The 288358-nt window shown below is 37.8% G+C and overlaps 1 protein-coding gene and 1 pseudogene across 2 annotated transcripts; both read left to right on the plus strand.

The window, feature by feature from the left end:
• Positions 1-23630: 23630 nt before the first annotated feature.
• PXYLP1 (2-phosphoxylose phosphatase 1) lies at positions 23631-69902 on the plus strand. 2 transcript variants are annotated; one of them, XM_070754075.1, is made up of 6 exons: positions 23631-23853; positions 41589-41715; positions 50438-50599; positions 52729-52855; positions 65462-65601; positions 66860-69902. In XM_070754075.1, exons 2-6 carry the CDS (start codon positions 41637-41639, stop codon positions 67789-67791), a joined length of 1440 nt encoding a protein of 479 aa, XP_070610176.1. In that variant the 5' UTR covers positions 23631-23853; positions 41589-41636; the 3' UTR covers positions 67792-69902. The 2 variants fall into 2 exon arrangements, with proteins under 2 accessions (XP_070610176.1, XP_070610177.1); XM_070754076.1 differs by lacking the exon at positions 23631-23853 and adding an exon at positions 24260-24280.
• An 18060-nt stretch (positions 69903-87962) lies between these two features.
• Positions 87963-210878, plus strand: LOC139168610 (craniofacial development protein 2-like; annotated as a pseudogene).
• Positions 210879-288358: the final 77480 nt, after the last annotated feature.

The raw sequence follows: 288358 nt of genomic DNA on the forward strand, positions 1-288358 counted from the left end.
TTGTTTTGCTTTAAAGTAAGCAATTGCTTAGTAATTTGCTGCTGGATTTTGTTGGAATGAATTTGGAGAGCTTTAGAAGTCATAAAGTGTGGCTTAACAGCCATTGTTTATCCACCCTGAATACATAAAAGCGTACACACAGATTTATGGTTCAATTTTCATTAAACATGTACATTTAAATTTATCTGTTTAAGACAGAATATTTAATTCCCACTTGACTAAATAGTGTCACTATATTTTTAATGTGTCAAAAAAAACCATTCCTACTTTTCCCAACGGATTTTATTTATAGAGAATACATGGCAATGCAAAAAAAGGTGAAATACTAATTTGGTTTAGTTCTTAACTAGCTGTCCTAGGCACTAAATATTTTTTTGGTCATGAGAAAACCAAATAGATATTATTATATTCCAATCTTCTTTGTGGGAGTTATTTATATGGTATCAATTCTCACGGAAGTCAAGGATGTTAAATAAGTACTTTGGGAGCCATTTATAGCTTTACCAGCATCTATTTTGAATTCACAAAGGGGAGTAGGTGAGCTAAACTGTATCAATCAATTTTCAATATTTTTTCTGTTTTACAATGCTTTTTGGTATTTTTGGAATATTACAAATTTAAAAGATTTCATCTGGTTATTAACCCTTTCAATAGCTAAAATCTCTGAATTCCTGTATCTACTTTGGAATATTGTACTTTTATTTTTATTTTTTTAAAATAAATCTATATTCTTTTTTACAAAAAAATCTATTTTTAAGCATAAGAAAAAGCAGAGCATGATTGCATGAAGTAACTTGTCCTTAAACTTTAAGAATGATAATTTTGTTTTGTTTAAAATATTTTAAATTGATGAAGCAGTGGAAGTCTGCCCTCTGGTGATTCAAAAGTATTTTATACTACAGAAATATATATTTATTTCTTTGAACTGGAACGATGAGTGTCTCCTTCTGATACATTGTTTTGGTGCAATGGGTTTCATGTATAATTGTTTTCCCTTGTAAGAGAAATGTATTTTTTCCCTTCAAACTTCTATAGCAGTGATGGCTAACGTAAGCCGTGCACATGCCCACACTCATAGTGCAATGTGCCCCTCTATGCACTCCATCCCTGTGCATAAGACCCCTCCCCCATGAAACTCCTCCACCCCGTTCATGTGCCCTGCCCCCCTCACCCATTTTTGGCTTCCAGGTTGCTGCAGGAAGCTTTCCAGGCCCAAAATGGGGCACAGGCAGCCACAGGAGGCCCAAATGCAAGGTGAGTGCCAGGGGCGGGTTACTCTTACCTGAATACCGGTTCGCTGCATGTGCATAATCATGAATCATGTGTGTACATGTCCTCTCGTGAGATTTTGCTTCTGTGCATGCACCGAAGCACAGAAATATTGAGAGGGGATGTACGCCAGTGAGATTTTGGTGAATTTGTACTTGTGCAAATACGCGGAAGCAAACATTGCTGAAATCACACATGTGTGCACATGCCCTTGCAAGATTTTGCTTCTGTGAATGTACAGGAAGCAAAAAAGCACCAAAATCTTGCAAGGGGATGTGCACTCGACTGAGATTTTGGTGAATCTTTACTTCTGTGCATACGCAGAAGCCAAACAAATTGCTGACATCGTGCACATGCGCATGTCCTTTCATGAGATTTTGCTTCTGTGCATGCGCAGAAAGCAAAAAAGTGCTGAAATCTTGCAAGGGGATGCATGCACGAGTGAGATTTTGGCAAATTTTTACTTCTCCACATACGCTGAAGAAAGGTCACCGAAGAAAGATTGTTGGAACAGGGCATGGATAGTCTAACAAAAAGGAGGTCCAGGGAAGACATGATAGCAGTATACAGATATTTTGCCACAGACAGTTGCCACAGAGAGGAGAAGGTCACACTATTTTCCAGGGCATCAGAGGGCCAGACCAGGAACAACGAATGGAAACTGACCAAGGAGAGATTCAACCTGGAAATAGGTGTTAGTACAGGGTACATGTGTGTTAGGGTTTGCCATTGTAAACTGCATATTATAAACTGTACCAAACTTGTACTGTCACTTTAAATGTTACAGTTGCTACTGTAAAACTGTACTGTACTTAAAGGGTTAATGTGCACTCAAAGAGTTAACATTTAATTGCAGAGTAAATGTTCAAGGCTATGTTGTCATTGAAGCTATAAAAGCTCATGATCGTGCCTGGTCACTTCCTTGTTACTTTATATTTGCCTGAGACGGGGGAGTTGTTTTTTCTAAGCTCCGTGCTTGTATTAGCTTTGTGCTTTTATCTATCCTATTGTACTTTAGCTTCGTGCTTTATCTATTATATTTAGCTTTGTGCATGTTATCTATATTCTGTATTATTCTGTATTTGCTTCGTGCTTATTCTGGATTGTTTATATTTTGTTTATATGTAAATAATACATATTTAACTAAGTCTGTGTCTTGGCTTTATCACACATCCATGCTCTATTAAAATTCTCTGCTCGGTATTGTCGAAGGTATCATAGCATAGCTAACCGAGACAAGCCAACTATAGGGAATAATTTTCTGACGTTGAGAGCAATCAACCAGTGGAAAAGCCTGCCAGCGGAGGTTGTGAATGCCCCATCACTTAACACATTCAAAAGGAAATTGGACCGCCATCTGGTGGTTGGACTTGATGACCTGCAAGGTCCCTTTCAAATCAAACAAACAAACAAACAAACAAACAAACAAACAAACAAACAAACAAACAAACAAACAAATAAATAAATACTGTACCTATCTACCTACATACATACATGCATAAATAGAAACATAGAAACATAGAAGACTGACGGCAGAAAAAGACCTCATGGTCTATCTAGTCTGCCCTTATACTATTTTTTCTATTTTATCTTAGGATGGATCTATGTTTATCCCAGGCATGTTTAAATTCAGTTACTGTGGATTTACCAACTATGTCTACTGGAAGTTTGTTCCAAGGATCTACTACTCTTTCAGTAAAATAATATTTTCTCATGTTGCTTTTGATCTTTCCCTCAACTAATACATACTTGTATTGTACACTGGGATCAAGACCTCTTGCTTTTGCCTTGAAGGAAGGATAGGAACAAGGAATTAGTCCCATGTTATGTAATGTTTATGCAATAAATTGATTAGAGACATATGGCTTTGGGCTGTTTGCTTTTGACCTTGCAGAACAAATTCTTTCACCAACATTCAGTTCTAGACAGATTAACCTGTATAATTTCGTGGCAATGGTAGAAATCCTAGTTAAAAGGAGAACTCTTTTCCATGTTTACTATAACTAGATACTGTATTTCTTGATTTATTTTATTTATTTATTTATTGGATTTGTATGCTGCCTCTCTCCGAGGACTTGTTATGTATTAATAGCTTTTTTAAAAAAGCTAGTGCAAAATAATTTTTGGCAGGTACATGCCTTATATTTTAATTAGATTCAACCACATAAATGGGAGTACTGTTTTTTGTATTGTACTCCCACAGCTATTTGCAGCTGTTCTTTTACACAGCCATTTCAATCATAGTATGCCACAAGAATATGCATCAACTGAATAACTGCTGTTCTATTACGAAAACTAATAGAGTCAGATAGTTAAAAGAAGAAGCTGAAAGCAGAACAAGTGATTTAGGAAAGGGGAGAGGGATAGAGAGAGAAAATGAAAGGAGAGGATGTAAAAGAAGAAGTGTAAGAGACAAGTTGTAAAGCAATAGGAATAAAGCAAATATTAATGGACATAAGTGTTTACAAAGGAATAAAAAAAGTGAATGAAAATCTTTGTGGTCAGAAAAACAAAGTTGCTATTAATAACAGTGTACTTACTACAAACCCTGTTAATTTAACACTGTTAAATTAGCACAAGATAGAAAAGAATATCTCTTAGAAATACAATGGGGTAGTGATGGCGAACCTTTTTCCCCTCGGGTGCCGAAATAGTGTGTATGCACGCTATTGCACAGATGGGAGTGCCCACACCTATAATTCAATGCCTGGGGGAGGGCAAAAACATATTTCCCCACCACCCGGAGGCCCCTCTGTTTTTTTTATTTTATTATTATTTATTAGATTTGTATGCCGCCCCTGTCCGTAGACTCGGGGCGGCTCACAACAATAACAAGAACAATGTAAGACCAAATCTAATAATTTAAAAATGCTAAAAACCCCATTATTAAAAGCAAACATACACACAAACATACCATGTATAAACTGTATAGGCCCGGGGGAGATATCTCAGTTCCCCCATGCCTGATGGCAGAGATCGGTCTTAAGAACTTTACGAAAGGCAAGGAGGGTGGAGGCAGTTCTAATCTCCGGAGGGAGCTGGTTCCAGAGGGTCGGGGCTGTCACAGAGAAGGCTCTTCTCCTGGGTCCCGCCAAACGACATTGTTTAGTTGACGGGACCCGGAGAAGGCCAACTCTGTGGAACCTAACCGGTCGCTGGGATTCGTGCGGCAGAAGGCGGTCCTGAATTGTGACCAGAAATTGATCGGCAACCAATGCAGACTGCTGAGTGTTGGTATAACATGGGCATACCTTGGGAAGCCCATGATTGCTCTCGCAGCTGCATTCTGCATGATCTGAAGTTTCCGAACACTTTTCAAAGGTAGCCCCATGTAGAGAGCATTACAGTAGTCGGACCTCAAAGTGATGAGGGCATGAGTGACTGTGAGCAGTGAGTCCTGGTCCAGATAGGGCCGCAACTGGTGCACCAGGCGAACCTGGGCAAATGTCCCCCTCGCCACAGCTGAAAGATGTTTCTCTAATGTGAGCTGTGGATCGAGGAGGATGCCCAAGTTGCGGACCCTCTCTGAGGGGGTCAATAATCCACCCCCCAGGGTTATGGACGGACAGATGGAATTGTCCCTGGGAGGCAGAACCCACATAGGTTCGCCATCACTGCAATAGGGGATAGGAATAAAAATGGCACAAATAACATTTTAGGTTTTAAACAACTGTGAACATCCAGTATAGTTTTGTTGTGCTTTGTTCAACATAACTCAATCTCTGCCTGGTTGCTTGCTGCTACTACTGTTGTTCTTATCCTTTATGTGCCTTCCTGCCCTCCAAAGCTCTTCAACACACTTTCATCTTTTATATAGATGCATTTCAGACTTGAACACCAAAGTCATGAATACTAAAACTACTTTATTGTACGGTTACAATAACAGAACCTTGTAAGTTTGAATGGACCTTGCTGCTTTTTTCCTAAGAAGAACTAGATAGGGTCAAGTGTGAGCTATTTTATGAAACTCCATTCATGCTTTCAAATGAGATTTCAATTATCTGACCATTGCCATGGTTACAACTCCTCCAACTCTCCCTCAAAGTTATTCTCATTCACATGTACCGGCTTAGGTGTGATTTATACAACAAACAAGATGTAACAAACAATGTATTGTTGCCTTGCAATGCACTAGCCACTAAGACCACTTTGTTTGGCTGACACCTGACAAACTACTATGCACGCTTTAATAACATCGCTACTTATGAATAAAATAAAATGAAATTATTTCTTCATCTGCTCACTTCTTACTAACATGAAATGTAAACAGAAACTAGTCCAAATGACAAGACTGAAAATTGTATATGTTACTAATATACAGTAAAAGGAATAATGGGAAGGATCTCTATTGCCGCTCCCTTTATATGCCCAGTACAGCATATTAGAGGCAGTAATTTTGGCAAATATAATTGCTGATGAATAAGTACATAGCAAACAGCATAATACAATTCTGTACTGTCTCCACAGTAGATGATATGGGCATAAATCTTGTAATTGAAGAAATGAGCACTGCAAAATTCACGTTTTTGTTAGCTGGTAGATTGCTATAATCTCTACTTGCTATCATGTTCTGTTCACGTATAATCCAATTTTCTACTAAAATTTTTATATATTTAAAATTTTTATATATTGTTTGGAATTAAGGGAGATTGCTTTCTCAATGAAAAGTTCACATACTTCATATTTTCCAGTACATCAATGGATTTTCAGTATTTCTTCCATTGCTTTTGTAGCTCTTATAGCATTAATTTCTTATTGGAAGAGCAATCTTGATCAGTACTTCATTCTGCTGCCAGAGGGAGCTTGTGTTCTTTTACTAAACGTATGACACAGTGTCGCGTATCTACGCTGTTAATATTTCTCCTTTGGAATTACACTAAATCTAAACAGTTGTTGCAATACAAAGGTGATTTATTTCAATTTCTAGCTTGTTCGTTTTAAATAAGAAGAGAAATAAAGTAAAGTAGGATAAATTATTATAAAGGGGAAAAGATTTCAAATCTAAAATATTTTCTTTAAGTTTTCCCCCCCAGATTGTAATTGCATTATCTGAGTAGAGAATATAAACATGGTCAGTATACTTGCCTTGAATCCTATTCATATAAAAATAAATGTACTGAGATAATTCCTGGCCAGGATGCCTTTCTAGCTAGGAGTTCTTCTGGAGTTCTTGTGATACACTGTGTGATATTGGACTAAATCAGCAGTCATATCTGATTATTTATATCTCAAAGAAAAATCTCAAAGGTGCTTTTTTGTAGAAGGCAACTGGATTTTGTTTTTCCTTGAGGATGCTTTGTTTCTCATCAAGTAGCTTCTTCAAAAAAGCTTCTTGGATAAGAAGCGAAACATCTTCAAGGAAAAACAAAATCTAGTTGCCTTATGAAAAATGCACCTTTGAGACAGTCATGATCTCCATAGACATATATCAATAAACCAATCATCAGAGCTATTTAATCAATTGTTTAGCAATGGATAGGATAAGGCAAGAATTCCTGCAAATAAGAGCAACACAGATTTGCAGAATAATAAGAACAAATTATATTGGGAGAAGTTTCTTATAATAGTGGAAATTGGTAGTCTTTCTGTGATCAATATGGATTCCAATGCAATAAAATAAAAGATGAATCCCCCTCCCTTGCATTTTTGGCTGTGCAGAGGTAACTTTCCAGGAACTATCTGGAGATTATCATTGGCAGTTAAATTCTTTAATTTACTTATAGTCAACCTATTTATTTTTACTGTTTCCCTTTCATTCACATTTCCAAACCACTGATGGCTCACTTCCTAGGATAATGGCCTCCTTTAGCTAAACTCAAGTTTCCTCTTCTTGACTTTCTTTGTTCATCATAAACTCCCACAGACCTTCACAGAGCTGCATTCATTTCTTTTATTAGGCATGCTGGAAACTTGTTATTAATCATAACTGCATGGTAAAGTTGATGCAAAAGTTGATAAGAACTTCTTGACCTGGGGATGGGCCCATTTACCAAAAGGCTGCATCTGTTGCCAATAACATGCTATAACTAGAAGCTCTAAAGTAAAGAAGACCTTGACCGTAGGCTGTGGTGGTGTCATTTGCAAATAACTGATTTGGAAAGGCACTATGGGGGTCTCCCATTACCAAAACGTTGCTGTTATTAATTGCAAAGTCATGATTGACTCATCGCAACCCCATGGACTACATCCCCCAGGCTTTCTGTCCTCTACCATTCCCCGGAATCCATTTAAGCTGTGCCTTCTGTTTCAATGACTCCATCCAGACATCTCATTCTCTGTCATCCCATTCTTCTTTTGCCCTAAATCTTTCCCAGCATTAGGTTCTTGTCCAGTGAGTCCTTCCTTCTCATTTGGTGGCCAAAGTATTTGAGTTTCATCTTCAGGATCTGGCTTTCTAAAGAGCTGTCAGGATTGATCACCTCTAAGATTGGCTGTTTTAATCACCTTGCAGTCCAAAGGATTCGTAGGAGTCTTTTCCATAGTTTAAAGGCTTCACTTCTTTGCTCTTAGCCTCTCTTATGGTCCAACTTTTGTAGCCATACATTTCAACTGGGAAAACAAAAGTCTTGACTATACACACTTTTGTTAGCAGGTGATGACTCTGCTTTTTAGTATGTTGTCTAGATTTGTCTTAGCTTTCCTCCTGAGAAATAAACGTCTTTTAATTTCTTGGCTGCAGTCTACATCTGCGGTGATCCTGGAGCCCAAGAAAATAAAATCTGTCACTATCTCAATTTCTTCCCCATCTATTTGTTACAAACTGTGAGGACCAGATGCCATGATCTTAGTTTTCTTAATGTTGAGTTTCAAGCCAACATTTGCATTTTCCTTCTTACCGAAATAGTATATATGTAACACTAGGCATGTAATTTACTGAAAGAAGAATACCTCCCTGTCTTACCAGGTGGCTTTTTTGGATGTTAGATGGGTTTTATAGAAATTCTAGAGAGATTATGAAACATATAGTTACCATACTGTGAAGCATCTGTTATTATTTAGGTCTTCTCTTGATGGATAGCTACCTAATTATAGAATATACACTTTCAAGAATGTTCACTTATAAAATAAACCGTGTTTCCATGCAAGCTATCTCTGTACTTTGCTATTATAAAGTTTAACAAACAGGTGATTTTCTGTATTGGAGTGTCCTTTAAATAACCCTGTCCTATATACAGTATTTAGAAGCTTTTCTTTCTTTTTGATTTGGTGCTTAATTATACATTTCCCAAACTTTATTTGCCTGCTAACATCAAACTCTAGTGCTGAGTAGCAGTTCCGTTTAAATTATGCACTGGAAATTTTTTTTAACACCTTAGAGAACATTGTTCAGACTTCTGAACTGCTAATGTGCATGATCCTTTATTTATTATGATGCTAAATGTTATTAAAATATATGTTTAATTATTCCTTGCTGAAAACAGAGGTGGTTCTTAACACATATTTTGCATTTTGTGATGTCCTGCTGCCTGCTGGCATAGTTAATAATGCATGTAATAATAATAATAATAATAAAATAGAGATTACAACAGCATAAATAATACAGATAATGAACATAGTTGAATTGAAATGGTCAGTTCTATAATTCAGAATAATGCATAATACCTAAATAATTCAGATCAATATAAAGTAATGAAAAACATGAAGCTGAAACTTCAGTGTTTTGTATGAGCCTGAAAAGAAAAAAAAGTTTATCTTGATGCTACTGTATTTGTTCAAAAGCCATTTTTCCAGCAGAGTGCAAATTATTACACTTCCATTCCAATAAATCTGCCTACCTATTTTAAAAAACCCAACCCTATCCTAGGTAGCCACTTTTGTATTACCCAAAGAAAGAAATGTTCGTTTTAAAATAAAAAGGAAGCCCACATTTGCATAATATTATCGAATATCAGTGATATGTTAGAAATATACAAATGGAAATAATTATTATATTTTAAATAGAAATATATTCCTGGTAGTCGGCTAGTGAAGGCTATCTCAATTAATGTCTTCTGATGTCTTTGATTCTTTGGAGAAGCTATTCTTCATCTGCTTTTGTATCTCATGATACGATCAGCATTGTAGTTCTCCATGGGAAGGCGGGGGGGGGGGACGGGGAGTGGTGGTAGATGGGATAGATGCCTCCCACAGTACCCTGCTGGTCAAAATGAGGCATGTGTGTATGTGTGGCCTCTTATGCCCTATTTTCAGCCTGAACAGCCTCCTGCAGCACTCTGCTGGCTGAAAACCACCCCTGTGGAGGCTCTGTGGGCTGGTTTTTGGCTGGCAGAGTGCTGCTGGAGGCTGAGGAGAATGAAAACTGGCCACCTGGGGGCATACATGGCCCATTTTGGCCAGCAGAGGTACTGCGGGCTAGTCCTTTGATATTTCCAGGCCAGTCCCATGAGCCATATTTAAGCACCTTGTGGGCCAACCTATGGGCCTTGACTTTTACACCCTTATTATAAAGGATCTTTTCATACAGATATGACTATTATTGATTGTCCAGGCATTTCGTATTGATTTGTTTATTTCATTTGCTGCTTTTGGAGTGGGAAAGGACTTAGATGGATGGTTTTTTTAAAAAAAATATTTTTAATTTACATTTTATGATGACTCCTATCATAGCAATACACCTAATCAGTATATGCATTTGCAAGAATAATTGTAAATACTTTATAATACTATCAAGTAAGTAAAGACTAAAGAAGATAAAATGGATGTATATTTATATAGTGAACAGTATGCCTGCCCAAATCAATGTCCAATTATAATAAATTAATTTTAAGTGTTTTTCTCGGTTCTTGTAAGTGTAACTGTCTGTTTATATGTGAGTGTATGTTATCAATAACCCAATCTTTCATTAGGATAAACATTCAAGCAGTTTTAAAATAATTTTAAAAATATGAAATATGTTTAGCCACTATTTTGCAAGCGGTGTTATCCTCCTGGGATATAATACATTTACTTAGATAGTTGATTATTTTAAATATAATCCATGAATAGACAATTAGTGACCCTATGACTGCATGCCTATTTTTTTAAAAAAGAAAAACCCTGTGCAAAGAATCCATTTAGATTTCTACTAAGATAGACTGATAATCTTTTATACAACAGGTTAAATGGGAAAGTAAATTATATAGGAGAGAGTAACAAAATCTCTCTCTGTCATTTAGCTTCTAACCTACCACTATCAGCATGCATGCTGCAAACCAAAGTATCCATGATAAAAATTACACATTGCTAGTATAATTAATTTAAAAAAGATACAAGTGAGTTTCCATATCATATTTGAATAATTATTCAAAGCCAGAAGTCTATATCTGGTAGCAAAATCAGGTATTGAGAAGGAGTGATTTCGCCTTGGGAAGAGGGTAAAGACAATGAATTTTTCATGAATACAATTGTTTTAATTCATATAGTTCTTTATAGTGCTAATAAAGGTAATATGAAAAAAATGCAGAGCCTGCAATGTAAGAGATACTTTTGGTTTCATTATATGTCTTGTTATATAAAAGGAGACAAAAATCTCTGATAATTTCTTTGAAAAGTTTCCTTTGAAATAATAACATGCAGCAATTAAAGTATATATTGCACAATTGGGATCTCAAAATTCAGTGTGGTTGCAACTTTTCTGTATTTAATGCTTCCCTTTTTTACTTAGCAAAACAAACAAAAATTTAAAGAAGAGCTACCCTATATTTTTGTTCTCAATTGTTCTTAAATAATATACTTCCATTGAATTGTTGTTGAAACTTTTCTTCTTATTCTTTGGTAAGCACTGATCGATACAAATAAAAATAGTCTGAAAATACTGTCAAAAACAAGATCTTTTTCTTTTTGTTTTTAGTGCTGTGTTTATTTAAATTTTAAAAAATGAAATAAGAAACTCTGACTAAGGATTTCATTGTGTGGTTTTCATGCTTCAAATGTGTGATCTTTCAAAGATTCCACATGGAAATGTACTGAGACATGGCTGATTTCCATCAGAAATGAAACTCTAAGTAGGTTGGCTTTTTAAAAAAAATGAAAGAAATTTTCTTCACCCAAAAATGTTTTACACTAATGTAAATAAAAGCTTATTCCTGGGTCCCAAGATGGAAACAATTTTCTTATATTATAATATTAAACAATGAATTCTTTTTGTGTCTGTAGGAAATGTTTACTGTACTTTGGGATGAATATTAGCATGTAGCTTATGTACCCTGTGGTCTTCTAACTTAACAGGAACTGGACTGTATTTCAGTAATTCAATTTTTCACAATAATTTTGTTTGAAATTTTTAAAAGATTTGATGCTATTGCTGCTATTGTAATGTCAGTAGGTGAATACTGTATATTTCCCAAAACAAGAAATTAGAGAGTTTATGGAGTTTTACTCACTTTAAATAAAAATTCTGTGCCTTAGCTTTTGTAGAATTTGATTTTAACATTTATTTCTTAAACTCTTGTTAATATATAAACAAGAATAAATACATGTTTCTGCAACATTCATTTATTCTTACATTCATTTCCTCTAAGGACCAGTCATGTTTCCTCTTTTCAATTAAAAAATCTATAGTTTCAATTACTAGGATCATTTATATCAATTGAAATTCTTATGTTAAGGCAGGGTTTGTTTTTTTTTTAAAAAAAATTACACTGCTTTTCTTTGCTGTTGTAATAAATGAAAGACCATGTTGTAGAAAAGGGATGACATTTGTAGAAAAACAAATCAATATTGGGCCTTAAGTCTCTTTTTTCTTTTAATGCCTCAATTTATTCAGAAATACAGGCTGTAACTGATTTTATTGAGTCCAGTATAACTCATTTCTCAGAAAACAAACCTAAAATAATTTTTCAGCCATTTTTGTAGGATGGGTGTTCTACCCTTTCAACTAAATCTGTGCAATGCATGGGACTGCTCACCATTGTTTCTAAAACAGAGCAGCTATGTTAGTATGCTTCACATAGCTGTAAGCCCTTATTCTGCTGGGAAATTATCAAAGCAGGTTATAGAAGGAAAAATTGTGATGAGAAAAGTCATGTTGCTGCTGTTGCTGCAAGGGGAAGCACTCTCTCTCTGTCTCTTTGGTGAGAGAGAAGTTCCATGAGGATAGGCTCCAGCCCAAACCTGAAAACTTGGAAAACTAAACCTTTTATCCCAGTGACCAACCCAGATTGAATGCCCTCGTCTGTCTGCCTAAAGATTTGTCCAGGGGGCAGCCTCCACGAGAAATTCCAAACTCCTAGACCACAAAAGGATCCCACAGTTAACCCACCCCAAACTACAAATACCCCCCAGAGCTACAAATATTTTCTTCTATTTTTCTATCTCACTTGCCCAAATCTTGCTCACATTTCATATGCCTTCATTTTCCTGCCTCTCACCTCTTAAGAGTATTGTATAAAAATGTTTGCCTTTTTGTTTGCCTATTTGCCGATGACTCTAAAGTGTGCAATAGGGTTGATATTCCTAGAGGCGTCTGTAATATGGTAAATGATTTAGCTTTACTAGATAAATGGTCAAAGCAATGGAAACTGCAGTTTAATGTTTCCAAATGTAAAATAATGCACTTGGGGAAAAGGAATCCTCAATCTGAGTATTGTATTGGCAGTTCTGTGTTAGCAAATACTTCAAAAGAAAAGGATTTAGGGGTAGTGATTTCTGACAGTCTCAAAATGGGTGAACAGTGCAGTCAGGCAGTAGGGAAAGCAAGTAGGATGCTTGGCTGCATAGCTAGAGGTATAACAAACAGGAAGAGGGAGATTATGATCCCGCTATATAGAATGCTGGTGAGACCACATTTGGAATACTGTGTTCAGTTCTGGAGACCTCACCTACAAAAAGATATTGACAAAATTGAACGGGTCCAAAGACGGGCTACAAGAATGGTGGAAGGTCTTAAGCATAAAACGTATCAGGAAAGACTTAATGAACTCAATCTGTATAGTCTGGAGGACAGAAGGAAAAGGGGGGACATAATCGAAACATTTAAATATATTAAAGGGTTAAATAAGGTCCAGGAGGGAAGTGTTTTTAATAGGAAAGTGAACACAAGAACAAGGGGACACAATCTGAAGTTAGTTGGGGGAAAGATCAAAAGCAACATGAGAAAATATTATTTTACTGAAAGAGTAGTAGATCCTTGGAACAAACTTCCAGCAGACATAGTAGATAAATCCACAGTAACTGAATTTAAACATGCCTGGGATAAACATATATCCATCCTAAGATAAAATACAGAAAATAGTATAAGGGCAGACTAGATGGACCATGAGGTCTTTTTCTGCCGTCACGCTTCTATGTTTCTATGTTGTTCAGGTCCCTCTTTCTTGAAAAATAGACACCCAAAAATCAGCCAAACTTCCATGATAGAGAGAAGACTGAGTAAAAGGCTTGAAATGTCAAAAAGAGTCGGGTTTCTCCTATGGTTTCTGTTCACCTTAATGAATGTCAATGAAGTGCAAGCAAAGAGCTCCATTTTCTTCACGCCGGAACAGCTGCTCACAACTCCTTGGTGCTAGGATACAGATCTAAATTGAATCTTTCCTTGGGACAAAAGTACATGGGGGAGATTGCAAATTAACTTTGACAGGCTTGTGAACTGGTGAATAACACAAGGATGGTGGGTAAACATCTTTTGATTGTCTCCCAGTTTCATTAAGCCACGGGTTTCAGACTTTGCATACTCTGGAATATTCCTATGTGGCCTTCTGGGCAGAAAGAAAGAAACCTCTTCTGCAAAGCTCTATATTCAGGGTCATTCTTTTCTCAGATTGATGTGCAGCCAAATCCCACTTCAATTAAATGGCGTTCTGCAGCCTCCCATTTAACCTACTGAGACAGATATAATTTTCTCATTTAATCACTGCATTAAGTGATGCTGCAGCCTTCATTTTGATTCCTTTCGAATAGCTAAAAGGAAGAGCCCAGCTTAAAAGGAGATGCAGTTCGTAATATCTCCTTTCTATTCCAAAGACATTTGTTAAATTTTCAAAAATGGACCTGGGAAATGGAATCTCTATACATTAATAGAATAGAATTCTTTATTGGTCAAGTGTGATTGGACACAAAATGAATTTGTCTTTGGTGTATATGCACTCAATGGACACAAGGAGAATAAAATATATTAATCAAGAATAATTAGATACAACACAGTGATAGTCAAGGTTACTAATAAGCTATCGAATTGTACCAGAAAACAAAAACAATATAAATTGAAAGATAGAAGAAATAGTTATAGTAATAACCATATATATATAGTGTTGGTAATGACCTTTAAAGCCCTACATGGCATTGGGCCACAATACATCCGGAACCGCCTTCTACCGCACGAATCCCAGCGACCGATAAGGTCCCACAGAGTTGGCCTCCTCCGGGTCCCGTCGACCAAACAATGTCGTTTTGCGGGCCACAGGGGAAGAGCCTTCTCTGTGGCGGCCCCGGCCCTCTGGAATCAACTCCCCCCAGAGATTAGAACTGCCCCCACCCTCCTTGCCTTTCGTAAAGTTCTTAAGACCCATCTCTGCCATCAGGCATGGGGGAACTGAGATATCTCCCCCGGGCCTATACAGTTTATACATGGTATGTTTGTGTGTATGTTTGGTTTTTATAATTAGGGATTTTAGTTGTTTTATTAAATTGGATTGTTACATGTTGTTTTTACCATTGTTGTTAGCCGCCCCGAGTCTGCGAAGAGGGGCGGCATACAAATCCAATAAATAAATAAATGAATGAATGAATGAATGAATGAATGAATAAATAAATAAATAAATAAATAAATAAAAATAAATAAAAATAAATAAAAATAAATAAATAAAATAAGTGGGAAGAGCAAGATACTAATAAGGAAGAAAAAAATAATAGTGATACACTCTTAGTAAATAGTTTGACATTATTGTGGAAATTAGTTGGTAAACAGAGTGATGGCATTCAGGAAAAAACTGAGCATCTCTTCTAGGGTGTTAGCTATTCCTGCCAGCTTAGTGTTATCTGCAAATTTGGTAAGTTTCCCTTCTATTCCTTCACCTACGCTATTTATGAAGGTATTGAAGAGTACTGGCCCTAAGAAGGAACCTTGTGGTACCCTACTGCTTACTTTTCTTCATGTAGGCTTAGACCCATTAAGGTAAGGTGGCCAGACGTCACCCTTTTGGCGGGACAGTCCCGCTTTTTGATGATTTGTCCCGTGGTCCGGGGCCTTTGAAAAATGTCCTGCTTTTTAAAAACGTTCTCCTGCCCCGGGACTGCGGTGGGGACCTGGATACGGCGGTCCGGAGGCAGCTGTGCAGCTCCTCTGCCCAGGGGAGGCTCAGGATGTGCCTGTCACCTCAGCCTCTTAATCCAGGACAGTTTCAAATGGGGGGGGCAACTTAGGGCTGGCACTGAGCCCCCAAACGAAGCAGGGGGCCTCCCACAGCCGTCCTTCTGCTCAAGCCCCGCCCCCACAAAAGGGGCACCTGTTTAATGTGTTTAAATGTGTCTCCATTTATGTTTGATATAAGAGAAATGAAATAATATGTTACAGTCTCTCATTATATGTAATCTATTAGGATGTCAGAATAATCAATCTTCCTCTAAAGCAGTGATGGTGAACCTATGGCATGGGTGCCTCTGGTGGCATGCAGAGCCATATCTGTTGGCACGTGGGCCATTATCCTAGCTCAGCTCCAATGTGAATGTGCGTGTTGGCCAGCTGATTTTTGGCTCACTCAGAGGCTTTGGGAGGGCATTTTTGGCTTCCGGGGGGATGGGGGAAGGCACTTTTGGACTCGCAGGTTCCAGAGAAGCGTCTGGAGGCTGGGGAAGGCAAAAACGGGCCTGCTGGGCCCACCAGAGGTTGGGAGATGGGCTCTTTCAGGCCTCCAGGGGGTCTCCGGGAGGGGCGGGGAAGGCCAATTACGCCATCCACAGGCATTGATTTATGGGTGTGGGCACACACAAATGCATGATAGCACACGCACATGCACTTTCGGCACCCAAGGACAAAAAGGTTTGCCATCACTGCTCTAAAGGATGCTTGGACCAATTTGGATTGGCATTTTCCACAGTAATATGGTAAATTTATATAATAAAGGGTGGGAATTTGTAGTGGATGGGACATTTTATTCTATTTTTTATTCTATTCTTTATTCTATTTTTAAATTTACCTATACTGATTTTATGCATGGTGGGACTGGTCTCTGGGTGTCATACGACTTTCGTTGCCAATGACAATTCGTTGTTTCGACAATGAAAATAAATTTATTATTAAATTATTATTAAAGTATAGAAATATATCTTAGTTGCTGAACTAGGCTGTGTTTCTATGCCAGGTTTTCCATATTATTTTCTACCTGACAGCTTTGTTTTGTCCAGACTTTGGAGAACAAACTGTAGAGGTTTAATTTTTGTTTTTGCTAAAACTGTTTTGCAGGTAATACTTTTCACCTACAAAGGCAGTTCAAAGAATAGTTTTCATTATGTATAAATAATGACTTTTTAAAAACAATCTGCATAAACAGGAATTACAGAGCCATCTGTGGGGATGTTGGTCAATACTCGCTGTGAAATAACTGACTTCTGCTATAAATAACTGACTCTGGCTTTCAAACAGAGAACTTTCAATAAGGTATTAATTGGGGTGAAATGCTCCTGGTTTGCTTGTGGTTGTCAGTCATTGGAGAGCTGGTCATAAAGGCAGGGTGAGGCTCTGCCCACCCACCTGGACGCCACCATTTGGGTTCTTTTACCCTCTGTGCATGCACAGAACACTTTGTGCATGCGCAGAGGATAAAAACCCAAATGGAAGTTTTTGGGCAGGTGGGCAGAGCCCTGCAGTGCCTTTACAACCAGCTCTCCAACAACTAACATGCATGAGCGAACCAGGAGCAATTTACCCCTCATATTGATCACTTTTACTACACTTGATCTTAGCCAAAACACTCAAAAGCAGCAAACATCTTATAGTTCTTTGAGAAGAACAGAACAGAAATATTTTCTACTGAGCTGTTATAGCTGTCTTAACCCAAGCCATACTATTAAACACTTCCCAGAGACTGGTTAGAGCCGATAGAGTTGGCCTTCTCCAGGTCCCATTGGCCAAACAGTGTTGACTGGTGGGGCCCATGCGAGAGCCTTCTTTGTGGTGGCTCTGGCTCTCTGGAACCAACTACCTCTGGAGACCCGGACTGCCCCCACCCACCCTTCTGGCTTTCCAGAAAACCTGGCTCTGTCTGCAAGCCTGGGGCCATTGAGCAACATCTTAACATCTAGCTCTGGCCCAATAGAGTGAATGTTTTTATTACTGGGGTTTTAAAATTGTTTTATACTGTTCATATCATTTTTATTTGTTGTATGCTACCCAGACTCCGAAAGGAGTTGGGCGGCTCACAAATCTAATAAATTAAATTAATTTTCATGCAGAAACTGCTCATTTTGATATATGATTTCATCCATATAGGTATGAAAGATAATTGCATAGGCTATCAGGTTGACATTAATATATAGCAAATTCTGACAAATAATATTTGGGTCTATTTAGCATTCAAACAGAAAAATAATATGGATAAAAACTATACTTTTTATTTCAGGACAACAAGTCTTAATAGCTGGCTGAATGCAAGGAAATATATTTCAAATTTTGATCCTTCACTCTCTTGCAATGCTACCATTTCAGAAGAGGAAATGTGCATTTTCTTTAGCTCTCATTATCTATGTTGATGACAGAAGCCTGCTTATATTATCTGATTTCCTGCTGTGACACCATTATATAAGGTCACTATGTCAGACTAAAATTTTCCAGTCATTAACTGTGCCATGGCAGGCGCTGCAGACTCTGGCTGAAGCATTAGAGGCAGTTAATTTATATTCCAGAAAATGCATTTTTTATGCCTACACCTATCCACAGACCAAACAGCAGTACTCTCCAGCAAGTAGTGCCCTGGAACTGTCTTTTTCAACATTCACTTCTGCATGGTTTGCTCACAAACAGCTCTCAGGTTTCTATTGGTTCTTTTCAATCAGGTTCTGTAATCATGTAACATTCCATTATTCTCAAGGGCTTCTTTTGTAGTGCCAGTGACAGAGATGATGAGTCTTATTGATATTGTTGCCAGCAGGGGTTTATTCATTGGCTAACATGTTTTATCAAAGAACAAATGGTCTAGAGGCATCATAAAATTTGCCATGGCAGATAAGGATGATATAACTGCCTACATATGGTGCGCAGCCTGTGAATTTCTTCTCTATCAAAATGAAGGTAAGGAAGAGTAAAAGTGAAAAATAAAGAAATCCCTGAATATTTTATTCCGCTCATCTTTCAAGGCCACTGAGCCAGTGCTGTCCAAAGATATTTCCACAGTCATGTGGCCAGCATGTTGCCCTGAAGCACTGTTACCTTCCTACCAAAATAGTACCAAAGTGGTACTTATTTATCTACTCACATTTGCATGCTTTCTAACTGCCTGGCTGGCAGTAGCTAGGGCAAGGAAGAGAGTGGCACTCAGGTTTTGAACCTGGGCTGCCAGTTTTTCAGCTGACAAGCCCAGCATCTTAACTAATAGCCACCATGCTGCCTTAAGGCAGAGTAGCTAATTATGTACTTAGTCTCCATCTTGGAATTGTATCAAGTTCCTGTGCAGAGTTCTCTACAGCTTTTCCTTATCAGATTTTTGAAACTGATCTGCCTCCAATTGCTTGTCTGTATCCATTTCTTCAGCTGGGTCCAATAATAGTTTATGTTTAATCAAGAACTCCTTGGGTTTCTCTGTAGAGTTCAATCTGATTTTTCTTAGTAGGTAAGTATCATAATTTCAAGTTTGTCTCAGCAAAATGGAACTTTTCTCTTCTTCAAGATATCTAATAGGAAGAAGTAATATTTTTTCTTTCCCAAAATTCTGACAGGAATTTACTTTAAAATAATTATATCCATATTTTTCATCCTTAATTTAGAGTGGCAATCCAAAATGTAATCTCTCATTCTTACAAAGTGACTAAAGTATCTCTTGGTAATTTTTTTCATGGTAACAAATCTGGGGTTTATATATTTTGTCCTAATTTCTGGTTTCTAATTTCTTTTTTCTTCAATTAATTAAATGAGTCAAAGATTTAATCATTCTCTCTAGACAGTTCGTGAGCCATTAAAATTTTTAACAAGTTGCTTAAATACGGTAGCAATTCTGGGTAACAGCTTAAGTAGTTCCAAAAGAGTTGATTTGTCCAATTCAACTTTATATTGGACATGCTTCTTCTCCGATTTATGCTCCAGGAAGTCTATTCTATCCTTTATCTGTTTAACATCTCCATTTAAGTGATGTATCTCTTTACAGAATTCCCCCGAGAGTGCATCAATTTTTAATTCAAACTTTTCTCTCTGGATTGCTTCATTTGTTTTACTTTTATATTTTTCTAAAATAGCTCTTAGGGTTCCAATTCCCTAATCCTCTTCTCTCTTTTTCATGTTGTCATTGTCAGATTTCCCCAAATACTGTATAACTAAGGTTTAAAGATTAAAAAAGAAAATCCATTTAATTTAGTAATATTAACAATATTATAGTCTTTGGCTTTCTCGGTGGCCAATTAGCACCAATTAGCACTACAATATAATTTACAAGTAAAGTTCAGGTTCTATGTTTGTTTGTTTATGTTTGTTTATGTTTATTTAGATTTGTATGCCGCCCCTCTCCGCAGACTCGGGGCGGCTCACAACAAAGTGCATAAAGACAATTTATAACAAATCTAAATTTCTACTAAGACATTTAAAACCCCATTTCTAAACACACATACATACACACATACCATTCATAAATTGTATATGCCCGGGGGAGATGTCTCAGTTCCCCCATGCCTGGCGACACAGGTGGGTCTTAAGGAGCTTGCGAAAGGCAAGGAGAGTAGGGGCAGTTCTAATCTCTGGGGGGAGTTGGTTCCAGAGGGTCGGGGCCGCCACAGAGAAGGCTCTTCCCCTGGGGCCCGCCAACCGACATTGTTTAGTTGACGGGACCCGGAGAAGGCCCACTCTGTGGGACCTAATTGGTCGCTGGGATTCGTGCGGCAGCAGGCGGTCTCGGAGATATTCTGGTCCAGTGCCATGAAGGGCTTTAAAGGTCATAACCAACACTTTGAATTGTGACCGGAAGTTGATTGGCAGCCAATGCAGACTGTTCTCTCTTGTGGTCAAATATCCCTTTAAAGTCAAATAACTTTAAGTCTGATCTTAATTTTTATCCAATCAGCAGCAAGTAAAATTTGAATTGTGACCGGAAGTTGATTGGCAGCCAATGCAGACTGTTCTCTCTTGTGGTCAAATATCCCTTTAAAGTCAAATAACTTTAAGTCTGATCTTAATTTTTATCCAATCAGCAGCAAGTAAAATTTGAACTTTTCCACCCTCCTCGCCACACATTTAAAAAGCACCATTAATGAGTCTTTATTCTTTCTTCTAAAACGTAAGTAGTTCAAGTGGTCCAGCTTCCTTAATTTGGCTCAGTTATAGGAACACCTTTCTTTCTTTCTTTCTTTCTTTCTTTCTTTCTTTCTTTCTTTCTTTCTTTCTCTCTCTCTCTCTCTCTCTCTCTTTCTTTCTTTCTTTCTTTGATTGACTTCTATGCCGTCTAATCCCGAAGGACTCAGGGCAGCTTACAAAATAATAATACAATACAAAAGATACAAAGCAATAAGAGAAGTCAAATATAATATCTAAAACTAACCCCATGATAAAACCCATTTGTTATAAAAAGACACAATCACATACATACATACCCTTCATACAGTTTGGCCATGAAAGATGTACAATTCATGGCCCCCAGGCCTGCCGGCAGAGCCAGGTCTTCGTGGCCTTACAGAAGGCCAGTAGGGTGGGAGAAGTATGGATGTCGGGGGGGGGGAAGTTGGTTCCATAGAGCCGGGGCAGCCACAGAGAAGCCCCCCCCGGGTCCCGCCAACCTGCATTGCTTAGTTGATGGGACCTGGAGGAGGCCAACTCTGTGTGTTCTTATTGATGTCTGGGAGGTGTGTGGCAAGAGGCGGTCCCATAGATAGTCTGGCTCTAAGCCATTTAGGGCTTTATAGGTAATAACCAACACCTTAAATTGTGCCTGGAGACTAACAGGAAGCCAGTGCAGCTAGCGGAGCATAGGTGTTATATGGATATACCGAGGCATACACATGACAGCTCTCGCGGCTGCATTCTGGACTATTTGCAGTTTCCATTTATTTATTATTTATTTATCAGATTTGTATGCCGCCCCTCTCCGTAGACTCGGTACGGCTAACAACAATAATAAGACAATATCTAATATTTAAGTTTAAGTTAAATTTAAAAACCCTAATTTGGGAAACCAATCATACATACAGACATACCAAGCATAAATTTTATAAGCCTAGGGCGAAGGAAATACAGTGTTCCCTTGATTTTCGCGGGAGATGCGTTCTGAGACCGCCCGCGAAAGTCGAATTTCCGCAAAGTAGAGATGCGGAAGTAAATACACTATTTTTGGCTATGAACAGTATCCCAAGCCTTCCTTTAATACTTTAAACTCCTAAATTTACAATTTCCCATTACCTTAGCAACCATTTAGATTATTACTCACCATGTTTATTTATTAAAGTTTATTAAAAAAATGTTTTTTAAAGGCAGATGAAAGTTTGGCAATGACATACGACATCATCGGGCGGGAAAACCCGTGGTATAGGGGGGAAAAACCATAAAGTATTTTTTAATTAATATTTTTGAAAAACCGTGGTATAGACGTTCCGCGAAGTTCGAACCCGCGAAAATCGAGGAAACACTGTATCTCAATTCCCCCATGCCTGATGACAGAGGTGGGTTTTAAGGAGCTTATGAAAGGCAAGGAGGGTGGGGGCAACTCTGATCTCTGGGGGGAGTTAGTTCCAGAGAGTTGGAGCTGCCGCAGAGAAGGCTCTTCCCCTGGGTCCCGCCAGACAGTATTGTTTAGTTGACGGGACCCAGAGAAGGCCAACTCTGTGGGATCTAACTGGTCGTTGGGATTTGTGCGGCAGAATCCATGCTTTAAGATTCTTAAAGTGAATATAAAGATAAAAACAGAGACCTTCCTTTTGGGTTTAATGGATAAAGAACTTGGGGGGGGGGCTTTGATGTTAGCAGTAAGAATACTCCATGCAGAAAAATGGCAGGATATTTTATTTCCATTGAACAAATTCATTCTTCTTACTTTTATAGCTGATTCATTGTTATACTCTAGGGTTTTTTTGGGGGGGTTGGGTTGGTTCAATGTATAATTTTGGTTTAAAATGGTAATAGAATGCATGATTTGTATTATCTGAAATATTGTAATACTAGAAGCAAGGCGGTAAAAAGCAACACAAGATTGTATATGAAACAAATAACCATAGTAACTTTTTGCCTATAGGAACAGACGTAAGAAAATCCTTTGGGGTATGGTTTACTAAATAATTCAAGAGGAAATTTTAATGTGTGTGTGTGTATGTATGTATGTATGTATGTATGTATGTATGTATGTATGTATGTATGTATATATATACTGTATATATATATATATATATATATATATATATGTTTTTGTATATACTGTATATGTTGTTTATGTTGTTGTTTTCTCTTTTCTTATTGTCTTTTTTCTTTGTATTGTTTTAAAGTATATGACAATTTTTTTTAAAAAAAGGAAGGATACTTGATTCCCACAATAGCTAAAAAAGTTGATGGAGTTATCAGGAGTTGGCGAAATTCATTGCTTTGATTAAGGAAAAGAATTCAATTAATTTTATATTTAATTTACTTATTTTTATCTTTTGAACTTTGTGCTTGAGGTGGAAAAAGAAGCTTTGATTTTTGCTGATTGGATAGGTTTGGTGTTGTAAGTAGGAATGGCTTGTATGGATTATTATGTAACAGCAAAAAGTTGAGGTTGTATGTTATTATTTTATTGCACCAAAAAGAGTAATAAGGCTATGCTTTCCCCCCCTTTCTCCTACATTTTTTTCTCTTCCCCCTTTCCTCCCCTATTTTTCCATTATTTTTCATTTCTCTTTGTATTGCTGTATTTTGACAATGTGATAAAATTGGAACAGTTTAACGCCGGGTTTTTGTCATCCAATTTATGTCCACGTTGTCATCTTTTTCTTTCTCCGCCCACTTCCTCCACGCAGGGTGATCTAAGTCAAAGATTAAAGTACTGTACTGTATGCAAAAGTATTGCATTAAAAAAAACCAACCGCCAGCCTCTTCAGCACTAACGCGTCGTGAGGCAGGAACTTTCGCCTTAGCAGACGAGGCCCCGTGCGGACCAATCTCGGCGTAACACGCCTCCCCCTTCGTCCGCGCGGGGAATCTCTGACAAAAGCCAGCGAAAAAAGGGAATCGCGGAGGCATACGTCATTCTTTGCCACGGGCGTGGATGGAGCCTAGGGGGCGCTGTCGAGGGCTTTGGAAAACGACCAATGGAAGAAAGGAAGAGGCGAAGCTCGGCATGCGAGTCAACGAGGCTGGCTCAAGTTAATGCTCGCGCCGCGGCGGCGGAACAGAAAGCCGAAAACCACGAGCCGGGAAGGGAGGGCGGGAAGGAGCAGCCGCCTGGTTGGAAGCAGTGGCGCTGGCTGAGCGGTGCGGGATCCTACCTTGAGCGGGGAAGGCACCTATAACAGGTAGGTAGGAGCCGAAGCTTCAGTGCAAGGATACCCGAGGTCCTTTCGGCTTTTTGGGATGAGAACAGTGAGTGCCCGCCATCCCCTGTCTCGGCGAGGCGTTTCATCGACGGCTTTTCCCTTCGCCCGTCCCACCGCAGCCACGAAGCTTGGCCAATTCCGTCCCAGCTGAGGCAGGCGCTCTGTTTGGGCTCCAGCGTGGCGGCAGTCCCGTCCTTCTTTCCCACGCCTCTGGTCCGGAGGCAGCTGCTTTCTGTCCGCTGTGGCTACACGTCTCCTTGCTTCCGACCCGGTTCGTTTTCTGACTAGGAGATCCTGGTGTTCCCTCTTGTGCACCATCTAAACAGCCTCAGGTTCTTTTCTGCAGATCCGTCTTTCCCACGTAGCTCATCCTCCTCTCTTATCCGGTTAGGATCTCCTTCCACAGGTACTACGGGTTAGGTGGAGAGAAAAAACACCAAGAAAAGCGCATCCTTCTGCACTTCTGATGAGACTTCCTAGACTACCACTGCGGGTGGACTTTACCGTTGCCTGCATTGAACCCTCTTTGTCTGCTACCCTCTGCATATCCCAAATTGCCTTACCATGCTATAAAAGCATTCATAAAATATATACACATTTTACTACTGTAAAAATGTAACTTACGTTCAAGTTGGGTATAGGTAACCCAATTGAATATAAAATAACCAAATTAGTATTTAATTGACATGCCCTGCAGCTGTATCATGTCCAGGTTATTGTGCATTTCCTGATGTACAGTAATGTTTGAGATTATTTGCAGAGGAGGAAATTATGCAGTCACATAGGGAGCAAATATTTATTCTGAATCCCATCAATGCCATAGTTGCAGGAGACTTTGCCTCTTTCAGGGAAACCATCTAAGCTATAAGCTGTAGCATGATAGTTTATTTTTATATTATGTTTTAATAAATACTCCCTTATTAATGGTATCAGAAAGGTTCTTGTTTTAACTGCAATGAATATTTTCATGTTAAGGACTCTTGTTCCATAGCCTAGTTGTGTTTTCATGGCCTAAATTTATTTATCTAGATGATTTATATTCTGGGTTCCAAAGTTTCAGAACATAATTTCTATTACCATCTATCACATATAAATGGTTTCTATATAAAATTGATGTTTATTTAAATATATAGAAAATATGTATGTCTCCCATTCTGAATGATTTTGGACAGCTTATAAAGGAGAGTTAAGGTGTCATATAAAATAAGATATACAGGGTGCGTTCCAAAAGTAATGCAATTATTTTTTTAAAGTAATTTATTGAACAGATTTGCACAAACACTTAAAATTCTTCAAAGTACTGTCCTTGGGCCTCTACATATTTTTTCCCGTACGCGCCCTGGAAGACGTCTTCGGGACCTCTCGCAAGGTCTTCATCATGGCTGATTGGATCTCTTCTATGGATGAAAAACAGGTTCCTTTCAGGGCTGGGAACAAAAAGAAGTCAGCTGGGGCGACGTCAGGACTATAGGGGTGGGGTGGGGGCAGCGTTGGCACCTGGTGTTTGGCCAGGAACTCGCAGACATGTCTGTCCATAGAAGAGATCCAATCAGCCGTGACAAAGAGGGCTGATTGCGAGAGGTCCCCAAAGACGCCTTGTAGGGCGCGTACCAGTCATGGCAGAGTCGCTGGAAAAAACATGTAGAGGCCCAAGGACAGTACTTTGAAGAATTTTAAGTGTTTGTGCAAATCTGTTCAATAAATTACTGTAACAAAAAAGAAATTGCATTACTTTTGGAATGCACTCTGTTTAAAACAAGAAAACTGAAACGGTTTTAATGGTATTAAAAGTTATGGCAAAATTTGAGGCTTCTCCCAAACTTTTGGGTTTTTTCCTAAAACCTAGTAAGAAGAGAACTTGTTTTAATTCTAGGAGCAATTTATTTTATAATATATCATTGCTACAAAGAAAACTATGTTTTTTTAAATATCAAATTATTCAAAACAACCTTCATTAATACCTGAGATATAGATTGATAGATAAAATAGAAAAAAATACGTAGAAAAAACGAGAACATGAATTACCCCTACATTTGCTTATCAACAAAGAAATGGATGAATGGATAAATTTGCTAGAAGCCGCTACTCCAAGACTTTATAAAGCTTTGGTTTTTTGAATCATACAAATATTTCTTTAATGAGGATGACCTGAGTTTCACTAAAGTCCAAAGTATAAACTTTCTAGAAGTCTAAACATGCTGTTGGTAGCAGCTGTGTTAAGAAGACTAGGATAAAACTAGGCTAGATAAGAATCTAAAATTAGGAAATAAGTTACTCTAAGAGTTAGGAATTAAGTTATATTTTTTTATCAGATCCAGACGTTTTAAGTCTTTTGGCCCTGTGCATTAAAGGCATGTGTACAGTATTTTGATCATAGCATTGTCTTCGTAGGCTCCTTGCTTCCAAGCTTCAGTTCTTTCAATTACAATCCATTGCCAGTAACACCTTTCATCTATCTGTCGACTTGGTGCAAAAGTCCAAAAAAGCTTTTGGCAGTACTTAAAAGTTGAGTGACATAGTTCAGGTTATGCTGCTCTTTAGAAAAGAGACTGTATGGCTCCTTCTTTGCTTTGCTTCATGTTTCAAAACCTTTATTGGTCTTAGAAGAAATCAATGAACTAAGTGGATGTAGCAATGAAAGTAAACAGTATTGCAACTGATAAAAAATATTGTGCTGAATATCTGAGTAACTTTGTCGAGTGCTTCTAAGAACTATTATATATATTTATGCTGAACAAGAATGATGGGATTATGGATTGGTTATTTTCTACTGCAGGGAATGGTCTAGTATCTATTCGCATTTTACATTTTTCTTGGTGATATGGGTTCTAGATAAAATATGTTGTATGGAATAGCATCCACAAATATACTTTCCGTCCAGAATAGGAACATCAGAATGTGCTGTTTTTCTTTTTTTAATGAGCCTTGGAAACATTTTTATAAATGATATCATTGTGGTGCTGTAATTTGAAGTAATTCAGACCATATTATCATCTAATTTCCTTTCTTGTTCTGCTTCCTGTCTACAATAGAATTGATAAATATGTCTATTCTTAATGTCCCATTCAATAACTTTGAAAAGGAAGATTGGGGTCAAAAGTGAGTAGGTTTTACTGGACAGCGAGCCAAGTCATAATCATTATAATTTTTCAAAGTAAGTATGCAGCTGAAAGCCACTACTGGAGAAGATATTTCACATATTCTCTTTATAAATAGTCTAATGCATGGGTGTCAACCTTGGTTGTGTCATGTGACGTATCATGCATAGTTATTAGAGCTTTGAAGTTGTTGAGCATGCTTGTGAACATATGCTTAAAATGCAGGTCTTGGAAATCATTGCAATAGCAATTTAGCTATGGTAATTCCTTTACCATGGACTTCAAGAAACCTGAAAGACATTGGATAGTGAAGAAGAACCAGATTTACATTTGTATTTTTTCATTCGGCTTTCCTTTCGTAAATATTTGTTTAAATCTTTGCTGCTTGATTAATTTCTATATTAGCCCTTTTTATTACAATTGTATTTGTTATCTTAGAAAGGAAAATTCTACGGCAGTCTAGACTGGGTTTGTGTCTTGCTTATACCTAATGGATGGAATCTTGTCACAATAAATATATGACTTACTAACCCAATAGATTTTTCCAAGGAGATGTGTAGGGTATGACTCCCTGAAGTTCTTCCTGCCTCCTCAATCCAGATTGCTCAGTTCTTAATTTGGGTTTTTCTCTGTATTGTGTTGTCTCTTTGAAAAACCATGGTGCTCTTTCCAGAATTTCCCCCCCTCTCCTTCTGGTACATGTTTCATCACAACTTGTAAGATACCCTGTGTTGAGGTTGGTTGTTTCTTAGATAGGAAACCACTAGGAATCCATTGGCTGTATTGAAAAGAAAATGGTAGAAAGCCATGGTAAGTCTTTTCTGTATTGTTGCCAATCAAATTATTTGGATGTGCCCATACATTTACCAAGAATTGAGATCAACTTGAAGGAAGCTTTACTTTGAATTACTTAACTCTTATCAGTTTCACCTGAAGAACAAAAACTAGACTAGTGATGGCGAAACTTTTAGATACAGAATGTCCAAATTGGAAGGTGCGCGCATAGAGCACTGGAATCCCAACGACCAGCTGGCTGGCGCGCATTCGTGCTTCAGAAACCTGACAACCAGCTGCCTGAACTGGGGCGACAGCACACGTGCCCACAGAGAGGGCTCTGCATGCCATCTCTGGCACATGTGCCACAGGTTTGCCATCACGGAACTAGACTCTTCATTAATACCTGATGTTTCCTAAGATTGTGTTTGTCCTGGCAGCGAGACAAAGAAAAAAGGAAGAAACATTCTATGCCAGATGTGATATTAACAGCTGCCATGGTAAATTGAACTTGTATTGTGCATTATTTTTTCACAGACTGCTGCTTTGATGAACATTTTATTAGTATAAGGTTGCAATTCAAATATAGATTACAAATTGTTTTACTACAGTTATAACTGACATAATTCTTTTTCCCATTCTTATTTATCAACTTTTGCTTGATATCTGTCAAACTTTCCATTCCACTTCTTTCCTCTTAGATCAATTTGTTTAGACGTTGTCCTTTAGTTTGGGTAATTTTTCAACCTTGAAGTCAGATAATGCAGATAGAACTCTTTAAATTTCTGTTGTGTGATATAAAATTATTTATATTACTATATGATTTATAATAAATTATGTAAATAACCTATTTGGAGAAATTTTTCCCCTAGAGCTACACCTTACAATGGCATAACTGGTCTTCTCATTTTAATCATAAAAGGATGGCATAGTTTTTCAAAGCATAGAAAAGGAATCACCTTTTTACCAGTCCTTTTATTATTGACTTATACAAGTACGAAACTCCTTAAATTTTATACTTTTTATATCTTCAGAATTTAAAATGAATCTGAACTAGTTTTTATCCCAGAGCTATACTCACACTTAACAACGAACTAGAGGGTCACCATCAGTAAACTGTTGGACGATATTATTCGGGTTGTCATGTAGATGGTTGAGTGGTTCAGGGTGGGGAATTTGTAGTGGGTGGGATATTTTATTCTATTATTTATTTATTTTTTATTCTATTTTTAAATTTACCTATTCTGATTTTATGTATGGTGGGACTGGTCTCTGGGTGTCACATGACTTTCGTTGCCAATGACAATTCGTTGTTTTGACAATGACAATAATTTTTTATTATTATTATTATTATTATTATTATTAATTATATTATTTCTTGTAGACAAAAACTACAAATACCATATTTTTTCAGAGTATAAGTCACACTGGTATAAGTCACACCTTAGTTTTTTGGGGGGAAAATAGGGGGGAAATCTGCCTATCAGGTATTCATCTGGCTAGCATTCTTAGTCTGGTCAGCTTCAGCACATTATTTTATCCCCTGGTTAGGGCTTATAAAAAATCTTCTTCAGAGGGAGCAGCAATAAAAGAGCCTACAAGCCGGTAAGAACTGGGAAGATTGTTAGCATTTTGTTAGGGCTGGAAAGAAACTTATTTGGAGCAAGTAGAGCAGTGAAAAAAAGCCTGCAAAAACTTAGGGTTGGAAAAACATTCTTTGGAGAGAGTAACAATGAAAGAGCCAGCAAGCTAAGAGCTGGGAAGATTGTTAGCAACTTGTTAAAGCTGGAAAAAAAAGCTTTGAAAAGGCTACATTCAGAGTATATGACACACCCAAATTTAAAATCCTCTTTTAGGCAGGAAAAAGGTTCATCTTATACTCTGAAAAATATGGTATTTTTATTTTATTAGGCGAAATGGTTAACTCTCAACTTTTCTTCTTAATTGTTCAACTTTTCCCTTAATAAAGTAGCTTCCCATAGTGTAACTGAAACAATGGATCTTACTCAGTAACTTATAAAATGAAGATGAAAGGAAATCACAGAGGAGGTTTTGGAAATGAAGATTGAAAATCTGTTTCACTAGATTTTAAAGGCAGCTTTTCAAGAAATTTATGACATGCTTATATTTCATACGTTGGAGGAATTCTGCATTTCAGATGTAATAGGAGAAGGCCAGCTTGAACAAGTTACTTGATCATAGATATGACCATATTGTGACAGCTGACAAAAAACCAGAAACACTTAAGAGAAAGATTTAAAGCTAGGTATTTGAAGAATCCAGTTTACTAAATACTGTAATACTTTCAAGCTATTACAGAATCCCTATGTTACTTTGCCATTATAAGAAATACGGCTACTCTTCAGCTATATTAAAACACCACACATTTTACATGTCTTCACCATAAGAAATTTTCCTCTTTATTGTGTATTAAATCTTTTCTCAAAATTGGAAATACAATTTGCATTATATTAAATTTCAAAGATCCATGAAAGTTTGATTCCAAAACTGTAGAGAATGGTCTATGGAAGAATATAACATGGTCCAAACAATGTTCTCTAGGTTGCTTCGTTATTGTTATTTTAGCCCTATGTATCACAGATTTTGAATTTTTATCTGCAGAACAAAAGCTTTTTGTCTTTTTGCAATTGGATATTTTGCTATTTGTCTTACATAAAAAGAGATACTCATAATAACTATAATAACTTATGATGATAAATCATTACATTCTTAATGATTCTAGGTAGTTTGCAACAAAGACGAAATTGTATTTTTAAAAATAAAAAAATTACAAGCACAATGAAGTGAAAGGTCTGACATATCTGACTGAAGAATGAAAAGATCTCCATAAGTGTTTAAAACAATGGTAGAGTGGCCATTATCTGGATCTCATAGTAAACCTAATTTCAGAAGGTGGGGACTGCTACATAGACGGTCTGTTTTGGGGGTAGAAGAGCTGAGATTGTTTAATTAAAGATGCCTGGTGCATAACAAGGCGTATAACATTATTAGGTTTTGAATCTATGGGATGTTTATTTTGGGGACATTGTGGCTAACAATGAGAAATGTACCGCATTTTTCGGTATACAGTATAAGACGCACCATTGTATAAGATTTTATAAGACGCACATATTTTAGAGGAAAAAAGTATTCTGAACCAAATGGTGTAGTATTATATTTTTTAGTAAAATACCAGAGTAGCAGAATACTTTTTACAACCATGTATACTTTCTATAAACTTCAAACTTGACAGCTTCAAGACTTGTGGACTTCAGCTCCCAGAATTCCTCTACCAGTCATGCTACCTTAGGAATGGGAGTTGAAGTCCACAAGCCTTAAACATGCCAGGTTTGAAGACCCTTGCACGCCTAACCCTAACCCAGGGGTCTTCAAACTTGACAGCTTTAAGACTAGTGGACTTCAACTCCCAGAATTCATCCACTAGTTATGTTATGTTAGGAATGGGAGTTGAAGTCCACAAGCCTTAAACTTGCCAGGTTTGAAGACCAAAGTCAAGTTTCACCCAAACCCAGCTTATTTGACCCCTATGACAATCATTAAGCATTGTACCTCATGATTCTTGACAAGTGTATCTTTTATGTATACTGTGAGCACTAATGACAAATTCCTTGTGTTTTTTTTAAATAAAATTTTTATTGGTTTTTAAAAGTTTACATAAAACAAACATATAACAGTGCACAGTGCATGTGCCCATCACCTAACAACGACACACCCCCCCATCACCCCCACCACCCATACAAGAGGATTCAAATTTTTTTTAATTGTTTATCTATTATTCCTTGGCTCTATCTTGATCAAGTATTACTAAAAGAGTGATTGCAATTTATTTTTCATATTTACATCACAGATTCTACTTAACATATAATCTTTTACCTTATTCCATCGCACCATCAACTTCTCCAATTTGTTCTCATCGAAATTGTTTAATCTTATTTCCATGATTTCAAAATGTATGTGGTCCACCATGTACCAGTACCAATTTTGTAATGTCCATTTTGTAGAATCTTTCCAACCTAATACCATCACCGCTTGGGCACTTTCCAATGCTGCGGCTTTAATTTCCTTGAATTCTCCTAGTTCCCTATATTTATTAAAATTGCTATTTCTTTTGTAATTATCCAGTTAATGTTTAACATTTTATTAATTTCGTTCTGCACTACATTCCAAAATTTCTGAATTTCTGCACACTCCCAGAGCATATGCATAAAAATTCCCTTTTCCTGGCACCCATGCCAACATTTACCCTTCTCTTTCCCCTGGAAGTGTGCAATTTGTACTGGTGTATAGTACCATTTATGTAAAATTTTCCTTCTCATTTCTCTAACTCTCGTATTTTTAATCTTATATATATTTTCTATTATTTCTTTCATTTCCCTTTCATCTATTTGTAAATCATCTTGCCAGCATCTTGTCAAAATTTTTGTTACTTCCTCTTCCATTTGCACTAGCATTCTGTATATATTACCAGCGTGTGCTTTACTCTCATTTATCTTTTCTCTTATTATTTTTTCTAAGCAATTTTCTTCTCGTAAGAAAGCTTCTTTATTCTCACTTTTATTTAAATATGTGCTTATTGCATTAATCTGCAACCATTTCTGTTTACCAATCCACCATTCCAATCGAGTTCTACTAACTCTTCCATCTTTCTCATATAATTGTTCAATTCTCGTTATCCCTTTACTATTTAATACTTTGATAATTCTACTTACCGGTAAGTTAACATCATCATGATGAATTCCTTGTGTGTCCAATCACACTTGGCCAATAAAGATTTCCAACTGAGCAAACAGAATTATTTATGCATCCCGATTTTGTTATTTATTGATCCACTTTTAAAAAGGAAAAAAATCAAAACAAAACTCAAAATTGTCCCGTCGTCCAGCGAGAGTCCATTCCTTTTGTCTTGGATTTGTCTGGATGTCTGCATCAAAGGAAGCCTCACAACAGTTCAAACAAAACAAGAGGGACAAAAAGGGTGGGCCCCCCTTCAACTCCCCCAATGCCATTTTGGTTGTAGGAAAGGGAGAAGGGGGTAAGGAGGAAATGGGGAAAGAAAAAAGCCCCAACAAATCCTGCCACCCTCCGCATCCCCTAAAGATTCCGAACAGGTTGATCGTGCACCGAGGAGAAGCAAAGGCGCTTCCATTGCCGTTGTGCCATTGAGCAGCTGAGAAGGAGGAGAAAGGTGCCATCCCGCCATCCCACATACACACACCACACGCATGGGAAAGAGAGAGATTCCACTCCCCGCCCCACACACACTACACAGGGGAAAAGAAAGAGAGAGAAAGGGAGGAAGGCTACCACCTGCAGCTCTGATTGGCTGGCAGTAAAGTGTTCCGTGCAGCCAAAAAACCAGGGTAAATGGGGTTTTGAGCTTTTTTGGCAAATGGGCCAAGGAGAAAAGGCAGTGCCCAAATTGTTGTGGGATAGAAGCCTGGGAACCAAACAGGCACAGACAAGTAGAGGAGGCGAACAGTCCCATTCCAGTTGTCATATGAGTCTTCGGAGAGGGGCGGCATACAAATCTAAGTAATAAATAAATAAATAAATAAATAAATAAGTTCTAAATGTCATCTCTATAAGCATTTAGCCATTATGTTGAAAAAAAGGTTTCAATGTAATCTTAAATGGCAGTCTCACTTATTGTGTGATATAAATTGCTTAAGACCCACCTATATCACCAGGCTTGGGGGAATTGAGACATCTCCCCCAGGCTTATATAGTTTTATATATGGTATGTTTGTGTTGCATGGTTTTTAAATGTTGGGTTTTTAATGTGTTTTCTTTTAAACGTTAGATTTGTCACATTTGGCATACAAATCTAATAAATAAATAAAAAAACATTGTACATTGTTTTATTATTGTTGTGAGCCGCCCCAAGTCTGCGGAGAGGGGCGTCATACAAATCTAATAAATTATTATTATTATTATTATTATTATTATTATTATTATTATTATTATTGTATGGTGGAATTAATGGAAAATATTCAGATTGCTACCAAAGCAATTTTATTATGAAAGTAGTAAATTGATAATAAATTTACAAGTACAGTAATGATATTTACCTTCAAATGAGAAACTTCTTTTAAAAAGTATAAAACAGTTTTCTATTTATGTTGTTTTTATTTATTTTTCTCAAATCATATATTAGAAACATGTTATAGTGTAGTGATTACCTTTTTTGAATGACCTTCACTTTCTTAGAACAAGAACTGTTTTAAAATTGAATTTATTCATCTGAGATATTATTATAGCTTTGAAATATATTGTCTGATATACTTGATTTAACTATATTTATTCCCTGAGATATGCTCCGCCTCTTAACCATGTTGATGAATCATGATTAGGTACATGAATTACAGAAATATATTTATAAGAACATGAATTAAAGAATGATATTTCTAAAAATCCTTCTATGACAGTATGCAACAATAGAAACAACTAGAATAAAATACATCTTTCACTACAGGTGTTAGTCAAATATGAGTAAGCAATATTGGCATAGAACCAAATGATGACATAGAGCACAAAGTCTAACTTCAGTTGCAGTAAGGAAAAAATTAAATTGTTAATATCTAACTAGAAAAAAAAAGTAAATTTTCTTTAGTTTTTTGCTTGCAAATCACACTTCTGGCAACTACAAGGATCATGCAGTTTTCTACATAACATTTTCAGAAATAGTGTGCCATTTTAACTGGCCAAAATCCTGTAGTTGTGTTTCATGGGACTAGAACTATGGCTTTGCCACTTCTAATTCAGTACCTTATTTACTGGACCAAATTGACTTTCATTTTATTTCCTTGATCTGTAGTCATTAATATTTTCTTTACAATCAATTGACCTTCTGTATGAATACAGAAATTATAACGATCCTATTTTGACTTGATTCATATGCTTACAGTTACCTATGTACAACAACAACAATAATAATAATAATAATAATTTATTAGATATTTATGCCGCCCCTCTCCAAAAACTCGGAGCGGCTACATAACAACAGTTATGTGGTCTGTTAGCAATTGAAATTATGATGCATTTAGTAGATCAATTGTCTTTCTAAATAAATATTTAGAGAAAATAATATGGATGATAGTGAAATGGATATACAATACTGTATTTCTGGAACAGTCAATGATACTCTGGGGAACAGTTCTAATAAATGCATTTGAACCAACAGGATATCCTTTAAAAGCAATAACAATTAGTATACTCATTTGATATAGGGAAAATCATTTTGGGATATTAATAGCCACCTGCAGCCACTACGTTGATCCAGCATTTCCCCCCTAATTTTAGTTTATGAGAAAGGTAGGAATTCTACATTATATATTGCCTTTCTTGAAAATCAAGTATAAAATATGGGGAAAATATTTTCTATAACACATTCCTGTTCTTATAGTGTAAATATATGTGTCTGGGCATTTCAGTCCTTACCCCCACTTTGTCAATCAAAGTGGACATAAAATAAAACTTTAAAAAATGAATTCAAAATTTACATGAAGCCTAATTTATAAAATATGTGCAGACCACAAGATGATAATATTTTGTTATAATTAGTAACTTAGGATAAATAAAACTTTTAAATTATATATCAGCTCTCCCAAAAGAGAAAATTACTGTATTTTTCTGAGTATAAGACACATCTTTTTCCTCCCTAAAAGAGGCTGAAAATTCAGGTGTGTCTTACACTCTGAATGTAGCTTTTTTCAAAGCTTTTACCCAGCTCTATCTAGGTGCTAACACTCTTCCCAGCTCTTACCTTGCAGGTTCTTTTGTTACTCTTTGCAAATAATGTTTTCCAAGCCCTAAGTCTTTGCAGGGTTTTTTCCATCATGCTAACTTGCTCCAAATGTTTCTTTCTAGCCCTAACCAGGTCTAACGATGTTCCCAGCTCTTACTGCTTGCAAGCTCTTTCATTGTTACTCTGTCAAGAATGTTTTCCAAACCTCATGTTTGTAGCTCATTGCTCTACTTGCTCCAAATGTTTCTTTCCAGCCCTTACCAGGTGCTAATGATTTCCCCAGTTCTTACTGGCTTGCAAGCTCTTTCATTGTTACTCTCTCTGAATAAGGTTTTTTAAAAAACAACAACAACAACAACCCTAACCAGGGATAAAATAATGTGCTGAAGCTGACCTGACTAAGGAAGTTGAATATCTGCTAAGCAGATTATTTACCCTATTTTCCTCCTATAATAACTAAGGTGCGTCTGGTAAATCTTGAACTCGCACACAGAGCCATACATGTGCAGAAAAATCAGAGCAAGGATAATGCTGCTCACAGAGATGGGGGTGTGTGTGTGTGTAACATTTATTTATTATTTATTTATTTATTTATTGGACTTATATGCCGCCCCTCTCCATGTTGCAATAACAATAATAAGAGCACTTAGACTTAATATACTTCTTCATAATGTTTTATAGTAGGGATCTCCAACCTTTTGGACCTCAGGAACCCCCAAATTTATAATTTTAAATCCCACAGACCACTGGGATGGGGACACTCAGCCGCCTTTCAGGTTTACCTGCCTGCTTCTGTGAGGTTTCCAGGTAAGAGGCCTAAGAGAAAGTGCCTGGTTCAGGCACAGAGCCTGGAAACCTCTTTTGTGTTCCTTCTCTCAAGAAGCTTGGTCAATCTAAGTAAAGGAAAATGAAGACAGTCAGACTGACTGGCCCATGGTGGGGCTGGAAATCTCTGCCATAGGGAGTGGCATGTGCAATGTGCAACTTTGCAGGTGGTGCAACATGCAAAAAGGAGTGCAACTTCACTGGCTGGGATAAGGAAATGGTGCTGTTGCAATAGAGGTGTGGGCCAAAGTGGCGTTAGTCATGGCTGGAAGGTGTGAGAGCAAAGCATTACTTGCATTTGTGTGGCAGCAGCATTCTGCCTTCACTGTGGTATATTTCCGCGAGCACTAAGGCAGCCCTTGTCTCCTGCCTTTTGGAGCATGGCATGGTAAACTGCATCCAGGAAACAATATAGCAGAGAAAAGCAGCTGGATTGAATCCTAGCTTTGCTGTCCATTACGGATGCTATATCTCCCCACCCCCTTGCAAATTTTCATTTTTCAAGGAGCCTGGCTGAAGTTTCCCGCACCACTTCAGTCTTTGCAGGGAGCCAATCTAGCATCCGGGCTGGCTATTCTTGGCCACATTTGAGATTTCTAGCTACAATGGACAGTAACACTATGGTTGACCTCAGTGCTTTTCTCCACTAACAGGCGGCCAAGCTAACTGCCTGAAGGACCCCATGAGCAGCACGGGAACTTTGGCCAGGCTCATTGAGAGAAATGCAAAGATTTCTCTGTGGACCGCCAAAATTTTCTCACGGACCATCAGTGGACCACCGTGGAGCACTGTTGGTGACCACTGCTTTACAGCACTCTTTGAGCAGTTTACATTGTTAGCATTCTGGGTCCTCAGAAGGGTGGAAAGCTAACTCAACCTTGATCTGAACAGGATTGAACTACTGGCTCTGGCAGAGTTAGCCTGCCAAACTGTTTTCTAACCACTATGCCATCTGAAATAGCCTAAATTCTAAATTAAAATCCTCTGCCTCTTTCCCCTGACTTCCTAGTTTTTTTGAAATAATTATATTTATTTGGTTAATAGAGAGATAGTATACCCAATGCACATTTTGCAAATCAAATATTTGAATCAGTCGTATTCATGCCTGGACTGTGATAACATTTATGTATTTCTTCTACATTTCCTCCTTTAGTAGTTTATATATGTAGTATATATCTTCCCCCTCAGACAAATATATATGACAACATCCTAGAAAAAATGTTCTCTGGTCATCTTTCACTTTTCTTCCCTACCTCCACTACATAAGCTTATGAAATAAAACAGCTCTACTGTGTCAGCAAAATATTACTGCACATTGTTTATCATACTTTCCTGTCAAAAGGGTGGAGAATTCAGGAGCTGTCTGAATCCTTCCTAAAGTTTTTTTAAATTTTTTTTTAAAGGTTTTGTGTGTATAAAACAACTGTGTACTTTCTAGTATCCTAGTGAACTACCATCATCTTTTTACATTCCAATAATCCTGGAAACACAATTTGAGTTCTCATCAACTGATAAGTATAATTATTTCAGAAGGTAGACTGGAAAAATGATTATTTTGGAACTAAGCCAATATGTTAAAGTTGTTGCAATGATTCACTGTAGTAATATGTTTAACTTTTGTTTGAGACCAGCAGTTGATATAAAGTGGTTCTACAATGAATAGGCTCTTTGGAAATGTCAAATATTGTTTTTCCATGATTGAAAGTGGGAGTTGTTAACTACTTTCGTAGCATAGTCATATTCCATGCCTGGAAACTTCAGTCTCCAGGAGAACATAGTCATGACATTTTTGATGTGATTAGATCAACCACAGATGTGGCAACTATTTGAATATACAAAGTTATGTGACTAAAGTATTTTTCCTTCAATACAGAGTACTCTACATCAGAGTTTTTCAACCAGTGTGTCGCGAGACATGGTCAGGTGTGCCGCGAAGCTCAGAGAGAGAAAGCAAGAGAGAGAAAGAGCGAGCGAGCAAGAGAGAAAGAGAACAAAAGAGAAAGAAAGAAAGCAAGAGAGAGAAAGAGAACAAGAAAAAGAAAGCAAGAGAGAAAGAAAGTGAGAGAGCAAGAAAAAGAAAGAAAGCAAGAGATAGAGAGAAAGAGAGGGAGGGAAGGAGAGAGAGAGAAAGACATAGAGAGAGGTAGGGAGGGAGAAAGAGAGTAAAAAAGAGAGGAAGGAAGGAAGAGAAAGAAAGGGATGGAGAGAGAGAGAAAGAAAGATGAAGGGAGAGAAAGAGGGAGGGAGAGAGAAATAGAGCGAAAGGGAGGAAGAGAGAGAGAGAGAATTTTTTGTCCAAACTTTTTTTAGCGCTCCCCCCCCGCCACTCAATGTGCCCCAGGGTTTCGTAAATGTAAAAAATGTACTGTGGCTCAAGAAAGGTTGAAAATCACTGCTCTACATGATAGGCTGTTGTTTCAATTAAAAAGTGTTAAAAGTAACAACTTTGTAAAATGGATGAAGTATTAAAGGAGCTATGTGCTCTAGAAGGCATTCCTGATTCTGCGTGTGTAAGGGAACAAGTGTTTCTGCATGTGTGTTCAATTTTCTTGTGTCAGCTGAAGAGTAGTTTGTGCATACACATATATTTGTAAGTAGCAAAATACAACCTTTGTTAGGACCACCCACTTAGCTTCAGGAGACCAGTTTGCTTGAAGAAGTGCCTCCTACCCTTGAGAGTCCTTTTTTATACCCCCAGTTTACAATTGCTAGGTTGCGATAGAGGAAACTTCTAATTACAAACGATGAGGGATGAAGAGCATTCTGACCTTGATATATTTTCATAGACCTACATTCTTCATATATTGAATATATATTCTTATTTCTTCATTTTTCCACAATATGCTTGAAAAAATAACCACTCTTCTTTGTATAAGTCAGTGCTTTCCAAATTGTTGCTGTCAGTAGATATTGAATTTGAAATTCTGTAGTATCCAACTGATGATACTCATCCATCGTGTTTGAAGAGAACCTTGACATCTAATGGTTGTGGGCTGTTCACTATGTGTCCAAGGCCTATACGGGCATGAAATGTTCTGCCACATGTTGGGTAGACGTGTGGGCACCATTGTCGCAGCATTTGCAGCTCTGGCTCTGCGGAGTGCTCGCTTCTCTTCTGCTATGAATGTTCTTCTGGCCTCAGATGCCTGGCAGCCTTGGTCAACTCCCCCCGGAGATTAGAACTGCCCCCAACCTCCTTGTCTTTCGTAAGCTACTCAAGATCCACCTATGCCGCCAGGCATGGGGGAACTGAGACACCTTCCCCTGGCTTTTATATTTTATGTTTGGTGTGTATGTGTTGTTTGGTTTTAAATGATAGGGTTTTATGTGTCTTTTTCTCTTTTAATATTAGATTTGTTTCACTGTAACATTGGTTTATTATTGTTGTGAGCCGCCCCAAGTCTTCGGAGAGGGGCGGCATACAAATCTAATAAATTATGATTATTATGATTATGATTATGTTGGTCGATCTTGTGCTTTTCTCAGGAGATGGTGTTAATATCAAGGGACTTGAAGGATGCTTTCAATGTGTCTTTATATCACTTCCTCCGTCCCCCATGCGATCGCTTTCCTTTAGACAGCTCATCAGAGAGGAGCTGTTTAGGGATGCAATGATCTGGCATCCTAGTAAAATGGCCTGCCCAGCGTGTCTGGGCTTTCATCAGCAGGGTGGGAATTGATGGCAGGTCTGGTCTGGAGAGGACCTCAGTGTCAGGCACCTTATCCTGCACCAGATACTCAGAATTCTACAGAGAATTCTACAGAGGCAGGTCATGTGGAAATGGTTCAATTGGCTAGCATTTCTCCTGTATATAGTCCAAGCTTTGTAGCAAAGCTTATTTCACTTTGGTTACATACATTGATCATTAGTCTGCCAAATGCAGAGCTTGCCGTGGTGATTTTGCAGTTGATCTCAATGTCAGTTGTCACTAAACGGGACAGGGTGCTGCCAAGATATGTAAATTGGTCCACTGCTTGCAGCTTTTGTCCCTTTACTGTGATAGTGGACTCTTGGTATTTGGCTTTCATAGCTGGGTGATGCATCACTTTGGTCTTCTTTATGTTGATAAGGAGACCAAAGTTGTCGCATTATCCACACTGGTTTGCATTTCCGGCTCTGATGCAGCATTGGGGACACAGTCATCAGCAAAGAGGAGGTCATGTAGCACGGTCTCCTTTATTTTGGAGACAGCCTGGAGTCTTCACGGTTTGAACAGTTTCCCATCTGTCCTGTATCTCAGGCTAACTCCCATTATGCATAACATTTTTACTGTTCAGTTCCTACCTGCAGTTCTCATTGTGTCTTTAAAATTTAGGCAGCTGAGTTTAGTGTGGAACTAATTAAAACAATCAGTACTTGAGTCTACTTTTGCAAAGTGGCCTTTTTACGGCTTCCCCCAGTCTTACAGTACAAATCACCATTACTTCAGACAAAGTGAGCGGCATTTATTTATGAAGGACAAGTCTTTCTATAGGGTACAGAAACAAAGGATACATCCTTCGATATATATCACGTGTGAACAGTGAAGGGCTACCAAATGTTTTACTACCACACTGTGGGTGTGGCTTATGTAGGATGCCCTGCATTTTCTTTCAACATCTTTCAGTGCAAATTGGGTGCTCTGGGGTGGAGCTCCATTTTTGCTACCCCACTGCATCTCCCCCATCCCCCCCATCTGGGCAGCAGCCTACTCTTGCATGTGACAATAAAGCAACTGGATGTTAGAAGCAGACAACAGAAAACATTGATCCAAGGAAACATTCCACAGATGGCAAATGTATGGGTTACATCACCTCCTTCTCCCAGTTGAGTTTATAACTTTTTACTTGCAAGTGTTTCAATTTTGTCTAAAATATAACCCCTATTGTTTATTTCATGATTTTATGTAGTTTTTGCAAGTAAAAAAGAAATATCTTTGCATAAAAAGAAAACTCAATTTCATCAACTTCAAAAGAAAGCATGGATATCATGCTAAAATGCTAATGTCATCTTTATTAATTTTTAATAATGCTTTAAGTTTTAATATGCTTTAATAAAGGATTTATTAATAATGAAGTATAACATTCTATGTAACAATGATACCTTGCAAACATTATTAAGAAAATGATCAAACATAGTATCATGGAGGGAGATATAATGTACTATAAAAGTTTCCTGAAGAATTCTTAAAAGTTTTTAAAATATATTTTTCATAAGTATGACTAATATATTAGAACTATTTTAAATTAATATTTTATATTTATGTTTGCAGGGAGAATGCTGGAGATAAAACCATGAAGAAGTAGTGGAAAGAATAATAATGTTTTTCCGAAATCGGTTTCTGTTTCTGTTGGCGTTAGCTGCCTTATTAGCCTTTTTGAGCCTTAGCCTCCAATTCTGTAAGTATAATTTTATATCACAGCTAAGATTTGTAAATACCATGTTCTTTTTATTGAATTTTAATGTAAATGTAGGAGGTAAAATCAAAATGTCAGAATGATTGTGGGTGCAACATGAGGACTCATTTACTGCTTTATAAAAATGACACAATTTTGAACGTATTTCAAACAAACTGATATTAATTATGACTCTGCAGGATGAAAATTATTGATCTATTTAATGTGTAATGACAAATGAGCAAAGATAATTCTTACTTTATGTAAAATATTTAGATTATTTCATATGTATAGATTTGAAAAACAATTGTTACCGTTAACCGTTATTTTTCCCATATTAGAATGTTCGAATAATTATAACATGAGCATCAGGCTAATTCTCAAGTATATGAATATGATTTTAAAAAAGGAAAGAGATTAAGCATAATTAGATTTGAAGGGTTCTGTTACCAAATCCAATCGTAAGAAATATTCTTTTAATCTTGATATACAGTTGATTTCTTTGTCTAATCTACCCCTTGAGACTGACATTGTTTTATGCTTTACATATTTCTTTTCTCTCACTAATGTGAATGGGTTTGTATAGATAGGCGTGTGTATCTTCAATATTTACACATAACATAGAAACATAGAAGACTGACGGCAGAAAAAGACCTCATGGTCCATCTAGTCTGCCATCTATAACTTAATTCTTTTTTCATTGTTTGAGCTTAAGCAGTGTTTTTCTCCTCAGTGCTTTGGTAACAGGTATCTCAATGCCATCCTCTTTTCATTCCACAGACTGTCACCACATCATAGTTAACAATGGAAGACCATTACATATGAATAGCCTTAATCCATAGCCACTCAATTTTGAGAGAACCTATAGCCAAAATCTGTTCTTCACTTAGCTCTATACAGCTTCAGGCACTGGGAAAACATCTTGATGGCAACTCTTGGATGGTGTGAGGCACAAACATATGCCTATCATCAGCACACTAATGATCCTTGACCCCATGCTGATAGATTATGTCAGACCATGCTGATAGATGATGTCACTGATGCTTTCATGTAGCTCTTAAACAGAAGTGCAAAGACAAAAAACTATCTTGAAAACTATCCATACATTCATAGGAAACAACTCTTGGCCAGGTGACAGAAAGAGGAAGTGGTAACCCAAAGTGAATAGATAGTGAGGAGAGTCTTATTACCATGAATAAATTTAAGGGTTCAGAAATAGATCAGTTATGTCTGAAGACCTTGAATAACTTACTAGATACTATTGTGGAGTGCTTTGATAAACTATATACAGTGTTCCCTCGATTTTCACGGGTTCGAACTTCGCGAATAGCCTATACCACGGTTTTAAAAAAAATATTAATTAAAAAACACTTCATAGGTTTTTTCTATACCACGTTTTTTCCTGCCCGATGATGTCATACATCAACAAACTAATAATTTTTGCAGATAAATAAAAAAATAATAATTATTGTTAATAAATAATTATGTTTATAAATATCAGGATCACTAAGTGTCTTATTCAATGGTGAGTACCAGTAATGGTGAGTAAATGGTTGTTAAGGGAATGGGAAGTGGTAATTTAGAGGTTTAAAGTGTTAAGGGAAGGCTTGTGATACTGTCCATAGCCAAAAATGGTGTATTTACTTCCGCATCTCTACTTCGCGGAAATTAGACTTTCGCGGGCGGTCTCGGAACGCATCCCCCGCGGAAACCGAGGGAACACTGTAGTACCAAATGATTAGTGTAGGGTGCATGTTCCTATCTTCAAAAAAGGACCTGGATAAAAAGTCCTTTGCAAACTTCTGGTAAGGTCTATGAAGGGGGTGGTTTGTGAGCATTTAGAAAAGGCTGCATTGTTTGGCAAAAGCCAGCATGAATTTATCAAGTTATACAAAAGAATTGGGTCTCCTTTTATTTTGATAAAGTGCTGTTCAATGAGTCATATAAAAGTGTGTTGTGAAGATGGTAAAATGTGAGTTGTATACATGTAACTATTATAAACATATGCACCTAATTTTACTATTGTACCCAACAAATATACTTCAGTGGCTTGTATTTACCTGAATTAAAATGTCAAGTGGCATATAGCAGAGCTCTGTTCAAGGCAAGAGGAAAGTAATGTTTCAGAATAACTAGCAATAACTTTTATTCATAGAAAAAGAATACTCTTACAACATGGGATATTTTGGGGGATGTGAATCTATGAATTAGTTCAGCAGATACTTACCTACTAAAAATTAGAAGTCTTATGTTTAGATGTCCATTACCTATTAATTTTAAGAAGCTCATGTTAGATCCTTGAAAACATAAGAATTATGCACAAAATAAGTATATACATTCAGGTATCTTTACTTCTGACTTCTGTGTGTCTGTATGTATGAGAGAGAGAGAGAGATAAGGGGAGAGGGATAGAATGGTTGAAACTTGATTGTTTTAATGTCTGGGCTGATATTTTTTGTCCACAAAGAAGGGAATTATTTAGCTTTTGAATAAATGTTTAGATTTCTTCATGTATATGCATTCCTCATAATATAAAGCATCTGTTCAGGACAAAATGAGACTTATAAATGTTGTATAAGAAAGGAGCTTTTGTCATTATATAAATGAAAGGTTATATAATATTCTAGGTTTAGGAGCTGTTATGATCTAGGTGGTGTTGTGGTTGGCTCTGGGCCAGCTCCTGCCCCAAGGACGATGGGGCTGGATGTGGGTGAATCCTCCCAGTGTCAGAGGCCTGTTTTACTGCCAATTGCTTTGGACAGCAAAGCAGCGTGGGAAGCGGGGAGTGACTGTGAAATGGGACCCTCAGAGGGGGTCATGGCAGGCAACCCATTAGGAAGCAATTCATCCTCCTCCTTATCTTCGCTGGACTCAGTTGAAGAAGCACTCATTGACATACACAGGCGAAGGGCAATGAATAGAAAAGAGCAGCTATGTAGGTATTACAAGAGATAAGAAAGTTCACCTGTGGTTGGGTGTGGTTCAACTAATTAGGGCTGCTGTTAAATGGGCAGGGTGCTGGCCTCTCAGTGTGGAAGATTATTTGGAGAAAGAGGAAGTGGCTTTCGTCTCTAGGACTCTCTTTGCATCAATCCCAGGACTTGGACATTAAACCACAGTTAATTGTGTGAGTTGCAACGGTTGAAGAAGGGTAGCTGTGACGTTTTCACAGCTGCTTGCTAATTGTTTTGTGTTTGTTTATTGTTTTTCACTGTCTTCAAGTCTGTGGTTTTGAACCTGCAAAAAGGGAGTTTTGCTTTTCTTTTATTTTCAATAAATCTTTGTTCTTGACTTTTCAACTGTGTGTGTTTGAATTCATACCTTTGCACCTAATTGGAGCTCGTGCCGTTGAGCCCGGCAGAACAGGTGGCATGTATGATGATCTTCATAAAGGAAAAAATAAATCTGAAGAAACAGTATTGGTACTGAAACAGACACCATAACAGTTACTATAATTATTCATTTACATTTTCTGAAAACTTTGATAGCATTGGGGTACTTTGATTATATAGAGAAAATTAAAGAGGACAAATTACAAAACTAATAATACATGAAGGAAAAGTGAATAAATCTGAACCAATCTAGAAGGTTGTGATTTGATAGAAATTCAATGTTCAAAGATAAAGATGAGAATTTTAAAGGGCACAAAAGCAGTTTATCAAATATATCAGATATAGAGGAAGTAAAGATTTTCAAGTCTAGAAAGTTACATTATAGATAGATATTAATAGTGTTGTTGTAAGCTAGATTTAGCTGTTTCCTTTTCTTTAGCTTACTATTTCATATTTCTTTTTGTGCTCTACATAACATTTCTTATTCTGAAAGGAGTGTGGAGTGTATGTGTATACAGTGTATGCTTATTCTTTTGATGGTACACAGTGACAAGCACTTCTCCTGAGGGAGAAATATTACCCTAAGACAACAGATGACAAGTTTACAGGTATTGTTTATTTGGAAATACTGCCAAATATGTTATAGTTGAAGGCCTTTAAAAGTCAAACCTTAATGCTGTTTACCTTAGGCCATTTTAGACACCTCTGTTCTCAGACGAAAATCAATATTATGGACTTACAGTTATACTCATAAATGAAACACAGCTGTGGTCCAATAGGTAATAATTCACTCTTAGAAGCCAGTGGTTTGGAGGGTTTTAAATCCAGTTTAATCAAGAACTAGTACTCTTTTCTTGCACCAGGGTAAACAGTAAAATAATATTAGTTCTCAAAGTACAAAATATCACAATTTACCAATATTGTTGCAGAAGATTCATCACTTTAAAGCTTTTCAAATATTTAATGAAAGTCTTAGACTTAGAGCTGTATAATTATTTTTCAATCTTACCAGTTCAGTTTCATTGATACATACATAAAGTCATTGAAAAGGACAATTATAAATATGAAAACCTTCTGATTGTTAACTACTGTCATTGTACAATGTACAGTCAATGTAGACTCCTGGATAGATGCTGTAGAAGTAATTAAAAGTAAATGGTGGGATGTGATTTGGAGCTTTTTTGTTAGTTTTCTTGTTACTACATGTTGAGGATTGAGATTCCTGCTTCTGAATTTTTATATTTTGATGAATAGATTTAATATGAAATTTAACAACAATATGTGACTTTAATCTTAGGGTGTGAGGGGAACCTCTGCCGCATAAATCCCAGCGGTCCCACAGAGTTGGCCTTCTCCAGGTCCCATAGAGTTGGCCTTCTCCAGGTCCCGTCAACCAGACAATGTTGTTTGGTGGGGTCTAGGGGAAGAGCCTTCTCTGTGGCGGCCCCAGCCCTATGGAATCAGCTCCCTCCAGACATTTGTACTGCCCCCACCCTCCTCACCTTCCGCAAAAGCATTAAGACCCATCTATGTCGCCAGGCGTGGGGCAACTAGTATATGTCTCCCCCTCTGTTCTGACCATTAATGTTATGTGTGGGTATGATTGAGTAAATTGACTGTTTTTTAAATTAATGGCTTTTTAGCTATATTTTCAACTATTAGATTTGTATACTTATTGTTTGCATTGTATGTTGTGAGCTGCCCAAGGTCATACAAGTCTAATTAATAATAATAATAATAATAATAATAATAATAATAATAATAATAATAATAACAACAGCAACAAGAACTCTTGATTGTTAACACCTCAAGAAAGACATTTTGAAATAAGCAATAGGTTTCCTAGTTTTTTTTTTACTATAAAAAAGTTCTGTGAAATTTGAATGCAGATGTTAGAATGCATAAATCTACCATATGTTTGCCTCCCTCTGGGTTATATTTCCAAAGTTTTTTCTCACTCCATATCATTGTTGTTGCATAATTAATCTTTTTCCTTATCTCTTCTGTTGCACTTAGCCTATTCTTTCTATGGGATATTTTCTTCTTCATAGGACAATGCTAGTAATAGAAATTTGATTCCAAATTTTATTAAACAGGGAAAACATTATCCTTATAAGGATATGATAAATGAAGAAGGGGGATTGAAATCGAGGCAAAAAATAATAGAACAAGTATAGAATTGGAATGGTGGTCCTATTTACAAATCCAATCATGTTACTTGAAAGATGTGAAAGAGTGGGGCATTAATAGGAAGTTAATGCCAATAGATAAGATCTTTCTGGGGACAAATGATAAATTGGTAAAGAAAATTTATATGTTTTTTATTGGATTGTAAGATGGAAGAAGAACAGTTTAAGGAAACAATGGTGGCATGGGCGAAAATTTTTGGTTACAATATACAACTGAAAAAATGGCAAGAATTATGGGAAAGAAATAGGAAAATAACATTAGCAATACCATACAAAGAGAGTTTATATAAAATGTTCTATAAGTGGCACCTTCCACCAGCAAGACTGGCAAAACTGTTAAGAAATTTATCATCAAAATGTTGGAAATACAATCAAGAACCAGGCAGATATGTGGTGGTCATGTAAAAAAGCAAAAGAAATATTGGTGAAAAAATCAACTCTGTCTGGTATAGTTAACTGGACAGAAAATGGAATTTAAACCAGAATTATTTGTATTGGGAATTATAAATGTAGCTGTTATAATATGTAATAATACATATTATAACAGCAGCAACAATGTTTTCCCCCCAAAATTGGAAAAACAGAGAGAGCCCCCTAGAACAGTGATGGCACGTGGGCTGTTGCCCTAGCTCAGCTCCAACATGCATGTGTGTGCTGGCCAGTTCATTTTTGGCTTGTAAAGAGACTCTGGGAGGGTCTTTTTTGGCTTCCAAAGAGCCTCTGGGAGGATGGGGGAGGATGTTTTTACCCTCCCCCGGTTCCAGGGAAGCCTTTGGAGCCTGAGAAGGGGGAAACACAAGTCTACTGGGCCCACCAGAAGTTAGTTTCTGGACTCCAGGGGAGCTCTGGCAGTTGGGGGAAGCCTTCCCAAGGCATTGAATTATAGGTGTAGGCACTCGTGCATGTGCGATACTGCACACACATGCTCTTTCGGCACCTGATGGGAAAATGGTTCGCCATCATTGCCCTAGAATATGAAGTGATTAAGAAAATTCTGATTTGCACTGAAATGAATAGATTGACTTTAAAAATAAAGGCGAAACTGAATATTATGAGATATGGAAAAAAATTATCAGTAGTTGGAACAGAAAGGAAGGATCTAAAAGAAGAAGTAATTAGGATTTATAGAATGGAGAATTAAATGTATGTTATTACAACATAATGAAATTGGATAAGACATATCTAAAATTAATATGGACAGAATTATGGCATCTTTACACATGTAATTACTGAATAGACCAAATGTATATAAGCAGTAAGGTATATATGATACTTATTTTATAATTTGGAATGTATGGCAAAGATAAATGCCAAGTCGGTTACACCGTGTTCAATGTTTTAATGTATATTTAATTAAAAAAACTTTTTAAAAAAAGAAATCTGACATATACTTAAAGAACCACTCAGTAACAATTTAGATAATTTTTAAAATATTGTCCCGTTAGAAACAGTGCTACTTTTCTAAATGTCCAAGTTTTAGTTTTATCAGTTTTATGTAAAGAATATGAACAATGATTCAGTGAGCTGAGTAATCAATAAAGGGAGTACTGTATAGCTTTTTTTAGCCCACTGTTCCCCAAATTTGTACCTTCCAAACATGAAAAGTTTGGGGAAAAGCTGGTTTATTCCAATCAAATACATATAATATATGATGCCAGATTGGGAAACAGCACAATATATTTGCACATAGTCCATTCCAGAAAATTTCCTATACTCTTTATCATGCTCAGTATAATAGAGCATGCCTCTCTGTCGCATTGCTCAATTTAAGCAAAAGTTGTAGTCCAGAATTAAAGCAAAGCAGTACACTTTTTTCTCTGTTTACACATAAGGATAAATAATCTTGAAAAATATTTTAGCATCACTTTTTCTAAATAACTGCGGATGAATGGAAGAGTTAAAATTTCTTTTTCCATTCTTGGCAGAATGGAATAGTATATCTATTTTATGTTTAAAGCCAATGAAATTTTACTTGATTTGGATCAAGTTTGTACAAGTGCTTTTTAAATAGTTTGGTTGCACAACACTGAAAGAACCTACTGTGTTTAAGGCTTAACATTCAGAACAAAATATATTCCAAGTTTTAAAGTTGAAAGGAAAAAGGGAATGGATTTGCTTTCATGTCTGATTTTTTGTGGTAAATATTAATGATTTTTCTTCTATATCTTCCTTTTAGTTATTTTAGTATTAATTGTATTTGTTACTCTAATAACGGTGTTCTAACTTTAAAAAAAGAATCTTCTGAATGAATTAAAAAAAGATGAACAAATATAGTACAACTCAAGAGATTCTACCTTTATTTTATATTGTTTCTTTTATTTTTCAAAAGTGATTATGCTGAAAGCAGCAATTTACATATTGTATGCATAATGTGAGATGGAGCAAAATTAGAATAAATATAAAATCTGTGACAAATGCTGTTTTCAGAAGTAATAGTTTTAATATTCAAAAAGGAATATTTATTAGGCTAAACTAGCAGATGGGTATGTTTATTTTTTCTTGTCTCTGACTTCATGTTATGTTGTTTGTTTGTTTGCTTGATTGTTTATTTTATTTTATTATTCTATTCTATTCTATTTTATTTTTATGCCGCCCCTCTCCAGGGACTTGCCATGTATATTAAATATAATCCTGGAAAAAATCATTTATTTCAAAGGATTTTCTTTTGTAGGCAGAATAGAATTTAAACATATTTAGGGTAGCTGACATGGATTGTCACTGAAAACTATATTTTTTAAGAAAACATAATCCACTACAGGTATACATAAAATAGCAATGTTAGAGCTTAGACTATTTATTACTTATGCTTTTAATTAATACCTTGTGATTTTATTTTACTGGTTCCTTTATTAACAGAATTTTGTTTGGGTACTAGTTCTCTTACACTTTTTGTGCGTAACCCAAATCTGTTATAAAGATCAAAAGCATTGCATAATGAAAAGATAGAAATTGTTTTACTGATGAATATCACTCTATCAGCAAAATTATATTACAGTATTACATTACTTACCACCTACTAAGAAATCACTAATTAATGTGATGTAAAAATAGATTTTATACTACACGTCTAGTATAAGAAGTATAGAAGACTATTCTCTGTTCCATCTTTATTCCATACTTTGCATTTTGAATGTTGAATTATGCAAATAAATAATTTAGCATTGACTAATTATCATCAATTAATGTTGGTTATTTATATTTTAGTACACTTGATTCCTGTTAAGCCAATTAAAGACAATGTTCTGCATTCCAAGAATCGAAAGAGAATAATGCCTAATCCACTAACAGAGCCACCTGCTATCGATCCTATTTATGAAGCTCAGTTTTATTGTAATGTTCCCAGCATCTCTGAACGCAGTATGGAAGGTAACTACACAATTTTGTTGCTGACTGCTCTTTGATTTTTATTTGCTTAATTCTGTTGCAGGTTCTGAAACCTTGCTAATAGAATGCTCTCAAATTCCAAACAGAAAGCAGGATTTAACATAAAAGTAAAGGCAACCCTCAGACATTACCTACTAGCTTAAGCTTAACTGCTCAAATATAATTTTCTCCCTCCCCCACAGGACTGGTCTAGTCATGCCTTGCATTTAAAATCTACTTAGAAGCTGCAAGTAAAATGAATGTTTTTTTATAGAAAATCATGTAGCTTCTGAATCTGAGCTGCAAGAATTAGAAAATAGATTTTTTTTAAATAGCCCAATTAGCACTATTATTTATAGGTAGTACAGTGGTAATCTCTGTTAGATCTGTACCTAGTACAGAGGTTTAATGCAGCATGGGAAATAGCTTCTTCGATTACCTATTTGATTATTCCAAAACCTTTCCATTGTAGTTCCTTATGTTCAAATCAGTGTTCTTTCTCCTAAATCAGTTAAAATATCTGGTCCAGCCAAAAAGTAAAATGGGTATAGCTTTTGTTGTCCCATCATCACTACAAATTGCTTCTGTTCTGGCTTATAGCCAAAAGATCTTAGTATCACCAGGCAACCAATCAATAGCTCTGTCCATTGGCTTGTCAGAATTTACCCCCTCCTCCTTTCACCCATCCCCCTCTCTTTTCCGGGGCAGCAGCTGCTGGTGCAAAATAAAGAAGATGGTAGGGGAAAGAAGCTTTTTATCCAGAGCAATGACCTGCATCAGCCCAAAATATTGACACCCTGAAGCACAGCTGAGACAGAGAGAATATAAGTAGGGCTTGCATGAAATGCATGCTATTTCAATATGCATTACCCTTATTAGCTGCTTTTCATATAATCAAAGTTGATGAAGCTGACAGGCATCTTGGAGTCATTGTGCTTGAAACCACAGATAAAAAGGTTCTCTTTGTCCTCCTTCACTATACACAGTACCACCACAAATACTTTAAAAAAAATATTTATTGCTTTTAAAATAATGACAGAAGAAAGCAAAAGAAACAAAACACAAGAACTCAAGCATTATTTTTTAAAAAAGCCAACCACCATAACAGGTGTTTAAAGAAATAAGTGAAAATAAATGCAACAGAAAAAAATAATAGCATAAATATACTGTTAGAACAATAAGCAGTTCCATTTTTATATAATCATCTAATACAATGCGTGGCCAGTGGCTTACCCCTGGCCTGGATTTGCCGCAGGGCCAGGGAGACACGGTCCTCGGCGTAGCCGCCATCTTGTCGGCCGGGATCTCGTGAGATTTCGTGAGATCCCAGCCATCTTTAGGCATTGGCCCAGGCCGATGACGTCGTCGGGGGGGCGGAGCCTGCCAGCCCTATAAAAAGAGCTGTGCAGGCTTGGGGCCTCCTTTTCGCCCCGACGACGAGCAGGCGAACATAATAATACAATATATAATCATTATTCTCATATATACTATAACTCATATATAAATAAAACTTGTCTTCTCAGCACAAATACTTGTCAGCTGCTATTTGGGATCATCTTGGATACCTCACCATTTTAGGAGGAGAACCTGGTTTGAAGTAACTTTCTTGTACTCAGGGCTGAATGGCCCTTGTCACAGCTTGTTGGCTGCCTTAGAAGGAAAAATGCTATGTAAAACTGAGCAATAGATTGGGAAAAAGATGAAGGCAATATTATGGGGACTTGGCAGCAAAATAAGGATGCAGTTCGTGTTCATGTAATGGCTAAAGAAGAGTAAAAAAAAGGTCCCAAATCCCACTGACCTATGTTTGAGAGAATTATATCCAGTAAGTGAGTATAAGACTGCAGCGGTTATTTCTCTATCATAATGTCAAACCTACTCAGAAGAGTTTATTTGGGGAGTTCTTGATCTAGCCAAATACCTACTGAGTCACTTCATCTCTCCTGTGTGCAATATGTGTCTCACACAAAGAGTTTTATAATCCACCTTTAGAAACCTTTTGTGGAAAATGATCTCAACTGTTCAGTGCCAATGTTGTATGTTTCACTAAAGGTGTAAATGTATTATAAATACTCGGGATTCAGTTGGAAGGCATCCCCGTTACGAGTCTATTCTCGCTCTTTTTCTTATAGGTCATGGACCTCACTATTTTAAACTGATATCGGTTCATGTACTAATTCGCCATGGAGACCGATATCCTCTGTATGCCATTCCCAGAACAAAACGGCCAGACATTGACTGTACATTAATGCCTAACAGGTAACATTTCTGTATTATACCAATGCTTTGTATATTTTATTTCTGCACAAATGATATTAGTGCCCAATTCAAAATTCATAATCATTTTCAATAGATTGTCATCAGTTTAAGCACAGATCTACAAACTTTTTCTAAAAGGATTGTTTCATGCTTTACTTCTGTAGTGTTGCATATTCATTTACACAATATTGCTACCCCCCTGACTGATTTGTTTAACCAATCCCTGTTAACAGGAGATGTTCCTGAGGATTGGAGAATGGCCAGTGTTGTGCCTATCCACAAGAAGGGCAGTAGAGAAGAAGCTGGTAACTACAGGCCAGTTAGCATGACATCAATTATAGTTAAAATGATGGAGACTCTACTCAAAAAGAGGATAAATCAGTACCTAAAAAACAATAACTTATTGGACCCAAATCAGCATGGCTTTACTGAAGGCAAATCATGTCAGACTAATCTCATTGATTTCTTTGACTATGTCACAAAGGTGTTGGATCAAGGTGGTGCCGTGGATATTGCCTATCTGGACTTCAGCAAAGCCTTTGATACGGTTCCACATAAAGAGCTGATAGATAAATTAGTGAAGATTGGACTTAATCCCTGGATAGTTCAGTGGATTTCAAGCTGGCTGAAGCATAGACATCAGAGAGTTATTGTTAATGGCGAGTATTCTGAGCAGAGACAGGTTACAAGCGGTGTGCCACAAGGGTCTGTTCTGGGTCCTATTCTTTTTAATATGTTTGTGAGTGACATAGGGGAAGGTTTGGTAGGGAAGGTTTGCCTATTTGCCGATGACTCTAAAGTGTGCAATAGGGTTGATATTCCTGGAGGGGTCTGTAATATGGTAAATGATTTAGCTTTACTAGATAAATGGTCAAAGCAATGGAAACTGCAGTTTAATGTTTCCAAATGTAAAATAATGCACTTGGGGAAAAGGAATCCTCAATCTGAGTATTTCATTGGCAGTTCTGTGTTAAGTAAAAACTTCAGAAGAGAAGGATTTAGGGGTAGTGATTTCTGACAGTCTCAAAATGGGTGAGCAGTGTGGTCGGGCAGTAGGAAAAGCAAGTAGGATGCTTGGCTGCATAGCTAGAGGTATAACAAGCAGGAAGAGGGAGATTGTGATCCCCTTATATAGAGAGCTGGTGAGACCACATTTGGAATACTGTGTTCAGTTCTGGAGACCTCACCTACAAAAAGATATTGACAAAATTGAACGGGTCCAAAGACAGGCTACAAGAATGGTGGAAGGTCATAAGGATAAAACGTATCAGGAAAGACTTAATGAACTCAATCTGTATAGTCTGGAGGACAGAAGGAAAAGGGGGGACATGATCGAAACATTTAAATATGTTAAAGGGTTAAATAAGGTTCAGGAGGGAAGTGTTTTTAATAGAAAAGTGAACACAAGAACAAGGGGACACAATCTGAAGTTAGTTGGGGGAAAGATCAAAAGCAACGTGAGGAAATATTATTTCACTGAAAGAGTAGTAGATCCTTGGAACAAAGTTCCAGCAGACATGGTTGGTAAATCCACAATAACTGAATTTAAACATGCCTGGGATAAACATATATCCATCCTAAGATGAAACACAGGAAATAGTATAAGGGCAGACTAGATGGACCATGAGGTCTTTTTCTGCCGTCAGTCTTCTATGTTTCTATGTTTCTATTGATAAGCTTATATTCTTATCCTCCTTTCTCTTTTTGTCATTAATCTCCTTTCTACCACTTACTCCAAAATAGGTAGAATTTTCAAGAGGTGACTCACAGCTATAGAAAATATTTTAATCCTTTACTGAAAGCACTGGAATTTCAGCTGATTGAAAAGCATAAAGATGCCTTTCTGCTCTTCCTCCAATCAGTGCTGAAAACATGTGTTGATGAGTGGGTGGATTTGTTAGTACTTAATCATATTATATTGGTTTTATATTCTAGTTATTTTATACTTAAGTGGAGATGATCTTACCACTCGGCTAACAATTTAAAGATGCAGTGCAAGAGGAAAAGAGAATAGTATCAATATTATCAATTTTAAGATTTTAGATTTTTATAAATGGTGAAAAGGGTGTTGCATTATCTCATTGAATATAAGAGAAGTTTGATGGAGGAATAATTGATAGAATAATAACACATTAAAAGGTAAAAAAATATTTAAGATTGTTTTAAGATGACAAAAGCCACTTACTCATTCTTTTACTCATTAATTCTACTAGGTTTTTTTTTCATTTTTAAGGTAGTATAATATGCCAATTCTGCAGAAAATATTCATTTCAATGGATGTTTTAATTTGAAGTTATAAAGAAGTTGGGTATTTCAGCAGAATAACAATTGCAAATAAACTAAGATTATTTCCAAACTAGAAGAATTCTGCAAGGAAGTGTGGGAAAAATTTCAAAGGCAAGAATATAAATATTCTTATCTAATACTATTATAATAACTTTAGAAACTATTATTTATGTCAAAGGAGGTAATACTGTTTGAAAGAAAGCCCAAATATTGCACCTGACATACAATTTTCCTACCTTGAATCTATAAATAATTATTCATAAATAGAATGCATTGAAGAATGCTGTTTTTAACTCTGAAACATGTAAATATTGTGTCTGTTTCTATTTCTTCTGTCTGAATCAATTCAAAAGCATGTCAAGTTTTGCATACAATTGTAAAGTAAAATCATTTATATCGCCTTATGATTCTTGACTAACTTTTCTTTTATGTACACTGAGGGCATATGAATCAATTCAGAAGCATGTCAAGGTTTTTATACAATTTTAAAGTAAAATCATTTATATCACCTTATGATTCTTGACTAACTTTTCTTTTATGTACATGAGAGCATATGCATCAAGACAAATTCCTTGTGTGTCCAATCACACTTGGCCAATAAAATTCTATTCTATTCCATTCTTCTTTAAGAGATAACCAGAACTTAGTAACCTTTTGTGGTAAATACATTTTCTCATATTGAATGCTACTGTGCTGAAGTGAGCTAGGCATAATAGATTTTTCTAGAATAGCCTTACTGGTGAATGGAAGTAAATTGAATTGGCTCTAGTAAGCAATTATATTTTGTAATAAGATAAGTGATGAATAAGTTGTTAATTGCACTGATTGGATTTTTAATGAACTTACTTTAGGGAATGAAATATTAATTGAACAGAGATAATTCAAAGCCATTTGAACATTTTATAGGACATGACAACCACAGTTCTAAAAATATATGTTATAATAGTACTAGAAAAAAGTCCAAAGTTGTCAAAGGCATTCTATGATAATATTAATTAAATCACTATTTTAATTCTTCTATACATTTGAAATGTAACAAAGCCAAAGCCAGCAAACCACATTGTAGAGATTTAAAGTAACTGTTATTTATACAAAATTCTTTTGTTCTGCGTAATTAGCTATGAAACAATGTTGACTTTATATCGCCGAATTTAGCTATTATCCCCATGCATTTGCTATTCTGACAATGCAGTTGTGTAAGATTACATGAGTGCTGTCCATAGTACCTATGGTTTATGAAACATTTAGTCATTCTAAAAGTAGTATGCAAAGTGAGTTTTAATATTCATAAATGATGGTGCTTTCTTTGTTAATTCGGGAACTTTTTTTCATACATACTTATATACAGTGATCCCCCGCTCGTTGCGAGGGTTCCGTTCCAGGACCCCCCGCAACGAGCGGGTTTTCGCGAAGTAGCGCTGCGGAAGTAAAAACACCATCTGCGCATGTGCAGATGGTGTTTTTACTCCCACAGCGCTAGCGAGGAACCGAAGATTGGGGGCGGCGCGGCTGTTTGCCGCCGGCATGGGGGGCTTCCTAGCAGCCCCCCAAACCCGGGTTGGAGGTCCGGGGGGTGCTGGCAAGCCCACCATGCCGGCGGCGACATTTTAAAATAGCCGCGCCGCCCCCAATCTTCGGCTCCTCCGCGCTGGCTCTCGGTGCTTTCGAGCTGAGTCCGGGAGCGAATTCGCTCCAGGACTCAGCTCAAAAGCGCCGATAGCCAGCGCTAGCGAACGGCTTGTCCACGCTGGCTATCGGCGCTTTCGAGCTGAGTCCGGGAGCGAATTCTCTTCCGGACTCAGCTCAAAAGCCCCAATAGCCAGCGCCAGCGAACGGCTTGTCCATGCTGGCTATCGGCGCTTTCGAGCTGAGTCCGGGAGCGAATTCGCTCCAGGACTCAGCTCAAAAGCGCCGATAGCCAGCGCCAGCGAACGGCTTGTCCACGCTGGCTATCGGCGCTTTCGAGCTGAGTCCGGGAGCGAATTTGCTCCAGGACTCAGCTCAAAAGCGCCGATAGCCAGCGCTAGCGAACGGCTTGTCCACGCTGTCTATCGGCGCTTTCGAGCTGAGTCCGGGAGCGAATTCTCTTCCGGACTCAGCTCAAAAGCGCCGATAGCCAGCGCTAGCGAACGGCTTGTCCACGCTGTCTATCGGCGCTTTCGAGCTGAGTCCGGGAGCGAATTCTCTTCCGGACTCAGCTCAAAAGCGCCGATAGCCAGCGCTAGCGAACGGCTTGTCCACGCTGTCTATCGGCGCTTTCGAGCTGAGTCCGGGAGCGAATTCGCTCCAGGACTCAGCTCAAAAGCGCCGATAGCCAGCGCTAGCGAACGGCTTGTCCACGCTGGCTATCGGCGCTTTCGAGCTGAGTCCGGGAGCGAATTCTCTTCCGTACTCAGCTCAAAAGCGCCGATAGCCAGCGCCAGCGAACGGCTTGTCCCCGCTGGCTCTCGGCGCTTTCGAGCTGAGTCCTGGAGCGAATTCGCTTCAGGACTCAGCTCGAAAGCGGCGAGAATGAACCGCGTGGGCGGGCGAAGGGCGGGCGGCAGCGAGGAGTTTGCGTGGGCGGTGGGGAAACTCCTTGCTGATGCCCGCTGCTCGCCCTCCCGTCAGCAAGAGGGGGAAGACCCAGGGAAGCAGCCCAGCAGCTGATCTGCCGGGCCCCATCTACGCATGCGTGCCCATAGAAAAAAGGGCACGCATGCGTAGATGGTGTTTTGACTTCCGGGTTCAAAAATCGCAAATTACCCTGTTCGCAATGGTTGGGGACGCAATAACCGGGGGATCACTGTATATATTCTTATCATGTAGAGTAAGCAATGTTATGGAAAGCAGGAAAAAAGGAATGGAAATATAATGAAATCTACAGCTCTTTGCATAATATCCTTGTAGCCACTATGTCTATATGCTGCTTCATGTATTTATATACAGTGGTCCCCCGATTATTGCGAGGGTTCCATTCCAGGACCCCTCGCAATGATCGGTTTTTCACAAAGTAGCGGTGCGAAAGTAAAAACACCATCTGCGCATGCGCAGATGGTGTTTTTACTTCCGCCGCAGCAGCGAGGAGCCGAAGATTGGGGTTTCCCCACCGCCCACACAAACTCCTCGCTGCCGCTCGCCCGCCCTTCGCCCGCCCACGCCGTTCGCTCGGGCCGCTTCCCAGCTGAGTCTTGAAGCCAATTCGCTTCAGGACTCAGCTGGGAAGCGGTGCGAGCGAACGGCGTGGGCGGGCGAAGGGCGGGCGAGCGGCGCGCGCGCAGGCAGGCAGCGGACAAGTCGTTCGCTCGCGCCGCTTCCCAGATGAGTCCTGAAGTCAATTCGCTTCAGGACTCAGCTGGGAAGCGGCGCGAGCGAACGGCGTGGGCGGGCGAAGGGCGGGCGAGCGGCAGCGAGGAGTTTGCGTGGGCGGTGGGGAAACTCCTCGCTGATGCCCGCCGCTCGCCCTCCCGCCAGCAAGAGGGGGAAGACCCAGGGAAGCCGCCCAGCAGCTGATCTGCCCGGCGCCATCTACGCATGCGTGGCCATAGAAAAAAAGGGCGCGCATGTGCAGATGGTGTTTTGACTTCCGGGTTGAAAAATTGCCATATAGCCGTTCGCAATGATCGGGATCGCGATACCCGGGGGATCACTGTACTGTATATCCCACTTTTGGAGGCTCTGCCGTATAACAACAAATGAGAGCCTTCTTGTTTTTCCCACTTGCTTTTAACCCATGATTTACTCATTTTTATTTCTTTGTTTTTAATTTGATATTTATTCTTTGTATGTATGTGACAGACCATTTATGGTTTTTTTGTTGTTGTTTTGGTCATATTTGCAGTAAGCCCCCATTAATTCAACACCATTTGTTCTTGACCATATATCTTGTTTTACCATACACGTTTTAAAATTACATTATTTCCAGAGTTTCTCCTTACATAACAGGTTGTCATTCCATTTAACAAAGTATGTATGAACAGCCATTTTCACTTTTTTAAAATTTCTTTTCGCAAGCTGTACACTACCTTATGGATGTACACTTTCAGTTTCCTCAGCGTTAGATAGTGTAATTGCTTTTATTAAGAATTAACAATGATGTGAATTGAAATAATCTTTAGTTTTGTTCTCTGGCCCTCAGCAATAAATGAAGATGCATAGTATGCTAGAGAAGTAAAAAGAAGTTCAATTTTAGAGAGGAAAATAATAATGAACTTAGACAATATCATGTTATCTATTTTTATGACAGCCAGAATAGTTGAAACACTGTTTTTGCCAGTAATGAATGGATTGAAGAACTGAACAGTGAATAAGAAAGAAGAGAGAAAGAGAAAATAGATACCTTTGGATTATAACCTTGGAAGTAATGACTAAAAATACAGTGGACTTCCAAGAGGCACCAATAAATCAAGTCTGGTTCAAATAAAGAGTAGAATAAGATTTCATCATAAAAGCAGAACTTCACAAACTGTGGGAATGTAATGCAAAGAATTATGCATTTTTTTAAAAAGAGTTTTGTGTTTAGCAAAATTGTAAGAAATAGAAAGAAGGGTAGCTAGTGAAAGTAAAAGTGATAAATGGAATGACTTCAAAGCATCTGTAGATTGCTGGAGATATATCAGGTTGGCAATATATCAAAATATATTTATCTACATAGATGTTAGAAGTCAAATTCAATTTAGGGAATTCTAGTTATAGCTTAAGTTATATATTTATGAAATAAAGGGTTGCATAACTTCACATTATCCTATTTTATGGAAATTAAAACAAGTCTTTCTGGAGGCTCAAGCACACTACAAAATACTTTTTTTCATTGTGCTTAGATAGCATCTTCAATCTCCACACTGTTGCCTAGATACTGTTAATTGGCCATTCAAAAGAAAGATTCTTAATGGTTTTTTTAATGGAAAAGTAATTAACCAATGAATGTACTTTCAACTGCTTTGCATTTCTTTCTTTATATTTCTTCAACTCTAATATTCTTGTGAATATTAGCACCTAGTGAAATGTGGACGCACAAGATTTTTTCTTGAAGTTCAAATGCTTCCACATATTGCCCCAGAGGATTAGCTTTTCATGACTGTATTTATTTTATTTTATTTGTATTTGTATTTTATTTTATTGGATTTATAAGCGTCCAATTCCTCATGGACTCAGATACTGTTTACTGAGACATAATCAAAATGCTTTCTGACAAAAACAGTACTGTTTTTTTTTGCTTGTCATCAGGTGATCAAACGATTTGGGACAATTAAATTATGTTTACTTTATAAGTGTAAAAATTATGATAGATTTTTTTCAAATTACCCTGGGGAAAAAAAAGAAGAAACTATATTCCTACTGCAATTAAGCTTTTTACTTCAAATTTCCTTAACTTTTTATGGGGTAAAATTAGGGTGGTTTTCCAACAGCCTGACAAAACAACTTAGCTTTTAAAGAGTTTTTTCCTAGATATCCAGATGTGTGCTCTACTGTATTGTTGAGATTAGAAGCTGTTCTCCTTAGGATAGAAGCCATAGTCTGGCAAATAATATTTTTCACTGGCTAAGGCTCAGCTTGATGACTATGACGCTTTTCTTAGTAATTGTTTCAGACAGGTATACTATAGATTCAAGTAGTGAAGAAATGTTATAAACAAATTGCACACCTGTGGCCTTTCCTGTGAATAGTTTCCAAGATCCTTGCTTCAACAATACAGTTAAAGTGGTGACTAAGTAGTAGATTGGGATATAGAATTACAAAGGAACCAGGTCAAACTATCAGGTTTTATTGGTCTGTTACCAAACATTCAGGATAGTGCCTTGCAAATTACCTAAAGCTGTGTACTATTCTAAATACAGGGCCACTCTGATCATTGCATGAGTCACCTTCTACCTGCTTATAGACAAAGATTTAAAGCCACAAAACCAACAATTAAATCAGTCAGGACTTGAAGAGGCAAAGTTAAAGGTACAGGCTTGCTTTGACTGCACAGACCTGGATGAACTCATAGATACTGTAATATCATATATCAGCTTCCGTGAAGACCTATGTGTAGTAACTAGGAACTTGCGAATATATAATAACAATAAATCTTGGTTCACAGCTAAACATAAGCAGTTACATCATTCCAAAGAAGAAGCCTACAGAAAAGGTGATAGAATGCTGTACAATCAGGCCAGAAATGTATTAACAAGGGAGATCAGAATAGCAAAAAAGAAGCTACTCTGAAAAGCTAAGGAATCAGTTCTCAACCAATGAAGCAGCAAACGTGGAAAACTCTCAAAAATATCACTAGTTATGGCAAACCTCCTTCCCAAGCTGAAAGAAATCAGCAACTGGCAGATGACCTGAATGTGTTCTACTGCAGGTTTAAAAGGAAATTATATCCACCTGTTTCCACAACCTTCATTCCAGACACACCAACAACAGCCAAAACTCCTACAACTGACCCCATCTGATTGGGTTCACAACCACTGGTGATCACAGAAAAGGAACTACAAGATTGATCTATCATTCATTCATTCATTCATTCATTCATTCATTCATTCATTCATTAATTAATTAATTAATTAATTAATTAATTCATTCATTCATTCATTCATTCATTCATTCATTTGGATTTCTAGGGCATTCTTCTTTGTAGACTCAGGAAGGCTTACAAAACAAGAATAAATACAAAATACAACATGTAAGAAACCCAAACATAAAATCTGATCTAAAACTCCAGTTATTAAAAACAGTAACCTACATTCATCCTATTGCAAGCATACACTCATGTCATAGGCTGGAACAGGACACCAGCACTCAATGGCCCCAGGCCCGCTGGCAAAAGTGAGTTTTTAAAACCTTATGAAAGGCTGGGAGGGTGGGGGCAGTGCAAATCTCTGGAGGGAGTTGATTCCAAAGGGCCAGAGCTGCCACAGAGAAGGCTCTTTCCCTAGCCCCATCAGCCAGCATTGCTTAGCTGACAGGACCTGGAAAAGGCCCACTCTGTGGGACCTGACAGGCTGCTGGGATACATGAGGCAGAAGCAAGACATACCTGGCTTCTGTCTATTTCACAGACAGAAGCCAAGAAAAGCACCAGGCCCAGACAAGATAACTCCTTCTTGCTGAAAAGTCTGTGCTGACCACTTGACCCCCATCTTCACCCAAATCTTCTACAAATCACTAGAAATATGCCATGTTCCTTCTTGCTTCAAATGTTGCACTATCATCCCAATGCCAAAGAAGCCCTTCATCAAGGAATTGAATGACTACAGACCAGTTGCTCTAACATCTGTAACTATGAAAATCTTTGAAACGCTAGTGATATCCTATTTGAAACCATCATGGATCCACTCTTAAACCCTCTGCAATTTGCATTCTGAGCAAATAGATCGATAGATGATGCTGTCAATATGGTTCTGCACTACACCCTACAACATCTTGAATCTCCAAAGACCTATGCAAGGGTCCCCTTTGTAGACTTTAATTCACCATTCAGTACCGTCATATCTAAACTAAATCATCTAGCTGTACCTGAACACATTTGTAAATGATGACAATCATCTTAACAGACAGGAAACAGCAGGTGAAGCTAGGCAAAATCACACCAGATATCTGTACAATTAGCACAGGACCCTCCCAAGGCTGTGTGCACTCTCCACTTCACTTCTCTGTATTGCTGATACCTCACCCCATGCCGTCGGATGATTTTATCCAGTTATTTTACGTAAATGTTAAATAGTAGGGGAGAGTGGACTGACCCCTGCAGCACTCCTAGGCTCCTGTAGGACTCTAGCAGTGGACCTCTGTTCTCCCACCAACACTGATTGTGACTGACAGAGAAATAGGAGAACCACCGTAATACTTTGTTTCCCACCGCCAACTCCCTAAGTCATTGCAGAAGAATACGATGGACAATGGTATCAAAGGCCACTGAAAGGTCAAAAAGTACCAGGATGACCCTTACCCCAGGCCCACCAGAGATAATCCATCAGCGTGACCAAAGCAGTTTCTTTGCTTTGTGTTCTTTTTGTGTTTGTGCTTTGTGTTCTTTGCTTGTCAGAAGCTGGTAAAGTCATAAATGTTGATTATGTGATATCACCAGGGATGGGTTCCTTCTGGTTCAGACTAGTTCACCTGAACCAGTAGCAACCTGCTAGTGACATCACAATGATGTCTCTGAACCAGATCTGTGCCAGTCCGTGGGCACCACCATCTCCCCCCCCCCCCGATTTAAAAAAAAATTATTATTATTCCCTTCTGAGCATATGCAGAGAACCTGAGTTCCAGCACTATGTATGCGGTTGCCATCTATTTTTCGACTTTTCCCCCCTGGATTTTTTGTTATTGAATGCATGTCCTGGTGCGTGTCCACACAGCATGCTCACGTAGCCACCTGCATGGCACACCCACGCAACACAGGAGGGAGTGAACTGGCAGTGAGATAAGTTGAAACCCACCCCGGATGTCATCATACTGCAACTGTCATAAATACATGCCAATTGCCAAGCACCTGAATTGTGAACATAGGACCATAGGGACAGTCATAAGTCACTTTTTCAGTACTGTTGTAACCTTGGATGATTACTAAGTGAATGATTGCAAATTGAGGACTACCTGTGTGTTTGGATCTTCTCCAGCCTGCTTGAATGCTCTTCCATCAGTTATCCTAGAAGACACATTAAGAAAATTTTCAGCCATAGGGAAACTTTGTGTGCATAGGAGAGGATGAATCATTAGATAATATATTTTTCAACACATGTTCCATAATATGTTCCATAATATTATTTCATTGTAAAACTAATGAGACATTTAAAAGTTGGGTAGCCTATAAATGAAACGAATAATTTGTTAAATAAGGTTACCGCAACCTGTAATAAGGTCATTCTTTGTCAAGTGGACCAGGTGAAATTGAAGCCTTATTTGAAAAGAAATCATCACAAAAACAACATACGATAGAAAAAAATTGCTTTCTAATGAATAAAAATGAAGATGATTGAAGGTGAGAAATCAGAGAGCAATAGAAAAAAAACCTTGCTCTTTCTAATGAAGATGATTGAAGGTGATGAAACAGAACTCTCTGTTTTCTCACCTTCAATCATTTTCATTTTTATTAGAAAGAGCACGTTTTTTTCTATCATATACAGTATGTTGTTTTTGTGATGGTTTCTTTTCAAATAAGGCTACAAAAATCAGTCAAGTGAACACCTGGTCCACTTAACAAAGAATGACCTAATAGTGAAAATCCCTGGCAACTCTGACACATTTTATAACTATTAATTTTTAGTTGGCAGGAGCCCAAGATGGCATATATGATTGCAAAATACTTCTCTTTGCATCTAGGATCCATTGTAGTAAGGCTAACCTATATGGTCATATGGGTACTATTAAAAACATTTTTCTTTGTTATATTTTATAGTTGTTCAATATGCATGAGTTCTTGGCTAAGCTGATAACAAAGCAAAATTGAAATCACTTTTCAGTTAAGTAAATAATTAGTTTTAAATTGTAATTATGTGTAATAGTATCTGAAGTAAAACGAAAGCAGTTTGGCACCACCTTGTGGTATACAGTAATAAAGTAAGTATTTTTAAAAATTCAGATAAAATAGTAAACACTAAATTGACTTATTTTACGTGGTTGTTGTAATTTCAAAAATTTAAAATAACATCACATGGAAATTAAATTCATTTTTAAAAACCAGATTAATTTTTAGAATATATAGCACTAGAATTATATAACTTCTTATTTCTCAATTAAATCGTACCTCATTACAATAAAATGTCCAAAACCTGAAAAAATGTTAGTAAAAAGTTATTTATAGAGTTATGTCTATATTAGATTAATGGGGATAATGAAAGTCATTGTATTGGTATTAGTGTGTGTGTGATGCCTCAGCGATTACAATTCTGAACTTGTCTGCTGGAAATTTGACAGCTCAGGTTTGAGATCTGAGTGTTGCATAACAATATTGAGCACCTGTTCCTTGTCCCAGCTTCTACCAACCTAGCAGTTCAACAACATGCAAATGTGAGTAGATAAATAGATACCACTTCAGTGAGAAGGCAATAGCATTCCTTGCATTTTGGTATATAGTCGTGCTGACCCACATAATTATGGTAATGTCTTCAGTCAATGCTGTCTTGACCTGTTTTACTGTCATATCTTTTTTATGCTGTTCAGAAAAATGCCCAAAATGTTTTTCAAGCACAGGTATTCATCTACATGGCTCTGTATTTCATTTTCATAAAGAATATTTTTTTCCTGAGTAGTAAATATGCTTTTTCATGAAATTCTGTGAAGTTTCTTAATTAAAACACAATCTTTACAGCTTCTTTCATATCCTTAAATAGCTGTTTTGGTTAATTTCTTTTAGAAAGCCTTCCCATTCTTTGCTTGAAGCTTTTATTAGCCATATGTCTAAAGGATCAGAAGCCCAAATGGATGGATCTTTGAGCAGCCTGCCTCGATACCCTAGCCATTCACTGTGTGAAATGGGAGAACTTACACAGACAGGTAACTACATGCAACTGGTTTATTTTCATTTCCAATGAAAATTGGCATGCTGGTGATGCTTTGGGTTTTTTCTTAAAAGTTTTTGAAAAGACTTCACAAATATTTAAATGCCTTTTTAGGGAGCATACGGATCCATTCCATAGCATAATATAGTTTCTCTAAGAAATTCTCATCCCCCCCCCCTTGTCTGAATAACTAAAATTAGTATGGTTCCTGTTTTTAAGTCATATTGTATTTGGCTGCTCAATAGAAAAAAAATTCTAGTATAGCTACTGTTATATAAAAAAACCTACCATTTGGTTTGTAATCTAAAGAAATACGATGCTTAAGGAAAAAGGGACAAGAGAAAAAGTAAACAGTATCAAATTTTCTTTTTCTTTGTCCATTTTTTATTTTTCTCCCCAACACCATGTACAAATTAATATGCGTATACCTTAAAATATTAAAATAAAATGCATAGTTAAACATTTTTATCAATCATTCAAAAATTCATATCTTATTCTGCCCTTACAACAACAATCATCAATCTGTCCCCTTTTTCCCCCTTTCCCCCCTTCCATCTATCCTATCCTATCCTATCCTATCCTATCCATCCATCCATCCATCCATCCATCCATCCATCCATCCATCCATCCATCCATCCATCTATCTATCTATCTATCTATCTATCTATCTATCTATCTATGGGAGGAGTATCTATCTATCTGATTTTTATCTAAGATTTAAGTAACCAAACATGGTAAACATACTTAATACTCCCTTCGTCACCTATTTTTTCTGAAAGGGGTGACTGTCTCAAAGTTACTCAGCTGTCTTTTATACTTAAGGTAGGGATGGAACAGTTTCTTGGTTTCCTGGTTTCTAGCATTTTAAATATTATTCCTTAATTACTATGTGAGTTTAAAACTGCTTCATAAACTACCACATAAAATGTGGTGTTGCATACCACATTTTAAAAGGGAAGCATCTGCATTGCTTTGCTTCACTTTATCATGAAGCCGCATCTACCAACTCTTAATAATTTAAGGAAGCTCCTAATATGTGTAAAAGCTTCCCCTTTTCCAGTCAGCTAGCAACAGCACCAGAAGAAGGGTCTGATGTTGATTTGATATCTCTTTAGGATTTACTGTTATATATATTATTAACCTTATTTTATGCTGCTTTACATTATATTAAACAAATGTAAATAAACATACATGGCTAAGGTCTACTATATTTTACATGGAAGAAGACTTACCTTGTTTCTTTCTTTTTAAAGGAATTGTACAACACCTACAAAATGGGCAACTGTTACGTGACATATATATAAAGAAGCATAACTTGCTACCAATTGATTGGACAAGTAAACATCTGTATTTGGAGACCACTGGAAAGAGTCGAACACTGCAAAGTGGACTAGCATTACTCTATTCTTTTCTACCAGACTTTGATTGGAAGAAAATTAATTTTAGGAACCAATGGAGCACAATTTTCTGTTCTGGACACTGTGAATGCCAGAGAAGAAACCATTATTTGGAGGAAGAGCAACGTCGCCAATATAGTCTTCGAGTGAAAAAAATAGATTTGGAAAAGACATATGCCGATATGGCCAGAATAATTGGCATTGCCACCCGACAGTTAAGAGCTTCTAATCCCATTGATTCTATGTTGTGCCAGTTCTGCCATAATGCCAGCTTTCCCTGTACTAAGAATGGTTGCATAGACATGGAGCACTTTAAAGTAATCAAGAAATATCAACTTGAAGATGAAAAGGAGAGGCAAAAAAAGAAATATTATTATTTGTATGCACTACTAGCCACTCATCCAATCCTGAACCAAACAGTCAATCGGATGCTAAGGATTGCAGAAGGCAAGAAAGAAGAATTATTTGTTCTTTACTCTGCCCATGATGTTACGTTGTCACCTGTTCTTAGTGCTTTAGGCATCACTGGGGCCAAGTTTCCAAGGTTTGCTGCTAGATTAGTCTTTGAGTTATGGAAAGATGAAAAGAAATATAACGAAAACTTTATTCGTATCCTTTACAATGGGATTGATGTTACATTCCAAACTTCCTTCTGCCGGGATTTTAACAAGCATTTTGGAAAGATGATGTGTCCTTTAGAGAAATTTGTCCATTTTGTTAAGCAGGACATGTTTTCACCTTTTAATACCACTAGTTATTATGATGCATGTCGCAGAAGACGGTTCTAAACTGAAGAGGAATAAAGTATTCCATTTTGCATTGTTAAAAGTTTGTCTTTGAGGAAGTTTGATATTGTCAAAGTCTTGTGTGCCTAAGTGCAAATGCATATATCTTGAAATTATTTTACTTTTGCCAAAATCCATTCTAGATTAATTTAAAATGCCATATCCCACTATTAATCCAGGAATATAAAAACTAATTTCTTTATGGTCAACATGATTTGTTACATAATTGATGTAAAACAGATGTTACTTGAGTAACTGAATGCATATGTTCTGATTACTTAGCATTCTACTGCAAAAATTTAAACATGAAAGCTGTTGTGAGTGCTCCTCGTCTACCTCTGGTAATGATAGATTCTGAGGAGGTTGAGCCCGGCCCATGTGGGTACCCTGGGCCAGTAGTTTTGCCAGCTGATGAGTGAGAATGATGGAGAAATAGACCTGGATGAACCCAAGGAACCACCAGAGGTGGTAGATTTGTCAATGAGGGATTGGTCAGAGTTAGAGGACAAAGGGGACATTAGAAACAATGAGCCACTCTTAGATGCTTGATTCAGGAGATTACAAAGCAGACAACAACACTTGTATGATAAAAGGAAGTAGTTTGTAGTTTTAACTCTAGGGGTTTGCTGACCACTCACAGTAGCTATATAAGGAAAGGCTTCTGGGTAATTCTGGGTGAAGTTTCAACATTCCTTTCATGGATGCTGTGTTAGATCTGGGGTTTCAGAAATGTTCCCTGAACATTTGCCTATGACTCACGCCTGGGTTATCTTTCTGAAATGCAATTAGCCCTGACTCTGGCGTTTTTCCCGGAGACCTATCTGATAACTCTGCAGCTGTGAAATCTATTCCAATGAACTTTCAAAGACTGACTTTTGCTTGTAAATGTGGCTTTTTGATATAAAGACTGTAATTCAAAGCTTAAATTGGGCGTTTTCGCCTTTTGTTTCAATCTGAGCAAGGCCGGGACAGAACAAAAGCAAGTATTAACAACCCCAGTGGATGTAATAGCAGAAAGTATTTCTTCATTTCACAAACCCATTCTTATAATCAATTATTTTTCAAGGGTTAAAAAAAACAGCCATTAGAAAAAAGAAAAGGGTGTTTGATTCAAATGTTCTTTGCACATCAGGTTCTGGATACACTTGATCTTAAGCTATGTGTTTCACTTACACTATAGATTGAGTAAAGTCGACAATCTCAGTGCCTGTAATCAGTGACTTGTTGAGGAGCACCAGCATTGTAAAAAGTATCTTGTACGTGACCCGCGTGGATCAACCTATACAGAAGCTACATAAGACTCCATTTACAATATTGCATCCACCTTCCATAATCCCAAATAGATGGAAGCAATTTTTGTTAGAAATCATCATACCATATACAAAACAATCCATAGATATTGAAAGAAAAACTTTGTTTTTGCACTTTTAGCACTTTATGTGTACTTTGAACACTAATTACAAGTTGTGCCAGATGCGAGAAAAGAAATTTGAAAGAAAATATAAAGGAGATAGATATGGAGAAAAAAGGTTTTTACATCTTGATTCCACTTCTTTAGAATCTATCTGTTGAAATAATTTATGCTATTAAAAAGAACAACAAAGTATTTACCATTTGGCTACATATGACCAAAAAACAATTTCACAAGATGCTTAATTTTGTTGTCCCATCAGTACTTTTATAGACTAAGGAATACATTTTATAAAGTGAAACATCTTTTTTACTTTATAGTGACATAACTGTTTTCTACTTTCTTTGTAAAATAAATGACAAAACTAGTGTTTCAAATAATCTTTTAATCTTGGTACTTAGATTCATGCAGAAAAATGTTATGAATAATCTAACTTGATAAATTCATAATGTGAAAATGAACAGTTCCATTTCAAAATGTTTTCATCATACAGTAAAATATGTTTTAAAACTGGTAATGCTACATTTTGTATTTTAAGTACCGGTAGCTTGTATATACCCAGAACCATACTTTAGTGAATGTTTTAAGGTAAAATGGTGCTAGCAGTTAAAACTAGCTGTGATTTCTATTCAAGCTTTACTGGCTTTTCGGCATCATTTTGATGATATGTTTAGATGTTTCTATAAATAAAATTTTGAAGGAATTTTTAGCAGTAGTCGTTCTTTACTGCTAATCTTTATTTAGTAGTGCTGGATTTGGGTTTTTTTCAAAGTAAAAATATTGATTCTTTTGCAGGAACGTTACATACTTATTCTGTTCCTGTAGTGTATAGCTACTTTATTTGTACTTAGCTTAATATGCATCTTAAGAAAAAATGTAACAATTTTTTGGAATTTGTAAAAGTTCCAAATGTGATTATTACCAGATTTGTGGCAATTAGGTAACTTAACAACCTGCAGAAACAACACATCAAACTATACTTCATTTATTACAACACTAAACATAGAAAGTTAGTTTGATCTAATGGTTAAAGATTATTTGTTTGTTTCTTTGTTTGTTTATTTATTTGATTTATATGCCACCCTTCTCCTGGGACTCAGGGCAGCTTACAACAGAGCAAATACAAAATATGCAAGAAATCTTAACATTTTTTAAAAAAACCTTCAATCTAAAAATCATGTAAGAAATCTAGCAAGAATCATGTTCTAAAACTCCATTTAAAAAACCAATCACCCACGGTTCATCCAAATGTACATTAGAAGCTGGAAAACTGATTTGTAGTTCTACATTAGGCACGAAACTATCTGTATGATTGGACTATTTACATTCTATCAGCCCTGAAAAAAGAAGACAATGTCAAACTACTTCTCAAACTGTTGCCATGAAAACTGCAAAGACTTGTTTAGGCAGTTGCCAGGAGTCAAGAGTGACTCAAAGGTAGGAAAATAAAAGAAATGAAAACTATTTGATATTTCATAGAATTCATAATTGACATTTTACAAAATGTATATCATTCATGCCGTATAAAGCTTTTCAAGCAAATTACATAAAATTGAAAAATCCTCCTCTCCAAACCCTGTTTCACTAGTGGCAAACATACCTGAGTATTTCCTGCTTTAAATTCTTATAATGCATAAAGTGCCACAAATTAAACAATTCTAACAGTGAGAAAATTGGAGCTATTTGTAATTCATCTAAAAGGGTAACACAGAAATTTCACTTGCGTTTTTCAAAGGTAGTAATAAGGAATGTACACGTCCTTTAGACATTATTCTTTGCAGCTCCTCCAAAAGGATTCCTCAATTTGAGATGTCCAGAGGGAGGATTTTTATTTCCTTTATTAATTTCTAACTTGTACCTCTCTGCAGGACATCCAGCGTACTTAATAATTTGGAAGTAAGCACACTGATTCAAATTCAGACAGATGTCATGAAATGGTTGACTTAAACTAGAATAACTCAAAATATAAGTCGGATCAAATATGAGAAAAAGCTACAAGCAGCACAGAATTATAAGCACACACAGGATTGGAATTAGTTCAAATAGTGTCTGTGGGGTACTACTGAAGCAATTGAGAGATTTTGAATACAGTGGTACCTCGACATACGAGTTTAATTCGTTCCAGACCCGAGCTCGTAAGTCGATCAACTCGCATCTCGAACGAATGCCTTTAGACTTTATTTTTCGCGCCGAAATAACTGGAAGCAAGGAGATTCTTGCGCCACCTAGTGGAAGCTCGGCTTGTATTCCGAATTTGAGCTCGGGTGTCGAACAGCAATTTCGCTTGCGTTGCGGCTCGTAACTTGGAATACTCGCATGTGTAGCAGCTCGTATCTAGAGGTACTACTGTAATTCTATGTAACCCAGTATTGCACTAAAACATCTGTAGAATGAAACGTTGACACAATTTGTTATGGTATAGTCAACCTGCCAAAGATATATAGCTTAAATTACAGTAAATTACATTCTGATTTCAATTCAGAGCGATATACAGGTGAAACTCGAAAAATTAGAATATCGTGCAAAAGTTCATTTATTTTAGTAATTCAACTTAAAAGGGGAAAAGTAATATATCAAGGAGACCCATTACATGGAAAGCAATATAGTTCAAGCTGTGATTTTTAATAATTGTGATTCATAATTGTGCATACAAATTCATAATTGTGCATACAAATCCAATAAATAAATAAAGTAAATTAATTATGGGGCACAGCTCATGAAAACTCCAAACCCACAATCTCACAAAATTAGAATATTACATTAAATATTAAATTACAATATTATTAAAACAATATCGGACCTCTGAAAAGTATAAGCGTGCATATGTACTTAGTACTTGGTTGAGCCCCTTTTGCAGCCATTACTGCCTCAATGCGGCATGGCATGGACGCTATCAGCCTGTGGCACTACTGAGGTGTCATGGAAGACCAGGATGGTTCAATAGCGGCATTCAGCTCTTCTGCATTGTTCGGTCTCATGTCTCTCATCTTTCTTTTGTCAATGCCTCATAGATTCTCTATGGGGTTCAGGTCAGGTGAGTTTGCTGGCCAATCAAGCACAGTAATCCCATGGTCATTGAACCAGGTTTAAGTGCTTTTGGAAGTGTGGACAGGTGCCGAGTCAGCATCCCCCATAAAGCTCAGTTGCATAAGGAAGCATAAAGTGCTCCAAAATCTCCTGGCTGCTTTGACTCTGAACTTAATGAAGCGCAGTGGACCAACACCAGCAGATGACATGGTTCTCCAAATCAACACAGACTATGGAAACTTCACATTGGACTTCAAACATCTTTCAGTGCATGCCTCTCTATTCTTCCTCCATACTCTGGGTTCTGGGTTTCCAAATGAGATGCAAAGCTTTCTACAGTCTGTGCTGATTTGGGAGCCATGTTATCAGCTGGTCTTGAAGATTTTTTTGAAATCTGGTATCATAGCAATAAAATACAGAAGGATGATATTATATAGAACAGTGTAGAAATGCTACTTGGCTTACTCCTTTCCTATGCTCATTAGGTCATGTCTTGAACGATGTCTTTTTTTCCACTAAAAAACTTCCCACAACATTTTACATACATGTTGTGATCTAAAGAACATGTACTGTACATACATAAGCGAGTTTAAACCAGGGGTTGGCAATCTGCAGCTCTAGAGCCACATACGGTTCTTTGACACCCCCACCCCCACCCCCCGCTCTGATTCCCTGTCCCATCACTGGCTAGCCTCACCCTTTCTTCCCTCCTCTGTCTTGAGAAGATAAGGGCAACAGCGGGAATGAGGAAGCAGTTGGGATGATTCTCCAATAGAGGTTGATACCAGATACTTCTCCCCCTCTCACGATTCCCTGACTGGCTGTGGTGGGACCAGGATGGTGCACATGTGGGAGGAGGCCCTCAAGCGAATGCCAAAGCATAGCAAAGGCATGTTTGGAGGGCAGGCAGCTGTTTGCTTAAAGAGGACATGGCTCCCCTCCTGCCCTAAGGATATGGCCATTGTCTTGCCATGTCCCCCCTCTGAAGCTCTTTGGCCAAGCAGGGTGGGTGTAAGTTCCAGCCCGAAACAAAAGCAGCCTTCGCTCTGATGACCCTCCTTTTCCTCTTTCTCCTCTCACGCACGGAGGGGCACAGCAAGGTGATGGCCAGATCCTTAGGACAGGAGAGAAGCGGCTCTGTAGCTGTCTTCATTCTTCCCTTCCTGCTGCTAAGGCATCCTTCCCTTCCTGCTGTTTCAGGCAGGAGCTCATGCCCTTCCTGCTTAGCCAAAGAGCTGCAGGAAGGGGGACAATCCAGCAATGGCCGGATCCTTAGGACTGAAGCTACGTCCAAAGACTCTCGTTAAGTGAACAAGTGCCTGCCACCTGTCATCTGCGTGCACCTTTGCTGCACTTTGGCACTTGTTTCAGGAGGGTCTCCCCATGAGTGTCAAAGCCAGCCAGGGTGCTGCAAGAGTGGGAGGAGGGTCACCCAAAGAGAAGCTTCTACTGGTGTGGTGGTCGTTCCAAGGCACACAGAAAAAGAAGGGGAGAAATGGGAGAAATATAGAGATAGGAGAAAGAGAGATGAGGGAGGGAGAGAAAGATGGGTAGGGAGGAAGGGAGAGAGAGATGAGGATAGGGAAAGAGAGAAAGAAAGATGAGAGTGATAGGAGAGGGAGAGAAAGGGAGAGAGGGAAAAGAGAAAGAAATACCTGTTTCTCAGAAAAAATAGCACCACAAAACCTGTGTAGGCATAGCTGCGGGGACTTTTCATGTGACTTGGTGGGAGTGACATTGAGTTGACCACACCTACCCAGGTTTTGTGATTCCAGGTGTTTTGTTTTCTCTGGCAAACAGGTCCCAATGGCTCTTTCAATTTTTAAAGTTGCTGACCCCTGATTTAGACCTAATTCAATTATTTTTTTAAAAAAACAACAACCTGATTCAAGACGTACCAAATTAGAAACTGCCTAATTTAATAAAGATGTGTGTTAGACAATTAGATCATTAACACTTAGTTGTTACCCAGGATCATATAATCTATTCAGATGGGTGAAAAATGAGATATCCTGGAAGAAGACAGTGTCAAACTACTTTCAGATTGTTGGGAAAAAAATTCCGACATGTATGTGTCCTTAGAGTCATCAGGATTTCAACTCAAATTTAATATTTTTCATATAAAAAAAGAGATTTTGTAAAATAAATTTACTTGTCTGAACATTAACTTAACATTGAAGCTGCAAGCAACCACAGCTTAAAATAAAATTATTGAAATGAATTGGGTAGCAATTGCAAAAATGTTATTTCTAAATGGATAGAATTTCACAATAATTATAAAGGTCAAGGAATTAGGGTCTATGGCTTAAAAAAACCCTGTATGCTTATTGACTTATATTTTTGGAGAGATTCTGTTGAATAAAAATATACCATTTTCAAACCAAAAAATTGCAAATGTTTACATATATTTTGTAATTTTGAAATATTGAGAGAAATTCAGTAATTTGTCCTTTCCATATGTTTTAAAGCTTATCAAGCTGTAGAAAAAAATGGAGATGGAGTTAGCAATTTCCATATTAGAAGACTGAATATATCAACCTGCCTTAAATTTTAATTTTTACTTATAATATAATATATGATATAAAAGGCATTTTGCTTTTAATATTCAAAGTGCCCAGAATTCTCAATAAACTTTATATTGGTGAAAATAATTCCAAAAATTAGTACACTATAATAATATATTGCCTGAAATGTATACTTTAGGACAAATGCACATTAAAAAAGAAAACACCACACAGAAGTATATTTGTGAATGTTGGTACTAAATGCATACAGGAGCTTTTATGTAAAATTTAAAAATATGCAAATTACAGCAGAAATAAAGTTAACAATACAAAAATTACTGACCAGGGAAAGTCATGTCTGTTTGTCTGTTTCAAAATATTTCAGTTTCACACTTACTGGCTCAAATGCATTGTTTTAAAAGAGTTTTTAATATATTTTTTTTAAAAAAAAATTCTTGAAAAAATGAAAAAGATAATGTAAAGATAACATTGTTACTGAAATATACTGAATATTAATTCTGAAACTGCAAAGGCTAAGATTCCCCTCTAGTGGCCAATCACTAGATTTACTGTAATGAACATTTCTGTACTTTAAAGACTAACCAAATTTGCTATTATATAAGCTTTTATACGGCAAAGGAAGGGTTAAAACTTAAGATGTCATGAGACTCTTTTTTCCTGCTTTTTAATATCTTTTTGCTTTTTAATAATTGTGAATATTATGCATGTTAGTCTTTTGAAGTAAGACATTAGTCTTACTTCAAAAGACTAACATGCATAATATTCACAATTATTAAAAAGTTAAAATTGTTACTTTTTAAATAAATTCCACTACTGTATTTCCTTTTGGAAGAAAAAGGAGGAGGAAAATTAAAAATAGAAAATAAAAACAAAATATAAATCTAGTTTACAAAAAACCCTGAATTACTTTATAAAATATTTTATTTTTTTTATTGTCTTTTGTTATTTAAAATTTTCATCTCCTTCTCAGTCTTTTAGGACCCTATCCTATGCTATGTATATTTTGATCATCCCTTATCTGTCTCCAATAAACATTCATTAGATAGACAAAAATGTACAAATGAAAGCCCACAGAAAATCTACTGAGTTTTCTTGAAAACAAGACCCCTATATTTTTAAAAATCCTGAAATGAATGCTTCTCCTTATTGCCATGCACTCAAAAGCTCAATTGGGATTATTATCAGGTGATGCCTTATTTTGGGGGGAACAGGGTAGTTTAAATCAATAACTTTGAAAAAAGTATTTTTAAATCTTAATTCTATTGAATTATGTGCGAATGCAACAATCTAAATGAAAATACATTGTATTTTATTTTATTAATTCAATCTATACTTTCATTTTCCTAAATGTATTAGCCAACTCCATTCTCTAAGTCCAGCTCACTTTCAGTCAGACTTGTACTTTCTATTTAATTTCTCCTAATTTCACAAATACATGAGAAAACAAGACATTAAATGACCATAAATAAGATTATCTGCTGACTCCTCAGCCCCAAACTTCATTGACCACATATTTATCCTTCTGGATTAAAAGTACCATCTGACAGACCAAATCTCTAACTCTACCTATTAGCTGGTACCAATTTTGAGGATGTGTCTGACTTGCTGCCAGTATCCCCTTAATCAGCAATACTAACTGAACACAACACCACACATTGAACTACATCACTACATTTCTTATTTAATGTTTATTAAATATAAATATTAAAAAACACTGAAGTACAAAAACAAACCATATAGACAAGACAAATAAACAAAGCAGAAACAGATTGATAAGTCTGTTGCCTCAAATAGCAATAGCAATTAGATATACAGTGTTCCCTCGATTTTCGCGGGTTCGAACTTCATGAATAGCCTATACCACGTTTTTTAAAAAAATATTAATTAAAAAATACTTCAGGTTTTTTTTTCTATACTACAGTTTTGCCCGCCTGATGACGTCATACGTTATCGCCAAACTTTCATCTGCCATTGCTGATTGGCCGAAATCTCTGCCAATCAGCATTGTTATTGCAAAAAAAATAATTATTGTTAATAAATAATTATGTTTATAAATATCAGGATCACTTATTCAGTGGTGAGTACCAGTAATAATGGTGAGTAAATGGTTGCTAAGGGAATGGGAAATGGTAATTTAGGGGTTTAAAGTGTTAAGGGAAGGCTTGTGATACTGTTCATAGCCAAAAATAGTGTATTTACTTCCGCATTTCTACTTCACGGAAATTCGACTTTCGCGGGCGGTCTCAGAACGCATCCCTCGCGAAAATTGAGGGAACACTGTGTACTATTAATATCATTATATGCCACGGCTTAGTGGCTAAGGCGCTGAGCTTGTTCATTGAAAGGTCAGCAGTTCAGTGGTTTGAATCCCTAATGCCACATTATTTGTCCCAGCTTCTGCCAACCTAGCAGTTCTAAAGCATGTAAAAATGCGAGTAGAAAAATAGGGACCAACTTTGGTCGGAAGGTGTCAGTGTTCCGTGGACCTTTGGCATTTAGTCATGTTAGCCACATGACCACGGAGACACCTTCAGGCAGCACTGACTCTTCAGCTTTGAAATGGAGATGAGCACTGCCCCCTAGAGCTGGGAATGACTAGCACGTATGTGCGAGACCAATCTTTACCATATTGCTTTATAGTGCTTTATAGTCTTTGTAAAGTGGTTTACAAAGTCAGCATCTTTCCTTCAGCAATCTGGGCCCTCATTTTATCCACTTCAGAAGAATGCAAAGGTGAGTCAAGGTGAGATTTGAACTGTCAAATTGGAGGCAGACAGCATCCAGCAGTCAGCAGAAGTAGCTTGTAGTACTTCACTCAAACCACTGTGCCTCATGATCTTGGATCAATTAGCAAAGGATATCTTCTGCTCAGATATTGTGAAAATAATCCTGCTTCAAAAGTCCATGTATCGACTAGACTCTGATGAACATAAAATGGCAACTAGAAATTACAAAGATTTTTAAAAATCTAGTGTCCCTTAGGCACCAAATTACAGCACATGCAAAAGTGGTTCTTCCTTAAGGTTTAGTTCACAAAAAGTACCAATTAGAAACGGTTTCAATCCATAGCTAGGAAAACAATGAGCTGAATGCAGAGATGCCTAGGGCTAACATCTGTCACAGTGAAAATTTGCAAATAAACAAACCTATTAAGTCAAAATCTCCTTGTGGATAATTTGCAAATGTCAAACATGGATTAACTCATTTGAAAAATGTTCTGCTTAAAATAGTTGTCCTTGAAGCAAAATATGTTAATAGTTTTCTTTCTTTATTTTCTATAGAGCATCACTGAACAAATAAATTTTACCATAAAACAAGTCAAACTTGAATTATTCTCATAGCTTTATATGAAGATTAATTGAGAAACAGAAACACTAACAGAGACAGAAATCTTTCTTGGATGGAAATGAAAAAAAAACCCAGATGTACTCCAAGCTTTCAGTATGGACGGTAAAACATGTGTATAAATCCTGTATGCATGTTGCGTATACATAACTTTTTCTACTTTTGAACCTAAAGTACATCATTTCCTCTCAATTAACATGAAAAGATGTGTTGTCTTCATTGTCATATCCTTCAAGAACAGAAAGTTAAATATTCAAAAAGATGAAGTCTATCCCAATAGCAACTTTTAGCATTCCAGATGTTGGTGATAATAACAATATGTACATATGTTTCTTTTAGAAAATAATATGCAATTGTTATGGAAAATCCAAAAAAGTAAAAGTAGAAAATAGGAAATAAATTAAAGGCAGGGTGTAAAAAAAAAAGAATCCATAGCACATTTCCTTTCAGAGTAGGCAACATTATACAAAGCTAGAAAAGAGTTAAGAAATAGTAAAGCAAATAAAAATTAAAGACACGACAAAAGAAAAGAAAAATAATTAGGTTTAATTAGCATGTTTCATTCACTGTGCTTCTTCTTATACAGTGGTACCTCATCTTACGAACGCCTCTTCTAACGAACTTTTCAAGATACAAACCCGGTATTTAAGATTTTTTTGCCTCTTCTTCCGAACTATTTTCACCTTACGAACTGAAGCAGCTGCTGCTGGGATGAAGGGGTTTCTCCCCCCCTTTTTTTGAAGAAAGAAAAGGGAGGGGCAGCTTGGGGGAGGAAACATTTTGCAGAGAACAACGTGCTTGCAAAGGAACTGAAAGGGTGTCTTTTTAAGAAAGAAAAGGGAGGAGGGAGGGGCAGCTTGGGGGAGGAAACATTTTGCAGAGAACAACGTGCTTGCAAAGGAACTGAAACAGTGTCTTTTGAAGAAAGAAAGGGGAGGGGCGTCCCCCTTGCCTTTCTTCCTTCCCACTCACCCTTTAGCCTAGCCTTGCTTCTTCCACCCGCCCCCTTTAGCTGCTCCTCCCTGCCCTCTGTTCGCCTCCCTTCTAAAGTTTGGGATTTTCCTGAAGGATTTGCACGCATTATTTGCTTTTACATTGATTCCTATGGGAAACATTGTTTCATCTTACGAACTTTTCACCTTACGAACCTCCTCCTGGAACCAATTAAGTTCGTATGATGAGGTACCACTGTATTTCTAGTGTTGGAAGTCATCCTTGCTTCCATCATATATTGCCTTTCTTTCTTTAATTTTTTCAAACTAAGATAGAAAAACATAAGTTCCCTTTCAGCGGAAGTATGCTCTTGGAAATTCAAAAATAATCTGAAGTATAACATTGCAAATATACTCAATGTTTCTCTCAGTGAAACTGATTCTTCATGAATAAAACTAGAATTTGTAATTGGCTTACTTCTATTGTTTTCATATATGACCCTTAACTGCCTCTTTATTCCAAAGGTGCTTTTTCAGGAGACTTTCTTGTTTTTTTCCTTTTGAAGACAATTCGCTTCTCATCTAAGAAGCTTCTCCAGCTCTGATGACTTCTTGTCAGTTGATATATTATGATATAGTTTTATTTTGTATGGTTAGATCTTGTTTTAAAACAAAAGTAGCATAACATAGCAGTATTTTCTCCAGTGGTATGCTATTAGATTTTTGGTAAGATAATGAGATATTTTTTGTCCATAATAACTTTTCTTCTTATTGAAGTTTAGCTAAGATTCCTCTATAACAGTCTACTGCCAAGACATATATTCATTTTCTTCAAAGTTTCCTAAAGAAATGAAAGCAAGTCACCGACTGCTGTATTCAAACTGGTCATCTGTCAAAACCAAAACATAGAATTAGGCAGTCTTCACATTTCTCTCCAGCCTAACTGTCCTCAAAGGGATTTAGGTCTGCATTTTTCTTCACGGTTTCCTGCTATAAATCTCTTTTGAGAGAAATCAAGAGAATCAGAATTTGTTATTTTTCATTCTTTCTTCTCCTGTTTCCCAAAAAATTTGAAATAGATTTCCTGTACACTGGTACCTGGGGTACATTAGTAAAACTCATATTAAAAGGAATGTTTGAGTTGAGTTATGATTGTTGAAAAAGGAAAGGGGAGATTTGTATTGTGATAACTATAATCAATGCAGCATTAAATACTTATTTAGTGATTATCACAATGAATGCACATTCTGAAATAATTTTAATTGAAATCTCCATCAAATTATCCAGGACACTGTCTATTTCAGCAATGTTTTAAGGTTATGTAAAAGTTATGACTATCCTATGCCATTTTTTCTATCTGAGGTTAAAAGAAACGCATACACACGCACTCAAACAATCGACAGATTAAAATAAGATACCAGGCCACTCTTTAGCAACTCTAATTCATGAAAAAATAACACAAATATTTACAGATGGCCTATACAGATATTGATATGCACTTCAGATAAGGAACAAAAACGTTTTAGTCAAATTGTTTCAATGCAAACTTGATATTATATAACTTTATAAGGATGAGTATGTAAAAATGTGAGAAATTGGAATTAGAAGACATGGATCAGGAAATAAAAGTTTTGAGAAGCAAAGGATTCAGTGCACAACTGTTTCAACAGCAAAAACACAGGCACAACACCTGGGCATGGACAACAGTAAAATCAAATCAATAACAATATCAGTCAGTATATGTACAATCCAGTCAGTATGGATGTTTCCAACTATAGGTCAAAACAGATCATATGAAATATATAGGTTAAATTTAGGAAGTCGAATTAAGCAGGTATGTCAGAAAATTTGAGTTGGGAAGCAAACAATCAGTTATCACTTTAATTTACCAATGGAAGTAACAAATTTGGTATACTAAACTTATGTGGAAGACAAAAAGGACATATGGAAATACAGGAAAAAGTAAGAGATATTGTGACGAGAGCAGGAAAGAACTTTAAACTATTTCAGACAAAGGGATTTAAACTTTCAGAACAAGCTATTATGATAGTCAAAGCTAGATGAAGATGAAAGACTTGGGTAACAATGACACTGAGTAACTGAATTCAAAATTTCAATGTCAAACAAGAGAGAATAAAGAAGGCTATTACAATCAAGTATCCCCCCAAAACAGAGCAAAATAAGAAGAAAAGGAAAAGAAGCATTATTTTAAGATCAGATAAATCATTGAGAAACATATACCTGTATTCGTGTAGTAATACTCCAGAGAAAAGATCTGTCAGAGGTACATGAAGTTTTTAAAAGTTGGAAAGACTATAGTGAAACCATTTCCTAGAATTATAGAATGACAGAAAGGTTTTCACAAGAAAATATGTTTATAAATCGACACTGCTATAAAGAAGGATGCAACAAGCAATGAACCATCTGTCAAGTAAGAAAGTACTAAACACGGATGAAATACTGGAACTGTACAGCAATTCAGATGCCAAGGGAAAAGGTGCTTTGGAGCATACATAAGTACACCTAGCACCTGTCAGCGAGCATGTCTTTTAAACCAAACATTTCTTTTTAACAGCATTGCATTCCTGCTGTGGAAAGCAGCTACTGGTATATGAAAGTAGAAAGATACCACTGCGGCTTTAAGGAATGGTTTGCCAACAGATAGTACATTAGTATCTAGTACATATGCACCAAAGACAAATTCCTTGTGTGTGCAATCACACTTAGCCAATAAAGAATTCTATTCTATTCTATTCTATTCTATTCTATTCTACTCTACTCTACTCTAGAATAGAATAGAATAGAATAGAATTTTATTGGCCAAGTATGATTGGACACACAAGGAATTTGTCTTGGTGCATATGCTCTCAGCGTACATAAAAGAAAAAGATACATTTGTCAAGAATCATGTGGTACAACACTTAGTCATAGGGGTCAAATAAGCAATGTAGAAACAATCAATATTAATAAAAATCTTAGGATACAAGCAACAATAGAGCTAGGGTGGCGCAGCAGGTAGAGTGCTGTACTGCAGGCCACTGAAGCTGACTTGTAGATCTGAAGGTCAGCGGTTCAAATCTCATCACCGGCTCAAGGTTGACTCAGCCTTCCATCCTTCTGAGGTGGGTAAAATGAGGACCCGGATTGTGGGGGCAATAGCCTAGCTCTGTTAAAAAAGTGCTATTGCTAACATGTTGTAAGCCGCCCTGAGTCTAAGGAGAAGGGCGGCATAAAAATTGAATAAATAAACAAATAAACAAATAAACAAACAAACAGACAAACAAACAAACAAACAAGTTACAATCATACAGTCCTAAGTGGGAGGAATGTTGAAGAAAACTAGTAGCATTTAGTAGAAAGTCTGACAGTGTTGAGGGAATTATTTATTTAGTAGAGTGATGGCGTTCAGGAAAAAACTGTTCTTGTGTCTAGTTGTCTTGGTGTGCAGTGTTCTGTAGCGACGTTTTGAGGGTAGGAGTTGAAAAGTTTGTGTCCAGGATGTGAGGGGTCAGTAAATATTTTCCCCGCTCTCTTTTTGACTCGTGCAGTATACAGGTCCTCAATGGAAGTCAGGTTGGCAGCAATTGTTTTTTTCTTATATTCTATTCTATTCTGTTCTACTCTATTCTTATCCAACAAAGCTCTGAAATAATTTTTACGTTTGAATTCAAATTTGCACATGGCGAAAAATATTCATTGAGCTATTTAAAACTGCAGGAAAAGAGCAGCTCTGTGTCAACAAAGATGTAACAAATGTGTGGCCTAAAGAGTTTAAAAGACCTGTTATGACAGATTAAGTAAATTAGAGGATAAATTGCATAGGATGAGCATAAAAAAACAAGTCTGCCTTTTCTTCTCACTGCATTTTCAAACCTGAAGCAATGTTTTGAAACCATCCAAATTATTTTGCCTGTTGCCATTTGTTCTTAATGGTTTAAAAATCCTTGATCTGTTAAAATGCAACTATTGTTTGACACAGGAGAAACTTGTTGGGTTTTGGGGATATTTAAGAGAGAGTACAATATTGTATCCAGCAGCAGCTATTCAGTGTAAATATTCACTTGTGGGTAATCTACCTTCATATGATAATGGTGTCCATGTATAAGAAATAAATAGAGATCTTTTCCTTTTTCTGCTTTTCTCTAGACACCATTTGACAATGCCATGTAAGTGGCATGTATAGAGATCCCATTGCTTAGATATTTAGATTTATTAATATGGTTGGTCACATAGTAAGCCAGATGTTTAGACTAGATTTGTCAATGCTGTTAGTGTTCAAGTATTCCTCCAGATGTTTTGGAATTACACTCAAGGCACCTATTAGTACTGGTTCTATCTTCGCTTTCTTTTGCTTTTTGTAAATGTCAGATGGGGAGTTTGTCAATGTGCCTATTTTCTACGTGCCATGCAAGCTTTTTGGATAAGGCATCCAGTGTGGTGATAACACAGTTTTATGTCGTAATTTTCAATTTGATTTCCAGAACTTGATTATACATCCAACTCTAATTCTTCTTCCAGGTATTCAGATTTTGCTTGAAAGTGTTACTTCTGTAGGTGGTACCATGAATTTAAAGTTACAGGAGGAGGGGGGTGGGAATCTCCCATAGCAATTTGTTTTAATTAGGGTGCCACAGCTAAATAATGAAACACGTTGGGCTTAATAAAGTCATTATTTGGCTCAGTCAATGAAGATTGGCTGATGGTCTAATTATAAGATGCAGGTTGTTAGCAATAGTAGGTAAGCCCCGAGGGTAATGAATCCTCCTATGAACACCTAGTCTGGCCTTGGATTGTGTTCTGTCTGGGTCCCTCCAGAAGCCAACACCAAACCAAAAAGAGAAGCCAGACACACTGGTAAAAAGCAAAGGCAGTTTATATAATTCAAAGCAAACACAGGTAACAGAAACTGTTCTTACAGACAGGAACATGCTGTAACTTCACAGAGGTTTCACGAAGGCCATGAAAGAAAACAGGATTCTTGCTGTCAAAAACAACGCTGGAGATAACAAACCCACGCCTCCCCCAAGTCTTCCAGACTTCTAGGCCACAAGCCAAGATCAGAGACGCCGAGAAGCAAAGCAGGGTCACAGAACCTCCAGTTGATAACTCTCCACAAGGCTGCAAGGGCGGGCCTGCCTGTTAAACCCTGCTGAGGAGAACCACACCCAAACCCAGCTGTTGCCAATTCAATGATGCAAATACCTTTCTAATTGATCCCGTCTCTGAGCTGCACGTCGCTGTCTCATGTCAATTATAGCCTGTGCGTCTTCATCCAATGAGTCCAGGCTACTAGCTGGGGAGAGCCCCCCCCGGGGGCTCTCAGGCTGCTCTACCTCCTCCTCTTCCTGACTTTCCTCTCCCCCATCTGCCTGGTCTTCCCCCTCCTGTTCACTGTCCTCCTCCTCTGGGCATGGATCCAGCAGAGACGCAGCCTGTCCCTGAGGAGCTGCAGGCTGAATCACAACAGATTGATTCACTGGGCCAATATTTATGGCATGGTTGATGTATATCAGAACAACAGAGGCGACATTGCCATACTAATAATAGAAGTCACCCTTTTAAGAAACCAGCTCTACATATGGCATCTTCATCCATTCCCCTTTGTGAGTAAGGAATAAAATATTATATTAAACAGTGTTTTACCCTATGATCCATTATTGGCAAGTATTGCCCTGAAGTTTTTCCAGCACTGGATAAAGTGTTTCTGTATTTTTATTTTATTCATTCATTTATTTATTTGTCAAACATGTATAGGACAGTAGTAGTTTGTATAAACATAACAGAAGCAAAAAAAGTAATGATAAAAGAGGACAATAGGATAGAAGGACAGAGATGTTAGGCACAGTGATGCGCTTATGCACACCCCTTACAGACCTCTTAGAAACGTGGAAAGGTCGACTGTAGACAGTCTAAAGTTAAAGATTTGGGGGTTTGGTTTCACAGAGTTAGGTGATGCTTTCCAGGTGTTCATCACTCTATTGCTGAAGTCATATTTTCTGCAGTCACGTTTGGAGCGGTTCACATTTAGTTTGAAACTATTATGTGCTCATGTATTGCTGTTGTTGAAGATGAAGTAATCATCAACAGGACATTTTGGTATATGATTTTATGAACTTCATTTAGATCAATTCGGAGGGGACGTAGTTATAAATTGTCTAATTCCTGTATTTCAAGTCTGGTGGAATAAGGTATTTTGTTGTGAGTGGAGAAGTGAAGGACTCTTCTTGTGAAATATTTCTGGACTCTCTCAATTGTATTGATGTCTGATATGCAATGCGGTTCCAGACAGGGGAGATGTATTCTAGAATTGATCTAACAAATGTTTTGTATTCTCTGGTTAGCAGTGCAATGTTGCCAGAGAAGAAGCTACGTAGGATTAGATTAACAACTCTTAGTACTTTTTTGGTAATGTTGTTACAGTGGGCTCTTGCGCTTAGGTCATTGGATATGAGTACTCCAAGGTCTTTGACAGAGTGAGGGTCATCTATACATTTGCTTCCTCCAAGTTTGTATTTTGTATTCTGATTCTTTTTGCCAATGTTTAAGATGGAGCATTTGTTGGTTGAGATTTGAAGTTGCAGTTGTTTGATCATTCTGCTACATGGTCAAGGTCCTTTTGAAGGGTAGCAGCATTGTCGGTGGTATTAAATAGTGTAACATTATAAGCAAAGAGAACACAGTTGCTTATAATATGGTCACAAAGATCATTTATGTAGAGTATAAAAAGTTTTGGTTCTAAAACATTGCCTTCTGTTGACAGAAGCAGGATTAGATATGGCACTTCCTATTTTGAACATGTTGTCTGTTAGATAGGAATGCTGTTATCCAGTCATGTAGTGGTCCAGAGATGTCATAAGATTTTAGTTTGTCATGTAGTATTGAAACAAAGGCTTTACAAAAGTTTGTGTAGATTGCGCTTATCCTGATCAAGTTGGGTGATCCATATGTTTTTGCAGTGTATGAGTTGCAGATTACAGGATAATTTTTTTCTGAAACCAAATTGTTTGTTGGAAGATAGTTTCTACGTTGAGTGTAATGGATTCTTTTATGATTGATTCCATGACTTTGCAAGTGACGCAACCCAAAAAGATTGGTCTGTAATTTTCAACGTTATTTGGATCTCCTTTTTTGAAGATAGGGATGATTGTGGCTAATGACCATAGTTTGGGTAAGAAGCTAATCCTGAAGATTTTTTTTAAAATTATGCTTAGAGCTTCAACCAAGGTTGTGGTGAGCTTTTTAAAGAAGTATGTACATAGCCCATCAGGTCTAATAGACAGAGATGGTTTTAGGTTGTGTAATACCTTTCTAATGTTATCTTCTGTAAAATTGATTTGTATTAGATTGAAGTTAATTGTGGTACGACTAGGAAATATTGGGCATGAACTATTGCTATTTACAAAAACTGAGCTGAAAACATGTTAAAGAGGCTTTAACTGTTTCATTATTGGTCCTTTAAGGGGTAGGATGGATCTTGAGTCTTAGAGCTGGTTGTTTACAAAATTATAGAAGGCACATGTGGACTTTGTGCATAGAAGGTTTACTTCTTGATTGATGTGATAATTGGTGCATTCAGTCTTTATTTGGTGATTTTTATTTGTAATTTTTAGTCTCAATATGTGTTCTACCATCAGTATTATCCATTCTGTTTAGTGACTGTGGATGCAATATAATTATTTATAATGTTTTTATATATAATTTAAAAATGTGGTCTCCTGCAGTAATTTGAAAAGGAATTTCTACTGAAATAGATCCACTTATAATTGTAGAAACAAACAATAACAACAAAAAAGTATTAAACAATACCTAAATAATTAAGCTCTGTCAGAGGGACTGAAACATATGGCAATGTTTGTTTGTGAGCACATTTGATCCCTAGGCAATGAATTAGGCTACGGCTGGAGAAGAAGATGATAACTTTTTTTATTTGCCTCTAGCAATGCTAACAGTGTTCACAAAAAAGAGTTACTTCCTACAGCAGCTGACAGCCCTGTGTCCCTTCCATTCTTTTCTATCTATGCCTGAAGGTACACAGAGAGAAAAGAGTAGTTTAATCTCTAAGGAATCTAATGCTTTTGATCAGAAGGAAGCATGAGTCTGTGCTTTGCTCCTTTTAGTAGTTACCTGGCCTGAATAATAGTAAGTTAAACTGCATGTTGAATGAAGTCCCTCAAGGCTGACCATTTATTTTGAAATAGAAATCCAACATCAGTAATGAATGTCCTGGTTAATAAGGGTATTCTAAAATGGTGGATAGTTTTGCTATCAAAAGAAATTTAACACTTACTCTAAGCTTATTAATATGAGATTCAGCTGCATCTCTTTTCCATTGTATAAGAATCAGAAAATCAGAAATTATTATTCAGGGCAGAAACAAATATTAGTCTTTGTGTGATGCTACCGGGCAAAAGGGCCAGCAGTTTAAACTGTGACAAGTAACACACTGTCTTATTTGCAGAAAGTGAAAACTTTCTTTCCATTTTATAATTTTCCTTTAAATTCTATATGTTATGTGTTATTTAGCTTAAAACATTGCAATATATAGATATTCTCTTTGGCCCTCTATCTCCCTTTCTTTCTTTTCATTGTATGGTTCTTTTACTGAAGCAGTCATACGCTTCTGATGAATCAAACAGAAAGCTCATGTACAATCTATATTCACATTCATTCACATTCTTAGAAACTTTTTTCTATTATGTAGAAAAAGAGCGGTCTTTTTTAAAATAGAGCCTAAAAAGATAATATATACATTTGATTAAAAATCTTTCTTTAAAAAAATCTTACTTTCTTAAAAAAAATCTTAAAGATTAACATTTATCTAGTCTATACATTATCAATTAATATTCATCTTTCATTTCAGTTAAACATCCCACCCTTTAGTCTGGATGCGATATATCTATCATCCAAAATGAAGTGCGATGGCTCAGAGGCTTAATGACGTTGGAAGTAGCCTCTGGTCCAGCAGTTCCAGCTGTGGGTGGAGATGTGAGCTCCCATCATATGCCTCTGCTTCTACCCATCTTGCAGTTTGAAAACATGTTCTATGCTAGTAGATAAATAGATATCACTTTGGTAGAGAGATGAGCCGGTGCTTCATACAGCAGTTAGAATTTTGTTGACATTGAATCTTTCTGGTTGCAATAGCTATTGCAAGGTGGTTTCAGTGGAGAAAGAGGGCCTTGGATGCTGCTGCAAGAAACAGTTCATCTTTTTGATACCAAGCTAGCTCGCCCTCTTGTGGCGTTGTTCTGTCAGGCTCTCTGGTAGAATCCTCCCAAAAATTCACAGGTACAAATTTCAGACACTCACACATTTGAAAATTCAAAACAATGTTCTTTATAATGAAAATTCACTTAAACCAAGCCCTCTTTTGATATAACAAAGAGCACTCGTCTCCAAAGAAACTGGTAATTTGTACAAGTCCCTTATCAGTTCTGTGATACTTAGCTTGCAGCTGTGAGGCAATTCACAGTCCTTCTTCTTTCACAAAGTGAAACATACTTTGCTCTGGGTTAGTTTCAAAGCGGGGGAAAATCAGCACACAAAAGGTCAAAGTCAGTAAAGCAGTCACGAAACACAATGATCAGATAATCCTCCACAATGGCCAAACCCACAGGCTGCTATTATAGCAGCCTCACTAATTACCACAGCCCCACCCAACCACAGGTGGCCTCATTTTCTTTGATAATAATCTCTCAGTTGTTGTTGCCTATGCATCGCTCTCCGCATGCATGGCTGTATCATTAACTCTTGTTCTGAATCCAAGGAGGAGCTAGATAATTGATCTCCTTCTGAGCTGTCTGCCACACTCTCCTCCTCCCTGTCACTCATGTCTTCTTGGTCAGAGGAGCCTTCATCAGCATATTCCACCGGAGGCAAAACAGGCCTGCAGCATGTGGATGTCTCCCCCACATCCACAGTCCTTGGGGCAGGAGCTGGGCCAGAGCTAACCACAACAGGCGTGCCTTGAGAAGTGTGCAAGCATGTACATAGCAGAACTGTGGCATGCCTTGAGAAGCGTGCAAGCATGTACCAAGCATGTACCTAGCATGTAAACAGGCAGCCAAACTACTACTCTGCATCAGCATTGCAGTTTTCTAGCTAATATAACAATGCCATATGGTAAATAATTAAACATCATCTAAAATATAATGAAAAATTACCTGAGGTTTTCATGGAATCATTCTAGATATCTTGAAAAGAGTGGTTTGATAAGCTAAACATAATACCAACAGAATTTTCTTATTCTTTTAAAATCTGTTTTCTATTACTGAAAAAATAAATAATGCATAAAGAAAAAAAAGCAATGAAAAATTCTATTTAATTGTAATTATATATTATATAAGTCATGGATTACTGCCTTGTTGTGGTGAACAGGCTTGCATAGCTCAATAAAGCTATGAGCTATGCCATGCAGGGCCACCCAAGATGGACAGGTCATAGCAGAGAGCTCGGACAAAATGTGATCCACTGGAGAAGGAAAAGACCTCATGGTCCATCTAGTCTGCCCTTATACTATTTACTGTGTTTTATCTTAGAATGGATATATGTTTATCCCAGGCATGTTTAAATTCAGTTACTGTGGATTTACCAACCACGTCTGCTGGAAGTTTGTTCCAAGGATCTACTACTCTTTCAGTGAAATAATATTTCCTCACGTTGCTTTTGATCTTTCCCCCAACTAACTTCAGATTGTGCCCCCTTGTTCTTGTGTTCACTTTCCTATTAAAAACACTTCCCTCCTGAACCTTATTTAACCCTTTGACATATTTAAATGTTTCAATCATGTCCCCCCTTTTCCTTCTGTCCTCCAGACTATACAGATTGAGTTCATTAAGTCTTTCCTAATACGTTTTATGCTTAAGACCTTCCACCAATCTTGTAGCCCGTCTTTGGACCCGTTCAATTTTGTCAATATCTTTTTGTAGGTGAGGTCTCCAGAACTGAACACAGTATTCCATAAGAAAGATCTTTTCTCCATAGGAACCTGGAGTGTAATACTCATGAATCAAGGGAGGCTGGACGTGGTAAAACAAGGGATGACAAGACTGAACATCAACATCTTAGGAATCAGTGAACAAAAATGGACAGGAATGGGTGAATTCAATTTAGATGACCATCAGGTATACTATCGTGGGCAACAATCCCTCAGAAGAATTGGAGTAACTTCATAATCAATAAAAGAATAGGAAAAGTAATACTGGGATACAATCCCCAAAATGACAGAATGATCTCAGTTTGAATCCAAGGCAAACTAGTGATGGGTTCCTACTGGTGCAGTCCAGAGCGCCACACTGGTAGGAACCCACTGATGATACAATTTTTGGTGATTTTTTTTCCTGCCGGCTCCATGTCGGAAGAAGCACTCCCGCCTGCCTTTGTCTTTATGCTGACCTTTATTTTTCATCTGAAGCACATTTGAGAAGCTCTTCAGTGGTGTTTCAGCTTGTAATGTGGTCCTGAGCATGTGGGGAAGTGAAATCACAGCGGGACATGTGCATGTATGCGCACTGGTAGCAAAATTCAGTTGTCCTGAGGCAAACCATTAAATATCACAGTCCAAGTCTATGCCCCAGCCACTGGTGCTGAATAGAATGAAATTGACTGGTTCTATCAAGCCCTACAGCACCTCACAGAATTAACACCAAAAACAATATCCTTATCATTATGGAGGATTGGATTTCTAAAGTAGGAAGCCAAAAGATAACTGGAATAACAGGCAAGTTTGGCCTTGGAATACAAAGTGAAGCAACACACAGGCTGAATACGGTGGTCATAGCAAACACTTTTTTCCAACAACCCAAGAGACGACTCTATACATGGACACCACCATATACTGTACTCAATACATAAATGAGATTTATTATGTGCTTTGCAGTCAAAGATGGACAAGCTCTATTCAGTCAGTAAAGACAAGATCAGGAGCTGACTGTGGTTCAGATCATGAGCTTCTCATTGCAAAATTTAGGCTTAAATTGAAGAAAATATGGAAAAGCACTAGGCCACTCAGGTATGAACTAAACCATATCCCTTGTGAATATACAGTATAAAGGTGACAAATAGATTTAAGGAATTAGATCTGATAGACAGAGCATCTGAAGAACTATGGATAGAGATTCACAACCTTGTACAAGAGGCAGCAACTAAAACTATCCTACAGAAAAAGAAATGCCTGAAAACAAAATGGCTGTCTGAGAAAGCTTTGCAAATAGCTGAGGAAAGAAGGGAAGTGAAAGGCAAGGGAGGAATAAAAAAGTACATCCAATTGAATGCAGAATTCCAGAGAATAGATAGAAGAGATTAGAATGTCTTCTTAAATGAACAGTGTATAGAAGAAAGCAACAGAATAGGGAAAACAAGAGATTTCTTCAAGAAAATTGGAAATATGAAGGGAATGTTTCATGTAAATATGGGCATGATAAATGACCAAAATGACAGGGACATAGCAAGCAAAAAAGATTAAGAAGAGGTGGAAATTACACAGAAAAACTATACAAGAACAAGCTTTACATCCCTGATAACCACAATGGGGTGGTCACTGACGTCGAGCCAGACATCCTAGAATATGAAGTCAAATGGGCCTTAGGAAATCTGAGCAACAACAAAGCTAGTGGAGGTGACAGTTACAACCTGCACTGTGTTTGAGAAGAAGTTAAGACTATTTAGTTTGATAATGTGAGAAGGTTGGGGACACTGTGAAGAAGAACATTGGATGCACGTGTCCATGTCTCGTACTCATTTTTAGAATGGAGTATAGTCCCTGTATAAGGCTAACCTCATTTTGTTTTGGCATAAAGCAAATAGCTCTAATCCAAGTTGACCTGACATCAAAGAAGCCCCCCTCCACCTTCTGATCACAAGGGCTGCAATAATGGGAGATAGTACCTCCCCCCAGCCTACATAGCTATTGACATCTTGTCTATTACAGTAATTCAAAATTCTATTCATGGTTAAAATATACCCATAAATTATAAGTCAGTTCTTTGTAAAATAAAAAAACAAACAAACCCTGTCCAATCTGACTGGCCTTGGCATCATCATTGTATACGGATCATAAGCTCTGTTGAATAGAATAATTTCTGTTTCTGTGGTTGGCAGGTCAGATGAAAGTTCATCAGTCAATTCATTACTGTAGTGATAATGCCGTCTTTTATGAAGAGCTGTTTGCTCTCATTCAGCCAAACCTCCTGTCCCTGAATGTAATGGTGTATTATGTGGAGTGTATGGTAATGTTCTCTCAGAGGCATCCATTGACCTTCAACAGTAGTGATTCATCTGTATATAAAAACCCCAGTGACTGCTTTTCTGTTTCATTTTACACACACTTTATGACACCAATAACACTTGCTCTACAGGAAAAAGTGTACTTTTGATTTCTCCCTCTGTAAAAAAAGTCTGAAAAAAGATGATGTTAGAAGGCTCGCTGATTTTCAAAATTATACTGCTGCGGGTGCCAAATTGGAGGCACAAATTTCCAGCTGTTCCAGCAACCTTGAAATAAGTAAAAAGAGGCATTTATAAAGACTTGTGATTTTAAATAGCATGTTTTTCTTTCCTGATTATCTTCCTGTCCTCCTCAGTCACTCACCCAGGATTTGACATAAAATAAGGTTGTTTACCTCATTACAAGTTCTCAAAATATCACATTCAAGAAAAAATTAAGCAATCAAGCTATAGTAACATGCATTTAAAGAATTTGAACTCATCTACTAACAATCTCCCCCCCCAAAATTTTTTTGATTACATCCATTAAGTTCGAGATTGGATTGATAATGACTGATAGAAGAATCAAAAATACAATTGAAATATAATTTTCTCTATATCAATTGCCCCATTATGTAGTGTTTCATAGTAAATATAGAAACATAGAAGACTGACGGCAGAAAAAGACCTCACGGTCCATCTAGTCTGCCCTTATACTATTTCCTGTATTTTATCTTACAATGGATATATGTTTATCCCAGGCATGTTTAAATTCAGTTACTGTGGATTTACCAACCACGTCTGCTGGAAGTTTGTTCCAAGGATCTACTACTCTTTCAGTGAAATAATATTTTCTCACGTTGCTTTTGATCTTTCCCCCAACTAACTTCAGATTGTGTCCCCTTGTTCTTCTGTTCACTTTCCTATTAAAAACACTTCCCTCCTGAACCTTATTTAACCCTTTAACATATTTAAATGTTTCGATCATGTCCCCCCTTTTCCTTCTGTCCTTCAGACTATAAAGATGTTAATATGTCCTTATTTCCATATTTTGTGTGCATGAGATATATGTTTATATGTATGTATGTATGTATGTATGTATGTATGTATGTATGTATTTATTTATTTATTTATTAGATTTGTATGCCACCCCTCTCTGTAGACTCGGGGTGGCTGTATGTATGTATGTATTATATATTCACATAATAAAACTAGACTTATCATTATTGTTTCATGGTACATCAAGATATAATGGCAGTAAAGTTTATTTTATATGTTTTGTCTCTTACATTCCTGTCTTTCCCTCCCTCCCTTCTTATACACATACACACAGAGAGAGAGAGAGAGAGAGAGAGAGAGAGAGAGAGAGAGAAAGACACACATACACACACACACACCAGAAAGAGGATGATTTTGAAATCAGGGTATGGAATACTCAATATGCGATTCCCAAGAGATAGAGTTAAACAAGGATATTACAGTGTCAACACATACAATCTCTTTCTCGCTCTCTCTGTACTTACTTCCCACTAAATGAGAGGGTCACCTAGTTTAATTGCACCCTCTTTTCTTTGTAATAATTCATTGCAAGCTTACAAAGAAAACTGAAACCATGAATCAATAGCATATGGATTCTTAGATAACTAAGAAAAACAGAAAAAGAGATACAAGAGATACATTTTATGAGCCCATATATGCACTGGTTGCTTTTGTGCTATATTTCTTCATTCGGAGTGTCAAAATGGCAATATAGATCCCCTTTATGCTTTGTTACACCTTTTGCAAACCTCTATACCTTACACAAGACACTTTCCTCTTTATAATGCTTTATTTATTTATTTATTTGTTTGTTTGTTTGTTTGTAAAAAATGTATAGTATAGTAGTTTGTATAAACATAACATAAGTAAAAAGTAATGATAAAAAAGGACAATAGGACAGTAGGACAGGGACTGTAGATACAATGGTATGCTTATGACTGCCCCTTACAGACATCTTAGAAACAGGGAGAGGTCAACTGTAGACAATCTAAGGTTAAAGTTTTTTGGGTTTGGGGCAGGTGACATTCTCTATCCCCCATTTTGTAATGTAGTGCTGTTGCAAATGTCTAAAAGAATCTGCTGCAGTCTCCATCACAGGGTCAGCAGAGGAAAAACCTTCTCACAGATTATGCTTCATGTTTCATTTAGCACAGCAGTCAGGAGAACAGAAAGCTATATTATATTTCATTATTCAAAATAACTCACTTTCTTCTAGATTCAGAGCTTCAACTTTTAAAAAAAGAACCATTGAAAGATAGGATGATGTTTGTACCTGATTGACTACTTCCTCAGCATTGAGGCTATTTACTAAATGATAAACACACATTATTTATTATGCATTTTGTTATTTATGTCAAAAGGACCCACGATAACTTGGCACGAAGTGAGCTCAATATGAGCAACATCATAATTCCACAGGAAAAATAAGATGCATGATGACAGTTCATGGATTTCATTCTATCATTTATATGCACTGCATTTTGTCAGGCATATGTTGTTGTTTTTTCTAATTCCCAAGCCATCGTGTTTTCTTGCTGAAATCCTATCATTAATCAATAACATCAAAAATAAAGATATGGAATCCCATAAATCATGGATTTAAAACTCAATCTTGTCACATGACATATCGCGATGCATTGTGACATTACTGTATTTGCTTTTGCAAAGCTGGGGTGGGTGTGGCCTGTACGTAATGTATCTGGACCATGAGCTGCCAGTTTGACAGGCCTGCCATAAGTAATCATAATTATAATGTTTCAAGTGACTCACTTTCATCAAGGAATAGTTTCTACTATTGCAGTAATAACTCTTTAATGGTAGTAGTTAAAGTGCCACTAAATTTCCCCCCAGTTATTAACATTGTCTCCTATGGGAAAAGTCTGGTATTGTTTTAAAAGATGCTTACCTATTGCAACAATGACCCTATTACATGAATTATAAATAACAAAGAATTATAGTTTTTTCCATATCAAAAAGGAACCTCATTATATCTAACATTGGAGAAGGCAGCTTAATGTGGAAATTCCTATATGCAGAGATGGACTGGTTCTGGAATGGCTAATTGTGTGCAGCTCTGCGGCTCTAGAGCATGAGTGCAGGATCAACCACAATTTTGCTTTCCGCACCTGTGCAGGTAGCAAAATCCCACACAGGGACACCCGTATGGACATGTTTCAGTGAGATTTTTTGCTTCCCCAGGGAAGCAAAAAAAAAAAAAAAAGATTTATAGACCAATTCTTGAGTACAACTGGAATCCACACTACATATATCTCTGGGTCCGCCTTCTACTGCACGAATCCCAGCGACCAGTTAGGTCCCACAGAGTTGGCCTTCTCCGGGTGCCATCAACTAAACAATGTCATTTGACGGTACCCAGGGGAAGAGCCTTCTCTGTGGCGGCCCCGGTCCTCTGGAACCAGCTCCCCCAGAGATTAGAATTGCCCCCACCCTCCTCGCCTTTTGTAAGCGTCTTAAAACCCACCTTTGCCATCAGGCATGGGGGAACTGAGATACTCTTCCCCCCTAAGCCTTTACAATTTATGCATAGTATGTTTGTATGTATGTTTGGTTTTATAATAAGGGTTTTTTTGTTTTTTTTTAATATTGGATTGTTACATGCTGTTTTTTATCACTGTTGTTAGCAGCTCTGAGTCTACGGAGAGGGGCGGCATACAAATCCAATAAATAATAATAATAATAATAATAATAATAATAATAATAATATAGGACATTAATACAATTGAAAATGTTCAGAGATATTTCATGAGAAGAGTCCTCCATTCCTCTATTTGCAGCAGAACTCCGTGAGCCACCAGACTTGAAATTCTGACCTCAGACAATTTAGAACTACACCGCCTTAGGTCTGATCTAAGTGTAGCACATAAAATTATCTGCTACAGTATTCTACCCGTCAATGACTACATCAGCTTTAACCACAACAATACATGATCACACAATAGGTACAAACATAAGGTAAACTGCTCCAAAGTCAATTGCAAAAAATATAACTTAAGCAACAAAGTGGTCAATGCCTGGAATACTCTACCAGACTCTGGGATTTCTTCCCCAAATCCCCAAAACTTTAACCTTAAACAGTCTACTATTGACCTCACCTCTTTCCTAAGAGGTCTGTAAGGGGCATGTGTAAGTGCACCAATGTGCCTCCTGTCCCTGTCCTAATGTTCTTATGTACTCAGAATCATCTCATGTATACATGTTTATATTTTTACTGTCGTCTTATATATCCTTAACAAAATAATAAATAATAAAACAATAAATAAATAATAATAAAAAGTTTTCAGACATGGATGGGGTCAGGATGATTTTTGTTAATGTTTAGTCAACATATTGCAGAAACTGGTTTTAAGAAGCTTTTAAGGAACTATTTTTCCCAAAGTTCTCTTAAGCAGGATCTCATTCACTCCTGTATAATTTATTTCAAAAAGCCACATAGTAAATCTTCTGGGAGCAGGGCTGTATCCATTCTGGGACACTCAATACTCAACCTCTGGTATGAAAAACTTCACTCCTGGCGTTAGAGAAAAATAACCATTCAGATATATAGACAGTAGCAGACAGGAAAGGGGGTAACTTTAATGTAAGCTATTAAACTCAATGATATGAATCTCTCTGTATCCTGCAGAGAAGCCTGCTGAGAATTATGGCCTTTTCTCTCCCTCACACAATAGAGCAATCTCCTTAAAGGTACAATGCACCTTTAAAGCAGACACTTAAACCAACTCTCTCCTCTTTGGCAAAGTAGTCTCTGCAAATTCTAGCTGTCTTTGAAAATTTTCACTTGCACTTTTTCTAACTGTCTGATCCCTCTTCCGGGTTGTGTTTCCAATTTGCTTCTCTTATTTTCAACTTTTTAACCCTTTATCCCCCTCCATATAATTTACTGGGTAATTTCCAAGTTGATGAAGCTTACCTCCTCTCTTCATGAATTTATTCACTAATAGCTAAAATCCTTTTCATCTTTCCAACAGTTTTTGCCTCAGTGTGAGCTGTAAAGAATGGAATCCCAGCTGGGCAGAGTGCTTCAAGAAAATCATCTCATTTTTCCTTTGTTCTACTTCTTCCTTACTGATAAGCAATCTTTTGATCATCATATTGACAACTGCTACCAACTTATAACACTCTGCTCTCCTCTCCAAATAATAAACAAATCAAACCAAATTTTAACTACTTATTTTTATTTTTAAAAAAGGTCCTGACAGAACAATGACAGCAATTTTTCAAAATCTGCATGGTTTGACAGATGAGCAGCCAGAACAATGCAGGAGAGCATAGTTTTGTATATATTATTGTTGTGTTATTGAACTGAGAAGTACACATTTGAAGCAATATGGAAGACAAGGATTATTGCATTTTAAAGTACATACTGGCTTGAGAAGATTGAATCAGGCTCTGTAATGTTTCTAGATAGCAACGTGTGATTAATAGAAGAGCAGGATAAGAAAGAATGAGCAAAATGCAAAATAGCAAAGTATTCAAAAACATTTCACAATGGCAGGAATATACTCATAACATTTCTCCTTGAATCATTAAAGCAGCTATGCCTTCTTATACTCTCTACCACTACGTTGTATGCTTCTTATGACTCTTTTTTATATAACTGAAGCCGTAAGTCCGCGCTGCCTTGCACGTTAGAAAGCAAAGTGGTTCAGCATGCATGTGTATTGGGGAAGAACTTTCAAAGCTTAAGCAGCATATTAAATTCTGGAAAAAAGTAATTTGTTGATTTGAACCTAGGAGATTCATCCATACTTTCACATATTGTGAAAGTCTCCGGAGAGGGGCGGCATACAAATCCAATCAATCAATAAAATAAAATAAAATAAAATAAAATAAAATAAAATAAAATAAAATAAAATAAAATAAAATAAAATAAAATAAAATAAAATAAAATAAAATAAAATAAAATAAAATAAAATAAAATAAAATAAAATAAAATAAAATAAAATAAAATAAAATAAAATAAAATAAAATAAAATAAAATAAAATAAAATAAAATAAAATAAAATAAAATAAAATAAAATAAAATAAAATAAAATAAAATAAAATAAAATAAAATAATAAAATAAAATAAAATAAAATAAAATAAAATAAAATAAAATAAACCATATTTTGGAGGATTTTCATAGCCCTGCAATCAATTCAGAGCTCTCAGTTAAGCACAAAGCAATTGGGTCCAAATTATATTTTGTGCCCTTTGCTCTAGTATGTTGCCTTCATTTTAATTTTTCCTCTCTTTATGTTCTGCTGTCTATTTTGATTTTCCAGCAAGATGAATTTTCTTATCAAAATATTGAATTAGGTTTAAAAATAATTGACACCAAGACAATAATATTTCTTGATTAATCAAGTTACACTGAAATGATTGCAAAATTGTGAATTAGGTAAACATATTATGCTGCTCAGGAAAAAATATATCTGGGACTAATAGTCGAGTAGTTGTTAGCCATTTGATTAAAATGAAATTAATAATATTGAATGGAAGAACTATTTGCACTTTAATTTGTCATACATGTGCAAAAGCACCTAAACTATGACACATCTTTCTTCAATAATAGAACTAGCTTTCATTTAAAGGTAATATGTGTATAGCCTAAGTATGAGTTATGTACACCTGCAATAAGTTAGAAATATTTATTTCAAGGTCAGCCTTCATTATATAATTAAGTAATGATACAATTACATAAGCCAGTCCTTTGGTCTCCCAGACACTTAAAACATATAATATAGATTATCAATCAGAAGAAAAATAAGTGTATTTTGTCATGTTATATTATTCATATACATTCTTAATAAAATTCACAGCATAATCGCATCAATTTCATTGAAGCTACATATGCTACATGTATATACATACTATGCTATGTGTATATACATGTATACATGACATAATCTCATGAAATACAGTAATGTAATTTTTGCCTTTTACTGTAGCATCTCACACTCTTGTCTGTTTGGGTGCCTTTCAGGGAAGACAACTCTATTTGTTGAACTATAATCCATTTTCCCTTACCATTGATCTAATTAAATCTGATGAAAATTGATTGATTATGTGTCATCAGGTCACTGTTGACTCCTAGTAACGACATAGATTTTCTTTATGATAATCTGACCCTAACCTAGTCCCTCAGGTCTTCCAATGGTATACACATTGAAGTTATGATTGAACCCATTCACCCTGCTGTTGCCCATCCTCTTAGCTCTCATTTATTTTCCCAGAATTACATTCTTCTTCAAAAAGCTAGGGGTTTTTCACCAGAAAAAATCCTAAGCATGAGTCACTAAATTTGAGTCTAGTTATTTGTGGATCACAGTCTACCATATAGTATATTATGCCCAGAAGGAAACACATTATTAAAATATATAGATTAATAAAAATGTCCAGTACTTGGTTTCTTTGGTAGTTGTTTTGAAAAGTAGCTTTCTCTGGTATCTACTATAGATATATAATGCAAGATAGTGCTTATATTGATCAGAGAACTGTACAACTACTTGGCTTTAGCTTAATCTACACAACTGTAAAATACTCTGAATAAAAAAAATAAAAGGCAACCTTGATAGTAAAAATATGACAAATAGCAGTTATTATAAACCAATAATGCATGGGAAACAGGACTGCAAAGATTTTCCTACCATGTACATTTAATAGAAATCTGGATTACATCTGGTTAATTAATTTTTTAAAAATTACAGGTTCAACATATTATTGGGCTATAAAAGACAATAATATAAAATTTGACCAAGAATAAAGATGTAGCAGTAGGGGAAAAAAATCCCTGCATTAGTTTTGGGTAACCAGGATTAACTGGCAGAAGCATTCTGGATAGCACTGGCTAAATGATTTTAAATAAATGATAAATCTCTAAAAGAATGGAAAAAAGCATTCATATTAACATTATCACAAAAAGAAAGTTTTCATTTTTGATTAGAAAATTAGATTAAATTGTAAATGGAACTCAATATTTTACTGAGTAAATGATTATGAAGAAATTGGCAGATTAAGAGAAGATTATTTATGGGACCGTCTCCTCCCATATACCTCCGAGAGACCAATTAGAACACACAGGGTTGGTCTCCTCCAGGTCCCAACCTGACCACCTGTATGAACATGATTATGCAAACGGTATGTATGTGTGTTGCGAGTTGCCTTGTTATGATTTTTAATTAGGTTTTTAGTATTATATTTTTTCTTGACTTCTCCTTATTGTAAAATTGTAATTTTATATGGAAATTTTATATTGTTGTAATTTTATATTGTTGTAATTTTATATTGTTGTAAGTCGCCCTGAATCCCTTGGGATTGGGCAGCATAGATTAAATCAATCAATCAAATGGGCAGCATAAATTAAATCAACCAATCAATAAATAAATTGGGCAGCATAAATTAAATCAATCAATCAATTGGGCAGCATAAATTAAATCAATAAATAAATAAATAAATCAGGAAAATGTTTATTTTCTTTTACATATTTTGGGTTTTATTCTATTTAGCATGCCTGATATCTGCAAAAATATTAAATTAATAATATTCAATCCTCTCATTTAAGTCATTTATGAAATGTGAAAGGCTCTAAGCCTAGGACAGAAATTACCCTACTACATCCCTCCTGCCTGTAAACGTACTTTAGATTAATTAAAGATGATAGGTGGGTGCGATTGTTTGGTCAATGATGAATCCATCTGGTAATTACATCATTAATTCCAAACTCTTCCATTTTTTAAGAAGGCAGCTATGGTTATATTTATCAAATACCTCACTGAAGTCTATAGTATTTCTATTTCATTCTATTATTCTAGCCTTCAAATTTTCCAGCAACATGTTGCCTGACCCAAGAGATACAGTATTTTCAATATGTTGCCATGTTGTACATTGTCAAAATACACAACACTGTGTTGTGATTAAAGAGTTTTCACAATGGCCATTTATCCAGGTTTTTTTTAAATGAAGTTCATATCTTGAAACATTAGGAAACATTTGGTCATCAATTGCTTTATATAAAACATTAGAATATGTCCAAATCGAATCTATATCAAGTGCTAAATATCTTCAAAATAACAGTTTACCTACAAAAATGTTTTTCTTACTTTCACCATATTATTTTAATGCCATCTTTTCTTTCAGTTCCAGCCTTTATAAGGAAGTTGATCTAAAGCAACAATAATTTTACAAAGAACTGACATCTTCCAAGAGTTTGAGGATGTGTCACAGCAGTGAACTTAAATGGGTTGACTGTATGTGATCAGGGGTATTTCCGTTGAAACATAACCTGAAAAACAGAAAGAAATCAGATATTTCAAATGAAAACTGGAAAGAAAAACAATTTAGAGGATGTTGTGATTCAGCCTGAGACTCCTCAGGGAACGGCTGGAACTCTGCCGGATCCATGCTCAGAGGGGGAGGACAATGAACAGGAGGGGGAGGACCAGGCAGAAGAGGAAGAGGAGGAGGGAGAGCAGCCTGAGACGCCCGGGGGGGGGCCCCTCTCCCCAGCGAGTAGCCTGGATTCATTAGATGAAGACGCCCAGGCTATCATAGATATGAGGCAGAGACGGGCAGCCCAAAGAAGGGGCCAATTAGCAAGGTATTTCCTTCCCTGAATTGGCAACAGCTGGGTTTGGGTGTGGTTCTCCTCAGCAGGGTTGAAAAGGCAGGCCCGCCCTTACTGTATTGTGGAGAGTTATCAATTGGGAGTCTTGTGACCTTGCTTCGATTCTTGGCGTCTCTGATCCTGGCTTGTGGCTTCGAAGGCTGAAGACTTGGGGGAGGCGTGGGTTTTATTACCTCCAGTGTTGTTTTTGCCAGCAAGAATCCTGTTTTATTGCCTGGCTGTCGTGAAACCTCTGTGAAGCTTCATAACGTTCCTGTCTGTAAGAACAGTTTTTGTTACCTGTGTTTGCTTTCAAATATATAAACTGCCTTTGCTTTGTACCAGTGTGTCTGGATACTCTTTTTAGTTGGTGTTGGCATCTGGGGGGACCCAGACAGAACAGAGGATAGACTGAATAATTCAGCCTATAGTGCTATCTTCACTGGGAAAAGGGGCTAAATGAACCAGTAGATCTTACATCTGAAAAGAATATGTGGAGTTGTCCTATAATTCTAAAAGAAAGGATACTTGGGCTCAATCAAAACAATAGGTTTTTATCATGGTACATCAGTGGTGGGATTCAAACTTTTTACTACAGGTTCTGTGGGTGTGGCCTTGTGGCGTGGTGTGGCTTGGTGGGCATGGCTTGGTATGGCAGGGGAAGGATACTGTAAAGTCTCCATTCCCCTCCGCTGCAGGGAAGGTTTATTGCATAATCCCCATTTCCTCCCAATCAGCTGGGACTGATTTGATTTTTTCTAATTTCAAAGCCATCATGTTTTTTTGCTGAAATCAGCTGGGACTCAGGAGGCAGAAAATAGATGGAGGTGGGGCTAGTAAAAGGTGGTATTTACCAGTTCTCTGAACTTTTCAAAATTTCCACTATTGGTTCTCCAGAACTGGTCAGGATCTGCTGAATCCCACCTCTACAGTGAATCCCACCTCTCTAGGGCAGACTAGATGGACCATGAGGTCTTTTCTTGCCATCAATCTTTTATGTTTCTATGTTTCTACGGTACATGCAAGAATTAACTTAGCAAAAATAGACATATTTGTTTCCCTCAACAGAGCTAAAGCTAACACTTTATAAATAGTTGTTAAATTTATTTTAGATACATGTAAACTTTAACATAACTACAGTCTCAAAAAATTATTTTTAATATCTGTATTTTCTCATTACTTATAACTGTTTTACATTTTTAAATATCCCATTACGCCTGTATGAATATGTGTTTGCGTTTGGCAGTATACATGTAAAGTATATTTGCACCTAGACAGCATTCCTAGGATGGTATTTGGTCTCTGACAAAAAGACTTCTAGTGCATACAAGTTGATAACATGATATATGTATTAGTCTTTAAGATTGCATTAGATTTAAGTTTTAGTAAAATAGATGCAAAACATTCAATGCTGCTTGATTTAGTCATGAGCAACCTTATAATTCAAGATGTCAAAGTGGATAGGGCATAATAGATAGATCTGAATCTGAAATAGGTTTCCATGTCATTAATCTCCAGTTCTGAATCTCCACTAACACTGTTTAACTAGATCTGGTATGCTACATAAATATTCTTAGATAATTGATTACCTCTGAAATACCTCTCAATTTGCTGGAAAATTTGGCATAGAAGGATTAGGAAAGAATCAGGGTTGAAATTAGGACTTAAAAAAATAAAATATTTGGGAATTTGGTTATTGAAAAACCCAGCGAAAATTGAAGAGATTAATTATAGATTAATATGGAGGAAAATGTTGAAACAGATGAGGAGCTGGAAAGATAAAAAGCTAAGGAGACTCTCTAAAATAAGAGCTTTAAAAATGATGATAGCTCCCAAGATGATGTACCTATTTCAGGTGCTGTCGGGGGGGCTATCGGTATGTAAGGTTAAAGAGTGGGACAAAAAACTAAATTATTGGATTGAAGAAGACAAGAGACCAAGAATAAAAAAAAAGTGGTTAATTGCGAATGAAAAAGAGGGGGGATGGGGAGTTCTATGTTTGGAGCTGTATAGGGAAGCTTTTCAAATGGAAAGGTTAATGGAGTTGCAATTAGGTGAAAATAAATGGGCGAAATTGGAAAAACAGATAAACGGGATGAACAATAGAGAATTAATTTTTAGAAAGTGGAATAGGAGTGATATAGGTAAATTAATAGGCCCAATGAAAGGGACTATGGAAATTTGGAAAAAATGGCAGGGGAAAATAGGATTATATAAATCTAAACTGTCATCGCTTTATGTAATAAATAGAGAAAACGAAATTAACTTAAATAGGGTTATAGGAGAGTTGAAGGAAAGAGGGATAACTAAGATAGAACAGTTATACGAGAAGGATGGCAGGCCAAGTAGAAATCGTATAGAATGGTGGTTAGGTAAGGGAAGGTGGCTACAAATAAATGCAATATGTAAATATCTAAATGAAAGTATTATGGAGGGAGGAGACAGGGTTAGAGAAAATAATAAGAGAAAAAAGTGAGGGGATAAAATAATAAAAGAAAAAAGTGAGGGGATAAAGACGCAAGCAACTAATATATACAAATTGCTAGTGCAGTCAGATGGGGACACGATTGATGGATTGACTAAATGGTGGCAAAATGAGATATTAGTAGAGGTACAAGAAATGGAAAATATAGTAGAAGATATAAGGAAAATTAAAAATACAAGAATCAGGGAAATGAGAAGGAAAATATTACATAAGTGGTATTTCACTCCCGTTCAATTTGCACATTTTCAGCAGAATGTCAGGGGGAATTGTTGGCATGGTTGTCAAGACAAAGGAGTGTTTATGCATATGTTTTGGGAATGCCCGATAGTGCAGGAATTTTGGCAAAAAGTGAAAGAAGATATCAATAGAATGTTAAATATACAATGGACAATCACTAAGGAAATGGCAGTACTAGTAAAAAGTAATGCGATGGGAGAATTTAGAGAAATAAAAAAAGCAGCAATAGAAAGCGCTCAGGCAGTAATAGTTCTGGGTTGGAAGGATGCGACAAAATGGACAATGCAAAATTGGTATAGGTACATGGTGGACCATATTCAATTTGAAATTATGGAAAAAAGGATAAATTTGGATAATGAAACTGAGTTGGGACAGCTGATGGGACGGTGGGACAAGGTAAGATGATATATGACGAGCAGAATCCGAGACCAAACTACAAGAAATAAATGGGAATCACTCTATAATATGTAAACAGATATATTGCTCTTGGGTTAAGTGGATTATACAAGAAATACCCCCAATTTGGTGGTGGGGAATGTGTGTATGTCGGGGTGGTGGGCACAATTCACTAAGCACTGTTTTATGTTGTGTGATGTTAAATTGTTAAAAATCAATAAAAAAATATTTTTTAAAAAAAATTGGCATAGAAGGTTTACATTGTAGGATTTTTGTGTACATTTTGTTCTAAAACAATAAAGTTAAAGAAATGTAGTTGCAAAATCAAAGTATAGTTCTAAAATCATTTTATTAGCTGTCATTTCATTGTAATTCAGTACTCTTTGTATTCATATACACATCTAGTTTTCTTAGAAATTGCATTCTAATCTAGCAGCAGGCAGGCAAACAAGCAATCAAAAGACAAATAAATTGCTAACTCTAGTCAATCTATGTGGCTACAGAGCTCTATTCTATTCATTAATAGAATATATATATATATATATGTACAATATTGTTTTATCGCTTGTTATGAGCCACCCCGAGTCTTCGGAGAGGGGCGGCATACAAATCTAATAAATTATTATTATTATTATTATTATTATTATTATTATTATTATTATATATAATATGAATAAAGATTTGGAACCAGATATCAAGTGTTTGGATTACTTCTAGTGTATCTTGAGTAGAGTAAGCTATCTCTACATCAGGGTCTTGAATTAGATGGACAAACCACAGGTTGTTGACTAAGGCTTGTCAGTCATTTTATCTATCACTGCCTAAAAGTAGACCTTCCATTTGTAAATATATACTGTATTCAGTGGTGAGCTGCTGTCCCGACAGGGTGTGTAAAACACAGTGGTGTAGCAAAAATGGAGCTCCACCTCAGGACACCCAATTTGCACTGAAAGATGTTGAAAGAAAATGCAGGGCGTCCTGCATACCACAGTGTGGTAGTAAAAATTTTGGTAGCCCTTCACTGCATATATCCCATATTTCTACTAAAACAAACACAAATAATACTGAAGACACAGGCTGTTATCACTGAAAGTCACTGTTTAGATCTACAATCAGTAATCTTCCATTTTTATTTGAAGATTCATATTTTATCATTTATAAGAAGTGATGTGATGTTAAAATAATGAAAAAGTATCAAGAATAGCAATAACATTCAATCATAATTCTTTCTGCTATGGTAAAAAATATACTTTTATCAATACTTTTTAAAGTCAATAGCTGTCACTATACCCATTTCTAGCATAATTTCACAACAATAATTCCATTATTCAATTACATTTACTTTCTTAGTTTTCTTGAATTTCACCGACACTGCAGTCCAGATTACTAGAAATAACTGTCATGAATTCCAAAGGAGACAGTGATGAAAAGTTATTAGCTACCGCTGTGCACCTAATTTTCCATATTTGAACAAGCTGATGTAGTCTGAAGACATATGAGCTTGTGTCTTTTTCAACTGAATAGAATATTTGGATTCATTTCAGATTAGTTGATGGTCTTGTTCTGAAATTGAAATATATTGTGTCATGGCAATTTGGAAGGCAGGAAGAATATATTACTTATTAAGAGGTAAGTCCAAAACAAGTGCCTTCTGAACATTTCACGGATCGAATGAAATTTAATATTTTTTAAAAGTATCTAATGGGAACTGTTGAAGGACACTGTTTGAAATCTTTCTTGATGGTTAATTCTAGAACTGTGATATAGTTGGTTTCATCATGTCCCTATTTCACTGAATGAAACTATTGGGTAAATTTTCCCTAAGTTCTGGGTTAAATTTGGAATATATTGGCAGATATCTTTGAATTCTAGAGTCAGTTCTTCATATCCAATCCCAGATAGATAGTTCACATTTCTTATTTATTTATTTATTTATTTATTTATTTGTTTATTTATTTATCTGATTTTATTTGATTTGTATGCCACCCTTCTCCGAAAACTTGGGGTGGCAAATTGGTCTGAATTAGGGATTAGTTTGGAGAAGAAGGATATAAATTGATTTATTTAAATTATTCTGTATCTATTTGATAAATAAATAAATATTAAAAAGCAAGCATTTGTGATTTTAATTTAATTTAATTTAATTGACTTCTATGCTTCCCTATCCTGTAGGGCTCAGGGCTTCTTACAACAATAAAAAACAATAAAATAATACAATAATAAAAAGGAAGTCGAACAACGATAATAATAATTAAAACCCCATAACCTTAACAACCCATTAAAAACCCCAATCAATATAACGACATACATACTAAACAAAGATAATTCAGGCATGGTGTTAACTTCATGACCCCCATGCCTGTCGACAAACCCAGGTTTAAACAGCTTTTCAAAAAGCCAGTAGAGTGGGAGCAATGTGAACATCGGGAGAAAGTTGGTTCCATAGAGCCGGGGCGGCAACAGAAAAGACCCTCCACCATAGTCCCACTAACCTACATTGTTTAGTTGACGGGACCTGTAGGAGGCTGGTTCTGTGTGATCCTGTAAATAGTCAGGCCCTAAGCCATGTAGGGCTTTATATGTGTTTTGTCTGGGTCACTCCAGAAGCCAATACCAACCCAAAAAGAGAATCCAGACACACTGGTAAAAGGCAAAGGCAGTTTTATAAAATCCAAGAAAACCACAGGTAACAGAAAATGTCCTTACAAACAGGAAAATGCTGTATCTTCAGATATATTCATGAAGGCCAACAGTCCATGCAGCAATACAGAATTCTTGCTGCCAAACCAAAGCTGTAGATAGCAGACCTATACCTCCCACGGATCTTCCAAAGCTGCTGGGCCACAAGCCAGGAACAGAGACGCTGAGAAACAAGACAGGATAACGCCACGCCAAGCTGATAACAGTCCACATGGCTTAAAGGGCTTGCCTGCCTTTTAAACCCTGCTGATGAGTACCACACCCAAACCCAGCTGTTCCTAATTCAATTGTGAAAATATCTCTTTAACTGCTCCTTTCGTTGCTCTGAACGTCACTGTCTCATGTCAATGACAGCTGGTGCGTCATGACCTAATGACTCCAAGCTACTGGCTGGGGAGAGCCCCCCCCCCCGGGGTTCTCATGCTGTTCTCCTTCATCCCATTCCTGATTTTCCTCTCCCCCGTCCGACTGTTCAGCCCCCTCCTCTGCGCTGTCATCTTCCTCCGGGCATGGAGCCAGCAGAGACACAGCTGGTCCCTGAACAGCCTCAGGCTGAATCACAACAATATGTAATAACCAACACCTTGAATTGTGACTGGAGGCTAATCGATAGCCAGTGCAGCACATGGAGTGTTGGTGTTATATGGGAAATATTTTGAGCAATTTCTTACACACGGGGCTGCCACTGAAAATCATTCAGAAACTTCAGCTGCTACGGAAACAGCAGTGCTTTGTATAGTCACAGTTGGTACTGATCAATTATATCATTGGTTTAGGAAAGACCTCTTACTGGAATATTTTTGAGCATAGTTCCAGTTGCTGATTATGTTCTATTTCTAGAACTAAAGGCCTATATATCTAGGGAGACACTTTTCTCAGATTTTTTTTTTTTGGCCATGTAGTCAGGATGCACAAAATAATGGTCTCCATATACCAGGAAACATTGGGGTAGAGAGGGCAGATAGTAGGCATTTTCTATGGGAGAGATTTTCTTATGGAACAGCCTGTTTCCCATTGCAAGAATGGCCCTTTCTACAAGACGGCAAAATCCTGCCTTTCTGGAAACTGAAGTCAGTATACTTATTTAATGTATTGAAGAAATTGCATGTAATTTATTATCATGTGTTTATTTTTTTTATCACACATTTATTATTTTTATAGATAAATAAATGAAAAGTCAATAACATTTTCAATACCTTTCCTATTACTCCTATTTTCCACAAAGCAACCCTATGAAGTGGGTTGGCTTGGGCTTAGAAAGTGTGATGGGCCAAAGTCACCAAACTGGCTTTCAGGTTTAAGATGGGACTAGAGCTCACAGTCTCCCAGTTTATAGCTGGTTTTATTAATCACTAGATGAAACTGTTAGTATTATATGGTTAGGCTTTTAAAAACATAATGATGGCACCCAAGATAGAGTTTTAGGATTATGGTGAAAAAAGTAGAGAAAATTTCCGTGAACATATAGTGCATGTCTAAAAAAATAAAGTTGGGACAGATTAGTTGGCAGTGGAGGGCTACCAAAGTGTTTACTACCACACTGTGGGCGTGGCTTATGCATTTTCGTTCAACATCTTTCAGTGCAAATTGTGTGCTCTGGGGTGGAGCTCCATTTTCGCTACCCCACTGCGTCTCTCCCATCCGGGCAGTAGCCCACCCCTACTAGTTGGCTTATACATTTGCATCCCATTCAAAATGACTGGGAAAGCATTTAAGGGGAGATCCTTCATTTTTTAGATGTATTTCAGTTTCAAGATATCAATAGTAATGAAGAATATGTACAACTATCTTCATGTGAGTTTAATCAACAATAGCTTGTTCATAGTTCAGGTCTTAATGTGATTCAAAATGTTATAGCCACAGAATTATTTGGGGCTCAATTTTATCTTACCTTTATTTTATTTTTTTGCAATTTTGTTATATACTGGTCCAGTGAGCTGTACACTATGTGTGATGCCTCCATAGTCTGCATGGATCACATGTTTAAAGCACTGGGTAAACACATGATGAGTCATTTTGAATTTAGAGTGTAGTCATGCTTGCTTACATAAAAGTGGAGGAGTTGGAGCAGATGTTCAGTGTTAACACATCATGCATGCTCACAGACCTTAAAATAGGCAGTGCATGTCTCAAATTTTTCAATAGCATGATACCTTTTGTTTATCTATTAAAATATTTTTTTTAAATAGCAGGAAAGAGAAATAATATGGTGTCCTAGGCTCCCCTTATTTTCAGTTCAGCCTGATGAAACCAAGAAAACAAACATACTTGATTATGGTAGTTTCATGATTTTACTGCATTTGGACTTTTCACATCTTTATAATATGATTATTCAAGATATTCCTCTGTATTGGAACAAAATATGGCAATTATTAGGGAAATTCTAATCATGGTAGCAACAAAAAGTATGGCTGGAAGACTTAGTTAGACAAGAGCTATAGCCAGAAGAGCTAAAAACCTAGAAGACAAATGGAGAAGTTTTATTATCGGTAAGTATTTAAGAACAAGAAATTATTTACTATAGTTTCCATATGAAAAGTAGTCATGCCCACGCTCAATAGAATCAATTTAAATACAGCATTACTATTGGTTAGATCTAATTCTTACGAAATTTGCCTGAAACACAATTTTTTGTTTTGTTTTTAGTTTGCATGTAGCATTGCAAAAATGAAAACTTTAACAGCTGCATGATTTATATAAATGGGCATTCTCAAAACCAGGTTACATGATATGTAAATAAGGGGGGGGGGACTTCTTTTTTTGGTAATTTCTTTTTTAAAAACAGGGAATAAAATGCTGTATGATTTATTCATACTTCCTCAAAGTTCATCAAAGAAAAGGGTTGGTTTTTTTTTACATTGGACACTTAATTATAGCCTTTCTAATTCAAAAAATGGAACTTTCATTTAAGCCTCTTGTTATTTTTTCGCACAACAGTAGATGGCAGAATGAGATCATCCTCTGAGAAAAGAAGTGAACCCAGAAATGAACATTACTATAAATCTTTAAAATGAAATAAATAACACACTTCATTAAAATAAATTGTATTAGTCCTTTTAAAAATAAAATGGAAAAGGTGAATCGTAACTAACATTAACTCTTTTTAAAAAATCTCTAGAGGCATTAACAAATTTAAAATCAGGAAATTTCATGGAATTTAGAAAAGGTACAGGATAACACAAATTTACAAAAGATGCAAGATTGGAACTCCACAATCTCATTTTTTTTCATCAGTATAAAATAGACATAACTTTGATTGTCCTAAGATTGTCCTAAAATCTCTTTTAAAACGTTGTTTGTTAATTTTTAATAATTTAGTGTCTTTATATCATACAGATAAAACAAACTGCAGAAGATAAAGATGGGTAGGGATAGGAAAGTACCTGCCAGAATCCTGGCATTTTTCTCTTACTTCAGCTAATGGAAGCTAAAGACTGTTGAATTTATTTTGCAGTGCGTCACTGAGCTTTCTACACACTAGTTTCTATAGTACTGTACATCTTTATTTTAGGTTAGGTTAGGTTTATTGGATTTATATGCCGCCCCTCTCCGCAAACTCGGGGCGGCTCACAACAATAATAAAAAAACAGTACAGTACACAATACCAAATCCAATGCCCACCCATCCAGTTCCAATTTAAATTAATAATCTCATAAAAAACAGTATATATAAAAACAGGCACACAGTCAATCAATCAACAAAACAACATGGGCAAGGGGGAGGTGTTTTAGTTCCCCCATGCCTGACGGCAAAGGTGGGTCTTAAGGAGTTTATGAAAGGCAGGGAGGGTGGGGGCAATCCTAATCTCAGGGGGGAGCTGGTTCCAGAGGGTTGGGGCCCCCACAGAGAAGGCTCTTCCCCTGGGTCCCGCCAGACGACATTGTTTAGTCGACGGGACCCGGAGAAGGCCAACTCTGTGGGACCTAACCGGTCGCTGGGATTTGTGCGGCAGGAGGCGGTCCCGAAGATATTCTGGTCCGGTGCCATGAAGGGCTTTATAGGTCATAACCAACACTTTGAATTGTGACCGGAAACTGATCGGCAGCCAATGCAGACTGCGGAGTGTTTTAATGCAGTATAAGATGATTTTTCAGTATCCTTAGAAAAGTTTTTTTCCCTTGGTTTGCCCCAGAGGAAAACACCAAATAATTCTCAGTATAAATTGACTTCAAGTTCACTGATGAGAAAGAGAGGTCAGGGAGATTTTTTTGGAGGAAACAAACGAACAAAATACAGTCAGTAAAATAGAATTTCAAAACTGAAGATATAATCTCATTCCAACTTTCTTCTTCCAAACACAAATTGTTCTCTACTGTACTGCTATTCTGAATCCAGATGGATAGGGTTGGAAATCAGTTTATTTAACCAATAAAAATATGCCACAGAATCCATAGACGAATGAAAGAATTTGAGGGAAGATAGCTTCTGCAGAGAAGGGACATTCCATTTCTCTTATTAATATAGTCAAAATGTCGCTACAGAGCACTGCACACCAAGACAACTAGACACAAGAACAGTTTTTCCCCAAATGCCATCAGTCTACTAAACAAATAATTCCCTCAACACTGTCAGACTTTCTACTAAATCTACACTTCTATTCTACTAGTTTTTCTCATCATTCCTATCACCCATTTCCTCCCATGTTGACTGTATGACTGTAACTTGTTGCTTATATCCTAAGATTTTTATTAATATTTTTTATTATTTTTATTTTATTATTTAGATTTGTATGCCGCCCCTCTCCGCAGACTCGGGGCGGCTCACAACAAAATAAAAAAATTCATGACAAATCTAAATTATAGTTTAAAATATTTAAAAACCCCATTTACTAAACAAACATACATACAAACATACCATGCATAAATTGTATATGCCCGTAGGAGATGTCTCAGTTCCCCCATATTGCTTCTTCATTGCTTATTTGACCCCTATGACAACCATTAAGTGTTGTACCACATGATTCTTGACAAATGTATATTTTATTTTATGTACTCTGAGAGCATATGCACCAAGACAAATTCCTTATGTGTCCAATCATACTTGGCCAATAAAAAAAATCTATTCTAAATTCTATTCTATTCAATGATAAACCAAGACAAAAAATTCAGAAGGCAAAAGATATGGTTCAACTCTCACATTCTAATCTATTTGTTAGACAGGAATCATTTTGTTATAGTCCTTTGACTTACAAAATCAAAAAAATTGCTTTCTTTAAGTTGCAATTTTTAAAGTGTGATAGAAGCATCAAAGCATCAAAAAATGGTAATGAGTTTATCACACTCCTACGGAGTCTTTTCCCAAAGCCTCTGCCATTGATTAGAGGTGTTACCCTAATCTTTCTGCATTCTTTTAGCGCTAAGAAACATACTTCAATAATATTGTACATTGCTTTATCTAGAGAAGATCTTACTTCACTCTAACCCAGTGTTAGGTAAGACTGGGAAAGACCATGGCTACTGTTGTGATTCAGCCTGAGGCTCCTCAGGGACCGGCTGGATCTCTGCCGGATCCATGCCCAGAGGAGGGGGACAGTGAACAGGAGGGGGAGGACCAGGCAGACGGGGGAGAGGAACGTCAGGAAGAGGAGGAGGGAGAGCAGCCTGAAACCCCCTGGGGGGGAGCTCTCCCCAGCTAGTAGCCTGGATTCATTGGATGAAGACGCACAGGCTATAATAGACATGAGGCAGCGACGTGCAGCTCAAAGACGGGGCCAATTAGAAAGGTATTTCCATCCCTGAATTGGCAACAGCTGGGTTTGGGTGTGGTTCTCCTCAGCAGGGTTGAAAAGGCAGGCCCACCCTTACAGTCTTGTGGAGAGTTATCAACTAGGAGTCCTGTGACCTTGCTTCGATTCTCGGCGTCTCTGATCTTGGCTTGTGGCCTAGAAGTCTGGAAGACTTGAGGGAGGCATGGGTTTTATTATCTCCAGCGTTGTTTTTGCCAGCAAGAATCCTGTTTTATTGCCTGGCCTTCGTGAACCCTCTGTGAAGCTTCATAGTGTTCCTGTCTGTAAGAACAGTTTTTGAAACCTGTGTTTGCTTTGAATTATATAAACTGCCTTTGCTTTTTACCAGTGTGTCTGGATACTCTTTTTGGTTGGTGTTGGCGTCTGGGGGGACCCAGACAGAACAGCTACAAGAGTTTAATTTGTTCTGGATGTAGCAGCTTCTTATTTCCTTCCCACAGTCACATAGAAAAATGAATTAAACAATTTCTCACTGAACCTGAACTGTTTCCACTCTGTTAGACTGGCATAATATAACATATAACTGACTGGGAAGAAAAGGCTGTATTTATGCAGGAATGGCTTTTGGTACAATAGTATTTTTTATTTGTATTTGTATATTGTATTGTATTGCATTGCATTGCATTGCACTGTGCTATACTATATTGCATTGCATTGTATTGTATTGCATTGCATTGCATTCAGCAGATGCTGAAATTCTGGGAGTAGGGATGATATCTGGAAAAGAAAGCTATCATATGGACTACACAGACTGCTACTGAATCTCCTAAATTGATATTACAGGGGGTCAGATTCTGAAATTCATATTGACAATCTTATGAAGATCTTCAGAGAAGGTCTTCAGGGCCATTATAATGAAATCAGAAGAACATGACTGAGAGGATTGGGTGGTCCACTGCATATTGTTTTCTGTTGCAAAGGTTAGGGTTGGGAACCGAACAAGGCCAGCTAGAGAAAAGCAAATTCTAATTTCAATGTTTAAAATGTATCTAAAATCAATACATGTATCTAAAATCAATTTAGCAACTATTTATAAAGTGTTAGCTTAACAAAAGCTAAAGAATTAGCTTAACAAAAATAGAGATATTTGTTTTTTTCAACAGGGGTAAAGTGTTAACTTTAACCCTGTTGAGAGAAACAAAAATATCTCTATTTTTGTTAAGCTAATTCTTGCATGTACTGTAGAGGTGGGATTCAGCATGTTCTGGCCAGTTCTGGAGAGCCAGTAATGAAAATTTTGAGTAGTTGGAGAACCGGTAAATACCACTTCTGACTGACCCCACCACCAGCTATTCTCTGCCTCCCAAGCCCCAGCTAATCCGGAGGAAATGAGGATTTTTGCAGTAACCTTTCCTTGCAGTGGGGACGGAATGGAGATTTTACAGTATCCTTCCCCTGCTACACCCACCAAGCCATGCCCATCAAGCCATAACACGCCCACCAGGCAACACCCACAGAACTTTTAGTAACAAGTTTGAATTCCACCACTGATGTACCATGAGTCTTTGGAGAAGGGTGGCATACAAGTCTAATAAATAATAATAATGATAAAAACCCATTATTTTGATTCAGGCCAAGTAACCTTTTTTTAGAATTATAGAACAACTCCATTTATTTTTTTTTTCAGATATAAGATCCACTGGTTCATTTAGCCTGTTTCCCCAGTGAAGAGAGCGTTACAGGCTGAAATATTCAACCTATCCTTTAAATTATTTTTCTTTTTCATTTTCATTTGAAATGTCTGATTTCTTTCTGTTTTTCCAGGTTATTTTTCAACTGAGATGCCCCTGATCACATATAGTCAGCCCATTTAAGTCCACTGCTGTTACACATCCTCAAATCTAGAAATCTCTTGGGAGATGTCAGTTGTTGGTAAAATTATTGTTGCTTTAGATCAACTTCCTTATATTTCTTTTCTGTAAGGAATCCTTGGTGCCCTAGTATTTCTTTGCCACCCCTAGAGACAGAAAAGGTTAATAGTACAGGCAAGAGTATATTGATAAAACTGAGTTTTACAAAGGCTGGAATTGAAAGAAAAGCTGGCATTAAAATAATATGGTGAAAGTAAGGAATATATTTTTGTAGGCAAACTATGTTTTGAAGATATTTAGCATTGGATATAGATTCAATTCAGGCATATTCTAATGTTTTATATAAAGCAATTGATGACCAAATGTTACCTAACCAAACATTAAAGTTACTTTTTGTTCTGTCTGGGTCACTCCAGAAGCCAATACCAACCCAAAAAGAGAAGCCAGACACACTGGTAAAAGGCAAAGGCAGTTTATATAATTCAAGGAAAACACAGGTAACAGAAAATATCCTTACAAACAGGAAAAATGCTGGAACTTCAAATATATACACGAAGGCAATAGTCCATGAAGCGATACCAGATTCTTGCTGCCAAGACGAAGCTGTAGATAGCAAACTTACGCCTTCCACGAGTCTTCCAGACTGCTAGGCCACAAGCCAAGATCAGAGACGCTGAGAATCAAAACAGGTCACCAAAATTCCAATTGATAACACTCCACGTGGCTTCAAGGCCTTGCCTGCCTTTTAAACCCTGCTGATGAGGACCACACCCAAACCCAGCTGTTTCTAATTCAATGGTGATAATATTTCTTTAACTGCTCCTTTCGTTGCTCTGAACGTCCCTGTCTCATGTCAATGACAGCTTGTGCGTCATCACCTAATGACTCCAAGCTACTGGCTGGGGAGAGCCCCTCCCCGGGGCTCTCATGCTGTTCTCCTTCATCCCATTCCTGACTCTCCTCTCCCCCGTCCGACTGTTCAGCCCATTCCTCTGCGCTGTCATCCTCCTCTGGGCATGGAGCCAGCAGAGACGCAGCCGGTCCCTGAGCAGCCTCAGGCTGAACCACAACACTTTTTATGTCACCTAACCATTAAACACAACCAATATTATACAGGCAGAGAAAGCTTTCATCTATAAAATATGAAAACAACCAGTGCTTCATTAAAAAAAAAACACACAACATGGATAAATGGCCATTATGGAAACTATTTAGTTACATCACATAGTATTGTATATTTTGACAGTGTACAACAAGGCAACATAGTAGAAATATCTCTTGTAACATATTGCTGAAAAGTTTGAAGGTTAGTGTCATGGCGAGAAGACACAATTCATCTGGAAAAATCTTATGTTTTGTTTAGATTGACAGAATAATAGAATGATGTGGAAGTGCTATAGACTTCAGTGAGGCATTTGATAAATATAGCCATAGTTACTTTCTTGAAAAATGGAATAGTATGGACTTGATGATGTTATTACCAGATGATCATTCATCAATGATCAAACAACCACTCCCACCTATCATCTTTAATTGATCTATATTTACAGAACAGGAGGAATGTAATAGGGCAGTGATGGTGAACCTTTTTTGGTTCGTGTGACAAATGGGAATTTGTGTTCAGTAGCATGTGCACATATGGCTACACCTTTTCCCTCCCCCCACGAATGTGCACAATCCTCCTCCACCTATGCACACAGGCTGAAGCTTGAGATGGTGAAAAAACAGCCAAGCAAGCCAAAACAGATTTCCAGTTTGTGCTGTTTACCTGTTGTGCTGGTTTTTTTGCACTCCTGAGCAATGTTCCCTCTAATTTTTTTTCTGTGTGGGCGGAAAAGTATAGTGTCTGAGCGGCAGTCCCTTTGGGACTGGGTGGCATAGAAGTATGTATAAACAAACAAACAAACAAACAAGAAAAAAATTCCCTTCTTTTTTATTAAAATAAGTTAATAATAAAACAAAACCAAAATCTATTACAGTGATCCCCCGATCATTGCGAGGGTTCCGTTCCAGGACCCCCCACAATGATCAGTTTTTCGCGAAGTAGCGCTGCGGAAGTAAAAACACCATCTGCGCATGCGCAGATGGTGTTTTTACTTCCGCAGCGCTAGCGAGGAGCTGAAGATTGGGGTTCCTGGGAAGGGGACTCAGCTGGGAAGTGGCGCTGGGGTTTCCCCACCGCCCACGCAAACTCCTCGCTGCCGCTCGCCCGCCCTTCGCCCGCCCACGCCGTTCGCTCGCGCCGCTTCCCAGCTGAGTCCTGAAGCCAATTCGCTTCAGGACTCAGCTGGGAAGCAGCGAGAATGAACGGCGTGGGCGGGCGAAGGGCGGGCGCGCAGGCAGGCAGGCGGCAGACAAGCCATTCGCTCGCGCCGCTCGCTCACGCCGCTTCCCAGCTGAGTCCTGAAGCCAATTCGCTTCAGGACTCAGCTGGGAAGCGGCGAGAATGAACGGCGTGGGCGGGCGAAGGGCGCGCGGGCGTGCAGGCAGGCAGGCGGCGGACAAGCCGTTCGCTCACGCCGCTCGCTCGCGCCGCTTCCCAGCTGAGTCCTGAAGCCAATTCGCTTCAGGACTCAGCTGGGAAGCGGCGAGAATGAACGGCGTGGGCGGGCGAAGGGCGGGCGAGCGGCAGCGAGGAGTTTGCGTGGGCAGTGGGGAAACTCCTCGCTGATGCCCGCCGCTCGCCCTCCCACCAGCAAGAGGGGGAAGACCTAGGGAAGCCGCCCAGCAGCTGATCTGCCAGGCGCCATCTACGCATGCGTGCCCATAGAAAAAAGGGCGCGCATGCGCAGATGGTGTTTTTACTTCCGGGTTGCAAAATCGCCATATAGCCATTTCGCAATGATCGGGATCGCAATACCCGGGGGATCACTGTATTATTATTATTATTACTATCTTCTCCTCTTTTTCCATCCCTGTCTCCTCCCCCCTTGTGTGTGTGTGTGTGTGTGTGTGTGTGAGAACTCTTGAACCATTTCCAATAACAGGTGGAAAAGGATGCGCGGGGGGTATTTTGGGGCACGCGCGTGCGCACGGGTGCAGCTTTCAGGGAACGCTGCTCCTGAGGCTTCAGGGAAGCTTCTTGAAGCCTGTTGTGAAAAACAGCAGAACAGGCAAAATGGAAGTCCATTTTTTGAACTTTTGGTTTGCCCATTGGACAGGTTTTCGCACTTTGCGGCTTGAAGCCTCCGAAGGTTGAAATGGCCTTCCCCAGGGCTGAAAATCAGCTGGCCAGCACATGCATGTGTGCTAGAGCTAACATATGGCAACACCTCATAGGCCCTCTGATATGGCTCCATGTGCCATGTGTGGCACACATGCCATAATTTACCATCATTGTAGCAGGGTAACCCAAAGTTCTGTTCTAGGCTCAGTGCCTTTCACATTTTAAAACTGACTTGGATGAGAGGATAGAAGTGATCCTTTGGAGGTCACTTTGTAGATGCAGATGGCAACATATCAGAATATACTGTAGGTAAAACATTCAAAGGGATATACTTGGAAATCAGCAATATAGAGCCGGGGTGGCACAGCAGGTAGAGTGCTGTACTGCAGGCCACTGAAGCTGACTGTAGATCTGTAGGTCATCGGTTCAAATCTCATCACCGGCTCAAGGTTGACTCAGACTTCCATCCTTCTGAGGTGGGTAAAATGGGGACCTGGATTGTGGGGGCAGTATGCTGGCTCTGTTGAAAAGTTCTATTGCTAACATGTTGTAAGCCACCCTGAGTCTAAGGAGAAGGGCAGCATAAAAATTGAATGAATGAATGAATGAATGAATGAATGAATGAATGAATGAATGAATAAATAAATAAATAAATAAAATATGATGTTCAATTGTGAAAAATCAGGTTGTAGGTGAATACCAGCATATACTCTGGTTTTTGTAAAATAATTATTTTATGAGAAAAAAAATCATATTGATCACAATCAATCCATTATGTGTTTTGTTCTCTCAATATTTATTTCCCTGATTTATGAAAGTACATACATTTTAACCTCCAAAGCTTTTTACAAAAATCATGCAGAGAGAAAATGTAGGGAACAGAAGGTACTCAATTTGGAGAAGTCTTTATATCAGCAAAACCAGAAAATAACGTTGTTCATTAAATAAATACCATAGTTTATCTATCTATCTATCTATCATCTATCTATCTATCTATCTATCTATCTATCTATCTATCTATCTATCTATCTATCTATCTATCTATCGCAATGCATGTTAATCACTATATTCACCAATACATTAATCTTATACATAAAAGGTAATATCTCTTCGACCTCTAAGTAATTTCCCATTTCAGAGTTCACTAACCTTTAGAAACCCCCTTGCTTATTAGAACAGCACAAGTAATAGTCACATGATAGACCAAAAGTAACAGATGTTGTAAGATAATGTCGCAAGCCACCAGATAGAACATATGTCATTAAGGTTCATTGAGGTATATTTTACTATTTAGGATATGATTTGTTTTCATACGTCTCCTTTTTCTGTATTAGGACATGTTATCAACTATAATTTGTTTTTGGCAGATTAATTTGTTATTGGTCATCCTAGCATTGTGTAAGGTATAAGACTACTAGGTCGGGCATAACCCAACGTTCAGACTTTGTCATGAGACTACTCTGAACCTATATGCATTAAACCTGTGCTGCTCCATCCTTTTGGGGTCTTCATTCCAAAAACTGGTGAACTAATTTAGTTGCAACATATCTATCTATCATCCCAATATACTGTATAACTATCTATTGGAATAAGAAATTTTGGGGAAATTATTCCTTGCTACTTTAGTTGTAAATATCTGCAAACTGTACATCTCTGTAATATGTTCAAATAAGGGGTCCAATTGAACTCACAAGCATTTCTGTATATGGTGATAAGAGCAGATTCATCACTGTGGCTGAGCTGAACAGAAGCAATGCAGCTTGCCACTCATCATACTTTTATCAAAACATCTGCTACTGTGGTGAAGTGGAAGCCATTTATTGAGAATATGAGTTTTCCATGTCATCACTAGATAGAATTTATGGATGGTATTTAAGGTTCTATTGAACTATCAGATTTGCATTAAATTATGCATTTCCTTATCATGGAAGGAAGACCTAATAATAGAACATGAGGAGTCTCATGGGTGTCAAATTATTTTAATTATCATGGGATGTTTCCACCCCTCCCATTTCGGGGTGTCTGTATCTTACAATGAGTTGTTCTCTGATTTCAAAGCAAACATTTGAAAACCTTTTCAGTTCATAAATACCTAAAATACTGTTTTGTTCTTTGTTCAAGGCCATTGCTTCTTGTAACTATACAGCCTAAATTTCTGATGTAAATCTCTTCTAAAATATGAGCAGCTGCAAGAGTGGGCAAGGGAGAGCAAATGACATCACCACACAAATAACAATATCCACACAGTGTCATAATGCTGTATACTAGTCCATTGTGGTTTATATCAGATATTTATGTCTGGCGCTAAAGTTATTTCATATGCAAAGAACACTAAAATGCTGAGAGTACAGTAAATCATTACTGCAAATTTTGGTTGAGCCATTTTAAGACCAGCCAAGTTGAAATAATACCTGCACCAGCTATGAAGCAGGTCTTCATTCTTTTTCTATATGTGACTTTTGCAACCATATAATATATCATGATATCAGTGCTTCACTATCATTCTTCTTCTTTCTCTGTTTATTCTTTGAAGTTAAACTAGTATTCCAGCTGCTGCAGTAGTTTATAAAGTGGAATAGTTCATGACAAGTGATGGCTTGCTTAGCTATTTTCTCACAGGATTATGGTCACATTTGGATTTCTGCCCTTTTCTCTCTCAAAGGACTAATCAGCATCTTACTTCTTTCTGAATAAGTCAAAGCAGCTACAGTATAAATAGGGTTGAGTAATTCAGATTTGTAACGCTGCAGGTGGCCCCAAATTTTTTAAGTGGCCTTTGAAGTCCTTCTGATTTCTTTTGTTGAAAGTTAACAGAATGATTTCCCTCTATTTTGAGATGGAAAAATATGACAATAAAACAATAAGTTCAAAAACAGGGTTGTTATAATTTAAAAAATAAAAAGGACCCCAACTTTATGATTTCATTCTGATAAAATGGTGAGTTATCCATAATGCGGCATACAAATCCAATAAATAATAATAATAATAATAATAATAATAATAATAATAATAATAATTGCAAGTGAAGCAGAAAGTAGAAGAAGAGAAGCATGCATTAGCTGACTATGTGAAGGGGAGCAAAGAGTCAGCATTGATGGAGGTCAACAATAGGAAGCTTCTCAAGGTGAAGCAAACTAAGGACCAGTACAGAAAAAATGTAACTCAATGCCGTATGGACAGTTGGCGGAACAAAGCATTGCATGGCCAGTTCTTGGAGAAGATTGAAGGCAAAGTGGATAAAGAAAAGACCTGGTCATGGCTTACAAGTGGAACACTCAAAAAGGAAACAGAAGGACTAATACTGGCGGCACAAGAACAGGCCATTAGAACAAATGCTGTCAAAGTCAGAATTGAAAAATCAACAGACGATCCAAAGTGCAGACTCTGTAAAGAAACAGATAAAACAATCGATCACATACTCAGCTGCTGCAAAAAGATCGCACAGACTGACCACACCCATAGACATGATGCTGTGGCACAGATGATCCACTGGAACTTGTGCTGGAACTACCATTTACCAGTGGCAAAGAACTGGAGGTATCATAAGCCCGAAAAAGTGGTCGAAAATGAGAAAGCAAAACTACTGTGGGACTTCCGACTTCAGACTGACCGAATTCTGAAGCATAACACACCAGACATTGTGATCGTGGAGAAAAAGAAAGTATGGATCATCGACATCGCAATCCCAGGAGACAGCAGAATTGAAGAGAAGCAGCTAGAGAAATTAGTGAAATATGAAGATCTAAAAATCGAGCTGCAACGACTCTGGTATAAGCCAGTGAAAGTGGTCCCAGTGGCACTTGGCCCGCTGGGCGCAGTACCAAAAGATCTCAGTGGACATTTGAAAACCATCGGAATTGACAAAATCTCCACCTGTCAATTGCAAAAGGCCGCTTTACTGGGATCAGCAAATATAATTCGCCGCTACATCACACAGTCCTAGGTGCTTGGGAAGCGCCCGACTGGTGATGAAATACGAAATCCAGCATAGTGATCTCGTTTTCTGTGTTGTATTGACATAATAATAATAATAGTAATTATTAATTAATTTTCAAAGGGGCATATTAACATTAATTTCTGTTCCACCACTGTATCTCTTTCAGATTCCCCCCTTGATGATTCTTCCTGACAGAGTTTATCTAATTATCCCTTCATAATTAAACCTCTGGCTATTGTACTTCAATAGCAATAGCAACAACACTTATACACTGTTCCATGGTGGTTTATAGCAGACTCTGAGAGTTTACAAATGTCAGCATATTGCCCCATATGCTGACATCATTAAATCCAACAATTTGGATTTTTAGTTTACTGACCTCAGGATGGAAGGCTTAATCAAGCTTGAGTTGGTCAGGATCAAAGTGCGGGTCAACTTCCTATGAACTATGGCTGATGACTGACACACCCAGAGATATTTTCCTCTATGCTAACAGAAGGAATCTTATTTTCCTTATTCAACTTCATACTACACTTTCCTTCTCACTTTTTCTTCCTGTTTCTCATTATCTTATTTTTCTTTGTATTTTTATTCTGATAAACTAAAAAAAAATTCAAATGAAAAATAAAGGTATCAAACTCCTGGCAGTTGTTCTGTCGAGATCTCTGGTAGAAGCCTCCCAAAAATGCACAGATACAATTTCAGACACACACACGTTTGAAAATTCAAAACAATGTTCTTTATACCGAAAATGCAAATAAACAGAGCACTCTTTTTGTATAGCAAAGAGCACTTGTCTCCAAACAAATGGGTAATTTGTACAAGTCCCTTATCAGTTCTGTGATACTTAGCTTGCAGCTGTGAGGCAATTCACAGTCCTTCTTCTTTCACAAAGTGAAACACACTTTGCTCTGGGTTAGTTTCAAAGCAGGGAAAAATCAGTACACAAAGTCAGCAAAGCAGTCATGAAACACAACGATCAGATAATCCTCCACAATGGCCAAACCCACAGGCTGCTATTTATAGCAGCCTCACTAATTACCACAGCCCCACCCAACCACAGGTGGCCTCATTTTCTTTGATAATAATCTCTCAGTTGTTGTTGCCTATGTATCGCTCTCCGCATGCGTGGCTGTATCATTAACTCTTGTTCTGTATCCAAGGAGGAGATAGATAATTGATCTTCTTCTGAGCTGTCTGCCCCACTCTCCTCCTCCCTGTCACTCATGTCTTCTTGGTCATAGGAGCCTTCATCATCAGATTCCACCGGGGGCAAAACAGGCCTGCAGCATGTGGATGTCTCCCCCACATCCACAGTCCTTGGGGCAGGAACTGGGCCAGAGCTAACCACAATAGCAGTGGGCAGGGTTAGCCTGCAATACTGCTAATAGCAATAGCACTTAGACCTATATACCATTTTACAGTGCTTTACAGACCTCTAAAAAGCTTACAAAGTCAGCTTATTGCCCCCAGCAATCTGGGCTCTCATTTTACCAACCTCAGAAGGATAGAAGGCTGAGTCAACCTTGAGCCTGGTGAAATTTGAACTGCCGAACTGCAAAAGTAGCTTGCACTAATATATTCTAGCCATTGTATCACCACAGCTCATAATCATTGAGCCACCGTGGTTTTTACTTGCTTTTCCCACCTTGTATCATAGTGGTCTGTGATACCTCAATGATAAAGTAACCACCGAGGTATGTACATAATCAAGAAAATGATTGAGAGTTTATATTTGTAAGTGTTTCTGGAAATCTAAGATACCGTGAGAATTATCCTATTTATTGTCTTTGGTCTGAAAGAAACAAGAAAGATGCCAAGAGTTCTTTCTGTCTTTCTCATTGCTGTCTAGTCAGTGTACCAAAAATTCTATTCTGACTGTTGCAGGATAACACAGCATCATAAATAGAGCTATCAAACTTGTCAAGCGGATTCTGTGGCTGTCAGAGCAGTGATGTTAAAGGGAAAAAAACCCCTTCAGAACCCCCTTCCCTCACCACAAAAGCTGTCAAGCAAGTAACTGTTGAAACACAGCATTTTAGAGCATGTGTTTTTGAAGCTGTTTAAGTAATAAATATGGCAAAATAATTACCTAGAAAGATAACAACTCAATTTTTCTGGTACTGATATATTAAAAAAGGATTGTGATTCTTCAAAACAGCTCTTGAAAACTTGAGAAAACATTTGAAGCTAGGTGAGAGCAGAGATTTCATATCAGAACATTGGGGGTGAGATACCTGCAGGTATCCCAATCTGCATGGTTACCTGAAGTTCCCTGCAGAGTCAACCTTTGATGCTACAGCTAATTACCTGGAAAAAGGTGTGATGTGGATGACTCACCTCTCATCTCAATAGCATTCAGTCTCACTGCTGCCAAATTAAAAAAGAAACAAACACAGTTGTGTCAAAGAAATAGAGAGAAAATCAGAATCTCAAGATGGTTGAAATCTCCGCTGTAGCTCTCTGAGGAGCTCTATTAATTTACAATGCTGTGCGACTGGCTAAAAGAATTGTGAAAAATAAAAGCTGCTTCTTTAGACTTAGGACATGTAGGCACTACAAAAGTGATAAATTTCCTGAGCCCATGGCCAACACCTAGTTCATTTATCTAATAATAGCATGGTGACAAAAACTAAGCATAGAGAATAGATTACAGAACTCTATGACTCAGTTTAGGAAATGGTAAAGAAAATAAGAAAGATGATTACCCATTAGCTAATTTGAAACAACACTACTGGTTATACTTAAAATATCTTTATTTAGACTTGAATGTGGTTGTCTTGGAAATCATTGAGCGGAATGTGTTGCAGTTTGAGTTGGTGCCTTGTGGTGGATGGCAGGAGAACATAATGATGGAAACAGACAGGTGTCTAACTCCATGTCACATGGGATTTTCTCAATGGCCATGGTGATATGGAACGTCTCTCCTTGACTGGTGTTGGAATGACCCACAATGGTTTTATAGATCCCCCGGTTGTCCTGGTATTGGTATTTGTCTCTTTGCCTTCCCCATTGGCCCCTGAATGGTTACACTATTGTCTTCTTGGCTGAATGACTGGTTTGGATTGATACTGGGATGGCTGGGATGGGATCAGTTGGGTGGCTCTTCAGGCTTCCACAATGTGCCCTCTTTTCTGGCAGTGATGGCAAGTGGCAACTTTAAATTTGAAAATCTCCCTGGCATGGCTTCCTAGGCAACCCAAGCATTGGGTTTGTCTGTTCTCTCAGTCTCTGGGGCTTACCCTTCTTTCTGTCTGCACTCGGTGCACCCCTTCATTCTCCTCTCACTCTAGATAAAAATCAGAGACTTTGGTCATCCAATCAGGCTCCTTGTGTGAGAGATGGACTGTGCTGGTCTTTTGGATGTCTGCAGTGAGTTGTCCAAGGATTTGGTGGCTTGGGTTTCCTCCACAACATCGTTGAACATAAATATTTAAACGTTTTCTGCTGGCATTGATACCTGGACTGCAATTGATTAAGTACCTCCCTCCATAAACTGGTTATTAAAAATAATAACAAAATACATAGAGGAAGACGATAAAATGTGGAAGAAAAACCAATAATTAAAAAGAAGTTTTACCTAGATTTTGAATCATCAAAGGACAATGTACTGACAGTGCTAGTGCAATAGCCCAAGTAAAGCAAAGATCTAAAACATTTTAGAACTAATGGTATGCAAGCAGTGACTTATTTGAAGGGGGGATTTTTCTTTGGAAAGTAACAAATATGTTGCTGAGCAACAAACTGGAATACTGTAGCCCAAATGGATAGAAGTGCTCAAGGCAAACTAACACTTTAGATTTAGAAGCAGAGCTGAGAACTGTGCCCTGAGGTCACTTGGAAGTGAGTGGAGATTAACACAAGACAAAATTATCTGTTTCTGCCTTCCGGAAACCATTGTTTGCTTGTTCTGATGAAGGGGCAACCAGGCAGTGCAGATAAGCCCATAGTCTAGCATGAGCTCATGTTCAAAACCTGTCTGCAGGGGATGTATACACTTCTGCCAAGGAACATAAAAGTAGCTACATTACTACCTTGCATTTTTCTTCTCGTGCTGGATATTGCCATATTCAAGTGTTCTTGCATTTCTGGAGTTGATTCTGCTTAGTATTAAAATTAGTCTACTCATGCACTCTCTGTAAATATCTCATCTTTCCTCCAGCTGTATTTTCCTTTATTGTCAGCTGGTTACGCTCTACAGATGCTGCTGCTCAATTAGCAATCTTGTCCCAAATTCAGGAATTTTTGCTGGATTATCTGTTTAATTACTTCCTACAGGTCATACTTGAAGATCGGCATTTGCATGATAAACTTTTGTAACTGATAATTCGTGCTGTTTAGCTTTGCTCTTTCTGGGTCGTAACTTCTTCTGGTTATTGTTTCTCTGAATCAGTTGTTTTTAGATATTAGCTCTGTATTTAGATATTATTCTGAGTCAATCATTTATCAGCCAAGCACATTTAAATCTGCTGTCTGAGTAGCAAACAGAATTGTTAGCTACAAAATGGTGTTATCTGAGCCACACGTCTTGGTAGAGTTAAAGTATGTCTCTTGTCTGAAAGGCTTCTACAGAAAGAAGGGATTCAACCTATTCTCCAAAATATCTTTGGAGAGCATGACAAAAGGTAATGGTTGGAAACATATCAAAGAGTTCCAATTTAGAATTAACAAATTCTCCTGACATAGAAGACAATTAATTACTGAAATGGCTCTCCTCTGGAAATTGTGGGTGCGCCATCACTGGAGGTTTTAGAGAAGGTATTGGACAGCCATTTGTCCAGAATGATGTCTTCAGAAATTTCAGGTACTTGATGCTCCAAGATAATTCTATAGTGACCATAATGAACATCAATTCCCAAGCCACTTTACAATCCATGACTTGGGAAAGCAGGTTGAATTCTTCCAATTCCATTCCATTGCCAATCCAATTACATTCTTGAGTGAACTGGGCAGAAGGCCACTATAAAACAAGAGGCCTGGTACAATGCAGCTGATACAGCAGGCATTTTTGCATGGTCCTTGTCCCAAGTCTACAACAGTGATGGGCTCCTATGGGTACGGTCAGGTACGCACAACTGGTAGAAAAATTTGGTCAGCTACGCAGAACCGGTAGAAAAAATTTGAATTTTTTTCTTTTTTTCCCTTTTGGGCTCTGGGTATGTTTTTCCTATCGCAGCAAATGAGGTTGAATGGGTATAATTTTTGAACAGTTGTGCATGCGACCGTGTGTGTACATACACATACAGTTTATATAGTAGAGAATGTATACTTTTGTGTGTCGGTGTGTAATATGTATGTACAAATATGGCATATATACATAGAATTAAATTGTATATTTTAGATGTTGAGTAATAGTAGGTAAATTGTATCTCTTTGAGGTGAGGAGAGACCAGGCACCCTAACCCTAACTCAAACCCTTGATGTGATTAATGTCACATTGGCCATCTTTAACTAGTCACAGAACCTTTAAGCCCCCCCCAGTCACATGATTGTCAAGCCACTCCTACCTGATCACATGGCAGACAAGCTATACCACAAAATAAATCATGCCCACAGTGGTAGTAAAATAATTTGCAGCCCTTCACTGGTCTACAAATAGGTGCATCTATTTTCAAAACATGAAATTTCAAGTGCCTCTGGCTTTAGCCACTCCATCATGCCTAGCATGTGTCACAGCTGGTGACGCTTACACCAAAGTAAACACATCCTTGATAAAAGCATGCTACCAAAAACCTTCAGGTTTTAGATGTGTATTCCAGGCCAGCTTTTGCATCCCTTATAAGATTTTGAATGAGGAAAGTTTTAATACAAGCTGATGAGATATTATGCAGCATTTAATGTCCTGGCTAACAATAGGATACAAATCAATGCCACAAATGCCACTTTCTAAGTGTTAACTTTTTTATTGGTAGCCAATCTACTTCTGTGACATTGAACTTTGCTCTGCGAGTTTTTTTCTGCTACCTCTGCTAAATTGCATCTGAGATGAGAGCACTGCAAGTAAGCTAAAATCCTGACATGACTAAGCCATGTCCATAAAATTTAAACCTTTCCTAATATGTCTTGCACATTTGGATAGCCCTTCAAAGTCCATGTTTAGGTCTTCTTTCGCAGGGGACAACAAGTAATCATGCCAGCTTTCCTGGAATCCCATGAAATCCTGTGATCAAAGATCATCTCACAATAAACCTTCTTTAGTATTGCCCAAAGGCTGGAACTGCAGAAAAGCAGGTGGAAAAGTAAGACATATTCTTAACATAGCTTTTGAAAGTTTTTCTTTTTATGTTGAAGTAGGTCATTTCTATAACTTAGATTCTTTGGCAGACAATTTGAAAGCTGCTGTGCTGCCCTTTCTCCATCCCTGCTGCTAACTTTACCTTAAATGAGGTGCAGGGGGAAATCTATTATGGCAAAACTCTTGAAAGTGTCTGATTAAAACTTTGGCAGGGTTAATGTTCTTTAAAGGGGCTACCATCCCTACTGTTTTGACCCATTTTACTCCAAGCTGAAGCAGCCACAGGCATTTCCCCTTGGCCAAATCTGTTTTTCCCTCAGAATTGAATTTCAAGCAGAGTAAATTGATTTGTGGTCAGATGTCAGATTGTGAACTTGAAATGAATCAAATCCTGAATAAATACACACACATGCACACACGTTGTGTACATATCATTGATGAGGCCAGATATAAATCAGCAGGATGGCAGGGAATAACCTTTTAAGACTCTGTGTTACTAACCTTTCACCAAGGAGCTGTCAATTACAAGATCTCATTGTCTGCATTTTCTGCCTTCTTGTGACCAGAAGTAGTAGTTTGATAAATTTGTGCGATACAGCTGCTGAAAATAAACTTTAAATGGGACAGTTTGTAACTCTGTCACTAATGCTAAAATTTCTGTGATACTAAGGTCAAATTCTAAGGTCAAGTTTGTTTCTGTTCACCATGATGTTCAACTGGGTCATTTAAAGAAGATATCATAATTTTATCTTCATCTTCCTCTACATTTTCATCTTTAGTAGAGATTTATTATGTGCAGGGGAAAATGGGAGAAAGAATTCCGTTTTTCATCTATAAGCATTTATCATCAAACCAACCCAACATCAAATCAGACAGAAGGTAGAAGCAGCGAAGTTGAAAAGAAGACAAAGCAATAGCTGTCCACCAATGGCACTAGATTTGCACTCTATCAGTGCTTTTCAGGGGTCGACTGCTACCCGGATTGGGTGGGGGGGACGCAGTGGGTATCAAAAATGGAGCTCCAGCCCAGAACACCCAATTTGCAGTGAAAGATGTTGAAAGAAAATGCAGGGCGTCCTGCATAAACCACTCCCACATTGTGGTAGTAAAAAAATTGGTAGCCCTTCACTGGAGTTTATCAATTATTTTCTGTTATGTCCTCCTCAGGAAAGAGTAAACATTTTGTGCCCTCCAACTCTCCAAACTGGGCCCCAATGGAATTTTAGTGTTTTGACATGGAGCCAGGCCAATTTAATCAAGCCTATGTTTAGGGATCGCTCGCCTGGCCCATAGGCATCGCCTCTGTCAGGCACTCACAGTGAATGGTGTGGAAGGAGGCTTTAAGATGCCATTCGAAGCTTTCACCCAGCCTCAGAGGAAGCTCCTCCTTGTCCAGCAGCAGGTTTACCCTGCCATTCATGGCTACTATAGCACCCACCTATAGAACAACAATAAACCATGCAGGCACCCTAATTATCCATATAGCTACAGCAGCCAGATTAGGATTTGCTCAATGGTGGAAAAACGAAGACATAAGATGATTCAGTAATAGGAAAAAATCAAATACTGTGCAGAAATGACCAAATTAACTATGGAAATTAGAAATAATGCTGAGTCCTCATTCAATAACTGCTGGGATCACTTCTACCGTTGGTTAGGGAAAAAAAGAACAACTTGCCTAATAAATGTTAAGAACTATAGATATTTAAATGGACACACATCTGGTATCAAATCCTTCCCTTTTTAAAAAAAATGGATGTATGAGACATCGATATATAAGCTAAAATTAGACTGGCTTTCTTAAAATCTCTTTATCTTGATTTATTCAACACTTTCTCTTATTTATATACAATTTCAAAATATTAGATATAAGGAAATGAGCTACTGAAAATACTTTTAGTTCACAATTTCAAAACAGATCTATCGTACACCCGCCCACCCTTTCCTTTCTTTTACCTTTCTCTTCTCTCTTTCTTTTCTCCCTTTTTTAATAATAATAATAATAATAATAATAATAATAATAATTATTATTATTATTATTATTTATTGGATTTGTATGCCGCCCCTCTCCGCAGACTTGGGACGGCTAACAACAGTAACAAAACAGTATAATCCAATATTAAAAAAACAGTTAAAACCCATTATATAAAAACCAATCATATATACAGACATACCATGCATAAAATTTTAAAGGCCTAGGGGGAGAGTGTATCTCAATTCCCCCATGCCTGGCGGCAGAGGTGGGTTTTAAGCAGCTTACAAAAGGCAAGGAGGGTGGGGGCAATTCTAATCTCTGGGGGGAGTTGGTTCCAGAGGGCCGGGGCCACCACAGAGAAGGCTCTTCCCCTGAGTCTCACCAAACGACATTGTTTGGTTGACGAGACCCGGAGAAGACCCACTCTGTGGGACCTAACTGGTCGCTGGGATTCGTGCCGCAGAAGGCGGTACCTTTTTCTTTCTGTATATCTGTATGTCTGTAAACTTTTTTGTTTGTTTGTTTCTGTCTACTGTTTAATGCATATTGTTTAGACTCATTACCCGTATTCTTGTTTTTTCCCTGTACTTTGACTTATCTGTATTGTTAATTGTAATTGAATGTATTTATTGTATGTATTTTTGTAAATAAAAACTTTTAAAATTAAAAATAAATAAATAAACCATGCAGGCACCCTGCCCCTCCTGCCCACCTTCTCTTCCTGGCTTGGAACAGCGTTAAACTGGGAAAACACTCCCCGTCTGGCGGAATCGATTGCGAGGGATCATGCATGTTCACTGGGGTCACATGAGCCCCTTGGCATCGCTCCATGCCTCCCCAGGGGGAGCGCACCCTACTATTTGAGAAGCACTGCACTATATAATATAAAGATGCTATAGAATACCAATAGCATGTAGACTTATATACCACTTCATAATGCTTTACAGTTCTGTATAAGAGGTTGCAGACTCAACATATTGCCCCAAGAGTCTGGCTTTTGTTTTACTAATGTTGGTAGTATGGAAGGCTGAGTCAACCTTGAGCCAGTCAGGATTGAACTTCTGGGAGTTGGCAGAATTAGCCTGAAATACTGCATTCTAATCTCTGCACCACCATGGTTATACTGTTTTTCAAAAGTTTGTTCTAGAAATTCAAAGAGCGTTTATTTACCTGAAATGTTTACAAGTCTACCTCCTTGAAAGGTAATTCTGGTAGGTTTTAATCAATAGATTTCCAGTTCAACTTCATTTTTATTATTCCTTTTATACCTATATTTTAAATCTGGTGGTTTTGCTTGTCCCAGCAGGTCCAAGGCAGCTCACTTATCACAATATGAATAGTGCATCCATCTGAAAAAGAATCGTAGGCTAAGGCCATTAGTGAAGATGAATAGTGACTTAACAAAATGCTTTGCTTAATATCATGTCTAGGCTAGATATTAAAGCCTCTTGAAATAACCCAATAACACTCTCAGTGAAAATAATTTAATTTGGGGGAAGAGGTGTGTTATGTAGACTAAAGTGTCATTTGATATTTTTAGCTTCTCTCTTTCAACTTTTACTAAGGCTATCTTTCTATAATTTAGGATAATGTACATGGTTGGAAGCAATAAAATATAAGCGCTTCCTTCGCTTTCATGTAACTTCCTTCATGCCAAGGTCAATAAAGCACAATGAATTTATGATAATGGCACAGAGATGCCAAAGTAAAAAAGAAAACTGCAATACATATTTTGGTGGACCGTGACCAATTAAATATAAGAAACATTGTAATAGAAGAGCATGAATACAAAAGAAAATGCTTTGAAAATTATCTAAATGGCCAATTTCTGCTCTTTATTCAGTTTAGCTAAATCCAACATTTCATTTCATTATTTCATTTCATTAACCAATGATATTATTTGAGGTAATTTGTTCTGATTATTTTAAAATGTTACTTGCAAAAACATTGTCATAGATGGTTGATAGTGTTAAACTTTTAATTTAGATTTTTATTTTTTATTTTTTAAATAGCATGTCAAATTAAAATTAAAACAATAGACTGACTGGAGTAAGAAAAAACAGTCCTTTTACTGGACCACTAAAAGCAAAGTACAAAATAATTGTTATGAGCCATGATGTTCTGCTAAATCAAGGAAAAGTTGTCTTTTTAAAGTGTCTATATAGGCTACTAGCTGATTGTTTCCTTGATGGTAATTGCTCAGGAGGTTTTTTCTTAAAAAAAAACCAGTATAAATGTTCTTAGCTGTCACATCTAGGCATCTGAAAATGAAGAGATATTTCTTTAATTGAGAAGTAAACAAAGATACTTTTCAAAGACTTGAAAAATTACAGTCTTAAATTCTATATTTGTAGAACCTGCATGAAAATACGTGATATCATACATACTAAAGAAACTGGGATGGAGAAGTTGCATGAATTGAATAGGATCATAGACTTCTTGGCAGTTGGCTGTAATCCACCTATACAATCTCCAGCTTTTCTCTCCACTCCCCACTCGTCTGCAAAGCCAACTCAGCTCTTCAAAAAATATAGATATGAAGTTCAATGTTTACAAATTAGTTATGTTTCGAGAAGCAAGCTTGTATCTGCTTTTTAAAATTGTAAATTAATATTGTATTAGCCGAGACTTGACAGTGAGATGGGTGACGTATACATTGGATTTGTTTGTTTTTGATTCACAATTTGATTCACAATTTCTTGGAAGCATTTTTTTACTGAAGCAAATGCTTCTGGTTTGTTTTTAATTCTTTTGAAATTTTTTCAACTTATTCTCTTGAAAAATATTCTTAAGTGTTGTTTTCTATTTCTTTCCATGATTATATGTCTACCTAGTAGACCACCCTTCCCAATTTGAAAAAAAAGATTTAGTTAGAACAAAAATATGGACCATTAGAGACACAATTGAACAACACAATTGAACCTTGGCCACCTTATCAATAAATAAATACAATGCCATACTCCATCCAAGAGAATTAAACAAGAATTATTTAATTTGAAACTTTTAAAAAATGTTGCCATATTGAATTATCACTAGTAGTCCAAAAATCTCATTTATTCATCACAAGATACTCTTTTAAATTTCGAATGAAGTCACAGCTACTATTGGGATTAGCGCTAAAAAAGTTTGAGATAGATAAAACTAATCTGAGTTGGGGGTTAGACCAGTAAGTTGATTCTAACAGCAGTGTGAGTTGAAAAAGCAGAGTGGTGAATTTCTTTCTAAATGAATGGAAAAAATGATAGGAGTTTCAGGGTTCAGTGGATTTTTATTTTTCAAAAACACTTGAAGGACAAGTAATAATCACCCTACAACCCAGTATTTCTTTCTTCAATCAACAACACAACCTTTTCTTCTACATTTCCATAAAATACAGGCAGCTCAGAAACTGCCACGAGTATTCTGAAGTTTCTTTTTTGAAGATTGGTTTCAAAGGCTACTGGAGAAGTTATATCTGAACCACTCTATCGTTTTATCTTAATTAGTTATTTGGATTTATTTGGATTTCTAGCAAAAAGGAAAATTTCTGGAGGGATCAGACTGTGCTGAAACTGGATGTTTGTTTTTTTGCTGCAAGCAGATAAGTCAATAACTATAAATGCCTGTAGAATGTTCAAATTATTAGACTGATTTTTTAAAGATTGCTTTATTATTAACTTAATAAAATGAAGAAGCTTTTGAAAATAAATGCTTGATCTGAAGAGACACAGTACTATTGTATCTTCTTTTAAATAGCAGAAAATAGTTCCAGAAAGCCACAACCATTTTAAAGATCTGTAAAAGTATAATCTGAAATGTAACAGGGTCCTGTTTGGAGTACATCTGGTTAAATAATTGGGAGAAGTTAATGTGATTACATTTAAGAAAAATTTCTGGGATTAATATACTACCATAATGTACATTTCTCCAAAGTAGGTGGAGCTAGCCTCCAAGGATAGGAAGGCCACCATCATTAGCCAATCAAGACTGAGTCTGAAACATGTATAAATGACACCCCAGTGCCCTGGTTCCCCCTCTTTTGACTCAGTCCTCAGCTAGGACATGTGCTTCATCATCCTTGAAAACTTTCCAGTCATGTTGTTTTTCTTTTGCCATTCATGGTCTGACAGGAGGTCTTGCACTGTCACCGGTAGCAGGTCTCCTGGGAGTGCTGTCTGGTGGGCTTTGGATTCTCTCTTTTTCTCTCTCCCAAGCCAACTCCCCAGATTTGAGGGCTTCCTCAGGGGGTGGTCAGCCTCTGCTCCCCTGGCACCCATGAATGTCCAATAGGGAACCCTTGAGACTTGTCATTTGCTGGTTGACCACTGCAGTTGATGCCTGATGGTGATTTCATTGACTGTTGGATATCTGTGCTGGATGCTGTATCCATGGGGGAGGTGGGTTGTGATGATTTTTCCATTGGATCAGGGTGGGGCTTCAGTCGACCCCCTCCCCTTGTCCAAAGGTTGAGTCTGGTTCTTCTTAGGTGCAGAATGACCTTCTCACCTGTTGTCTTTAGTGCCATGCTTCATCTTTCCATGGCACAATGCACTGTTTGTCTCATTTCCAGCAGCTGATGCATGACACGGGCAACCCTTTCCACAGTAGAGTGTTGGATTCAGTGGCTGTTGTCAGTGCCTTATGGCTTTCTGTCATTGCCACAACCCTCTTAGTGCTGTGGTCCTCTTGAATGCTGACGCATTAACTGTGACAGTAGACTGTGTGGCCTTCCGGTTGTCCTTGATGCTACTCATCTGCTGCTTCCTCGTCACTCTTTAATGGTTGTTTATGCCTCGAAGGAGGAGGTTCTTGAGACAAAGGGTATACCAGCCAGTGGTGCAGGACAATGTTGTTTCCAGCCAGCCTTAAGTGGCCCTCCCAATGGATAGACTGCTTTGGTAAGTTCCATCCTTGGAGGCTAGCTCTACCTACTATGGAGAAGGGACATTGGGACTTAGCTTCCAAGTCCTGCCTGATTCCATGGTCTTGCTGGCATGGGCTATTGGTTCTTATCTGCCTGCATAGATGTGATCAGGTTCGGATGTTGCATGCAGAGTCTGAATTCATCCCTTGTCAAAGGGGGGAACAAAGTCACAAGGGTGCTATTTATACTTGTTTCAGACTCAGTCCTGCTTGACTAGTGATGGTGTCTTTCCCATCCTTAGAGGCTAGCTCCACCCTATGAGAAAGGGCGTATTGGGTAAGTCCTCTTTTTCAATTCTTTGCTATTTCTATGGGTCAGGCACACATGCACCGAAATACACAGCAAACAGTGTGTATCATCCATGCTGTTTTCTGTTTGCAAATTGCTGAGAAGCAGAGGTCTTTTTAAATTGTTTTCCTCTCCCCAAACAAATGTATATCTTATACTCCAAAAAATATGGTAAATCCTGTTTGTAAATAGTATTGAACAACAACAACAACAGCTTTTTTTAAAAAAAATGGAAGCAAAGCATAAAAGCCCCAAACTTGCTTTCTGATGTGCGAACAGGGAAACACATGCTACTTCTACTTGATGTAATTTCTTCTATTCTTCAGTCTAATGTAAGTAGAGGATAAAAATAGCCACAGAGATATTCTTGGAAAACTAAACACTGCACTACAGTGTTTTATTTAGAGGTGACTCTAATCCGGATGGATTAGAACAGAAAAATCTTAACTCTTCGCCTCTGGGAGTTGTAACTGACACATTTACCCCAGCAACCAGTTTATCAACAGAGAAGCCTCCTCCACATTATCATTTTCCCAAAGGAATTCATGATATGTCCCTAAAGTTAAATACTGTTTAGCTACTTGTACAGAAACATAGCATATCATTTCCCAAATATCATAATTAGTGTGCACTTAGTTAGGAATGGGTGAGTAATAATAGTTATCAACCACTGTAGTCTCAAAGTAGAAGTCACACCATTAAAAGACAATTACCATTACATTTAGTATTTTTACACAGATGTTTAGGCTGGGATAGAAATCTTGTATGAAGGCACTGATGTTGTACAGATGTATGGGTCTTTCTGTTTTTATTGCTCAAAATAAACTAAATTCTTTGTGTTTTCCCTATTATTATGATTGCACAAAGCAACTTATTTACTTATAGAAACATAGAAACATAGAAGACTGATGGCAGAAAAAGACCTCATGGTCCATCTAGTCTGCCCTTATACTATTTCCTGTGTTTTATCTTAGGATGGATATATGTTTATCCCAGGCATGTTTAAATTCATTTACTGTGGATTTACCAACCACGTCTGCTGGAAGTTTGTTCCAAGGATCTACTACTCTTTCAGTGAAATAATATTTCCTCACGTTGCTTTTGATCTTTCCCCCAACTAACTTCAGATTGTGTCCCCTTGTTCTTGTGTTCACTTTCCTATTAAAAACACTTCCCTCCTGGACCTTATTTAACCCTTTAACATATTTAAATGTTTCGATCATGTCCCCCCTTTTCCTTCTGTCCTCCAGACTATACAGATTGAGTTCATTAAGTCTTTCCTGATACGTTTTATACTTAAGACCTTCCACCATTCTTGTAGCCTGTCTTTGGACCCGTTCAATTTTGTCAATATCTTTTTGTAGGTGAGGTCTCCAGAACTGAACACAGTATTTACTTACTTATTTACTTATTTACTTATTTACTTATTTACTTATTTACTTATTTACTTATTTACTTATTTACTTATTTACTTATTTACTTATTTACTTATTTACTTATTTACTTATTTACTTATTTACTTATTTACTTATTTACTTATTTACTTACTTATTTACTTATTTACTTATTTACTTATTTACTTATTTACTTATTTACTTATTTACTTATTTACTTATTTACTTATTTACTTATTTACTCAGGGCAGCTTACAACATGTTAGCAATAGCCCTTTTTAACAGAGCCAGCATATTGCCCCACAATCTGGGTCCATCCACCTGGGAAGGATGGGAGGCTGAAACAACCTTGAGCCGGTGATGTGATTTGAACCGCTGACCTACAGATCTACTCAGCTTCAGTGGCTTGCAGTACAGCACTCTACCTGCTGCGCCACTCCGGCTCTTGAATGACAGTTAAATGACATGCTTAGCAAATAGAGTAGCATGACTGAAAAACTACATGCAGAAACTTCAAAACACCCGTGTCCTTTGCTATTGTCATTGCTTGAAAACTCTCCCCAGCTGTTTCAATATGCATGCATTTCATTTTCCTTCCAGTTGTAGCACAGGTGTTATGTATGCTTGCACACACATGTGCAAACAAACCAGGATAAATTTCAGATACCACACAAGGTCTGCACAATAAGTTAAAGAGAGTCAATTCATTTAAGGTTTTCAAAGCACACTGTTCAGAAGCATTGCACAGTTCTTTATAATTATCATGCAGACATTTTCTGAAATCCTAGTGCTCTTTTTATTAATAATACATAGCAATGCTTCTGTAACAATTTTTCATTCAACATAATATGCTTTATACACTCAGTGTTAACTTTAACAGCATCATTATGGCAGTTCCTTATCTTCTTCCTGTATCATAAATACATCCAAATACCTACAAGAAAGGATAACATTTAAACTAATGTTCAAAAACTGTTGCAGTTAGAAGCATCTGCTACAGAAATCACAATGTAATTTCTATTTAGGTGGAAGAAAACATTAGAAATAATCACTAGGTTAAAAAAACCCACTCAGCCTAATTTTCAGACACTATAGTATCATTTTCTAAATTAGGCTCCCTATATTAAACTGAAACATCCTGCATTGTCTTTCTAAGTTACGAAATACTTATCAAAACCTCTATGAAGAACCTTAATTAAATTGTGTTCTAGGTTAAAACACTTACTAAAGTCAAATGTAAAATTTGACTCTTGCAGACAGTCAAAAACTGACTTTGCAATTGTATAGATCCTAGTGGCAAAGATGTAGCTTGTTATATAACAACAACAACAAAAAAACTACTTAAATCCTCATCAGGAAAATAACATTGGGATTTGATAAATCATTCATTATAAAGATATTGGACATGGAAAAATGACAGTGAAGAAAGAGACTGAGATTATAAATGTTACAATTATATCTAAATAATTATATGCTAAATAATTCCAATATACATAGCATCCCCTCCTGTCCTCTAAAGTTATTTGGAACCCTCACAATTGTATTTCTAATTCCAAGAGACATGCACCAACCTCCCCCCTCCCAAAAAACATTCACACTAACCTAATAACAACGATAAAGTTACCATGCAGGGTGGGTTTCCTGAATCCAGGGATATTTTATTCTTGGTTCAGGATGGAGCTAAATTATCCTATATGGTTTGTTTGGGTTGTATAATTGTTTTTAATTAAAGGTTTTGAAACTGATTTGGATTTGTATATTGTATTACTGTTGTGAGCCCTCTGAGAGGGGTGGCATACAAATCTAATAAATTATTATTATTATTATTATTAATTATTAATTATTATTATCTAGATACCACCATTACAAATTAGGGCATCATCCTGAATTTGTAGGCTTTGTCTGAGTAATAGGTGACAGCTATTAAAGGAGAGCTTTTGTACATTTTGTGCACCAATTGTTTCCTTTTCTGGATAGGGACCCACTGATCAGATTATTCATGGTCTAGTCAGTTGAGTGATTTCTGAAATGTGCTGTGCATGGGGAGAGAACATCTGAAAGCTTCAACTGATCCAGAATACAGTGGCATTGGCAGTTTTGGGAACGCCTTAATATTCTCATGTTACACTTTCGTTCTGCAAGCAGCATCTGCTCTGGCTTTATTTCATTTATTTGTTACCTTCCATTTACTTACATGACTCTGGTGGTTTACAAATAAAAACCATATAGTATATAAAAGGGGAAGAGTCTTCTGTGTGGTGGTCCCGGCCCTCTGGAACCAACTCCCCCCAGAGATTAGAATTGCCCCCACCCTCCTTGCCTTTCATAAACTACTTAAAACCCACCTCTGCCGTCAGGCATGGGGGAATTGAGATCCTCTTTCCCCCTAGGCCTTTACAATTCTACGCACGATATGTATGTATGTTTGGTTTTTATATTAATGGGTTTTTAATCATTTTTAGTATTAGATTACTATTGTACGCTATTTTATTATTGCTGATAGCCGCTCTGAGTCTCCGGAGAGGGGCGGCAAACAAATCCAATAAATAAATAAATAAATAAATAAAAAATAAAAGGAAACAGATTTAAAAATAGAAAGAACATGATATTAAGAAGATTAAAAAGGCAGAGGAAGTGACTCAAGCCACCAACCATTCCCATGGTTGCAAGCTACTCTTAGACACCTGTAAAGCCCTTCATAGCATGGAACCAACTTATTTGTTAGTTTATTTCTCTCCAATTGTTTCTACTGATTCAACTAGGTCTAAGAGTAGGAGCATGCTTCAGGTATCATTTATTAAAGAATTTCATTGGTGGGCCAGAAAATAAGACTTTTCCATTGTAGTGTCTGTTCTTTTGAACAAAATACTCCATAAGATCAGATTGGCCCTGACCTTGCTAGCTTTTCAGAAACATTGAAGGTCCGATTGTTTCCTTGGACATGGACCTTCAGAGGTTAATTGGATCCCATATGATGTTGTTAAGTTGCTGATTGGTTCTGTCCTTGGCTGCAATTATAATTTTATTAATATATTAGTTTTTATTTTATAATTGGATTTATTATTTGGTGTTGGCTGCCCATTGTGATTTTGAGGGTCATATAATCAGATAGATAGAAAGATAGATAGATAGATAGATATAAACATATAGATTTTTATTCTTATTTTTCCCCCTGAAAATTATTTTATTTTATATGATTAAATTGAATCATTGATCTTTAATCCTACTGTTCCAATATTCTTATAGAATATTTACTGGTATATTCACATTTGACAAAATGCTAGAAACAAATATAAATTTTATTCAGTTTTCCTAAGTATTTGCTTAGCTGTACTCTTTTTAAAATAACTCTGGGGCAATGTTCTTAATAACTGACTCAAGTTTCCACAACTTTGGATGTAAACATGTCATTTCTAACAACATTGTAAATGTTAGCCCACTAAAGCAATTCTTAATAATTTATTATTGTAATCTGCAAATGTACTCATTAGAGGTTCACAATAATACCAGAGAATCATTCAATTATTTTATTGTTTTTATTACTGTTGTGAGCCGCCCTGAGTCTTCAGAGAGGGGCGGCATACAAATGTAATAAATAAATAAAATAAATAAATTATGAATATACTATCTGAACACACTAAAATAAAAACACAAATGAAACAGCCATAAAATATTTAACAAATATAATATTTAAAAATACCTGGGAAGGAAAAATGAATACACATACTTTATATGAGTCCCTCAAATGAACAGACTGCATCAAATAATTCTTCCTAGGCCGACTTCTATAATAGGGATGTATTCATCTCAGGAAAAAAAAATAGTTTCATTATGGAACAAAAGCATTTTGTGAACCTGGTGAATTGTTCATTGGTAAGGTCCCAGTTATTCTACTTGGCAGGCCTACCAGAGCAGAGAAAAGAGATCAAAGATCTCTATTATGCATCCAGAAAAGTCATGAATTCTAAGTGAGTTGATTTTGAAATCTCCGGTGCCCAATTATCAAATGTTGTGAAGTAGAAGCCAAATATCTGCCATGTGTGAGTGTATGTGTGTGTGTGTGTACATACACACACATAGACACACATAGACACTCAGGCACACACATATATGCAGTATTTATGCAGAGCAGAAAGGGAAATGCCAATCTTTAGCAGTTTTTAATGTGTGGCTAAAAGATTAGTGTAGAAGGGAAGGCTTTGGTTTTATAAAGAGATGGTTTGCATCCATCAAAGAAAGGGACTGAACTACTTGGTATTAAATTCACAGTTTTCCTAGATAAATATTTAAAATGAACAGCGAGGGCAGAGAATTAATTGATACAGAACCTTTCTGTCCCCAGCAATCTAAAATGTATTTACTTACTTACTTACTTACTTACTTACTTACTTACTTACTTACTTACTTACTTACTTACTTACTTACTTACTTATTTTGTCCAATATACAATGAGGGCTTATAGTAATAGAACATATCAATGAAAGAATAGAAGAAGAGATATAGGAATAGAAGAAAGGTATAGGAAATATAGGAGAGCAATAGGACAGGGGACGGAAGGCACTCTAGTGCCCTTACTGACCTCTTAGGAATCTGGATAGGTCAACCATAGATAATCTAAGGGTAAATTGTTGGGGGTTTGGGGATGACACTATGGAGTCTGGTAATGAGTTCCATGCTTCGACAACTGGGTTACTGAAGTCATATTTTTTACAGTCAAGTTTGGAGCGGTTAATATTATGTTTAAATCTGTTGTGTGCTCTTGTGTTGTTGTGGTTGAAGCTGAAGTAGTCGCTGACAGGCTGGACGTTGCAGCATATGATCTTGTGGGCAATAGTTAGATCTTGTTTAAGGCATCTTATTTCTAGGCTTTCTAGGCCCAGGATTGAAAGTCTAGTCTCGTAGGGTATTCTGTTTCGAGTGAAGGAGTGAAGGGCTCTTCTGGTGAAGTATCTTTGGACATTTTCAAAGGTGTTGATGTTTGAGATGCGATATGGGTTCCAAACGGATGAGCTGTATTCGAGGAAGGATTGTTAGTAGAGTTAACAATGCAATATAGATATGTGTATGGTAAGTTTATCAGCCATGCTGTCAAGCAAAGCCAAGCATTTAATAGTGAGTGCCACACCATGTGCACTAAACAATCAAGTGGCAAAATAGTAGGGACAGTCAGGCACAACACAGGTCATGTAGACAGTAAACACAAGGTTAATCAAAATGGATTTAAACATTTATACACCAATGCACAGAGTATGAGGAATAAACAGGGTGAATTAGAAATTCTAGCAAATGAGGGAAGATATGATATAGTTGCTATTATGGAAACTTGATGGGATGAAACTAACAAATGGAATACACAGCTAGAAGGGGGAAAAGTCAAGGAAACAATTACAGGGAGGAAGTGCAGGGATGAATTGGCAAGAAGGTGACAAGCAAAAGGGAGAAAGCAGAGGTACTTAACACACTTTTTGCATCTGTCTTCACACACAGGAACAAAACAGCCTAACCTATCAAAAACAGCATCACAAAAAATATATTAGGAATGCAAGTTAAAATAGGGAAGAAAATGGTAAGGGACACCTGTCTACCCTAGACAAATTCAAATCACCAGGACCAGATGGATCACACTCCATGTTTCTGAAGGAACTGACAGACGAGATCTCAGTACACTGAACTACATTTTTCAAAGATATTGGAGCACTGAGGAACTGCCAGAGGACTGGAAAAGAGCCAATGTAGTTCCAATCTTCAAAAAAAGGGGGGGGGAAACAATCCAGGAAAGCCTGACCTCAATACCAGAGAAGATTTTGGAAAAGATAATCAAGGAACAAATCAACGAACACCTAGAAACAAACAAAGTAATAACCAAAAGCTCATTTTCTGGGTTTGTCAAAAGCAGATCATGCCAGACTAATCTTATTGCATTCTTTGACAAAGTGACAAAATTAGTAGACTAGAGCAGAGGTCCCCAACCTTTTTTGCACCAGGGACCGGCTTTAAGCTAGACCAGTTTTCCATGGCCCGGTGGGGGGGGGGGAGCTAGCTGTCAGCGGCGCCGTAAAAGGGGCGATCAAGAGAGGAATGGGTGAATGAATGGACGGAGGGTGGGAAGGAAGGAAGGAAAGAGGGAAGGGACAGGAACAAAAGAAGGGTGCAAAGGAAGCAAGGAAAGGTGTGAAAGGGGAGAGTAAGAGAGGAAGGAGTGAAAGAAGGGAATGAGGGAGGAAAGAAGGGAGGAAAGAAAGAAAGAAAGAAAGAAAGGGGGAAGGGACAGGAACAGAGGAAGGAAGCAAGGAAACTTATGAAAGGGGGGAGTAAGGGAAGAAGGTAGGAAGGAGAAAGAAAAGAAGAAATAGAGGAAGGGAAGGTAAAAGAGAGAAAGAAAAAGAGCAAGAAAGAAAGGCAACTTCAAAGAAAGGCTCACTGAGCATCTCTCACTCTCTCTCTCTTTCTATCCCTCTTTCTTTCTTTCTCTTCCTTTCTCTCTCTCCTCTTCCTTTATCTCCTCTCTCTCTCCCTCTCTCTTTCTCTCCCCCCTCTCTCCCCCTTTCCCTCTCTCCCTCTCTTGCTATCTCTCCCCCCTCTCCCTCTCTCTTTCTCCCTCTCCCTCTCTTTCTCTCTCTCCCCCCTCTCTCTTTCTCTCTCTCTCCCCCTCTTTCTCTCTCTTCTTCTCACTTTCTCTTGTTTTCTTTCTGTCTCTTTTGCTTTCTCTCTCTCTCACTCTTTCTTGTTTTCTTTCTCACGCTCTTTCTCTCTCTTGTTCTCTCTCTTGCTATCTCTTTCTCTCCCCCCCTTTCTCACTCTCTCTTTCTCACTTTCTCTCTATCTTGCTGTCTGTTGCTCTCACTCACTCTCGTTCTCTCTCCGTTCTTCTCAGCGATGACGCGCGCACGCCCTGCCCGCCTCACCTTTGCGAGAGCACTTTCGCCCCGGGCTCTCAGCAAGGGGGTTTGCAGGAGAGGCGGGGCCGGCGAAGGTGATATTGAATGTCGGGGGAGAATGGGCGGTTGCACGCGCTCCCTATCCCCCTGCTAGCCCACTCGGAATATTCAAAATAAGAAAAGCCTTCGCCGGCAAAGGTTTTTCTTATTTTGAATATTCCGAGTGGGCTAGCAGGGAGATAGGGAGCGCGTGCAACCGCCCGTTCTCCCCCGACATTCAATATCACCTTCGCCGGCCTCCGCTGAGGAAAGCCTTTGCCGGCATTTCCTCTCGGCGTCAAAGAGGCGCAGCGGCGGGCGGAGAGAGGGAAGGGGGGGGCAGCGGCGTCCCTCCTGGCCTTGGCGGGCTGCCCAACCCTCCCCACCTCCTGCAAACGCAGCGGGCGGCGGGGGGAGAGCGAGGAGCCGGTTCCGGCGGGCGCGGGGCTTGGCTGGCTGGCGGGGGGAGCGCCGCTGGTGGTGCGGAAAGGCCAAGGGGGCCCTGGCGCCGCGGACCGGCTGAAAAGCCCCAACGGCCCGGTCCCGGTCCGCGGACCGGCGGTTGGGGACCTCTGGACTAGAGGAATGCTGTCGATGTGGTTTACTTTGACTTCAGTAAGGCATTTGACAAAGCAGACCATAACCTACTATTAGATGAAGTAGAAAAAGCTTCCTCCCTTTTCCAACACCTTGAAGCAACTGGACATGAAATTGATTTTGAAAGAACTAAATTAATTTCCAAAACCGAACACTCCAACAATTATGGAAGCCATTGAAATAGAGAAATACCCCCACATTATGAATAAACGTGATGGTACCTCCCACCTACAAAACATCTGGAAACTAGCCATAATCAACAAACAAATCCCAGCCATGAAAACTGACACCAGACCCAGAACAACACAGGATGCCAGCACCAATCACCCTCACCAGACCCAAATCAGTACCCACCCCACAGACAAAAATCAACCACCACCCAGAAGCCAAACCACTACTATTTCTAGACTTCAAATTCTCAGCTCTTGTTTCAATATGTAGGGTTATTTATTGTTTATTTAAAATGCTTTTGTTTTTGCAATTCTTCTGTTGCAACCTCAGCCACTTGTTCTGATTTCAACAGACTCAATCTTGCTGTTTTTAAATAATTTTATTCAACATTACTTTTATATACAATTATTGCTTTTAAGATTGGTGCTTTTTAGCTTTATTGCTGTTCTTTATTGTTACACATATTTTAAATGTGTTCTGAATAATTCACTCATTTTCTTTATAAGTTGCTTGGAATGTTATTTTGTAAAATGGAATGTTAATTACAAGAACAGCGTCTTACATATCATGATGATTTTGTTTCTTTAGCAAGGGGGAATTGGGATAAAAGTTGACTCAGCCTTTTATCCTTCCAAGGGTTGGTAAAATGAAGGCCTACATTGTTGGGGGCAATATGCTGAGAATGGAAACTGCTCAGTTAGTGCTCTTAAGCATTATGGGGTAGTATATAACTCTACAGCATCTCCCATTATCTCTGGTAATGTTCAGCAATGTCTTCTATACTGTGTAAATCAGAGCATACATTGTTTCATTTATCAAATAATTCTCCCTTAAAGGACCAAATGTAAGTAAACAATATTGACTAAAGAAAGTAAAGGGTTTCGTAAGAGTTCCACAGAAATTTAAACAACAATAAGTATAAATAGATGTTTGTGACTTGTTTTAGAAAAATATATTTTAAAAGTCCTTAAGGGAACCCAAGTATCTCTGAATCTTAGTTATCTGTTGTAGATATTGTTTCTTGAAGTATGCCTTTCCCCAGTTCCCTTTATAACGCTTACATACTCAGGACTCTTTTTAATGAAATTACCCTGTTACCAATAACTGTGTTGTATTTATGAGCTAATATTAACAGTCCACTAAATAGACTCTTACTCTATCTAGCCTTAGGAGGTAAGTATTCTGTTGTCAACACATGAGGCTTTACTTGGACAATGATTGACCTTTTAGTAACTGTATGAAAAAAACTGTGCAATAGACAAAATTTTAATAGGTCCAGAAAAAAAAATTACTGTATTACTAGAATGTATAATTATTTATTAGATTTTGAGAATGTAGAAGAATTAGTGAAAGAAAACATGATAGCATGGATTTTGGTTAAAACATACAACTAGAAGATTGGGAACAACTTTGGAAATTAAATTTCAAACTGACAATATCCAGAAATCTTTATAAGATGTTCTACAGTGGCACTATGCCCTGGCAAGACTAGTAAAAATTTGTAATAATCTAAACAGCAAATGTTGGAAGTGTAAAACACCACATGGCACGTACTACCACATGTGGTGGACGTGTCTAGAAACAGTAAAATTTTGGACATTTATTAGAAATTGGTTGAAAGAAATTCTAAATTACAAACTAGAACTAAAACCAGAAATATACCTACTAGGTATTATTAGTGGGCATCATAAAAAGGCAAATTTATATTTTATAATTCATGTACTTACAGTGGCAAGACTGAGATTTGCACAAAATTGGAAAAAAAGAAAATATACCAACAGAACAAATGATAATCAGAAAGATACTAGAATGCGCAAAAATGAGTAAAGTGATGATGGAATTGCAGAATAAACAGGGTAATGATTATTATATCATATGGGGGAAATTATACAATTGGATAGAGGAAAAAAACAGAAATGAAAAAAACCAGACAAAATAAGAGGATAATGTAGAAAAGGCAATGTAAAAATAACTTTATCTTAAAATACACAAGTTTCTGTAAATTTATTGTATGTATTGTATGATGTGTCTATTTTTATATGTGTTTGTCTATGTTTTATGCTTCAAAACATTTTTTTAAAAATCCTGTGCATGTGTCATAGAATCATAGAATCATAGAGTTGTTAGGGACCTCCAGGATCATTGGGTCCAACCCCCTGCTCAATGCAAGATTCATTAAACCATCCCAGAAAGATAACTGTGTTCTTAGACATTAATGCATTTTGCAAGCACATACTTTGCCACTGTTATTGCTACCCCAGAGTAACAATACTATATGAAAACCTTAATCCCCATGTGACGGCAGTTACATCAAACGAGCCGATGGCACAGACAGAAAGCCAAAAGCTTCAGCAAATCCTAGATGCCATGAAAAACCTGATAACTCTAAGATGTGGTAGACTGATGCTCCATTTTACCCAAATCTTAGGAAGATATTTCAATAGAGGTTGGCATTAATGGAAAGATATACACAAATGTCCAAGGTTGAAGCTTAGCTAACATCAAACTTGAGAAATAAATAAACTTATTATTCACTGATACCACTTTCAGTCTCTGTTTGCATAGTTCTCTATATGAATTTAAAAAAGTCTAAAGATAGTGATACATATTTTAGGAATCCTTATTTAGCAAGACTTTCCTTTTTTCATACTAGTCCTCTACCCAATTAAATTTAAAATGAGAACCATACTCATGAAAACTTAAATCTGCAGTCAATACAAGATTAACCAAAACAGCTTCATTTGCTGCTGCTTGGAAGGGATAGGCCTTATTACAGAAAAAGGAAAGTGAAGTGGTGTATATCAGTTAAAGTCACTTGGAAGCAATTAGAATGATACCTTTTAGACTGGGAGCTGAGCAGGCCATTTATTTAAACCTTAGCAATGCGTATTCATTTGGATTTACCGGAAGCTGCACATGACATTTCATTAGTATTACAGTGAATTAACTTTATAGCAATGTAATGCTTAATCCAATTTTGGCTTAGTGTTATTAATGACACGGGTTTCAGGGCCGGTTACAGCACAGAAACCGCTTTGGTCGCGTTGATGGATGATCTCTGGCGGGCCCGGGACAGGGGTTTATCCTCTGTCCTGGTGCTCCTTGACCTCTCAGCGGCTTTCGATACCATCGACCATGGTATCCTTCTGCACCGGCTGGAGGGGTTGGGAGTGGGAGGCACTGTCCTTCAGTGGTTCTCCTCCTACCTCTCTGGCCGGTCGCAGTCGGTGTTAGTGGGGGGCCAGAGGTCGACTCCTAGGTTTCTCCCTTGTGGGGTGCCTCAGGGGTCGGTCCTCTCCCCCCTGCTATTCAACATCTACATGAAACCGCTGGGCGAGATCATCCAAGGACATGGGGTGAGGTATCATCAATATGCGGATGATACCCAGCTTTACATCTCCACCCCATGCCCAGTCAACGAAGCGGTGGAAGTGATGTGCCGGTGCCTGGAGGCTGTTGGGGCCTGGATGGGTGTCAACAGACTCAAGCTCAACCCGGATAAGACGGAGTGGCTGTGGGTTCTGCCTCCCAAGGACAATTCCATCTGTCCGTCCATCACCCTGGGGGGGGAATTATTGACCCCCTCAGAGAGGGTCCGCAACTTGGGCGTCCTCCTCGATCCACAGCTCACATTAGAACAACATCTTTCAGCTGTGGCGAGGGGGGCGTTTGCCCAGGTTCGCCTGGTGCACCAGTTGCGGCCCTATCTGGACCGGGACTCATTGCTCACAGTCACTCATGCCCTCATCACCTCGAGATTCGACTACTGTAATGCTCTCTACATGGGGCTACCTTTGAAAAGTGTTCGGAAACTTCAGATCGTGCAAAATGCAGCTGCGAGAGCAGTCATGGGCCTACCTAGGTATGCCCATGTTTCACCATCACTCCGCAGTCTGCATTGGTTGCCGATCAATTTCCGGTCACAATTCAAAGTGTTGGTTATGACCTTTAAAGCCCTTCATGGCATCGGACCAGAATATCTCCGAGACCGCCTCCTGCCGCACGAATCCCAGCGACCGATTAGGTCCCACAGAGTGGGCCTTCTCCGGGTCCCGTCAACTAAACAATGTCGGTTGGCGGGCCCCAGGGGAAGAGCCTTCTCTGTGGCGGCCCCGGCCCTCTGGAACCAACTCCCCCCGGAGATTAGAACTGCCCCTACTCTTCCTGCCTTCCGTAAACTCCTTAAAACCCACCTTTGCCGGCAGGCATGGGGGAACTGAAACATCTCCCCTGGGCACGTTTAATTTATGCATGGTATGTCTGTGTGTGTGACTGTTAGCATATGGGGTTTTTTAAATATTTAAATATTTTAAATCTGTCGGATTGCTTATGATTTGTTTTTTTTACATGTTGTGAGCCGCCCCGAGTCTTCGGAGAGGGGCGGCATACAAATCTAAGTAATAAATAAATAAATAAATAAATAAATATTGCTAGAGAAATAGTTTTAAGGCAATTAAACAGATGTATCTACTGTTGCCAAGCCCCACTACTAATATCTAATGGCATCACAAAAATAGTACTGTAAAAAGCCAGCATTAAAAATGGAAGTCTTACCCTTCCGGCTAACTTATTCTTTTACATTTGGAAGAACATCAAACCACATTATAAATTTTCTTCCAGAAACTTTAAAAAAAAAAAAGTATTTATTGAGAGAAATGTAATTTTCTTTCATCCAGCCACAAGACTAATATTCTTGCAGGCTATGTGGACATTGTGCCATGAAAATGATGAAGCTACTACTTCTTTGTTCTCCTCTTGCCAGTTACAGAATTAGAGTAATCAAAGGTTTTCAAGCAGAATACTCAAAACCCTAGAAGTAACCAGCCTGGTGCTTGAATTTTAAGCAAAGTCATTTCAATAAGGATTTTGCATTATTTTATATTAGCCCTTAAGTTGTAATATAATAGAAAATGCAAAAAATATTTCAGCCTCCCTACCCCTGAACTTCTTGTTATATAGTAACATTCCTAATATTGATTACCTTGTGGTTAATTGTTAATTATCACAAATAAAAAGCTCGGTTAATACATTTAGATCGTGCTACTAGAATGATCTCCCAAATGGAGATGGAAAATGAAATGGGAAATTAATGTTTTCTGGGTCATTGACTGAAACTCCACTTTTACTAAAGAAATAATATCTGTTTTATTCTTATACTTGAATGATATGCTGTTTTTAGGGCACCTGCTATTTTATGTCTGCAAATATATTTTTAGACCGATGTAGGCCAGAATATAACTTTTGGCAGGAAAGATGGTGGAAACCAGAATTTCAGTTTAAAATAATCCTGGTTACTTACTGTCACTGTTTTTTCCTTCTCATTAATGACCAACAATGGGTAGGGTTGCAGAAATCAACAGAAGAAATTTATAGAAAAAAGTGTGAAAAAACAAATTTTACTTTTGACATGTGAATATGTGCAGTATAAAATATGTGGGAAAGAAAATGTCATTGAGAAAACATTACAAGTTTAGAACATTTGCCCATTTTTAATACTGTGAAAACTGCCAATCTGTTCCCCTGTCAACTGAAGTGTTATCAACAGCAGAATAAAGAAATGTCCACCTATTGAACTCAAATCACTACTAAAATGAAAGTATCCAATGGTCAAAATTTCTGTAACATAATCTCTTTCCCTTTTCAAGAAAACTGGTTAAAGAAGTCTCTGGACAATCTTTGTTTTGCAGTTTAGTTCACTGTCATGCCTAAGGTTAAGCAGGAAACATAGAATTATTGAGCGAAGATAGCGATGGGTTGCACTTATTCACATACTGGTGTGTTGCACACACATTCTCCTGATTTATTTTATATGTTTATTTGGATTTTTAGTCTAATTGTTTTGTGTTTCTATTCTTGTTTACTTCCCAGAGTTCATTGATAGATATAAACTTAATAAACAACAACTACAAATATTAAAATAAAATACAGAAAGAACTATCAACACAAACCCTACATTTCTGAACATAAGAAAATAAAACATACGGTATTGTAAAAACTAAAGCCTTATGGGTCTAATGGTTAATATTAATAGCAAAACAACAAAATAGTACTGAAGCAAAAATTCAATGAATTAAGAATGTGATCTTGAATGGATTCTAGTAATCCAAAATGTCGAAATAGTTACTAAAATAACATTAGCAGAGTGACAGTTGATATTTCATTCATACATAATGGGAGGTGAATAGATCAGGTATAAGGATGTCAATCATGTGAAGCAACAGCTGTTTACACACATTCACAGCAGTTATTCAGAACTTGCTACCATATGGGTCATAAAGCTTTCCTTATCTGCTAAGAGGGAATTAGCATGAATTCCCTTAGAATAATGTGGCTCATGGAACAACAGAAGGAAGATGAATCTTCTTTGAATATCATTATAAAAGGAACAGTGTAGAATAGATTCAATTGAACTGTCAACACAAGGACAGCTTTGACTAATTATGGGATTTTTTTTCCCCAATTCCCCTTATAAAATCCTGAAGATCAACTCTTATATCTGAGTATGAAGAAGATTTTTTTTTCAGGCTGGAGAAATAAGTGGGTTAATATAATTGCCAGGTTTCCATCCAAATCAGGGTATTTGCATCAGTGATAGCTGATTGGGAAGTTTGTCATGTTTCTTGTAAAAAATATCATTTTAGAATGAAATAGAATAGAATAGAATAGAATTTTTTGGCCAAGTGTGATTTGACACACAAGGAATTTGTCTTGGTGTATATACTCTCAGTGTACATAAAATAAAAGATAAGTTTCTCAAGAATCATAAGGTGCACTTAATGATAGTCTGGGTACAAATAAGCAATCAAATTATTTTAAGAACTAGTCAGTATAAATCCTAAGGATACAAGCAACAAAGTTACAGAGAAGATTAGTAGTATTGCAGACTTAGCAAATAGTTTTTGTGTTCAGTGCTCTGTAGTGTTATTTTGATGGTAGGAATTGAAGCAGTTTGTGTCCAGGCTGTGAGGTGCCTGTATATATTTTCACAGTCCTCTTTTTGACTTGAATGATCGATCGATCGATCGATCGATTGATTGGATTTGTATGCCGCTCCTCTCTGTGGACTCAGTGGAAATCAGGTTGGTAGCAATTGTTTTTTCTGCCATTCTAATTATCCTATGAAGTCTGTGTCTGTCTTGTTGGGTTGCAGAACCAAACCAGACAGTTATAGAGGTACAGTGGTACCTCATGATACGAACCCCTCATCATACGAACTTTTCAAGATACGAACCCAGGGTTCGGAATTTTTTTGCCTCTTCTTACGAACTTTTTTCACCTTACGAACCTGCCGCCGGCCGCTGGGATGCCCCACCTCCAGACTTGAGTTCCTCCTGTTTTTCCCCACCCTGTCCTGCCCCATTCTCCCCTCTGGAACTCCATGGGTTTCCTCCGTTTTTCTCCACTCTGTCCTGCCCCATTCTCCCCTCTGGATCTCCATGGGTTTGCTCCGTTTTTCTCTACCCTGTCCTGCCCCATTCTCCCCTCTGGATCTCCATGGGTTTGCTCCGTTTTTCTCCACCCTGTCCTTCCCCATTCTCCCCTCTGGATCTCCATGGGTTTCCTCCGTTTTTCTCCACCCTGTCCTGCCCCATTCTCCCCTCTGGATCTCCATGGGTTTCCTCCGTTTTTCTCCACCCTGTCCTTCCCCATTCTCCCCTCTGGATCTCCATGGGTTTCCTCCGTTTTTCTCCACTCTGTCCTGCCCCATTCTCCCCTCTGGAACTCCATGGGTTTCCTCCGTTTTTCTCCACCCTGTCCTTCCCCATTCTCCCCTCTGGATCTCCATGGGTTTCCTCCGTTTTTCTCCACCCTGTCCTGCCCCATTCTCCCCTCTGGATCTCCATGGGTTTCCTCCGTTTTTCTCCACCCTGTCCTTCCCCATTCTCCCCTCTGGATCTCCATGGGTTTCCTCCGTTTTTCTCCACCCTGTCCTGCCCCATTCTCCCCTCTGGATCTCCATGGGTTTCCCTCCCCCCACTCCGTTCGCCTCAGCTTCGTCTGCCGGCAGCTTTTTTTTTTTTAAGCCTTAATGTTTTGGATTTTCCTAATCGGCTTGCACGCATTATTGGCTTTTCCGTTGATTCCTATGGGAAACATTGTTTCATCTTACGAACTTTTCACCTTACGAACCTCGTCCTGGAACCAATTAAGTTCGTAAGATGAGGTATTACTGTACATACAGATTCAATTTAATTTCTTTGTAGAGCTGTATCTGTAGCTCTTTGGGCAGTTTGAGCTTTCTCAGTTGGTACAGAAAGAACATTCTTTGTGTGCTTTTTTTGATGACAGTAGTTTAACAGATGGATTGTTAGAGATGCAGTCATTGGTATATAGAGAAAAGTGGAGAGAGCACACAGCCTTCAGGGGAGGGGGCCTTAATTGTACAGATATCTGATGTGATTCTGATTAGCTTTACTTGCTGCTTCCTGTTTGTTAGGAAGCTTATGATCCACTTACAAGTATGTTCAGGTACCACTAGCTGTTTCAGCTTAGTTAGAAGAGTGTTTGGAATGATGGCATTGAATGTTGAACTAAAATCTACCAAGACTTCCCTTGCGAAGGTCTTTGGAGATTCAAGATGTTATAGGGTATAGTGCAGAGTAACATCTTATTTTGAAGATTTTTTGCAGGTAATTATTTTTCCAAGCAAGTAATTATTTTTCCCAAGCTAGGGAAGGAATTGAGAAGATCTACCACCTTAATCTCAGGCCTGTTTATCTGCATATGGTAGAAAACATATGAAGCAGTTTTAGAGCACCAATTTCTATGTTGTAGTCTCCTTGACAATAAAAAGAGTAAAAGGAGAGTGAAAAAAAAATCAGATGCATTAGTTTTCGCATAAGGCAAGTGGTATATTTAACTATTCCAGCCCCAAAGATCTGTTAAACATGAATCTAAAGCTGTTTTATTCCCATGTTCTTAATATGATTTTTATATTCTACTACTATTAACAGCTGTTCAGAGACAATGGAGCTATTCCCTTTTCTCCTGCTGGGGCTTTAAAAAGTCTAGCAGCATATCACCACAATCCTATTCCATAATACATAAACATAATGTTAGGGGCTTGTCTTTATTAAGTAAATAAAATAAACATTTATGCATTATTTTCTTCCTCCTGTCTGGGAATTAATTGGTTTAACGGCTCCAGCACTGTATCACTATCTGAACTTTTTATTTTGTACAATGTGGTTTGAATTCCATCTTTGCTCCCAACAGAATCACCCCTTGCAATTGACCTTATCACTCTGAACGATAGGACATTGCTAAAGAAAGAGATAAATTCTAAAGAGAATATTTTGCAAGAGACCCTGATGTGAGCAATCTAAGGGCACTTTTAACATTATTGGCAGGTGACTATATTTGCATAAATAAACATTAATTTGAATATGTTTGACCTTCTTTTGAAATTAACATGTTAATTTTTGCAGAAAATAGATATTACTGAAAAAAAAAGTATTTTCCAAGTATTTGTGAATGCACAGTTAGGGGTGAGAAAATTAAGTCTCTATAGAGCGGCAGTTCAGACTTTAATGGTCGGCATTTTGCTAAGCCTTCCTTTTGCACTCGTTATTTTCATCTTTGGCAAGAAAGAATCATATAATTACACAGTGAAAGGGAACTCTGGGATTATTTTATTTTAGTGGCATGGTAATTGAATAATATTGAATCCATACTCCGTAGCTATAACAATTACAATCTTGAAATGGTTTGATCTGAATGGCACCTATCAAAAGTAAGAGCCCACAACAAAAACTATTGCAGTCACACAGTTATTACAAGTTAGAAATGGCACAATATGCAAACAATGATGGAGATGTAACACACTTACTTTATTTTCTCCAAAAATGTCCTCTGAGGAAAATTGATTTTAAATGGCAGCTTGTTATAATGTAATATTGGGGTATGTATGTAGCACAAGGAGAAACTATATCTCTGCTAGAAAGCTATTATTTTGTAACTACCTCTTGTTATGTCAATAATGCCATAATATGACTTTCAATGTGATGAGAACATAAAACTTGTTAAGTGATAAATCTACCCAGAGCATCTACAAGTGAGCAGTCCAGGTTGGCCTACTCCATCTATATTACTCGAAAGATTTCTGCTCTTGCAGCCAATGATCTTCAATATAAATGTTTTCAAGGAAAAAACAAGGGTCTCTGTGCATATAACATGTACACCTTACTTCTACGCAAGACAACATGCAAATAGTTACATGCAAAAAACCCCATTTTTTTTGGTAGATTTTGACATTGAAATCATGACTTTTTGCAGCAGAATTATACCATTTGAGTGCCTGGAGTAGGATTTGAACAGAGAGCAGCTCTAGCTAATCAGATTAAAAAACTGTAATTATGAAATACTGTAGTATAAAAAAAGCGAGGGCAAATAATGAAAGTATGATCAGCAAAATAAAAGGATAATAGAATAGAGTCATATCAAAATATTTTTTCCCTTAAAATTATCTAGATATTTATTTTCTGCTGCTTTGGTAGAATTCAATTTATTATTTGAAAGTGAAAGTTTTTAATTTTTTTAAAAAAATACTGAAGTCCTGCCTGCCATCTCCCACTATATGTGGATCCCAGGTTATATGTTCAGTCATTTGCTCTGCTTGCCTTGATCTTATTTACCTGACTATTCCTTCTATCCCATTAAAAAAAAGAATTTGCAGTTTGCAAAAGACTCAAACACATTCAGGATGAGAGACTGGCAACAATGGTGTAGACACATGGCATGAGACAAGCAATTAAAATGAATAAACATTACCCCACCAAAGTATATGATTGGATGACTGGTAGTAGAGATAATCTTGATTTAAGACTCATCTGCCTGTTAAGTATGAAATATAATGCTCACTTTCATCAATTTGATTTGTTATTGTTATTGCTATTGCTATTGTTATTGTTATATTTTATTTTATTTTAATCTTCCAAGAAAATAATCCAGGATGAAGATATAGCAAGATTCAAATGTAGAATGAATTCTTACATCTGGCTCAATCTGATATAGGGCTGTACAGAATATTTTTGTTTACTTTCTTAAAAAAATAAAATGCTCTATACTGTATGTGTTCAGTCCATAGTTTAAAAAAAGACAATTAAAGGTTTTGTTTGTTTTACATCTTCACCTGCATGCTTCAATAGCATTCTAGTAATAGCAAAATTACTCATATTCTTCAGTAGCAGCAAATTATTGCAAAGAAGGAACATGACATATCTATATTTCAGCACCACTGCATTTTATTGCTTATAGGCTTGTGCCAAAAATATAATTAAATGAATTGAGTAGAGTATAACCCATTCTCTTTAGTGCACGTGGGTAAGACAATCTCATGAAACATTATTTTAGATTAATTAGTTACATTATATTACCATAATTTTAAAATGCAAATATGGTAATTGTACATGTTATCTGTCTGTATTTAGTCATTTGTTTATACACTGTATTTAGGAAGTCAGAGAAAAGAAGGGAAAAACTTGGAGGGAAGAGGTTTTGAAATGCTATTCAGAGTGTGTAAATTAATTAATTACCTCACATCTAGAATTGACCGGAAATCATGGATGCTTTTCTGCAAAGTGAAATAGACAAGATGGATGCTTTCACCATTTCTCTGGAGAAGTGAATCTTTATATTGCATGATAAAACTGTTTTTAAGTAGCGTGAACCTGACCCAGAGATAAGGAGACAAAACACAGTTTTGCCTGTGAGTTTGGAATGCATTTTGCATGCCGGAGATGTATGTTTGACGAATTCCAATGTGGAAGAAAGTAAATAAAGAAGTATTATTTTCAAAATACAAGCCTGTAAAGCTCATATTCTTGGAGCAGCCAGACAGACCAGAACAAAAAGTAGAAAAGCTATTAAAACCTTGGGAAAGATATTCATATGTTGGAACGTGCATACTCCTACAAAGATCAAAATGTGCAGGCAGTGGTTTTCACTGAAATGTTCTGAAGAAGTGAAAACTGAACTTTAAAGAAGAAAGAAAATAGATGCTTTTGATCTTCAAAGAAGGACTCTTGAATATAATACAAACAGCCAAGAAAACAAAGTGATCATTGAAGAAATTAATCCAAAGTCTCACTCAAGGCACAAATGACCAGGTTCAAAGTATCATAGTTTAGACATATTATGCACAGTTTTTGAATAAATCTATTATTTGGAGAAAGAGGACTAAATTATAATGCCTTTGGGTGCACAGTTGGAAAACTTGAAGGACCTGGTAGAAGACACAGCCTCCTTGGAGGAACTCTTTTCTGTGTTCTTTGACTTGATGACACATTATCTTCCTAATTAATGAAGACTGAACATGTGAGTGATGAGAGGGTGGTTTGTTTTTCTTTGCAATGTAAATAGATTTGGATATTTTATAATGTCAGTCATGAATCATAAGTAACAACTCACTTTGGATTATTTATTTCATGGCAATTATAACCTGAATTTTAGTTTGCCGAAGAGACGGAGTAACGACACGGACACAAGAGCTGGATTTAAACTGGGTCATTTTTATTAACATAAATTAGCATAATTTAATTTAAATAAATTAGCATAACTACATAACTAATTATGACCCAATCAATGGACCTGCAGGGTCAAACAAATACTTCCGGGGCGGAAATGACGTAGCAATAAACATTCCTGGGCAACTTATGGGCGTAGCTCGATGCTAGTCCAGGTGAGGGACCCCTCCCTCACCTGAGACCCTGCCATGCACTTGCATGAGGGGGGTCACGCTGGCTAACCCCTAACAGGGGACTTAAAGGTGCGGGACCCAAAGACAGGTTCCCCCAACTGCTCAGGTCGTTTCCACCACAAGCTTGGAGAGAACCTGTCAATCATCCCCAAAGATGCCCAAGGGAGAACGCGCAGTTGCTAAACCACCACCCAGTTTTCCGCCCCTAACCTGCCTACCCAAATGACCAAAGGTAAGCCAATTAGCCTAACAGATGCAAGCACCCCCTAAATGCACCTCCATCTCCCCAGTGTGGAATGGGCGAAAAAACGGCCCGGCTAAGGGGCAAAGCCGCAAAAAAATTCCCATTCGGCCCCCCTAGGGGCGACCCATAATAGCACACTACAAAATAGGGAGGGCGGGTGGGTGTCTGCTCAAATGCTGAGGTCTGGGCGAAAAGGCTGAGCCCGGGCCTACAAGCCCTTAAATAGGGCCAGCAAGCCCCGCCCGCACGTCAGCCAGTCAGGCCCTTTAGGCCTGACTCTCGGCCGAAATCTCGTCTCGCGAGATTTCGGCCGAGATTCAAGATGGCGGCCGCCATGGGGAGTCCGGTGTCTCCCTCGACCCTCCGACAAACGCCGCCAGCAGGGTGAGTCCGCTGACGCTATTTCTATGAGTATTTCAGTTCATGGGCACATTTATATTTTTGAACTTGGCACTACCAAACATAAATGTAATTTTTTCCAGGGCCTTCCATAAATTCTGCACTGATGGTTATGTAATGTTTACTTCTTGTAAAGTTAATTATTTTCAATATAGTGCTTGTTTTATTTATATCTAAAAGTAGCATGCTTAAAAAATAAATCAACAAAGGCAGCAAAGAGAAATTTGAAGAAATCCATAAGTACTCTCTAAAAAATGGGGGGGGGGAAAGAAATATACTTTTCTTGAAGAAAACCTTTGAAAAATTGCAGGGCTGTTTTGGTATATTATCTGACACAGTCTGTAAGATAATGACTAATCATCCAAGAAGTTACCAGATTGTTACTGTATTTTACTAATAAGTAATGCAAGAGAAACTCTTGGTACCATCCAATTATTTAAGTCTTGTTGGCTCTAGTGATTAAACTATTATGGTACTGTCCACACAGGACTGTACACAATCTGTCTATATTTTAACACATTCTGCCTCTCTCTTTTATCTTGCATTGTGTCATCACTTTCACTGCCCACAGGTTGGTGAGGGAATATTGCCTTCTGTTCTGTCTGAGAAAAGAGTGTATTCTGACACCATTTTTACACATCCTCCATCTGCTGCTGTGTGTGACTTGTAGCTTAATTATTAAGCCCCTTTCTCTGGAATCTATTGCTTATTATAAATTGGTTGTATGCAATACAGTAATATATTTACATGTAGATTTTTTTAAAAAAGTAGTATAGTTGCTATTAACATATATGCAATGACTTATGTTTATTATGCTATTACTGATTACCAACAGTACATTCTAGATATAGCTCATAAATTTAAGCGGATTTACAGTAGCTGTTCATTTTAGAAACTTGAAGAGATTTTAGGAAACTCTTCTGGAGAAAATTGTGCAGCTCATTTGAGAAAACCGAAATTTCTTATTTCTCCCCATTTCTGTGCAAATGTCATTCATTATTGATTAAAATTTCAGAAGTCTTTATATTTTATTTAATTGTTCATCAAGCAACAGTAGCTGATACACTCTGACTTAACTAAATAAATAAAAAGAATAAACTTGAATATCTCCCCTGAGATGCTGTTATTTGTTGCTCGTAGTTAACTGACCAATCCCTTCCCTCAAATTCTGAATAAATTTCATTTAGAATGTCATATTGGATTTTTAGAGAAAACTAACTAGCTGATGTTCTGTTTAAAGACAGGAATGAAATTCTCAGCAAATATAGTTAATGTGTATACTGTGTAAGGATTCTTGTCTATCTCTGTTTCCTCTTGTCCATCTGTTTCTATGGTACTGAGCCTGCTCCTTGGACTATAGAATCCAAATAATAATGGATTTAATTTGACAGCATCCAGTGTTGCCAAGCTTGAGTTCGCTTCAGGAGGTGTCTCTCCTGAGGGCATGGTCACACTTTTATTTCTTAATATCTCATCTAAGAGTTAGTGTGGTTGTTGGTAGGTTGGTAGGTACTAGACAGAGCAGAAATCAGTGCTGTACTAGAAATTGAGAAAGACAGTTCATAATTTACATAATCCAGGATTATGGTTTATGAGAAAATTCTATTTTTTCTTCCCCTCTCTCCCTGTCTCTCCTTTCTCTGCCCACAAAGTATTTCTTTTACCAATCATAATGTTTCATACTTTCTGTTGGAGAAGACATATTCAATTTTACAAATTTAGAAGGGGTATGTGAAGGAGTGTCTGATTATGGAGTAAAAATGTATTACTGTAGGAATTATATAGCAGACCAATAAATTATTGTGCAGGGACTCCTAGATTAGTTCTAGCAACCTGGTGAACAACAGTCCAAAAGCAGTGGCGGTTATGACCAAATTTCAATTTCTGATTAAATATTTATTTGTTTATTGCTTATTTATTTATTTTCTGCTTTTTATTTTTATAAACAACTCAAAGCATACACATTTTATGGGAAAGCATTGTTAGGGAATGACTTATTCACTTCTTCCCACTTCTTAGGTTTCAAAGGAGCATCCATATTATAAGAAGGATTTATTTGTTTGTTTGTTTGTTTGTTAGCTTATTTTTATTTTTTACAAACATCCCAGGTGGTGAATATATTTAATGCAAAATTAACCGACTGAGAGGGGAAAGCCCGGTGACATGAGTTGGTCAGAGAAAGAGTGACTAGCCTAATGTCATGAAGCTAGTTTTTATAGCTAGGAAGAAGTGGAACTAGAAACTAGAACTAACCCAGGATAGGAGTCATTCCTCTATCCTGGTGCTTCTTGGCCTCTCAACGGCCATCAATACCATTGACCATGGTATCCTTCTGCAACAGCTAAGGGGGTTGGGAGTGGGAGGCACCATTTTATGGTGGTTCTACTCCTACCTTTCTGCTCACCCACAGTTGGTGTTAGTGGGGAGCTGAGGTCCACCCTTAGGCCCCTACTATGTGGGGTGCCATAGGGACTTGTCCTCTCCTCCCTACTATTTAACATTTACATGAAGCCTCTGGATGAGATCATCCAATGGCAAGGAGTGAGGTATCATCAGTATGCTGATAATACCCAGTTATGCATTTCCTCCCCATTCCAATTCAGAGAAGTGATTGATGTGATGTGCTGGTGCCTGGAAGCTGTAAGGTTCTGGATGGGAGCCAACCTGCTCAAGCTCAACTCTGACAAGACTGAGTAGCTCTGGGCATTTCTTCTGAAGAACCATACTATCTGTCCATTTTCTGGGAAGAGAAACCTTACCCTCCTTAGAAATGGTCAGAATTGGGAGTCCTCCTGGATCCACAGGTGAGCCTTGACCCCCATTATTATTATTATTTTATTATTTATTAGATTTGATTGCCACCCCTCTCCGTAGACTCGGGGCGGCTCACAACAATAATAAAACAATATATACAACAAATATAATAATTAAAGGTCATTAAAAACCTCTTATTAAAAAAGAAAACATACACACACACAAACATACCATGCATAAACTATGTAGGCCCGGGCGACCTACATAGTTGGTTTTAAGGAGTTTATGAAAGACAAGGAGCGTGGGGGCAATTCTAATCTCTGGGGGAATCTGGCTCTCTCTTTTTTCATTCCCTAACCTTAACATCATGCTGTCTATAAGATATTAATTCTCAATTATAAATACCTCTGAAAATATTTGTTGGGAGTCATAATTTACAATGTCTCTTTGATATTATAATTTGAAATTACTTCTATCCATACATCAACCCCCACTCAGTAAAAGACCTTGGAATACTAATATCAAATGACTTAAGTGCCAAAGCACACTGCAACAATATCGCCAAAAATGCTTCTAGAATTGTTAACCTGATCCTACGTAGCTTCTGCTCCAGCAATCACACACTACTCACCAGAGCTTACAAAACTTTCACCAGACCCATCCTCGAATACAGCTCATCTGTCTGGAACCCATATCACATCTCGGACATCAACACCCTTGAAAATGTCCAACGATACTACACCAGAAGAACCCATCACTCCACCACTCAAAACAGAATACCCTACGAAACTAGACTTACAATCTTGGATCTAGAAAGCCTAGAACTACAATGCCTTAAACATGATCTAAGTATTGCTCATAAGATCATATGCTGCAACATCCTGCATGTCAACGACTACTTCAGCTTCAACCGCAATAACACAAGAGTGTGCAACAGGTTCAAACTTAATATCAACTGCTCTAAACTTGACTGTAAAAAATAAGACTTTAGCAATCGAGTTGTCAAAGTGTGGAACTCATTACCGGACCCCCCACCCCCAACATTTTTCCCTTAGACTATCCATGATTGACCTCACCAGGTTCCTTAGAGGTGAGTAAGGGGCGAGCTTAAGTGCACTAGTGTGCCTTCCATCCCCTGTCCAATTACCCCTCTTATATTTTATATAACTTTTCTCCCATTCATATATCTTTTCCTCTATTCTTCATTGACATATTCTATTCAAATATCTTTTCTTCTATCCTTTCCCTGATATTTACTACTACATGTTTTTATTCTCTTTCAACTTGTATTGGACTGACTAACTAACTAACTAACTAACTAACTAACTAACTAACTAACTAACTAAATAAATAAATAAATAAATAAATAAATAAATAAATAAATAAATTTGTCTTGGATTTTCAGGCTGAGTATCTTCCAGAAACTGTAGTAGTGTTTCTTTCGCATGGATAGGTGCCTAGCTGAATGGCAATTGCTAAGAAATATCTTTGAGTCTAGAAACAGTGATTTATTTTCTTTAAAAAAAGTCTACTTTTATTTCCTTGTCCCTTCTATATTAAAGACCCTTCTTATCTTTTGATGATAGCTTCCATTCTCTATCAAATGCCCGCAAACAAAGTTAGGGTTAGCTTACTGTAAAGAATGTAATCATTAACTCATACAAAGAGGAAAGTAATTACAGTATATTGCTACTTGTACAAAGCCTCCCCACAGGCAAACAATTCAAGGACTTATGGATTTCTCAGGTGAATTCTCTTATCCCTAAATAGGAAGGATAATTCTATGCCAATTTATACATATTTTAAGTCATAACCCCAGAGGAAAACACATTAGTGAGAATTTGCAAAAAAAATTCAGTCCACAAGGCTCTTGGAAATCACTATAGTTTATGATAAAATAGTTCTTAGTTGCTAATATTTAAAGATTCCCATGAAAATATTTTAATATTCACAATCCTGCTTTCTCAGAAACAGCAACAAGGCTGTCTTTAAAAGAAAAAAAACGAATAAAAATACAAACCATTGGGAAATAGGATAATAAATTATGGAAGAGTGGTTGAAAATGATTTTTTTCCACATTCTTTATGCATGTTAGTCATACCCTTATATTACTGGCATGACTTGTTTACTTAATCATAGCTTTTCTAGTGTTGTGCAGCAGAACTCCAGATGGAAGTAAAACTACACTTACATCAATATCTAGAAGAAATCATTAAAAAGAAATAATTGAAAGCATCAGAAAGAAAAATTACATCTTCTAAAAAGATAATCATAGATAAGGTAGATAAAACCTTGGTAATATATTGGCTAAATATAAATCAGCGATTTAGCTGCGGCTTGGTTTTCTGTCTACTTACTACTGCTTGAATTAGTCTTTGAAAATTGATAACATTTTAATGTAATTTTGATTGCCTTCTTCTGGAGGTCAATCTAACAAGAGTATTGCATAATGCTAAATTACTCTTCTCATAAGGAATGGATATAATTAAAGCTCAAGTACTTAGTGTTTTTGATTAAGGGAATTGCAAAAGGAGCTCAGAGAAACACAGCATTTCATGGAATTTACCCTGGCTTTATTATGCTAATATTTAACCTCTTCTTTCCAAACTCCTTTGTCTCTAGAAAACAGAAACAACTGGAATAGATATGTTGATGCATTTTGCAGCCATGCCTGTCTCTTCCCAGCTTGAGTTCTTCTGATTGAGAAGAAATAAGCCAGCCATGCCATCATCCTGAAAATAACCCTCCAAAGTAATTCCTTCTAGACGTTCTTCTTGAGTTTGGTGATCTCAGGAGCACATCAAACCTATGTGAAAGTTAGGACAATATGATACAAGTATGTATTGCCTTTATAGTTCAATGCCTTGAATGTGATTTTCAAGTCAAATGTATGATAGCATGGCAGAATTTCATTGAAGTGTGTTAGGAATTTTGATGGTGTAGTGATTAGGGCTATAGCACAATGTCAGATCTTTGCACATTTATAAAACTTGTTGAATAATTGAAAGTTTCAGCTTAATTTTCCACATATACTTGTGACAAGAAAGTGTAGAGTGCTCCTGAGCAGACTTTTTTTAGAGGAAATATAGGATACAGATATAAATGAACATAGCAGTCAACCTTTTCTTCTAGACTGAGATTCATTGCTCTCATAAACTTGTTGAGGTCTCTCCTATGAAAGATACCTATAATTTCATAGGATAGGACAGTTAAATATAACATCAACAACGTTTGGAGTAAACAATATAAGGGGTGTACAGAAGCTTCAAAGTATCCCCCAAATCTCTTTTTAAAAAATAATGCAAACCTCAGTGGCCTTCCAGAACTTGCAAAATTAGTCTCATGAACTCTCATACAAGAAAACAAAAATATTTTAAGATCTAACATCATATTTAATAAGAAGTCAGCTTTTTTTATATGGCATTTCAGAGTAAGATAGCTGAATTGCCATAAGTTTTAATGATCAAATATAGCCGGGCTATGTTTGAGCTCATGTTGTGGTGCTCAGGGAGACAAGGTTACTGAACATTTTATATGATGATATATCTCTTATTAGATATAATGTTCTAAATTTTAATTAACATTAACATAATTAAATTCAATTATTTTTAATTACAATTATTTAAATGGTGCCAAAATTCCTTCTGATCAATGCACTAAACAGCTATAAACTGGCACAAAAATGTTTTGGGAAATAGTCTATTTGTTAAGCCATACAGAGGTCTTTAATATTAAGCATATTGATCCCAGAGACTGAATATATCTCAAATGTGCTGACGATAATTTTCTGAGTTATTTTCCCACAGATTTTTCACTTGACTGTGAAAAGGCTTGGAAATTATTCATCATTTATTTATTAATTTTTAAACATTTAAACATTTATATAGCTCCCCAATTTAAGTTAGACACTGGGGATTTATCAATCCTAATCATTCAACTTTCCATCTGTCTGTCTGTCTGCCTGTCAGTGTGTGTCCATCTCTCTGTCGCTCTCATTCCAGCCATTACAATTTAAATTCTCCCATCCCATAGGGCCACTACAATTTAAATTTAGCTTTTAATAAATATTCAAGCGTAAATTGAAATGTTTGGATTTACAAAAAGAAGTAGCACTCACAATATATTCTTTCTTTTAGTCCATTAATTCTAAGATGAAAGAAATTGTTTCCACTCTCCTTCTAAATCTATACATATAGAATAATTGGATATGAGATGGGCAGCAAATAAAATTTATAAATAAGCTGATAATAAATAAATATGTATCATATCTTGGTCTGCAGGCAGTTAATTCATTACTCAAATTGGTTATTCACCAATTTGTTATTTAACTTTGACATAATGCAAGTCACATTTCAATTTGGGAGGGAAATTAATACTTAGAGATTTCTAGACATTTTTTGTATTGTTAGTAGTGTAGTAAAGATAAAAGGTTTTATGTTAAGATATGAGAATCCAAAGAATAAATAAATTATTAATCAATCAAAAGCAATCAATATCAATTCAAATAAATAAATGAATGAATGAATGAATAAACAAACAAATAAATAAATAAATAAATAAATAATGGCATTTATTCAAACAGACATGATAGCAGTATTCCAGTATTTGTGAGACTGACACAAAGAAGAGAAGGTCAATTTATTTTCCAAAGCACTGGAAGGAGGGCAAGAAACAATGGATAGAAACTAATTAAGAACAGATGCAACCTGGAATTGAAGAAAAACTTCCTAATAGTGAGGACAATCAACCGATGGAACAGTTTGCCTTCAGACATTGTGGGCGTTCCATCCCTGCAGTTTTTTAAAAAGAAACTGGATAGTCAATTGTCTGAATTGTCTCCTTCTTGGGCAGGGGGCTGGACTAGAAGATCTCCAAGATCCAATCCAGCATTATTCTGATTCTGATCCAGATTTAAGTCCAACATGTGAATATTGTGATATTTCATTCTGAAAGTCACTCTTTTAGAATAAGAAATATGAATATCTTTCGGGAATGTCTGTAATAATAAATTAAATCTAAAAATGTCACTTTTATTCTCTTGTTGATAAAATTATATAAAACATATGAGTAATGGGGAAGAATGAGCAGTGAGGTTTTTGTTCTAATATCCCATCTACTATTGTGGGCAAAGAAAAACAACATTCCCTTTTTTCCTAGCTCTATGGGCACACTGAAATGCTAGAATAAGCTTATAGAGATTTTCACTAGGAGTCATTTGGTGCATTGAGGTGTTAAAATACTGTCAATTGATCAATCAATCAATCAATGAGCCTTGCTGTAAAGCTGTCCTCTCTGATTCCTGTGTTGTAATTTTTCAAGCCCTTTCACAAGCCACAGTCAAGTATATTAAAATGTGTGTCGTGAGAAGTTTTAAATATCTTAATTTCCCAAGATAAAATAAGGGGTGTTCATAATTGCACCGTTGTGCCTACCGTTCCTGTCTTAATGTCTTTTTTATCTTTTCTATCTCTATACTTATATTATGTTAAACATACTACAATACAATACTATATTTGTATGACAAATAAAATAAATAAATTATTTGAGATATGATATTAGATCACCTGGAAAATTATAACTGAATTCTGGAAATATCTAGGTTTATGTCCTTAATAAATTAATAAATATATAATATTCTGCTTTTTTAATGATTGGAACAGAAAAATCTATTCATCTTCCCATTGACACGGATCCAGAAAAACAAAAATTAATACTGTGATTTCTCTTCAGATAACTGGAATTAACCTTTTTAAGCTGCTTGTAAGTTGTAGGCATTTTATTTTATCACATTAGATACATTTATGCTAACTTTAATTCTCCTGAAAATATCAGAGTATAATATTGTTCTGCCGGTGTGTCTCAACCGCCTGTAATTACAGGGTAATTAGTCCAGAAAGACACACACCACACAATAGACGGAAAACCCAAAAACAGAAAAACAGGAACAGCTCCCTTTTTAAATGTAAAAGGGATTTTCTGGTACACACAAGGCACAGGTTAAATGTAATCCAAATTCTCACTCAATAACTGGGAAATTGAGTCCAATTCTAAAGTCCAGAAAGTCCACACACAATCTTGAAAAGCAAAAACCATGATCTTAACAAAACTATGAATCAGATAAACTGCCATGAGGCTAAAACAGCAGGCTGCTCTTTTATCTGTAGCACTAATTACAGCAGCACCACCCAACCACAGGTGGCCTCATTTATCTCCTGTAATAATCCTTCAGTTGTTGTCTCCCATGCATCACTCTACGCATGCGTGGATGTATCATACCTTCTTGTTCAGAATCCAGGGATGATAAGGATGATTGATCTCCTCCTGGGCTGTCTGCCAAACTCCCCTCTTCCAAGTCACCCCCACCTTCTTCTTCTTCCGAGGAAACTTCACTACCTGCCTCTGTCGGCAATAAAACAGGCCTATGACATGTTGATGTTTCCCCTGCATCCACATTCCTTGGGGCAGGAGCTGGACCAGAGCCAACCACAACATAATATATAGGCATGATTAATATAATAATTAAAGAACAGATAAAATGTTAAAATCTCTTGCTAGCAATGTAATATTTTAGTGTCATACCTCAAAAATTAGAGCCTTATCTAGAAGAAGAAATATTATATGTAGCAACTGGCTTTTAAAAAGGTAAAAGGACAAGATGCATTATTGGTGATACTGTACATGTTGAAAGATTGAGAAAGCTAAATTATCAAAAAATAGTCAGTGTATTTTTCATTAATTATAGAAAAGTCTCCCATTGTATCAATGTTATTGCTGATAATTGACCATTGTCTATCTATGGAGCACCCTTATGAAACTGGGAATCACAGAATATTTTACTATCCTCACAAAAAGGGTATATACCAGGGATGAAATCCAGACGGCTTCCCTACTGGTTCGGAAGTATGTGTGCCACATATACTATGCTTAGCTTCAGAATTACATTTCTGCATTTATCATTTTGTTTTCTATCTGGCCGATACCTATATGTGGTTCCAATACCAAGAGACAGACCAAAAAATTATTTTATAAGAAACAATATTAATAGGAAGAAAAACATTGACAGTATCAACATTAGTCACGTAGACAATCGTTGGCTAGGGATATTATAAGTGAATTTGTTCACTAAAGGCAGAGTGAAGATCAATAGCCTAAAAGGCTCATTTCAACTTTATGATTTTATGAATTTTATGGATCTGGGGTTTTTAAGGGTTTTTTGGCCTCATGGACCAATAAAGCTATAATTGCTATAAATATTTAGATGTTCTAATTAGTTTACTTGGCTGCTAATAATGTTATGTTTGAAAAGCAAGTGTTTTAGGGCCCTTTTACATAGCAGATGTAGATGTAGTGGCTATTCTGTACTCCTCTACAGAAAAAAACAAAGGTTGTGATTAAATACAAGTTTAGCTTTAAATTCTAATGACAGAAGAAAGAAAAGGAAGGAAGAACTTTAACACCAAATTGTGTTGGAAAGTTCAGGTAATGGTTCTAGGTCCTCTTTCTGCATTTAATTGATAGAAAATTCAGGGCCTATTTAAATAATTTATGATAATTTAATTAGTTTGAAGGATGATTAAGATGAAGATTGAAGCATTTGATATAAATGTCATCAAGTTTAAATTAATTTTATTGTGGCCTAGAAATATATTTTGAGTAAATTTGGAACATTATTTGTTGTTTTAATAACTTTGTAAATACAGTGCGATGTTTTTATGTTGGATTTTAAAAAGTATAAAAATAAAATGCTATTCTGCATTCTAGCAACATTCTTCCCTGATGGCCTTGCATCACAGCATTTCTCCTGAAGTCCTCACATGTCACCCAAAAGAGCTACTTTCTACAACAAGAGCAAATTGCCAGCCAAATATTTATTGATTGATTAACTGAATTTATTTGCTGCCCAACTTGTAAAGAGTGATACCTCTACCTACAAATGCCTCTACTTACAAACTTTTCTAGATAAGAACTGGGTGTTCAAGATTTTTCTTGCCTCTTCTGAAGAACTATTTTCCACTTACAAACCTAAGCCTCCGAAAATGTAACCAGAAAAGGCAGGGAGAAGCCTCCATAGAGCCTCTCTAGGAATCTCCTGGAAGGAAACAGGGCCTTCACTCTCCCTGTGGTTTCCCCAATTACACACATCATTTGCTTTTATATTGATTTCTATGGGAAAAAACTGCTTCTTCTTACAAACGTTTCTGCTTAAGAACCTGGCCATGGAACGAATTAAGTTCATAAGTAGAGGTACCACTGTATAACATTATAATGAACACTTGGAACCAGTGCATCATGTATCCCTTCCCAGAACAATGGTGAAAACCCCCAGATGTCTGAGATATGGGAAAAGAGATCAAAGATATATATAAATGAATAGCATCTGATCAATTTATTGTGTACAGTGCGATTTTGTCCAGCAGAAGAAACTGTAAAATGGTCCAAAAAGAGAAAATAGTATGTATAAGTATTTCTGAGTAAGAGTTTACTATTCTGTCATAGTAGAACCTGAAGAGCTTTAATAGCAAGACTGGTGAATATGACTAACAGTGAATACTTATCTTGTTAAACCCATAAAGCCTTATTATAACTTAGCATTATTATTTATTGAGGTCTAGCTGCCGCTTAATTGGAAATTTAGGTCAAAATTAGGGCAAATATTTCATTTAGCAGTGGTAACATATTTTTCTTGTCCTCTGCTGACCAAAGATGTACATTTTTTTAATTTCAAGGTTCCCAATCTTAGTCACTTGTGAGTTGCAGATCAAAGCAAACGAAGAACACTATGAAACATATGTCTCTGTGGAGCAGAAGCATGAATAATTGACTGTAAGTAAGAAGTATAAAAATTCAAGAGATAATTATATTTTGAAAATGTTGTAACTGTACACAATGTAGATAATTATTCTCTGCATCTATTTCTTGATAGGTTTCTTTCCAATGGCATACAAAAGTGAATATTGGACAGCATTGTCAATGACTAAATTTCAAAATTAGAAAAGTCATCAGTTATATCAGTGACCAGAGATTTATTGATCAGCAACCTGTTCTAAAGTGTTGCAGCTTACATAGCATTATATAAATTATTAGGGTGATAGATTGATGAATGGTTATACAGCATTAGTCAGATAACTCTTGATGGCTCCCTAAAGAATAAAAATGCAGATAGCCCAACTTTTAAAATCTTATTTATTTATTTGTTTGTTTGTTTATTTATTGCACTTACACTTATATACTGCTCAATAGTTCTTTACAGCACACTCTGATAGTTTTACAATGTCAGCATGTTGCCTCCAATATTTTACTGACTTTGGATGGATGATAGCTTAATCAATTTAAAGCCAATCAGGATCAAATCTCCAATTGTGAGCAGAGTTAAGTTGAAATACTGATTCTAACAACTACACCATCTGGATTTTTAAAATAAAATAGCCTTTATAAAGTTATAAAATGTATAGGCTATTCATCTTATCTCAAGGTAACTATATATATATAATTAATATTGTACTACAATATACATATAATCTATTTGCTATAATTTTTACTGGTAAAGCGAATATCGTAATATATTTTGCAATTTTATTTAAATGCATGACTTAGGCATTATATTCATTCTCTCAGTACAGTGTACTTCAGATGTGTCTGCCTCCAGTATTATTATTATTATTATTATTGCTCTTCTGGATTTTAGTTTATTAGTATTTAAATAAAAATGACATCTCTTGTGTATAGTAGATAAGCCATCACCATTTTGGAGGTTACAAGTATTGGAATTACAGTATATCATTAAGAATTTTAGATGTTAGGAAACAGCTATTGATTTCTAGGAGCCCTGTTTCCAGAAATTATATTAGGAGTTTAATACTTTCTTCAGGATCATATTAGAAATGCTGTCAAGATTGATCTTTCCTGTAAATGAATGAGTCAAGCCTATTGCTGCTGCTAGTGTTCTTTCACAGTGAGCATCCAAGATGACTTAGCTATACATGACCCTAATCCAATCTTGTTGACCTCAGTTGAAATTTTACTTTGCAGATTGCTAAGTAATCTGAAGCACAAACCTTTACAATGTGTTAATTCACTTTCTTGCTTGCCCAGATAAAAGATAATTCCATATATAAAAATATTTTGCATGGATAACTAGGACTGCCTAGGCCATTAGTACTAAGCAGTATAAATAAGCTGTTAATAGTTTATAAGCAACTTCCTTTAAGCAAATGAGGGACAGAATTTAATATCCTTTTCTTACTTCTTATGGCTAAGATACTCTGAAACCAGTAAGAAAGCTGGAAAGAGAGACGATATTGGTATAAAAATTCTAACATTTGTTTGTTTGTTTGTTGATTTGATTTGATTTGATTTGATTTGATTTAATTTGATTTGTATGCTGCCCCTCTCCGCAGACTCGGGGTGGCTAACAACAGTAAAAAGACAATATGAGCAAATCTAATATTAAAAGTAATGTAAAAAACCCCAATTTAAGAAACCAATCATACATACAGACATACCATGCATAAATTTTATAAGCCTAGGGGGAAGGGAATATCTCAGTTCCCCCATGCCTGACGACAGGGGTGGGTTTTAAGTAGCTTACGAAAGGCAAGGAGGGTGGGGGCAACTCTGATATCTGGGGGGAGTTGGTTCCAGAGGGTCGGGGCCACCACAGAGAAGGCTCTTCCCCTGGGTCCCGCCAAATGACATTGTTTAGTCGCCGGGACCCGGAGAAGGCCAACTCTGTGGGACCTAACTTGTCGCTGGGATTCGTGCAGCAGAAGACGGTCCCGGAGTTATTCTGGTCCGATGCCATGAAGGGCTTTATAGGTCATAACCAACACTTTGAATTGTGACCGGAAACCGATCGGCAACCAATGCAGGCTGCGGAGTATATCATTTTGTGGTATGCCAATGAGTTATAAACTGCATTTATTTCCCGCCAAAGGAAATTATCCCATTTATTATCTAGTTTTTCCTTATTTAGTTTCAGTTGATGACCTCTTTTAACAATGTGAGAGAGGGATAAGATTTTGCCTGCTTATATTTTCCCCATGGCACCAATGACTGTATGCTTTTGTATCATCAAATGCCCAAGCCTTTCCTGACTGGTAGGTTTATTTTCAACCCTTTTCTATGGTTTCCAGTACAGAACTGATACATAGGAGTTGCATTCTTGGTTGACGTTTCTATTATTTGTTTGTTTGTTTGTTTGTTTGTTTGCTTGCTTGCTTGCTTGCTTGCTTGCTTGCTTGCTTGCTTGCTTGCTTGCTTGCTTGCTTACTTACTTACCTACCTACCTACCTACCTACCTACCTACTTACTTACTTACTTACTTAGTCCAATACACAATGAGGGTTTTAGTGGGTATATATCTATATACACATAGTAAAATACATGATGAAGGTTATAGAGGAGATACTCATAGTAAAATATATCTAAGAAATAATAGAAAAGAAGGTATAGTAATAGAACATACCAATGAAAGAACAGAAGAAGAGATATAGGAATAGAAGAAAGGTATAGGAGATATAGGAGAGCAATAGGACAGGGGACGGAAGGCACTCTAGTGCACTTGTACTCGCCCCTTACTGACCTCTTAGGAATCTGGATAGGTCAACCGTAGATAATCTAAGGGTAAAGTGTTGGAGTTTGGGGATGACACTATGGAGTCCGGTAATGAGTTCCATGCTTCGACAACTCGGTTACTGAAGTAATATTTTTTACAGTCAAGTTTGGAGCGGTTAATATTAAGTTTAAATCTGTTGTGTGCTCTTGTGTTGTTGTGGTTGAAGCTGATGTAGTCGCCGACAGGCAGGATGTTGCAGCATATGATCTTGTGGGCAATACTTAGATCTTGTTTATGTTCTTCACCAGTACTTCAAGATCCTTTTCACAGTGCCTGACATTTAAGAACTTACTTATTAGAGGTCTCAAATATAAATATTAGATTTTTTTAAAGTGACATTGTGTGCCACTTTGTATATTCTTGCATTGAGCTGCATTTCCCATTTAAAGCCCATGTACTCAGTTTGATTATACCACCCTGAATAATTTGAGCCTGATTATCACCAAATTACTTTTAAGAACCTATAAACATTTTAAAATATAGCATTTTGTAAATAAGTTCATGACATTAATAGCTTTTGGTAAACATTTCTTTCCAGAGAAAGGAAAAAGGAAGGTGTGTAAATCAAATTTTTTCAAGGGCATAGCTTCCTTCTCTCCTCTAAAATTTGTATAAAAATGAATGAAAATTCTTTTATTACAAATTAAAGTTCTTTACGTGACATTCCCTGCTGAGATATCTAATTATACAACTTGAGAAATGTGGTAGAACAGATAGTTTCAGCATAGGAATTGCAACATTAATGGCTCTAGTTCTTTATACTCTAAATTTATAATTTAGAGAATTTGCTGCTTTTTCAAATGTAAGACCAAATCAATATGGATTTTAGGCAAACATCTATAGGAAATTTAAATAATTGCAAATTGTGAAAAAGGAGAAAAATGTCACCCTTAGAAGTCGCTATTCACCAGAATAACATTATCCCTTAAGTTGACAGTGTCATGGACTGTGATGAAAAAATGAACTGAATCTATAGGTATAACTTTAAAGGCAGAAGATCATTGAGCGGCTGTCAGCTTGGCAGTTCAAAACCTGAGAGCACAAGCTGCATGATGGAATGAGTTCCTGTCAATTTGTCCCAGCTGCTGGTAGTTTGAAAGCATGAAAAGCAAATACAGTGGTACCTTCACATACAAGTCTAATTCGCTCCAGACCCGAGTTCGTATGTCGATCAACTCGCATCTCCAACGAATGCCTTTAGACTGAGATAACTGAAAGCAAGGGATTCTTGCATCATTTAGTGGAAGCTCGGCTCGTATCCCAAATTTGAGCTCGGGTGTCGAACAGAAATTTTGCTCGCATCACGGCTCGTAACTTGGAATACTCGCATGTGGAGCAGCTCATATCTAGAGGTACTACTGTAGATAAATGAGTACCACAAATACCAATGAGATGAAAGGAGAATCCTCATGGGCATACCCTGGGCAACGGTGATGTCACTGGCTAATTTTTCAACCCTAAAGTGCCTTGGTAAGGACTATCAACACAAATATAGTAGTAGCAGTCTCAATACAAAGAGGGAATGCCAGTCATCCAAGAAGAAGAGACAAATAGAGAAGACAATTTTCTACAAGTGCAATTCAAAGGGAAATCGTTACAATACTGTTTCTGAGGTACATGAAAACAATATGGACACAATTGTGGTGCAGTGGTTAGAATGCAGTATTGAAGATTGACTTTGCTTACTGCTAGGATTTTGATCCCAACTGCATCAAGGTTGACTTAGTCTTTCATGTGAGCAATCCTATAATGCAACCAAAGTATTGGATTTCAGAAAAACAAATTTTAATGCAATGGGGGAATATTTAGAAAATGAATTAAAGGGGAGGGATAAAATGGCAGGAGCGAGCACCCAGTGGACTGTATTAAAAAAGGCCATCTTAAAAGCCACTGGACTGTATGTAAGACAAATAACTAAAGGTAAAAGGAAGAAGAAACCGCTATGGTTTAGCAATGATGTAAGGGCTATAGTCAATGAAAAAAAGGCTGCCTACAGGAGGTATAAAGAGTCTGGAAGTATAGCTGATAGGGAGGTGTATAAAATGAGACAGAAGGAGGCGAAACAGATAATATATGCTGCTAAAGTCTCAAAAGAGGAAGAAATTGCCAAATCTGTAAAGAAGGGGGATAAAACCTTCTTCAGATATATTAGTGATAAGAAGAAAAACTGTGGCATCACGAAACTTAGTACTGGGAATAATACATGCATTAATGGGAATAAGGAGATCGCTGACCATTTCAATAGCTACTTCTGTTCAGTTTTCTCAAAAGACACCGTACAAAATAATACTATAGAGGGATATAGCATTGCTTCCAGCTGTACGGATTCAGCTCCAGTGATCTTAGAAGCCGATGTCTTAGAAGACCTTGAATGATTAAAGATAAATAAGGCAATGGGTCCAGATGGCATCCACCCCAGAGTTCTTAAAGAACTCAGATCTGTCATTACTACCCCCCTGACTGATTTGTTTAACCAATCCTTGTTAACAGGAAAAGTTCCTGAGGATTGGAGAATGGCCAGTGTTGTGCCTATTCACAAGAAGGGCAGTAGAGAAGAAGCTGGTAACTACAGGCCAGTTAGCTTGACATCAGTTGTAGTTAAAATGATGGAGACTCTACTCAAAAAGAGGATAAATCAGCACCTAAAAAACAATAACTTATTGGACCCAAATCAGCATGGCTTTACTGAAGGCAAATCATGTCAGACTAATCTCATTGATTTCTTTGACTATGTCACAAAGGTGTTGGATGAAGGTGGTGCCGTGGATATTGCCTACCTGGACTTCAGCAAAGCCTTTGATATGGTTCCACATAAAGAGCTGATAGATAAATGAGTGAAGATTGGACTTAATCCCTGGATAGTTCAATGGATTTGCAGCAGGCTGAAGCATAGACATCAGAGAGTTATTGTTAATGGCGAGTATTCTGAGCAGAGTCCGGTTACAAGCAGTGTGCCACAAGGGTCTGTTCTGGGTCCTATTCTTTTTAATATGTTTGTGAGTGACATAGGGGAAGGTTTGGTAGGGAAAGTTTGCCTATTTGCCGATGACTCTAAAGTGTGCAATAGGGTTGATATTCCTGGAGGGGTCTGTAATATGGTAAATGATTTAGCTTTACTAGATAAATGGTCAAAGCAATGGAAACTGCAGTTTAATGTTTCCAAATGTAAAATAATGCACTTGGGGAAAAGGAATCCTCAGTCTGAGTATTGTATTGGCAGTTCTGTGTTAGCAAATACTTCAAAAGAAAAGGATTTAGGGGTAATGATTTCTGACAGTCTCAAAATGGGTGAACAGTGCAGTCAGGCGGTAGGGAAAGCAAGTAGGATGCTTGGCTGCATAGCTAGAGGTATAACAAGCAGGAAGAGGGAGATTATGATCCCGCTATATAGAATGCTGGTGAGACCACATTTGGAATACTGTGTTCAGTTCTGGAGACCTCACCTACAAAAAGATATTGACAAAATTGAACGGGTCCAAAGACGGGCTACAAGAATGGTGGAAGGTCTTAAGCATAAAACGTATCAGGAAAGACTTAATGAACTCAATCTGTATAGTCTGGAGGACAGAAGGAAAAGGGGGGACATGATCGAAACATTTAAATATATTAAAGGGTTAAATAAGGTTCAGGAGGGAAGTGTTTTTAATAGGAAAGAGAACACAAGAACAAGGGGACACAATCTGAAGTTAGTTGGGGGAAAGATCAAAAGCAACATGAGAAAATATTATTTTACTGAAAGAGTAGTAGATCCTTGGAACAAACTTCCAGCAGACGTGGTAGATTTACAGTAACTGAATTTAAACATGCCTGGGATAAACATATATCCATCCTAAGATAAAATACAGAAAATAGTATAAGGGCAGACTAGATGGACCATGAGGTCTTTTTCTGCCGTCAGACTTCTATGTTTCTATGTTTCTATGTTTCATCCTGCCAAATCAGTAAAATGAGGATCTAGATTGTTGGGGGCAATATGTTGACTCTGTAAACCTCTTAGAGAAGGCTGTAAATCACCGTGAAGTGGTATATAAGCCCAAGTGCTACTGCTATTGCTATGGATTTAATTTTGAACTAGCCAGAAAGAAGAAGAATTTGTCAAAATATGATGCCATTTGGTAATCCTTTAGCAATTGTGAGGAGGCTTCAAGCTATTATTGCAATATGGAAGCATAGGATGGAAGTAATTATGTTTTGAAAAGATCAGGATTATATTCCAACAGTATTTGTAAAATGCTTGAAGGATCTAGAGCACTGGGCAATCCATATATGGAATTCCATATATTTTCCCAAATATTGGATCTATTGCGAGATTAAATTAAAACCAGATCCTAAATATTTTTTCTGAAATTTTCAAAAATAATTTTCACTTTTGAACAAAGTTAAGAAGATGGCTTAGATCACTAGAGGTTGGATAATGGTTGAAAATTGAATGGTTTATTCTATTGGCAGTTGTTGAAAAACCACACAGAAATGTATATATTTGTGTGGCTCTGACTCAGATGAAAATGAATATGTGAATTAAAATCAATTCCAATTGTGGCATATACTGAGCCAAATAATTTTCCAATCTGAATATAGTGGTTTTGATAGATCCCATTGGCTAAAATTTCTATGCAATTTTATTCTTTGAGCAACATTGCTTCAAGTGGACACTGGTTTGCAAGGCCATTGAACACACACAGAAAAGAATGAGCATTCTTTCCTGAAGAACTTAATGGAATTATTTGTCACATGGCTGTTTAATAATAGGATAATAATTAAACTAGCATCCTTTTAAAATTAATAATAAAATTATTATTAAAATTATTAGAGTGCCTGTAATACTTTCTATGGAAAATATCATGTTTAACTATGACAGTTCAACATCTGTTATTGTTAAAGATATATTCCCAAATCCTTGGAAGCATACAGCATTGAGGAATTTACATGCTATATGATAATAAAAGTCTAGAATAATCTCTGGAATAATGATAAATAATGGAGATATTAATATTTTGTTCAAAGTTTTACGAAGATTTCTAGTCTTGTTTTGATTTTTAATGATAGAAACTACTTAAATCTAGATACAGTAATTAATTATTTCAGTTTTTTTCTTTATCTTTTAAAAATTGTTTTAATAGATAAAAAGGAAAAAATAATAAAAGTTTCTCAATCCTTGGGAGTGGTGGATCTTTGGGTTTTTTGTTATTATATGCTTGTGTCTATGATGGTTTTTTGTCTTGCATGTCATGTGTTATTAGTTGAAAAAGCTTATGCTTTTTTCTTTGTCTGGCATCCAAATCAAAACCATTATTTTAGAGAAATCCAAACATGCTTGATTATTAAACCTTTTCTGATGAATTTTGATCTGGGAAAGCAGAGTATAATTTTTATGATGCTTCATATCTATGGAGAATCTCATTCATCCAAATCATCGTTATCCCAAAGGTACTTTTTCAAAAAGCAACTAGGCCTTTTCCCCCTCTTGAAAACATTTTGTTTCTTGTCCAAGAAGCTTCTTCAGTTCTGATTGAATGGTGGAGGATAGAAGATTTATATTCCTTGAAGTCATCTGGTCATTAGCATTTTTTTTGGCGAGTCTTTGAGGCAACTTGGAGGTTGATCTGTGCCCTCAACATCACCTGAATAGTGCAAATATTTCACATTCATATCACATCACATTGGTGAGAAAGAGGTTTCCTGAGGATGGGCTCCAGCACAAGTCTGAAAAGCTTGAAAGACAATCTCTGATCCCAGTGACCCACCAAGATTGGATCTTGCAACATTATCCTGGGACATGTATATTTGCCTTCCTATATAGTTTTATTTTTAGATCCTCACTAAACTTTTTCCTGTAGCCTCATTCATTTTTCCTATAGCCTCATTCGTTTTTTTTGAATGACTCATTCATTTCTTTGAATGACAAGCAGTCCATTTTCATCCTTATTGGAATTGTTTGCAGTTATGTTTTACAATTTGTTTAGAAACATTTATTTTAATCTCCTTTTCCCATTTGGTTGTTCTGCTATCAAATCCAACCCTCTTACTGCTGTGTAGTTATTACAATTACTTGATTACAATTTATTGTCATAGAGTGTAAGACTACGTTTGCTTACAGTTATCCTGAAAATCAAAAGCAATTTTTCATTGTTCCTACCAAACTATCATTGATTAAATCTTCCCTATTGGTTAGTATTAATTCCAAGATAGCTGATCCTTTTGTGCCTTTCTTTTCCTCTCTAAAGGAGAAAGTTTCTATGTCAGGAATTTCCTGGACTTCGTCTGCCCACAGATGTCAAGGTAATAAAAGTCCCCTATCACTACTATTTCATGCTTTTCTGAGGCATGAAGTCTGCAATTCAGTTCTGGAAATCATTTACATATTCTCCTTGATTGGACAGATAATAGTTGAAACCAACAACAGTATTGCTGTTATGTATTCTGCTATTTTGCAAAAGACACCTATATTTTACATCAACCCTAGAATAATGATATTATGTTTAGAAATAAACAAAAGAATATTGTCTTGCAAATAAAAAAATTCTCATCAGCTGAATTATGACCAAGTCCATTCCTTGAATTTCTTCATAGATACTTTATATTAAAAGTACTCAATTTGTATTGTTTCTGTTTCTTTGAAACCAATGATGTATTTGGTTAATGCGTATCTGGCTTGTGAAATAAATGAACATTAAAATACTAAGATGATAAATCACCTTTATATTAGTCTAATTAGTCATGTTGTGTTCACATCTAGTTACTTATGATGAATGCATGGATATAAAGACAATATGAGACACTGCCCTCTCTATTTTGCCTCCACACACCAAAGGGATGTTTTAATAACAATGGATTTTAATCAACTAAGAAATTTTATAAGAATGAATACATAAAATGGATATACTCTAATTTGCTTTTGGCAATTTAATAATGAATTCAGTTTGCATAACAACAGAGATTGGAAATGCAGCTAATATTATTGTAGAAGGTCAGCTGATACTTTTGATGAAGCTCACAGCTGCAATCCAGATGCTGTCTAAGAGAATTTGAACCTACTGGTCCTTCTCTATAAACAATTTCTTGGCTCATAATCTTCATTCTCAGTACCTTGTATATGTCAGATCCATACATATGCAGTTTCATAGTAAATTATATTTAAGGTGGATGAAAAGATTTACTTGGTTTGCATTTTAATAAAAACCAGACTAGTATAAAGTTCTAGCAAATCAAAACACATCATTCTCTTTTGCATTTCTCTCATCAAATAATGAATATAGCATGCTCATTATTAGGAAAAATTAATGCCCAAAGGTGCATATAACTAAAATCAACTGGAGACTTGTAAACATAAAGTATGCATTAACAAAAAGACATGCAGAAGGTTAACACTACAAAAATGTATATATACATGAATTAAAAGAAAACTTACAAAAATAAAAGTAAAAACTAGTAAATGTTTAGCTAGTAAACAATGAATACAACATGCATGAAAAAAATAAGTATAGATGGGAAAATAGTATTGGAGGAAATAACTATCTCCAATTTGCCAATATGTTTTATGCAGTTTTTCCATATATAAAATAATAATAGCACATTAATGTGGAACAACAGAATGACCAAAAATTTGAAAAGAGAAAATTCTGCTTCACTAAATTTGTGTTTTAATTTGGAAGTTTTGTTTTATGAACTTTCCAGTTAGAGTATCTAGATTATATTCTACATTGGTGCATGGAATTGGACTGTAGTCATTGGTGTGGGTTTTCTGATTCCCATTGCTATATTTCATAAAGAACACACAAAATCCTAGAATAGAAAATGCACTGTTTTCCTTATAGCAAACTTCATTGTACAGTGGTACCTCATGATACGAACCCCTCGTGATCCGAACCCGGGGTTTGGAATTTTTTTGCCTCTTCTTACGAACTGTTTTTGGCTTATGAACCCACCGCAGATCGCAAAATGGCGCTCCGCTGGGCGCCACCGCCTGGCTGTCACCTTTTAAAACAGCCAGGGGGCTTCTCGGCGTTCTCCCGAACCCGAACCCGAACTTTTTGGGTTCGGGAGGCCGCCGAGAAGCACCGCCGCCCAGCTGTCACCTTCTGAAACAGCCGGGGGGGCTTCAGGAAGGATGTCTTCATGACGTCAAAGCTTCGCCCATGGAATTCCCTATTGGGATTCCCCACCTCCTTTCCAGCCTGCAGACCGGCCGAAAACGCCGCCGCTGATCGCAAAAACGAGAAGCCCCCCCGGCTGTTTCAGAAGGTGACAGCCAGGCGGCAACACCCAGCGGAGCGCCATTTTGCGATTTTTTCCCTTTGCATGCATTAATCACTTTTACATTGTTTCCTATGGGTAACAATGTTTCATCTTACGAACTTTTCACCTTACGAACCTACTTCTAGAACCAATTAAGTTCGTAAGATGAGGTATTACTGTATATGTATATATATACATATATATAAATATTCTTATTCTGGACAATTATTCCTATTATATTTTTAAGGAACTAAAGAGAAATTTTGTTTTATATTTCCTAGAGGTGATTTTTTTTTTGCTATCCTTGTTACATTGTTTCTGTTTTTCATTCATTCATTCATTCATCAAAGAGTTCAAGGATTTAATCTAATTATTAAAAGATTCATTTTGAAAAATATGTTGCATTTTTATAGATCTACATTACATGCAAATTTTCTTAAGGAAATTATGTATGTAAACAGGTAAATGTTTACATATTACAGAGGTGTTAAAAGAGAAAGTCAGTGAATTTTTCCTTGCTATCTTACTTCTATGATTAAAATTACTGTCTTCAATAAACAAAAATGATAAAATGTACATAATTTTAAAAAAATATTATTTATTTCAGCTCTGATTAGAAAAAATTAAGAAGCCATACCTTTAAAATATGAAAATCTAATTATGAAAACTATTGTTTCAAGGATCTTTAAACAGGAAACCTTTTTACTGTATTTAATGATTCAATCATTTTCTGACTGACTTTCCCAGAATAACTTGATCTGTTTTTGGAGTTCTCTCTCTCTCTCTCACACACACACACACACTTATGATGACCAGTTACAACCTCTCACACAGTCATGTGACTGAGGTTTTCTATGTTTTTTGCCAGTTACAAACAATTCCTTCTTGTTTACAGTTAAAAATGCCCATTGGGGATAATGGAGTTGTTTAACAAGCAGTATTTTCTTAATAATCACATTGTTCACTTAATGACCATGGTGTTTGCCTAAACCAGGGGCCCGCAGTCTTAAACACTCAAAGATCCATTTTTCTATTGGCTAGTAGGTGATCTCATGTAAAGGGATTTTATTGCTTCTCTTTGGATAATGTTCAAAAAAGGAAGAAGTTGTTTGACGTTCCCTCCACCCCCTGGGGACCCCAAGGCCAACTGGCAGAGTCTGATCTTTCCACAGGGCAGCCCTTAATGTAGATGCAGCTGCTGGCATGGGGCTGAGAGAGGAGGTAGTGGACGTGCTCCGGACAGCAGGCAGATGTCCCTGGGCTGCTGCACATGTGCACTGCATAAGCAGCCCTGGGACATGTGCTTGCTATCCTGGAGCACCACCACCGCCAACACCATTCCTTTCATCCCCAGAGCAGCAGCAGGTGGCCCTTGGTGGAGATATAGCTGTTGTTATGGGACTGAGGGAGGCAGAGGCATTGGCAGTGCTCTGGGATGGCAGGCAGATATCCTGGGATTGCACATGCACATCACATGGGCAGCCCCAGGACATCTGCCTGCTGTCCCGGAGTGCCACCATCACACCTCTTAGACCCAGAGCAGCAGCAGTAGCTGTATCTCCACCACTGGCCAGGCTGTGCTAGATGCTGACTTGGGAAGGAAAACAGGCTTGGAGGGATCACCAGGAAGGCTGCTATCTCCCTTCCCCATGGGCAGGCGGCCCTGACATGCTTCCCTCTCTACCATGCAGCCTTACCACTTGCCTATCTACATACACTGTCCAGAGGGACACCAGGAAGGCTGTGTGGAAGGCAGACAAGCATGTTGGGGCTGTAGGCCATAAGGAATGGAATAGGAAAGGCTGGCTGGGATGGTGGGGGCGTAAAGGGGCAACTAGGTATCCTGCAACTTTGCAGGTTTTCTTGGCAGGCAGATCAAGGGGTGCAGTGCTTCAGGCAGGCAAGCTGCAGAGCAGAGATGGTGTGGGGCGTGGAGAATAAGTGCGCGGCAACTGGGGGACTGGTTCGACGGTGTGGCCAGCCAGCCATTGCTACTGGTTCAGTGAACCAGGCCACATGTCCAAATGTCCAGTCCGAACCTGTAGCATTTTACTCCCATATTCAATGTATTCTTTCCATTTTGTGTGTGTGTGTGTGTGTGTGTGTGTGTGAGAGAGAGAGAGAGAGAGAATTCATGTGTTATTACGCATTCATTCTAATCATTAACCTCACATTCTGTATCTGGTGAAGTGTCTAAAATGCCTTCAGAAGAGAGCTGGCCCAAGAAATTTTGTTACTCAAAGTGAGAAAAATTGTATTGCTTCCTTTGTGTGTGCAGAATTCCAAAGGAAACAATAGTTAAACTTCCACTAGCACTGATATTATGACAATATTCCCACAACTTCTGAAGTTGATTATTCATCAAAGTGAAAAGGCAAACCATATAGCATGCAGTTCTTTTCAGAGTTGAGATTTACCTGATGAAAAAACTTGCCTTTTAGCCTAACAACATGGCTTGACCTACTCTACTTAAGCAGTTACATGGAATAACTAGCACATAAATAGAAAAGGGCAGTTTTAATTTCTTAAGGGAGTAATTAAGCATTGGTTTCTTAATTGGAGAACAAAGCAATGATATTTAGCAATAATTGCTTTCGTGGTAAGGTAAAGGTAATTAACGGCACCTTTTATTAGAGTCAGACATTCTTAGATTAATCTTAGATTAAATTGAGAAAAGGTTATATTATGCAAGCAACAAATCATTAAATCACATTGTATCTTTTGAATCTTAACATGGAAAGAAGAAATAATATCAGTACAAAGAAGAAACTGGACAATCACTTCTCTGAAATAATACAGAGCAGTGTTGGCGAACCTATGACACGCATGCCACAGGTGACATGTGGAGCCATATCTACCGGCACATGAGCTATTCCCCTAGCTCGGTTCCAATGTGCATGTGCATGCCGGCCAGGTTTTTTCTTTGGCTTACATAGAGGCTCTGGAAGGATATTTTGGCTTCTGGAAGGTCTCTGGGGGAATGGGGGAATATGTTTTTGGCCTCCCCAGGCTCCAGGAAAGCTTGTGGAGCCTAGATAGGTTGAAAAATGGGCCTACTGAGCCCACCAGAAGTTGGGAAACAAGCCATTCCTAGCCTCCAGGTGGTCCCTGGGGAGGTGGGGGAAGCCAATTTTTACCCTCCCCAAGTGTTGAATTATGGGTATGGGCATCTGTGCATGCCCATACCCAGTTTCGGCACCCAAGGCAAAAAAGGTTCACCATTACTGGTATAGGGTCTTCCCAGCCCTTTCTATTGATTGATTGTTAAACCACTGAGAGTATGGTTGTAGTTAAACTTAACTTAGGTAGAAGGTCAGATATTTTGCATTATTTACCAATCTGTAAACACAAATGAATGGCTATTATGTCATAGATAGAACATGTTTTCTTTCCTACCACATTTTTGGAGTATAAGATGCACCAGAATATAAGATACACTTTAGTTTGGGGGGATGAAAACAAGAGGAAAAAATCTGCCTCTGTCTCCCAGCAATTTGCCTGCTATACACTGTTTGCTGTGTGTTTCTGTGCATGCATGTCTCAACCATAGAAAAAGCAAAGAATTGGAGAAATGTACAATATGGTTGTATATTAATGCAGAAGGTTTTCTTAAATATAGTCACTCCTTCCAATTTAAGTAGACCTATTTATTTAGTTAGTCTATTTATTTACTTCTTAAACAAAAAGAAATTAAAAAATTAAAAAAAATCTATTCCAAACATAACCAAGTCAGGGTTTAACTCAGCTACCTTACCTTAATACTAAACAGGACACTGCTACATTTCAGATTATACTTATATAGATGCTGTTAAAATTGATGTAGCTTTCTTGAAGTATACATTATTTTCTGCTATTTAAAAGAATATACAGTAGTAATGGGTCTCTTCAGATCAAGTAATTATTTTTAAAAACCTTCACTTTGTTGTCTAAAAGAATAATAAATCAGTCTTTAAAAAAATAAGTCTAATAATTTGAACATTCTATAGATATTTTTATAGAATGTCTATATGTTATAAGTTACCTTCTTGCATCCGGGTTTAAGCAACTGATTAGCACAAGAAAATAAAATTTTGCCTCTGCCTCTCCTTCTCAGCAATTTGCCTCCTTGCAATTTTAGTTTCATTTTCATTTTAGCATGTTGGTCTGCCTGCAGCCTCCAACAGCTGCTGATCGGGAGGCCAATAATCAGTTGCTTATATTAATCAGGTTCTGGGATGCTTGCTGCAAGGAGGTAAATTGCTAGGAGGCAGAGGCCAAAGGGTGGGGATAGCTGGCTGGGGCTACATTCAATATGTAAGATGGACCCAGGTTTTCACCTTCTTTTGGGTGTGTGTGTGTAAAAATGTGCATCTTATACTTCAAAAATATAGTATATTCATTGATTTAAGACACCAATTTGATCAAACATTTTACATTTAATTTTGCCCAATAGCTGGCTAAGCTGACAGAAATGACTTGTAAAATTTCCTTGATAAAACTAGTCTGAGCTATTGAATTAGATCTTTCCACTTGCTTGTTTCATTTATGACTCTTTCCTAAGAGTTTAATAGCATATTTAACTACTCTTCCCAAGAGATAGGTGCAACAGCATTTAGGAACGTGATCTTTTCTTTGTAGGATAAAGAAGTTCCCCAAGGCTCTTCAGACAACTGCCATTTACCTAATCCTTGTGGTCTTTAAATTATGATAAAATTCCTGCTTGTCATGTCACACAGATCATAATGAAAGGAGGAGATTAACCCTAATGATTCCTAAGGTCTAGGTGCTATACTCTTGCTTAAATTAAAATATGAATCAAAGTGGAAAAGCAATGCGCAGTTGAACATGGTACATTATAGTGACTTACTTAGCTGCTGTACGCATGAAGATTTTGATCTTCAGTCAAGCATTAGCATTAGAAGGAAAGTTATGGACAGAATTATTCAGGTGTTCTTATTTTAAAAATATATCTTACATTAATGTGGTAAACAAACATTGCATAGTTTGCTTGATTGAATTGGTTCTCAGCAAGAAGATTAATCTTGCTAATGGAAATATTTATTTATTTTTGTTATCTCTTGGGGGGGGAGATGGAGGGAGAGGGAGTGATGAGAGGGAGTAATGAGAGAGAGAGATCAAGAAAGAGAAAGAAAGAAAGAGAGAGAGAGAGAGAGAGAGAGAGAGAAAGATCCTTTAAAACTATTCTTTCAGGCTTGTTTGGCAGTATTACTGGGTCATTAAATCATTTAAGTTAATATTCTATTTTTATTTTAATCAAGACATTCAGAATGAATAAGCGTTGTGGTTAATAATTATAAATCTGAAAATACTTTTCAAAGTAATAGAACTTCTGGAAAGTTTTATATATTCCTTTTATATATATACAGTATTCTTTCTCACAAAATGTAAAAAAAGTACTTGCTAGACTATAATTTATGAAATAACTATGTGTTTTTCTTATTATTCCTATCATTCCCATCATCCTTTCCCTTCCACTTAGGACTTTATGACTGTAACTTGTTGCTTGTATCCTATGATTTTTATTACGTACCATTAACATCCACCTCAATCAAGAAAAATAACCTCCCTATCTCAATAAGAAAATTACAAACAAAGAAAAATCCCTCTAGCGTAAAAACAAAAAAGGACAAGTAGAAAACTTCAAAAACCATTATAAAAGTATATGCAAACAAATAAAAGCATAATGTCTTCACTACCACAGCATACAAGAAGAAAACCTTCTATGAACCAAATCCAATCTAGCCTTCTACAATTTTGTCAACAACTTTGTGAACAACAAACTCAAAGACTCTAGACTTATTCCACCTCTCAAAGGACCCAACAACAAAGAATACCACGATGATTCATCTAAATCTCCTCAATTCATTCTTTGGCACTGTCTTTGTTAACAGCAACGGCTCATCCCCTAATTTCATCTCTTGCATCTCTAACTCTCTAAATCAGAGGTCCCCAACCGCCGGTCCGTGGACCGGGACCGGGCCGTTGGGGTTTTCCAGCCGGTCCGCGGTGCCGCTGCCCTCCCGGCAGAGGACATTATGCAGGACAGGATGGGGCGTCGGGCAGGGCGGGGAAAATCAGGAGGCTCCTTTGGCGGCTGGGGGCTGCCTGGCTTTGTGATTTTGGCTGGGGGGGAGTTAGGAAGGTCCTACTTCTCCCCCCCCAGCCAAAAACTCAAAGCCTATCTGCTGGATACGGGCGATGAGCGGGACGAGCGGCGCCGAAGCCGGTGGCTATGGCAGCTGCTGCAAGAGGCTTCCGCGCCGCTCGTCCCACTCATCACTCCTGAGGGAACGGGCGAGGGCGTCGGAGACCCAAATCCCATCCTGCGTGGAGGGAGACGGAGCCAAGCGGGGCCACCCGGAGACCTTTTCCCGTCTTCTTCTCCTCGCTCGCTCCCCTCATAACCATCCCTCCAGCCGCCACAGTTCATCCGAAGCGGGTGCCCCCACTTGCAAGATCTCGTATCGTAACGCGCGCCGAAAAGTGAGTCTTTCTCTTCATGTTTTTCTCCAGGCGAGGGTCAAAAGAGAACAGCAGCCGCCCCGCTCGCGGGGGGATGCCCGTTCGTAGCTACGCCAGCCCGCCAAGCGTTGAGGGGGCTTCTGAGGCTGAAGGGAAGCGCCGGAATGCCCTTCCCGCATTTAGATTGCTTGCCGTTGGGGGAAATGGAGGAGGCGGCGGCGGTGGGGCGCGATCGCCAAGTTTCTGGAGCGAGGAGAAAAGAACCGCTCGAGCTTTGAAAAATAAAGAAGTGGGGTTATGGTTGGCGCTCGCTGATTTTATTATTATTATTGTTTGGTGGCTGAGTCTATTGAAGCCTCCCTTGAATGGAAGAGATGGGGAGAAAGAATCCAGCCTTTTCCCATCTACGGGGTTATGTTTTTGTGTGTGCGTGTGTGCGCCCGCGCGCGGCCCGGGCAGCCAAAGAGCCTCTGTTGTTAAACTCTCCCGAGAGCGGAGAGCCTCTTGCAGCAGCTGCCACAGCCACCGGCTTCGGCGCCGCTCGTCCCGCTCATCGCCCGTATCCAGCAGATAGGCTTTGAGTTTTTGGCTGGGGGGGGGAGAAGTAGGACCTTCCTAAGTCCCCCCCCAGCCAAAATCACAAAGCCAAGCAGCCCCCAGCCGCCAAAGGAGCCTCCTCATTCTCCCCGCCCTGTGGAGAAGTGTGGAGGGCTGCGTCACTAAGCTCCACCCCTCCATAACCCCACCCCCATATGACCAAATCCCCCCCCCCACTGGGCCGTGGAAAACTCGTCTAACTTAAAGCCGGTCCCTGGTGCTAAAAAGGTTGGGGACCTCTGCTCTAAATGACCTAATCCAAATAGACTTTACTGAAGACCAAGTTGAAAAAGCATTACGTGACTTTAAACCTCTATCAGAATTAAAATTAAAAATGTCTAGTACACTTGATTCATTGCAAGTAATTTTTCCATGATGATAGTTTAGCTGGACATGTCAATTCTTATAACTGTAAATATCTGTATTCTACCAATACAGGAATTGTTTATAAGCATTTAAAGTAGATGAAAAATATCCAAAAGAAAATTAAAAAAAGAAATACAACAATATGAAATACAATCAAATTATATTGTTAGCATTTTCTCTAATTTTCTTCAGTACTAAAAGTAATACAATTATGTTTATATGTGTAAATGATGCAATTATTTTAAGGAAATAAAGGTTCATTTCAAAGGTTTAGTTTTGTTCATGTATAATGTACTGTACTATTCTTCCAAGAGTGTGTAATTACATTTTTTGCAGTTATCTATGCACAAGATAACCAAAGTTCCTCAAAGATAAACAAATTCCAAATTTTTAGAATAAATGTTTGGATGTTTAAACCTGAACTTCTTCACTAAAGCTTGATTAAAATAGTTGTATTAACAATACTGTATATAACTATTATAAATACAACAATAATATTCTTTCTGCACCAACTCAGAAAACTCAAATTGCCCAAGGTGCTGCTGATACACTTCTACAGAGGAATTGTTGAGTGTGTCATTTGCATCTCTATAAATGTCTGGCTTGGTTCTGCAACCCAACAAGACAGACAACAGACTTTAGAGGATAATCATCACTGCAGAAAAAACAATTGCTGCCAACCAGCCTTTAATTGAGGACCTGTATATTGCACGAGTCAAAAAGAGGGTTGTGAAAATATTTATAGACACCTCACACCCTGGACACAAACTGCTTCAACTCCTACCCTAAAAACAATGCTACAGAGCACTGCACACCAGAACAACTAGGCACAAGAACAGTTCCCACCACCCCTGAAAAACATCACTCTGCTAAACAAATAATTTCCTCAACACTGTCAAACTATTTACTAAGTCTGCAATGCTATTAATCTTCTCATTGTTCCCATCACCCATCTCCTCCCACAAATGTCTGTATGACTGTAACTTTGTTGCTTATATCCTTACAATTTATATTGACTGGTTCCTAATACGCTTGTTTGTACCCGGGCTATCATTAAGTGTTGTACCTTATGATTCTTGATGAACTTATCTTTTCCTTTATGTACACTGAGAGCATATGCGCCAAGACAAATTCCTTGTGTGTCCAATCACACTTGGCCTATAAAAAAATCTATTCTTATAATAGCATTATTAGTATTATTAAATACTATACTTCTCACACAGACAAAGCTGAGCCCACTGAAGCCTTCAGGACTTTCACAAGTCTCTTTTGTAAATTCAATGACAAAAACTCTCCAGATCATTTTCATTTGTACTTCCCACTGTACAATGGGATAAAGAAGAAATATAGAATCTATATTTGGATTAATAAGGATTGCTAGAAAAAAAGGAAGCATTATAAAAATGGTTTAGTTTTTCAATGTTAAAATGAGATATGTTGCTATGGATTTTCCCCTTTTATTGCAAAAGAATATGGAAATTAAACAATGAATTACTGACAGATTTAAAAAAAATCAAAAATGTAACATCACTGAATTAAATTCTAGAACGAAAAATGAAACACACTGAAACAGTATCTATATACAGTATATAGAAACTGAAGTACATTGCTAAAAGTTGGTACAGTGGTTATGTTCACTGCTTATTTCGCAGTCCTCCTTTTTCCTGAAATATTTAATGAGACCAAAGTATTAACACTTGCTTTAAAATTATAATTCTAATCTATTTCCCCCATGCAATAATTCTTGTGGCTAGGTAACTCTATCGTTAGATTTAGAATGGAACAGAAGGAATTAGTTTGGAAACAAAATATCCTTTCCTATAAAGAAACAGGTAGGTAGATAGGCAACATATTACATGGCATCATATCAATTTAGTCTTTATTGGTTTTGTGCTAATGTATTGTTAATAGTTAATTCCCACTACCAAGTCAGGTAGAATAGGACTACCACTGCATTTCGGTTTGCTACTCTTCCTGTACTGATAGATAACATATACTCCATTTACTTCACTTAAAAATTTTAAAAAATAGAAAAAGAAACAGTAATTGCTTTTGTCTAAATTCATCTGCAACTCCTAGCTGCCTTGAAACTGACTGTTATTCTTATTAAAGCTATTGTGCTATCTGCTGAATTGGGACAATCTTCTCTCTCTCTCTTCTCTCCGCTAACCCATCTCCCCAAAAGTCATTTTCTAAACAAAGGTTCTAATGTGCTTCTCACTGCTTTGCCAACTAGACAGGATGATTAAATTCTCCGTTTTGTTTTGTTTCACTGTATGTGAAATAAGAAGCAGCAGCGGACGGGGGAAGGGGGCTGTTGAGTCAGCTGGAACAAGCTGGGAGGTAAATCCTTCTTTAAGAATTGCAGTATTTGCACTGCCACAGCTTCTAGGTGAGATTACAGGGGAATGATGTTGTGGTTGATTAGCCAACCTTGACAGGTCTGTGGTAGAGCTGGCCAGAGAAATCTATTTCAGAAGCTCAGTAATTTCCTTTTAATTCCAAATGTAGAGACCAGCCAGAAACTCTCAGGGTGAAAGTTGGTTTCAACTTGTTCAGGTTTTGTGCATACCGCAATATTTGCTGTTCTGCAATGATAATAAATAGTTCAATAAAGGGATAGGACAATAATTTTAATTACATAGCAATATATATATTGAAGTATTTCTATAGAAGATACTTTGTTGGACTTGCAACCTTTAATTGTATGTATCAGCTTTAATTAGGGACAAATTTCAAGTGGATAGAATGTGAAGAATGTGTGTTTGTGTTTTATTTTTATAGTTGTAATGTACACTGAAGATGGCATTTAATTTTGTTGTACAAGGTGCAGTGACAATAACCTAACCTAACTTAACCTAACCCAATCTAAGCTAACCTACCTAACCTAACCTAACCTAACCTAACCTAACCTAACCTAAACTAAACTTTCTGCATTCTATGCATAACAGATTTTTTTATTCATTATGAAAGAAAGTCAGGAAGGATTGGGTTATAGATATGCATACGGAAAACTGATTATGTATGGATTTACTTGTGTTTAAGAACATTTAATTCCCTTACAGACTGTAATGTTAGCAATATAAATTATTGCTAACATTACAGTCCTGAGTCCTTGGAAAAGGGCGGCATACCAATCTAATATATTATTATTATTATTATTATTATTATTATTATTATTATTATTATTATTATTAAACATATCACTAAAAGGCATGATACAAGCAGTGATGGGCTCCTACGGGAGCTCCACCCCAGAGCACCCAATTTGCACTGAAAGATGTTGAAATAAAATGCATAAGCCATGCCACAGTGTGGTAGTAAAAATTTTGGTAGCCCATCACTGGTTACAAGGATCATTTAGTGAAAAAAATAGTGTCTTTTAGGTTGCTTTATTGTCATTGTTATGTAAAAATTAACACGAAATGGAATAAACCGTAGGTTTCTACCATCCTAAATGTCACCCTACATGTCTTGATTTAGTTACTTTAACACTATCAATAAAATGCATTACTTGCTAAAAATAGCATATTAATTGATGCTAGTAGAAACTCATCATACTACAAATAGCCCACATGGTAGTATTACATTAACTTTTACTTTCCATCTTTACAATTTATTATTGAAGGCCATCTTATGCTACTATTGCTAGTATTATAAACTTGGAGTATAAGAACTAAATGATAAATACTTGTGTTTTTATTTTACTTTGCCTCTGGTACAGAAAATGCTCTCTACATATAGAAAAAAAATTGGTTGCTAAAAGCAAGCTACAAATTTATAAATTTGTACAGAGTGAAACATACAAACGGAAGAAAAAATCACTTGTAAAATAAAAAGCATTTGGCCCAAAGAAATTAATCTAATATATTATTGCTTTAAAGTACCAGACGATGTACCTGCCTTGTCAGGCAGAGAGTTTGTGTAAATGTCTCCCAGGAACATTTTACTTTACAAACCGCTTTTAAAACTTTCGGTAATTTAAAATCTCGATTGAAATTTTTTTTCAAGAAAAGCTCCAATTGGAATTTGGCATTAGAGCTCTTCATTTTGGAGCCACATACATATTACTTTTTATTCAAAGAGAGAAAGGAATGGGTTTTATTGTTAGAGATGCTTTAGGGAATTAGATAGGCAATTGTTTTAGGAAGTTTTTTTTTTTGGCACTGCAAATAAAACCAAACATTCTATTTATGTTCAAAATATACAATATATAACAAATAAGCAAAAATATAGGGGCTTGCAGATTTTTCTAGATGAGGTCCATATCAGTATTCCTATCTCACACATTTCATATTATATATAAGTTAATTCTATTCATTTTATTGCATTTAAAATAAAGCATCTATATGATCAATCTTTTATTCTAAGCAATTAACCTGAAACAATTATCTCTAATGTTTACATTTTCTATGAAGTTTTAAAATGAGTATTTTTTGAAATACAGGTATTATCTAGTGTTTAAATATATAACTCTTGTGCATATCATTTTAACTGTATTCAAGCAGTAAAATAATGGATGCTACCAGATTTTGTTCACTGGTGCCTATTCTAGCCATGATGGAAATCTGTTTTAAGGTATCATTTTTAATATATGCAATTAACCTAAAGTATGCAACTATACCAAAAATCTATGTCCTTTTAAAAACATTTTTTCCTTTAAATACACCTAATTTATACAGTGAGTGAATGCTAGCAAAACTTTCCTGCCACAAAGTTGGGAATTAGTTGTTTGTCTTACACATGGAAATAATCGAAATATGCCAGCAAAGTATAGCAAAAGTTTTTGATTTCAAACTACTAAAATTGCCATACTTTACTATTCAAGCAACCCATCATCTTTATGATCTTTTCTTTGATTTTAGCAGTTATAAAAATGTAATAGTTCTACTGGTGTTGAATAAAAATTAACAATTTATAATGAATAAAACATAATTCCATAAAAACAGTTACAATTCAAAATGGTAAAGATTAATCAGATACAATCATGTTGTTTTTGAATTTAGCACTCTTTGCATCTGATAAAGTAAAATCATAACCCACAAAAAGTTATGCCTTAGTAAAATTTGCTATTCAAAATAAGTGCTACCAGATTTCTTCTGATGAAAGAAAATATCAATTTTTACAGTTTTTATATACTTTTTACATATTGAAATATGTGGTTTAGGGCTACCCATATTGTATTTCAACTAATTTCATTATTAATTTTATAAAACATACAGATAAAAAACAAAATAAACAACGGATTGAAACAAAGAATAAAAAGAGAAAAGAGTAAAATATGAAAATGTATAAAGGAAAAAGGCAAACACAAATATATATCAAAAACTACTTTCAACTTTTTCTTCTGAATAGTGCTTTCTTTTTATTCTTAATTTAAGGCTATAATAAAATATCAATTTTTCTTCCAAAAGAAAAGAGTATTTTTTTTAAAAAAAAATCCTGTTTTTAAACATTTAACAATCATCAAATCCACATGTCATCTAATTTTTCTCCATCGTCTACTGTTCATAGTAGATAAGATAGCGATGAGGTGAAACTTTTAACATACAAACATAGTAGGATGTGTTTTAGTAGCAACTTATCAACTAATTATTTTATCACAATTTTTATTTGATTTTTAGGAGGGATGGTAGAGATCTTCAAGGCAATGACTTCTGTTAGTGTATCTTTTGGCCTAATGCTCTTTCACTATTTATTAATCCAATTTATGAGACAATCTGATTTTTGCTCATGAATATGCTTGAAAATATTTCACTTCTCATCTAAAAAGCTTCTTCAGTTCTGAACTGAAGAAGAAGCTTCTTGGATGAGAAGCAAAACATTTTCAAGGGGAAAAAAAATCCAGCAAATCCAGTTGTCTTTTTGAAAAGCACCTTTGGGACAATCATGACTTGGATGATTTAGAATCTCCTTAGATATTAAGGAGTAAAACAATTCTCCTTCTGTTGACATAAAATTGGAAGTCTGGAGAATGAAAATGTACCATTCTTGAATTTTCATAGAAAAATGATGAGATGAGATTCAGTCAATGATAGATGTGGAAAGAGAGGGAAGTGGGTTCCGAAAGAGATGTCAATGTAGAGAAGAAGAGGATAAAGGCAGGTACAGCACAAATAAGATGAATAGAGAGCATAAGTGCACCCACCATGGGACCCATGGTTTATTATATTGTATCAAAATCATTGGTTAATGTTGGACCAATAATTCTTTCCTAACCCATCCTTCCTCACTATTTATTTATTTATTTATTTATTTATTTATTTATTTATTTATTTATTTATTTATTTATTTATTTATTTATTTATTTAATTTGCATGCCGCCCCTCTCCAAAGACTCGGGGTGGCTAACAACAGTAAAAAGACAATATGAACAAATCTAATATTAAAAGTAATGTAAAAAACCCCAATTTAAGAAACCAACCATACATACAGACATACCATGCATACATTTTATAAGCCTAGGGCGAAGGGAATATCTCAGTTCCCCCATGCCTGACGACAGAGGTGAGTTTTAAGGAACTTACGAAAGGCAAGGAGGGTGGGGACAACTCTGATATCTGGGGGGAGTTGGTTTCAGAGGGTTGGGGCTGCCACAGAGAAGGCTCTTATCCTGGGTCCCGCCAAATGACATTGTTTAGTCGATGGGACCCGGAGAAGGCCAACTCTGTGGGACCTAACTGGTCGCTGGGATTCGTGCGGCAGAAGACGGTCCTGGAGATATTCTGGTCCGATACCATGAAGGGCATAACCAACACTTTGAATTGTGACCGGAAACCAATCGGCAACCAATGCAGACTGCGGAGTGTTGGTGTGACATGGGCATATTTAGGAAGGGCCATGATAGTTCTCGCAGCTGCATTCTGCACGATCTGAAGTTTCCGAACACTTGTTATCCTTATATACACAATGTTATCCTTATAAGGAAAATAGGTGTTTAGCTGAGAGATACATTCTTTTAATATCAGTTTTAAAATGTTATTTGAATTAACACAATAACTGCTGGGGTATAAAGCTACTATCTTTAACAGTTCCTTTCATTGCCACTAACTTACTAAAATATACAGAAAGCACATATACATGGCCAAAATCTGCCAATGACGGACCGCCATTCCTTATGCTGAATATGTCAACAATGATTTTCATATTGCTTACATCATGAATTATCAAATTACAGGCCATATAATGTGGTTACATTGAAATATGATATGCTCCATAATATCTCTAGCACACCCTAAATCATTATAGACAGTTACAATTACATCCTGAAGACAGAGTAAAAAAGAATGATTAAGGCCACATGCAGAAATCAAGGCACAAATATGTTTGAAAGGTAGATGTCAAAAATCATTTAACTGTTTGGGTTTTCTTTTTCTGTGCTTAATGGGTGATAGACACTGAACTAAACCATTACCTGAAACTAGAGGAGCATTTGTGCAAAAGCATTACCCACAAAAGGTCAAGTAAGAAGACGTTTAAACAGAAGCATCTTGTATACCACACTGCAGAATGTATCACTTTAAAACTTAATCCATGTGGATAACACTCTTAGGCAAGCATGGGTCATATACCATCTGTATTTGATTGAATAATGTTTTATGAAAGTCAACAGACAGAGGGATTACAAAAAAGTTATCAGAATTTTCATTTCAATTAGGCAGATGGCCAAGGAATCAAACGAAGAGCCTTTGAGTGATGGGCATCAAATCAATAACTCTTTTCTGAGCTTTATTTGATTTATCATTGTCTAAGTAGTGGAATTGATTTATGTCTCTGGCTTTATTTGATAAGTTAATGATGGCTCACCTAGTTCAAAATCAATCTCTTCTTTTCTCTTAGGATTTACATTTTACTACTTTTATGAAAAGGATTCTATCTTATATATAGTATAATATAATTCTTTTCTATTATTTCATGGTTTAGCCCTAAAGATTCTACATTCTAAAGCACAATTAAATTTAGAAACCTTGTATGCTGGAAGAACTTCTGGACTAAAATGATTTCTAGCCTGCAATTATTTATATATAGGCAGTCCGCATTGTCCCCCCCCCCCTCTTTTTGTGGCATATAAATATTCCTTGTCCCTGGCCGATAGCTGCTACTGATTCATCTTTGCAGATGAAGGAGATGAATAATATACAAATTTTAGCTAATTATTTTCCTTTCTCAACTTTCTGACCCCAGAAATGGAGAATTGGAAAGCTGTTGCTTACCACAATAAGGATATGTTGAACAATGATAATAATTTTTATATTTAAAGAATTCATAATAAAAGCAAAAGCAGCTTGACTCCCATTTCCATAAATTTATATGAACAATCTGAAAAGGAGATTTTATTTTACCTTTTAAAATATCTATTCTATTCTTTATTGTGGAAGTAGCATGAGGCTATAGAATACAGGTTTTTTGAGGGCCATGTCTGTACTGTATTTTTAATTACCTTCATATTTTCTATAATTTCATAATAATTATTTCTTTTAAAATTGAATCATATAACATTACCAAATTTCTTCAGATTAATTTATTTTAAGTCAATTTATTATAATATTGGACTTTCTTTGTTTTTCCCTGAAGACGTTTCAGTTCTTATCCAAGAAGCTTCTTCAGTTCTGAAATGAAACGAAGAATCTTCTTGGATGAAAATTAGAACATCTTCAATGAAAAACAAATAAAGTCCAATTGCTTTTTAAAAAAGGACCTTTGGGACAACCATGACCTGAATGAGTGAAAATTTCCATAGACACCTGAAGAATGAAATTGTTGTCTGCAATGCTAGTTAGTTCTGCTTGCTTGAAACCAATCTTAAAAGTGACTAAGAATCTAGCTAAAACGTTATGTTCATAGACCGAAGAGATCTCATGCATTCTCTGGGCATTATATTCTTCATCATATAGACTGCTGTATAACGAACCTGAAATATTTAATCTGTATGTGCCAAGTTTACTTTCAAAGTGGTTATCCCTTTTTAGAATATATGGGCAGAAAAATCACTTTTAAAAGAGAAGCTGTTTCAGATCACCTGCTTCTAAAACAATTTTTCAATGTCCCTTCATGAAATATGAAATAACATCATGGTTTGATGGGAAAAAGTGTATTCTGACCTCTTCAAATTGAAACCCTACTGCCTGATTTATTTTTAACATTGACAACATTTTAAAAGTTATTTTAGTTTGCTTTTAGATTGGCTTTCAGGGAGAAATGAATGTCAAGAAGTATATTGCTGTTGAAAAAATACCTTTTGATCTAATTTTATATATGCTCCCTTTTCAAATTCTTTGGAAAAAAGAATAAACGTATTTTTTTTCAAGGAATTAAGGACTTCTTAAACATAACAAAGTAATAAAGTTGGAGTGAATATTATGTTAAGTAGATGTTATAATGGATAACACAGTAGGATACAAGAAACTGTTTTACTGTAATAAATGAATTAGCTTTCCACAAAACTCAACTGAAAAATGGTAAATGGAACAAATAAAATTTTGGGAACAGATTTTCAATATTCATCCTAGGAGAAATCTGAATGGAATTTTAGGTAAAAAGGAGCAGCTTAGCTGTGAGCTATTTAATCGAAATTAAATTTCTCCAGGTGTTAATTTTTTAAATATTAAAAAAAGAAATATAAATATTCTATTGATAAATTGACAGAACATAACATTATCTCCCAAAGTAGGCAGTATAATAGAGGCTATTGGTGAGGGTAAAGGATATGTCAAACTACTTTTCTTTCTTCCCTTCTATTTATAATATGAAAAAACTTCCACGAAAGCACAAAAACACGATGCTATAAAGGTAGTCCTCAATTTACAACTATTTGTTTAACATTGGTTCAAAATAGTGACTGTCTTTGGAAAAGTTACTTATGATCTATACTCAGAGGGATGACCATCACACCAACATGCGGTCACACAATTCAGGTGCTTGGCAACCAGGTTATGTTTGCAGCATCCTGAAATTCACATGACTATAATCCGTTACTTTTTCTTTTTGCTAGTTTACAGTAGAAAATTGGTGGACTTAGACTTGCTTAATAATTGTATAATTTGCTTTAAGGTTCATCTTAAAAATTGTTGTAAAATTGGATCCAACTCACTATATGACCACTTAAGATGGAAAGTCCAGCCCAATTGTAGTCATAAGTTGAACATTATCGGTATGTATAATAATAACAGCATTAATTTTTGTATAATTGCTAATGCCAATGCATACAGGTTTAGGATTTATAGTCCTCATATTCAGATTGAATTCTAACAGCAATGGCTTTAAAAAAAAGGAAATCCAGTATTGTATCAATTTCAATACTGTGATGGACTCATATTCCAGCATTCCTCAATGCTTATTACTCCTTATTCCTTAATCATAATAAGCTGCCTTAATTTTCCAACAGATTAAAAATGGAGGGAAAAGCATAAAAAAGATAGAAGTCAAGAAACTTTTCAACAAGGCACATGAATTACCATAATAGAGGCTACATTAAAATTTCAGTATTTGCTCCTCTCTTCTCCTGTTATCAATACCTGATTTTGGAGGTATTTGCTTTTCTTCCTCTGCACCTGTTTTCAAAATGCTTTTTAGATAATTGTACTTGTTTTTCATTTCGGCAAAGCACTTATGATTTTAATGACTTTATGAATCAGACTGCGGAATATTCAGGTTGTGCCCTAACAATAGAAAAATAGTTACTATTCCTATAGCATGTGTGTGGTCCCTCTTTATTTCATAGTAAATTCAATATCTTTAAATTAAACAGGGCCCATGGGTGCTATTAAGACCTTTAGAATCCTCTCAAGGGAGTCAACATTTTTAAAAACCAAATTAGGATATTTTTTATGTTTTGTCCTCTCTGGGTAGGCAAACATCTGGTGCCCATATGGAATTGAAAATGCTCATATTCTTTAATTTAACAAACAATGCTTTGATGTATTTCCTGAACTTTTCTCCTACAGAAATCGTAAGATTTCCCAACCTGGAGCAGTATCTTTCATCAGTCAATGGATTTTATGCAAAGGGAAAATGATGAATAGTTAGTAGATCTGTGGAAATAAGCTATAATTCAATTTGAATAGGGATTCAATATTTAAAGCATGATTCAAACTTGTGCTTTGAGATTCAGCCTTCAGTTTAAAAGAAAAAAGAAATACCCATAAGCCATAAAGGGAAGAATCAAAACACCTACAGCTGCTTCATTTTATGTCAGAATAAGATGAAAATAGCATGAATGAATGTAACAGTTTCAGCTAGATTATCTTCAAAGGTTTCATCTTAATGTTTTGAAATGTTTCCTAAGGCTCTTTTAAGGCATGTTTTGGTACGACAATGAACAATGTCCATTATCTTACCCTTCTGGGGTAGTGTTTGTGCTTCTGATCACTTTTTGTTACCCAGAATGTTTGGTATAGATAGTGGTCAACCTTGCCTTTCTTGACTAATAGTCAGTATTCAATAGAAAAGAGCTTTCATTTCCATGCCAGATTACAAATCTGTTTCAAGGGAGTAATATGATTGAAGTTTTCTCAAACTGAAACATGACTTCAAAGTTTTTCATAGCTGCACTAATAAAGAACAGGACTGAAGGACTGGAGGATTCTAATAAATAATAATAACAATCAGCTGTAATAATTGATTGGACTCAACTAGAAGTTGATAACTTGGATCAAAAGACAAGAAAATTAATGACAATGCACCATGTATTGCATTGAAAAAATGATATTGATCTATTGCACTTGCCTTGATCTCAGGGCGGCAGAGAACTCTTATAGGTAAAATAAACTATGGAAGAGGAAAAACACAGCTTAAATGACTCTATAAAAAAGCAAATGAGCCATTACTGAACAACTTTCTAGTTGAAAAAGAAGCCTATGCACAGCTAATAACTGAAAGATATTGAAGGAAAGGTAGATACAAAGCCAACATAGAGCTGGTTGAGATTAGGGGTGCTGAAGAAAGAAACTGAAGGCTTCATTTTGGCTGCCAAGAACAAATCTTGCAGATCAATTACATGAAAGCAAAAATTCACATAACAACAGAAAATATTACTTATGCAACTAGAACGATGAAACAATGGATTATCTTATCAGTGGCTGCAGCAAAATATAACAGACTGGTTATCTACAATCTCATAACTGAGTTGCCAAAATCATACCCTGGAAACATTGCCAAAGTTTTGGTTCGAATATAGCAAAAATTACTGGGAACATCAAATGAGCAAGTCAGGATCCTATGGGACTTTTGGATCCGTATACATATATCTGGCCCATAACCAGGGATGGGCTACTGCCTGGACAGGGGGGGGGACGCAGTTGGGTAGCGAAAATGTAGCTCTACCATAGAGCACCCAATTTGCACTGAAAGATGTTGAAAGAAAACGCGGCATTCTGCCTAAGCCACACCCACAGTGTGGTAGTAAAATTTTTGGTAGCCCTTCACTGTCCATAACACACCTGACAGCAATATTGTATAAAAGAAAAAAATCCTGGTTCATTGACATTGCAATAGCAAGTACTGGATAAATTAAGAAGAAACAGCTAGAAAAAAACCACAAAATATAATGATTTGCAAACAGAAGTTGAGAGATTATGGAGGAAGATATCAATGATTGCACAATAGCAATAGGATCCCTTGAGGCAATATATGAAGGTCTGCCCAAACACATATAGATTTTGAACTTATTAGACCTGAATATCCTGACTTTCCCAAAAAAAAAAACCCTAACTTTTTAAGTATCTTCAGAAATTATTTGCATGTATCAAATATCCTGCCCTAGTGTGCAGCTTAGTTGCTTTCACTGCTTTCAGTGTTTTCATTTATATTTTAAAGACTATATAAGAGAGAGACACAGAGAGAGAGAGAGAGAGAGAGAGAGAGAGAGAGAGAGAGAGAGAGAGAGAGAGAGAGAGAGAGAGAACACATATTACCATCGGCAATTTAAAAGGAACTAAAGATATTCTACAGTGTCGTCCTTAAGTTTTTCTTTGTGAGCAGACATCTCAATCTTACAAGAGATAAATAATATTAAATTTCATATTTATTTTCCTTTTTAAAAGAGGACAAAGTGTTACAATTCCTTTTACAGCTAAGTATTATTATTTTACAAGGACAAAGTGGTGCATGAAATATAAATACAGTGTTACTTAAGTCCTCATATAACAACTTAAAACAATCTCCTAAAGAAGAAATATAAAGGAAAATATAAATCTTGGGCATATCACATGGTGATGGCTACTTCTTTGCTGAGAAATTGAAAGGGACATATAAATACAATATTCCTGAGGAAAATAAATACATAGAAAATAAGACAAATAGGATCTTGAAACTGTTTGCTTCTTTGGAGATTCTGAATAGTCAGATCTTTAATCAGGGGTTTCGGAAATGTTTTAATTTGTCTTTTTTTTCTTGCCCCAATATCCAGTTTCTTGTTTTATCCTTCTCAGAGAGAAAATCTGAAGTTTACAAAATAACAAAAAACTGTCCCATTATATCTGTAATTTCTATAATAATGCCATCCATGTATGTTATAAAATCTTGTAAAATCTTTTCATATGATTTTTTGATATCTGTCAAAAATATATACAGTATATGAAAAATCCATACCTTTGTTTATAACTCAGTGTCATGTCAATTAGAAGATCATATAAAGTGATCTGCAGATTCTGTTAGTATTTCTGGTGCCTTTGGACTTTTAGGATGAAGTGAATGTAAAATTATGTGCAAAAAGAACTAATATTTCCTTGTATGTACACTGAGAGCATATTGATTTTATTTATTTATTATTTGCATGTCTATGCTACCCTTTTCCATAGACCAAGGGCGGTTCACAACAAAGATAAATACAAAAAAAGAACATATAAGCAATCTAAACTTAAATGCAATCTAAAACCCCAATTCTAAAAGGCAGTCATCCACATTCATCCCATCATAAATTATACATTCATATCATCGGCCAGAGCTAGATGTTAGGAACTCAATGGACCCAAGACAAATTCCTTGTGTGTCCAATCACACTTGGCCAATAAACTTCCTATCCTATCCTATCCTATCCTACCCTACCCTACCCTATCCTACCCTACCCTATTATTATTATTATTATTATTATTATTATTATTATTATTATTTCAATTTTTTTGCCCTTCTCCTTAGACTCAGGGCAGCTTACAACATGTTAGCAATAGCACTTCTTAACAGAGCCAGCACATTGCCCCCACAATCCGGGTCCTCATTTTAACCACCTCGGAAGGATGGAAGGCTGAGTCAACCTTGAGCCGGTGATGAGATTTGAACCGCTGACAGTCAGCTTCAGTGGCCTGCAGTACAGCACTCTACCCGCTGCGCCACCCCTATCCTATCCCATCCCATCCCATCCCATCCTATCCTATCCTATCATATCATATTCCATAAAATAAATGATTGGGTGATAGTAAAAGCTTTGAAGGACTGATTTGCATTTACCCTACCATCCATTTGAATTTGCTTTGCAAAGCAATGCAGTTTCCGATTCTGAATGGAAAATCAAGCCACTTTTCATCTCTATGAGTGTTTATCCAGAAATTCCAGAAACTGAGGAAGCTTCAATGATTGCATGTTGGAAGTCTTTATATACAGTAGATATTGATACTGCTATATTAAAACTCTGAAAGAAAATAAAGCAGGACAGAAAGAAAAGCTATCCTGAATGAGGTGATTTGTAGTACATAGTGTAAAGTGTAGTTGCTTTGTATGCCTCTTAAAACAAAGCATAATTAAAATGGGAAGAAATGCATCCCAAACAATCCAATCTTCCTTCAACTTTCACTATAGAGATAAAAACATTCAAAGCATAGGGTGTAACTTGTAACATCATTCTTGCATTTTTAAAAAATGTTGTTATAAATGATAGCATTATGGCATATAGTAATAGCATTAGCATTTAGACTTGTTTGTTTGTCAACCCTCTCTAAGCGCTTTACAGAGAGAAAGCATATTGTCCCTATTTGGGTCCTAATTTTACCAACTTGGAACGATGGAAAGCTGAGTCAATCTTGAGCCTACCGAAATTTGATCTGTCAAACTACTGGCAGCCGGTGATAAGCAGAAATAGCCTGCAGTACTGCACTCTAGCCTCTGCACCACCAAGGCTCTATAGCTTATAAAATAACAATTCGAAAACAGATGTTATGAAGAATATTTTGATTTACCCGGATTTTATTCAAGCTATAGTTTCATTTAATATGTTTAGTGATATGTAATAATGCATTTTTGAAAAATGTGTTCATACCACTGTATGGCATTTTAAAGTTATTAATATTATTTACAAGGTGTAACTAGACCTACATTATTGTTTGTATGTATGTATGTATGTATGTATGTATGTATGTATGTATGTATGTATGTAGATTGTTCTGAGTTCGGGTTTTGCCCTGTGTAATATTTTGCATGTCTATGCGACGTTTCGGTGAAATCATATTCACCATCATCAGGCTGAAGTTTTAAGCTTTGTGTTGCTGTAAATATGGAAGTATGTATGTATGTATGTATGTATGTATGTATGTATGTATGTATGTATGTATTTATTTATTTATTTATTTATTTATTTATTTATTTATTTATTTATTTATTTATTTATTTAGACTTATATGCCACCCAAATTCCAGAAATCTAACCAAATACACATAAAATGTAATATAAAACCTGATAATTTAAAACCAGCAATTAACAAATAAAACAGTTAAAAAAGCTTGGATATCTTTACTGGTCAGATCCCGATGGCATGCCATCAGATCAATGACCCCAGGCCTGCCGGAAAAGCCAAGTCTTTATGGCTTTTCGGAAGGCCAGTAGAGTGGGTGTAATCCTGATCTCAGAAGGTAGCTGGTTCCAAAGACTCAGTACATCCACAGAGAAGGCCCTCCCCCATGGGCCTACCAGCCAATACTGAATAATAATAATAATAATAATAATAATTGTTGTTGTTATTATTGTTATTATTGTTATTATTGTTATTATTGTTATTATTATTATTTATTAGATTTGTATGCCACCCCTCTCCAAAGACTCGGGGAGGCTCACTACAATAACAATACAATATAATATAATACAAATCTAATATTAAAAAGAACAAGTTAAAACCCATTATTACTAAAAACAATAAATGCTACACAATCACACCACACTCAAATGTTACAAGTCAAAAGGGGGGGGGGATTAGTCTCCCCATGCCTGGGTCTTCAACATCTTGTGGAAGGCGAGGAGGGTGGGGGCAGTTTGAATCTCTGGGGGGAGTTGATTCTAGAGGGCCAGGGCCACCACAGAGAAGGTTCTTCCCCTGGCTCCCACTCCTAACTAGCAGGACCTAGAGAACACCAACCCTGTGGGCCCTTATCAGTTGTTGGGAGTTATGCGGTAGGAGGCAGTCACAAAGATAGTCTGGCCCTATACTATGGAGGGTTTTAAAGTTAATGACCAACACCTTGAATTGCACCTGGAGACCAATCGGGAGCCAGTGCAGTCTGCGTAGAATTGGTGTGGTGTGGGTGTACTTAGGTATACCCACAACAGCTTGTGCAACTGGATTCTGGACCAGTTGCAGTCTCCAAATGCTCTTCAGGGCTAGCCCCATGTAGAGCACATTGTAATAATCCAACCATGAGGTGATAAGGGTGATAAGATATTTAATTAATTACGAGATGTTATATGTATAACAAAAGTTGCTTTAAAAACCAATACAATGTCTACTTTAGTGTCAAATTTAAATAACATAGCACTGATTTTTTAAAAGTAACAAAATATGAGACATAAATATTCTAAATAAACAAATGAACTTAATTTTTGCTCTAAAATTATTTTTAAAACCAGTACTCCAATTTTATTAGATTTCTTTGTTACCCTAACCATTTCAAATACAATAGAAATTTAGTAATCAAAGCTATTTAGAGTGTCATCTAAGTAAAAATAATTCACGTGTAAGTTTATAAATCCCCCTGTTGTGCAGTCTTAAACTGGCAAGTATTCTTTTCACTAATACAATTGTTTAAGGAGTAATGTTTATTGGTGTTTCAAAACATTTTGTTGTGAGACAAGTTCATTGAAAAGAACTGTCTTTTTGAATACATCATATTTAAGTAACTTTGATTGGGGGTTAGATTTTTGATTCATGTATTGATTTAGTTAGAATAAAAGCATCAGTGACATTGCCAATGACCCAGATGTTTGAGAAGAGGGAGAATGCTATGTTTAGCTATTGAGTCTCTTTACCTCTAAATCCCATAATATTACATTAACAGAGACCCAGAAGCTTTGAAATTGATTTAAGCCTACCACTTGAACCCTTACTATAATCTCATTTTGCACCTTGAGTGGTGAAAATAACACGATTCAGCTTCCATAAAAATGACTTTGCAAGCATTTTTCACATTAGTATGCCTTTGAATAAAATAAAAAGCAAAGCTTGGCTTCTTTTTGTAGAAGCCCTAAAGGATGCCAATTAATTTGTCCTTGTGTAAGTGTAATTTTACACCTTCTGCTACTGGCTTTTGTGGTTTGCCAGGTAGGCTGGCATAGCTTATTGGCAAGCTGAACCTTTTCTGCAAAAGAGCACATTATTACGGGCTCCTGGCTGCTGTTTAACATGATGCAGATGATATGAGTTGCAGTTTGCTGCCAATGCTATGTCTTAGCAATTATAAAATCTACTCTTCTGAAAGGACCACTTCCTCCCACTTGTTGTAGATTGGTGCCAGGGCTTTTGACAGAGTGATAGTGGCTGCTGGCACTCTTTTGTTACTGCAAAAATCTCAGGGCAGAGATACTAAGCTATCAGAAGAAAATGTAAGGAATTGAGGAGGCAGAAGAAGAATCAGAGATTGTCAAAAGTAATCTGGAATAAACAAACGTATCATAAAAAAGCTAAAAGTCTCTCTCTCTCTCTCTCTCTCTGTGTGTCTCTCTCTCTGTCTCTCTCTCTGTGTTTCTGTCTGTCTGTCTCTCTCTATCTCTCTTTGTCTCTCTGTCTCTCCTCTCCCCATCACCTAGCCCAGTGATGGCGAACCTAAGGCACGGGTGCCATAGGTGGAACACAGAGCCATATCTGCTGGCACGCAAGCTGTTGCCTTAGCTCAGCTCCAACATGCAGGTGTGTGCTGGCAGCTGAATTTTTGCTCACACAGAGGCTTTTTGACTTTCAGAGAGGCTCTGGGGGAATGGGGGAGGGCGCTTTTACTCTTTCCCAGTTCCAGGGAAGCCTTTGGAGCCTGGGGAGGGTGAAACATGAGCCTACTGGGCCTAATAGAAGTTGGGAAACAGGCTTTTTCTGGCCTTCAGAGGGCCTCTGGGGGGGCAGGGGAAGCTGTTTCCCCCCTCCTCAGGCATTGAATTATGGATGTGGGCACTTGCGCATGTCTGATAGCGCATGCCCATGCCCTTTCAGCACCCGAGGAAAAAAAAGTTCACCATCACTGAGCTAGCCCCTCAAATAGGCAGAGACAGATTGTAATAAGCTGGAAGACTAAAACAGCCTGATATATACAATACTCATTGCAGTCAGCAGCCAGCTGGATCATTGTGGCACACCAGACACACAGAGAAAGAAAGGCTGACTGGTTTAAGCAAGTTCTAGCAGTGAAGCTAAGAAGGAAAAGCAGGCCAAAGAGAAATAAACTGTACAGAGAAATTGACATTCACAGCCTTTCTTGTTGTAATGAATGTTAAATGCTTGTATCAAGAACCTATTGCTATGCTAATGGATATTAACTCAGTGTTAAGATTTAAACTTGGCCTAAGCAAAAAGAGAAAAAAATGACCCAAGAGTTTATGCTACAGTGATCCCCCGGGTATCGCGATCCCGATCATTGCGAACGGCTATATGGCGATTTTTCAACCCGGAAGTAAAAACACCATCTGCGCATGTGCGCCCTTTTTTCTATGGCCACGCATGCGTAGATGGCGCCGGGCAGATCAGCTGCTGGGCGGCTTCCCTGGATCTTCCCCCTCTTGCTGGCGGGAGGGTGAGCGGCGGGCATCAGCGAGGAGTTTCCTCACCGCCCACGCAAACTCCTTGCTGCTGCCGGGCCCGCCGCTTGTCTTGTCCGCCCGCCACTTGTCCGCCGCCTGCCTGCCTGCGCGCCCGCCGCTCGCCCGCCCTTCGCCCGCCCACGCCGTTCACTTCGCGCCGCTTCCCAGCTGAGTCTTGAAGCCAGAAGGCAAAGGCGAACTTCCGCGTTTGGCTTCGGGACTCAGCTGGGAAGCAGCACTGGGGTTCCCCACCGCCCACACAAACTCCTCGCTGCCGCTCGCCCACCCTTCGCCCGCCCACGCCGTTCGCTTGCGCCGCTTCCCAGCTGAGTCCTGAAGCGAACTTCCGCGTTTGGCTTCAGGACTCAGCTGGGAAGCGGCGCGAGTGAACGGCGTGGGCGGGCGAAGGGCGGGCGAGCGGCAGCGAGGAGTTTGCGTGGGCGGTGGGGAGACCCCAGCGCCGCTTCCCAGCTGAGTCCCGAAGCCAAACGCGGAAGTTCGCCTTTGCCTTCTGGCTTCAGGACTCAGCTGGGAAGCGGCGCGAGCGAACGGCGTGGGCGGGCGAAGGGCGGGCGAGCGGCGGGCGCGCGGGCAGGCAGGTGGCGGACATGCGGCGGGCGGACAAGACAAGCGGCGGGCGCGGCAGCAGCGAGGAGTTTGCGTGGGCGGCGGGGAAACCCCAATCTTCGGCTCCTCGCTGCTGCGGCGGAAGTAAAAACACCATCTGCGCATGCGCAGATGGTGTTTTTACTTCCGCACCGCTACTTCGCGAAAAACCGATCATTGCGAGGGGTCCTGGAACGGAACCCTCGCAATAATCGGGGGACCACTGTACTTGGTTTAAAGACATAGAAGTCAGAGTGCTTATTAAATTGACCATTGTAGCTGAACAACTGTAAATTTAGTATAAGACTTGTTTTAAGAACACATGTATCAGAAGGAGCCATTACATGTGGCATATTTTCCTGAGCTGGCATGACAAATCAAACCATCATAAACCAGGGAGAAGAAGCTTAGGTATGGCCTTGGAGTGCAGTTACTAGTCAGGACTTTTGTGGGGCAAATCAAGGTAGTATCATGATTGGCCAAATCTAATATATTAGGCAAAAGAGAGAGCGAGAGACACAGGGAGAAACTAAGACTAAGAAACAGAGACTACCATACTTCATTTCAGTCATGTGATGTGAACAGATAAATTAGAAAAAAATCGAATTGGGTGTATTCGAGGTTATGACAGCAGCGAAAAAAAGGAGAGCTGAGCAGAGACCGGTAATCCAAGAAGTGACTTCTGCTGGTCAGCAGGAGCTGTGCACGCAGCTTCATTTCTGCTGGTGGAACTGCGTTTCACCCCGTCCTGCCTGCTGCCTACCCCTGGTCATAAAGAATATAGGTTGTAATAGAAGCCACCTGCCTGTAGAGTCATTAGTAATCAAACTCAACTCATGATAACATGGATAAGATTATTTATCTCTTACATCTTTATCTTTATCTCTTATATCTCTCCCATCATTACTGTTGATGAATAGTGATGGGCGAACCCAACATGTTTATTTTTACATGAAAGGACCGCCCTTTATGTACAGTGCTGCTGCGGTATCCTTTTTCGTAAAAATAACAATGTTTACTTTTACGTGAAGACCTCCCTTTGAAGGAGCTGGGGAATCCTTCCCACGAAGAGATTCCGGGCGCAGAGCTTTGACATCACCAGCAGGTTGCTAAGGATGCCATATAGGAAGTAATCACCTTGGCGTCCTTAGCAACCTGCCGGTGACGTCAAAGCTCCGAATGCCGAACACAACCCCGAACTTTGCCCGAAGTTTGGAAAAATTTCGTGTTCGTGTTCGGCATACCGAACACCGCAAAATTCGGTACGGACCCGAATGTTCGCCTATCACTATTGATGAGAATTGTGAACTACAGGCTGAATGAAAGAAGCTATGCTGTTGATGGAGAAGAAAATGCCTGAAAAGAATTGTATTTATTCTGCGAAAATCTCCATGTCTTCCGTACAATTATTTTAATTATAATTAAAAGAAAGCAATGGTATATTTTTTCTCTCTTTCTCCCCACCCTACAATTATGCATATGAATATCTTTGCTTACACTGCCTCTGCAGATTTACTTCATAAATTCTAACAAGAATGTGAGGCCTAAAGCATTGAGCTTTAGAGTAGAACATATGCCTCCTTTAAGTATCCTGATGGCATTATGATTATGATAAAACTCATTGGCCAGCTAGTGATATTAATTTCAGGAGTCCATCACAAATATCAGCCAATCTTTCTGATTCGGACTATAAAACATATTGTTTGAAACTGCTACAACTAGATATCAAAAAAATCACTTGGGAAGCATCCAATTTCATTCTATACATTGGATTTGAAATTTACTTCAATTGGTAATTCATGCAAAGATTTCTAAGTTGTATCTGTATGTTGAAAAGCTTTAATTTTAACCATAGTTGCCCATATTTATAGTATAAAGGTATCATCCCAGTGATAACCTATTTGTCGGTGGATTTCTTTTCTTTCTTTTTTAAAATTTAAGATTGTAATCAATCACTTTCTCTGGGTTTTTAGATGTGCAAAAATACATATAAGATTGATCTCAGTGATGTTCTAGTATGGTCAACTAACTTTGGTTTAAGTGGCATATATCTCTAATAAATAAATTATTGGTCAATAAACTCCAAACTGTGCTTAACTGAAAGCTAAATATTTTATCATATTAAGGGAGAAAGGTTAGGGTTTTGGATTTCTCTATGTCTAAGTTGCATGGCTCAGACTAGATGAGGAAAATAAAGAAAAAGATACTAAATAATGTTCAGCATTGGTGTTATAAAAACTGTGGGGGGAAACCCTAAATCATAAAGTAGTTTGCTTTGACTTGCAGCACCTGAATTACCTTCTGATGTTGGAATTAGCAAATGGTCTCTTCAGTGCAGGCGATTGCTCTCTCAGTGATAATTTGCCATCTGCTTCAAACAGGTGGCATTTCCCTTTGAACACTGTATTACAGCACACAAATGACATGATGAATTTCCTTTCTGGGATATTTTGTTCAAAGAAAGCAAATCATTTTTACATTCTTCAGTAGAGCCAAGGAACTTGGGAGACATCGTCTCTCTTCTTTATCCTGGCTGCCACTATTTTCTATCAAATAAAAACTCTTCTCCACTTTGGAAGTGGAATGACACACTCTATAGAACTTTGTGTTACTATACCGTTTCTAAGGGATATGTGAACATCTGTAAGGATTTTTAATAAAGTTCCTGGCTGTAAAATTGTTCATATTTCAAAATATGTTATTAAATGCCATATCCTGAGTACCGAATAATGTTCATTGTACATACAGTACAGCTTTAGAATACGGCCAGTTTATTTTTGTTATTATGTGTACTTATACATAACAATCCCTCTTATATTACTTAACCCCTTACTCTTGCAGTTAAACAAATTACAAAATTTAATAATGCTCTAAACTAGTGTTTTTCAACCAGGGTTCCGCAAGGGCCAGAAAATGGTTCCGCGACTTATCTGCCCACCTGCTTCTGTAGCGGGGCAGCCTCTTTGTCTGTCTTGTGTCCGGCAGATCAATCATGCTCAGCAGCAGCAGCAGCCACCAAGCAAGAAGAGGAGTGGCAGTGGCAGCAGCATTAGTGCTGACAGCAGTAGCAGCCCCCCTCTAGCTCCTCGCTGAAGCAGTGGGGCCAAAGCGCGGGCTGCAGCAGGATGAGGAGGAGGAGGCGGGAGCAGTTGCCTCTCCAGCACCTCCGAGATGGAGCTTCCCAGTCCAGGGCCAAGACATACCAGGCAGATCAATGTTTTCTCATGCTCCTCCTCACACTTCCTTCCCACACCTAGAAGACTGATGGCAGAAAAAGACCTCATGGTCCATCTAGTCTGCCCTTATACCATTTTCTGTATTTTATCTTAGGATGGATATATGTTTATCCCAGGCATGTTTAAATTCAGTTACTGGGGATTTACCAACCACGTTTGCTGGAAGTTTGTTCCAAGGATCTACTACTCTTTCAGTGAAATAATATTTTCTCACGTTGCTTTTGATCTTTCCCCCAACTAACTTCAGATTGTGTCCCCTTGTTCTTGTGTTCACTTTCCTATTAAAAACACTTCCCTCCTGAACCTTATTTAACCCTTTAACATATTTAAATGTTTCGATCATGTCCCCCCTTTTCTTTCTGTCCCCCTGACTACACAGATTGAGTTCATTAAGTCTTTCCTGATACGTTTTATGCTTAAGACCTTCCACCATTCCTGTAGCCCGTCTTTGGACCCGTTCAATTTTGTCAATATCTTTTTGTAGGTGAGGTCTCCAGAACTGAACACAGTATTCCAAATGTGGTCTCACCAGCGCGTACACGCCGCCACGCTCAGCCAAGCGGCCAACTCGTTATCTCCCATTTCCCTGCACAGGGCACTGTAAGGAAGCGCACCCTACTACTCTGCTCATGCTTGGAGCCTGAGAGGGCAGGAGGAGCAGAGGTGGAGCGGGAGGTGGAGCGGAAGGCATCCGCTCCGGCTTTGCCTTTACCCCAACCCTCCCACCGGCCCTTGCAGCTGCCAAAAATGGGGAGGGAAAGCAGGAGGAATGGAGCGAATGGCCTCCGCTTATTGCTCAGGTCCGGCACTCCCAGCAAGGGTATGCGGTGCACCCTCTCTCCCTCTCTCTCTGCTACTCCGCAGCCACGAACCCCCATGCGGTAGCAGCACTTACTGATTCTGCCTCCATTCTCTAAGGCTGCATTACTATTACTATTTGTCTTCTCATCATTCCTATCACCGATCTTCCACTTATGACTCTGACTGTGACTTGTTGCTTGTATCCTTATGATTTATATTGATTGTTTCTTGATTGCTTATTTGATCTCTATGACAATCATTAAGTGTTGTACCTCATGATTCTTGACAAATGTATCTTTTTTATGTATACTGAGAGCACATGCACCAAAGACAAATTCCTTGTGTGTCCAATAACACTTGGCCAATAAAAGAATTCTATCACAGCTTCAGGATGTACAGCAGTGTTTTTCAACCAGGGTTCCGTCAGAAATCTGATGACACCAAAGGGTTCCCCTGAAGAAGAAAGGTTGAAAAACACTGCTCTAAACAAACAAAATTAGAATGAAAAGAAGCTAAGAATAAAAACCTCAAAACAAAAACCAGGTCTCACTAACTATCCAACTCATATACCTCGAAGAACAACCAGGTCTTAAGTGCTTCCCAGAATACTGCATATGCAGGTTAGAGACTAGCCTAACTTCAGGTGGCAGTGTTCCAGTGGGCAGATGAAAAAGTAATGTCTTCTGATTTGTCTATCTACTTTCCTTCATTTTTCTTCCTCCCCCCCCTCTTTGCATGTTTTATGTTTTGTTTGTCTAGAGTGTTTCTTATATTGATTTATTTTCACTTATTTATTTATTTTGTCCAATACACAATGAAGGTTAGGGTTAGGATACTCATAGTAAAATACTGTATATCTAAGAAATAATAGAAAAGAAGGTATAGTAATAGAACATATCAATGAAAGAATAGAAGAAGAGATATAGGAATAGAAGAAAGGTATAGGAGATATAGGAGAGCAATAGGACAGGGGACAGAAGGTACTCTAGTGCACTTGTACTCGCCCCTTACTGACCTCTTAGGAATCTGGATAGGTCAACCGTAGATAATCTAAGGGTAAAGTGTTGGGGGTTTGGGGATGACACTATGGAGTCCGGTAATGAGTTCCACACTTCGACAACTCGGTTACTGAAGTCATATTTTTTACAGTCAAGTTTGGAGCGGTTAATATTAAGTTTAAATCTGTTGTGTGCTCTTGCGTTGTTGTGGTTGAAGCTGAAGTATATAGAAACTTAATAAAGATTATTTAAAAAAGAAAAAAGAAAAAGTCATGTCTTCTGGACTCTGAAGATATTCCTTAATTTAATTTAATGATTGCCTCAAAGCAATAATTCCCCCAGCAGATCTAATTCTTTTGAACCAGTGCTAGAAAAAACGTGTAAGTAACAATCAGATCCTTCATTTTCATTTGGAAGCTCATTGGAATTCCAGTGTATTTTATAACAAAGAAGAACACCTATAATCCTCCCATATCACTGCATTTTCTACCATTTATAGTTTATGGGTGCTTTTCATGGGGAGCCCAATATAAAGTATGTTGCAGTAATTCATCCTGGGGACCACGTACTTCACCATCTGGTCCAGGAAATGCTACAATTGTTTTCTTAGCCAAATTAACCAAATTCTAACTTAACCTTGTAAATCGGAAGGTACAAGGTGTCTGCCATGACTTTCAACTGCTTGATTAATTAGCATTTCTTTTCCGGTTCATTAAATTACTTTTTTATTGTTTTAGCCGCCCTGAGTCTACGGAGAGAGGCGGCATACAAATCCAATAAATAATAATAATAATAATAATAATAATAATAATAATAATAATAATAATAATAATAATAATAATAATAATAATTATTATTATTATTATTATTATTATTATTATTATTATTATTATTATTATTATTATTATTATTCCTAAGCAGCATCTCTTCCTTCTACAGAAACCCTGGGTCAGACTTAAGATTTGAGGGAATCCAATAGATCAGTTCTATCTGTTTTATGCCACATTTGATATGTGTGATTTTGCTATGCAAGGCTAATAAAGGTGTGAAATATTGTAAATATTTTCTAAATGTAATTGACTTCTTTAAAACAAATGAACAAACTCATGATCATCTTGCACAACATAAATAGTATTTAAATTTACCATTCATGGTTAAAGGTCCTATTTTCCAGCTTGGAGAACATATCTGCAAACATTAGACTTTAAAATATGTATACTTTTTCACAGATGATTTATATTGAATGATAGAGATGTTTAACAATCACTGTCAGATGAATTGTCACATTGACATTGCTGAAATGATGCCTCTGGGTATATAAAAGGAAGTATACCCCATAAATATGTGCATGATTTATAAGTTGGACAATTGTCTGTGACATTGAACACATACAGTATTTCTAATATTTTGAAGAATTTATAACATGGTAGCTTGTTCTGGAGTGTGGCACTTTTATGCCTAGGTCTTTTCATGAAACGTTTTAAAAAAGAAGAGCATAATAGAAAGAATAATGGCAAGTACTTTTCCTGTTTATAATAATCCATCAGCATCAGATTTGATATTAAACATTATTTTTACACCAATCAGTTCAAAAGATCAGTTGCATTTCTATTGATGATTGGGACATTACTATTCTTTCTCTCTCTTTCTTTCTCTCTCTCTCTCCTTCCACCCCTCTCTCTGCAATTATATCAATTCTTTGTTTTATTGGAACAAGCAAACCAATATATTCAGAAATGCGGAGAAAGTTAGGAACAAATTTTAAACCAACATCATGAACCTGCAGAAAGAAATGGCTGCTTTAGTCCTTTGTAAAGTGATACATCATATTTCACTGCCCTTCTAAAACCTAGCATTTAACCAGCTTGATTGTCTTATATGTAAAAATTAGGTCATGTCATTGTATTTGTAATTGCAACCAAAATAAAAAACAAGTGTATCCAAAAGATCAGCCTATCTTTAGCATTCAGAACCACTGATTTCATGTTGGATGTTTCGTTTGCCTCCTCTGGCGTGTAGAAAAGATTTCTTTTTTTAAAAAAAAAGTGTTTTAAACCTCCTATTCATAATAATTTTTCATAACCTAGCCAAATGTAATGAGCACATGCACACAAAAAGCTATGGTATAACTATCTCCTTTGGCTTTCTCAAATAGGAGTATCTAAGTTTTTCTCTCTGGAGGAGTCTGGATGGGACCCATTTGACCATTGCCATGATCAGTCTTTGCAAAGAACATTTATTTATTTTATTTATTCAACTTCTATGCCATCCAATCCCATAGGACTTAGGGTGGCTTACAACAATATAAACACAATACAAAATTAAAAGAAGTCAAATATCAATAATAAACTCTGTTTCTATGTATCAATAGCTTTTTGGCAGTTTGAATTTCCTGATTTGTTGCAGAAAGAACATTCTTTGTTGTGCTCTTAGCAATAGCAAATAATAATAATAATAATAATAATAATAATAATAATAATAATAATATATTTTATTTATTTATTTATTTATTTATTAATCAGATTTGTATGCCGCCCCTCTCCGCAGACTCGGGGCGGCTCACAGCAATCGCCATACAATGTAAACAAATCCAATATTTAAATTAATTTTAAAACACCACAAGTTAAAACCAATCATACACACTAGCATACCATACATAAATTTTATAAGCCTAGGGGGAAGGAACATGTCAATTCCCCCATGCCTGACGACAGAGGTGGGTTTTAAGGAGCTTACGAAAGGCTAGGAGGGTGGGGGCAACTCTGATATCTGGGGGGAGTTGATTCCAAAGGGTCGGGGCCACCACAGAGAAGGCTCTTCCCCTGGGTCCCGCCAAACGACATTGTTTAGTTGACGGGACCCGGAGAAGGCCAACTCTGTGGGACCTAACTGGTCGCTGGGATTCGTGCAGCAGAAGGCGGTCCCGGATACAGCCATTGGCCTAATCCAGCATGCACTAGATTCTGGAGTGCAACTTGCAGAGGTTTTTGTAGACACAGTGGGATCAGCAGAGAAATATCTGTATTATAATAATAATAATAATAATAATAATAATAATAAAAAATTAGACTTGTATGCCGCCCCTCTCTTCACAGTGTTTTACAGCCCTCTCTAACTGGTTTACAGAGAGTAAGCATATTGCCCCCAACAATTTGGATCAGATGGCAGAAGGTAGGTAAGGAATGGGAGGAGCAGAAGTAGGTAAGAAATAATTAATAATAACAACAACAACAATAACAATAATTGGCATATTACATTTTCCATATATTGGAATATTTCAGATAAACTTTATTACTGACTTCAGATATTGATTTCTGCTAAATATAATGTAAAATGAGTTTCAGAGAATATAGATTATGCATATTGATTGTTGTTAATTTATTTATTTTTACTATTTATTTATTTATTTATTTTATTTATTTATTTTGTCAAACAATTATAGGGTGGTAATTTGTACAAATGAAACATTAGATAAGTAATGATAAAAAGTAACAAAAGAAGACAATAGGACAGAGATTGTAGGCACAGTGGTGCACTTATGCACTTAAGTGACAAAAATGCACTATAGCACTCACCCACTAGTGTTAGCTTTCTGTAATGGCAATATGCAAATTACTCAACTGCATCCCTGACAATTTTAAAGCAATTATGCCCAGTGTTGGGCATAATGGGAGATTTAGTTATTCACATTGATTATTCCAGCATGAGATGAGAAATTATACCAATTTTGGACCTGAGGTCTGAGTAGCAATTCCAAATCATCAAATAATATCATTAAAATTCTTTTCCAGTCTCAGTAGTCTATCCTGAAAGATACCATTATTGCTACTAAATTTTTCCATCTGATATTATACAGATGTGTTGGAACCAAAACCTCAAACTGTCAGACAACATGACTGAAAGAGTTGAAATTCCAAAGCATCTGGAGAATACAAGAAAAATATAATAAGTTATGTCTTTTAGTTCAGAACCATTTGTTCTGAGAACAAGATACCCAATGATGTCATGCCTAATACAGAAATTTATTTAAAGAAAATTGAAGTGTAATTTGAATCCATAAAAGACTACAGCAAAAAAAGACATACATGTCTAGAAGATCTAGCAAAGTAGCATTCATTTGCTTTATTCCTGGCAGTTTCTGATAAAGTGTTTCAACAAAATCTGATTTTTTACAGGTTTATTTATTTATTATTTATTAATCAGATTTGTATGCCGCCCCTCTACGCAGACTGGGGGCGACTCACAGCAGTAATAGTACAATGTAAACAAATCTAATATTTAAGTTTAAGTTAATTTAAAACCCCAATTTAAAAACCAATCATACATGCTAGCATACCATGCATAAATTTTATAAGCCTAGGGGGAGGGAAAGTATCAATTCCCCCATGCCTGACGAGAGAGGTGGGTTTTAAGGAGCTTACGAAAGGCTAGGAGAGTGGGGGCAACTCTGATATCTGGGGGGAGTTGGTTCCAAAGGGTCAGGGCTGCCACAGAGAAGGCTCTTCCCCTGGGTCCCACCAAACGTCATTGTTTAGTTGACGGGACCCGGAGAAGGCCAACTCTGTGGGACCTAACTGGTCGCTGGGATTCGTGTGGCAGAAGGCGGTCCCGGTTGGTTATATTTAATGCAAAAATGGCACAAGCAAGGAATATTTGAGTTATACTGGCCATTGGACCTCTGCCAAAACATTGAACAGCTAAAAAACTTAGATTCACAAAATCCAAAATGGAACAAATGGGAAAGAGCCTTTTGTCAAAGCCCTCTGAATAAAATGATTAAATGAGCCATTTCTGTTATTCCAGAACTGAGGCAGAAAGTAATGCAGTTTGTAATTGCTGAAGACAGTTGAGCTGGTTTAATATACTGGCGTGTTGATGAGTTAATTCTTCTTCACCAGGAGGTTAAAGTTGTAAATCTCCAAGCTGCTTGTTCAACTCTATGTTTCAATTACTGTGATATCTGTGAATTTCCAGGTCAGAAAGGAAAACAGCAACCATTTACATGCTGGATCTTTCAAGGAAGTGGAAAATGTAATGAAAATGGGAAATAAATTGTGTTCTACGTAATTGATTTAAGATGCTGCTAAGGCCAAATGTAGCAGAAGAATGTGCACTATCCCTAGATTTTTTAAAAGGCTATTACCAAAGGTCACTTCTTTGGAAGTTAAAATAAACTTGACATATAAGATCAAGCTATTAGAGATACAAAACAATGGTTCTTAATAGCTGCTGCTTGAATGAGTTTTAAATTTCACAGAAGCTTACAATAATTGTAATAGTAATAATGAAACAATGCTATTTACTCCTTCACTGGAACAAAAGGACAACAAAGAAACTCATCTAGCTAAATACCTGTGGTCTGCTATGGAACTATGTGATCCAGATTGAAATCGACAGTTACAGCTTGAAAATTTATGAGTAGTTATGATCACTTCTCCTGCCCTCCCTTTCCCCTCAGCCTTGCCCCACAGAAGCCTCACCTATCCTATCCCCCTCAGTCCCTCAGCCTTGCCCCAGAGAGGCCTCTCCCATCGCATCCCCTGATTGCTGCTGTGAAAGTAAAATTGAACCTGAAACCTGTTCTGTTGGGCTCTCTGGTAGAATCCTCCAAAAAATTCACAGGTACAAATTTCAGACACACACACGTTTGAAAATTCAAAACAATGTTCTTTATAATGAAAATTCACTTAAACTAAGCCCTCTTTTGGTATAGCAAAGAGCACTAGTCTCCAAACAAACTGGTAACTTGTACAAGTCCCTTATCAGTTCTGTGATACTTAGCTTGCAGCCGTGAGGCAATTCACAGTCCTTCTTCTTTCACAAAGTGACACACACTTTTTTCCGGTTTAGTTTCAAAGCAGGGAAAAATCATCACACAAAAAGTCAAAGTCAGTAATGCAGTCATGAAACACAACGATCAGATAATCCTCCACAATGACCAAACCCACAGGCTGCTCTTTATAGCAGCCTCACTAATTACCACAGCCCCACCCAACCACAGGTGGCCTCATTTTCTTTGATAATAATCTCTCAGTTGTTGTTGCTTATGCATCGCTCTCCGCAAGCGTGGCTGTATCATTAACTCTTGTTCTGAATCCAAGGAGGAGCTAGATAATTGATCTCCTTCTGAGCTGTCTGCCACACTCTCCTCCTCCCTGTCACTCATGTCTTCTTGGTCAGAGGAGCCTTCATCAGCAGATTCCACCGGGTGCAAAACAGGCCTGCAGCGTGTGGATGTCTCCCCCACATCCACAGTCCTTGGGGCAGGAGCTGGGCCAGAGCTAACCACAACAAAACTTCTCTCCTCTGCTTGTGTTTTGCATTTGAACAGACTTCAGGTGGGCAGGGAGAATAGAACTCCTTATCATCAGAGGGATGGGCACCTAATAACCAAGAAGAACATACATGGCAAATTTCAAGCTTGTAGGCCTTTAACAGATTAGCAGAGTTGGAAGTGATCTTGTAGGTCATCTAATCCAACTCCCTGCTCAAGCAGGAGACCCTACATCATTTGTGACAAATTGCAACCCATTCTCTTCCTGAAAGTCTCAAGTGATGAAACTTCCGCAATTTCAAAAGATTAGCTGTTCCATTGGTTGATTGTTGTCACTGTCAGAAAGGGTTTACAGTTATGGAGATTTTCTGACTATGGCATAACTGGCTTTCACTTAGAACTCCTTGGCATCAGAGTTGTTAAAAATAATATAGGAAATAAAGGAAATACTAATGCTCCATTGGTCATTTTGAAAAATACTTTCTTAATGAGCACCTAGAAGGCAAGAGAAGCATATATAGCAAATTTCAAATTTGAGACTTTATGTTATGCAGATTTCATGATTAATGTGGAGTAGTTCTCACTTTTATATATATATATATATATATATATATATATATATATATATATATATATATATATATATTATGTTTCCTAACTTCACGTTATAACCACCTAATAATTTGTGTACTTCACTGAAAGGATTTTGTGTAATAAAATACGGGAGATATTTATACAAAATACAGTAGGTTAAAAAGTTTGTTGTGTAAATATATCAGAAATATATGAGTTTTTGATTAATTTTATATTAATCTAATAAATATATTGTATTAATGTAATATTGAATTACACAAGTATGTATATATATTTGTAAATGTTTATTATTATTATTATTATTATTATTATTATTATTATTATTTTATTAGATTTGTATGCCGCCTCTCTCCGTAGACTCGGGGTGGCTCACAACAATAACAAAGACAATGTAAGAACAAATCTAATAATTAAAAAAACACTAAAAACCCTAAGCATGCACACAAACATACCATGTATAAACTATATAGGCCTGGGGGAGATATCTCAGTTCCCCCATGCCTGACGGCAGAGATGGGTCTTAAGAACTTTACGAAAGGCAAGGAGAGTGGGGGTAGTTCTGATCTCCGGGGGGAGCTGGTTCCAGAGGGTCGGGGTCACCACAGAGAAGGCTCTGTTGTTATTATATTGTTATTATGATATATTTTTCATGTTTTAGTTACAGTACTCTTATATGTTATTTGCTGGTTAGTAAGAAAAAATGAAGATCTAGAATTGAGTGTGGAGGATAAAGGGGAAAGTTTCTTATTCTATTTTTCCCCTTTTTTGTTTTTGTTTTTTGATTGTTGGGATCTTTCTGTATTTTTATTTCTTTTTATTTTTTTAAAGAAATAGATGATAAACAGACAGACAGACAGACAAAACAAATAATAAATTATTGGCTAAAGCAGTGGTTCTCAACCTGGGGGTCAGGACCCCTTTGACCTTTGGGGGTCAAATAACTGTTTCGCAGGGGTCGGCTAAGACCCTGGGAAAAGACAAATTCCCAATGGTGTTAGGAACTAAAGCTTCTATTCTGGTGCCTTGGAACATATTTTTACAATCTGACCAATCAGGCATTTACAGTGGGGGTGTCCCTCTGACCTTCCTGCCAATCAGCTTAAAGCTCTGTTGGGAGAATTGGCACTAGACGTATGGTTGGGGGGTCACCACAACATGATAAACAATATTAAGGGGTCGTGGCATTAGAAATCACTGGGCTAAAGAATAATACTGATACAGTATTGATACTGTACAAAACTGAAATACAGTTTAAATGTTATATATTTTATAATTGTTCCTTTGCTTTTTATGATATCAAAGAAATATATTTACTTGAATATTACAATAAATGTTTAACAATGAGTTGAACTCAAGTCATATGTCAAACATGTTTCTTAATCAATATAAACACATTTCAAAGGCAGACAAGTGACAAATTAATTAAGAGTGACAATCTTAGGATCTTGTACTCATGTGTCCTTCCAATAATATGGAATTATCTTCTTTGCAAAAAATCTCAAATAGGCATATTTTGTAAAAAAAAAAAGAGAGCTTAAATAGGCATATTTTATTGTTCTGTAATATAATACAATGCTATATCAATATTATTTAATATGAATTTCCTTCCTTGCCAAAATATGGTTCATCATAGTAATTCTACCTAAACAATAAAGAATGATTAACAAAAATATGCATTAATATTTTTTCAACTTTGTTATTTTTCAAGAATAAAAAAATTCTAGCTGACCTTATCTAAACATTATTTGAGAACAGAAAAGATTTTCTATCTGAACAAACACAATGTTCAAATAATAAAAATGCATTTCACATTTTGTTCCATCTGAAACCACTGTTTCTGAGGCATTCTTAGTGACAAGAGTCTGTCGTATATGCACGTTACTTTTATGAGTTAGAATGTCTGGCAATGCAGGATAATAAAAGAGGCAATTCAGAAAGGATCAATAACCCATAATATCCACATTGACAATTTCATAAATTGGATGACTGTCCAGTTAATGTGTGATTGATTGGGGGGGGGGGAATGGAGTGTTCATTTTCCTTATCTTTCAGCCTCTTAGTATTTCTTTTGACCAATAGCTGATTTCAAATAGCTTTCTTGAGCCACAACAGGCAAATAGAAAGTTTCAATAGAAAAGAAAAGTAATTTGCTATTTGAGGAGCAACAAATACGGATACTTGAACCATCTTATGGACAATCCTAAAATTCAAATAGCATTGTCTTGTTCAGTGTTTCTAATGAGCTTGTTTTTCAATCTTTGCTTTGTTCCCTGGATGAAACTATAAACCCATGTGGAAATAGCTAGCTTGTCAGAAAAATACTGGAAAGGTCAAAGTGGCAGTTTGCTGTCATGCACTGTCAGCCATTACATGCACTGAATAGCAAGTGCCCCTAGTTCAATATTTTAGTCTCATGACAAAGAGAGGAAAGAGATTTGGAAATATGTATTACCTATAGACAAGTTCTTCATTGGCATTATGCATCATTTTCTGTCCTTTAAGTCTCTGAATACTTGTTTGGTTGATTTATAGATAGATTTTTATTATCATAGCCCTGGAGCAAAAAGAGCTTGTCATATTACTTTCTCCTAACGCAGCACAGACAATGCAAACGCAGCTTTTGAATCTAGCTGACAGATCCAATGGGATACAATATGCTTTGCTCTTAGATTTGAGTGAATGTATGATTTTACTAAAGATTTATGCTTCAACATTTGGAGACTGACATATTCAGTTTATCGAATGAAACGGGATCTCTACCTGTCAAAGTCTTGCAACCTATCACATTAATTTCGGTGACATTTTTAATAAGCACATTCAGACCAAGTAACTTTTTAATCAGAATTTAAGCATCAATTTGATATAGTAAAAAAACCCACACTGCTATTTTATCAATTAATACCTATTACATATTTTGACTAACACAATCTTTATGTATCTTTAATAGAAAAGAATATATGTAGCTCAGGTTTTAACTGTGGAATCTTCAGTGCTCTCTGAGCTGTTTGCTTGAAGACCTATATAGGTAACATCATCCCAGCTACTGAATATGGAATTTCCTCTATGTTTATATTGGTTGATTTCCTGCCAAAATTTGGTACTTGTTAAAATATTTAAATATTTTATCCAGTAAGATATATTAAAATATATTAAAATAGCTCAAGACAGAAATTTGATTTCAATATAAATTAAATTCTGAATTCTGCCCAATCTGCTTATATTGAATAGATCTTTGAAAACAAGAAGATGGTACAGTATTTTAGGTGACTTAGCTTGAATATTTATATATACTCACCACCTCTGAATCTATAATGATATCCGTTGTGTCTTGCGGGACTTATGGTCAGAATTTGAAATTCAGCATTATTTCTTAATTAAATTATTTGCAGTTATAAATTATATTAACTGTGTACAAATGAAGTTTGGTTTGCCTTTGTGAAATGTTTTAATTGCTTTAGGTAAGGTAATATCGTGATAATGAATAGCATCATCAAGGTGACTTCTTAGATGCCTAAGAGAAAAATTAATGCATGTAAAGAAAACTATTATAAATTGGAATTATACATGTTAACTAACTAAAAGAATACATTTAGCAAACAATTTATTTATAGCCTGATTTACAAATAGTTTGAAATAGGTTATTGAAGACTTCTAAGTGGTCTTAGTTGATTTTCTGAGATTTGAATTAAGGTTACCTCCACTGAGGTTGGCAGCTCAATGGATTCCCATGAGCGAACAAACTATGTAGATACAGGAAAGAAGCTCCCCCAATTGCCTACTGGCATTCAAGCATCCTGCGGTTAGAGTAATATTGCCAGAAAAATTTCCTTTCACAGAAGCAGTCAGCCACTTCGGTGATCCCTAGTTAATATGCCATATGTTCAAAAAATAATATATATATGTTCTGTCGGGCTCTCTGGTAGAATCCTCCCAAAAATTCACAGGTACAAATTTCAGACACACACACATTTGAAAATTCAAAACAATGTTCTTTATACTGAAAATTCACTTAAACCAAGCCCTCTTTTGGTATAGCAAAGAGCACTCATCTCCAAACAAACTGGTAATTTGTACAAGTCCCTTATCAGTTCTGTGATACTTAGCTTGCAGCTGTGAGGCAATTCACAGTCCTTCTTTCACAAAGTGAAACACACTTTGCTCTGGGGAAAAATCAGCACACAAAATGTCAAAGTCAGTAAAGCAGTCACGAAACACAATGATCAGATAATCCTCCACAATGGCCAAACCCACAGGCTGCTATTTATAACAGCCTCACTAATTACCACAGCCCCACCCAACCACAGGTGGCCTCATTTTCTTTGATAATAATCTCTCAGTTGTTGTTGCCTATGCATCGCTCTCCGCATGTGTGGCTGTATCATTAACTCTTGTTCTGAATCCAAGGAGGAGCTAGCTAATTGATCTCCTTCTGAGCTGTCTGCCACACTCTCCTCCTCCCTGTCATTCATGTCTTCTTGGTCAGAGGAGCCTTCATCAGCAGATTCCACCGGGGGCAAAACAGGCCTGCAGCATGTGGATGTCTCCCCCTCATCCACAGCCCTTGGGGCAGGAGCAGGGCCAGAGCTAACCACAACATATATATATATTAAAAAGTTACCTTAAAATCCAAAGTTATTATACATGTCAAAATTTCAAATTGTAATTTCAATTTATCTGGAAGGAACCAGAGTGGAAAGAGATTCATTGCTGAGGTCATATTTTAAAGAAATCCATCACAGTAAAAGTTTGAATATCACCATTTTTTAAAATCCCAACCAGGATTATAATAGTAAATAATAAAGAAGTGAAACATGTTGTCTTTTTCTGATAGTTGAAAAGTATCTTAAATCTAGGATCAAAGGGGCTTTAAGCATTCAGAGAAATATTACAATATTGCTATATTTAAAACACAAATTTGGTCAAAAAATCTTTTAAAATAATATTTCAAGCTTGCAACAGCACATAAATCTTAGTTTTAAATTGGTTTAGTTTTAACTTCTATTTCTAATGTGTTATGTTTATGCAGGGTGGGCAGCAGGCAGGACGGGGTGGAACGCAGTTGCACCAGCAGAAATGAAGATGCTTGAGCAGTTCCAGCTGATTGGCGGCTGTCATTTTCTGGATTACTGGTCTCGGCTCAGCTCTCCTTTTTTCCCCCTGCTGCTGCTGCATCTGCGCTTCTTGTTTTTTCCCTCTTTCCTCCTTCCTGGCTTTGGATGAGCTTCCGTCTCTCCTGCCAGGCTCCCCTCCAGTCTCACGCGGCTATCCCCAGTGTGAGGTGCAAGCAGAAGCCATGGGTGGAAGCGGCTCTGGCAGCATTTATGCTTCTTGCAGAACCTGTCCTCCTAGCTGCACAGCCTGAGGTGGGGAGGCGAACCAGGAAGGGGAGTTCAGGAAACACAAAGCAAATTGTCACCCCAGCGTGCGACACAGATAAGGTTGTAAGTCAAGGACTTAACAGTTCACTTGAACGATGATGGTCGTTCAAGCACTCCCACCTGGTCACATGACCGGCAAGCCACTCTTACCCAGTTACATGACCATTAAGCCATGCCCACAAAACAAGTCACACCCACAGTGTTGCAATAACATTTTTGGCTGCCCATTACTGTGTTTATGTATTTATTTTTTATCTTGTAAGCCATCCTAAATCTCTGGAGAAGGGCGGCCTAGAAATTGAAATAATAAATAAATAAATGGAATAAAGAGGAGGCATGTATGCATGTTAGAATTAGAAAAAATGATTTGTATTTTAAAGTAAAACAAGAATCAAGGTGAATAAAAAGACAGTAGGTTACATTTAAAGTGGTAATTAGGGGAAAATAAGCTTTGAAGGAAATCAGATAATTTAGTTATAGCAGATGCAATCAGACTCTAATTTCCACTTTCTCTCTAACTACTCCATGAACCTAGGAAGTTTGTGAGTCCTTTTCCTTCCTTCATCTTCAAATATTTTACCCAATAACTGGGAACAGTTAGACAGTTAAAACAGCTTTCTTTTCTTCTGGGAGCCTAGCTGCTTATACCTGGTGGAATCCATAATTGTAAAAAAAGAAAAGAAAAAAAGTAAAAGGATGTGGGTAGATGTTTCCTTCTGTCCCAATTAACAAACAGTTTTGCTTTCCTTCTAGTTTCACTGTGAATTTTGGTACGTACAACAGAAGAGAGTAGCAACTACTTAGATAATCTGAAAAACATCCCTAGAGAAGCTATACTAAATTGGATAGCAATTTATATAACTTAAAGAAACACATATTTCACAGAAAATTGTGAATGATTGGATTGTTGTTTATAGTTTTCTTGATGTTTATCTTTTGATTTACTTTCTTTTTCTAAATATGCCTGGATAAACATCTCTTTATTGTGCAAATCTCTTTATTATATTTTCATTCCTACCTTTTTATTGTAAACCAAATAAACCTTATTTACTGCCATTTTTCCTTATATAAACATTTTATAGATGAGTGATAATTTTTGTGCATTCTTCTTTTTTCATCAGTGGTTTCCATAAAATCACATGATGTGTTATACATAAAGCATAAATAATATTTTAATTTCCTTGGTTAGTATGAACTTAATTATAGTTTATTAATCACCTTCAGTAATAAATTTATCACTTTCCAAGCAAACCAAATGTGGTTACCCAATATGGTTTCTAATCAGGTTTCACAAGTTCTATTTTTTGCAGCATTACAAAGTAATTCAAATTCAATACAAAACCCATTACAAGCCCAATTTGTATTCAAATTGGCACTTGAAGTTAGCAAATTGCATTGACACTGTGTAAATATCAGGCAAAATAGATTTTTCTGATGCAGCCTAGAGTCTCAACCCTAAGTGATCAACCTCAAAACTAAATGATTAGTGGTATATTACTTGTAGACAGCACAGTAGATGAACTACAAACATTCAGACTCTTTATAAAATAATGCATAACTTTACTACTTAAATAAAATCATAGATACATGATTAAGGAAGGATGCATGAATATCTTTTCAGGGAAAATATGTATAGCAATGTAGTTGCTACACTATTCTATTATACACACCAAAATTCACAGTAAATAAGTCATTTATTTAGGCCAGGGGAACTAAAAGTATTTTATGATTGTCAGCTGATGTTGTTCATTGTAATAAAATGAGACTTTTGAATAAAGCTATTTCTATTGTTTATATATATTCCATACAATGTCCAAACCTCACACTTTAACAAATGATGGATTGTTAAAGAGGCCTTTCAAATGAAAAGCAAATGAAGCCGAGATCGAGAGATTGATGCTATTCAACAATGATTTTATGCAGGTAGTTTTATGCAGATAGTGTTTTTTTTTTTTAAAAATGATCTTAATTGGGATGAAATATTTTTTTCATGGTCTGTCCACAGAACCTTTATTTAACTTCAATGAAACATGTACCACACTTTTTTCTGAAAAATTCTGGAGCAATGAGTACACTCTGAAATGGTTATACTGCAGAGGTGGGTTCCTACTGATTCGGACCTGTTCTATAGAACTGGTAGTAACTTGGTGGCCTGGTTGCTGGTACCTGCTGCCACCCAGGCCTGCCATGTGCCCGAGTCACACCTCCTGTTGGTGCCATAGGTGCCACCATCTTACTTCTTGCTTCTGTGCATGCTCAGAAGCTTTATTAAAGTGTTGCACATGCACACCCATGGTGTGCGATGCGCACGTAGTCATGTGGCATGTCCCTGAGCAAACCAGCAATGGAAGAATTCAGAACCCACCTCTGTTATACTGAAATGATCAAGGCTGCTATTATATTGTTAGGCCGTTTCAGGCAAAACCTGATTCCTGAAATCTTCTTAAGGATGGTTAAGTATTCACAGTACTATTCACAGTTTATCTATTTATTTGTTAGAATTCTCCTTTTTAATGTATATTTTCATATTTAGAAACTTTACAATAATAGTAAGCTGGTACTCATAGTAGATAAGATTCTCACTTGTTTCCTATCTGACATCCTTGGCCTGAAATCAATAATTCTTGATTATTATTGCATCTGTACGTAGCGCAGGAAATTCAGCATAGGTAGTGTAACTCTATAATGATTGTATTGGAATGACTGCATAGCAGCAAGAGTGAACTTATTCAACACTTTGAACAACTTGTTTCAAGTGTGAGTATTTTATTTATTCCCTTTCTTGTGATTTTTGATTGGTCCATTATTTATATTTTCTGACACTTATGATCCATCAACAGTCTAGGATGGATCACCTTTGGCAAATAATAATATCTGATTCTAGCTATCCCATCTGTCAATTGATTGTGGGGCATCATTTTGTCTTATATTGAAACAGATGCATATAAAGTTGTATGCAAAATTATAGGGATTTCACATCAGTTACTACTAGCCAAATTTTAAAAATGTACATATATAGTTGAGGACCAATAGATTCCAGGCTAGGAACTAGGAGATGATGAGTTCTAGAAGTCTTCTAAAATCTTGTCAAGAGATATATCTAAGTACAGTAGTACCTCTAGATACGAGCTGCTCCACATTCGAGTATTCCAAGTGACGAGCCACGACGGGAGCGAAATTTCTGTTCCACACCCGAGCTCAAATTCAGGATACGAGCCGAGCTTCCACTAGGTGGCGCAAGAATCCTTGCTTCTGGTTATCTCGGCGAGGAAAAACAAAGTCTAAAGACATTTGTTCAAGATACGAGCTGATCGACATACGAGCTCTGTTCTGGAACGAATTAAACTCGTATCTAGAGGTACTACTGTATTCATATACAGTCAATTCTGACACAAAACCACACATGTACACTTTGTATACAAAGTGTAGGCACTAAAGCTTATTATATTAATCATACAACAATAAAATCCTCTGCTTCTGCTTATTTTAGATAGTTTTCCCCATTCTTATAGCTGTCGACATATAAACCAACAATTTGATTTGAAGATAAATCATATTGCAAATCCAAATCCCATTTTTTTGTTTTTGTTTTAGTTGTCTTTCAATTGTGATGAAGAACCTTAAATAACTGTAATAAGAAAGTTTTTGATGTTAGCAAGAAGTCTAAATCTTAAATATAATATATGTACCATTTTCTGCTTTGTTATGCTATATTATAGATAATGGCTGAATCTTGATTCAATTTATATAACCTAGTTAGTTTGTGACCATTTAAACCTGTGAATAAATATTAGTTTTGATATTTGAAGTACGTTAATAACAGAAATTAATATTCTGAGAGGATTACATGTTTCTCCAAAATGTAAAGTTTTAAAATGCAAATGCTTTTTGATTATCTCTGAAGAAGAATGTTAAGAACTTGAAGTTTTTAGGATGGTGTATCAAGATAGCCCTTTAAACAGAAGTTTTATTAATTTGTTTATGGATGTTGACAAATGCTCAAATCTTAAAAATTTTCAAATACACACATCCTGAAGAAAAACATTCTTTTAACTGTTTCTATTTACTTGATTATCCTATAAACCAGTGAAAACTTTGACTATACAGTGATACCTTGTCTTACAAACTTAATTGGTTCCGGGACGAGGTTCTTAAGGTGAAAAGTTTGTAAGACAAAACAATGTTTCCCATAGGAATCAATGGAAAAGCGATTAATGTGTGCAAGCCCAAAATTCACCCCTTTTGCCAGCCGAAGCACCCGTTTTTGCGCTGCTGGGATTCCCCTGAGGCTCCCCTCCATGGGAAACCCCACCTCCGGACCTCGGTGTTTTTGCAATGCTGCAATTTCACTGAGGCTCCCCTTGCTGGGAAACCCCACCTCTGGACTTCCGTTGCCAGCAAAGTGCCCATTTTTGCACTGCTGGGATTCCCCTGCTGTGATTCCCTTGCAGCATCACAAAAACACGGAAGTCCAGAGGTGGGGTTTCCCATGGAGGGGAGCCTCAGGGGAATCTCAGCAGCGCAAAAACGGGTGCTTCGCTGGCAACGGAAGTCCGGAGGTGGGGCATCCCAGCGGCGGCAGTGGGTTTGTAAGGTGAAAATAGTTTGTAAGAAGAGGCAAAAAAATCTTAAACCCCGGGTTTGTATCTCGAAAAGTTTGTATGACGAGGCGTTTGTAAGATGAGGTATCACTGTACTTTATTTACAGGTTGTTCAAAACAGAATTGTTTTTAATTTAGTGTTAAATAAAATTTTAAAGAAAGATATTAATACTTAGACATGTAAAATAATGAGTGACATGCAAACATTAAAATGCAGATCTTACACACAGAATCCAAAACATGAATAGAATTACAATTTTTCATTGATAAAAAGTTAGTGCTAAACTTAAATGAAGAAATAATATCGCTTACATTGACAAAAGAATTGAAGTGGGTTGCTTCTTCATTTATATGCCATGTAAGATTAGTCCTTTCCATGTACTTGAACCAGGGGTCAGTCAAATTGTATGAAGTTTGGTATAAAGGAGCTTTCAATTTTTCAGTCCTTTAAAAGAAAAAGAAGCAATACACAGTAGACTGATGTCTCTATTATACCTTTAAGAGGCTGTTTCCTAGGTAGGAAAGACTTACACAAATTATTAAAAAATATTAACCAGAGCTAGGTCTGAAATAACACACATAGGAACCAGGATTCAAAATATAAAACTGTAGAACTTGAAGAGTTAATGAACTAAAATGCTTTCTCTGTGTGTCTCCCCCTCTCCTTGCATGAAGAGTTCATACATTCTTGACACATTTCACAGTTTTTATGATTCTATTATTGTTTCAAATATGTAATTCCCTACATATTTACACATGAAGGTGCCTTTCATTTCACCTCTTCTATGTCACATGGAGATATGCATAGGATTACAATCTGAGTTCCTTTGTACACATTTGTATACATCATTGTTTATCGATACATTAAAAATGCTTTACTTAGTCTATTTAGAAACCAGCTTAGATAGGTGCTTAGATAGAATGATGGACAAAGATTAATAAATAGAAAAAATATGCATATGTCAGCCTATGCTTCACGGCAATATATATATATAAATTTTACTTGATATAACAATAACAATAGCACTTTGATTCATATACCACTTCACAGTGCTTTATAGCCCTCTCTAAACGGTTTATAGAGTCAGCACATTGCCCCCAAAATTTGGATCCTTATTTTGCTGACCTTGGAAGAATGCAAGGCTGAGGCAATCTTGAGCCAGTGAGGTTTGAAGAAAAATTTACATATTTACATATCTTTGTTCTCAATCCTTTGTGCTATTTCAATTAAAAACATACATCTACATACCACTAGTGGGTTTTTTTTACTTTTGCTACTGGTTTGAGAATGGGTGTGTGCAAAGAGTTTTGATGATTTTTGGCTGGGTGAGGCACTACCGGTTCCCCCAAACTGATGCAAACCGGTAGCAGCCCACCTCTGCTACATACCACAGATGTTTACCTTGGCCAATGCTTAGTACTTAATAGTATTGATAGCTCTTGTTAATATAAAGGATAATCCTAGAATTATTCTTTATACTAACAAGAGCTTTATATATCCTTTATATTAACAAAATCCTAAAAACTGTAACTAAAACCCATTACCTTAAAAACAATCGATACTACACAATCATGACCAAACTTAATAGATAGGTCTTAAGGCTCTTGCGGAAGGCAAGGAGGGTGGGGGCAGTTTGAATCTCTGGAGGGACTTGATTCCAGAGGGTCGGGGCCGCCACAGAGAAGGCTCTTCCCTTAGGCCCTGCCAGATGATATTGTCGACGGGACCTGGAGAAGGCCAACTCTGTGGGACCTATCAGCCGTTGGGAATTAATGTAGCAGAAGGCGGTCCCATAAGTATTCTGGTCCGGTGCCATGTAGGGCTTTGTAGGTCATCACCAATAGTTTGAATTGTGTCCAGAAACTAATCGGCAACCAATGCAGGCCCCAGAGTATTGACGAAACATGGGCATATCTGGGAAGACCCATAACTGCTCGCACAGAATGGCTTGAACAGGTAAATGGTCATTTTTATTTCCCCTTCACAACCTTTACAACAAAAACAGGAAATTATATGAAATTTGAACATCAATAGCTTTTTTTTCCTATCAATAATGAATTCATATAATATTTATATGATATCCAAAACACGGATAATGATATATGTGATGATTACTTCACTACTTTACACTAATAAACTACACATTTAAGACTTAGGGATATCTAACACTCACAAATTACTATTTCATCAAAGATTGTAAATTGAATTTTCAAATATCCTCATATTTTAAATATTTCATTTATTTTTGTGCCGAATGACTAATGGCAAATGGTTGGACATGTAAGTATTAAAGAAGTGTGGTGTCTTTTATTCAAATCTTTAAAAATCATTGCTAATATTTTAATGACATAATTGCATTTAATAAATAAAACGATGTCTGTACAAGAAAACACCATTATACAATTAAATAAAACATGACCAGCTTTTCCAGTTGGGTCTGGATGGAATTGATTATGAAGCTGATCAATTAACTGACACAATAAATATACTTTAATTCCCTTTTTCTAGGTGTCACTGCTATTATTCAGCTACATTAATGAAAGAGAAATTTAGTTTTGGACATATGTACTTTCAATAGTGTGATTTTTAATTTTCTAAGGGAGCATTTTCATTTAGCTCATATATTACATGCTCACTATTGTGCATTGTCCAAAGCAATCACTGAATGCAAGATGAAAGTGACCAGAAAGCTAATTCATTCTGGGTTTTGTTTTTTACAAAAAAACACAAATGAAATTAAACTCCATTGAATACCTGCAGTCAATATTTTCCTTGCTTGTAACACAGAAATGAAAGTGTAAGTGGACTTGCCAGTAAAAGGAGAAAGTACTGCTGAGAATAAAGGGGGGGAAACTCCTATTAAAACAATCTGAAAATGCTTGAAGGGTGAACCTATAGGATTAAAATACTTCACTCCTCCACTTGAAACAGAATACCCTACGAAAATAGACTAACAATCCTGGGTCTAGAAAGCTTAGAACTATGGCGCCTAAAACACGATTTAAGTATTGCCCACAAGATCATATGCTGCAACGTCCTACCAGTCAATGACTACTTCAGCTTCAACCGCAACAACACAAGAGCATGCAACAGGTTCAAACTTAATATTAACCGCTCCAAACTTGACTGTAAAAAATATGACTTTAACAATCGAGTTGTCGAAGCGTGGAACTCATTACCGGACTCAATAGTGTCAACCCCTAACCCCCAACATTTCTCCCTTAGACTATCCACGATTGACCTCTCCAGGTTCCTAAGAGGTCAGTAAGTGGCATACGTAAGTACACTGGTGTGCCTTTTGTCCCCTGTCCAATTGTCTCTCCTTTATCTCATATATCATATATATTTTCTTCCTTTCATATATCTTCTCCCCTATTTTTACATATTATTTTTATATATATTACTTCATGTCTATTCTCTTCCATATGTATTTTGTATTGGACAAATGAATGAATAAAATAAAATAAACTAGTGACATTGGAAAATTCTCACCAAGTGCTGGAGATATTCTTAGAAATATGATTAAGTAAAATCAGTATCTTCAGGGTGAGGCTCCTAGATGAAAGAAAAGGCTACACAAAGTTATGTTTATTCTGGAAAGTCAGCATCAGTAGACGTTTTTTCTTTCTTTTTCACCCAATAATTCATTTTTATGAATAAATAAACTCAATATCCAGTTCTGGAGACCCTTACCTCCACTATATATTTCATCTTTTGATTCTGTAGCCTTTAATATTAGCAATGAATTTATTGAATACTAGCACCTTAAGAATCATTTATGTTACACTAATGCATTCATGGTAGGATGAAGATAGAGAGTCCAGCAAATACTACAATCAGGGGTATACTGCTGTTGATGAATCACATTCAGCATTTCTAATGTGTGGCAGATATAAAATGTAATTGTTGAATTCATCTATCCTGTGGTAGTTATCTTTTCACTGCATCTTTGTAATATTTTAAAAGCACAAACATATAAACACATAAATAAAATTTAAGGATTAACATAGCGAATGAAAAGGCTAAACATTCTGGAATCTGATTTCTAACTCAGTGTAATTGTCTTTTGTGTTTTATTTTTCAATTTCCCTTTAAATCATTCTGAATTAAACAGAACTAAATAATATCTGCCTCAAGAAACCTCTGTTCTAGGGGTAGGTTCCTCCCAATTCATACCTGTTCATTTGAATTGGTAGAGATCATCTGGTGACATCACTATGACATCACTGAACCAGATCAGTTGATGCTGGTTTATCTTTTTAAAATATTTTTTGGGAAATTATTTATTTATTTTTCTTCTGCGAATGCACAGATGCCAAGTTTCTGGCATTGTCCATGCATTGTCATTTTGTTCTTGGCAATTTTTGATTTTTAAACTTTTTCTGATTTTTTTGCATGGTGTGTGCCCACACAGCATGGGAGGAAGCCAACCGGCAGTGAGGTAAGTTGGAACCCACCCCTGCTCTGTTCCAAAGCTGTTTCAGCTGTAAAATATAAAAAAACTAAAAGCATTTTAGGTAGTTAATGAAATCTCTGTTTGAGACAGTTATTCACTTTCAGGTATAGATCATTCCATGATGTATAAGTCCAACAATATGCCACTGACATTCTTATCTTTTGTGATCTATTTTCAAATGTTTTTTTTAATTCTCAGGACTAATTTGTAGATTCCAAATGTATAAACTTACCATCCAGTATTGCCATACCACATGTCTTTATGGTCTGATTGATTAGTTTCACCTTATTACTTTTAATTCATTGGGAAAAAAGAAAGAAAGTTCATTGGGGCAAAGGTCAAACAGACAGATTAAAACTTCAAATATAAGTGCTGCTGTTTTCTATTTGAAAAGCAACATCGTGTGATCCTCATTACATGATAGCTTAACTAAGTCAAATTCTAATTAAAAAAGTACAAGTGAAGCTCATGAAAATAAGGCTGCATCAGATATGAATTCTCATGGGTTATATTGATGAAGAAGTGAAGTCAAGGCATTGATGGGTTGCAAGAAGATGAAAGGTAAGCTTGGGAGGGACATGAGTAATGATTATAATCAACAAGAAAGGAAAGAAATTATGCAGGTCTACTCCATTACTTTTCTATTTTATTTATCAGTTGGTTTCACCATTTCATATATGCCACATTGTTAATATTTTTTTCAGTACTAAAGTTGAGTTTCCTAGTATTGTTTGTTTTTCTGTAGAAGAAATCAGATGTCTGATCTTTCCTACAGCAAAAGCCAAAATGGTTAAGAAAAACAATGCTTAAAAACTAGAGAAAAAAAGTTAGCGTCCAAACCAGTATAAAGTAACCAATAGAATCATATTCATAATCGATTCATTGATATAAATCGCAATCATACTGGCATAAAAGGAAATTGACCACTTTTGAACACCTAAAGAAAAATCTAAGGAACTTTCACAAGGGGCTGAATGAGATAATAGCACTGTTATGAGGATATGCACTTTAATAACAATTACTACGGTGTTGTGGTTCAGCCTGAGGCTGCTCAGGGACCGGCTATGTCTCTGCTGGCTCCATGCCCGGAGGAGGATGACAGCGAAGAGGAGGGGCTGAACAGTCGGACGGGGGAGAGGAAAATCAGGAATGGGATGAAGGAGAACAGCATGAGAGCCCGGGGGGGGGCCCTCTCCCCAGCCAGTAGTTTGGAGTCATTAGGTGATGAAGCTCAAGCAGTCATTGACATGCGACAGAGACGGTCAGATCAAAGAAAGGAGCAATTAAAGAAGTATTATCAGCACTGAATTGGGAACAGCTGGGTTTGGGTGTGGTCCTCCTTAGCAGGGTTTAAAAGGCAGGCAAGCCCTTGAAGCCATGTGGAGTATTATCAGTTTGGAGTTGCGTTATCCTGTCTTGTTTCTCGGCGTCTCTGTTCCTGGCTTGTGGCCCAGCAGCTTTGGAAGACCCGTGGGAGGTGTAGGTCTGCTATCTACAGCCTCGGCTTGGCAGCAAGAATTCTGTATTGCTGCATGGACTTTTGCCTTTGTGGATATATCTGAAGATACAGCATTTTCCTGTTTGTAAGGACATTTTCTGTTACCTGTGTTTTTATTGACTTTTATAAAACTGCCTTTGCCTTTTACCAGTGTGTCTGGCTTCTCTTTTTGTGTTGGTATTGGCTTCTGGAGTGACCCAGACAGAGCATACAGTTAGAAGAATGTGAGAACGAGTTTTTTGATTATGGCATGGTAGATAACTGGGGAGGGGTAATTAATATGATTCAATATTACATGCTGAATTTGTCTCAGATTTGTCTGAGAATCTTATTCTAAGATATAATACTCGTGAGAGGAAGCTTCAAGAAATTTGGATTTTTGTTTTGTAATTATTTTTGGAAATCTGACCCTTTAGTATATTTTCTAACCCTTTTGAAAATGTATTTTCTTTCATAACTTGCATTAACTAAAATCTTTCTGACTGTGCATGTGTTTAGCACGATTCTTTTCTCTTGAGATATGCTCAGGATTTTGTGAAACAGCCAACTCTAAAACCAAATGTTAAGATACTTAGAAAAGCAATTGAAAGAAAATATTAGACACAGTGTCTTCTTGGTCATTTTCCACAATCAATAAATAGTTTGGATTCTAAAACCTCAAAGGGCCTGCTTAGAATCCAATGCTTGTTTTAGTTTCATTTGCATTCTTATCTTCAGAGGATTAAAAAACAAATAACAAATAACTACCTAAATAAACATATGCTGAGATGAATCATGAATACACAATAAGGCTGTAGCTAGAATCCATTTTCAAGAAACGTACACTTAATTTATATTCTTCATACTTAATATATGCACACATGTTTGTGCATATCTATATCTATATCTCTCTCTGTATATACTGTGTGCATACACAAACAATTTATGGGCATATTTTTTAAAGAGAAATGCTAGACTAAATAAAATATATTTTTTACAGTTTGATAATATCTTCAAAATCATTTCTAAGATGTGGCATTTATTTAAAAACCCTTTTAGGGTTGTAGTTATACTACTGAATCTAGGTTTATCATTTGATCATCAGATACATTAGAAATAGACAAGAGATGAGAAAATGTTAGGGAAATAAAGAGATAGATAGATACCATTCTTTTTAAAAAAAAAAGTATTGGAAAGTATATAGTACAGAAAGTAAACGTCCATCAACCAATATCAAATGAAAAGAACGGCATTTAGAACAAGAGCAAAACAGAAAAAACATAAGGAAAAAAATTAGAAAGAATAAAAAGAACAGCAAACATTAGAGAGGCAACATGCTGTCTCTTTCCTTTCTTGTTATATTTTGTAAACAAACAATTTAATACGGAGGGCATAAATACCTATGGAATAATGAAGAATAAATACATAGATATTTTTAAAACCATTATATCAGAGGCATATTAATTCAAAATTGGCTGGAAATTAAGAAGAATTTCTCTCAAATCAACCACAATCCAGCTCTACAGGAAATCTAAAATATTCTAGTTCTTTTGTCAAGAACCTTGTCTTTTAACATTCCATAATTTTCTTCTGAAAATAATTTAATACTGTTATTAATGGTTGGTAAAATATTTAAATTTACTTCCTAAGTAGCACACTTCTTTTTTTTATCAATTGGGAGCTGTAAAGTTTTACAAAACTTAGAAGCACTTGATTCGTTAGAATAAATGCTGAAGAGTCTATTTTATGTGTTCTTTTTTTAGGGCAATTGGAAAAAGGATAGAAGAGATTATTCCTTAAATATCAGGAACTGTATGGCATTTTCCAGTGCTACAATCCACAATATCTTATTGAGTATTATCTTTACATTTGGTGGGTGAAGAAGTTGACCATTATAACATCATCACTTGTTTTTTTTTCTATTTCTCAGTTGTTAGTGAATAAACACTTTGATAACTAGAGAACAGATCATAGCTTAGTGACTTAAATGCATACTTTTCTTGAAAACCCTCAGATAAAGTTAAGAAAATGTAATGAACAGGATAACCATTACGCTGTTTATGCTGGAACCTAAATATTTCAAAATTTAACAAGCTCATGCATTCTGGAAAACCAAAGTTTAGGTTATAGTTAATCAATCCATCAGTGCAATTTATCAAATAAGGGTAATAAGGTAAGGAAAATATATCCATTAATTACAATTAACACTTTGAACTCTTGTGCATGAATCTTAAACAGTTGATAACTTCAAGGCTATGACTTATTTCTTGCTTATCAGCATGAAAAGTAACCCAGAGATCTTGAGCTGCTAATTGTCTAAAATGTAACATACAAAGGTTATGATCCTTCCTAATCTGACCATATTAAAGGTAGAAAAGCAATTGCATAAAGCAACTTTATTTTTTTTAAAAAAGGAAAGGTGGGTAGGTGGGTATCCATTATGTATGCTGCATACTTAAGAATGGAGTACATAGACAAAAAGTTATTTTGTGCATGGATTAGAAAAATTTAAACAATAGGAATTGTCTACTTTTGTTTGGTGCCTTAGCTTCTTTTGACAATGAAGAGAAAAGTTGTTCATTTGAAAAGTAATCTATTCTTTATTTAAAAATAAAAGAGAACAAGAGCAAGAATGAGAACAGTAAAGAATAAGATGATAGCTACAGTGATACCTCATCTTACGAACCCCTCTTCATACGAACTTTTCATGATACGAACATAGTGTTTAAGATTTTTTTGCCTCTTATTCCGAACTATTTTCACCTTACGAACCCAAGCAGCCACCGGGATTTCCCTGAGGCTCCTCAATTCCCTTCATTTTTGCCAGCACTGCTTTGAATCCCAGCGACAAACTCCCCCCTTCCAAACTGCATGGGGAAAAGACTCATGGAGCTCAAGAGAGGAGAAAGGTGTGGGAGAAATGAGCAGAATGGGGTGGGCAAAAACGGGAGGGAAAGACTCATGGAGCTCAAGCGGGGAGAAAGGTGAGGGGAAAATGAGCAGGACAGGGTGGGCAAAAATGGGAGGGACCCATGGAGCTCAAGAGGAGAAATGTGTGGGGAAAATGAGCAGAACGGGGTGGGCAAAAATGGGAGGGACCCAGGGGTACCCCAAGTCACTCAGTTGGGTTTAATGCTTAAGGCAGGACTACTATAGAACTCACAGTCTTCTGGATTCTAAGCGAACACTTTGAATGACAGGAAATTTTTATACTTTCTTTTTATACTATTTTAAGTATAAATTTTTATAATTTTACTTATAAAATTATACTATTTTTATACTAAATTTTATGCTAAATTCTATAAAGAGAATTTAGCAAATAATGCAACCACAAACTCAAGTCTTTACTTATTGGGAGTTCATTATAGGTTAGTAAACAGAATTAAATAAAAGAACAATCTAATTTTTCCTCTTTTCCTTCTTGGTTGGGTAGATTGGACACAAAGAGGAAAAGCAAGATACAGGAGAAAGATGAAAATTGATAGAAGAGACATTCCTTCTGGCTTCTTGCCCATACAATCTCAGCTTTTGATAATATCCTTTCCGCTCATGATTTTGCAAGCCCAACTATAAATCACTCCAAATTGTATAATATTCCTTAAAAATTCACAAAAATAGAATATTACAGAAATACAATAAGCAGTCATTAAGAATAAGTGGCAAGGAAACTGAAAATCAAATTTAGTAGAATAATATAGAGAAATATTTTCTTCTACTGATGATAGTAATTGACTTTTGTGAAATCTATTCAAACTGTTCCAACTGACAATGTCACAATTGGGCATGGTGTATACTGTTATTTTCAGATTCTGCTTTTTTAAAAATCCAGACAACTTAAATTGGAATTGATTTGCCCAAGTTCTTAAGGATAATCACAGTGGCATTTCTGAGAAGAGAAAAATTGACTTCTGACCTCATGGAAGACAAAGGCAATCTGCAATTAATGGTCAAACTCATTGGTTACTGTTAAAAGAAATGGTACAGATGCTATTGGGAAAGGTTGTAGATAAGGAGTATGTGACAATAAAAAATAGGCCAGAATTTATGAGCTATATAAGCTTTTTGAGACTACAAATCTAAAAGAGAATATATAATAAAAATTCTTATGGGACTTTTGAAAAAGGTCTGCCATTTCCTTAGCCTGAGTAATATCTATTTCCAATTAATTATAAGTCATTCAGCCCTTCCTAATGTCAAATCCCAGAGGTGGTTGATGAGTAGCAAACACTGCAGATTTAATTAATATTTTTTTCTTCATCCATAATGCTGATGAAATTGAAGATAAAACGAATAAAAATAATATATATATACCTTATTAACAGAAGGGATTTGTATGACACTATATGTATCTATGGCCAAAGGCAATTCTGTCCTTCTCTTCTCCCTCTTCCTCACTCTCTCTCTCTTCCCCCCCCCTCTCTCACACACACTCCCCTAATCTAATTATCTAAAGTGAGCTGGAGGAAGCTCCTTTGTTAAATCTGAAACAAAGCTTATAGCCAGTATCATTTATTAAACTTATGCCTTTGGAATCTAAAGCAGAAAATGACTCATTCCTTCTTATTACAACATAACATAAGATTCAAATAACTACAATAAAATTACAAATGAAATAAAAGACAATGAAAAAAGATAGAAAAAGAAAAAGAGAAATTGTTTGCATAATATAATGATGAGAACTAGATGACTATTTCTTCTCAGCTCCAATGCTATGGGACAATCATTATCCCTTAGCTAAATCTACCAGGTTATTTTTTGGAGATGAGGCAGGGATGAATCCCCTGAAGTCTTAGGCATGACCACGACCCTCAGTCCTCTGCTTTTAATGGCTCCTTCTTAAGTTATCCATCAAACATAATTGCTGAAAACCTGTGGCATTGTTTCATGCTGCCTTGAAGAAAGAATCACAGAAAACTAGAAGCCTTAGCCTGAGCCACAGTGGCTCAGTGGTTAGAGTGCAGTACCACAGTCTACTTCTAATCACCTGCTGCCGATCGAATCTCACCAAACTCAAGGTTGACTCTGCCTTCCATCCTTCCAAGGTGGGTAAAATGAAGAGCTCAGATTGTTGGTGGAAATATGTTGATCTGTAAATCACTTAGAGGGCTATAAAGCATTATGAAGCATTTATGACTGTTATAGCAATAGTATTTAGACTTATATACCACTTCACAGTGCTTTACAGCCCTCTCTAAGCGATTTACAGAGAGTAAGCATATAGTCCCCAACAATCTGGGTCCTACTTTTATTAACATTTGAAGAATGGAAGGCTGAGTCAACCATGAGCCTACTGAGAGTTGATCCACCAAATTGCAAGCCGTGATAAGCAGAATCTACACTCTAACCACTGTACCACTGAGGCTTTATGTTTTGTTTTGAGATCTGCATACTAGCTGGTAAGTTTCCACTCAGGTCCGCTCTTTTGAATAGAGCAGGAAATTGTTGGTTAGTTCTTCACAGACAGGGCTCTCTATTTAAACTGCAGTAAAACCTGGGGTTTTTGCTAATGTTTGCTCACTGCAACTAATAAAGAGATGAAGTTGCTCAACTAGTCTCCTGCCTCTTTAGTAGTTGAACCTAACATCTGGCGATGAAGGTGGGTTGCTGAAGAATGTTTTCAAACAAAGCAGTCAACCCTGGGCCGAAAGGAAACGTGGGACCAAGAGGTGCCAAATTTGAATTGGAACAAAAGACCACAATAGAAAGCTGCAATGTTGTCCTTCCACCCACCAACTCCATTCAACACAGCAGATGAAACATGGGAAAACTACATGAACAGTTTCCTCTGTTTCCTGAAAGTTAGTGATTTACAGAATCTAGCCAACAATAGAAAGATGATGTTCCTGAACCATTGTGGATTTAAAGTGTTCAAGACTGCTGTAGTCTTATCTAAACCCAATGCTGTTGATTCAGTTTCATGGGACATACTTAAAACAATGGCTCCAAAAGCACTATGATCTGGCACCCTTAAAGGTGGGGAGTCAATATGAGTTCAATAAAAGAGTACAACAAGAAGGGGAAGGTATTAATGAATTTGAAATAGTGTTAAGATGAGTAGTGACTCACTGCCAATTCCTAGAAATAGATGATGCACTGCTGGTCCAGATTGTCCAAGAGGAATAAGATATTAACCTGCAGAGGAGGCTTCTATATAAAACTAACCTAACCCTGAAAAATGTGCTAGAGGAGGCCGTGGACACTGAGAATTTGAATAAGGCTGCTGAGATGCTCCACTCTGGCCCCTGAAGGTTTCAGAAATTCATGAAACCCATTGTAATGCTGAGCAGCCTGAACATGAAGAGCAGGAGGAAGAAATATTCAGGACTGAGAGAAAGAGTGACTTAAGAAGGCAGGGGGGAATAGCATGTTACAGTTCTGGGGGGCAGCACCCCCAAGCAGCTTGCCAGTTCCACTGTGTTCTTTTTACCGATGATGTGAAACTTTTCAACACCACTGATGACACACTCACTCTCCAAAAAGACCTGGACTTTGTCTCAGACTGGTCTAACATCTGGCAACTTCAAATATCAACCAACAAATGCTCTACCCTCCACATCGGCAAAGAGAATCCAAACTGCACATACGAACTGAATAAACAATCTCCCACTGCTAACCCACATTCTGTAAAAGACCTTGGAATACTAATATCGAATGACCTAAGTGCTAAAGCCCACTGCAACAATATCGCCAAAAAAGCTTCTAGAGTTGTTAACCTGATCCTACACAGCTTCTACTCAGGCAATCTCACACTACTCACAAGAGCCTACAAAACTTTTGCCAGACCCATCCTAGACTACTCATCATCTGTCTGGAACCTATACCACATCTCAGACATCAACACCCTTGAAAATGTCCAAAGATATTTCACCAGAAGAGCCCTTCACTCCTCCACTCGAAACAGAATATCCTACGAAAATAGACTAACAAACCTGGGCCTAGAAAGCCTAGAACTACGGTGCCTAAAACACGATTTGAGTATTGCCCACAAGATCATATGCTGCAATGTCCTACCGGTCAATGACTACTTCAGCTTCAACCGCAATAACACAAGAGCACGCAACAGATTCAAACTTAATACGAACCGCTCCAAACTTGACTGTAAAAAATATGATTTCAACAATCGAGTTATCGAAGCATGGAACTCATTACCGGACTCAATTGTGTCAACCCCTAACCCCCAACACTTCTCCCTTAGACTCTCCACGATTGACCTCTCCAGGTTCCTAAGAGGCCAGTAAGGGGCATACATAAGTGCACTGATGTGCCTTTCGTCGCCTGTCCAATTGTCTTTCCTTTCTTCCACCTATCTTATATATTTTCTTCCTTTCATATATCCTCTCCTCTAAGTTCACTTTCACCCTCATTTATATTATCACATGTCTATTTTTCTTCTTATGTATTTGTGTATTGGACAAATGAATAAATAAAATAAATAAATAAAATGCTGTCTGCCAGAGAAGCGGGAAAATGGGTCACATTGTGAGAGTAGGCAGGGCGCCACGTCCTCAGATGCGCTGGATGAAACTACTACCCGAATGACCCAAGATGAGATGAGAGAGGCCCAAACCAATGTGCTAGCAATTATACTATGCAATCAAGGTAAATGACATCAGGATTCATCAAGCAAGTGATCAGAAGAGTTCAAAAATCCACAACACACAGGATCTTCGCCCCTCATTGACACCCAAACTGAACTGCGCAGGTCAACTAGGGAGGTTAAACTCGCTAGGTAACCAAAATAATTGTCTATCTCTGATGTAAGAGGCTGGGAGGAAGGAGAGAGATTGTGACCAATTACATTTAAAAAAAAATGCTAATTGGTACCATTGAACACTTTCCAAACTGGTTTTGTGTATGAACAATTAATAGTCTTGTCTGTACCTGAGTACTTCAGCAGAAATTCTACAATCTGTTAAGAAAAATAGCATTTTCAATAAGGATGCTTAATACATCATGTCTGGCCCTAAATTAATATATATTCGACAGTTGGAAAATATTTCTTTATTTTTTCAAGCCTTTCAAAATATTTTAGAACCAGATTCCTATTATGCAATGATTCTAGCATGGTTGTTTTATCCAAGGAATTTTTCAATTTGGGTTTCCATGTAAATGATAATTACTGCAATGATTATTCTTTAAATACCTGCTTTGGATTGGGTGTTTGGTTTTTACAAAGATTTAATATGCTGCCTTCTTGATCCTGGGTATATTAGAAATTTCAGTCTGTTACATTTTGTATGTTGCATAGGGAACTGTTATTGGACAACTCATCAAGTGCAATGAAATAAGAGATTAAAATATTACAAAATATATTCCCAAGAGAGAGGCCTTCAAGAAATAGGTTAACGTGAGTGAATGCGCAACTCCTTCCTTTGCAGAAAAGAACATTTCAGTGGAAAGTGGATTGTGCCCTTAGGCTGTCCTGGAGCTGATCTGTCTGCCTACTAAAAGCCTAGTTTTCTTTAAATACAGATTTCTCCCAATCATGAAAGTTCAGAAACTGTAATGATGCTGTTCATCCTGCTGAACTGCATTCATACAAAATTATGACATCTATGAACAGTGCTTAAGGAATGAACAGACACTGACTTTTGCATAGCTTGGGGGTTGAAACGTATTTATTGTCTACAATACACCTCGTGCATTCTTTTTAGCCATTTTGAAAAGTTTGACACCTCCTCTCGCCTACAGCACCAGTGTGACTGCCTTTCTGACAGAGATGCTGAAATGGCTGACAGCTGTGCAAGAAAGCCATAGAGAGATCATGTGAATTGGAAAGTGGCTTTCATCTGTAAGGCAAGAAGATGCACTCAGTTTAGCTAAATTCCTCCAGGGTATTCTCAAAGTCTGAATGGTTTTCCTATCAGCACAAGCTGTGGCGTGAAGATTGCAAAGTAGTCCTCTTACATGGAAATCACATGCACCTTCATTTGAAGGAGTCTTGATTTCTAAACGGGTTTAAGGCATCTATTAATGCATTTAGCATGCAACCATCTTTTCAAAGGAACAATTTTAGAGAGAAAATCCATTTTTAAAAATACAGTGCTTATTTGCAGATTTACATGTTGGCATTTTTTCCCATGTAACTTTATGAACAGGGGAAAAACATTGAAAGTGCATATTTGATATTTTTATAATGGAGCTGTACTAGTTCTGCTATGGGGTAATCTAGTGGCTCTGGAATTGAAATTGTAAAAGACAACTGGTTTTGCTTATCAAACAAAATTAAGCCAGATTCATTCAATTTTCTATATAATTCAGGACCTTTAAGTGTATTTTGACAATTTTGTCAGAAGCAGTCAGATTCTATGAAAAATTGGGGTCTATCTAGTAATAAAGTCTTTCCCTTTATCCCTCCAGCATTATTACCTAGAAATAATCTTGTGTCAGTTTTGAGAAATATTACTCAACCTATAATACGACCTTGACATAATAGTGCATATCTGCAAAAAGGCAGATCCCTCTCATGTTAAATAAGATAGACATACCACTAAAAACATACACGAGTACAAATATTAAACATTAGGTACCTAGTAGGAATATCTCACACTGAAAATGTTATTGTATGTTAGATAATATTAATTTTAATTGCATATTTGTGAGCATAGCTATTCGGAGCCCTGTTAAATATGAGCTGTTTACAGGGAAATTCACTTTGCTTCCTTTTCTCGTACTTCTCTCTTACTACATTAGTTTTATAAAAATAAGCAAAGAGATAAGCTTAAAAAACAAAAAGATTAGTGTTGTATCCTGGAATGGCTACCTTGTAACGCTGTAAATAGTTTGTTCCTCTTTTCTAGCGCTGTCTGAGCCCAAGCAGGAAGTCGCTCCTGATTGGCTCAGACGCGGCCGGCTCTAGCTTTGGCGGGAACCGCAAAAGTATAAAAGAAGCGGTTTCTCCCGGCAGAGCCAGTCGGTACTCGCTGAATTGTCACTTTACCTTGCTGAGCTGTCACTTGTTCTCTGAGCTGAATAAAAGTACCGATTGCTCAAAACCCTGTCTCTGGGTCTACTTCACTGGCGACGAACGAACGGAAGAAACTTCGCGTGCAACATGGACAAAATCCAGATCGGCCAGGCTCCAGAACTCTTCGATTCCGAGAAAATGACATGGGACGAGTACATGGCCACCTTCGAGATATTCCTCGAGGCGGCGGGAATGCAGGACGCCGGAGCCGATCGCAGACGGGCTATTTTTCTCAACTACTGCGGCGCAGAGATCCGTAGACTCGCCCAAACTCTCACCGAACCAGAACAAGCAAGAGCCACAGCGTGGGACGTCCTTCAACAGAAACTAGCGAGCCATTTCAAACCAACCAGACCAGCCATGGTTTACCGGCATCAATTTCACATGATGGCTCAGAGAGAAACCGAGTCGATCAGCCAATTCACAACGCGGCTTCGAACGGTACTTGCTCAATGCAAGTTTCAAGACCCGGAAGCTCGCCTCACCGACGCCTTGGTTTTCGGCATGAAGAGCAACTCAGTGAGAAATAAACTCCTCACCGAAGAAGAGCCGACTCTACAAACCGTGATTAAATTAGCGCAAACCGCGGAAGCAGCCGACGCAGCGGCAAGAGAATTAAAAGAGCACGGAAGGCGAGAAATCATTGCCAAAATCGACGCCGAGTCTCCCAGCGCCATGGGAACAGACGACCGCAGCCAGCCAACTAGCAACGGGGACAACTGCCTCCTCCTGCAAGACCAGCCGAGACACCCTAGAGCTACTCACCCAGCCCCCTGCGCGGGCTGCCGGGGAAATCACCAGCGCCATCGATGCCCTTTCCGAGACGCTACTTGCCACCGTTGCAACCGGAGAGGCCACATCGCCATCGCATGCAGGGCAACGGCACCAGAAGAAATGTTTGCCACACAACAATACCAGCGACCTCAAAACCACCCCCCCCAATCGCGAGAAAGGAGACCGTTCCGCAACTCGGGTCAAAGGAACTACTCCACCGCTAACCGAGACTACAATAGAGGTAACTCTCAATTTTCCGTGAATAACACGGCAACCAAAAAGGGGGCTAAAATTGTTATCTCATTGTTACTAAATAACCAGCCTTGCTCAATGGAGCTGGATACGGGCTCGAGATATACCATCATGCCCTGGGAAAAATTTAAGCTATATATGCCTAATGTGTCTAAGGCTGACCTAATTCAAACCTCGTTGGTGATCAGAGACTTCCAAGGGGGGGTAATCTCGGTCCTGGGAACAGCAAATGTACCTATTGCATTTAAGAATGTTAAATGTACCCTTCCCATGCTTATTGTGACGGGGGCCAAACACTCCCTGCTAGGCCTAGCGTGGATGGAACCGTTGGGGATCGAAATTTCGGGTGTGTGTAATGTAAACTGTGATATTATGCCTAACTTTGTGAAAGAGTTCCCTGAAGTGTTCAGCCCCACCTTGGGATTGTATAAGGGACCCCCTATATCTTTCTCTATTGACCCCAAGGTCCCACCGGTTAGACTGAAACCTCGCAGGGTCCCCCTTCCGCTTCTCCCCAAGCTAGACATACAGCTGGACAAACTCATTAGTCAAGGTATCTTAGTCCCTGTGGAACAGGGGCCATGGGAAACTCCCATAGTGACACCCCTGAAGCCAGATGGCTCCTTAAGAGTTTGCGCTGATTACAAATCAACCCTGAATAAGGCACTCCAACACCACCCCTACCCCATTCCGGTTGTGCAACAACTCTTACACTCCCTGGGGGAGGGGAAAAGGTTCGCAAAGATCGACCTGGCGCAGGCTTACCAGCAACTTCCGGTCGATGAACAAACAGCAAACGCTCAAACGATTGTAACGCACAGGGGGGCTTTCAAATGCACGAGGTTACAGTTTGGGGTAAGCATAGCCCCAGGAATATTCCAGAGCATCATGGAACGCCTATTGTCAGGGGTAAATGGGGCAATTCCATATTTTGATGACATCTTAATTGCAGGGGAAAACCAGGAACAAGTGAACAAAAGAATAAGGGAAGTACTTAAGAGGCTACAGGACAAAGGGTTACGAATCAAGCCTGATAAATGTGTCTGGGGAACTGACAGTATTGAATTCCTTGGGTATAAGATAGATAAAGAAGGTATCCACCCCACATCAGAGAAGCTGAGAGCAATTAGAGAAGCCCCAGAGCCACAAGATAAGGGTGAGTTGCAGGCATTTTTGGGCCTCCTTAATTTTTATTCCGTTTTTTTAAAGCAGAAGGCAACAGTAGCAGAGCCTCTCCATCGTTTACTCCAGAAGGAAGCCCGCTGGACATGGGGGAAAACTGAACGTGAAGCTTTTTGCCAAATAAAAAATTTATTAACTTCTAAAAGCGTAGTAGTCCAATATAGTGCTTCACTACCCATTAGGCTCACGTGCGACGCTTCACCGTACGGCATAGGAGGAGTTTTAGCTCACGTTCTACCCAATAAGACAGAGGCCCCAATAGCATTTTTTTCAAGAACCATGACCAGCACGGAGAGGAATTATAGCCAGTTAGACAAGGAGGCTCTAGCATTAGTGGCAGGGGTAAAGAAGTTTCACAATTACATTTTTGGAAGAAGCTTTGAGCTAGTCACTGACCACAAACCCCTACTAGGCCTGCTAGCCCCCAACAAGCCCACTCCACCTTTTATGTCTCCAAGACTAATCAGATGGGCCCTTTTCCTCTCAGGGTATCAGTATGAGCTCACCCACAAGGGGGGGAAGGAAATCAATCATGCAGACGGCCTCAGCAGATGCCCCATAGCAGACTTAGTAGAAGACCCTGTTCCTGCCACAGATGTGCTAATGATAGAACTCGAGGAAAACCCACTAACCACAGCAAAAGAGGTAGCTGCACACACGCAGCAAGACCAAATCCTTAAACAAGTGGTGAACTGTGTTCTAAAGGGATGGCAAAATGATATTGTTAAACCTGAATTGTGTGATTTTAAAAACAAAAGGCTTGAATTATCATATGTAAAAGGTTGTTTGCTGTGGGGGGATAGAGTGATCATCCCCAAACGCCTAAGGGAAAAGGTACTCAGAATGTTACACGTGGGCCATCCTGGGATTGTCAGGATGAAGAGCCTAGCAAGGGGGCATTTATGGTGGCCAGGGCTAGATGCTGATATTGAAAGTTGGGTTTCAAAGTGTGACCCATGCCAAGAGTCAAGGCCCAGTCCCCCCAAAACAACTCCGGCTGAGTGGGAACAGCCTGCTGGTCCTTGGTCTAGGATCCACATTGATTTTGCTGGCCCAGTGGGGTCTCAGTACTTTCTAATAGTGGTTGATGCCTTCTCCAAATGGTTGGAAATAATAGCAATGAACAACATAACCACAAGTGCCACTATCAAGGTATTGAGCAGACTGTTTGCTTCCCATGGTTGCCCTGATCTCTTAGTGTCTGACAATGGGCCACAGCTAACAGCCAGGCAATTCGAATTATTCCTAGATGGCCTAGGGGTCAGGCATGCCCTCATCTCGCCTTACTCGCCCTGGGCTAACGGGTTGGCAGAACGTTACGTAAGGGTGGCAAAGGAGGCATTGCACAGGTCAGGCCCTGGGGATGTGCAACAGAACTTGGACCAATTCTTATTAACCCAGCACATTACCCCTAACTCGCACACACATGTAAGCCCTGCAGAGTTATTGATGGGAAGAAAGTTGAGGTCACCATTAGACAGGTTAAATCCAAGGTTCTGTGTTAATAATAACCAAATGTGTATGAAACCAGAAAGAGAAATGTATTTGGGACAAAATGTATATGTAAAATGTTTTGATGGAAATGTAAACTGGATGAAGGGAATTATTGTTAAGCAAAACGCACCCAAGACTTATGTTGTTAAACTGGAGGATGGTCGTTTGTGGAAACGACACATAGACCACATTCGGAAACGAACTGAAAATCAATTGCAACAAACCGCTGACTTGGACTCTCCCCCCTCAACAGACTTTAGTACATTGCCCGAACTAATAAACACGCAAAGAGACTTATCGGGCCAGGGGGAACCATCCAGCGACGCCGAGCCATCCTCGTCCTCCGAAGCCTTCGTTGGGCCCGCCAGGCCAAGTCCGCCGCACCGGGAGAGCAGCGGCGAGCCATCCTCCACAGTCAGTGGCGAAGGAGAAATTGGACTGCGCAGGTCAGCGCGAGAGCCTCGGAGGCCTCACCGATTGGACGACTTCGTCACATGGCTTTCTTGATGGATGAGTCCAACTATGAGGGGAGGGGTGTTGTATCCTGGAATGGCTACCTTGTAACGCTGTAAATAGTTTGTTCCTCTTTTCTAGCGCTGTCTGAGCCCAAGCAGGAAGTCGCTCCTGATTGGCTCAGACGCGGCCGGCTCTAGCTTTGGCGGGAACCGCAAAAGTATAAAAGAAGCGGTTTCTCCCGGCAGAGCCAGTCGGTACTCGCTGAATTGTCACTTTACCTTGCTGAGCTGTCACTTGTTCTCTGAGCTGAATAAAAGTACCGATTGCTCAAAACCCTGTCTCTGGGTCTACTTCAATTAGCAAAAGAATAAAATTATTAGTGTTGTGGTTGGACAGTAGAAGGATTGTTGTTAAAATAGCAAATCAGTTCTGCAATGCAGTATGCTGGTGATACAGGAAATTCAGTCACATTGCTTGAGTATGCAAAGCACCAAGTTTCCTTTCAAGGGGCATTGGCCAAAATTACAACCCCAGGGAACCAAGGCAAGATGATAGAGGGCCAAAAAGGTGGATAACCGATTACATCCCCAAACATGGGTAAACTATATTAGAGTGAGAAGTGAGAAGAGTGCACCAATCTGCATCACTGTCTCTGTGGAAGGCTCTCCCTTTGAAATGCAGGTAGATACCAGGTTATCGATCAAGATTGTGTCATGGGAAACTGCCAAGCGAGCCATGCCTGCCCTCACTCCAGGCCAACTAAGAACACAGCCAGTGTGCATCCCAGACTGCCAAGGAAGCCAAATTCCAGTACTGGGAACCAAAAGAATTCTTGGCAATACGATGACCAACAAGCAAACCTACCACTGGCAATTGCCCATGATCACATCCCTAGCCTATTGGGTTGAGAATGGTTTATTTATTGTTAGAGTTGAAAGGGACCATGAAGGCCATCGAGTTCAACCCCCTGCCCAAGCAGGAACCCTATAGTACACCAGTCAAGTGGCAGTTCAATCTTCTCTTAAAAATGTCCAGAGTGTTGGAGTTCACAACGTCTGCTGGTAGGTTGTTCCAGTGGTTGATCGCTCTGACCGTCAGGAAGTTCCTCCTTATCTCCATGTTGAATCTCTCCTTGGTCAGCTTCCAGCCATTGTTCCTCGTCCGGCCCTCTGGTGCCCTGAAGAATAAAGTGATCCCCTCCTCTCTGTGACATCCCCTCGTATACTTGTAGACTGCTATCATGTCTGCTCTGGCCCTCCTTTTCTCTAGGGTATCCATGCCCTGTTCCCTCAGTCTCTCTTCGTAAGTCTTGGTTTCCAATCCCTTAATTACCTTGGTTGCTCTTTTTTGCACCTTCTCCAGAGTTTCAATGTCTCTTTTGAAGTGTGGTGACCAGAACTGAATATAGTACTTCAGGTGTGGTCGGACCAGGGCGTAGTAGAGTGGTATTAAGACTTCCCTGGTCTTGGAGTGTATTCCCCTGTTGATGCAGTTTAGGATTGTGTTGGCTTTTTTAGCTGCTGGAACATTTTTTAGGTTCTGAACTCTCTGCACAAAGGTGACCAGGGATGAGAAAGCAATAAATGCAATGGTTGCAGATGGCTGTGAAGATCTACTGCCTGAATTCCAGGATGCATTTGATCCAATGCTGGGTAAATGTGTGGGCACCCCTATTTCCTTTACTTTAGACCCCAAGGTACATCCAGTAAGGTTAAGCCCCCATAGTGTTCCCCTTGTATTAAAGCCATTGATTGACAAGGAGTTAGATATGCTAATACAGCAAGGAATTTTAGAACCAATCAATCATGCGAAATGGGAAACCCCCATAATACCATTATTAAAAAGTGATGGTCTGTGTGCATATGTGCTGACTAGAAATGCACATTGAACAAGACTTTGCAGCTGAGTTTTTCAAGGAGAAACAACAATTTAGCTTATGAAAAAGCATCTTTGAGATAATTATGAGCTTGATAACTGACAATCTCCATAGACGTTGGAACTGAAAGATTATGGCATAAACTGGCTGTACTGCTCCTAATGATTATTGGCATTCTAGGCCAGGGTTATCAAACTCAAGTTCATTGAGGGCCATATCAAGGTTGTGTTTGATCTCTGGTGGCTGGGGTGGACATAGCCAGGGTGGGCATGGCCAGCTCAACATCACTTGTGTTGGTGGAATTTGTGGTGGCCAGTGAAAACGAGCTCCTGGCCTCTGTTTTTGGCTGTGACGGCGTCCTGAAATCCTCTGCCTGCATAAATAACAGTGATTATATTCTACAAATTTGCACCAATTCAGGTGAACCAATAGCACTGGCAGTGGCCCATCCACCCAGAGATCATTATGGATGCTCTGCGCATGCACAGAAGTACCGCATGTGAGCGAAGTGAGTACATATGCCGTTCCCATGTCCAAACCGGTAGTGAAGGTAAGTGAATACACTACTGATAAAAGAGTTTGGGAAGGCCTCCTGTGGCCCTTGTGAGCTCCGTTTTCATTGGGAGAGGCATTGCTGTTGCTGTTTCCAGGGTGGCCTTAAGGGCCTGATCTAAGCACCTTGTGGGCCAGATCCAGCTCCCAAGTTTTGAGTTTGACACCCCTGCTTAGTTGGTACAATCCAAGAAAACGTGTGAATTGACAACTTTTCCATCTGTCTATTAGAAAAGACCACATTGCTTGAATCTGCATATATACTGATAGATTACAACATCCTAAATTCTTGAGAAGAATTATTTACAACAGCACGAAGCTTAAAACTTCAGCCTGATGATGGTGAATGTGATTTCACCGAAACGTCGCATAGACACTCAAAATATTACACGGGGCAAAACCCGAACTCAGAACAATCTACATACATATACCCGTGAAAATCTACGAATATATATATATATATACGAAAACAAATATATATATATATATATATATATATATATATATATATATATATATATATATATATATAAAGGGAGACTAGGATGGTCCCATTTTGGCCTTGTTCTGGTACATACAGAATATAGTTGTCGGCTATGAATAAATTAACTGCCTTGAAATGGTCCTGGGTTGGGCCTAGAGGCAAAAAGGAGCTGTGACGTTCCTTCAATATACCAGGGTGATCCGACATTTAAAAAAAAACAAAAAACCAAACACACACACACACACACACACACACATATATATATGTGTGTGTGTTCTTTCTGTTGGATCACGCTGGTATATTGAAGGAACGTCACAGCTACTTTTTTGCCTCTAGGCCCAACCCAGGGCCATTTCAAGGCAGTTAATTTATTCATAGCCAACAAACTATGTTCTGTATATATATCACATGTTTTTGCTGAATTTTTTTAAAATTAAGGGAGACTAGGATAGCACTATTTCAGCCTTGTTATGGCCTCATCAGCTAGCCATACCCTTATTGGGATTTGATGCGGTAGCTTCTGCCTTGTAAGGCAGAGAATTAACCTCTAGGCCACCAGATCTGATCCCTTCAGCTTTGTACCAGGGAGGGGCTATATGTTCTTTCTGTTGGATCACCCTGGTATATTGAAGGAACGTCACAGCTCCTTTTTTTCCTCTAGGCCCAACCCATGGCCATTTCAAGGCAGTTAATTTATTCATAGCCAACAAACTATGTTCTGTACGTATCACATGTTTTTGCTGAATTTTTTTAAAATTAAGGGAGACTAGGATAGCACTATTTCGGCCTTGTTCTGGCCTTATCAGCTAGCCATATATATATATGTATGTATCACATGTTTTTGCTGATTTATATACAGTAAAATAGAAATATAAACAGCAGTATTTCAATAATGTGCAAATTCCTGTATTTTTTTACTGTATTTTTGACTGTATTTTTTATCTTCTATACGTAAATTAAATGTTTAGAAGCTGTATTTTTTTTCTTTAAAAATTCTCAGTCGCCCTAACTCAGGTGTGTCAAACTGGCAGCCCCTGGGTTGGATGCGTCATGTATAGGCCATGCCCACCCCCAGTTCCACAAAGGTAAAAATATCACAATATATCATATGATGTGATCGGGTTTGACACCTGTGCTCTATCTTGCTTTCTTTAAAATGAACATTAACTTGTTTCTATATAATTTTCCATTGTTTAAACCATAAAAAGGCATATTGTTGCTTTCAGTATAGCAGGGCGCCAAAGGTTTCAGGCATGAAACACAGCACAATAATGAGGGCATGGCAGAACAAAACATTCCAGATTGGTTTGGGGTTTTTTAACAACATGATTGTTTCCTTTATGATTTTTTTAAAATTTAGTGTCCAGGTCACTACAGAAATAGAAATCAAATTATTAGTCTTTGTTCTCAGATTAGCTATTAATGCTAAAATGCAATAATATCCTCTCTCCTCTCACCTGAAAAGTTTTAAAAAATGAAAAAGAAAACTTTGGATAATACTTATGAAACTTTTCATTAAACATATCACCCACATAGCTGAATAGGTAATAAACCCCTAAAAAATAAATGGTATTTTGCTGTAGAAAATTGACTAACACCATTTATCATGCTCTAATTCTTCCTCTAATTTTATTTATTTTTTCCAGAAAGAAAATGCCCCTTCCATGGTGATTAGCCTTTACAGGCTTCTTATGATTGCCAAGAGTATGGATACATGGAAGTATTATATTGTACTTTGGGGTAAACTTCAGATCGTGCAGAATGCAGCTGCGAGAACAGTCATGGGCTTACCTAGGTACGCCCATGTTTCACCATCACTCCGCAGTCTGCATTGGCTGCCGATCAATTGCCGGTCACAATTCAAAATGTTGGTTATGACCTTTAAAGCCCTTCATGGCATCGGACCAGAATATCTCCGAGACCGCCTCCTGCTGCACGAATCCCAGCGACCGATTAGGTCCCACAGAGTGGGCCTTCTCCGGGTCCCGTCAACTAAACAATGCCGGTTAGCGGGTCCCAGGGGAAGAGCCTTCTCTGTGGCGGCGCCGGCTCTCTGGAACCAACTCCCCCCGGAGATTAGAACTGCCCCTACTCTTCCTGCCTTCCAAAAACTCCTTAAGACTCACCTTTGCCGTCAGGCATGGGGAAACTAAACATCTCCCCTGGGCATGTTAATTATACATGGTATGTTTGTGTGTGTGTTTGCTATTATATGGGGTTTTCTTAAATCGTTAAATATTTTAATTAATTGGATTGTTGTGACTGTTTTTACTTGTTGTGAGCCGCCCCGAGTCTCCGGAGAGGGGCGGCATACAAGTCCAACTAATAAATAAATAAATAAATAAATAAATAATAAATAAATTGGGAGAGATTGCTTTTGAATTAGGGTGGATGAGTGGGAAGAAACAATTTATTTAATGAATCTCTCAAGCTTTAGACTCCCAATTTTAGTCTAATCAGGTATGGACAACAGATAAAAGTTTTTTTTAAAAAAATAAATATCCTGTTTGCGTGAATACATTGATTATTTTACCTAGTTGGGTAATGAAATGTCTGAAAGAAAAAAAAATCAAGTTCAGGGAGCATGAAGGAAGTCACATTTTGTATGTTTATGCCTGTGTGTATGCTCTCTCCCCCCCCCCTCTCTCACACACACAAATTTATCAGACAGGTAGAAAACAACAGACCTGGCTTAACGTTAGCAGGAAAAGAAAACGTTATAAAACTAGTTTTTACAGGTTCATTCCAGCAAAAAGAGAGCAAAATCTATTTGGCAAGTGGGAGACATGAGATGGAATGTATTGGGGAGGGATGGAATAGGGTTGAATTCTATTCAAGATGGATATTTCCCCAGCACTTCAAGGAATGTAAGTTCTGATATTAGAACTATAAGAGATATGATATAAATGCCTTAATAAAGTTGTCCATCCTGTCTCTAGTACAACTGTGTGGAAATTAGAATTTTTCTTATACGTAACAGCTGATAACTGGGTGGTATCAATTTAAGCAGGATTTAAATACTAGCGCAATTATATTTGGAATTGCAATTATTACTGTTCAGAAATTATTGAAAGTGTTTTTTGTAGCTAACTCATCTTCACAAAGTTTCAAAACTTCAGCAGTTGTTTTGTTTGTAAAACAAAATTAGGTGTAAATCACTGTAAAATTACAAGTCGCAAATAGATCAAGAGTTTTCCCAAGAATATTAAACCATCTAGTTATATTTTACTATTTGCATTCTTTATAAATCCTCTTCTTAAAGCATGAAGAAATAAAGAATTTAAAATTAAATTTGAGCAACTTAAATGGAGAAATGGATCATAATCGGATACTTCAAGAGTTCATACTTATTTTTTCTATCTCTGTTAGCTGTTGGGAAGGCAGTAGGGGTATACAAATGGATGGTGGTAGATGTGTATACCATTTCATCCCATCAGGTTCTTGACAGTATGAGTTAAGAAACATCATGCTTGGTCCATTTTCACAATGCTTTTATTCCCTTACAGAAGATCATCATCACTTCTTTTCTTCTACTGCTCTGTAATATGTAGCTGAATTGCTAGTAGCACATAAATTGTGTGCTAAGCTTGTCTTTATTACTATTTCTAGTTACTTAGAAAGTGCCTCATCAATCAACATTTGTGAGCTGTCCATAGGCGTTTTACTAGTAGAGTGGCATAGTATGAGATGTGGTATTTTAAAAAGTGCAAGGATGGATTGGACTGAACCAATATTGGTTTTACTTTATTCTTTACTTTTACAAAGTGATACTTCCCTCCATTTAGCGTGTTGAAACTATTTCATACATATTTGATAAATTTCATACCATTCTATGAACGTTTTGAAACAAAATCAAACAGCAGCTTTTTTGAAACAGTTGGAGCTCAAAGTTACAAATTTGCAAAATAAACTGAAGTAAAGAACTTTGAGCTTTGAATTCGAATCAATTGTGAAAAAAGTATATTGGAAAATACATAAATATCAAATTATAAAATTTCTTTGGAAGTTCATGCATTGATTGGGTTACAGCTGACTTCATTCTAAGATGGGCAGCTATATAAATGTTTTAAATAAATAAATAAAATAATAAAATTAGTGCATAAAATTGGTTCAACAATTTTATTTGAAAATTTGTTTTTCAATCTGATTAAAAATGAAGAACTGTAAATTAAATAACATTGGCTGTTCACTCATAAAGAATATTTTCTGTAGTTTAGAATAAAATAATATTCTGCAGATAAGTAAAGAATGACAATGATGATGTTGAAAAAGAAGTAGAACTTTTAACTGGGCCAAAATGTGATTTAATGTCTGTAGTTTTCTAAAATTTTGAAAAGACTCTCCTGTATATTTTGTTATTTTTTTTCATCATAGATGGCTTCACTGTCCTATATAAAATAATAAATATAATTTGGGAAGTTGCCATATAAATGCCACTTCTTTAGAATATATATTCCCCTTAGTATTGTTAGAAATTCTGTATGGCTATGTGTTACAAATGACCAAGAAAATCACTCCTGGAAGGCAAATAAACTACATATCATTCAGCACTAAGAAGCGAACGCTAGGAATTAAGAACTGGTTAAGATGATTGTGATGAACATGGATGAAACTTTACACTTCAATAATAACTTTTTGTAAGATTAATTGAATTATTTTTATTTTGTTTCCTCTGTGAAAGAACAGCATAGTGAGCTGCATGGGGTTCTAAAGGACATTTTGATTTTCTTTGTTTTCTTTCATGCCCTAATGATTATTATAAATTAAACAGCTCAGTAAAAATATCTGTTGATTTGCATCTATCAATACAGTTTGTGTACCACTTTGAAAGACATATGTTAATTTCATGGTTGCTCTAAAGAATATTTTAAAAAAGAGACCAAACATGCACCGTATGGCATTACCTAGAAGAAATTTAGAATTGTAAAAACAGAATTGTAAATCTTTGTCTTTGACTAAACTGGAATAGTCACTAGATGGACAAGTGATGGGTGGCTGCAGAGGGAGAGAGATATGTGATACAGAAGACTCAAGTGAGAAAAATTATTGCTATGCTTTTCTATCATTTCACAAGTTAAAGACAGCCACCACTAGATATAGTGATTCAAAAGTTGAATCTATTGGCTCATTTGTATGACTATTTTTTCTTTAAGATACAAGACGTCAATCCACACCAAGTAGCTATCCAGAAATGCCCGGCCGGCGGCTTACCTGCCGGCCGAAATTGCCCCTGGAGTCGGGGGACGCTGCTGTGAGCTCTTTGGAGCTCCAAACCTCCGGTTTCCGGTGAAACCGGAAGTTCGGCTTTTGGCAGCACGCCAAGGTGGCACACTGCATGCAGGGATTGGGGGAGGTCTGGATCGCCCTATTTAAGGGCGGTCCAAGCAGGACCTCCTCCTTGCCCTGCTGCATTTCAAAGCGAACACCCGCCTGCCCTCCACTATCAACAGTGTGTCCAAAGGAGGTCGCTTCAGGGCCGAATAGGAATTTTTTGCGGCCTCCCCTTTAGAGGCGGCCATTTTTTCGCCTATTCCACACTGACGTTACAGATGGAATGGTTAGGGAGTGCAGTGCCATGTAGATATTAATCAGGCTTTCCTCTGGTCACTAGAGTTTGGCAGGTTAGGGGTGGAAATGGGCAGTAGTAGCGACTGCACATGCTCCTTTGGGCATCTTTTAAAAGGATGATGGACCGCCTCTCTCCATGAACTATAGGTTTTACAACTTTGGGGATTGGAGAGAGGATGCCCATGGGACTCACTGAATCCAATTCCCCTTGGGGATTGGAGGATGAGTTCCTCCCACATGCCAGGGGGCGTGGCTTTGATCCAGGTGAAGGTGGATACCTTCACCTGGTTCAGCAAGGAGTTTTTGCCCAATGTTGTCCAGGAAGGTTCTGGCAGAAATTTCTGCCCTGTTAGTTTTTGGCTTCTGCAGGTCCTTTGTTTATAGTTGAATTTAAATATTTAAATTTACGCATTTAAAGTTACATTATTTAAATTTATGTTAATTTAATAAATGTGACCCATTATTTAACCCATACACCGTCTCAGTGTCTTTACTCCATTTCTGGGGCAAAATTTATGATATTTTATTCCTGGACTTGTGCGTCAATGAGATAAAGATTGGAATTGATAGATCTCTGTCTTCATATCTAAGAATAATTCCCTATTTGTAAATTGTTCAGTGATAATCAAGAAAATATATCTAAAATGAAGCTTCAAGGGGTTAGAGTAACTACCGGGTCATTGGAAACTGAGCCATGTAAGCAGTAGGTGAGTGGATGAGGGTGTGAAGTTCCATTTTCTACTGCATTTGCTGCCACAGCCACCATCACTGGTCCAGAGAAAGGTTGGAGACCACTGGATCAGAGCATTTAGTGAGTACAGATTAATTTACAGGATTCACTTTGTTGTTTTAAAAGATATGAAAAATGTCATAATAAATTCAAAATATTTTATAATTTCACAGTGATGAAAATTCACAGCTTGAATTTCGATTAAGAAGCAATCTGCTGAGAAGCAGAGTTTAAAATGAAGTGCGATGCTTGCGTGTTTTTAACAAATAAAGTTAAAAAATTGGGAAGTATTTTATGATATATAGGTATATATTTCAAAGTACTAATAATGAGGCACAGACTACCGTTATTATAGACTTATGTTGGTAGAATGCAGAATAAAAAAGGAAACCCTTCTTAGATAATAAATATTTATAACATATGATCATCTGGCCATTTCCTTAACTGGACAGATTTAATGTTTAAAGCACTGTGGGCCTTCATAAATTTTCCTAGATTACAACTGGTTAGTATGCACCAATAAAACATATACTTTTTTTTATTCCATGAAGTTACACTTAAAATATTGACAATCAAGCAGTGCAAATATGAAGGGAAAGTTGGACTTTTGTATCTACTACTTAATTTTTGGACAGAAAAAAATGTACATAAATGTACATGTTTTCATGACTTTATACGTGGAAATAAAATAATTGCCAGGATTTTTAGTAGAAGGTAGAGTTGAATGAACTTTAGTCATTAGTAATAGGATTAGGGTGACTAACAGTAAATCACAATACTGGGTAGCCAAACTGTCTGTCTATGTTGTGAAAAAGTATGAGTATATGCACAAAATCAAAGTAATAATAAACTATCTTTAATAAACTACCTCTTCCTGAATTCAGGAAATTATAAAAAATTCCTATCTTAGATTATAGTGGCTTTTTAGTATCCAGATAGATCTTTTCAAAAGAGGAACATGAGTCCTCTAATCTCGAAGAGAACAGCATTTCCAAATAATACAAGTAAAAGTTCAGATTTCTCATACTTCACCAAGTGAAATTGAATTTCTCATCCAAATGAGATCTTTATCATATATTTAAAGGTTATCATGAGAAGGGATAGCCTTGGAGGTTGACCTCTATCAGCCATTTACATATCTGACAGTTCCAGCAATGATCCTTCTTTTACATTAAAATGACTTTATCAATATCCTATAATTAGATATGAAATAACTAAATGGCTTCAGTACAGCCTGATTTTCAAAGAGGTTCCAGTTTCACATAACTTCATGTAAACAGAGAATCAGAAGATATAACCAGACACCACACAGTTCCTACTTACTAATTGCCATAAAGTCGAGCCATCTGCTTTATACGAAGGCTAGGTCAAGAGGACCTCCAAAATGATGACCTTTGAGCCTCTATGGGATTTGTTTTAGATTAAAGGAAACTGTTTTTGGAAATTTGTTAGGCAATCATGTGGTGCACAAAATAGAAGATGCACTTCTGTAAAATGATAATAATATATTGGTTAAAATGAAGAAATCATATGAAATATTCATGGATGGTTAATGTATTTTGGTTTCATTTATCTTAAGTAAGATTTAGATGGTCAAATGTTTAGTTCCTTTTCTTTTGTCATAGTTTTGTTATTAATCTTTTAAACTGGTGTTTGCAGAGAAACGGGAAGACGCCAGTGCATGTAATTAAATATCTCATCATATTATTTAAATATATTACATGTGTGCACTGAGTAAGGTTAATAAGGAGTGATAACTTTAAGCTGTTCTACTGAGCAATGTTGCTTGGATAACATACACAATTTTCCTAACACTATTGATAAAGCTTGAACTTTGGGTATCAGATGCTCAGTTTTATTTGTTTAGCATTTTTTTAATTAAATAAGATTTAGTGTTATCTTTCACTTAACCCTTCTTGTTTGGCTCTCATTCAATTCCTTCTGACTCTGGAATAGAAAAGTGGTGGTTTGGTTTTAATTCATTTCAAACAAAATAACATTGATGTGTTATGATTAAATGAGTAGAACTGAACTGAAATGAACGAATCTATATTGATTTTCAAGCTGGCTGAAATCATTTGAATAGACATTGGATTTTATTATTTTAATTTGACTTTTTGATTCAGTTCAGTAAATTCAATATAGTGATTCAGTTCAATAACTCCTGAATCATATCTGTAAAAGAATACTGCACAAATCCACTTTAAGAGAGAATTTTAATAATTTCTTGCTCCCTCTACCCCAACATTGTTCAATTCAGCAAGTTTCAAAATATAGAGTTCTAAATATCTAGGTTACTAAATCATTCTACTCTTAATTGGATTATATTGATTCTTATCACTACAAAGTCACATTTTGTAGCTGTAATTTTTTTTCACTTGGCAAAAATTCTGTTTTAATTCTGACTAAATATTTCATTGTAAGATTGTATACTCATATAATGTATTTTGCTATCATAATATGATTTATATCATATGGCCAAATTTATACTGGCCGCTGTAATTAAGGTTCATAAAAAGTTCACAAGATGAAGTGATATACTAAGTGATGTACTGTTTTGTCCCCCCAGTCAAATATTTCTAAAATATAAGAGTCTCCCCAGGTCAAATGTTTCTAAAATATAAGGTTATTGTAAATAATGTTTAAATTGAATCCAAACATATTAATGACTTTGATATTAGTGAAGAATCATAACTTTGAAAATAGAGAAAAAATTTTGTAGTATCAAATAATAGCTATTATTTTTTGAGAATCACATTAGCTTATGTTTACATTAACAGAGTGAGCAGCAAACACAGACTTCCTATTTGGCCTAAGAATGCACACAATTTATTAGGTGCAGTTTAAAAAAGGCAATTCTTCAGCAAAGTATACTATTTCAGGAAGCACCTCAGAAAGCTACATGATTTTAAAGGCAAACCATCCTGAATTTCAGCAGTTGTAATAAAAAGCACACTTAAATGATTTGTATTAAAGAGATATTTCTAAATATGTACCTAAATATTGAACAAAGCTCCTGTATTAAAAAGGTAACACATTTTTGTCATTTAATACTTGCTCACAATATTTGACACCTTATTTCAGAAACTTTAAAGAAAATTTAGCAGAAATTTATTTATTTATTTATTCATTTATCAGATTTGTATGCTGCCCCTTTCCGAAGACTCGGGGTGGCTCACAACAATAACAACAATGTAAAAAAATCTAATACATTAAAAGAAGTCTAAAACCCATTATTTAGAAACCATACAACACACTCATACCATACATAAATAATATAACCCAGGGACTCAGCTTCCCCATGCCTGATGACATAGGTGGGTCTTTAATAGCTTACAAAAGGCAAGGAGGGTGAGGGCAGTCCTAATCTCTGAAGGAAGTTGGTTCCAGAGGGCTGGGGCTGCCACAGAGAAGGCTCTTTCCCATGGGCCCGCCAGATGGCATTGTTTTGTCGACTGACCCGGAGAAGGCCAACTCTGTGGGACCTAACTGGTCGCTGGGATTTGTGCAGCAGAAAGTAAGGTAAACATTTTTTTAGTCTTTGACCAAAATGCAGAAGTGGGTTCCTCCTTGTTCAGATCAGTTCTATGGAACCAGTAATAACTTGGCGGCATGGGTCTCTGGAACCAGCAGTGGCCCAGGCCTGCCATGCCTCTGAATAGGCACCATAGACACCACCATCTTGTTTTTTGCTTCTGCGCATGTGCAGAAACTGATTTTTTTAGCACTGCGCATGCCCATGTGGTGCCTCAAGGAGCGAATTGGCAGCGAGGTAAGCCAGAACCCAGCCCTGCCAACATGTGTACATATACATACATGTGCATAAAATCTACATTCTACATGGCAATTAAAACAATTTATGTGATAAAATTAAACATTTAACATAGAGTTTAATAGGAAAAAAGAAAGGGAAAGGGAACAAGTTTTAAAGGTATCAAACAATACCTCTACAATACCAAGCATACTGTTGGACAATATTCGTTGCCTCATTCATGAAGCAGCTGGACAGAATTTGGAAACATTATGACTGATAGTACTTTATATGTCTGCTAAAAAAATAGGAGACATACTATTGTTTCACCATATCCTGTAGTATTGTAATTTCTGTTTAAACCTGCATGAGGTGTTAATCTAGCCATTTATAAAGGAATTCCCAGGGAGAGATAACGAATGAGAACTTGGAACATTTAAGTCTTAAACTAGTGACCTTAGAATTTATAGTCTGGTTTGGATTGACACTGATGGGATGAAAGGAAAAAGACAGTGTGCTTGTAAATTATGAATTGCAGCACTGAAATTACAAACTGCTTCCGAAGTTCACTATGAATCTTGATTTATTAAAGTTTCTCAGACACTGTTCTAACCCCACATTGATTATTTGAATCTATGGATCTTTGCAGCCAGCTGAAAGAAGGTAGACTGTGAAAATTATTCACTCCTATCTCAATATTGAAAACTATTGTTGGCTAACTACATTAGGAAAAATATTTCAGTCGGCATGACAATTATTTTGGACTCTGAAGCCAAGCAAATATGTACAGTATTTAAACTCCCAACAACCCAGAATGCAAAATTTATACATGATATAAATGTCTGGAACAAGAAAGATAAGGATACATTGAGCTTGGCCAGAAGAGGTCACTCTTTGCCCTTTTTCCTCTTATATATGCATTTCTCTACACCCCCCCTCTTTTAAAGCAATTCATTTGAATAGGATGATAACAGTATACTATATCTGGATTAACAATACTTAACTCATATGTTAACTATTATAGCTCCTGAAAAAGAATTTGAGAGATTGTTTATCATCTTAAATATCACAAAAAATAAGCACCATAATCTCTGTGTATACAAACTCATAGGATCTTAATAGAAAGAGAAAGATACACATTTCTGGTTAAGTGTCCTATTGGCATATTGTAAAACTGTAAGAAGTCTAGAGAAGGCCAAATATGATCTAGGAATCAGAACATCTTTCTTAGGGTTAATAACTAATTAAGAATATCTAAATTAATATCTAATTAGGCATATTGTAAAAGCAATAGAGTTTTTTTCCAGTGAGACTGATCTAACAGGGCAACCTGGTCCACCCAAATATGGAACAGAGTAAATGTGATATTATATGAACGATGTAAGAAATTGGCAAAGTTTCTGTGTGATGGTGTTAGAACTACAGGGTCCCTTACACAGATTGATGGAAAGTTTAAAACATAGGATACATACATAACCTTACAAAGATCTTGTAACTTGTTGCGTATATCCTAATATTTTTATTAATATTGCTTCTTCATTGCTTATTTGACCCCTATGACAATCATTAAGTGTTGTACCACATGATTCTTGACAAATGTATATTTTACTTTATGTACGTTGAGAGCATATGCACCAAGACAAATTCCTTGTGTGTCCAATCACACTTGGCCAATAAAAATTCAATTCTATTCTATTCTATTCTATTCTATTCTAGTAATTCTACATACAATATTTACCTTGGATTATAAATCCAAATTACTGCACTAGCAAAGGCTACTGACATAGTCTTCATAAATCCTCCAGGAATGAGGAATTTATAACTTTTACAGTAGACTTTTCCACTGTCACACAGATTAAGAAATGTTTCTTTACATTTAAATGTAATCAAGCTGGAATTCAAATCTATTATTTTTGATTTTAGTGACTATGGGAGTGAAAAATAGGTCTAGACTATATTTTGTATCCCCATGATGGCAAACCTATGGCACAAGGGCCACAGGTGGCACATGAGGCCATCTATCCGGGCATGTGAGCTGATATCCAGGTCAGGTCTACAGCACATGTGCGAGTGCCTCCTGCTGGCCAGGTGACTTTCGGGTTTTGGCCAGAGATGTATGCACAAGTACAGCTTGTTTTAATTCTGGGCATCTCCAGGAAATTCTGCTAGGAGAAAAACAGGGTGTGTGGGGATGTGGCACTCTCCTTCCACAGCCTGTTTTTAGTTCCAGGAGGCTTTAGTGAACTCTGGGGTTGTGCAAGAAGCCCGCTTGGGTGGGAAGACTTATGAATTGGTAGGAATCCCTGGTTTAATGTGGTAGCAGAAAACCCACTCCTTCCTCTTCTCTGCCACTCCGTGTGTGATGAAGAGCTCTAAGACCCCAAAGCTTCCCATTCCTTTGGGATTGATTGTGAAGCAAGTCCTGTATGACACTACTTCAAACACCGCCTCCTCCCTGATCGCAGTTATGGACTGGAGCTTGTTTCATCTCACCCCCTTCAACCGTTTTGGACCAGAACTCCCCAATACCAGCACCATCCACCTCATCAAGGAAGCAGGATGCTGTGCCCAGCAGGATAGCTTCCAGGTGGGCAAGGAGAAAGGAGGCATCCTGGTCCTTGCACCCCTATCCTTGCACCTCTCATCCTCAAAACTCCCCAACTCCAGAGAAAGACCCAAAATGAAGCCAAAGTGCCAGTGGCCAAGGCAGATCCGCACCAGCCCCCGGCAGAGAAGAAAGGAAGCTTCTTCTTTAAAAGAGGAAGGGCGCCTCCTCCAACACAGACCTGGTTCATCCTTCTCAGAATCTGTGTCTAACTGAGCTGGTCATGGACCACTGACAACAAGTTCTAAGTTCAGTCTATCTTATAGAGCAAACACCCAATTCTTGTATTATCCTTGCTAGTACTGATTTATTTGTTGTGACACCTGTCACTCAAGCGTAAAATCTGAGAAAAGGGGACTAGCTCCAATTCACCAAGCTGACTTTCATGCCTAGTTTATAGTCTTGTTCTTTAATCACTAAAGTGGATGGGAATATACATTTGATTAACCAGTAATTGCTTCTCCTATATGTTGCCATTAATATAAAACTATAGATTTGCAATTGATAACAATGGCAATGTAAAGCAATTAGTAAATCTCAACAGGCTAAGTATAATTAACAAATAGTTGATGCATTCTTAGGCATAAAATTGACAATTTTAAGAATGTTGACAATGACATTGTACCCCCTGGTTTGCATTGCCACGGAAGCGGAGTAAAGACGCTGAGACATATTGTGGATTAAATAAAGGGTCATTTTATTAAATTAACATAAATTTAAATAACGTAACTTTAAATACATAAATTTAAATATTTAAATTCAACGTAACTAAGGACCTGCAGAGGCAAAAACTAATGGGGCGTAAATTCCTGCCAGAAACTTCCTTGGCAACATTGGGCATAACTCCTTGCTGATCCAAGCCACGCCCCTTAGTGTGTGGGAGGAGCTCACCCTCCAATCCCCAAGGGAAATTGGATCCGGTGATTCCCATGGACATCCTCTCTCCAATCCCCAACGTTGTTCCAACCTCTAGTTCCTGGAGAGAAGCGGTCCATCACCCTTTAAAAGGATGCCCAAAGGAGCATGCGCAGTCACTTCTAATTGCCCATTCCCCCCCCTAACCAGCCAAACCCCAGTGACCAAAGGGGCCTATTCTGACATCTATGTGTGCCGCACCCCCTAACCAATCCATCCGTACCATCAGTGTGGTATAGGCGAAAAAATGGTCGCCTCTAAAGGAGAAGCCGCAAAAAATTCCTATTCGGCCCCGAAGCAAACTCCTAAGGACACACTGTTAATAGCGGAGGGCGGGTGGGTGTTCACTTCTCAGGGGCAGCCAGGCAAGGAGGAGGTCCTGTTCAGATCGCCCTTAAATAGGGCGATCAATGACCTCCCCTTGCTCCCAGAATGCAGCGCGCCTTCCTGGCGCGCTGCCAGAAGCCGAACTTCTGGTTTCACCGGAAACCAGAAGTTCGGGGCAATTTCGGCCGGCGGTTTAAGCCGCCGGTCGGGCATTGCTCTCACATCTATAAACTCAGGAACAAACATTATAGAATTCTCCGTATGCTTTAACCTGAGAACTCAATTTGAAACAAAATATATTGTCTTAAATTGACTCTTCATACTTTATTCTAAATTACTTTTAAAATTCAAAGCTTTAGATTTAAATTCTAAAAGTAGATGGAAACTACCTCGAATTGCTACTTTACTTTTGCTAGCTATCCTAAACATTTGAAGTGACTACCTCTTTAGTTTGATTGAAAACAATACAGATAGTCCTCAACTTGCAATTACAATTGATCCCAAAATTTTGTTGCAAAGTGAGAAATTTGTTAAGTCTATTGGGTCCTTTTGTTTTGCAAAAAACAGGGTGCACAGAGGGTTTGGGATGCTTGCAGAATGCTCCTGGGAGACAGGGAGGACAAAAACTTTTTTCCCCCTTACATATCTCTTTGAAATCATGGTGTATCTTATACACCGGTGCACCTTACAGTCTGAAAAATACAGTATTTCAGTGTAACTTCAAATGAACTGTTGTAAGTTGAACACTACCTGTAAAAAGATTAAATATAGTGATCCTGTTTTATTAGCAGCAATGTGTTTGACTATTAGGAAAAAAGTCACCTCCATATTCAGTGATTTATATTCAGGTGCCCATGTGAAAGACATACTGTAGATAATCAGTGCACTTTTTACTTATAGGTTTACATAAATCCTTTCTTGTCTTCATGTTAATATTTTAAAATTCTTTTTTGCAATATTTTAATTTAATTTTAAAAAATTATAAACGTATCATACATTTTAAAATTGTTCTAATTTTGTTGCAAGCTAGGAAGAAATGGTCAGACATTTAAACAATAATAAAATAATTCCATTTGAAGAATTGTTTTCATTATGTTTGTGGATGATGTCTTTGCATACAATCCATATTCTAGGTAATGCCAAGGGGCACACAGGAGTTCAAAGACCACAGATGCTTTAAATTACATATATACACAAAACATGAGCTCATGTTAAATTACGATTGTAATCATTGCCTCCTACAGCATATTCCTCAACATTCTTTCAAGTAAAAAATAAATCTTAACAGTGTTGAGCATTTAAACTTTATCCTTCTCTTTCACATTTCTTCTGTTTTATTCTGTACAGTATGGTCATTCTTACCATTCATTAAAGATAACTTTTTCAGTGTTAATGCTTTTAAAACAAACTTTTCTCTGAAGCAGTAGAGCATCAGAATGAATCTCTCACCTTCTGACATAATCTTCTTTTTCACCCAATATTTTTGAACCTATCAAAATTCACAGATATCCTTAGGGTATAAAGATGGAATCTATACATGCACATCATCATAATCTGTACTGCAGCATATGGCAGACCTGAAAAGTTGATCGTTATTATACATGTGACAGAACTAGATTAGTAAAGTTGGTATAAATGGGAGGAGAAAAAAATCAGTGGATGAGTTGAAAAAATTGGGAAGCCAACATGAAATATTATTTGAGAACTTAGTGCAACTGCAAGAAAGGTGATGTGGAGAGATATCCAGATTTAGCAATTTTTATATTGGTTGCTAAGCAAGTTTGTTATGTGGGGAATAAATTTTATAATGCGTTTTAGATTATTTTGAACACACTTATCCTTCTGTGAAATAGTTTGATTAAAAGTAGAAAATAGAAAATGTTGGAAATGAAAATTTCAAATTTCATAGCCATGAGCCAATGGGTTACTTTTATAAATAGCCACCATTTTTCTTTAAAGAAAATAAAAGGGCTGAAACTCTGCTGAAAATAAAGACACAGAAGTGGACTTCCCCACTGGTATTCAGAATATTCCATGATATTGCCTAGAAATAATACCTTGCAATAGTTCTGTAAGGACAGTTGCACAGACCCATGACTTTATTCTAAACACACTCTAGGTATATATGCACACATTATTTTATAATGGCTCCTGAACCTTATTATAAGGCAGGGAGGATCTATTTATATGCTGGAGAATCTCTCCGGCATACAAATAGAAAGAGGTTTTTCTTTAAGTACTACCATGTTATTTCTGTTTTGTTAGTGATAACAACAAAGAAAAATCTTAGGAAGACTATCATTTACACTCACCATAAATTGGAGCCTTTGCAAGCTGCCTGCCTGCCAGAGGTGTGAACAAATGTGAACAAGTCCCACTGAACGTATAAACCATCTGCTCTTTACTCAACAGGCTTATTCTCATCATAAAACCTCAAACAATGCCTATTCTACTATATCCTTTCTCCTCTGTAGGGATGCATTAAAGTTCAGTTTCAGCATCAGAGCAGCTCTACACAGAAGACAACTCTCCGGAGTTGTGGGCCAGCTTCTTTATTACTCTTCAGTAACATTTAACTCTTTGTTTCCTTCACATAGCTCTTTCCCCAACATATAGATAGTTCTTTTCTTATCAAACTTGACAAAGGACTCTGTTTTACTTGGCTTTTAGAGAGCTGTAATAATCAAAGGAGTAACACTGCATGCATTTCCATGTAGGTGGTCATTTATATTAGTAAGTCAATATTTGTTGATTGACACTTTTTTATCTTTCAGTATTTAAAATGCTTAATTGTACCGGTAAGTAAAACATATTTTTCTTCTCTTAATAGGGGATATCACAACAGCCAAACTGTTATCCAAATCAAACTTTTGCTGAAGAATCTATGAGGTTTTTCTTCTAGCAGCTAACTAACAAAATAGGCTAACAAACTAAATGCTTTATGCAAGTGTAATGATTTTATAAATATAGTAGCTAATAGTCTCTGTCTTTACATACCACAGGTGACTAATGTGACATCCAGAAGCTGCTGATTAAGAGTTAATTAAAATGTTTTTGCATAGAGCTTGATTGGCCTGTGGATGTTGCTTTCCTGTTTCCAAGTCATTTTTCCAAGAGCTGTCCATAATTCATCCAATACAAAGCATTTAAAAGGATTTCAGTATTGATAAAAGAAAGCTACTGTAAATATTGTAACGTATATCAGATGGTACAAAATTATGTGAACTTATGTAAATAGCAATTAGTGATAGTTTATATTTTTTCTTCCTTTCATTATTTCTGCCAGTACATGAGCCGTTGCCCTATGTGCATGCTGTCATCTGATCTTCAGCTTGCACAGAGGTTCTGGGAGGGCATTTTAGGTTTTCCAAGTGCCTCTGTAGGGAGGGGAAGCCTCTGGAGCCTAAGAGAATGAAAAACGGGCCTACCAGGCCCACTGAATGTTGGGAAATTGGTCATTTTTGGTCTCCAGAGGGCCTCTGCGGGGGCAGGGAAGGCTGTTTATGCCCTCCCCAAGGATTGAATTTTAGGTGTGGGCACTCAGACATGCGTGATAGCTCTTGCATGTGCATGATAGAACGCGCACATGCATTTTCCGCACCTGAAGGAAAAAATGTTCACCATCGCTGATCTATATGATTGTAGATTTATTTATTTATTTATTATTTTTATTTATTTATTTATTTATTTATTTATTTATTTATTTATTTATTTGTTTGTTTGTTTGTTTGTTTGTTTGTTTGTTTGTTTGTTTGTTTATTTACTGTCCGAAGAACAGTACTGGATTATTCCCATTTAGCCCATGCCTACTGGAGAGCTAATTACAAAAATAAGGAGGCTATTTAATTAATGGACCCCTAAATGTTATGCTAGAAGATTGAACCTGTAATGGGAATTCAAAGGGGCTTTTGATAACCTCTGGGACTATTTAAATGGAACTGACTGGTTACCTATGGGATATTTTTAAAAATGTGATTAGTGCATTTTCCTGGAGGGCAACTTAAGGACTGCTGGACAAAACATGATTTTTTTGTTGATCCGGCTGGGGTGAAGTGCCCCCTTTTGCCTTTCCATGCCCAGACACTCCAGGAGGCAACCTAATGCCCGGTTTATGAGAGGCAGCATGAGGAAGTCCCTCTCCAAGTGCCCAGAAAAAGGAAAATGCTTTGTTCACTCTGGACTGCCAAAGCCTCCTTAAGTGCCACTGAAAGACTTCTCTGGCAACCCAGAAAAGCCTGAGATGGCTGGGATTAAAGGGGGGATGGCAGGAAACTGGCCGGGCCTTTGTGCTGCTCTCAAATTTCCTGGGAAATGTTTCCAGGCTCGGGTTATTAAGTAGAAAATGGTTCTTAAGAAGAGGCAAAAGAAATCTTGAACACCCGGTTCTTATCTAGAAAAATTCTTAAGTAGAGGCATTCTTAGGTAGAGGTACCACTGTATTGGTAGAAGGAGATAGCATAATGAAGATATATTTCTTTTCTACTGAATATGGAATGACAGGAACACAATAGAAATAAAAAAATATTCATACCTTAAATACCTTAAAAAAACAGTCTTTTTAAAAATAGCTACCGATTTTGAAACTTTTTGTAAAAGAAAAAACATCTTAATGTAGGATATTGTAGACAGAAATAAATTTTATACAATGAGTTCAAAAACTAACCCGAAGGAATAACTCTGTGAAGAGCACATACTTTATATTTTTGGCAGCTGTTAAAGATTTCTATGTGAATCCTACCTGAAAGCAGTTGCCAATCAATACAGAGTACACTGAGGTGTGATACAATGCAGTTTCCTATACCTATTTCAGAACAACGTATAAAATAGAAGTCACAGTGCAGGCAGAAACAGAAGTTTATTTGCTATAATAACATCCTAAAAGCAGCAAATAAATCAATAGCAACAGGCTATGGAGCTTCTTGGAATGGATAAATAGGACTTGCAAAGCAAAGACAATGAAGTTCATAATGATAGGAAGGGGGGGAAAGCAATGAGAAATTGAAAACTGTGCCTAAGACTTAGTATAAACTACAACTATTGGTGAAAAAGAATGAAACAAATACAGTATAATATTGTTTTGAGAGCCAGCTTGGTGTAGGTACCAGGCTAGAAAATAGGAGACCCTGAATTCACAAAAAGTCATCAGGTTGACATTTGGCCAACCATTCTCTCTCAGCCTTAGTAGGAAGGAAATAGCAAATCATTTCTAAACCACTATCTTTTTTTAACAATCCCCAAATCCCTTGCGGAGATGGAGTCTGGGCAATTGAATGGAGCTAGCAGAGTGTTCTAATACTATGCCCTTCCTGAAACCAATGTGGAGTTTTGTTCAGCAGATAGAAGTCTAACAAGCAGCTAGAGGTCTAACAAGCAGGAAGAGAGAGATTATGATCCCGCTATATAGAGTGCTGGTGAGACCACATTTGGAATACTGTCTTCAGTTCTGGAGACCTCACCTACAAAAAGATATTGACAAAATTGAATGGGTCCAAAGATGGGCTACAAGAATGGTGGAAGATCTTAAGCATAAAATGTATCAGGAAAGACTTAATGAACTCAATCTGTATAGTCTGGAGGACAGAAGGAAAAGGGGGGGACATGATCGAAACATTTAAATATGTTAAAGGGTTAAATAAGGTCCAGGAGGGAAGTGTTTTTAATAGGAAAGTGAACACAAGAACAAGAGGACACAATCTGAAGTTAGTTGGGGGAAAGATCAAAAGCAACATGAGAAAATATTATTTTACTGAAAGAGTAGTAGGTCCTTGGAACAAACTTCCAGCAGACGTGGTAGATAAATCCACAGTAACTGAATTTAAACATGCCTGAGATAAACATACAGTGATCCCCCGAGTTTCGCGATCTCGATCTTTGCGAAACGCTATATCGCGATTTTTCCACCCGATGACGTCACTCCCTTCCTTTCTCATCTTTCTTTCTCTCTCTCTTTCTCTATCTTGCTTCTTCCTCTCTCACACTCTCTTCCTCCCTCTCTCATCTCTTTCTTTCCTTCTCTCTCTTTCTCTATCTCTCCCCCTCTTGCTCTCGAGCGGCGGGCGGCACCCAGGGAAGGTTCCTTCGGCCGCCCAGCAGCTGATCTGCTCGGCAGCGCAGTAGCAGCGAGGAGCCAAAGATGGGGTTTCCCCTTTGCGTGGGCAACTGGGAAACCCCATCTTCGGCTCCTCGCTGCTACTGCACTGCCGAGCAGATCAGCTGGTGGGCGGCCGAAGGAACCTTCCCTGGGTCTTCAACTCCCAGAGCGGCGGACAAGCGGCGGCCGGACAAGCGGCGGACAAGCGGCGGCCGGACAAGAAAAGCGGCGGCCGGACAAGCGGAAAAGCGGCGGACAAGCGGCGGGTGGAAAAGCGGCGGCCGGACAAGCGGACAAGCGGGGGACAAGCGGAAAAGCGGCGGACAAGCAGGCAGGCAGGTGGCTCCTCAGCTGCTGGGTCTTCCCAGGTGCGGAAGTAAAAACACCATCTGCGCATGCGCGGCCATGGAAAAAGGGGCGCGCATGCGCAGATGGTGTTTTTATTTCTGCACCACTACATCCCAAAAAATCGATTATCGCAAGGGGTCTTGGAACGGAACCCTCGCGATAATCGGGGGATCACAGTATATCCATCCTAAGATAAAATACAGAAAATAGTGTAAGGGCAGAGTAGATGGACCATGAGGTCTTTTTCTGCCGTTTCTATATTCTCAGTGTGCCCAGAGAGAGAAATATCTTGACAAATGTATCTTTTTCTTTTATGTACAATGAGAGCATATGCACCAAAGACAAATTCCTTGTGTGTGCAATCACACTTGGCCAATAAAGAATTCTATTCTATCTGCCTCTCCCTAGGATCAAACTCACAGCCTCCTGTTTTGAGGTGAGAGGTCCAATTTTAGGCCACCACACCACTCCAAATCATTTCTAACTCTTGTCAAGAAAACTACAGGGGCTTGTCCAGGCAGTTGCCAGGAGTTAATACTAATAAGGCAAACGTGCGCACACAAAATATTGCTTAAACTTACAAATGTATTTTTATATGGTAGGCGTTTATGTAAAATGTGTACCATCTCTTTTTGCATATTGTGAAACTTAATAAGACAAGTTCATAAATTTGAAAGTAAAATGCATGATTATATTTCCAAGGTTATTCAAAGTGCGACTGCAGAAGAAATTAAACTATAAAGTTAGAAATTTACTGAAATGTTAGTGAACATTCCTTGAATGCCACCCGCAATGATTTTATGGATTACTGCTTTGAGTATAACTGATAGTTTGTGTTTTGTGTTTCAATTATGAAATTAAAATGCACTTTTTATAAATACCAGAAATGTATCAGAAGATTGGAACACATCCCAGGAACAATTTGTGATTCCGTAAGCAACTTAAAGATTTAATCACAGAGTGTGATTTTAATTCATCTTTATAAAGTAGGTCCTTAGGACATCACCATTGAATAGAAGTCTATTGTATATACATCTGCAAATTATCAAAACCTGAATTGGAAACAGAAGACTGTTGTAGAAAAATTTGGGAAATTGATAATTTTCAATTAAAGCCTTTCAGAGTTATTGAAATCAGACAAGCAAATGCAAGAAGGCTCCAAGGAATAGATGAGACTTTATGTCTACTGTATAGCAATGATATAACAACATATTATGTCTATCAGAACTGTTGATAAAATTTTGGCAGCAAACATATTCTAGTATAGTTTCATAAAAAGGAAATATTACTTCCTTTTCATATGACTGATCTCTCCTTGTTCCCATTTCAGTCTAGTTTGTAACATATTTTCCCTTTCAAAATGATGAAGAAACTAGAGTAATTCCCCTGCTAGGGAATAATACAACATTTAGAGCTATTCTCTCAATTTTTTATGGAGAGAAAAGTGAGTAGAAAGGTTTTCAGCTTCAGAATTATCCATCAGAGCTTAGTTGTGCAAGACTGTATTAAAATATTAAATGGAAGACTGTTTCAAATGGCAGTTGGTTTAAATTTAGGGAATATATTTTCATCTATAGGCTAGCTAGCTGGTTGGTTTTAAAATTTATGAAAAATATGCTGATCACAATTAGATTTTCATAGGTGGCTATATTAGAATAAGGATAAAAAGGATAAACCCCCTGCATACACAAACTAGAAAAACAACTCCATAACACTATTATTTTTAGTTAATAATTTCAGCAATGCATTGTATAATAGGTATGGCACAGTTATTAATGGCTTTGATAATTTTTTCACCATTTAATTTTGACTTTTCCATTTTTTTCACTCGTTAGAAGTATTTTTTTTTTTTTTACTAATCACATGCTTGATGTTACTCAACTGTAAAATACCCAAATATTTGCAGACTTATTTTGGCTTTTGATGATTTGCCATTTGGCATTTTAATTCCATTACTGTTCATGATTTTACCCCAATTTATTGTTACTGTAGTATATTTTTCTACACTAAATATCACTGCTATATTTATGTTAAAAATTCTTATGGTTATTTCCCAATGACTGGATTTCAGTTTTTGATTTTTATAACATTCAAAGCAAATGTTCACAAGCCCATATTTTTCATTCTCAACCACAAATTCTGTATTCCACTGCTTTGTTGTTTTTTCTGTAAACATTCTAATGTTTGACTGACACCAGTTGTCTCCAAACATTTGATAAACTAACTATGTGGTAATGAATCTAAACTCTTTTAAATGGTTTTCACCATTCACAGTTTTCTAAATCCATTTATCAATCAGAAGTTGATCTTTTCTACCGGTTTTTTTCTTTTATTTCCTTTTTGTTCTAGTGGTTGTTATTTTCTTTTAAATAATCTTGAATGTTGTCTGTTATTATGCCTCTGAGTAATTTAAAGATTGTAGACAAGCATGTTATTGGTCTATTGTTTCCTGGTGTTGTCTCTTTCACTGGGTATTTTTAGGTATTATATCAGTCATTGATGTACAATATTTCATTAAGCTGTTTGGCTATAACTGTATGTAAGCTAGTCACATATTTGAGCCGTGCAATTGATTGTTTCCAGAAGATATCCATTTTTAAATCTTTTTCACTGGATTTTAACCATTTCTGCTGTTATTATTAGTTGTTCTAACTGATTTCTCCCTAAATACATACATCTTCAAATTCCTTTATTGGTTCAGCATTTTTATGATAGTCTTTTGAATTTCTCATAATTTTTTCCTTTTTCTTTGGTATTCCATTTTTAAAATTTCTATTGCTATTTGTACTTTAGTACTTTAGTACAGTAACTTTAGTAGAATTAGCTTTGATCTGATTTAAATAGCTGATTTTATTTAAATTTATTAATCTATGCCTCAATTTTTCTTGCTATTTGTTGCTTTATGATTTACAAAGCTTTCTCAATTGTTAGGGTGCTAAGCGTGCTAAGCGGAGTTTTGTGTGTGTGTGTGTGTGCGCGCATGCGCGTGTAAAACATTTTGCTGAAGAGACGGAATAACGACTCGGACACCAGAGCTGGATTTAAACTTGGGTCATTTTTATTATAATAAATTTGCATAATTTATTAATTAAATTAGCATAAATTAGCATAATTTGCATAATCAACATACTTAACTATGACCCGGAACCAAATGGACCTGCAGGGTCAAACAAACACTTCCGGGGCGGAAATGACGTAAAAGGTCAACATTCCTGGGCAACTATGGGCGTAATCGATGCTGGTCCAGGTGAGGGACCTCTCCCTCACCTGAGACCCTGCCATACACTCGCATGAGGGGGGTCCCGCCGGCTCACCCCTACCCTGGGACTTCAATAGCGGGACCCAAAGACAGGTTCCCCCCAAGTGCGCAGGTAGCACCCACCATGGTCTTGGAGAGAACCTGTCAATCATCCCCAAAGATGCCCAAGGGAGAACGCGCAGTTGCTGAAACCACCCAGATTTCCGCCCCTAACCTGCCTACCCAATGACCAGAGGTAAGCCAATTAACCTAATTAAATGCCAACACCCCCTAACCGCCCATCCATCTCCCCAGTGTGGAATGGGCGAAAAAACAGCCTGGCCTAAATGGGCGAGGCTGCAAAAAATTCCCATTCGGCCCCCGCAGGCGACCCCGAAGCACACTGCAAAATAGGGAAGGGCGGGTGGGTGTCTGCTCAGGCACCAGGTCCGGGCGAAAAGGCTCTCTTCCCGGCCTGCTGTCCCTTAAATAGGGCCAGCAGGCCCTGCCCGGACCCGACGTCATGCCCAGCCACGTGGGCAGGGCATTCTCGGCCGAAATCTCGCCTCGCGAGATTTCGGCCGAAACCAAGATGGCGGCCGCCATCGGGAGGGCCCGAGTCTGCCGGCCCTCCAGCAAAAGCGCCGGGAAGCCGGTGAGTCGGCCGGCGATATTGCTGAAGAGACGGAATAACGACTCGGACACCAGAGCTGGATTTAAACTTGGGTCATTTTTATTATAATAAATTTGCATAATTTATTAATTAAATTAGCATAAATTAGCATAATTTGCATAATCAACATACTTAACTATGACCCGGAACCAAATGGACCTGCAGGGTCAAACAAACACTTCCGGGGCGGAAATGACGTAAAAGGTCAACATTCCTGGGCAACTATGGGCGTAATCGATGCTGGTCCAGGTGAGGGACCTCTCCCTCACCTGAGACCCTGCCATACACTCGCATGAGGGGGGTCCCGCCGGCTCACCCCTACCCTGGGACTTCAATAGCGGGACCCAAAGACAGGTTCCCCCCAAGTGCGCAGGTAGCACCCACCATGGTCTTGGAGAGAACCTGTCAATCATCCCCAAAGATGCCCAAGGGAGAACGCGCAGTTGCTGAAACCACCCAGATTTCCGCCCCTAACCTGCCACGGAGCGGGGGTCAGATCTCTATCTTGGCCCCCCGACTCCCCCCTCTATCTGCGCCAGCTCACGCAGAGACCTCTGCAGGTCCTGTAAGAAAATGGCGTTCCCCTGTTCTGACAGGTGAACGCCATCGGCCCGGTAAAGCCACGGCCGATCTACAGTGATGAGGGGATGGGCAACTACAATCCCCCCTAATTCTTTGACAGTCTTCCCCACGGCCTTATTCACCCTACGTCTAACCCGGTGGATGGCCCTAAGGGAAATGGCGTCCCTCCAAACGATCCTTGGAAGGATCTCTGACCACACCACTTGCGTGGTGGGCCACAACGTGCGAAGCCGCCGCAGGTCTTCGCGCGCCTGGACGATCAACGGTAGACCGCCAAGCAGGCATAGGTCATTGCCACCAAGGTGCAAGACCAGCCATCTGGGTGCGGCTATGGGCTGCCGACCACCCAGTCCCATCTGGGCGCGACCCTGGGTAGCCGCCCGCCCAGCAGCGCCGGGTACCGCCCTGAGATGCTGCGTACCCAGCAGCGTCGGTAGGAGGCCCTCCCACCGCATACCCCTCCGGCCCATCCAAACAACATTGACCCACCGTCCCAACGACAGCTGGGTCCCGATGGCACTTCTGGCAGCTGAGCGGCCGGCCCAGAAGACCATGCTGTGGCCACACAGCAGCGCCGTCGGTTTCTGCCTGGACTGGGAACCTGGAAGAGGACACACACAGAGAGGTTACCTAGCCTAAACCCTGCCCCGGATCCTCAGCGGGCCTAACATAACCCAAATATGCCGCTGACCGCCAGCGGCCGATCTCCTGAATCCGTTGGGCCGGGAGACCAGAAAGTGCCGCGCTGTGGCGGCGCCAATACGGAACGAATGCGTTCCATAACCGGCGGGATCCATGCCTACCTGAGACATAGCCTTAGACACTATCGCCCAGAATTGATACCGGGTCAGGGGGGAACCATCCTGGTGTATAAAAAGGTACCCATGCCCTGACCCACGCAAAACACAAAATTGCTGCAAAGCAGCCACCAGGCAAACAGACTTATCGGCGGCTGCACTAAGTTCAAGTCTAACCCCTCTGTGTAACTGATCTGTCTTGGAGTGTCTCACCAAAAGGGAGACACCCCCCTGTCTAAAGGACAGATCAGCGAGCTGGAAGGCGCGGAGCGACAAGTCAGACTGCGAGGAGGCCATTGCCTCGCTGACCCTGAGGGCCCCGAAAAACATAACGCAAGTCGCTGCCCTGAACAGCCGAGCCTCATAAGGAGAGGCGCACAGACTGCCAAACATCTGATTAATCAGAGACAGCTGCTGAACCGTCAGGGCCCGACGAGCGTCAGCGGGAAACCCCTGTCGCTCCCTCACCCAACCTTCCAGCATCCTCCGGATGCGAAAATCACCCGTAAAATCACCAAACCCCCCCGCCTTGGACAGAAAGGCGAGGCCGGCTAACCTAGCCCTGATAGTCCTCACTGAAAGGCCACGCCCCTTCAGCAGGACACAGAATTCAGCTAGGTGCTCAACCGGGGCAGGCCAGCAATGAGGGTAACCCTTACCCAGCCTGAAATCCCCAAACTCCTTACCTGCACGCTGATAAGCTCGCAGGGTACTAGGAGCTACCGATAAGGCGATCGCCCTGGAGGCCTCATCTCTCCAGCTCTCGAGAGCCCGCCCAGGCTCCACAGGTGGGCTGGAAACACCTCCGGCGACTCTCGGGCCCACGGGGCCAGGGTCCGAAACCTGGACAACTGACCACGGGACAAGGCGTCAGCCACCCCGTTATCTAAACCAGGGACGTGCCTAGCCAAAAACAAGGCGTTCAAAGACAAGGACCTGTGCACAAAATGGCGGACAAGCCGCATCACCCTGTCACTCTTAGAGGACAGGGCGTTCACAACATGGACAACCGCTAGATTGTCACACCAAAAATGCACAGTCTTATCCCTGAACTGCTCCCCCCAGAGCTCTAAGGCCACTATTAAGGGGAAAAGCTCCAAAAAGGTTAAGTCCTTAACCAATGAACAGGCACTCCATTCCGGAGGCCATGCCGACCAGCACCACTGGTCACCTAACACTACCCCAAAACCGCAAGTCCCTGCGGCGTCGGAACACAGCTGCAGCTCCGCTTCCAAAAGAAGCTCCTGCCGCCAAAACGACAACCCGTTAAAACGTTCCAAAAACTCCCGCCACACGCAGAGGTCAGCCCTGACCCCTGCACATAAGCGGGTACGATGGTGGGGCAAACTCAGCCCCTTCATCGCATCATACAACCGGCGAGAAAAAGCCCTACCGGGCACCACTACCCGACAGGCAAAATTAAGAATCCCAGCCAACTCCTGGAGCTGCCGAAGAGTAACCTTCCTGCAGCCCAGGACCGCCTCAAGTTTGGACCTGATCTTAATCAACTTATCCAGGGGCAATCTGGAAGATTGCTCCACTGAATCCAATTCAATACCCAGGAAGGTAATCCTGGTGGCAGGGCCTTCGGTCTTCTCGGAGGCTAAAGGCACCCCCAATTGAGCACAAAGGGCTTCGAAGTCCCGCATCAAAGCAAAGCATTGCTCAGATTGCGCAGGCCCGGCCACCAAGAAATCATCAAGGTAATGAACGACAGACCCCAGGCCACTCCGCCTCCTGAGCACCCACTCGAGGAAGGTACTAAAGCTCTCAAAGAGGGAGCAGGAAATAGAGCAGCCCATCGGCAATGCCCTATCCACATAAAACCCACCTTCGAAATGGAAGCCCAGCAGCTCGAAGTCGCCTGGGTGAATGGGGAGGAGCCGAAATGCCGACTTAATGTCGCATTTACCCATAAGGGCTCCCACCCCACACTCCCTAACCATAGCCACGGCCGCATCAAAGGATGCGTACCGGACGGAACAAAGCTCGTCAGGAATGAAGTCATTCACTGACTCCCCTTTTGGAAAAGACAAATGGTGAATCAATCTAAATTCACCACTCGCCTTTTTGGGGACCACACCTAAGGGGGACACACGAAGATTCGGAAAGGGCGGCTCCGGGAAGGGCCCAAGGACCCTGCCCTCAGCCACCTCCTTTCGAATCTTAGCCCGTACAATGTCTTCATGCCCGACAACCGACCTGAGGTTGTCGGACATGAAGGCCCTCCTAATACCCACATAAGGGATCCTAAATCCCTCAGAGAAGCCCCTCAAGAGCAACTCGGCTCTCGGGCGAGGGTGGTAGTCGATCAACCAACCCTCTAGCACAGAAACATTAATTGGGCTGGGCCCCTTTTCCCCCAGCTGGTGGGGGAGGTTTTCCTGGACCCCCGCCCTTCTTCTCCGCCCCCTTCTTGGGGCGGGGACAGACTGAAGCTGCATGGGACCCCCCACAATTCCCGCAGGCATGCTTGTATTTACAAAAGGGACGAAAACACGCCCCTTTTGCAGCAAACTCATGACAAGCGGGCGAGGCCCCCTTGCCAGCCACACCAGGAGTCGCCTTGGCCGGCGAAGCCGCGCCGGGCTCCTCCTCCATAAAGTGCCCACTATCCGTGCGCTCACACCCTTCCTTCCCGGACATATGCGTGGCCCGGAACCACAGGTCCGGGACCACCATATCCCACGGCAAGTTGGGCTCCACAGACATCCTCATGCGGAAACCCTTATCATAATGGCGCCAGATGGTGCCCTTATATTCAAAATGGGCCCTGGCGATTAAGTCTATATACTTAAACATGGCAGAGGCCATAGCCGGCTGCCGTTGGATCACTACCGACCCATAGGTAAGAAAGGCATACAGCCATGAGCTGAAGCATTTCGTTACCTTGGTCTTCTTCGCTTTCTCCCCCGGGACGATCTCCTTCTCCTGTTTGGGAACCTCACGGTTCAACAGCGAGAAGAGATCCACATACTCGCCCCGCCAAATAGCCTCCTTGACCGACGGGTGAAGGTGGCAACCTAGAGGGGTGGATGGAAGCCCGCACGGTATGGCCCCCGCTTTAATACAAGCGAAGGGGTCCCACACCGAGTTGGCCGCCACACCAAAAACACCCGCCCCATGGGGATAGGGGAAAACCGGGAGCGGGGGCATGACAGGAGGGGCCGGAGGAACCCACCCCCCTGCCCCGGACACCGCTGGTGTCCCCACAGGACCCGTCCCAGACACCGTAGCAGCGCTGGCCGCCGGCGGCCCCGGAGGAGGTACCGGCGGAGCCCACACCTGCCCACAGGTCCCGCGGGGGACCCCAAAAAGCTGGACCCACTCCCGACCCCCGCCGGGGGAAAACCCGGGGCGGGGGGAGGAAGAAAAGACAGGGATGTGTTGTGTGGTGCAGCCTCACCTGCCCCGTACGGGGTTGAAGACATCCACGGGGGGCCCAATGGTGCGGGGCCCGTGAAAGCCGCCATCGGCCCTGCCGGGGCCTGCCGTCCGAACGGAGCCGGCTGCCCAGCCTGGGCCGCCGCCGGCTCCCTCCCCAACGCTGCAGGCACTTGGTTGCTGGCCGCTCCGGGGACTGCACCGCTCCTCCACTGCTCGAGCTCATCGAGCCTCTCCAACACCCTGGCCCAAGACAAAGCAGGAGAAATATCAGCTTGAGGGGCAGGAGGCAACGAGACCACCCCCCCCTGGTCAGGGACCACCCCCGCAGTCCCCTCCCTGCTGGCCCGGGCCCGGGCAGAAGGCCTAAGGGCCCTTCTGGGTCGCACCGCTGGCGGAGCCATCGGAGTAGAGGCAGGCCTCTTCTTAGGAGCCATCACCCTGCTCCTTGTATGCAATGAGCCAATAAAACTAGGCCACAACCCACCGCCCGGGTGGCAGGCCCAACTCCCCCAACGCAGGGCCCAACCTAGAGCCTAAGCCCCAGCAACCCTTCACCCCCTTTATCGGGAATAATACTAATGATAGATATGACACAGTATTAATGGATTGATATCCCCCCAATGGCAAGCCTCCCTGCGCAGGCAGGCCTCAAAGGCCTGTAATCCAACCTCCCAAGACCGGGGGCCCAGACAAAACACCCCCCAGCACGCCCTCCTCCCAGCCGGGAGGAGGTTACCAGTCCCCCTCGGGCCCGAGGGGGATCCTGAAGACTGCAGCCACGCGAAGAGAGGATAAGGCCACACGTCGTCCTGCTAGGAGAAGAGCCAGAAAACCTCGTTGCGCAACGAGCACAGCACTTTTCGCCCCCTCGGCAGGCCACAAAATGGCAGCCGCGACACGAGGGAGACCCAAAATGGCGGCCGAGCAGCACCCAAGAAGTGTCTGCTCAGGCACCAGGTCCGGGCGAAAAGGCTCTCTTCCCGGCCTGCTGTCCCTTAAATAGGGCCAGCAGGCCCCGCCCGGACCCGACGTCATGCCCAGCCACGTGGGCAGGGCATTCTCGGCCGAAATCTCGCCTCGCGAGATTTCGGCCGAAACCAAGATGGCGGCCGCCATCGGGAGGGCCCGAGTCTGCCGGCCCTCCAGCAAAAGCGCCGGGAAGCCGGTGAGTCGGCCGGCGATAATTTATTTGTTTGTTTGTTTGTTCATTTATTTGTTTAACTTCAATGCCATCCTTCTCAACCCACTCCGGGCAGCACACAGTATAATAAATACAATACAATGTGTAAAAATCTATTTTTTTAAAAAGAAATACTACAAAACTAAGAATTTCCAAAAAATCCTACATTCATCCAATCCAGTCAGTCACAAAATCGGCCATAGCTAATCTCACCACTCACGGATAGGTCAGATAGGTCTTCAAAGCTTTGTGAAAGACCAGGAGAGAGTATCTATGTCCGTAGGAAGTTCGTTCCAAAAAGCCTGATAAAAAAAGAGGAAGGAGACTAGTACAGAACTATTTCCAGTTATTTTGCTCTCTTTAGCTAGCCATACCCTTACCGGGATTTGAGCCTTAAAGCAGCATTTTGGCCTTTAGGCTGATCTTTCACTTTGTGATTGGATATGATACTGTTTTTGGTTTCCTAATTTTTATGCCAGTTCTATTGTAACTGCCAATGATTTACTGTAGACAAGCTGACCGGTCTTTTCAATGTTCAATGTTATTTTAATTCTTGCAAGCATCTTATTTTCTTTCATTATAGGTGCCAGTTCTTTTCAGGGCATTACTCTCAATTTTGCCATTCTTTGTTTTTCTACTGTTAATTCTGCAGATGCCATAATTTTCTCTTTTAATGCTTCTTGAATGGATCAGTTCATAGGTTGTTTCAGTGCTTTCATGTACTATTTCTGTTATTATTTCTTATAAATTATCAATTCTGTAGTTCATATAAACTATTTGAACTACCCATTAGTTTGCATGCATTTTTTAAAAATTGATTACGTTTTCCTGCTCATAGAAGAACATATAAGCATTCTCACAAGCAGCAGAACAGGAACCTCTATTATATTTTATAGTCATTTGTGAAAAGTGTGGTACAGTTTTTTATTTAAGTTTGACTATAAAGTATCTTCATCTGCTGGTCTGGATTTTCTACTTTCTTGGCTGATTCAGCAAGATGTTTAATCCTACACACTGGCAGTTATCTTTGTCTTCAAAGTGAGCTGAGCTCATGTTTTATAGCTATATCAACTTCAGTTAAACTCCCTAAAAACAGCTCACAATTCATAGCAAGTGTTCAACTTTCAAAAAAAGGAAAAGAAAAAAATGAGATCAGTTCTAAATATATAGTTTAATACCCAACTTCATATTTGAAGATGGCATTTTCTTGGTATACATGTTTTTCTCAAATGAAATAATATTTTAAAATAAAGCTAACATAAGACTTGCTTCTTAACGCCATTTGAAATGCCAGAATTATAATTGGATCCACACAGTCACTTCTTAAACATAACTGAACTTAACCTACTGCTTCCTGCTTAATAAATATTGGATGCATAATTTTAATCCACCAAACTGATCCCTTAGTTATACAAAAAAGAGGAAGTACCCTACATTTCATGTTATTCTACTACTGCTACTGTTATGTGCATAAAAGGATTAACTGGCTCTTTCCAAGTTAATTAAGGTTAATTATTACTTTTTGTGGTTGTAGCAATTTTGTCTTGAAATATATACCTATCTCTAAATTTATTTATCTGTTTTCTGTAGTTGACATATCTTTCTCTCTTGCTTGAGTTTCAATTACATTTATATGGTTTGTTTTGGTCATTGAATATTTAGAGATATACCTTAATATTTTATTTATTTATTTATTTATTACTTAGATTTATATGCCGCCCCTCTCCGAAGACTCGGGGCGGCTCACAACACGTGGAAACAAATCATAAATAATCTAACAATTTTAAAATTAAAAGATTTAAAAGACCCCATATACTAACAGACATACACACAAGAATACCATATATAAATTAAACATGCCCAGGGGAAGATGTTTCAGTTCCCCCATGCCTGACGGCAAAGGTGGGTTTTAAGGAGTTTACGGAAGCCAGGAAGAGTAGGGGCAGTTCTAATCTCCGGGGGGAGTTGGTTCCAGAGGGCTGGTGCCGCCACAGAGAAGGCTCTTCCCCTGGGGCCCGCCAACCGACATTGTTTAGTTGACGGGACCCGGAGAAGGCCCATTGAAGGAATGTAATTGATAGAACCTTAAGAAACTGTGAAGGGGTAATTTAATTGCATAGGTTTTTATTGCAATAAGATGGAGTGTTGTTGATATGTCAGATTGAAACCTCAGTTTAGCCAAAACAAAAATAAAACCAAAACTAACTCACAGATACATACTGTACAATGCTCTCAGTCTAAACATATTTGGTTATATTTTACTTTAATGAACTGCCATCATAAATATATATTAATAATTAGAGAAGGTTATGTTAGCTCTATCTGTCCAAATTTAAACTTCTTTCTAGCCCAAGATAAGATAAGTATGTGTAAACCTATAGGGTAAGTTTTCCCGAGTCTTATAAGTAAAGGAGACAACATATAGAGGACAATCTGAGGTATTCATGCTAATATATAGAAGATAGAAGACTCAATAACAAGTATATTCAAGGCCAAAGGTATTTCCCAGACTTCTTATATCCTATCAGATCAATAGCATATGGGAAGAAGAGTGCAATATTATAATAGTATAAATGGCTTGGACCCCTGATAACATTTTCTTGAATTGCTGATTATTGTAGACCTTCAATGACCAATTCTCCTTCATACTTTATTAAAAAAAAGTACTTAAAAAAAGTTTCTTACACAAAGTCTGTCTTTCTTTAAGGCACTATTCTATATCACTGCTTATACTGAATTGCTCAAAAATTTGCTACAAGCTGACAGCTATATTTTAAACTTTTATTTTGAATCTCAGGCACGGCCTTTGTAACTTTTGAAAACCCATTTGCCTTACGCATATTTTAATTTGTTTTTACAGAATCATATTGAACAGGATGTGATGTGTTGTGACTTCTTTTGACTAAATTGCTTGCTGTTTTAAGCATCTACAGCACTTTGCCACTAGAGCAGCTGCATTTCAGCACTGGGTGAAGTCATTCTTGAATATTCATTAGTAAATATATTCTAAGTTATTCTCCCACCCCCATATTTTCCAAAATGGGAAAATGATTTCTGTTGCAGTGGTGCCCTTCATTTATTTATACATCTTGGTTTATATATATTAAAATAGAATTTATAAGAACTTTGGCTTTTAAGAATCTGGTATCTCCAAGGTAGCTAGGTTAAGAATCTGATAATCTCCACATCTGGCATGGCTCCAAGGAGTTTGCTTAGATTTCTAATTAGTTATAACTTGGCATGCCACTAAAATACAAACAAATTATAATTAATTTTAATTGTAATCAGTGGAAACAAGTCAAGCTTCAAACCATAGCTATAGTTAAGAAAAAAACAGAGGCCTGGTTGCCTACCATAATTAGCCTTGGTTTATTTAATGAACCCTGGATTACAATAACAAGGTAAGATTTTATAGTAGAGTTCAGAAATTGGGTTGAGCCTTCAAAAATAATTAAATAACACAGGCACATTATGGTTTAATATTTGGTGTGAACTCAGGCCATGGATTAAGGGAGGATGACATATTTCACTATGATTCATCTCATACAAGAGGAAAAAACCCTCTCAGTTCCTGTTCAGTTATATTTTATCTAAAGTTCCTTCTATGACTGGGTGCTTATTATAAGATACTTCAAGTGCCAAGTCTAAAATTGGAGATTAAATATATGTTCTGCAGGACCTTCCACAAGTTAAATACTTTAAATATTCACCTACAGGGACTTGCAGTATTATTGATTTTCAAATAAGAGTTTGATGTTCCCATTTACAATCAGTTGAGAGTGGTGAAATTCTGCATTGAAGATAAAATCTTTGGTTTCTCTAAAAACAGAATATTTCTGTCCAGCATTAGCTTTAAAGTGGTACAAATAATCAAACTTATTCTAACTGTATGTTTAATTGGCAATTTTACCCAAGTAAAATGAGTTTGTATATATAGGGTGCGTTCCAAAAGTAATGCAATTATTTTTTTAAAAAGTAATTTATTGAACATATTTGCACAAACACTTAAAATTCTTCAAAGTACTGTCCTTGGGCCTCTACACATTTTTTCCAGTGACTCTGCTATGACTGGTACACACCCTGCAAGGCATCTTCGGGGACCTCTCACAAGGTCTTCATCACGGCTGATTGGATCTCTTCTATGGATGAAAAATGGGTTCCTTTCAGGGCTGGGAACAAAAAGATGTCTACTGGGGCAACGTCAGGACTATAGGGGGGGGTGGGGCAGTGTTGGCACCTAGTATTTGTCCAGGAACTTGTGGACTCATAGTGCAATGTGGCAAGGCACAGGGAGCAATATCTCACAAGAGGATGCGTACCACAAGATTTCAGCAATTTTTTTTTGCTTCCACATGTGTGCAGAAGCAAAAAATTGCTGAAATCTTGTAGGCATGTGTGTGTCCCCTCACAAGATTTTGAATCCAGCACATGTGCAGAAGCAAAATCTTGCTAGGACACACACACATGTACGCCAGAGACTTGAAGCTGGTTCTATTACCAGTGTGGCGTAAAAGCACTGCTTAATAAGGTAAGTGGCCAAATTTTGAATCCTAGGTGGGTATGGCTTGCTACATAATAAAGTAAAATAGCTTGAAAGAGATCTATGCTAGTCTTACTTTTTTTCTTTATCAGTTTTTTGTAATATATTTTTATTTATTTATTTTATTTATTTATTTATTTTGTCCAATACACAATGAGAGTTTTAGTGGGGGTATATGTGTGTGTGTGTGTGTGTGTGTGTGTATGTATGTATATATATATGTATCAAATGTTTTTAGCTGGAATTTTAAAATTAAGGGAGACTAGGATGGTCCCATTACGGCCTTGTTCTGGCCTCATCAGCTAGCCACACCCTTCCTTACTGGGATTCTCAGCGGCCTCCCGAACGCCGAACCCGGAAGTTCGGGTTTGGCGTTCAGGTTCAGGAGGCTGCTGGGAAGCCCGCTGGCTGTTTTAGAAGGTGACAGCTGGGCTGCGGGGCTTCCCAGCGGCCTCCCAAACCCGAACTTGTGCTGAACTTCTGGGTTCGGCATTTGGGAGGCCGCTGGGAAACCCTGCCGCCCGGCCGTCACCTTTTAAAACAGCCGGGGGGACTTCTCGGAGGCCTCCCGAACGCCGAACCCGGAAGTTCGGGTTTGCCGTTCGGCATTCGGGAGGCTGCTGGGAAGCCCCCCAGCTGTTTCAAAAGGTGACAGCCGGGCAGCGGCGTTTTTTTGCGGGGGGGGTTTGTTGTTGCACAGATTAATTGACTTTACATTGTTTCCTATGGGAAACAATGTTTCATCTTATGAACTTTTCGTCTTACGAACCTCCCCCGGGAACCAATTAGGTTTGTAAGACGAGATATTACTGTACATTGATTATCTAAGCATCTCTTGGGACTTCTTCATCACAAGCAATAAAATGTATAAAACTGACAAATAGTTGAAATTGCTATAAATCTACCATATTCAGAAATGCACACTTCAGCTCTTACTGTACATGTGATAGCTAAATAATGTATAGCAAATAAGTATGTATACACCATT

The sequence above is a fragment of the Erythrolamprus reginae genome, chromosome 5, assembly GCF_031021105.1.
Source record: "Erythrolamprus reginae isolate rEryReg1 chromosome 5, rEryReg1.hap1, whole genome shotgun sequence".
NCBI lineage: Eukaryota > Metazoa > Chordata > Lepidosauria > Squamata > Dipsadidae > Erythrolamprus > Erythrolamprus reginae.

Bases quoted from the DNA above. Each gene is read 5' to 3' on its own strand.
- PXYLP1 (XM_070754075.1), top strand. From the start codon at position 41,637: ATGTTTTTCCGAAATCGGTTTCTGTTTCTGTTGGCGTTAGCTGCCTTA. The intron at 50,600-52,728 runs GTAACTACACAA...TTTTTCTTATAG, and splicing joins CTCTGAACGCAGTATGGAAG to GTCATGGACCTCACTATTTT. The intron at 65,602-66,859 runs GTAACTACATGC...TTCTTTTTAAAG, and splicing joins GGGAGAACTTACACAGACAG to GAATTGTACAACACCTACAA.